The 283803-nt window shown below is 47.3% G+C and overlaps 9 protein-coding genes across 11 annotated transcripts; 6 read left to right on the forward strand and 3 right to left on the reverse strand.

Annotated features, from left to right (window-relative positions):
• The first annotated feature begins 23279 nt into the window (after positions 1-23279).
• Positions 23280-125334, forward strand: CLTCL1 (clathrin heavy chain like 1). The gene is made up of 35 exons (XM_088019399.1): positions 23280-23448; positions 24093-24690; positions 25132-25267; positions 36292-36499; positions 45874-46142; positions 59398-59559; positions 61989-62102; positions 72165-72338; positions 73046-73243; positions 74449-74649; positions 74750-74902; positions 75929-76051; positions 77620-77757; positions 80313-80477; positions 81061-81241; positions 82605-82768; positions 83900-84025; positions 84546-84688; positions 85067-85301; positions 87099-87221; positions 89609-89754; positions 101779-101962; positions 103019-103211; positions 103829-103986; positions 107944-108108; positions 109716-109823; positions 112299-112466; positions 112548-112697; positions 116375-116510; positions 117321-117427; positions 117712-117882; positions 121162-121383; positions 122053-122073; positions 124391-124466; positions 125216-125334. Exons 1-35 carry the CDS (start codon positions 23280-23282, stop codon positions 125332-125334), a joined length of 5904 nt encoding a protein of 1967 aa, XP_087875525.1.
• Positions 125335-126361: 1027 nt separating this feature from the next.
• Positions 126362-129739, forward strand: SLC25A1 (solute carrier family 25 member 1). Of its 2 annotated transcripts, XM_028095919.2 has the most exons (9): positions 126362-126552; positions 126896-127003; positions 127174-127273; positions 127348-127486; positions 127990-128074; positions 128242-128346; positions 128552-128667; positions 128751-128824; positions 129009-129739. In XM_028095919.2, exons 1-9 carry the CDS (start codon positions 126468-126470, stop codon positions 129121-129123), a joined length of 927 nt encoding a protein of 308 aa, XP_027951720.1. In that variant the 5' UTR covers positions 126362-126467; the 3' UTR covers positions 129124-129739. The 2 variants fall into 2 exon arrangements, with proteins under 2 accessions (XP_027951720.1, XP_027951719.1); XM_028095918.2 differs by lacking the exons at positions 126362-126552; positions 127174-127273 and having other exon boundaries at positions 126924-127003.
• Positions 129740-154619: 24880 nt separating this feature from the next.
• Positions 154620-155931, forward strand: GSC2 (goosecoid homeobox 2). Its single transcript, XM_028095912.2, has 3 exons — positions 154620-154875; positions 154978-155231; positions 155827-155931. The coding sequence occupies exons 1-3, from the start codon at positions 154620-154622 to the stop codon at positions 155929-155931; spliced, it is 615 nt and encodes a 204-aa protein (XP_027951713.1).
• Positions 155932-159426: 3495 nt separating this feature from the next.
• ESS2 (ess-2 spliceosome associated protein) lies at positions 159427-168718 on the forward strand. Its single transcript, XM_028095916.2, has 10 exons — positions 159427-159596; positions 160592-160760; positions 160851-160952; positions 163225-163394; positions 163507-163624; positions 163901-164034; positions 164862-164964; positions 165503-165612; positions 167597-167712; positions 168180-168718. Exons 1-10 carry the CDS (start codon positions 159462-159464, stop codon positions 168457-168459), a joined length of 1437 nt encoding a protein of 478 aa, XP_027951717.1. The 5' UTR covers positions 159427-159461; the 3' UTR covers positions 168460-168718.
• Positions 168719-170796: 2078 nt separating this feature from the next.
• On the reverse strand, positions 170797-171873 carry TSSK2 (testis specific serine kinase 2). The gene has a single exon (XM_028095914.2). It carries the CDS (start codon positions 171871-171873, stop codon positions 170797-170799), a length of 1077 nt encoding a protein of 358 aa, XP_027951715.1.
• A 4835-nt stretch (positions 171874-176708) lies between these two features.
• TSSK1B (testis specific serine kinase 1B) lies at positions 176709-177815 on the reverse strand. The gene has a single exon (XM_028095915.2). The coding sequence runs from the start codon at positions 177813-177815 to the stop codon at positions 176709-176711; it is 1107 nt and encodes a 368-aa protein (XP_027951716.1).
• A 2504-nt stretch (positions 177816-180319) lies between these two features.
• On the forward strand, positions 180320-263100 carry DGCR2 (DiGeorge syndrome critical region gene 2). 2 transcript variants are annotated; one of them, XM_028095920.1, is made up of 10 exons: positions 180320-180639; positions 209938-210060; positions 230952-231077; positions 233419-233638; positions 235317-235390; positions 242957-243133; positions 252588-252791; positions 257260-257412; positions 258428-258664; positions 260148-263100. In XM_028095920.1, exons 1-10 carry the CDS (start codon positions 180561-180563, stop codon positions 260402-260404), a joined length of 1650 nt encoding a protein of 549 aa, XP_027951721.1. In that variant the 5' UTR covers positions 180320-180560; the 3' UTR covers positions 260405-263100. The 2 variants fall into 2 exon arrangements, with proteins under 2 accessions (XP_027951721.1, XP_027951722.1); XM_028095921.1 differs by having other exon boundaries at positions 233428-233638.
• Positions 263101-263189: 89 nt separating this feature from the next.
• Positions 263190-267574, forward strand: LOC114202628 (carbonic anhydrase 15-like). The gene is made up of 4 exons (XM_028095923.1): positions 263190-264480; positions 264730-264765; positions 265427-265597; positions 267029-267574. Exons 1-4 carry the CDS (start codon positions 264417-264419, stop codon positions 267529-267531), a joined length of 774 nt encoding a protein of 257 aa, XP_027951724.1. The 5' UTR covers positions 263190-264416; the 3' UTR covers positions 267532-267574.
• A 1450-nt stretch (positions 267575-269024) lies between these two features.
• LOC148162288 (protein FAM246B-like) lies at positions 269025-269747 on the reverse strand. Its single transcript, XM_088019620.1, has one exon. The coding sequence runs from the start codon at positions 269745-269747 to the stop codon at positions 269025-269027; it is 723 nt and encodes a 240-aa protein (XP_087875746.1).
• Positions 269748-283803: the final 14056 nt, after the last annotated feature.

The raw sequence follows: 283803 nt of genomic DNA on the forward strand, positions 1-283803 counted from the left end.
ATGACAGTCATTAACAGAATGGATTAAAACACATGATCCAACTATATGCTTCCTATAAGTGGCTCACTTTTTTTTTAAGATTTTATTTATTTGACAGAGAGAGACACAGTGAGAGAGGGAACACAAGCAAGGGGAGTGGGAGAGGGAGACACAGGCTTCCGCCCGATGCAGGGCTCGATCCCAGGACCCTGGGATCATGACCTGAGCCAAAGGCAGCCGCTTAATGACTGAGCCACCCAGGCGCCCCTAAGTGGCTCACTTTCAATCCAAAAACTCAAATAGGTTGAAAGTGAAAGGACAAAAAAAGATATTCCATGCAAATAGTAAATAAAAGAGAGCTAGAATGATTATACTAATATCAGATGAATAAACTTTAAATAAAAAAAGATTACAATAGATAAAGATATTGTATGGGTTTTTGTTGTCTTTTTGGGGGGGTTTGTTTGGTTTTTTAAATATTTTATTTATTTATTTTACAGAGAGAGACACAGCGAGAGAGGGAACACAAGCAGGGGGAGTGGGAGAGGGAGAAGCAGGCTTCCCACCGAGCAGAGAGCCCGATGTGGGGCTCAATCCCAGGACCCTAGAACCATGACCTGAGCCGAAGGCAGACACTTAACAACTGAGCCACCCAGGCACCCCAAGATATTGTATGTCAATAAAAGGTTTACAGAAAGAGGATATGCCATTTACAAACCTAATAACAAACCCTCAAAATATATGAAGCAAAAATTGACAGTATTGAAGGGGAACATATTTCTACAATAATGGTCGGAGACTTCAATAGCTAACTTACAATAATAGATAAAACTACCAGACAGATGATAATAAGGAAGTAAACAGTTGAATAACACAAGAAACAACCTAGACCTAATAGACATAAACACAACACTCCACCCAAAACAGCAGAATACACATTTTTCTGAAGAGCACATGGGAAATTCTCTAGGATAGACCATAAATTAGGTCACAAAACAAGTCTCAATAGATCTCTCAAACTAGATATCATACAAAGTATTTTCACTTAAAAGAAGAGGATGAAATTACAAATCAATGACAGAAAGAAAAGAGAAAATTTCACATACATGCAGAAATTAAACAATACATTCTTTTTTTCTAAGATTTTATTTATTTGACGGAGAGAGAGAGAGCACAAGTAGGCAGAGTGGCAGGCAGATGGAGAGGGAGAAACAGGCTCTCTGTTGATCAGGGAGCTAGATGTGGGGCTCGATCCCAAGACCCCAGGATCATGACCCGAGCTGAAGGCAGCTGCCCAACGGACTGAGCCACCCAGGCGCTCCTAAACAATACATTCTTACGGGGGGCGGAGCAAGATGGGGGAGGAGTAGGAGACCTAGATTTCGTCTGGTCTCAGGAATTCAGCTGAATAGGGATCAAACCATTCTGAACACCTACGAACTCAACAGGAGATCAAAGAGGAGAGTAGCAACAACTCTCTGAACAGAGAAGCGACCACTTACTGGAAGAGTCATATTTTATCCCTTCATAGTAGTTACCCTTATTTTTGGCATATATATATAAGTTGTTCTCTCTTTAAAATTTTGAGATACAGTTTCTTCTAACAGATAAAAATATACCCTAAATCACTAGTGTATGGTTCTGTTCTAGTCTCCTGCCTGATCACATTCTCTCCCTTTTTTCTTTTTTTTTTTTTCAATCTTCTTTCTTTTTTCAAACAACTTCTTATCGTATCAATTCCTTTTATAAAATCTTTTATAATTTTCATCTTTACAGTCATCTTCCATCCCTTCATTGTATCAACCCTTATTTTGTACATATATAAGTCTTTCTTCCTTTAAAATTTTAGGAGGCACTTTGTTCTAACAGACCAAAATACGCCCAAAATCTAGTGTGTGGCACTGATCTATACACTAGCCTGATCATATTTGATGATATTCAGGTTTTTTTGTATTGCTCTGTTTTTGTTTTTAATCCTTTACTTTTTGTCTTTTTCTTTCTTTCTTTTTTCATTCTTTCCCTTTCTTTTCCCCTGGTTTCAGGTCTTTTCTGATTTGTATAGAGTATATTTGCTGGGGACGTTGTTAACCTGTTAGCATTTTGTTCTCTCATTCATCCATTCTCCTCTGGACAAAATGACAAGACGAAAAAAATCACCTCAGCAAAAAGAACAAGAGGTAGTACCATCAGCCAGGGACCTACTCAATACGGACATTAGTACGATGTCGGACCTAGAGTTCAGAATCATGACTTTAAAGATACTAGCTGGGCTTGAAAACAGCGTGGACGTTATTAGAGAAACCCTTTCTGGAGAAATAAAAGAACTAAAATCTAACCAAGTCGAAATCAAAAAGGCTATTGATGAGCTGCAATCAAAAATGGGGGCACTCACTGCGAGGATAAATGAGGCAGAAGAGAGAATCAGCGATATAGAAGACCAAATGATGGAAAATAAAGAGGCTGAGAAAAAGAGAGAGAAACAGCTACAGGATCATGAGGGCAGAATTCGAGAGATAAGCGATACGATAAGACGAAACAACATTAGAATAATTGGGATCCCAGAAGAAGAAGAAAGAGAAAGAGGGGCAGAAGGCATATTGAAGCAAATAAAAGAGAACTTCCCTAATGTGAGGAAGGAAACAGGCATCAAAATCCAGGAGGCACAGAGAACCCCTCTCAAAATCAATAATAATAGGTCAACACCCTGACATCTACTAGTAAAACTTATGAGTCTCAGAGACAAAGAGAAAATCCTGAAAGCAGCTCGGGAGAAGAGATATGTAACCTACAATGGTAGAAATATTAGACTGGCAACAGACCTATCCACAGAGACCTGGCAGGCCAGAAAGGACTGGCAAGATATCTTCAGAGCACTAAACAAGAAAAATATGCAGTCAAGAATACTATATCCAGGGTGCCTGGGTGGCTCAGTTGGTTAAGCGACGGCCTTCGGCTCAGGTCATGATCCTGGAGTCCCAGGATCACGTCCCACACCGGGCTCCCTGCTCAGCGGGGAGTCTGCTTCTCCCTCTGACCCTCTTCCCTCTTGTGCTCTCTATCTCTCATTCTCTCTCTCTCTCAAATAAATAAAATCTTAAAAAAAAAAACAAAGAAACCTTTAAAAAAAAAAAAAAGAATACTATATCCACCTAGGCTTTCATTGAAAATTGAAGGAGAGATAAAAAGCTTCCAGGACAAACAAAAACGAAAGGAATTTGCAAACACAAAACCAGCCCTCCAAGAAATATTGAAAGGGGTCCTCTAAGGAAAGAGAGAGACTAAAAGCAGCATACATCAGAAAGGAACAGGGACAATATACAGTAACAGTCACCTTACAGGCAATACAATGGCACTAACTTCATACCTTTCAATAGTTACCCTGAATGTAAATGGGCTCAATGCCCCAATCAAAAGACACAGGCTATCAGATTGGATTAAAAAACAAGACCCATCCATATGCTGTCTGCAAAAGACTCATTTTAGACCCAAAGACACTCCCAGATTGAAAGTGGGGGGGGGGGGAACCATTTACCAAGCTGATGGACACCAAAAGAAAGCTGGGGTGGCGATCCTTATATCAGAAAAATTAGATTTTAAACCAAAGACTGTAATAAGAGATGAGGAAGGACACTATATCCTACTTAAAGGGTCTATCCAACAAGAAGATCTAACAATTGTAAATATCTATGCCCCTAACATGGGAGCAGCCAATTATATAAGGCAATTAATAACAAAAGCAAAGAAACACATTGATAACAATACAGTAATAGTGGGGGACTTTAACACCCCCCTGACTGAAATGGACAGATCATCTAAGCAAAAGATCAACAAGCAAATAAAAACTTTAAATGACACACTGGACCAAATGGACTTCACAGACATATTCAGAACATTCCATCCCAAAGCAACGGAATACACATTCTTCTCTAGTGCCCATGGAACCTTCTCCAGAATTGATCACATCCTAGGTCACAAATCAGGTCTCAACCGGTACCAAAAGATTGGGATCATTCCCTGCATATTTTCAGACCACAATGCTTTGAAACTAGAACTCATTCACAAGAGGAAAGTCGGAAAGAACTCAAATACATGGAGGCTAAAGAGCATCCGACTAAAGAATGAATGGATCAACCAGGAAATTAAAGAAGAATTAAAAAAATTCATGGAAACCAATGAAAATGAAAACACAACTGTTGAAAATCTTTGGGATACAGCAAAGGTAGTCCTGAGAGGAAAGTATATAGCAATACAAGCCTTTCTCAAGAAACAAGAAAGGTCTCAAATACACGACCAAACCCTACACCTAAAGGAGCTGGAGAAAGAACAGCAAATAAGCCTAAACCCAGCAGGAGAAGAGAAATAATAAAGCTCAGAGCAGAAATCAATGAACTAGAAACCAAAAGAACAGTAGAACAGATCAACGAAACTAGGAGCTGGTTCTTTGAAAGAATTAACAAGATTGATAAACTCCTGGCCAGACTGATCAAAAAGAAAAGAGAAATGACCCAAATCAACAAAATCATGAATGAAAGAGGCGAGATCACAACCAACACCAAAGACATACAAACAATTCTAAGAACATATTATGAGCAACTCTATGCCAGCAAATTAGATAACCTGGAAGAAATGGGTGCATTCCTAGAGATGTATCAACTACCAAAATGGAACCAGGAAGAAATAGAAAACCTGAACAGACCTATAACCACTAAGGAAATTGAAGCAGTCATCAAAAATCTCCCAACGAACAAAAGCCCAGGGCCAGATGGCTTCCCAGGGGAATTCTATTAGACATTTAAAGAAGAATTAATACCTATTCTCCTGAAACTGTTCCAAAAAATAGAAATGGAAGGAAAACTTCCAAACTCATCTTATGAGACCACCATTACCTTGATCCCAAACCAGACAAGACCCCATCAAAAAGGAGAATTACAGACCAATATCCTTGATGAACATGGATGCAAAAATTCTCACCAAAATACTAGCCAATAGAGTCCAACAGTACATCAAAAGGATTATTCACCATGACCAAGTGGGATTTATCCCTGGGCTGCAAGGCTGGTTCAACATCCGCAAATCAATCAACGTGATACAATACATTAACAAAAGAAAGAACAAGAATCATATGATCCTCTCAATAGCTGCAGAAAAAGCATTTGACAAAGTACAGCATCCTTTCTTGATCAAAACTCTTCAGAGTATAGGGATAGAGGGTACATACCTCAATATCATAAAAGCCATCTATGAAAAACCTACAGCGAATATCATTCTCAATGGGAAAAAACTGAGAGCTTTTCCCCTAAGGTCAGGAACGCGGCAGGGATGTCCACTATCACCACTGCTATTCAACATAGTAGTAGATGTCCTAGCCACAGCAATCAGACAACAAAAAGAAATCAAAGGCATCCGAATCGGCAAAGAGGAAGTCAAACTCTCACTCTTTGCAGATGATATGATAGTGTATGTGGAAAACCCAAAAGACTCCACCCCAAAACTGCTAGAACTCATACAGGAATTCAGTCAAGTAGCAGGCTATAAAATCAATGCACAGAAATCAGTGGCATTCCTATACACCAACAAGACAGAAGAGAGAGAAATTAAGGAGTCGATCCCATTTACAATTGCACCCAAAACCATAAGATACCTAGGAATAAATTTAACCAAAGAGGCAAAGGATCTGTACTCAGAAAACTTTAAAATACTCATGAAAGAAATTGAAGAAGACACAAAGAAATGGAAAAACGTTCCATGCTCATGGATTGGAAGAACGAACATTGTGAAGATGTCAATGCTACCTAGAGCAATCTACACATTCAGTGCAATCCCCATCAAAATACCATCCACTTTTTTCAAAGAAATGGAACAAAGAATACTAAAATTTGTATGGAACCAGAAGAGACCCCGAATAGCCAGAAGAATATTGAAAAAGAAAAGCAAAGCTGGCGGCATCACAATTCCGGACTTCCAGCTCTATTACAAAGCTGTCATCATCAAGACAGTATGGTACTGGCACAGAAACAGACACAGAGATCAATGGAACAGAATCGAGAGCCCAGAAATGGACCCTCAACTCTATGGTCAACTCATCTTTGACAAAGCAGGAAAGAATGTCCAATGGAAAAAAGACAGTCTCTTCAACAAATGGTGTTGGGAAAATTGGACAGCCACATGCAGAAGAATGAAACTGGACCATTTCCTTACACCACACACAAAAATAGACTCCAAATGGTTGAAAGACCTAAACGTGAGACAGGAGTCCATCCAAATCCTAAAGGAGAACACAGGTAGCATCTCTTCGACCTCAGCCGCAGCAACTTCTTCCTAGAAACATCGCCAAAAGCAAGGGAAGCAAGGGCAAAAATGAACTATTGGGATTTCATCAAGATAAAAGATTTCATCTTTTTGCTGTGCAAAAGAAACAGTCCACAAAACCAAAAGACAACCGACAGAATGGGAGAAAATATTTGCAAGTGACATATCAGATAAAGGACTAGTATCCAAAATCTATAAAGAATTTATCAAACTCAACACCCAAAGAACAATAATCCAATCAAGAAATGGGCAGAACACATGAACAGACATTTTTCCAAAGAAGACATCCAAATGGCCAACAGACACATGAAAAAGTGCTCAACATCGCTCAGCATCAGGGAAATCCAAATCAAAACCTCAATGAGATACCACCTCACAGCAGTCAGAATGGCTAAAATTAACAAGTCAGGAAACGACAGATGTTGGCGGGGATGTGGAGAAAGGGGAACCCTCCTACACTGTTGGTGGGAATGCAAGCTGGTGCAACCACTCTGGAAAACAGTATGGAGGTTCCTCAAACAGTTGAAAATAGAGCTACCCTACAATCCAGCAATTGCACTACTGGGTATTTACCACGAAGATACAAATGTAGGGATCCGAAGTGGTTCGTGCACCCCGATGTTTATAGCAGCAATGTCCACAATAGCCAAACTGTGGAAAGAGCCAAGATGTCCATCAACAGATGAATGGATAAAGAAGAAGTGGTATATATACACAATGGAATATTATGCAGCCATCAAAAGGAATGAGATCTTGCCATTTGCAAGGATGTGGATGGGACTGGAGGGTGTTATGCTGAGTGAAATAAGTCAATCAGAGAAAGATATGTATCATATGACCTCACTGATATGAGGAATTCTTAATCTCAGGAAACAAACTGAGTGTTGTTGAGTGGTGGGGGGTGGGAGGGATCGGGTGGTTGGGTGATAGACATTGGGGAGGGTATGTGCTACGGTGAGCGCTGTGAATTGTGCAAGACTGTTGAATCACAGATCTGTACTTCTGAAACAAATCATGCAACATATGTTAAGAAAAAAGAAAAAGAAGAAGATAGGAGGAGGGGAAGAATGAAGGGGAGTAAGTCAGAGGGGGAGACGAACCATGAGAGACGATGGACTCTGAAAAAGAAACTGAGGGTTCTAGAGGGGAGCGGGTGGGGGGATGGGTTAGCCTGGTAATGGGTATTAAGGAGGGCACAAAATAAAAAATAATAATAATAACTTAGAACAAATGGACAAATTCCTTGAAATACAGTTAGATAACCTGACTCAAGAATACATAAAAAATCTCAACAGTCCTATAGTAAGTAAAGATTTAATACTTTAACACCTCCCAAATTCAACGAGTGAAATCATATGGCTTTCGTCTTTCTCTGATTTATTTTGCTTACCATGATACTCTAGCTCCATCCATGTCGTTGCAAAGGGCAAGATTTCATTCTTTCTTATGGCTGAGTAACATACATATATATATATATATATATATATATATATATACACCACATTTTTATCCATTCCTTAGTTGATGGACATTTGGGCTCTTGTTGATAATGCTGCTATAAACATCGGAGTGCATGTATCCCTTCAAATCAGTATTTTTGTATCCTTTGGGTAAATACCTAGTAGTGCAATTGCTGGATCGTAAGATAGTACTATTTTTAACTTTTTGTTGCTGTTTTCCAGAGTGGCTGCACCAGTTTGCATTCCCACCTACAGTGTAAAAGAGTTTCCCTTTCTCTGCATCCTCTCCAACATCATATGGAAAAAAAAAAGAAAGGCAAATCAAGAAACACACTCCTAACTATAGAGAACAAACTGATGGTTACCAGAGGGGAGGATGGTCTTGTATGTAAGTGATGAATCACTAAATTTTACACCTGAAACTAACTTACACTGTACACTAACTAATTCAAATAAAAACTTAAAAAGAAAAAAATAATAATTTAAAACCTCCCAACAAAGAAAAGTAGCGGACCAGATGACTTTACTAGTGAATTCTACCAAACATTTAGAAAAGAATTAACAAAAATCCTTCTCAAAACTTTCCAAAAAAAATGAGGCACCTGGGTGGCTCAGTCAGTTGGGCATCTGCCTTCGGCTCAGGTCGTGGTCTTGGGGTCCTGGGATCAAGCCCCCTGTCAGGCTCCCTGCTCAGCGGGGAGCCTAAGAAAAGAAAATTATAGACCAATATTCCTTGTACATATAGATGCAAGAACCCTCAACAAAATACTACCAAATCAGGTCCAACAGCATGATCAAGAGGAATTTATCCAAGGAATGAAAGCGTGGGTCAAGATAATACATAACTTAATAGAAAAAGGGAAAAAAAAACAATTGATGCAGAAAAGGCATTTGACAAAATTCAACATCCTTTCATGATAAAAAAAAAAAAACTCAGAAAACAGACTAGAAGGAAAATTACTCAATATGATATAGGGTATTCATTAAAAACCCACAATTATCATCATACTCAATGGAAACTGAAAGCTTTCCCCCCTAAGATCAGAAACAAGTTCAAGATGCCTACTGTTATCCACATTGTAGAGGAAGTTCTAGCTAGTGTTATTAAACAAGAAAAAAATAAAAAGCATCCAAATTGAAAGAAAAAGGTAACACTATATTTGCACATGACATGATCTTAAATATTAAAAATACCAGTAAATCCACAAGAAAGCTACTAAAGTGAATAAATAAATTTAGTAAAGCTGCAGGGCATGAGACCAACTCTGAAAAACCTGTTGTGTTTATAGTACACCAGCAATAAACAATCCAAAAAGAAAATTAAGAAATTCTATTTCTAATAGCATCCCCCCAAATTAATATTTAGGAATAAATCTAATTAAGGAGGTGAAAAACTTATATGCTGAAAAACACAAAATGCATTGAATCTGTAAATCACTTTAACTAGTATTAATTCTTTTGATCTATGAACATGGGTTGTTTTTTCTAATTATTTATTCTCTAGTTTCCTTCAACAATGATCTTATAGTATTCAATGTTCAAGTCTTTTACCTCCTTTGTTATTCTTCAGTGTTTTTTTTCTTGTTGATATTATTGTAAGTGGAATTATTTTCTTTTTTAAAATTTATTAATTTGAGAGAGAGAGAAAGCATGGGGGGAGGGACAGAGGGAGAGAGAGAATTTCAAGCAGACTCCCCGCTGAGCATGGAGACTGATGGAGGGCCCAATCCCATAACCCTGAGATCATGACCCAAGCCAAAATCAAGAGTCAGACTAACTGAGCCATGCAGGTGCCTCTGGAACTATTTTCTTAATTTTTCTTCAGATTGTTCAGTGTTAGTGAGTAGAAATGTAATCAATTTGTTTATTGATTTTGTATGCTGCTACTTTGATGAATTTATCAGTTATAATAGTTTTTGTCCAATCTTTAGGGTTCTCTACATATAAGATCATGTTACCTACTGATACTTTTCTTTCTTTCTTTCTAATTTGGATACAATAGAGTATTATTCAACCAGGAAAGGAATGAAACTTTGAAATATGCCACAATATGGATGGACCTTCAAAACACTATGCTAAATTTATTATTATTTTAAAAATATCTGTTTATTTTAGAGAGAGAGAGAGAGAGAGAGAAGAGCTTGCACAAGCAGGGAGAGAGAGAATCCCAAGCAGACTCCTTGCTGAGCACAAGTGCAACACAGGGCTCAATCTCATGACCCTGAGATCATTACCTGAGCCAAAACCAAGAGTCAGAGGCTAAACTGACTGAGCCAACCAGGCTCCCCAACTAATCTAAATTTAAAACGTCAGACACTGGGGGCACCTGGGTGGCTCAGTCATTAAGTGTCTGCCTTTGGCTCAGGTCATGATCTCAGGGTCCTGGGATTGAGCCCTGCATCGGGCTCCCTATTCCGCGGGAAGCATGCTTCTCCCTGTCTTGCTCCCCCTGCTTGTGTTCCTTCTCTCACTGTGTCTCTCTCTGTCAAATAAATAAATAAAATCTAAAAAAAAAAAGTCAGACACTAAAGGACAAATATTATATTACTCCACTTGTATGAGGTACCTAGAATTGGCAAATTCATAAAGATAGAAAATAAAATAGTGGTTGCTAGGGCTGGGGGAGGAGAGAATATGGAGTCATTTTTTAATGGGTACAGAGTTTATGCTGGGGATGATGAAAAGTCTTGGGTATACATAGTCATGATACATAGTCATGTTATACAACATTGTGCATATATTTAATGCCACTGAATTATTACAAATGATTAAATGATAAATATTATGCTATGTATATTTTACCACAAAAGAAACTAAGACATTTTGTTCTTCATAACATTGTAAGGAAAATGAAAAAGCAAGCCCCAGCTTTGGAGAAAATATTTGTAAAATATATAACCAACAAAAGATTTATATGTAGACTATTAAAAGATATTTTACTATTCAATAAGAAGACAAGCCAATTAAAAATGGGATAAAGAAGATGTGGTATAAAATATAAGGATCCGAAGGAGTACATTCACCCCAATGTTTATAGCAGCAATGTCCACAATAGCCAAACTATGGAAAGAGCCAAGATGGCCATCAACAGATGAACGGATAAAGAAGATGTGGTATATATATACAATGGAATATTATGCAGCCATCAAAAAAATCTTGCCATTTGCAACGACATGGATGGAACTGGAGGGTATTACACTAAGCGAAATAAGTCAATCAGAGAAAGACATATATCATATGACTTCACTGATAATGAGGAATTCTTAATCTCAGGAAACAAACTGAGGGTTGCTGGAGTGGTGGGGGGTGGGAGCTATGGGGTGGCTGGGTGATAGACATTGGGAAGGGTGTGTGCTATTGTGAGCCCTGTGAATTGTGTAAGACTGTTGAATCACAGACCTGTACCTCTGAAACAAATAATACATTATATGTTAAAAGAAAAAAAGAAGAAGAAGATAGCAGGAAGGGAAAAACAAAGGGGGGGAAATCGGAGGGGGAGATGAACCATGAGAGACTATGGACTCTGAGAAACAAACTGAGGGTTCTGGTGGGGGGGGTGGATGGGTTAGCCCAGTGATGGGTATTAAAGAGGGTACGTACTGAATGGAGCACTGGGTGTTATACACCAACAATAAATCATGGAACACTACATCAAAAACTAATGATGTGATGTATGGTGATTAACATAATAAAAAAATGAAAAAAAAAGATGTGATATATACATATATACGTGTGTATATATATATGCACACACACATACAATGGAATATTACTCATCTATCAGAAAGGATACTTACAATTTACATTGACGTGGATCGAACTGGAGGGTATTATGCTGAGCAAAATAAGTCAATCAGAGAAAGACAATTATCATATGGTTTCACTGATATGTGGAATATAAGAAACAGGGCAGAGGACCATAGAGGAAGGGAGGGAAAACAGAATGGGAAGTCATCAGAGAGGGAAAAAAACCATGAGAGACTCTTAACTATAGGAAACAAACAGGGTTGCTGGAGGAGAGGTGGGCAGGGGGATGGGGTAACTGGGTGATGGGCATTAAGGAGGGCATGTGATGTGATGAGCACTGGGTGTTACATGCAACTGATAAATTGTTGAACACTATACCTGAAACTAATGATGTACTGTAAGTTGGCTAATTGAATTAAAAAAAAAAAGACTTTGGGATTTTCTTCTCCTTCTTCTCTCCTTCACCTTCTCCCTCTCATCACTCACTCTGGGGCAAAACAGCTACCAAGTCATGGGGACACTCAGGCACTCTTTGGAGGGGCCCATGTGGAGAAACTGAGGCTTCCAGCCAACAGCCAGTGAGGAACTGAGCCCTGCCAACACCCACATGAATTAACATGGAAGTGAATCCTTTGGTTCCTGTTGAGCCTTCCAATCATTGTGATGTGAGCAAATGGTCAAGAAAGAATTTTTGAGGCATCTTGGGTGCAAAAAGAGTGGCTTAATTAAAGCCCAGGGACAGGACCCATGGGCAGAAAGAGGTGCCCTGGGGTTGTGAGGAGTGGCTGATTATATACTTTCAAGTTGGGAGGGGGTTAGGGATAAGTCTCTAAGGAATTTGGAAGCAAGGTTTCCAGGACCTTGAGGGGCTAGCTGTTGTGAGGATGAGGTCATTTAAGGTCTAGGTAAACCTTAGTCATGAGACCCTTCAGATCTCTTTATCAGTGTGCCATATGCTCAGAGGATGATTGCCAACATATATTTGGTGGGGGGGAGGGGTAAAGCCATTTTCATATGTTAAAGTAGACTTATAGGACCCTGGAGGTCAGGCTAATGTCAAGCTAAGGTTGTCTTTTGCCTTTAGCAAAGCATTAACATGGAGGCAGTTGAGTTCCTGGAGAAAGGCAGTTGAGTTCCTGCCTGTCCCAAGTACTTGTCAATGGGCTGTAAGATATAAGGAAGTTTAATTTTTTTCCTTTTGCCTTTGTTCTCCACATCAATTGCAGCTCCTGCTGACAGTCTGACTACAACCTCATGAGAGATCCTGAGGCAGGCTCACTCAGATTCTTGTACAAAATTCAAGATTCTTGTACAAAACTAAGATTTTGATATAAAAATTGTATGAGGTAATAAATATTTATTGTTTTAAGGTACCAAGTTGGGGAAAATTGTTATACAACCATACAAAATACAATTGAATAACTCACTGAATTTTCACAAAAGGAAAACACTCATACAATCGACACTCAGAACAAGAAACAGAACATTAACAGCATCCCTGATGTACCCTGCCTTCCCTTTCCAGTCACAAAACCCACCAAAAAAAAAAAAAAAAAAAATACAACCCAAAAGTACCAAACTATTTTTATACATAAATTAGTTTTGCTTATTTTTGTTCTTTAAATGAATGGCATCATAAATATGTCCTCTTTGGTGTCTGATTTCTTTTACTCAACATTGTATCTGTGAGCTTCCACCATAACATTGTGTGTAGTCTTAGATCATTTATTTTCATTGCTTTATAACATTCCATCATGTGATCACACTACAATTTATTCATTCATTCTACTGTCAGAGGGCATTTGGGTGGTTTCAATTTGGGGGGTGTAATAAATAGTACTACAGTGAATGTTCTGTTTTTTTTTTTTTAAGATTTTATTTATTTATTTGACAGAGAGAGAGACAGTGAGAGAGGGAACACAAGCAGGGGGAGTGGGAGAGGGTGAAGCAGGCTTCCAGCTGAGCAGGGAGCCCGATGCGGGGCTCGATCCCAGGACCCTGGGACCATGACCTGAGCCGAAGGTAGACACTTAACAACTGAGCCACCCAGGCGCCCCAATGAATGTTCTGGTTTTAATACATATCTTCTGATGAATATATCTATGTATTTTTGTTGGGCATGCACCTGGAAGCAGAATTACTAGATCACAGAGCTGTCCTTCTTTTTAATTCTTGAGATACCGTAATTTTTTTTTCCATCTGAACAATCATTCCAATACAGGAATTATTTGTGGGTCCATTTCCGCGGTCTTTATTTCTTCTTGTTCTACCCCACTGCACCTTATTTCCTTGTGTAATCATAGTTGATTGTGAGCTACTAATTTCCTTGGAATATTATTGGTGAGACATTTTTGAGGTGTAAGATGAAGGTGCCTTTTCTGAAGGTCACTAGAATTGCTTCAGCCAGGCCCCTAGGTGGCATTACCAGGCTAGGAGCACCACAGACTAAATTCATGGCTTGGGGTTTTATGGACAAACTAAAAGATACAAATTTGGCCTGCCCTTGTATGCAAGGCCTGGCTTATGGTTACATCTTAGAGAGAGGTCTGCCTCCCCACCTTGCTCTATTAAACCACCCAAGCAACTTTCTTTGATGTCCCCTCAGGGTGGAGCTGGCTTGCTGCTGAGTCATCCTGACCCTGAGGGCAATATCTGGGGTCTCACTTGTATGTGAGGAAGGTCTCCTATTAGATTCCTAACCTTGAACAGACTCTGTATTTTGTCTTTTGTCCATACACCTCTTTTGGGATATCAGACAGGAGACACACTGGCTACACATGGGGCATGTTTTACTCATGCTGGAGCAGGAAGCTCTCAGAAGAGTAACTGATGTCTTGGAAGGACGGGTTATAGAACTCGTGTCATGTCATTTCCGTCTACATTCCATTGGCCAAAATGAGTCATATGGTTAAGCCTAAAAATACCATAGGAAAATAACTTCATGTCAATAGTGGGAATAGTAGAAAGTAAATATTACTTGAATTATAATCCAAACTATCACAACCCACACTTTTGTTCACAAATATTCATTATAATTCTGCACAAAAAAATATTCTCATCCCATCCTGAGGCCTCAAAACTTCCATTAATCACAGCATCAGGCTTGAAGTCCAGGATTTCAAGATCTATATCAGCTGGGATATAAATGTACACACTACACACACAAATTACTTGCCCCCTCTCCCTAGTCCCAACCACCTAACATACAGTTGTGGAAAAGGGACAGGAAAACTACAATAAATACTACCAGTGGCAAAGAATGGGAGTGGTGAAGTGGAGGAATGAGAGGTACATTGATGTCACTGGCCCTTAGTAATTATAAACTTCTGGGCACAAGTTGCCAGGCATCCCCTACCCTGTGGGGAGGAAATAGTCCTTGTGAACCATTCCCTAGTTCACCACTGTCCACTGTTCTTGGCTCCACCCTCTGAGAGATCATTGCTTTTCCATAATTTTCCTTGGCCACTTTGGAAGAATACATCAAAGAAAATGCCCTTATGGTGCCTGATAGCTTTCTCAGCATGCTCAGCCTGCAGAAAGTTCAGGGACCAGAGGTCTTTTTATCTCCAAAAGAGTCACGGTCTTTTAGTCTACTGCGGTGGTGCTTTTACCAATACCGCTCTCAAAATCTTTGTGGGGGTCTTAGCCCTTCGGGCTGCTCGAACAGAATACCACAGACTGGGTGGCTTATGAACAACAGAAATTTATTCCCACAGTTCTGGCGGCTGGAAGTCCAACATGGCTGGGTTCTGGTGATGCCCTTTCAGAAAGGGCAAAAGGGAGTTTTCTCAGGCTTCTTTTATAAGCGCACTCATTTTACTATTCATGAAGCCTCCACCCTCATGACCTACCTCTGAATACCATCATTTTGGGATTAGGATCTCAACATATGAATTTGGTGGTGGCCGGGGGGGGGGGGGGGGGGGGGAGGGGAGACACAAACATTCACACCTTAGCAGTGGGCTTTCTATGTATTTGATTCCAAGTGCCAAAGTCATGAGTCAACTCCATGTGCCAAAAACCACACCCAAAATTCTTTTCAAGACATGCCTCTGAGTTTACGTTGAGCACATTAGGCTTCTACAGAAACATACTCTTAACCTTTATAGGAGCACCCTTATCCAGCTGAAAGAGTCTACCAAGTGCCACCCTAACAAAGTGTGTCACAGCTACATCTTCAATTGATATTTACCCTGAGTCCATGTCTTACTGGCCAAGTTTTAGATATGGACTTCTTCCTGAGGTTGTCTGGGTAATGGCCTCACATTTGATTGATTTAGAAAGTCTCATCTTCCAATGCTGCAACTTTTGCACTCTCACCATTGCTTCTAACTTCAGCTTGCAAATCATTTTCTTTTTTTTTTTAAAGATTTTATTTACTTATTTGAGAGAAAAAGCATACGTGAGTGTGCACCATTGGGGGGTAAGGGCAGAGAGAGAGGGAGAAGCTGGCTTCCCCCAACACGGGGCTCAATCCCAGGACCCTGGCATCATGACCTGAGCCGAAGGCAGACACTTAACTGACTGAGCCACCCAAGTGACTGAGCCACCTAAGTGCCCCGCAAATTGGTCATTTTCTGAGTGCATTTTTGTGATGTGTGGTAGAACCCTATCAAGTGAAGCTAGAAGCAACCAGTCCATGTTTTCAGCATTTGCCTTATTCTTTTTACCCAGTTGGTACAAGTTCATTAGATACACTTTCTTTCCCATAAATTACTCATAAGTTTACTAGGGTTGCCATAACAAAGTACCAAAGACTGGGAGGCTTAAACATCAGAAATTTATTTTCTCACAGTTCTGGAGGCTAGAAGTTAAAAAAAAAAAAAAAAAAAAAACTGTCAGCAGGGTTGCTTCTCTTCAAGTCACTCTCCTTGGCTTGTAAATGGCCTTCATTTCCCTGTGTCCCCACAGGGCCATTTCTGTGTCTGTTTCCTAATCTCTTCTTTTCATAAGGACCAGTCAGATTGGATTAGGCCCACCCATACAACATCATTTAACTTAATCACCTCTTTAAGGATCCTATGTCCAAATACAGACACATTCTAAGACACTGGAGTTTAGGACTTCAACATATGACTTTTGGAGGGACATAATTTAACCCATAACATTTACCAGAGGCAATTCTGTCAATTAATAATATAGATCTCCAATTTTTCAGCTTTGTTAAACAGTTTCTTACTACCCCACCACCTGGTCCCAAAGCAATGCCATATATTTCTGGGTTTTGTTATGTAAGTACATCATTTCTAGGTACCAATTTTTGTATCCATCAATATTACCACAATAAGGCAATTACCACATTGCCACAAAAATGTAACAACCTCAACCTCTCTGTGACTTATGCTTATAACCACACTTACTTTTTTATTTATTTATTTTATTATGTTATGTTAGTCACCACACATCATTTGTTTCTGATGTGGTGATCCACGATCCATTGTTTTCGTATAACACCCAGTGCTCCATGCAATATGTGCCCTCCTTAATACCCATCTCGGGGCTAACCCATCCCCCCAGCCCCCTCCCCTCTAAAACCCTGTTTGTTTCTCAGAGTCCATAGTCTCTCATGGTTCATCTCTGCCTCTGATTCCCCCCCTTCATTTTTCCCTTCCTTCTCCTAATGTCCTCCACGCTATTCCTTATGTTCCACAAATAAGTGAAACCATATGATAATTGACTTTCTCTGCTTGACTTATTTCACTTAGCATAATCTCCTCCAGTCCCATCCATGTTGATATAAAAGTTGGGTATTCATCCTTTCTGATGGCTGAGTAATAGTCCATTGTATATATGGACCACATCTTTATCCATTCATCTGTTGAAGGGCATCTTGGCTCTTTCCACAGTTTGGCTATTGTGAACATTGCTGCTATGAACATTGGGGTGCATATGGCCCTTCTTTTCACTACATCTGTGTCTTTGGGGTAAATACCCAGGAGTGTAATTGCTGGGTCATAGGGTAGCTCTATTTTTAATTTATTGTGGAACCTCCACACTGTTTTCCAAAGTGGCCGTGCCAACTTGCATTCCCACCAACAGTATAAGAGGGTTCCCCTTTCTCCACAACCTCTCCAACATTTGTTGTTTCTTTCCCTGTCCATTTTTGCCATTCTAACTGGTGTAAGGTGGTATCTCAATGTGTTTGATTTGAATTTCCCTGATGGCTAATGATGATGAATATTTTTTCATGTGTCTGTTAGCCATTTGTATGACTTCTTCAGAGAAGTCTTTTCATGTCTTCTGCCCATTTTTTGATTTGATCATTTGTTTTTTGGGTGTTGAGTTTGAGAAGTTCTTTATAGATCTTGGATACCAGCCCTTTATCTGTAGTGTCATTTGCAAATATCTTCTCCCATTCTGTGGGTTGCCTCTTTGTTTTGTTGAATGTTTCCTTTGCTGTGCAGAAGTTTTTTATCTTGATGAAGTCCCAACAGTTCATTTTTGCTTTTGTTTCACTAGCTTTTGGAGATGTATCTTGAAAGAAGTTGCTGTGGCCGATGTCAAAGAGGTTACTCCCTGTGTTCTCCTCTAAGATTTTGATGCATTCCTGTCTCACATTGAGGTCTTTCATCCATTTTGAGTTTATCTTTGTGTATGGTGTTAGAGAATGGTTGAGTTTCATTCTTCTGCATGTGGCTGTCCAATTATCCCAGCACCGTTTATTGAAGAGACTGTCTTTTTTCCATTGCATATTTTTTCCTGCTTTGTCGAAGATTATTTGACCATAGAGTTGAGGGTCCATATCTGGGCTCTCTAGTCTGTTCCATTGGTCTATATGTCTGTTTTTGTGCCAGCACCATGCTCTCTTGGAGATCACAGCTTTGTAATATAGCCTGAAATCGGGCAACATGATGCCCCCAGCTTTGTTTTTCTTTTTCAACATTTCCTTGGTGATTCGGGGTCTTTTCTGATTCCATACAAATTTTAGGATTGTTCCAGCACTTTGAAAAATGTCACTGGAATTTTGATTGGGATGGCATTGAAGGTATAGATTGCTCTGGGTAGCATAGACATTTTAACGTGTTTATTCTTCCGATCCATGAGCATGGAATGTTTGTCCATCTTTTTGTGTCTTCTTCAATTCCTTTCATGAGTGTTCTGTAGTTCCTAGAGTATAGATCCTTTACCTCTTTGGTTAGGTTTATTCCGAGGTATCTTATGGCTTTTGGTGCTATTGTAAATGGAATCGTTTCTCTAATTTCTCTTTCTACAGTTGCATTGCTAGTGTATAACAAAGCAACTGATTTCTGTGCATTCATTTTGTATCCTGCCACATTACTGAATTGCTGTGAGTTCTAGTAATTTTTTTTTAAATTACATCTCACTCTAGGTCTGTGGGTTGGTTGGGGTTTGGATGATTTTGACTAATCTTGCATCTAGGCTTCAGACTGGGGTTGGCTCTTCTCTACACGCTCCATTCTGAGCTTCAAGCTGAAAAGCCTGGGGCTCCTAGGGACATGTTGTACTCATGGATGCAGCAGGAGTGCAAGAGTGCAAGCCAAACAATGGAGTACACTTATTTATTTATTTATTTATTTTTTAAGATTTTATTTATTTATTTGAGAGAGAGAGAACGAGAGATAGAGAGCACGAGAGGGAAGAGGGTCAGAGGGAGAAGCAGACTCCCTGCTGAGCAGGGAGCCCGATGCGGGACTCGATCCCGGGACTCCAGGATCATGGCCTGAGCCGAAGGCAGTCGCTTAACCACCTGAGCCACCCAGGCTCCCCAATGGAGTACATTTAAACCTCTGTTTCTATCATGCCTGCTAACAGCCAGTCAGCCAAAGAAAGTCACAGGGCCAAGTCTGAAACGAATGGGTGAAGAGGCATCTTTAGTTCATGACAAAAGCACGGCAAGAGTATGGATGAATCCTACTGCAGAGAATTAAGACATAACAAATCTAACCTCTCTGTACACGTTCCTCAGATGATACTTGGATTTTCATCTGAGAATACCTTAAATCCATTTATTCCACCCCTATGTTGCATACTATGGTTCTCATATATTTTAATTCTGATATTTTTTTCATCCCAGAAGGCATTATTATTTTTTGCTATGCAGTCAACTTTCACTTAGATTTACCAACACATTCTTCTTGAATTTTATTCTTCCTCTGTCTCTGATTTACCATTTGAGATCATTTTATTTTTTTTGCCTGAAGAAAATCTAGTAGTGTTTTTGGTTTGGGGGGGTTCAGGTCTACTGGTAATGAATTTTCCCAGATCTCATTTGTCTGCAAATATCATTTCCCTTACATTCCTAAGGGATTTTTTTTTTCAAATATAAAATCTAGGTTAGCAGGACTTTTTTTTTTTTTTTTTCCAGTCAGTTCTCATCTTAATTACTGCTCCTTAGATAAATTAGTCTGTCTTTTCACTCTGGCGGTTTTTAAGGGTTTTTTTGTTTTTTAAGTTTTCAGCAGTTTTACTATGACATGCCTAAGTGTGATTTGCTTTTTACAAATTCTGATTGAAGTCTGTAATACTTCTGGAGCCTGAGGCTTGATCTATTGCATCAATTAAAAAAAAAAACTCTAAGCCATTATTTCTTCAGACATTGCTTCTGCTTCATCCTCTCCACTTCAAGGACTCCAATCACATGTATGTTAGACCTTGGTACTCTATCCTCTCTATTTATCTATATTCTGTATTTTCTACCCTACTCTCTCCATGCTTTAATTTGGATATATTCCTCTGACCTAACTCTAGCTTTATTAGTTTCCTCTTTTCAGCTATGTATAACCTGCTAACAAACACTATCCATTGAATTTTTTACTTCAGTTATATTTTTCAGTTACAGGATTTCCATTTTGTTCTCTTTTTATAGTTCACAGGTCTGATAAAATTCTCAATCTTGTCTTTTGTCCTCTTAACCATATTAAGCATAGCCCTTAAAAAGTCTTTGGGAAAACGGCATTACCTCGATTCTCTATAGATCTGTTTTTCTGTTATTTCTCTTGTTTTACAATCATTTATCTTATCTCCTTGGATGCCTATTTCTGATTGAGCATGATCACTGCCTATGAACAATGGTAGAAACAATGTGAGGCCCATCATGAGGTTATCTCTCTCCCAAGAGAATTTATGTCTGCTGCTGGCAAGGACTGAAATGATTTGAATGGCATCCCAGACAATTTGTGGTCCCCAGACAATACATTAGGGTACCTCCTTGGTGGTTCCCCGACTTAAACTTTGTCCACCTAGGGCATGAGTGTGATAAAAAATGCTGCGCAGAGTCCTAGCTTCTCAGCCATTCCTCCCAAATGCCAGGCCAACCTCTCATTTCCTTTTTCTCTTGGATATTGGCTGCATCATTATTCATTCCCTTGTTAGTTCTCTGATGCTTCCTGGAAACAGGAGTCCTCCGTGGGCTTTTTAATTTCACTTATCTGACAGCCTCATGGGAATTTTAATTTGGATATAACATGTTTCCTGTGCCAGTGATTAAGTTTTGTCTTTCAGCTCTATCTTCCCTTCCCCTCATATAAACTGCCTTGTGGTGCTGGGGCTGAGACTCTGGAAGCAAATATTTCTGTGCTGGCAAATATTCCATTAGACTCTACCCGTAAGGACACTGGAGAGTGACTACAGGATCTGTTCCTGTGAGCATCACCTCAGCTATACTTCTTCAACCAGACAGAGCAGATTCTTCCCACAGAAGAGTCTGAATCCAGTCTGAAGTTTTTCAAAGACTTGCAGAACCAGCCTCAGGGCACCTCCTTCTCAGCGCTCTGGCTGCCAGCTCCACTGCCCCTCACTAGCAGTGTACATACAAGCCCTACAGAGACCCCTCCTTTAGGCTTAGAGACCCTGGCCCTAGCTGGCCAATCAATCCATCTCCCCAGAGGCCTGACTTCCAGCTCTACAGAGGCCCTCCTCTAAGTTGGAATATTTTCAGGTCCTATTTATCTCTGAGCTCCACGAATGGTAGCTAATGCCTACACTTGTACCTCCACGATAACTTGGGGTTCTTATTTTACCCTTCCAGCTATTTGGTTAATAATGTTATTTCATGTTAACCTTTTTTTTTCTCTTAATTCAATTCCCTCTCTTCAAATAACTAGCATGACTTCTGGCTCCTGACTGGTTTCTAACTGACAGTTCCCATCCTTATCCTGCCTCCATTCCCATTCTATTTACCTCACAGCACGATTAGATAATTTGGGGCCCGCTTACAATATTGTGCCAAGGCTTTACTGTACTCTATTACATTTGGCATTTCTAGAATTTCCATTTGGTTCTTTTTCAAACCTGTTTGGGTCATTCTTTAGAGTTTCAGGTTTCCTGCATGTATTTTCCCACATGTATTTTTAAGCTGTTGCTTCACTCTCTTAACATATTGAATACAGTAATTTAAAAGTTGTTTGTAATAATTTCATTTTCTCAACCTCCGTGAGTCTGTATCTGCTTCTTGGTCTTCCTGGTTCTTTTTTTTTTTTTTAAAGATCTTATTTATTTATTTGACAGAGAGAGACACAGCGAGAGCAGGAACATAAGCAGGGGGAGTGGGAGAGGGAGAAGCAGGTCTCCTGCTGAGCAAGGAGCCTGATGTGGGACTCGATCCCAGGACCCTGGGATCATGACCTGAGCCAAAGGCAGACGCTTAACGACTGAGCCACCCAGGCGCCCTTGGTCTTCCTGGTTCTTTCTTGTGGTGGCTCGTTTCCCTGAGTGGTTTTATGGCTGGCTGGCTGGCTATCTGTCTCTCTCTCTCTCTCTCTCTCTCTCTCTCTCTTTTTACCATAAGCTGCTAGTTTTCCTTGGAATTTTATTTGTAGGATGAAGGTCTGCAAGAGTAACTGCAGAATGGATATCCGAGGCAGAACACTAAAGTACACATTTATAAATAACATCAAATTGCCCTCCTTATACTCCTCCACCACAGCATTATCCAATTTTTTGACCTGCTGATAGGTACAAAATTTATATACAAAAAATATATAAATATATATACATATGCAAGTCACTGACCAGTGCTGAGAATACTAGAATCCTTCTCAAATCAGAATGTTCAGTTCCTGGCCGCCTGGGTGGCTCAGTCATTAAGCATCTGCCTTCAGCTCAGGTCATGATCCCAGCGTCCTAAGATTGAGCCCCGCATTGGGCTCCCTGCTCCGCGGGAAGCCTGCTTCTCCCTCTCCCGCTCCCCCTGCTTGTGTTCCATCTCTTGCTGTGTTTCTCTCTGTCAAATAAATAAATAAAATCTTTAAAGAATAAAAATAAAATTAAAAAAAATAATGTTCAGTTCCATTACAACTATAGACACACAGTGAGGTCTGGACTTATTAAGAATCCTATCATTTTGTTTAACCACAATTTTCTTGACATTATTTTTTCTAGGATGTAAATTTTTAGTTTTGACCCTCCAAAAGCCGCCCCCCTTGTGGGGGGATGGTAATTTAGGGAGAAATACTAATTAATACTAAGGATTTATATGTTTGGTGCGAAGGGTACTTGGGGTCACAGGCATAATTGCCAAAATGGAGAGATTTGGGTGGTACTACCCATAGCAAAAGCCAGCTCTATTGTTAGATGGTGAGGCTACACAGATGTTGAAAGGGCAGTCTGCAAAGGTTCTTGGTTAATTACTGAAAAAGAGATTTCATTTGAAAGTGAGCAGTGTTTCTTCTTTAACATATTTTTGGACGATACTAGATTGTGAAGCCATTGTGCAAATAACTGCACACTGTGTTATTCACGGGGGACTATTAATTTCTTAAAATTACCAGTGAGCAACCGGAAGCATACAGGGTATCGATTACACTGTGGGAATGCTTACACAGAATGCCAAAGGCTTTCCCTTCCCTGACAAACCTCTTTTATGCAGCTGAGCCATCTGCATGCAAAACACATCTTCAGATGGTGCCTCAGAGAACAACTGACCGCTGGGCAAAGCAGATGTGGGCTCTAGTTCCGGAACTGCTACTCTATTCTGCGATCACAGGCAATCCAGGTGACCCTCAGTGGTCTTTGGTTGGTCATCTGCTGCAAGATGTGATCTTTGCAGGCTCTCCGCCCTGATATTCTGATACAGCACACTCTATAGAAATTGCATGAGCCAGGAAAGATGTTCCCTACAGAAGCGAGGGCTGAGCCTTGTGCACTCATCTGCACACATACTTCTCACACTCCTTTCACGGTGTTTTTGTCACATCTGTGCCTGAATAAAAAAAGAGTGTCCCTGAAAAAACTGTCCAGAGTTTGAGGTAGAACTTCCCCCACTGCCCGCCACCCCAACACATGGAAGGCTCTAGGCAAGGGCAGTCCCGGAACTTGGTTTACCTCTAGTGAAAACCCTATCCCTCAGGAAACTTGCTGAGGGCAGCCCACGCCTAGTCCCCGTCCGCGCACACTTGTCCTGGGCACTGCGGCCAGAGACTCGGTCCACTTTCCCGCGCACACCACTCCTGAGCATCCGCGGGGAGCAGCCCCTACCGCTTCCACCTTTCCACGTACACCTGCCCCAGGCACTGGCCAGGGTTTAGCCCGGAACCCCTCCCCACCGTCCCGCGCACACCTGTCCGGGGCACCAGCTGGGGGTTAGTCCGGGACCCCGCCACCTTCCCGTGCACACCTGCCCTGGGTACTTCCCCAAAGCAGCGCTGGCCGACTGGTTCTTGCTCCCGGGTGCCGGAAGCGCGGATAAGCGCGGGACTACTTTTCGCGGACCCTCAGGCGGCGGGCGGAGGGATCCCGCGCAGGGTTCGTGCGGGAAGCAGCGCGTGCGGGCCGGGGACCCGGGCAGTGCGCCTGCGCGGCCGCCGCCGCCACCCCATCCCTCGCCGCCAGTCGGCCCGCGTGAGGAGAGCTACAGCCACGGCCGCTACCGCCTCGGTCTCCGTCTCCGTTGCCTCCTCGGCCCCGCGCCCGCCATGGCGCAGATCCTCCCCATCCGTTTCCAGGAGCACTTCCAGGTGAGACCCGGGCTCCGGCACCGAGGCCGGGCAGGCTACAGGGCGGGTCGCGCGCTCCGTCCTGTCAGCCGCGCCCCCGGCCGCCCCGCCTCCCGGGGGACCGGGCGGGGGCCGCTGACTGGCCGGCCACCCAGAACCCCGGCCCCTGGCCCTGGACCCCGACTCCGGTGGACGCGGCGCGGCACACAGACCCGGGCGGGCCAGGGTGGGCGGGTCGGTGTCGAGGCGCGCCGGCCGGTGCAGTGGCAGGGCGCGGTGGCCCGCACGTGCGGCCCCGCCAGGTGTGCTGGTCGCTGAAACCCGTTATCCGGTAGCGACGGTAGTCCTTCTCGGGCGGCTCAGGCCTCGGTGGCATGCTGAGAGCGCCGGGTGATGGATACCGAAGATCTGCCGAAATGTCCTCTTTCAGTGCTTCTGGGAACTGTATCCAGACTGACGAGCAGTGCACTCGGATTCCAGTCGCAAGCTTTATAACTCTAAAATCTGAGTCTGAGCCTCGTTTCCCCTTTTGCGTCTCTCGAGTCTCACCTCTGAGTTTGCGTCTTTTGGCTACCGAAGTCACTGGAGTGGTTTCGTGGGGGAAAGGATCGTCAAATCGTGTGACCAAAGAGGAGGAGGGATCATGGTGTGTTTTAATAAGACCCTTTCAATGCAATAACACCCGCCAAAGTTTAGCTTTTTATTGAGATCCCAGTTTGTTGTATCTCCAACTCTCCTAATAGAGTTGTGCCTCAGGGAAATAAAGATTGGCTGCTGGTGTTTGACCAAGGGTTGTGTACTAGCACGGTGTACAGTGCTTCAGTCACATCACACGCATGTGTCACATCTGTGAAGGGTGATATGGTTCTCATTTTACAGGTGAGGAGGTGGGGTAGATGAATAGTTGCCCTTGGCTCTGTGCTTTATGTTTCATCACAATCCTGGGGCGTTTGAGTGGCTAAGTCCGTTAAGCTCTGACTCTTGATCTCAGCTCAGGTCTGGATCTCACAGTTGTGAGTTGGGAGACCCCACCCCCCACCCCGTGTCTCCATGGGCTAGGCATGGAGCCTACTTAAAAAAAAAAATCATTACAATCCCATAAGATCCATATGATTTTCTCTGTTTTCCAGGTGAGGAAACCAACGCACAAAGAGGTTAAATAAGCTGTCCAGTCATTCAGCAAGTAAGAGCAGGATTCAGACTCAGGTCTTTGTGATTACACTGCGGGATTGCCAGGAATGTGGTGAATTGGAAGGTCTTTTTTTTTTTTCCACAGCACAGAGGAGTATAGTGACCAGTCAGATCCTCTTATTATGCAGATTGGCAACTTAATCCCTAGAGTACTCCTCCGTGGTCACTTGGTTAGTGATACAGCTGTAGTTGTGTCAAGGTAGAAGTCTCCTGAACACACATCTCTTGACAGTTATGTGAAATAACAAAATACTACTGCTGCTGCCAATTAGAACAATATAATAATATGTATGAGCCACTTTATTGAGCCATTTCTCTTGCTAATCACTATACTATGTATTTTATAAATCTCAATTTAATTTAGTATTTATCATAACAGGCACAAGAGTTACAGATAACTGAGGCAGAGAGAGAATAAGCAGTAAAGGTAAAATTACACAACTAGTCAAGTGACAGTTTGAGTTCTAACTCTGATCTCTGACTGCAAAGCCTGTGCTTTAGCCACTAAATATGTTCTCTTCAAAAGGCAAGGAAGCAGTAGGGCATTTTAAATTCCTATCGAAGTTCATAAGGCCTTTTTTTTTTTTTAAAGATTTTATTTATTTAACAGAGAGACGCAGCGAGAGCAGGAACACAAGCAAGGGGAGTGGGAGAGGGAGAAGCAGGCTTCCCGCTGAGCAGGGAGCCCGATGTGGGGACTCGATCCCAGGACCCTGGGATCATGACCTGAGCCGAAGGCAGACGCTTAACGACTGAGCAACCCAGGCACCCCGAAGTTCATAATGTCTTGAAGAAATCTAATTACCTGGAAAATGCTTGTGACTTGTTAACATACAGGTCATGTAAATGTGGTTTGTGGTCTCCAGCATTAACCAGCTGTTGAGATTGCTCTGCACTCCTTGCTTTTCTAGTCTGTACGCTCTCCCTTAACTGCGGACATTTCAAAATTTCCGCTTGTTCCTTAAATCCCTGATTCTGCCACTCCCCCTTGCTGGCAGCAGATGATTAGCGAAACAGAAGCCATAAACTGGGATATTCCTCACCTTCATGCCTGCAGCCTTACAAACTTGTCTGCGGTTGCCCCTTTCTGCCTTCCTGTTTTCCCAAAAGTGGGTGTTGTTTTTTTTTTTTCTTTCTCTTGCATGTGTTCTGGATCCTACATCCTTCCCCCTTTTAACAGGGAGTTGCTCAGTAGCATCTTGTCTTTCCTGTGTTTTCATCCATTCCCTCTTGGTGGCTTCCTCTATGTTTGTGTTTAACCATGCTCATATCTCTTCTGTCTTTACACAAACGAACTTCTGCCTCTCCCCTGTCCCCTTGAAGCTCTTACCTCACAGCTAGACATCATGAAAAAATTACCTTATCCCTCCATCACTTCCCTTATATTCCTTAATAACCTGCAGTCTGGTTTTTGCCCCCACTGTTCCCCTGCATCTGTTCTTGCCAAGGTCACAAGTTGTCATGCAGACTTTTTTGTAAAGGACCAGATAGTAATAGGTTAGGCCTTTGAGGGCCATGTATTGTCTCTTGTCACATAATCTCCCATCCCCCCTTTTTAAAATTTTGTGAAAAGTGTAAAACCCATTTTTAGTTGGGCTATACAAAAACAGTCTGTAGTTTGCCAGGCCCTGCTACAAAAAAAAATGAATTCAAACCCCAGCATCACAAACATCTTCTACAGTTGACACTGTGCTTTACTGCCTCCTCATGACCCTTTCTCTGTTGCTTTTGGTCATACCACAGTCTCCGAGGGTTTCTCCTATCTCTCTGCCCACACCCCAGTTTCCTTTGTGGGCTCCTCTCATGAATAAGCCTGGGGTTTGCCTTGAGCCCCTTTATCTTTTCATTTTGTATGCTCTACTGGCTGATTTGTATGTATTCCCATATGCTCAGTGTTCCCAGGCAGGCTGCATATTTTTGCTGAGCCTCAGAGATGCATGTAGGAGAGACAATAGCAGGCTCTGGTTAAGAGCACAGACTGAGGACAAACGGAAGGGTTTGACTGGCCAAGTGAATTTGGGCAATTTTTGTAACCTTTTTGTGTGTCCATCTCTACATCTATAGTATAGAGATGAAAGGGATAGTTTTTACCTCATAGAACTATTATGACATTTTGAGTTAATAAATGTGATAAATGTAAGGGTGTGGGACAGTGTCTGGTACATAATAAAATGTTCTATTCTTGTCAGTTGTTACTGCCATTATGACAGCTGTCTGTTGGAGAAGGACATTGGATGATCTATAGGTTCTTCAAACACATCATGTTCCAAAATAGGGTTCTTCTTTCTCCCCAAATGTGTATCTTCTCTGGTTTCCAGCCAGGAACCTAGGAGACAGCCATGACTTCTCCCTCACCTGTTGGTGCTTCCTCCTATGTATTTTGGGCATTATTCTGCCACTCTTAGCATGACCAACATGACCCTGGCCTGTGCCAACATTGCTTACCTAGATGGCTGCACTAACTTTGTCTCTGGTCATCTACCTCCAGTCTTGCCTTCCCCATTCTCTAGCACACAGGCAAAGAGATCTTCTCAAAAGCTAAACATCTGCTTAAAGTTCATCAGTGAATGCTTCCAAGATGAAAATGCCAGACTCCCCAGTGCCCTGTAAAGCCCTGCCTAATCCAGCACCTGCTCAACTCTTTTGCTGCTCCCCATCTTGTCCTTCAAGACCTTCTCTGGAGCCCAACACTCTTCTGTGGGCTTTTGCACATGTTATTGCCTCTTTCCAGAACATTCTTCCCCCCACTCTTTTTTTTTTATTTTAATTTTTATTTTTATCTATTTGAGAGAGAGAGCACACACGAGCAAGCGTATGAGCAGGGGGTAGGGGCAGAGGGAGAAGCAGACTCCCTCCTGAGCAGGGAGCCCGATGCCGGACCTCTGGGATCATGACCTGAGCTGAAGGCAGATGTTTAACTGACTGAGCCACTGACTGAGTCAGGCGCCCTCTTCCCCTCACTCTTCTTACCCAGCCAAGTCCTACTTAGCCTTCTGCTTAAATGACAGGAAGCTATCCCTGACATGTCAGAATTAGGAGCCTTTCCTTTGTGCGCCCATAGCTTTGGGGCTTCCCTCATGATGGCCCTAACTGTATGGTGTATAGGTGGTCACTTTCCCTACTGGACTGCAAGCTCAGGATCTCCTCCTATCTGCAGTTGTATTCCCACTGTCCAGTACATAACAGGCCCTGAGATCTTTGAAGAAATGAAGCCAATTTCTTACTGAAATGTTTGTATCATCAGTGACTGGTTAGTTGTAATGTAGATTGTCTAATGACAGTTTGTAGACTTTTCTGCATATTTGCCGTCTGTATAGCTCACCTGTGACCAGTTTACTGTTAAGTCTACTTTATTAAGAATACTCTTGCTTATCTCACATTTTGTTTCTGCCCCGCCCCCCGCTTGTCTACCATATCACTTTGTATTTTGTGAATCTAATTATCTTTCTTCTGTTTTTAATTTTGGTTTGTTTCATATGAAAATTCTTGGGCCAGATTTTCCCCAGAGGAAAAAATAGTTTTATAATGGCCAGTGGGAAAATAGATATCAGCATATAGGGGGTGCCTGGGTGGCTCAGTCGGTTGGGCCTCCAACTCTTGATTTCGGCTGGTGTCATGGGATTGAGCCCCACGGGGGGCTTCATGAACAGCAGGGGTTTCTGCTTGGGATTCTCCCTCCCCCCTCCCTCTGCTTCCCCCTCTGGAAGATAATAAATCTTTAAAAAAGAAAAAAAATCAGTGTATAGGAACTTTTATTCTACAGTCAACTTTTCAGGAATGTACCCAAAGCAGAAGTTGTACTTCTATATCTAATGCATTATAATAAAGCTTTCTTCCACTTCAGCTTGAGATTGTAGCAATTTATTTAACTTTACTTATCCTGTCAACCTGGTTTTGAGAGGAGGACTAGTTCTGCAGAAATATTTTTCCTCTGTGCACTGTTTGAACTTTTTTGTATTCAGATATCTAAGTTTGAAGGTTGTTGCTATTTATGCTGAGAATGAAAAAAAGCTAAAGGGCTAAGAACCGATGACACCTTGATTCAGAAGAGGAATAGTTGTTTGTAAGAGTTTTGAAATGTGAAAGAGCTCAACACAGAGAACATATAAATGCATTCCCTCAAGGTTTTGATATGTAGCATATCTCTGAGGTGATGTTCTTAACGGATACAGTCTGCCAAGGGAATCTATGTAAATTGTAGGAGCGAGGTAGTCACTAGTCTTAATCAGGGCTTCCCAGCCTAGGCTGGGAAACACCTCTGTAGGCGCCCACCTTAAACATTAAATCAGAATCTCTGAGAGGTGAGAACTTTGGCCTTTCTTTTCAGGTGAGTCTCACATGCAGTTAGATTGAATCAATCTTCTAATCATTATTCATAATTAAAGAGATTGATGTTTGAAGCCTTTTACACATGAGTAGGGAAGGCAGAACTCTAAGGAGTAGATAGAGCTTGAATTGAAAACAGACATGTGCACCTGTGTCTGCTGGAGAGGCCCCAGGGAGTCACTCTGAAAAGCGGCACTGTACTCACAGCCTAGTACATACTTGGTTTATGTTGCCATTACATAGCCATCGTATTTTGTGAAATGGTTTTTGTTATACTAAGACAAACAACAGTAGGCTGCTTGTGTCCTGAAATTGTTGTGTACCCATGTAAAATGTTTTTAAGGTCTTGTGTAAGCCGTTAAATTTTGCCTTGGGTGGATATGATTCTTGTATTGAAAGTAGATACTGGGCTAGTCACTTACCTTCTGACTTTCTTATTTACAAAGTGAAGAGCGTAATCACACAGTCACCCAGGGTGTGTGGAAGGGTCAGCCTTTGCGAGAATATCCACAACAGTGATAACAGTAATTGAGCAAATATTAAATGAATTCGGACAGGTCCTCCTTGGAAGAATCAGTTATCACCATAGAACATATTTAAATGTTCAAAATCCCCAAATCGCACAAGTACTTTTTTAGTTTATTGGGTTAAAAGAGTTACCATGTGCTAGGAGGATCTTAGTCAAGGTCCCTTTCCACCAGGTTCTTGAGCAAAGTCTGTAACTAGGGCAAAGTCTGTCTGGAGCAAGCTTTAAAGTAATACATATTCATGGGAAGAATAGCCCCAAATAGAACATATAAATGAAAATTAAACCTTTCTGGACACCTGGGTGGCTCCATCAGTTAAGTTTCTGCCTTCGGCTCAGGTCATGATCCCAGGGTCTTTTTTTTTTTTTTTTTTTAAGATTTTATTTATTTATTTGACAGAGAGAGAGCACAAGTAGGCAGAGCAGCAGAGGGAGAGGGAGAAGCTGGCTTTCCTGCTGTGCAGGAAGCCCGACACAGGGCTCGATCCCAGGACTCCAGGATCATGACCTGAGCTGAAGGCAGCCGCCTAACTGACTGAGCCACCCAGGCACCCCATGATCCCAGGGTCTTGGGATGGAGCCCCACATCAAGCAGTTCTAAGGGGGAAGTTTATAGTAATAATGCCTATATTAAGAAAAAATAAACCTAACTTTATATCTCAAGGAACTAGATAAAGAGATAAACCAGGGGCACCTGGGTGGCTTAGTCTTTAAGCGTCTGCCTTCGGCTCAGGTCATGATCCCAGGGTCCTGGGATTGAGCCCTACATCAGGCTCCCTGCTCCACGGGAAGCCTGCTTCTCCCTCTACCTGCTGCTCCCCCTGCTTGTGCACTTGCTCTCTCTCTCTCTCTTTCTCTCTGATAAATAAATATATAAAATCTTTAAAAAAAGGAAAAAAAACCTTTATGTTCAAACACTGGGTCTCTTTTCCCAGAAGAAACTATTATTAAGGAAACCATTGTATCTTTCAAAAAATGATTAAAAGAATCCTGTTATAAAATTCCCCTCCTTTTGCTTTTGTAACTTAACAGAATTTGAAGATCTTTCTTTTAAGATTACATACAGATTGCAGCATGTATTTGACAGTATTGCTTACTAATATCCTTCTGGGGCAGTAGTTGTTGACACCTGTCACCCCATCCTGTAAGTATTTCTTTGCGTTCCCTTGCTGTTTCACTGAATCTATTCCTTTCATCTGTTCTATATTTTCTTCTTTTGCTTCTCTTGCTTGAGGCCTCCTGGCGGCCTCCATGCCAGGGAGAGATTACGATCTCTCTTGGCTGGCTGAAGGATGCCGCAGAGCTGGGCTAGCAAAGTTCAATGACAAAATTAGACTCCAAGCAGATCTTGACAGGCTGGAATCCAACTAGTTGACATTTAACAAGTATAAATATAGGGTCTTATGCATTGGTTTTAAAATACAGAAAACCTACATTGGTGTAATTTGAGAGAAGTTCTGTAAAGCACAATACAAATTAATTTTTAAAGTACCCTGAACTAACCTAGTCCTAGAATTTTAGGTTAGTTCTAGAAAAGACCTCAGTATCATCATTTTTCATAGGTCCTCATTTACAAAGCTCCCTCTTTAGGCTAGGAAAAAGCTTGCTGGTAAGTTTGACATATAAAATATATATTTTTGAGTTACTTTAAATTATTTTCTTGACTGCCTAAAACTTGTAACTTCTTTACTAATTAATTATTGAACATCCATGTGCTGGTACAGTGATAAGGCAGTGAATGAGCCTGAAGAGACATATACAGAAGGAGAAAGGACTAGCATCTTCAAAGACAAGAGGCCTGAAAACCTGGGATGTTCAGTGCAACTGGAATGTTTTGGCTCTTTGATATGGGCAATTGGTGTTTTCACCAACAGCCCTGTGTAAACACAGCTGCAACCTTCCCAGTCAGACTGCTGTCCCTTAGCCCCTTAAATATAGAAACCACAGGACTGTTGGATGAGTAATTTCTTTTTATGTTTTCCCCAGTGTCAGATTTGAGTTTGGATTCATTTAATTGCAGGTCTTGAGAACAGAAAAGGATTATTAGATAGTATCTTGTGTACTTTTGCTTAACTCATATATGGACTGTTTTAAGAGTGTGTCTAGGTTACCTTTCAGAATAATTATCACAGGAGTCAGGAGTCCTTAGTTATAGCTGCTAACTAATGAGAAAACATCGCTTTGAGCACACCACTTCTCTGGGATTCTGTTTCTGCATATGGAGTAAAGCTCAGTGGTACTTGATATTTATTTACTTATTTATTTATGACTTATTTATTTAGAGAGAGAAAGAGCATGCACGCCCAGGGGGGAGAGGGAGAATCCGAAGCAGAACCCCCTTCTCATTGAGTGGAACCCGCCGAGAGGCTTGAACCCGCTACTTGAGATCATGACCTGAATCGAAATCAGGAGTTGGAGGCTCAACTGACTAAGCATCCAGGCACCCCAATATTTGATATTTTGGATGTAAAAGTTATTTTTGTGGGATTGTCCTGTGTTTGGCATCCCTGGCCCTAGCCCAGTAAATGCTAGTAGTGTTTTCTAGTCACTGTGCAATTCAAATTGCTCCTGTTTCCAAAGACTACAGGATACCACCCCTGGTTGAGAACCACCGTCTTCCTTTCTTCTAGTTCTAATAGTCTCTGACTTATTTTTGGATGCCCTGTTTTCAGTGTCTTGGTTTGCGAGGTACTTTTACCTTTTCCAAATGCCATGAATGTGTGTATATACTCTTGTGTGAGGAACTGAACTCAGTGACTAATATTTAAGAATGTACTGTGCTCAAGAGATTGAGTACAAATATTTCTTGATATTTGGAGTTGAAATCAGAATGTTGCCATATTTACCCAACATGATCCCCAAACTAAGAATAAAGTGAAAATTTAGAAAATATAGGCCCACTTAAGTGTGTGGCTCTGAAATGTAAAGATTTGACAGTGTTGGGTGTTGGGTGCTTGAGTGTTAGGGTGCTCTCTAAATGTTACTAGATGCTTATATAGTATAATGCTTATAATAATTCATAATAAAAAAAGGAGACTGTGTAGGTCTCCTGGGAACTTTCACCCCGTTCCCCACCCCTCCGGCCGCTGCTCCCAGGGGTGCTTTTCATTGTCCTCTTATCAGCAGCTTCCTATAGTTCAACCTAATAGTAATCATTAGTCTCCACAGTCTGTGGGCTCTGGATAGTGTGACTATATCTTATGTAACTTACTGTTTTCAGAGTCTAGTTAGTGGCTAGTAGGTAATATGTATTCAGTACTTATTTATGGAATGAATGTAGGAAAATTACTTGCTATGAAAAAGTCTCAACTTTGATTCACTACACTACATTTACGGCCTGAAGCTGCTACTTCATATGTGTGAAAATAAAATGTGAATTTCAAACAACTCAGTACTGTGTTTCAGAGCACACGCTTTATTCACAACTGTCTCCATCACTGATCAGCATTGTGACTTTGGGAAGATTTCTTAACCTAAAAGCCTTTGTTGCACTAGTGTAAATTGTGCATGGCGTAACTTGCCTCCTGAGTTGGCAGAAAGGTCAGATGAGGTGACCTGTTGTCCTGCAGCCTGTTCCACTCAGTAGCTGGAATATTCAATAGTGCTAGACTCTGTACCACAAGAAACAAATAAGATATAGTCCCTGCTTCTTAAGATAAAAAGCTTCTGCACAGCAAAGGAAACAGTCAACAAAACAAAGAGGCAACCCACGGAGTGGGAGAAGATTTTTGCAAATGACACTACAGACAAAGGGCTGATATCCAAGATCTATAAAGATCTATAAGAACTTCTCAAACTCAACATCCAAAAAAACAAATAAGTCAAAAAATGGGCAGAAGACATGAAAAGACACTTCTCCAAAGAAGACATACAAATGGCTAACAGACACATGAGAAAAGGTTCATCATCAAAACCACATTGAGATACCACCTTGGACCAGTTAGAATGGCAAAAATTGACAAGGCAAGAAACAACAAATGTTAGAGAGGTTGTGGAGAAAGGGGAACCCTCTTACACTGTTGGTGGGAATGCAAGTTGGTACAGCCACTTTGGAAAACAGTGTGGAGGTTCCTCAAAAAATTAAAAATAGAGCTACCCTATGACCCAGCAATTGCATTCCTGGGTGTTTACCCCAAAGACACAGATGTAGTGAAAAGAAGGGCCATATGCACCCCAATGTTCATAGCAGCAATGTCCACAATAGCCAAACTGTGGAAGGAGCTGAGATGACCTTCAACAGACGAATGGATAAGGAAGATGTGGTATATATATACAATGGAATATTATGCAGCCATCAGAAAGGATGAATACCCAACTTTTGCATCAACATGGATGGGACTGGAGGAGATTATGCTAAGTGAAATAAGTCAAGCAGAGAAAGTCAATTATCATAGGGTTTCACTTATTTGTGGAACATAACGAATAGCATGGAGGACACTAGGAGAAGGAAGGGAAAAATGAAGGGGGGGAAGTGGAGGGGGACATGAACCATGAGAGACTATGGACTCCAAGAAATAAACTGAGGGTTTTAGAGGGGGTGTGTGGGGGGGATGGGCTAGCTCAGTGATGGGTATTAAGGAGGGCACATTCTGCATGGAGCACTGGGTGTGATTTTATTTTATTTTATTTTTTTATTTTTTATTGTTATGTTAATCACCATACATTACATCATTAGTTCTTGATGTAGTGTCCCATGATTCATTGAGCACTGGGTGTTATAAGCAAACAATGAATCATTCAACACCACATCAAAAACTAATGATGTAATGTATGGTCACTAGTATAATATTAAAAAAAAAAAAGATATAGTCCCTGCTTTTGAGGAGTTCATGGGGAAAAAATGATGGGATAAAGAATTATACTAGTGGTATGAACAGCCTCATTTGTGCTTCTTCCAAAGGCTGGTAGTTATTTTTAACAAGTGGTCCCTAATCTTTGTTGCTAGCATAAACTTTTATACAAGTTCACACAGAGTAACAGGTACTAAAGGGTCAAGTCAGTAGCAGTAGCATTTGAGTTGAGCAGAACAATGTTTAGAAACAAAGATGCTTGTAGGTAGGTTGGGGCAGGAGAATTTTTTGAAATAAGCCTGGTTCGTCATAGGGGTGATAGAAATTTCATGAGTGTGTGTTTTCCCAGAGTTTTTCATTGAAGCTTATCTCATTAATAGGTTTTTATTTAAACCAGGCACTATGTATAAAGTGGCCTTTGGAGAAAGGTGCCTGATTTAAGTTTTATACAAGTTCAAGCAATCTACCTCCAAAGATGTACCAGACCTGTTGACTTTTTATTAACCTTAGACTTGCCAAGAAATATTTTACCTGAGAAATTAAATCAGACTTTATGATTTGTGGGGTTGCTTTAAGGAAAAACTCTTGGCTAGTTCTTTGTTATTGCTAGCTTTTGGGGAAACCAGTTTTTGTGTTTTCTTCCTTTCTCCTCTCTTCCCCTGCCTTCACCTCTCTAAGCCCCCCTTCCTGCTGAGGCTCTCCTTATTTGTGAAATATTCTTTGTGGCCTCCTCCACCCCCTCCCAGCTGAAGTCTTCCTGTCTGTATCACTCATGGCATCTTTCCCTCTTCCTGGTATTAGCTTTATTCTTGTGTGTTCTCATCAGCCTGCAGGATTGTAAGCTCCTTGAGAGTTGATTCATGGCCTACTGTTGATGCATTGCCTGTACCTATTAAAGGTATAGAAACACAAGTCAGTGTTTGCCTCGAATAATCACTTAATGTTAAATTTTTTCTAAACTCTTAACTTTTCCTCCTCCTTCTTTTAGACTTTGCTAAATAATAGGCTAGATTTAATCTGTTTCAGAGAGGAAAGACTTACTTTTAATCAAATGTTTATTTTCTCTTTAGCTCCAAAACCTGGGAATTAGTCCAGCCAACATTGGATTCAGCACACTAACCATGGAATCTGATAAGTTTATATGTGTCCGAGAGAAGGTTGGCGAACAGGCGCAGGTAGTGATTATTGACATGAGCGATCCAATGGCGCCAGTCAGGCGGCCCATCTCTGCTGAAAGTGCCATCATGAATCCAGCCTCTAAGGTGATAGCTCTGAAAGGTAAGCCTGATGGGATTTTCAGAAAGGAATTTTACCTCACTTTACCTGCTTTGTTACTTTAAATATCAGACAACTGTCAGTAAACTCACAGGAAAGTGCCATCAGTAATATTAAACTTAATTCCAAAAGTTTTAGCCAAAGAGAGTACCCTGAGTACCTGAGTTTTTTGTGACATCATGCATATAGCCAAATACAGGAGGGAGCGAATGCCCAGGGCCTCATCCTCATAACTGCTACATCTGGAAAGGCCAACACCACATGGCGCATGTTCACCAGTAGGGCCCTATAGTGTCCTGGACCCCATGATGCGCTGCTTTACAGTGGCGCTCCAGGCATCCTAGAGTATGAGCCAAGGTACTACTTCTCTTGGGAAACACATTGGTGACTGTATAGCTGTTGATTAATAGAATTTTGCGTCCCTGAACTCAGGGGATGTTGGGTGTTTGAAACCTTCTAGTTGCTTTGAGAATATAGAATCTTTTCACATTGCCATGATTTGGGAGATTGAAAGGATTATGTATGTACTGGACTTGTTAATATTTTATGCAAGATGTATTATCACCTTGAAAAGTGAAAGTTCTTTCTGGAGCTAAAATTAGTGAATGCCAAATATTAGCTTTGCGTGTGCTTCTGTTTTGTTACAGAAATAGGGTCTACTTTGTCCTTTCAGTAGGTAAATGGACATCTGGAAGTTATGACCTTTCTATTTAAAAAAAAAAAAAGCTGATTTTTTTTTTTAATTTCAAATGATCTTCTGTCAACTCTATTTCTTGTAAAAATATTTTTTGAACATATAGTGTAAACAGTATAAACTAATTTTAGTTGAAGGAATTGCTAACCTTTATGGTTTTTGATTTTTTTTGGCTTTTCTGTATTTTCTATTTTGCAATATTTTTGAGAGATCTTATCTATCATGTTGTTTGCTGTTTGATATATCTCTTTGGGTCTCAGGGATGACCGGCATTTTAGTCTTCCTGGTCCTCTGATACTGTTCTCTTTACCTGTGTGCTCTGTGGATCTCCTGGAGGGGGTTGTTGGAGTGTGGTAGGGGAATGGAGAGAACTCAGTATTTACATGCTATCAGTCCCTTCCAGCCAACAGGCCACTGGCAACACGCATGAAGTTGAACAAGTTGGGTTTATTACTTGTTTCAGCAGGGGTGAAACCATACCATGGGGGGCTGGGACGTATCACACTATTATTAGAGGGTATTAGAAAGAACCTTTTGTGGGATTTGGAATTTGGTTGGGTGATTGGGGGATGGTCTAAGGAAATAGGAGTTTGCTGTAGTTTGGGTGCTGTTAGAAAGTGGGAGTAATTTTATAATTAGGTTATCTCAATAAATCTTATCTATAAGTCAGGGCCAATTAGAGTGAGGATAAAACTGGCATTGGTTAAAGAAGTAGCAGTCACTCATTTCAGCCATGAGAGGGGCTGTTTGGTATTTTTTTTAAAAGATTTTATTTATTTATTAGAGAGAATGAGATAGAGAGAGAGCATGAGAGGGGGGAGGGTCAGAGGGAGAAGCAGACTCCCTGCTGAGCAGGGAGCCCGATGTGGGACTCCAGGATCATGACCTGAGCCGAAGGCAGTCGCTTAACCAACTGAGCCACCCAGGCGCCCAGGCTGTTTAGTATTTTGTGCGTTGCACATTTACCTTGTTTTTGTCTGTACTTGGTAAAATTCTGAGGCAACCTTGCTTTGTCTCACTTTATCATGGTCTTAGAGGGACTTGTCTGAAGTTGTTCTCTGAGATGCTTTGTGTCCACTAGGAGAGCAACATGGCCTGGCTGTGAGGACCAGGCCAGCTTTCTGATGGCAGGAGCGGCTCCTTTTTTTTTTTCATTCTCAGTGTTCATATGAATTTTTTCAGCTATAGTAATTGAGTGCTGTTTTCTTTTGCATGAGGAAGTGTGAGCTATGGAACCAAAGTGATAAAATTATAAGTATCCTATTTTTACTGCAATCTTGTGGCCATTAGGATGATCTTGGACCCTTGTAGTACAAATTGTGGGCAAGTGTAGCACTGTGTTTCAAAGACCCTAGACCAAAATGAGGAAAACTGTCTTTTTTTTTTTTTAAGGTATTTGTACAGCAGGTGAATTACAGAGATACAACAACAGAGATAATTATACTTTTATTGTTTCATATGACTTAGCTGTTCCATAGATCCCAGTGTGAAAGCTGAAAGTGAAGTCAAGGGGCCTGGTCTTGAGTCTCACAGATACCCCATTTTGACTGGTGAAGTCTTGTGATTGGAAAGAGGCTTGTGATGAGATGGACCTCTTTTTTAAAAAGGTCCGCCTTCACAGTTTGTCCTTTAATCTGGCTGAGAGCTCTTGAAGTGCTCAGCCCATACCACTGCCCCTCCTTCTGGAGAAGCTTGGAGCAGATTCACTCACCCCAGTCTCTCTTCAGACTGTCTCTACTGGTGCTTTTGTGGTGAATATTTTAAAGCCAGAGATACATTTTTACCTTTGACTAAAAGAGCAGGAAGTGGTGGTGGGGGGGGGTAAGAATTCTTCATCAGTTGCTCATCATCTTTTTTTGTTTTTAAAGATTTTATTTATTTATTTGACAGAGAGAGACACAGCGAGAGAGGGAACACAAGCAGGGGGAGTGGGAGAGGGAGAAGCAGGCCTCCCGCCGAGCAGGGAGCCTGATGTGGGGCTCGATCCCAGGACCCTGGGATCATGACCTGAGCCAAAGGCAGACGCTTAACGACTGAGCCACCCAGAAGCCCCAGTTGCTCATCATCTTAATGGAACATTAATACTCTAAGTGAGGGGATCAGTAAACTGTTGGGTTTTGTACAGCCCCAACCTAAGAATGGTTTTTATAATTTTAAAGAGTTGTAAAAACAGACAAATATGTGACAAAGATCTTATATGTCCCTATATAGAAAAAGTTAACTGACTACTTGCATTACTGGCCCAAGTATATTTTTTACTTTTATTATGAAACATAGCCCTTTGAATATTCATGTGTGCTTCTTTTTACAAACACTACCTTTTTCCCTTAATTTTTGGAGGTAGATTGCATATCGGCTTATAATAGTGCCAGCCTAGCAGTTAACTCTTGGCCCAGGTCGGGAGGGGAGAGGTGGTAAGATGGAGCCCCCTTGTGGTAGCACATTCTTCACCCTGACAACAGAATCTGTCATGACAGCAGGTTGATTCCTAAAGGAGGTTGGTAGGGTTTTCTTGTTTTGTTTTATTCTTTGTGTTGCTAAATATTTTGCATATCATGTAAAGGAAGTTCTTTTTAACCAGTCTAAGGACAGCTTGACAGGTTTTTGAACTAGAGGAAATTTCCTCTGTGATCCCAGGCTTTTTGAAACTAAAAGGTACCCCCATGCTACAGTTGAACTTTTAGTCTAGTCTTTTTTTCTTTCTTAATCATTTTATTCAGGTATAATTTATATGACACAAAATTCACTTATTCTAAGTGTAGAGTTCAGCGATTTTTAGTAAATTTATTGAGTTTGGAACCACCACCATGCTCTGGTTTTAGAACATTACTACCCCAAAAAGTTCCTTTATTCCCGTTTGCAGTCATTCTCCACTCCCACCCTCAACCCTAGGCAGCTACTGATCTGTTTTCTGGCTCCATAGATTTGCCATTTCTGGACATTTCAGATAATGAAATCATACAACATACAGTCTTTTATATCTGACTTCCTTCAGTTAGCATAGTATGTTTGAGGTTCATCCACATTGTAGCTTGTATTAGTAGTTAGTTCCTTTTTATGGTTGGGTAAGATTCCAGTACTCCATTTTTCCATGGATATATCACATTTTGTTTCTCTGTTTACCAATTTAATGGACATTTGAATTGGTTCCAGTTTTTGGACATTAAGGATATTGCTGCTATGAACACTTGCCTTTATGTCTTTGTGTGGATGTATATCTAGGAGTGGAATTGCTGGATCATATGGTAAATTTTTTTAGCTTTTTAAGATACCACCAAACTGTTTTCCAGAATGGCTGTACCATTTTACATTCCTGCCAACAATGTATGAGGATTCTAGTTTTTGCAACATATATGCAAACTTGATATTTTTTATTATTTTTTATTTTATATTATATATTATTATTTATATATTTTTATATATATTTTTATTTTATTATTCCATTTGTATATCTTTTTTTATTTTTTTGCCATTCATGTATCTTGTTAGAGAAGTGTCTGTTTAAATCTTTTGTCCATTTCTTAGCTGGCTTATTTGTCTTATTGAATTTTAGGGGTTCTTTATGTATCAACTATGTGATCTACATATTTTCTCACAATTTGTAGCTCATCTTTTTATTTTCCTAATATATCTTTTGAAGAAAAAAATTTAATTTTGATAACGTCCAGTTTACCAATTTTTTTCTTTAATGGATCATGATTTTGGAGTCCTACCTGAGAGTGTTTAGCCTAACCCAAGATCATGATGATTTTCTATTTTTTCTTCTAATGGTTTTTTAGTTTTAACTCTTATATTTAGGTCCATAGTCTGTTTTGAGTTAATTTTTGTGTATGGTGTGTGGTAAGGATGTAAGCTGCTGCTGCTACTGCTGCTTCTTCCTCTTCTTCCTCTTCTTCTTCCTCTTCGACTTCTTCATCTTCCTCGCCGCTGCCTCCCCCTCCCCCTCCTCCTTTTTTGGTGGGGTAGGGGCATTCAGTTGTCCCACCCAAGTCAATAAAGTGAGTTTCCACGTTAATAAACTACAAAAAGAGCAAACTAAACCCAAAGCAACAAAAAATACTTTTTTTGTTGAAAATACTGTTCTTCCCCATTGATTTATCTAGGCACCTTTGGTAAAAGTCAATTGACCATAAATAGAAAGATCTATTTCTGGACTCTCAATTCTGTTTCATTGATCCATATGCCCAACCTTGTGCCAATTACTTGATTACTATGGCTTTATGGTAACTTTGAAATCAGTGTTGGTATTCCAACTTTGTATTTTTCAAAATAGTTTAAGATTTTATTTATTTATTTTTAGAGAGAGAGTGCGTGGTGGGGGGGAGTAGGGGAAGGGGAGGAAGAGGGAGAGAATCTCCAGCAGACTCTGCACTGAGCGCAGAGCCCTACACAGGGTTCAGCTTGATTTCACAACCTTGATATCATGACCTGAGCCGAAACCAAGAGTCACAGGCTTAACCGACTGAGCTATCCAGGTGCCCCATGATTGTTTTTATGTGTAGCTGGATTTGGTTTACTCCTATTTTAAGGACTTTTCTGTCTATTTTTGTGATAATTGGTCTGTGGTTTCTTGTGATATCTCTGACTTTGGAATTAGGTTAGTATTGGCCCACAGAATGAGGTGGGAAGTGGTCCCTTTTCTGCTTTCTGAGTTTGTGAAAGACTTGTTACTTTACCATCTTTGAGTATTTGATGGAATTCAACAGTGAACGCCTTCTGAGCTTGGGTTTTTCTTTGTTAGATGATTTTAAACTAAGAATTCCTTTACTTGCTGTAAATCTGTTCAGATTTTCTTTCTTGTGTCAGTTTTGGTAATTTATCTTTCTAGGAATTTATGTCCAAGTCCTCTATTTAAGTCCTCTAATGTGTTGACATAAAATTGTTCATACTATTCACTCATAATCCTTTTAATTTTTTCAAGATCACCTATGATGTCCTCTCTTTAATTCTGATTTTGGTAATTTGGGTCTTACCTTTTTTTCTTGATCAGTCTAAGGCTTGTCAATTTTTTTTTTAAGATTTCATTTATTTGTCAGAGTGAGAGAGCACAAGCAGGGGGAACAGCAGGCAGAGGGAGAAGCAAACTCCCCACTGAGCAAGGAGCCTGATGCGGTACTCAATTCCAGGATGCTGGGATCATGACCTGAGCCAAAGGCAGATTTTTTTTTTTTTTTTTAAAGATTTTACCTATTTATTTGACAGAGAGAGACACAGCGAGATCAGGAACACAAGCAGGGGGAGTGGCAGAGGGAGAAGAAGGCCTCCCGCAGAGCGGGGAGCCCAATGCGGGGCTCGATCCCAGGACCCTGGGATCATGACCTGAGCCGAAGGCAGACGCCTAACCGACCGAGACACCCAGGCGCCCCCGAAGGCAGATGCTTAACTGACTAAGCCACCCAGGTGTCCCATTTTCTTGATTGTTGTGAAAAGCCAACTTTTGTTTTATTGATTTTCCTTTATTATTTTTCTTTTTTCTTTCCTTGATTTTTGCTCTACTCTTAATTCTTATTTTTTGTTGCTTTGGGTTTAGTTTGCTCTTTTTGTAGTTTATTAACGTGGAAACTTTATTGATTTGAGATCTTCCTTTCTGATCTTGATGCTTAAAATAATATATTTTTCTTTAAGTACTGCCTTAGCTGCAACCCCAAAATTGATATGTTGTGCTTTTTATTTAATTCATTTCAATATATTTTCTGATTTTGTTTGTAATTTCTTCTTTGACCCATGGGTTATTTAGAAGTGTGTGGTTGAATTCCACAGTTTGGGAATATCTCATACTTTGTTGATTTTTAATAATTTTGTTGTAATCAGATCACTTATTTTATATGATTTCAAAATTTAAAATTTCTTGAGACTTTTTTTATAGCCCAGCATATGATCTATCTTAGAATATGTTTCAGATATACTTGGAAAGAATGTATTGTATTTTCTTGTTGGCTAATGTGTTGTAAAGATGTTAGGTTGAATTGGTCGGTAGTGTTCAAGTATATTTTTCTGTTTAGTTGTTTTATTATTGAGAGTGGGGTATTGAAATCTCCAGGTTTTTTCATTTTTTAAGAATTGTGGCTAAATACATATAATGAGATTTATTACTGTAACCGTTTTTTAGTGTATAGGTCAGTGGTCTTAAAATACATTCATATTGTTGTACACCCATCAGGACCATCCACCTTCAGAATTATTTTCCTTTTGCAAAACTGAAGCACTGTCCTCATTAAACAGTAACTGCTCATTCCTTCCTCTCCCAGTCCCCAGAAACCACCATTCTACTTTCTGTCTCTATGATTTTGGCTAGTCTACATACCTAATATATGTTAGAATCATACAGTATTTGTTTTTTTATGACTGGATTATTTCACTTAGCATGATGTGTTTCTTTGTTGCTTTCAGTCTTTTTTGATTCAAAGTTTATTTTGTCTGAAATTAACCATCCCTGCTCTCTTTTGATTACAATTTACATGGAATATCTTTTTTCATCCTTTCACTTTTGACCTCTTTGTGTCTTTGGATCTAAGGTGAGTCTTGTAGACAGCATATAGTTGAATCATGTTTTTATATCTGTTCTGCCAGTCTATGTCTTTTTTTTTTTAAGGTTTTTTTATTTATTCATTTGAGACACAGAGAGAAAGAACATGAGCAGGGGGAGAAGCAGAGGGAGGGGGAGAAGCAGGTTCCCCACTGAGCAGGGAGCCCAATGCAGGGCTCGATCCCAGGACCCTGGGATCATGACCTGAGCCAAAGGCAGACGCTTAACCATCTGAGCCACCCAGGTGGCCCGCCAGTCTATGTCTTTTGATCCATTTACATTTAATGTATTACTGATGAGGAAGGACTTCTATCATTTTACTATTTGTTTTCTATATACTCTATACTTTTTTGTCTTACATTTCCTGCGTTACTGTCTTTGCTTATGTTTAGTTGATTTTTTTTTTGTGAAAACATTTAAATTTCTTCTTGTTTCTTTTGTGTACATTCTATAGCTATTTTTTATGTTTGCTATGGGAACTATATTTAACATCCTGAAGTTATAACAGTTTAATTTGAAATTTTACCAGCTTAACATCAATAACATACAAAAGTTCTGTTCCTTTACATCTCCATTCCCCCTCTTTTATTGTTACTGTCACAGAATTACATCTTTATACATAATTTATCCAAAAACATAAATGAGTAATTCTTTCTAATGCATTCGTCTCTTGAGTTATATTGAAAACAAAAAGTGTAGTTACACACCAGTTATAATACTAGCTTTTAGACTACTCATTGATTTTTTAATGTTTTAGTCTATTAAATTATGATGAAAACAGGAAGTGGAGTTATAAACCAAAATTACAATAGTACAAGCTTTTATAACTACCCATGTATTTACCTTTATTGAGATCTTTCTTTCTTCATATGGCTTTAAGTTACTATCTAATGTCCTTTCATTTCAATCTGCATGACTTCCTTTAATGCTAGTAGTTACAGACTCCCTTAGCTTCTGTTTATCTTGGAATGTCTTATTTTCTCCCTCATATTTGAAAGACAGTTTTGCTGGATATAGGATTCTTGGTTGACAGGGATTTTTTTTCCTTTTAGTGATATTACAGTTCTTTTAAAATTTTTATTTCCAAATTGTTTGCTACTAGCTTCTAGAAATTCAATTGATATTTTTGTATATTGACCTCATACCCTGCAGTATTGTTAATAGTCACATATTAGTTCTGATAATGGCTTTGTAGATTGGTAGATTCCTTAGGATTTTCTTTGTAAACAGTAATGTTGTCTGTGAATAAATGCAGTTTTATTTCCTTCTTCATCTTTATGCCTTTCACTTTTCTTGCATTATTATAGTAGCTAGGACATCCAGTACACTGCCAGATAGAAGTGGTCAGAGAAATAATCCTTTTGTTTGTCCTGATTTGGGGGGAAGCAGTATTTCATGTTAGCTTTCAGTTTTGCAGATACAAAGATCAGAACTCAGCTTTTTATCAGAGGTGGAAACAATATGAGTCTCTTGCCAGAGGATGGATGCTAAAGCCTTTTTCTAAAACCTAGCTGTCCTATTGGATGCTAGCCATGTGAGGCTGTTTCAAAATTTAAATTAATTAAAGTTAAATGAAAGTGAAAGCTCAGTTTCCTTAAATGTGTCTTACCAGGCACATTTCAAATGCCTAATAGCCACGTGTAGTTAGTGTCTTCTGTACTGGTAGTGTAAGTACAGAACATTTCCAACATTGTAGAAAATTCTATTTGACAGCTTTTAAGAAATTTAAGACAAAATGACCCTGTTATCTGGAGATGTTTAATCTGAAGGGATGATAGTATTCTTTCCTGAAAGTTGGAGACACCAGACAAAGAAAGAAGGTCTTGTTTTTGCTAACTTATCCAGGAAGTATTTTAAAACTAGAAGATACCAATTTAAAACTGATTGTCTTGATAGTTGCTTCCAAAGAACTAATTTCTGATTGTTATTCATACATTCTGTATTCATACACTTTTACGTTCTTCTGAAGAAGACTCTTCTCAATATTAAGACATCAAAGTGTGGTTAATTGCACTCAGGCAGCTCTTTTCCTTTCTTAATCTAAGATTAGCTGTAAGTAGTACAACTTAAAGTAATAATCAAAAGGATTCAGAATTAAGAGTGTAAGAATTTGTCTTTCATATTTTTATCTTTAATCTTCATCACATCAAATATTAGCTGGGAAGACACTTCAAATCTTTAATATTGAAATGAAGAGTAAAATGAAGTCTCATACAATGGCAGAAGAGGTGGTTTTCTGGAAATGGGTCTCTGTGAACACTGTTGCCCTAGTGACTGAGACCACAGTCTACCACTGGAGCATGGAAGGTGACTCTCAACCCGTGAAGATGTTTGATAGACATGCCAGTTTGGCAGGATGCCAGATGATCCACTACCGGACTGACGAGTACCAGAAGTGGCTGCTCCTCATTGGCATCTCGGCTCAGGTAAGCTTTTGGCTGCCTTCAGGAACTGGTCTGATGCAATGTAGAGGTGTTATACTGAAGTTGGTACAGATGTGAGGCAGAAGAAATAGGCCCAACCCTAAGAGAAATAGAGGTTACAAGAAATCCAAACTTTGGATCATATAAGAATTTTAATTTACCTTTGGCCCATTGACTCTACTGTATTCCATCAGATTACGGATATTCATCCTGTAAACAATTTCGGGCACAGTTTTGAGAAGTGAATTGTTGAGGAATTTTGTAGAGCCACTTGGTACCTATAGGTTTATGGGAAGTAGTTTTGGGACTCTATTTTAAGGGCTTTAATGGAATATTACTAATTCATATACTTTTTTAAAGATTTATTTTTTTATTTTAGAGAGAGCAAGCGAGCACAGGAGGGAGAGGCAGAGGGAGGAGAGGGAGAGAAAGTCTTAAGCAGACTCCTCATTGAGCACAGAGCCTGATGTGTGGGGCTCAATCTCACAACCCTGAGATCACAACCTGAGCCAAAACCAAGAGTTGGACACTTAAAACTGACTGCACCACCCAAGCGCCCCTACTAATTCATATACTTTTATGATGAAAGTGGTAACTTTCTGCTGTGCTTCCTTTTTTCATTCCTAGTGGCTAATCCAGTCACCAGATACTTGACTACAGGATGTTTGGCTTTAGATCTTTATTAGCTAATTCTGGCCATTGAATGGTCTTCCATAGCCTAGTGGGAAAAGTATAAATGGGGGATTCTAGCACTTATAAGACTGTCAGACATTTGAAGAGAGTACTGTGGGAGCCATAAGAGAATACCTTAGGTCAGAGAGGACCCACAACAGAGGGGGCCTCTAAGTTGCATTTTGCCAGCTATAAAAGTACACTTGGAAAGGAAACTGTGAATGGCTCTTTCTGGGAGTCTGGGGTCATCACTTTGGCTGATACCTATCGGATGCATAAGACGCAGCTAGATGGGCAAGGCTGAGAGATGGGTGGGGGCAAGACTGAGGTACATGCTGCTGGCAGTTGGAATTCTGCAGCAGATTTTCAAGTGAGAGTGATAAGATTTATTTTCCTTCTCTGCAGCATAATGGGGTCGAAATAATGCAATCAGTGATGTTGAGGAGAGACCACCATGAAGACTGGAGGCTGGGAAGCTAGTTGACAGGCAGATGCAGGAAGAAAGCCTTATAGCATGTTCTGGAGTAAAGACATGTATGAGAAAGGTGAAGAGTGAGCAAAGATGGAAAGAATACTTCTCTCCACTTTGGGAGTCTCCTCCACTCTGCAACTCCCAGGAGAAGTGAGCCATGTGTGATTTAGATGGAAGCACTGGTGTTGGAGATGAACAGGATAGGCAAGGCTTAAGATTTTATATCTCAACAGTCAGTGTGGGGCTAAAACTCACAACCCTAAGATCAAGAGTCACATGGTCTAATGACTGAGCCAGCCAGGTGCCCGAGGCAAGGCTTGAGATTTTAGAGGTGAAATAGCTAGAACTTGGTGATGCATGGGATGCCTCTCGGGGAGGGGAGAGTTCAATGATGGCCTAGCATTTATCTCAGAATGAGGCATAGATGAGGGAGAGTTGAAATACCTTTGCTCTAACCCTTCATCTTTGTATTACACTGGCAAGTTTGTCTCCTCAGGTAACCTGGTAGTTATTTGGTGTAATTTAAGGGACTTACTTAGTCACAGAGCCTTTTACTGATAGACCCATGGCTTCCATTCAGCCCCAGTTACTTCTTATTGTCAGGGCTGAGGGTTAAGCTGGAATGACAATATATTTGTAGGAAACCTCACATCATATCTGGAATAATGGGCATTCCCATTGCTCTTACACATGATAATAACATTATAATGATTCACCCATAGCAGCTTGTTTGGGTTTGATTGCCCAGGCTTCCATAAAAGTAATAATTTTACACCTAGGATATTTTCTGTGGTGTATCATCTGTTAGCTGGAATAATTTCCTCTTGGGAGTTACTAACCATAGATAGATACTATTTATGGAGTTTTTCCTCATGTGGGAACTCTACCTTTGGTTTCCCACTGAAAGGAATTGGATGTTGCTGGCCCTTATGGTAGGCAGAGATTGCGGACAGTTCAGGTGTTGCTAATGGAAATGAAGTCGGGGAGTGTTTGTGATGTGACAGGTGAGGAGCGTACCTTACACAGAACCTGCAGATGCTGGGATGAATTGCGAGAGAGTCACAAACAGGTAAAATCTGTATGACATATGCTGTCATCGTAAATTTTTAAGGTGGTATGGGCATGAAAAGATAAAACTGATTCACTGTACCTTTGTGAAGCCAGGAGGGGAGATGGAAGATCTCTCTTCCCTAGCCCTTCATGCTCTTCAAGAGTCTGTGAGAAAGCTATGCTTTTTGAGCCTTTATGTTGCTTTCAGAAAGAGGCCCCTAGATTTACAGGACCCTCAACCAAGGAACAAAACTAGTCACAATATAGCATTTATCACTCTTCCCAAATACTTGCCCTAGATACTTTTTGTTTTTGAATTTCCTCTTTATTTCAAGAAGCTCAGTGTTTGTACTGAATCTGGTCTGGAAATGTGTTTGTCCCCCCAGAAATGATGATGTCTGAGGGGTTGGAATGAAGCTTTGAGCTGATACTTATAAATAAAACTAGATCACAGTTAATTCATTCCACACTTTTTAACTGCCTCTAATACTTTCTCAAAAGCACTTTGCTCCAGTTTGACCTGAGTACTTCAAGTATTATTTTATTCTTCTTAGCCAGAGGTCAACATTTTTTTTCTATAAAGGCTTAGGTAGTAAATGTTTTTTGCTTTGTGGGCCAAAAATATTTGGTTTCTGTCACAACTACTCAACTGTGAAGTTTTAGTACAGGCAGCCATAGTAAGTGAATGGCCATGGCTTCATGCCAGTACAACTTTATTTACCAAAACAGGTGGGACAAACCATACAGAAATAAAAAGGATTAGTAGAGAATACTAAGAATAATGTGTTCCAGTAAATTAGATAACTTAGATGAAATGACTAATTCCCAGAAAGACACAGATTACTGAAAATGACTCAAGAAGAAATAGAAAATCTGAATAGGCCTATACAACAAGTTAAGACACTCAATTAGTAATGAAAAAAATACCCACAAAGAAAAACTCTGACCCAAATGGCTTCACTGGTTAATTCTACCAAATATTCAAAGAAAAACTAGTACTAATCCTTCACAAACTTTTCCAAAACATTGAAGAGGAGGGAATACGTCTCAGTTCATTCTGTGAGGCCATTAGTAGCCAGATACCAAAAACAATCAAAGATATCACAAGAAAACTGCAGGCCACTATCTCCTCTGATTATAGATGTAAAAATCTTCAACAATATACTAGTGAACTGAATCCAGCAACATATAAAACGAATTGTATGTCATCACCAAGTGGGACTTATCTGGGAATACCAGGTAGGTTTAATATCCAAAAATCAATTAAAATAATGAACAGTATTAATAGAATAAAACACAAAACCACTTGATCATCTCAGCAGAGACAGAAAAAGCATACGATAAAACCCAACACCTTTCATGATAAAAACGCTCAACAAAGTAGGAATAGAAAGGAACTTCCTTAACCTGATAAAGGGCATCTAAAGAAAAACACACAGCTAGCATCATCCTTAATAGACAGAAAGTTTTCCCAAGATCAGAACAAGACAGATAACCACTTTTCCCACTTCTGTTCAACATCAGACTAGAGATCTAGTTAGAGCAATCAGAAAAAGAACAAGAGGCATCCTGATTTGAAAGGAAGAATTAAAACTATCTCTGTTTGCAGATGACATGATTTTATATATTGAAAATCTTAAGGTATCTAATAAAAAAAATCTAGAACTAACAAATAAGTACAAGGTTACAGAGTATATGATCAGTATACAGAAATCAGTTGTGTTCCTACACACTTGCAATGAACAATTCAAAAATGAAATTTCATTCACAGTAGCATCAAAAAGAATAAAATATTTAGTAATAAATTTAACAAAAGAAGTATATAACTTATATCCTTGAAACTACAAAACACTGTTGAAAGTAATTAAGATCTAAATAAATGGGAAAACATCTCGTGTTCCTGGATCGTAATAGTTAATATTTTTAAGATGTTAATACTCCCCAGATTGATCTGCAAATTCACTGTAATCCCTATCAGAATACCAGCTAAGTTCTTTTTCGAAATTGATAAGCTGACCCTATGATGAAAACAACAAAATAAGAGTACTCATACTTCCCAGTTTCAGAGCTTGCTACAAACCTACAGTAATCAAGACAGTATGGTACCAAGATAGGAATAGACATATAGATCAATAAGGTAGAATTGAGAGTCCAGAAATAATACCCTTACATTTATGGTCAGTTGATTTTTTTGATAAGGATGCCAGGACAATTCAACAGAGGAAGGAATAGTCTGTTCAACAAATGGTTTGGGGATACTGGACATCCATATATACAAAAGCGTGAAACTGAACCCCTACCTCTCATCATACTAAAAATTAACTCAAAATGGATCAGACCCAAATGTAAGAGCTGAAGCTGTAAAAGTCTTAGAAGATAACATAGGAGCAAATCTTAGTGACCTTGAGTTAAGCAGAACCTTTGCAGATACAACATCAAAAGCATAAGCAACAAAAGAAAAATATATAAAAGCAAAATTAAAATCTTTTGTGCTATAAATGATACCATCAAGAAAGTGAAAAAATAACCTGCCATTTGGAGAAAATATATCAAGATCATATATCTGATAAGGGACTTGTATCCAGAATATATATATGAAGAATCTTTCAACTCAATAATAAAAAAGGCAAATAATCCAGTTTACAAATAGATAAATGATTTGAACAGATATTTCTCCAGAAAGCTATCTACATGGCCAATAACACATGAAAAGATTTTCAACATCATTAGTCATTGTGGAAATATAAATGTTTTTAAAGATTTTTATTTATTTATTTGACAGAGAGAGCACACAATCAGGGAGCGGCAAGCAGAGGGAGAGAAGCCGACTCCCCACTGAGTAAGGAGCCCAATGAGGGGCTCAATCCCAGGACCCTGGGATCATGACCTGAGCCGAAGGCAGACGCTTAACCATCTGAGCCACCCAGGCGCCCCGTAGAAATATAAATTGAAAACACAATGTGAGAGGTGGCTGGCTGGCTCAGTCAGTAGAGCGTGCCACTCTTGATCTCAAGGTCATGAGTTCAAACCCCACATTGGACATAGAGCTTACTTAAAAAACAAACAAAACAGAAAATCCCCCACAAAATGTGGTGTCACTTCACACCTACTAGGATGGCTATAATCAAAAAGATCACCAGTAACAAATGTTGCCAAGGATGTAGAGAAATTGGAACCCTCATACATTGCTGGTGGGAATGTAAAACACACAGCTATGATGGAAAATAGCAATTCCTCAAAAAGTTAAATGTGGAGTTACCATGTGACCTAGGAATTCCACTCCTAGTTATATACCCAAGAGAAATGTAAATCCACATCCACATAAAATATTATATGCAGGACATCAGCAGGACTGGTGAAGTAACGACCTTTGAAAATCTGCTCTTCCATAAAAGCAGTGCTGGCAGAAATTCTCAAAATCAGCTTTTTCAGAGTTCTGGAAATTAACCACAGGCTTACAAAAATCCAAAGAACTTTTATTTAAGAAAATTTGCTACATCTCAGAATAGCAAGCTTGGTGACATTTTAACTTGTGCTATTCCCATCCCCCCTGTACAGTGTTCTGATGGCCTTGAGAACCAACATCTCCACCAGTTGGTGAAATACAGCAACCTTACAACCTCTAAAGGAAGCAAGAATGGTCCCCCAAAAGCACCTTTCCCAGATAAATGTCATTATATGACCTGTCTAGTAGTTTTTTGGAAATCTCCATTCACAGACCTTATCTTTTATTTGACTTGACTCACTCTTGGTCAGTGCAAATGGCCTTATCTCCTGGGACACTTGTGATATACCATCAGCAGCAATTGTTTAATATCACAGCTGCCTGTGGGGATGTTAATAGTTGAGGCAAATAAGAAGGCAGCTAAAAAAAATTAAGAAAAGCTGTGGAATGAGATGTTCATAGGGGGCTTTCAAAAGTTTCAGCATATTCTTGGGAATCTAGAAGACCAGGTACATGCACAGAGCTGTGCATCTGTCCAAGAAAGAATTGACAAGGCCATAAGCCCTGTCTGATCTTGAGGCTCTGTACAAGCAGGGTGTGAAGGCTGAAGGCCAATGTAGTATTGTAAACCGCCTGCCAGAGTATTGAAGTCATGTCTCAACACACATACACTCTCTCAGCAAAGGCAGAGACTCAAGGCATTTAAGGAATCTCTTTCAAATTATTAACTGGCCACTAAGCTCAGTAGAGACCTCAGTGACTACATATGACAAAGAATACAGACTGCAGAATTAGTTCAGGAGATTTGTTAAACTACAATAAGCCCAGGAAGGGGAGGAGTATCTGATTTCCAGAGTTGTCACTTTATGTTATTTAAAATTTCTAGCTTTCAACAACAGCAAAAATGAAAGATGCGAAGAAACAAAGTATAGCCCATACTCAGAGGGGGAAAAAGTAGTAAAGTTTTGAGGAAGCCCAGACATTGGAGTTACTTTCAAAAAGATTGTAGTCAGCTATTTTAAATATTTTCAAAGAACTAATGGAAAGCATGCCCAAAAAACTAAAGGAAAGTATGAGAATATTGTCTTTCCACATAAACCATAACAATAAAGAACCAGGAGGTATTAAAAAAAAAAAAAAAAAACCTATGGGATGCCTGGCTGGCTCAGTTGGTAGAGCATACAACTCTTGGCCTCAGGGTTGTGAATTCAAGCCCCATGTTGGGCACAGGGCCTACTTAAAAAAAAAAAAACAACAACAAACTCATAGATTTGTGGAATGCAATCAAGTGGGCTAATACACATACTGGAAGTCCCACAAGAAGGAGAGAAAGGGGAAGAAAGAATATTTGAAGAAATAATGGCCCCAAACATAGCAAGTTTGATGAAAACCATTAATCTACATAACCAGGAACCTCAAAGAGATCCAATCTGCCCCACATTGGCAGAATATTAAAAAAAAAAAAACCATAATCCAACTATATATGCTGTCTACTGGAGACACACTTTAAAGGTAGAGTGGGTTGAAAAAAGGATGGAAAAGATATACCATGCAAATTGTACCCAAAAGAGCCAGATTGGCTCTCTTAATATCAGATAAAATAGACTTTAGATAAAAATTGTTACTGGGGCACCTGGGTGGCTCGGTAAGTTAAGTGTCTGCCTTTGGCTCAGGTCATAATATCAGGGTCCTGGGATCAAGCCCCACATCAGGCTCTCTACTCAGTAGCAAGTCTGCTTCTTCCTCTCCCTCTCCCTCTGTGATCTCTCTGGCTCTCACTCTCTCTCAAATAAATAAATAAAATCTTTAAAAAAAAGATAAAAATTGTTACTGAAAACTTACATACAATGTTCATAGCAATATTATATATTTTATTTTTTTTTAAGTTTTACTTTTTTTTTAGAGAGGGAGCAGGGAGGAGCAGAGGAAGAGAGAGAAAGTTAAGTAGGCTCCATGCCCAGTGCAGAGCCCAGTGCTGGGCTAGGTCTGGCAACCCTGAGATCATGACCTGAACCGACATCAAGAGTTGGATGCTTAACTGACTGAGCCACCTAGGCACCCATTAAAGTTTGTTTTTTTTTAAGATTTATTTATTTATATTAGAGTACTAGTGAGGGAGGTGCAGAAGGAGAGGGAGACAGTCTTAAGTAGTTCTGCACTGAGTGCGGACCCCAACAGAGAACTCGATCCCACAACCCTGAGATCATGATGTGAGCCAAAATTGAGAGTGGGACATGTAACTGAAACTGAGCCACCCAGGTGCACCCCCCCCTTAAGTTTTAATTTAAATTCCAGTTAGTTAACATACAGTGTAATATTAGTTTCAAGTATACAGCATAGTGATTCAACACTTTCAGTACAACACCTGGTACTCATCACAAGTGCACTCCTTAATTTAATTTGCATCACCTATTTAACCCATTTCCCCCACCCACCCACCCACCTCCCCTCTGGTAACCATCAGTTATAACATTATTTACTTTAGCCAAAGGGTGGAAACAATCCAAATGTCCATCAGCTGATAAATGCATAAATAAAATGTACATCCATACAGTTGAATATTTATTTGACAATAAAAATAAATGAAGTACAGTTGACCCTTGACCAACATGGGTTTCAACTGCATGGGTTTACTTATACACAAATTTTTTTCAGTAAATACAGCATAGTACTGTAAATATATTTTCTCAACATTTTCTTTTTTCTAGCTTTATTGTTAAGAATGCAGTGTATAATGTAACACAAAATATGTGTTATTTGACTATATGTTATTGCTAAGGTTTCTGGTCAACAGTAAGCTATTAGTAGTTAAGTTTTTGGAGAATCAGAAGTTATACTGGATTTGATTGTGTCAGGGGTCCATGACCCTAACCCTCACATTGCTCAAGAGTCATCTCTACTGATATATGCTATATACCATGACCATGCTTAATCTTGGAAATATTAAGCTAAGTGAAACATGTCAGCACACACACAAAAAAACACATACTGTATGATTCCATTTTTATGAGACATTCAGAATCTACAGAGATAGAAAATGGATAAGTAGTTGCTTTGACTGGGGGTGGAGCGTGGGAGGTAGGAATGGGGATTGGCTGCTAATGAGGTTTCTGTTAAGGGATGAAAGTGTCTTGAAAGTACATTGTGGTGATGGTTGTACAATCCTACGAATAAACTAAAAAACATTGGATGGTATATTTCAAATGAGTGAATTATGTGGTAAGTGAAATATATCTCAATAAAGTTGTTAAAAATACCTTTAGGAATCATGGTCATTTATAAGGAAATCATCGTGTTTGAAAAATATTTTAAAAGAAAAGATTATAAATCACAGTGTTACTTATTTGTGCTTTACTGACAAAAATAAAAACCAACAAATAAAAAAATTCAAGCTAAAAACTGTTTTTACTCTCACTATACTTCTGACACCAAAGGTGTTGGCTTTTCTACACCAAACAGTTCTCTGATTCTCTGTGGACACCAACTGGATGTCCAAGAATTAGTGCAGACCCCACAAGTTAAGGGTTCAATCCCACAAGACTGCCCCCATGCCTTCAGATGCCAGTCTCAAGTCCCAGGCCACCGGCACCTCTGACCAACAAGCTATAAATCAGAGGTTCCCACAACCCCCTTATCCGGTTTGTTAATTTGCTAGAATGGCTCCTATAACCCAGGAAGGCACTTTACTTACTATTACTGGTTGATTAAAAAGAATACAGCTTAGGAACAGCCAAATGGAAGAGACGCATAAGGCAAGGCAGGGAGGAAAGGGGTATGCATGGAGGGGTATAGGCCCTCCACCCTCCCAGCACCTTGATGATAGGAGTTCTCTGAACTCTCTAATTCAGGGGTTTCTATGTAGATTTTCATTGCCCATTGGTGATTAGCTCTGTCTCCAGCCCCCATTCCCTTTCCTAGAGGTCAGAATGTGGTGGGACTGAAAGTTCCAAACTGGAAGCTATCTAAGGCCCCCCGTAAGCTTTTGTGTCATGGTGATGCACCTCTCACTCATATCACTTAGGAAATTTCAAGGGTTTTAGGAGTTCTTTGCCAGGAACAAGGGACAAAGACTGAATATATATTTCTTATTGTATCATACTATCAAACAAGTATTCAGCAATAACAACAAAAACCCATGGGGATAAGGATAGACATGTAGACCAATGGAATAGAACTGAGAGTCCAGGAATAAACCATACATCTGTGGCCAATTGATTTTTTTAAAGATTTTATTTATTTATTTAGAGAGAAAGACAGCATGAGCAGGAGGGGCAGAGAGAGAGAAATAGAATCTCAAGCAGACACTATGCCGATGCGGAGCTCAATCCCAGGACCCTGAGATCATGACCTGAGCTAAAACCGAGAGTCAGACACTTAACCAACTGTGCCACCCAGGCGCCCCTGGCCAATTGAGTTTTAATAATTATGGCAGGACCAATCAATGGGGAAAGACTATTCTTTTCAACAAATGGTGCTGGCACACCAGGATATTCAAATGCAGAAGAATGGATTCCTACCTTGTACCATATATAAAAATTAACTCAGGGCTCCTGGGTGACTCGGTTGAGCGTCCAACTCTTGATTTTGGCTCAGGTCATGATCTCTGGGTCATGAGATTGAGCTGGGCCTGGAGCCTGTTTAAGATTCTCTCTCTCTCTCTCTCTGCCCATCCTCCAGCTCTCAGTCTCTCTCTCAAAATAAATAAATCCTTAAAAATTAACTCAAAATAGATCAAAGACGTAAAAATATAAGAGGAAAAATTGTAAAACCTTTAGAAGAAGACGTGAGGAATATTCATGACTTTGTATTTGGCTATGGATTTTTAGATATAATACCCAAAGCATGAGCAACTAAAGAAAAAATAGGTAAATTGGACTTTTTAAAATTAAAAACATTTGTGAATCAAAAGACATGGTCAAGAAAGTGAAGACAAGACTTACAGAATGGAAGTGTTTGTAAATCACGTATCTGAGAAGAGTCTAGTATCTAGAGTATATAGAGAACACTTATAACAACAAAAAGATGGCCCAATTAGAAAATGGGCAAAAGGCTTGAACAGACATTTATCCAGAGATATACAAATAGCCAACAAGCACATGAAAAGGTGTTCAACATCATTAGTCACTGGGGAATTGCAAATCAAAACCACAATGAGGTACCACCCATTGAGATGGTTGTAATTTTTTTTAATGGGAAGTAATGAGTATTGGCAAGGGTGCAGAGTTATTGGAATCCTTGTATGTCAGTGGGAATGTAAAATGGTTCAGCTCCTGTGGAAAACAGATTGATGATTCCTCAAAAAAAAATTAACATAAAGTTACCATTTGACCTAGCAATTCCACATCTAGGCATGTATCCAAGAAAAATTATGAAAATACACCCATACAAAAACTTGTGCACAAATATTCATAGCAGCATTATTTGTAATAGCTAAAAGATGAAAACAACCCAAATGTTCACCACTGAATGAATGGATAAACAAAATGTGATTTATACATAAAATGGAATATCACTCAGGCTTAAAAAAGAATGAAGTACTGAAACAGGCTACAACATGATAAACCTGGAAAACCTCACTGAGTGAAACAAGTCAGACACAAAAGGCCACATATTTTGATTCCATTTATATGAAATATTTAGGTAAATCTGTAGAGACAAAGACTGGTGGTTGCCAGGGGCTGGGGGGCAGGGAGATGGGGACTAACTTTTAATAGGCACAGGGATTTTTTTAGATGATGAAAATGTTTTGAAACTACACAGAGGTGATAGATGCACAACACTGTGAATATTCTAAATGCCACTGAATTGAATCCTTTAAAATGGGTAGTTTTAGGTTATGTGAATGTCATCTCAACAAAAAGGAGATAGGAGAACATGGAGGGTGGATTTTGGCCCACAGGCCAGAGTTTGCAACCTCCTGTCTAAGCGTTTGCAAATGTTTCCTGTCTAAGGGTTTGCAAATGTTTCCGCTTAGAAACAGCTTTTCCTTTTCACCTTGTGACCTACTCCAGCTTACCTGTCACCAGGAAACCTTTCCTGGCCCACCAGACTGAGTGAACTGAGTCACAGCATCTTACTCTATCCTGGGCCATAACACTTAGCACCCTCTTGCTTTCTTGCCAGAAACCCTTATCGTGTGTCCTTAAGGGTCTGGGTCACATTCACTTTCCTTATCCTTAGTCCCTTGCATGGTGCCTGGCACAGAAGGAAGCATTTTTGCATTGAGTCTTTGTCAGCTACAGTCCTCAATATGCCCTTTCCCAAAGCACACAATACTCAGCACCCCTGCGAGGTGGACTTTACCAGGCAGGAGCCTTAAAGCTCAGAAGCAGATCCCTGGCCCAAGGCTACACATGTAGCCTCTGGGTGGGTCCATGAGGACAGGCAGTGCGGGAGTCCAGGTCTCAGTCTTGATCTCAGGTGTTCTCTATGCTCCACCTCTTCTTGGCTTTAGTCTTCTCTAGCATTGGGACTCAAAGGTACTCTCTCTGTATTGTCTCCAGTCTTCCCATCCTCACCTGGGAGGGAATGTCTTGTCCTGTCCTTACTCTTATTTAAAAATTTTCTTGTTCATTCTTCTGTTAGAGTGCACACATTTGTCTACCAGTTGCTTCCCTATTTCTCCCTCCTTCCAGCCCTTGGCAACCACCGGTCTACTCTTGTCTCTCTGGATTTCCCTATTCTGGATATTTCATATGTGACCTCTGTGAATGGCTTCTTTCACTTCACATGTTTTCAAGGTTCATCCGTGTTGTAGCATGAATTGGTACTTTGCATAGTACTTCAGCATAAGTCTCTGCAGTAGAAAAGTACAAAGGACAATTTCCTTAAAAAGAAAAATATTGAAGCCTTTGTTTCCCTTTTTAAGGAGTGGGGGTAGGTGGCAGATACACTGAGGATCTGAATTTACCCACAGAGACTGCATCGGGGCTCATTCGGCTGGGGTGGCGATTTGATTGTTAAATTCTAGGAACTTGAGCTGTGATGCTGTCATGTCTCATTTAGTTGTAAACGTCTCTTTACTTAGCTTTTTGAGCATTTGACATCGGATACAAATATATTGAAATTCTTTGCTAGAAAATGTAAGTTCTAAGTTTTATAAAAGATAGTAGCCTTATTGGGGTTTATTAAATATAATTTTTGCTATTTATAAATTTCAGAAAACCCAATTATCAAAATTAGCCCATAATCTCTTCCTCCTGATTAAACTACTCTTTTAACACTTTAGAGTTTTTCTTCCCAAGGCTTACTTTATATGAATACTTATGTGTATGCATAGAATGTATGTATATATAGATTTACATATACAAACATTGAATGTACACTTACACATATACACAGACATACGTATAAACGCATACCTATGTGTATACACACATTTTACGTTTAACAGTTTGGGACCATCTATCTTACTGTTTTGTAGTCTTATTTTTTCCCCTGGTGTTTGCAGCCATCTTTCCACATCAAATTTAGAGTTATATCGTGTCGTTAATATCTAATAGGCTTGTTTTTTATTAGAGAAACTATATCAACGTATGAAACTTTCATTTTAGAAACATTTATTTTAACAATTTATATCCTCTCTTTTCTCTCTTTCATTGCAAAATGTCTTGTCTTAGCAAAACCGTGTAGTTGGGGCAATGCAGCTCTACTCTGTGGACAGGAAGGTTTCACAACCCATAGAAGGCCATGCTGCTGCTTTTGCAGAGTTCAAGAGTGAGGGGAATACCAAGCCTGCCACTCTTTTCTGCTTTGCTGTACGTAGTCCCGCAGGGGGCAAGGTAAGCTCTCCACTTTGTCTTCTCCCTCAGAAAAGTGTCCTGAGTCAGTGTTAGGAGTCTGTACAAGTGTAAATTGGTAGCTACTTAGCCAACATTTCAAAACCAGTTTATAATTGGGAGTGGGCAACGACCTGCAGGTGCTTCATGTAAATGAAGGCCCTTAACAGTATTTAGAACAACTCACCTATTGTCATGTTGGTGGTTTCACTGCCAGTCTTTGTAAAATCAGTAACGTGAGGTCAGCTACCAATTAATTGGTCCCTTTGCCCTAAAAATCCTGGTTGAGAGGCTGTTGAGCATGGGCTAGGCACACATGGTTTCTGCTTTCACACAGCAGTCTCATGGAGGCAACAGCTGTGAAAGAACCAGTGCATGCTATCCTAACCTAAGGCGTGAGTCCTGTGTGGTTCTGGCCAGGTGGTGGGGTTGGGGTGGGACCCCAGGGGAGCTGCAGAGAGGAGGCCTTGCTCTGGGAGCAGGTTGAGTTTTATTAGGCTCGAGCACATGGCTAGCATCTGTTTGGCAGGGCTGCGATGGGCAGAGACGTGAGGTATAAGAGTTCAGGATGTTGGGGAGACCTGCGGTTCCAGGGTTGCATCACTCACCTGAAGAGTGGCCTCAAAACATGGTCCTTATCTTAGTATACTCTTGTCAGAAATACTTCATGAAATCATTATTTTGAGTTCGTCACTAGCCCTGAAGTGTTCCCCAAAGAAGAACACTAAATCAGTATGTGGTCCCAAACTTCCTCATCTTAAATATTCTTAATTGGATACTTTGGTCTCCTGTGTAATATACATCATGCCCTCCTTAGTTGAGAACCAGTAGAAAAATAGGAGTCAGGCAAAAATATCAGCCTGCACAAAGAGCTTGCTCTACCCTATCACTTTAGACTGAGGCTTTCCGCCTTGTCACAGACAGAGCTGGGCAGCCACAGGCATCCTTGCAAGGGCAGAACCTGTCCCACCGAGCTCCCTGTGAAGAAGAGCACATCAGAACAAGCCCCCTGTAAGACAGGTGTGCCCACTTATCTCCTGGACTCAGCCGTGAGGCAGGCAGGTCCCCTCAGGGCAGAGCTGTGGCTAGGAATGGTCTTCCATGGCGGGGACCCCCACAGCAGCCTTCCCAAGAGCCGCCTCGTTTTGTGGTTGAATCTCACTTCCCCTACCACAGTGGCAGGTGTGTCCCTTCAGTAGTTTTCTCAGCCTGTGCACCTTGCAATCCAGCCCAGCTGCACTTATGGGAATGGCTCGGTAGTCTCCTCATGTAGATCTGAGTTTTGTCTGGACTCCAGTTCCTTGTTCCTTTCTCACAGGCAGGTACTGCTTGTCCATAGTTGCGCCCTTCTCCCACCACCTCCCAAAGAAGCCTGGCTTCCTTACCCATGCCCCCACTTCTGTTGACAGTGCCAACATCCTTCCCAACTCCAAAGCAAGAAACCGCGGCTCTTGAGCTCCATTCTGTTCTGTTGCCACTGTCCGTCCTCTAGCAAGTCTCATATCTTTGGCAGATGAGGCTCTTGTTATTCATATTTGGGTTAGAGAATAGTCATTTATTAGATCCTCAGACCCACCCCACCCCTCAAAAAGAATTTTCCCGAACTACCATTTCTCTTAAAGTGCCTGTATGCTAGGAGTTTTAGTCTCCCTGCATCTTAACTTGCAGTGGCCCCTGCTCGCTTGTTACATCAGCCCTCCCCTTCTAGCCCATCTCTCTGCTTACCTCAAGCCTCTTTGGTGTTTCCCCCTCCTCTCTGCCAGGCCAGATCCAAACTATTGTCTAAGTGTACAATCGTCAGTTTCTTCTGCTGGACACCCCCCCTCCAACCCTTGTTTTGTGTCTCTGATTCACCCCTACTTGTGATTTTTTCCAGGCTTGTTTTAGCTTTGGTACATTTTCATTGGATGAGTGGAACTTGAAGGTGTTCTGATAAAAGCAGGGATGGAGGCCCTTATCCACTCTCATTCTTCCTGATTCTCCAAAGATTCCTATGTACCTCACCCCCCCAAGCATAACCTTGAGAAACTCTCAGGCCTTTGGCACAATCTACTGTCTTGTGAGTTTGGCATTCAGTTACAAGATCTTGTCTGCTAACAGATTTGTTAGCCTGAGCCATGTCCAGGAGAGCCCCCTGTTTCATGGGCTTCTACACTAAAGCCCAGAGGGGGGAGAAGTGACTCGGCCAACATGCTGGAACTAAATATTGCTCAGGTTTCTGGTGTTGGTTTTTCCTGTGTCCTTGATGGTGGGCAGCAGGTTAGTGAATAGCATGAGCACTCCAACCAAGAGACTATCTTGTTTTGTGTGAATGTAAGTTTTATCATTAGCCCTACAAAGCATGGGCTGTGGCTCTGCTTACCACTGGGCATTGGTTAGCATCAGTCTGCCACCAATATGTTTACTTGGATTGACTTATATCTCTTCTCTAGTTGCACATAATTGAAGTCGGACAGCCTGCAGCAGGAAACCAGCCTTTTGTAAAGAAAGCTGTGGATGTGTTTTTTCCTCCAGAGGCTCAGACAGATTTCCCAGTGGCTATGCAGGTATGAATGTGCTGCCCACTACATGAGTTAGAACAAATATGGACCTGGCGGGGGGAGGGGAACAGCAGGTAGCAGGTTCCTGTGCTTCAGAAGATGCCTGAATAGATAGAACATGGAGAAGAAAACGTCGATGCTCATATTCTAGCTCATGGTATCTTAACATTCTCTGGAAAGGAGCATTCTTTTATACAAACAGGTACTTTGTCCAACTCACATACCAAAGTCCCAGGCCTTCTCCTTTTTATTATAAAGGAGATGTTCACTGTAGTACAGAAATATAAAGAAGAAAACAGTCTCTGTAGCTGAACCAATTAGATGTAAAATACATCAAAGATCTCACTACTTGTCATATTTAAAAAGTTAGGTACACTTTCTGAACAAAATTGGGATCATATTATATTTGTAAGATCATAAATCTACTCTCCCTTTTTGCTCTTTTGCTCAGTACATCATAGGCATTTGGTATGACATAAGGTATGACATTCTTTTTTAATATTTTGAGAAGTAAACATTTATTTTTAGGGATGTACCATAGTTGTAGGATGGCTTAGCTATTTGCTTTTTTCTGTTCTCAAATATCTGACAATACTTGATGATTTATTTTCTAATTTTTTTTAAATGGTAATTTTTTAAGCTTGATTTCTAGAAATAGGTATGTGATCAAATGCATTTTTTTCCACAAAGTGAAATTGGCCTTTTTTCTGTCTTAGAGAAATACATGTTGCCCATAAATGTCCAATGGTATCAATAAACATAACAATAGAATTAAATAGCAACTGAAATCCTACCCCACTGATAATTGTGACTGCCCCTTTGGAAGTATCTTCGTATGCATGCATTTATGAAGATATATACAAATAGAGTCTTTTCTTTTAAGATTTTATTTATTTGTCAGAGAGAGAGCGAGAACAAGCAGGGGGGAACAACAGGCAGAGGGAGAAGCAGGCTCCCCACTGAGCAAGGAGCCTGATGCAGGACTCGATTCCAGGACCCTGGAACCATGATCTGAGCAAAGGCAGACACTTAACCAACTGAGCCACTCAGGCGTCCCTACAAATAGAGTCTTATGAAATGGCTTGGCACTGGCCTTCAGCTTTATGACCTTCTCTGTGTTGTAGACCGTCCCATACCAATTAAATGTATATAATGTTTTAATGTCTGTATCATCTGTTCTGTGGATATCTCTAACTCATTTAGACAATCCCCCATTGGGTATTTATGTTTATAGTAAATATTTCTAGGAGCATTTTTGTCCAATGCTCAGTCCAAGGATAAACTACAAGTGAAACTACTGGGTTAGGGGCATGTGCATGACCACCCTGGACTGTGTCCAGTGATGTTCATGCCCTTCCTGTGATTATTGTCAAGATGGGATGGGTCCACTCATACACATCTTGTTAATTGCCTCTTCCTGATCTTGGCATTTTTTTTCTCTTGGGGTCTTTATCTTGTAAGAACTCTGTGTAGTTTTCAGATACTAAGTGCCTGGCGTGTTTCAAATAAATACTTTTCCCTAGTCATAGCAAAAGTTTATTTGTGGTGTGTTCCACCTTGTGGAAGATTTGCATTTTTGTGTGGCTTTAGTATCGTGTTTTGAAAAGAATTCTATACCCCAAGGTGATAAAAATATTCACCCATATTTCTTTTACTTCATTTTATTTACTTTTTATGTAAAAATCTTTGACCCATCTGGAATTTACTTTGATCTAAAGAATAAGATGAAGAGCCAGTTCTTTTTTTTTAAGATTTTATTATTTATTTATTTATTTTTTAAAGATTTTATTTACTGAGAGAGAATGAGAGGCACAGAGCACGAGAGGGAAGAGGGTCAGAGGGAGAACAGACTCCCTGCTTAGCAGGGAGCCCGATGTGGGACTCGATCCCAGGACTCCAGGATCATGACCTGAGCCGAAGGCAGTTGCTTAACCAACTGAGCCACCCAGGCGCTCCTATTTATTTATTTATTTGACAGAAGAGGGAGCGGCAGGCAGAGGGAGAGGGAGAAGCAGACTCCCCGCAGAGCAGGGGGAGCCCGATGTGGGACTCGATCCCAGGACCCTGGGATCATGACCTGAACTGAAAGCAGATGCTTAACCGACTGAGCCACTCAGGCGCCCAAAGAGCCAGTTCTTTACACTCATCCCGCATCCCCATATAGCTAGCCGGTTATATCAGCATTTTATACTGGTTAAAGTCTCTTTTCCACTGATATGAAATATCTACTCATTCATGTTAAATTCTTATATATGTTTGATTCTATTTCAGGGTTCTCAGTTAAATTCTGTTTGTTTCTGTTTCTTCCTATGCTGGTACTCACTTTTTTTTTTTTAAGATTTTATTCATTTATTTGAGAGAGAGAAAGTGAGAGAGAGCACACAAGAGGGGGGAGGGTCAGAGGGAGAAGCAGACTCCCCGCTGAGCAGGGAGCCCGCCGGGGACTCTGGGATCATGACCTAAGCCAAAGGCAGCCGCTTAACCAACTGAGCCACCCAGGTGCCCCTATTTTTTACTATCATATTTTTAAAATTACTACAGGTTTGACTCAGTTGGAAGAGTATGTGACTCTTGATCTTGGGGTTCTGAGTTCGAGTCCCACTTGGGGTGTAGAGATTACTAAAATAAATAAACTTGTTAAAAAATAAAGTTACTATAGGTTTTACAATTTTTTTAAGTTTATCCAGAACTTTCTCCTTATTTTATGAGGTCACTGCTTTTTCTAAAGGGATTTGGTAAGGAAGTGGGGGAGAGGATAGTTAGACCTGAAAGACAAATGGAATAGCCTTATTTATTGGACCTTTATTTGAGAGGAGTCAGGGAAAATATCGGCTTTAAAACTAGTTCTGGGGCGGGGCGCGGAGCAAGATGGCGGAGGAGAAGGAGACCTAGATTTCATCTGGTCTCAGGAATTCAGCTGAATAGGGATCAAACCATTCTGAACACCTACGAACTCAACAGGAGATCGAAGAGGAGAGTAGCAACAACTCTCTGAACAGAGAAGCGACCACTTACTGGAAGGTAGGACATGCGGAGAAGTGAATCCGGAGAAGTGAATTCGGGAGGATAGACGGCGGGGGAGGGGACCTCCGTCGGCCGCTTCTGGCAAGTGATAGAGCCACAGAGCACAAAATCAGAACTTTTAGAAGTCGGCTGCGCGGAGGGACGTCGCTGCAGTGGCTAAGCGGGGGGCGGAATCCTCCCGGGACAGTGTGGTCTCAGGACCCTCGGGGTCACAGAAAGACCGGGGGTGCCTGAGTGCGGCAGAGCTCCCAGGTATCGGAGCGGGGAAGCCGGCTGCAGAGACGGAGCAGAGTCGCGGGCTCTGAGCTCGGGGTTGCCATAAACTGTGATCCGCGGCCCAGTCGGGCCACTTCTCCTCCCAACAAGCGGCAGAGCCGGGGAGACTCCCCTTCCTCCCCCGGGAGGAGCGGCGCCGAAGCGCACCGCAGGGATCTGCTGGGTTTGGAGACTCCACACGGGGTCGGGTGCCAGAGATACAAACGCTGGGTCACAGGCCGGGTGAGCACAGAGTACGGCCGGAGACCAGGGAGACGGGAGTGACTCCTTTTCTCTGGGGGCACACTGAGGAGCAGGTCCCCGAGTTCTCAGCTCCTCCGGGTGGAGATTGGGAGGCCGCCATTTTCGCCCTGGTCCTCTAGAGCTGTACAGAGAGCTTGCAGGGAACAAAAGCTCCTGAGAGCAAACCCGAGCAGCTTGCTTAGCCCGGACCGACAAGGGCGGGACAATTCCGCCTCCGGCAAAGACATTTGGAAACCAGGGCAACAGGCCCCTCCCCCAGAAGATCAGCACGAACAGCCAGCAAGCCAAGACCAAGTTTACCGATCAAGGAGAACGGAAGAACTCCAGTGCTAGGGGAATACTGCACATAGAATTCATGGCTTTTTTTTACCATGATTCATTAGTTCATCAAAGTTAATTTTTTAACTGTTTTTTTTTTTTAATTTTTCTTTTTCCCTTTTTCAACCAACATCTTATCAATCCCTTTTTTAAAAAAAAAAACATTTTTTATTTTTCATTTTTAGAGTCATATATTATCCCTTCATAGTAGTTACCCTTATTTTTGACATATATATATAAGTTGTTCTCTCTTTAAAATTTTGAGATACAGTTTTTTCTAACAGCTCAAAATATACCCTAAATCACTAGTGTATGGCTTTGTTCTAGTCTCCTGTCTGATCACATTCTCTCCCTTTTTTCTTTTTCTTTTTTTTAAATCTTATTTCTTTTTTCAAACAACTTATCTTATCAATTCCTTTTATAAAATCTTTTATAATTTTCATCTTTACAGTCATCTTCCATCCCTTCATTGTATCAACCCTTATTTTCTACATATATGTCTTTCTTCCTTTAAAATTTTAGGAGGCACTTTTTTCTAACAGACCAAAATACGCCCAAAATCTAGTGTGTGGCACTGATCTATGCACTAGCCTGCTCGTATTTGATCATATTCTGCTTTTTTTGTATTGTTCTGTTTTTGTTTTTATCTTTTTTTTCTCTTTCTTTTTTTTCTTTCCCTTTCTTTTCCCCTGGTTTCAGGTTTTTTCTGATTTGTATACAGTATATTTGCTGGGGACGTTGTTAACCTGTTAGCATTTTGTTCTCTCATTCATCCATTCTCATCTGGACAAAATGACAAGATGAAAAAAATCACCTCAGCAAAAAGAACAAGAGGTAGTACCATCAGCCAGGGACCTACTCAATACGGACATTAGTACAATGTCGGACCTAGAGTTCAGAATCATGACTTTAAAGATACGAGCTGGGCTTGAAAAAAGTGTGGAAGTTATTAGAGAAACCCTTTCTGGAGAAATAGAAGAACTAAAATCTAACCAAGTCGAAATCAAAAAGGGTATTGATGAGGTGCAATCAAAAATGGGGGCACTCACTGCGAGGATAAATGAGGCAGAAGAGAGAATCAGCGATATAGAAGACCAAATGATGGAAAATAAAGAGGCTGAGAAAAAGAGAGAGAAACAACTACAGGATCACGAGGGCAGAATTCGAGAGATAAGTGATACGATAAGACGAAACAACATTAGAATAATTGGGATCCCAGAAGAAGAAGAGAGAGAGAGAGGGGCAGAAGGTATATTGGAGCAAATTATAGCAGAGAACTTCCCTAATGTGAGGAAGGAAACAGGCATTAAAATCCAGGAGGCACAGAGAACCCCTCTCAAAATCAATAATAATAGGTCAACACCCTGACATCTAATAGTAAAACTTACGAGTCTCAGAGACAAAGAGAAAATCCTGAAAGCAGCTCAGGAGAAGAGATATGTAACCTACAATGGTAGAAATATTAGACTGGCAACAGACCTATCCACAGAGACCTGGCAGGCCAGAAAGGACTGGCATGATATCTTCAGAGCACTAAACGAGAAAAATATGCAGCCAAGAATACTATATCCAGCTAGGCTGTCATTGAAAATAGAAGGAGAGATAAAAAGCTTCCAGGACAAACAAAAACGAAAGGAATTTGGAAACACGAAACCAGCCCTCCAAGAAATATTGAAAGGGGTCCTCTAAGCAAAGAGAGAGCCTAAAAGCAGCATAGGTCAGAAAGGAACACAGACGATATACAGTAACAGTCACCTTACGGGCAATACAATGGCACTAACTTCATACCTTTCAATAGTTACCCTGAATGTAAATGGGCTCAATGCCCCAATCAAAAGACACAGGCTATCAGATTGGATTAAAAAACAAGACCCATCAATATGCTGTCTGCAAGAGACTCATTTTAGACCCAAAGACACTCCCAGATTGAAAGTGGGGGGGGGGGGACCATTTACCATGCTAATGGACACCAAAAGAAAGCTGGGGTGGCAATCCTTATATCAGACAAATTAGATTTTAAACCAAAGACTGTAATAAGAGATGAGGAAGGACACTATATCCTACTTAAAGGGTCTATCCAACAAGAAGATCTAACAATTGTAAATATCTATGCCCCTAACGTGGGAGCAGCCAATTATATAAGGCAATTAATAACAAAAGCAAAGAAGCACATTGACAACAATACAGTAATAGTGGGGAACTTTAACACCCCCCTGACTGAAATGGACAGATCATCTAAGCAAAAGATCAACAAGCAAATAAAAACTTTAAATGACACACTGGACCAAATGGACTTCACAGACATATTCAGAACATTCCATCCCAAAGCAACGGAATACACATTCTTCTCTAGTGCCCATGGAACCTTCTCCAGAATTGATCACATCCTAGGTCACAAATCAGGTCTCAACCGGTACCAAAAGATTGGGGTCATTCCCTGCATATTTTCAGACCACAATGCTTTGAAACTAGAACTCATTCACAAGAGGAAAGTTGGAAAGAACTCAAATACATGGAGGCTAAAGAGCATCCTACTAAAGAATGAATGGATCAACCAGGAAATTAAAGAAGAATTAAAAAAATTCATGGAAACCAATGAAAATGAAAACACAACTGTTGAAAATCTTTGGGATACAGCAAAGGCAGTCCTGAGAGGAAAGTATATAGCAATACAAGCCTTTCTCAAGAAACAAGAAAGGTCTCAAATACACAACCTAACCCTACACCTAAAGGAGCTGGAGAAAGAACAGCAAATAAAGCCTAAACCCAGCAGGAGAAGAGAAATAATAAAGCTCAGAGCAGAAATCAATGAACTAGAAACCAAAAGAACAGTAGAACAGATCAACGAAACTAGGAGCTGGTTCTTTGAAAGAATTAACAAGATTGATAAACTCCTGGCCAGACTGATCAAAAAGAAAAGAGAAGTGACCCAAATCAACAAAATCATGAATGAAAGAGGAGAGATCACAACCAACACCAAAGACATACAAACAATTCTAAGAACATATTATGAGCAACTCTATGCCAGCAAATTCGATAACCTGGAAGAAATGGGTGCATTCCTAGAGATGTATCAACTACCAAAATTGAGACAGGAAGAAATAGAAAACCTGAACAGACCTATAGCTACTAAGGAAATTGAAGCAGTCATCAGAAATCTCCCAACAAACAAAAGCCCAGGGCCAGATGGCTTCCCAGGGGAATTCTATCAGACATTCAAAGAAGAATTAATACCTATTCTCCTGAAACTGTTCCAAAAAATAGAAATGGAAGGAAAACTTCCAAACTCATTTTATGAGGCCAGCATTACCTTGATCCCAAAACCAGACAAAGACCCCATCAAAAAGGAGAATTACAGACCAATATCCTTGATGAACATGGATGCAAAAATTCTCACCAAAATACTAGCCAATAGGGTCCAACAGTACATTAAAAGGATTATTCACCATGACCAAGTGGGATTTATCCCTGGGCTGCAAGGCTGGTTCAACATCCGCAAATCAATCAACGTGATACAATACATTAACAAAAGAAAGAACAAGAATCATATGATCCTCTCAATAGATGCAGAAAAAGCATTTGACAAAGTACAGCATCCTTTCTTGATCAAAACTCTTCAGAGTATAGGGATAGAGGGTACATAATATCATAAAAGCCATGTATGAAAAACCTACAGTGAATATCATTCTCAATGGGGAAAAGCTGAGAGCTTTTCCCCTAAGGTCAGGAACACGGCAGGGATGTCCTCTCTCACCACTGCTATTCAACATAGTATTAGAAGTCCTAGCCACAGCAATCAGACAACAAAAAGAAATCAAAGGCATCCGAATCGGCAAAGAGGAAGTCAAACTCTCACTCTTTGCAGATGATATGATAGTGTATGTGGAAAACCCAAAAGACTCCACCCCAAAACTGCTAGAACTCATACAGGAATTCAGTCAAGTGGCAGGCTATAAAATCAATGCACAGAAATCAGTGGCATTCCTATACACCAACAACAAGAAAGAAGAGAGACAAATCAAGGAGTCGATCCCATTTATAATTGCATCCAAAACCATAAGATACCTAGGAATAAATTTAACCAAAGAGGCAAATGATCTGTACTCAGAAAACTATAAAATACTCATGAAAGAAATTGAAGAAGACACAAAGAAATGGAAAAACGTTCCATGCTCATGGATTGGAAGAACCAACATTGTGAAGATGTCAATGCTACCTAGAGCAATCTACGCATTCAGTGCAATCCCCATCAAAATACCATCCACTTTTTTCAAAGAAATGGAACAAATAATCCTAAAATTTGTATGGAACCAGAAGAGACCCCGAATAGCCAGAGGAATATTGAAAAAGAAAAGCAAAGCTGGCGGCATCACAATTCCGGACTTCCAGCTCTATTACAAAGCTGTCATCATCAAGACAGTATGGTACTGGCACAGAAACAGACACAGAGATCAATGGAACAGAATCGAGAGCCCAGAAATGGACCCTCAACTCTATGGTCAACTTATCTTTGGCAAAGCAGGAAAGAATGTCCAATGGAAAAAAGACAGTCTCTTCAACAAATCGTGTTGGGAAAATTGGACAGCCACATGCAGAAGAATGAAACTGGACCATTTCCTTACACCACACACAAAAATAGACTCCAAATGGTTGAAAGACCTAAACGTGAGACAGGAGTCCATCCAAATCCTAAAGGAGAACACGGGTAGCAACCTCTTCGACCTCAGCTGCAGCAACTTCTTCCTAGAAACATCGCCAAAGGCAAGGGAAGCAAGGGCAAAAATGAACTATTGGGATTTCATCAAGATAAAAAGCTTTTGCACAGCAAAAGAAACAGTCCACAAAACCAAAAGACAACCGACAGAATGGGAGAAAATATTTGCAAATGACATATCAGATAAAGGGCTAGTATCCAAAATCTATAAAGAACTTATGAAACTCAACACCCAAAGAACAAATAATCCAATCAAGAAATGGGCAGAAGACATGAACAGACATTTTTCCAAAGAAGACATCCAAATGGCCAACAGACACATGAAAAAGTGCTCTACATCGCTTAGCATCAGGGAAATCCAAATCAAAACCTCCATGAGATACCACCTCACACCAGTCAGAATGGCTAAAATTAACAAGTCAGGAAACGACAGATGTTGGCGGGGATGCAGAGAAAGGGGAACCCTCCTACACTGTTGATGGGAATGCAAGTTGGTGCAACCACTCTGGAAAACAGTATGGAGGTTCCTGAAACAATTGAAAATAGAGCTACCATACGATCCAGCAATTGCACTACTGGGTGTTTACCCCAAAGATACAAAGGTAGGTATCCGAAGGGGTACGTGCACCCCAATGTTTATAGCAGCAATGTCCACAATAGCCAAACTGTGGAAAGAGCCAAGATGTCCATCAACTGATGAATGGATAAAGAAGTGGTATATATACACAATGGAATATTATGCAGCCATGAAAAGGAATGAGATCTTGTCATTTGCAACGACATGGATGGAACTGGAGGGTGTTATGCTGAGTGAAATAAGTCAATCAGAGAAAGACATGTATCATATGACCTCACTGATGTGAGGAATTCTTAATCTCAGGAAACAAAGTGAGTGTTGCTGGAGTGGTGGGGGGTGGGAGGGATGGGGTGGCTGCCTGATAGACATTAGGGAGGGTATGTGCTATGGTGAACGCTGTGAATTGTGCAAGACGGTTGAATCACAGATCTGTACTTCTGAAACAAATAATGCAACATATGTTAAGAAAAAAGAAAAGAAGATAGCAGGAGGGGAAGAATGAAGGGGAGTAAGTCAGAGGGGGAGATGAACCATGAGAGACGATGGACTCTGAAAAACAAACTGAGGGTTCTAGAGGGGAGGAGGGTAGGGGGATGGGTTAGCTTGGTGATGGGTATTAAAGAGGGCATATTCTCCATTGAGCACTGGGTGTTATGCACAAAGAATGAATCATGGAACACTGCAGCAAAAACTAATGATGTAATATATGATGATTAACATAACAATAAAAAAAACCTAGTTCTCAAGTGGGTATGACTGGAATCAACTTCGGATCCATGTGTCAGCAGCACACTGCTCCCACCAGTGATAAATGATCTGTTGGGCTAAGGAACTCAAGATCCTCTTTCATCATTTGTGAGCTCTTTTGTCCTATTTGGGTTCTCCTTTTTACCTGTTGTTCTCTGTTTTTCTATAGATTGGAGCTAAACATGGTGTTATTTACTTGATCACAAAGTATGGCTATCTTCATCTGTATGACCTAGAGTCTGGTGTGTGCATCTACATGAACCGTATTAGTGCCGACACGATCTTTGTCACTGCTCCACATGAACCTACTTCTGGAATTATCGGTGTCAACAAAAAGGGACAGGTATGGAACTTTGAGGGTTCATCTCCCACCTTTTCCATTCACTGGGGACTGGAGCTTAACTTTTCCTCCTTCTTCAGGAAAGTGGTCAAATATAATTAGCTCCTGTTATTCAGCTTACACCCATGTCTCCCTTCTGCTTCCTACCATTACTTTTCCTCTCAGACAGCACCATGCTTAACATAGGACTGATTTTGAGAAGAGTACCTCCCTTCCTGCCCAAAGCTTCTACCAGTGGAGTGGTGGTTCTGATACACACCACTAACATGTTCAGGCCAGGCACAGGTTGATTGGGAAGGGTTGAAAAGCAGGTACTGTGCTACCTAAATTACCTTACTAAAGTCAAAAAGACAGTAAAAGAAGGAAATCTGTGCTTTAAAGAACATTGAGACGAAAAACTGTCAGTTTCCCCCACCCAAATAGGCCATTTTGGCAGAGTCATCTTGAATGCATCACTGGTCAGTGTGCATGCAACTTGGTATTTTTCTCACTTGACCGTGCTGTAGCTCAACCATGATATTCTGCTGTGTTTCCATTAGGTGTTTGGCTCCTGTACATCCTGTCACTGTTAGAGCCATTGTTCTGGGCACATGCAGGATGAGCCTTAGAACTTTGCTGATACTGCAGTGCCTGCGAGCAGGATGTTGGCAGTATGTGTATACGGAGCACTTTTCTAGGTTAGGCCAGTCTCACTTGTTGGGTCTTTATAGGTGCTGTCCATTTGTATCGAGGAAGATAACATTGTGAATTACGCAACCAGTGTGCTTCAGAATCCAGACCTTGGTCTGCGTTTGGCCATTCGTAGCAACCTGGCTGGGGCGGAGGAGTTATTTGTGAGAAAATTCAGTACCCTCTTTGCACAGGGGAGCTATGCTGAAGCCGCCAAAGTAGCAGCATCTGCACCAAAGGTAACGGCCCTCAAATGCTGTGCGCCAATCTGAGTGAAATAAATTATAAAAGCATTCCACTACTGATGTTGGAGTATCTTAACTGTTTTGTTAGTTGTATTAGCTTTAAAATTTTGCGCTAGTGGCATGACAACAATGAGACAAATCAATGAAAAGCATGATTCTGCTGCAACAACATTTTTTTAAAAATTCTCTTTCAGTTCTTATCTATGTGCATACATATTTCACACCCAGCTTCTTAGCATAGAAAATGCAGAGCTATATTATACATCAAGTGGTTGTACTGTGCTTTATTTAGTCGCATTCTACTCTTGACCTTCTCCACTCATCTGGAGTGTAACAGTACTGCTTAGGGCATTTTTTTATTTATTTCATTAGGATAAATTGTCCTGGGGCCTAGTTCTGCTTCTGAGCAGATAAAGGGTTTTGAGTTGCTTCTCCTTGAAAGGGATTTTTCTGTCTTTCAAGTGATGTTTATGAGCAAACCATTTCTAACCATTTCTAGTCTTCACCCAGGACTTTGAGTATTTTGAATTAGAATGTGATGGTGGTAGAACTTCACTACTGCAAGGCTGATTTAGAAGCCTAATTCTTCCCCTTGCTAGAAGTCACCTGTGGGACTGAGACCCACTGTTTTTGTGGTCTTTTTTTTTTAAGATTTTATTTATTTATTTGTCAGAGAGAGATAGCACAAGCAGGGGGAGCGGCAGGCAGAGGGAGAAGCAGGCTCCTCACTGAGCAAGGAGCCCGATGTGGGACTCGATCCCAGGACCCTGGGATCATGACCTGAGCCAAAGGCAGAGGCTCAACCAACTGAGCCACCCAGGCCCCCCTGTTTGTGGTTTTTGCTGAAGGTGGAAGCCATTGCCTTGGTAGAGGACTTTCTGTCCCTGACAATTAATTCAGTGTGGAATTTCATTGGCAGATTTTTTTTTAAGATTTTATTTATTTATTTATTTGAGAAAGAGAAACAGTGAGAGAGAGCATGAGCAGGGAGGAGAGGGAGAAGCAGGTTCCCTGCAAGTAGGGAGCCCGACAGTGGGGCTCGATTCCAGGACCTTGAGATCATGACCTGAGCCGAAGGCAGATGCTTAACAGACTGAGCCACCCAGGCACCCCAGATTTTTTTTTTTAATACAGGCCAGTTAAGTAAAGGAACAGCTTGTGATTATAACATAACAACCTACATTTCCATTTGTCATCAGGGAGTCCTACGTACCAGTGACACAGTTCGGAAGTTCCAGAGTATTCCTGCCCAGCCTGGGCAGGCCTCTCCTTTGCTCCAGTACTTTGGAATCCTGCTTGACCAGGGTCAGCTCAATAAACTTGAATCCTTAGAACTTTGCCGTCCAGTGCTTCAGCAGGGACGCAAACAACTCTTAGAAAAGTGGCTGAAAGAAGATAAGGTACAAACACTTATGAAATCACAACCCTCAGCACCATTTGAAAATGAGGTCACAGGCTCTTCTGATCCTAATCTTGCCCTGTCTCTTTGGCACACCACAGCTGGAGTGTTCAGAAGAACTTGGAGATTTGGTCAAAACTGCAGACCCTACACTCGCCCTGAGTGTGTATCTTCGGGCGAATGTGCCGAGCAAAGTTATCCAGTGTTTTGCAGAAACAGGCCAATTCCAAAAAATTGTCCTCTATGCCAAGAAGGTAATGCATGCCTAACCATTAGCATTTCACAGATAATTAATTTGTGGTGGGTGGTTGCTGATTCTGAAGTTTATAAAATACCCTTCCTCCTATGGAAGTGCTCTAGTGTGAGTTGTCGGTGTTGCTGTTAGCATCTGTCATTCAGTGATAATGATCCTATTTTATTCTCTTCAGTTTTTTAATTTTCCTGTCTTAGGTTCACAGTCCTTCCGGTTACCTTCCAATTGGGGATTTTCCTATAATTTTTTAAAAGATTTTATTTATTTGAGAGAGAGAGAGTGAGAGAGAGAGAGCAGAGCAGGAGGGAGGGTCAGAGGGAGAAGCAGACTCTCCACTGAGCAGGGAGACCAAAGTGGGGCCAATCCCGGAACCCTGGGATCATGACCTGAGCCGAAGGCAGTTGCTTAACCGACTGAGCCACCCAGGTGCCACTTCTGTAATTGTGTCTTGTTCTTTTTCTCCCTTCTCCCCCACAGCACCAGCTATGTGTTAAACCCATGTTTCAGTGAGCTTCCACTGCAGCTTGTCCCCAAAGTTCACTGGCCTGTGTGCTCGGTGTTGGTCAGAGCTGGCTCACTGGTTGTGTGGTCTTTGTGGTCCAGGCTGTTTGTGTAGTTGGTTGCATCTCCACATCCATGGCATCATCACATTGAAGTGGATGTTGTGTTTGGCATAGGCCCAGCATGTACACATGCTAATATTGCTCCTCATTTCTTTGTAAACACAAGTTCAGAACAAAGGATGGGAGCTTTTTTTTTTTCTTAATCACTCAGAGTGTTTCATTTCTTTTTCTTTTTTTTAAGATTTTATTTATTAGAGAGAGAATGAGAGAGAGAGAGAGAGAGAGCACATGAGAAGGGGGAGGGTCAGAGGGAGAAGCAGACTCCCTGCTGAGCAGGGAGCCCGATGCGGGACTCCATCCCGGGACTCCAGGATCATGACCTGAGCCGAAGGCAGTCGCTCAACCAACTGAGCCACCCAGGCGCCCCTCATTTATTTTTCTGATGGGTATTCCCTTGCCTCTAGGTTGGCTATGTCCCAGACTGGATCTTTTTGCTGAGGAGTGTGATGAGGATCAGTCCAGACCAGGGCCTGCAGTTTTCTCAAATGCTAGTGCGAGAGGAAGAGCCATTGACCAACATTGACCAGGTAAGCATCAGTTGGTTGTTTGGGACAGCTTTCTGTGGCTTGTAGAACTGTCAAGAAGATTCTCTTTTGTTTTTCTCTTACCAGTGTCTTGATTCTTCTGTCTGCTATTAATATTCCAGTTTTGAAAAAATCTGATGTACCAGGGGAGCTTGTCTTGTAGTCTTTTATTGTTTGAATACCTGTCATTTACTTTTGTTTTGAAGTATTTTAGAGGATTCATGTGTCAAGTTGTGAGGATCTTATTTCTTTGTGTGGTGGTTGGTGGGGGGGAGTGAAGGATGTCATTTGAGAATGGTAGCCCCACCCTACCCCCACCTCATTATCCTCTGTTGACTGAGGCCACCTGAAGTCTGCCTGCATACCTGGTTATGGTGAGTGCTTTCGAGTCTGTAGACTTTCATCTTTTGGGTGTTTGACTAACCTGGAGTTAGGTGAACGTGAGACTATTATTTTAGCATAACGTAGTTAGTGTTTAGATATAAACACATGTCTAGTTACTTTCAGTAAACTATGTACAAAGGGCTCTGGGTAACACAGAGATATGTAACAAAGCCTGAAGCAAGGCAAAACCAACAATCTATATAGCTATAAGTGCAGTCATACTGGGTTTATACATCGTGGAATTTGCAGGGATTTTGGAGATCATGATTAAGGGGTTTGAGCCAAATTTACATAGATATCAAGGGGAAGGAAAACTCCAGATTACGTCTAGATTATATTTCATATTTCTAAAGTATTTTTTAATTTATTTGAGAGAGAGTGAGAGAGCGAACACACGCAGTGGGAGCAGCAGGCAGAGGGAGGGAGAAGCAGACTCCCCACTGAGCAGGGAGCTTGATGCAGGACTCAATCCCAGGACCCTGGGATCATGACCCGAGCTGAAGGCAGATGCTTCACTGACTGAGCCACCCAGGCGCCCTCTAAAGTGTTTTTTATATAAACTTTTTTCTTGTACTTTAAACATGGAAACAGTTACACAATTAGTAAGTTCATTACCTCTATTTCACTTCCTATTAAGGCTTATTCTTTAATATCTATTTAACTCTAATGATTGTTATCAAGTCAATGTTTGCATTTTCTTAACTGTGCCTAAATAATGAGAGTATAAGGGCTAGACACCAGGTGTTGATGGCCTCTAGGATCTGATTTAAGTAATGGATTGTTAGGATTGCTTTAATCACTTCAGAGGATTTTGGGGATTCACACTGATAAAAGTACTTCCTTTGATCTACTTGAGTAAAATGCCCTGTTGGTGAGTATGACATCAGTGATATAATTTCACAAAATTACCTAATAAATAATGACCATGAGTTACTTGAATTTTGATAATAAAAGAAAATGCAGGGGCGCCTTAACTGGTTTACTCAGAAGACTCTTGATCTCAGGGTCGTGAGTTTGAGCCCCATGATGGATGTAGAGATTACTAAAAGAAATAAAAACATTTTAAAAATGCAAAGGAAGGAACTAATTATTGAATTTCTAAATGAGATTCAGTTTCAGAAACTATTTGAATAGGAAAATAAAACCCATCTCCTTTGGGTAAAAATGTGGCTTGCTATCTGTTTCAGATTGTAGATGTTTTCATGGAAAACAGTTTAATTCAGCAGTGTACTTCCTTCTTGTTGGATGCCTTGAAAAATAATCGCCCAGCTGAGGGGCACCTCCAGACTCGCCTATTGGAGATGAACCTGATTCATGCACCCCAGGCAAGTGCCATTTCTAGGCTGAAAAAAAGGGGACAAAGGACCTGTTCGTTTCTGTGTGGGACTTGCACAACCTAAATACAGTGCCTTTGGGCTGGGATGTGCTTGTGCCTCAGTGGACATTCTCTAGGACCTTCCTGCAAGAGTTTTCCAGAATCCTTGGTGCAAAACTTTCATAGAAACAATTACAACTGGGGCATCTTTTCTTCTCTTTTCTGTTCTTCTCTGTTTTCTTTTCTTCGCTGTGGTAAAGTATACATAACAAAATTTACTATTTTAACCATTTTTAAGTGCACATTTAAATGGCATTAAGTACATTCACATTATTGTGCAACTGTTACCACTATATATTTCCAGAACTTTTTATCATCACAAACAGAAAATCTTGTACCCATTAAGCGATAACTCCCCATTCCCTCCCCCAGCCCTTGGTAACCCCCTATTCTACTTATCTTTTCTATGAATTTGCCTATTCTAGATACTTCATATAAGTAGATTCATATGATATTTGTCCTTTTGTTTGGCTTGTTTCATTTAACATGTTCTTTTCAGGATTCATCCATGTCGTAGCATGGATTAGAATTTCATTCCCTTTTATGTCTGAATAATATTCCGTTGTATGTATACGCCACATTTTGTTTATCCGTTTATTTGTTGTTGGACGTTGGGTTGCCTTTCACCTTGTAGCTGTTGCAAATAGTGCTGCTGTGAATACTGGTGTGCAGATATCAGTTTGAATTCCTATTTTCAGCTCTTTGGGGCATACACCAGAAGTGGAGTTGCCGGATCATATAGTAATTCTGTATGTGACTTGTTGAGGTACCACCATACTGTATTCCAAGCATTTACACCATTTTATATTCCTACCACAATATATGAGGATTCCAATTTCTTCATATGTTTGCCAACACTTGTTATTTTCTGTGTGTGTTTTAAAAAAAAATAATGGCTATCCTAAATGGGTGTGAAGTGGTAGCTCATTATGGTGGGGCATTTTTTGAACTGAAATTTGGGGGGGTGGGGATGTTAAATCACACGTATATGCTTTTTTTAATTAATTTTTGGATTTCTATGCAGGAAAGGAGTTTGGAGAAATTTACATCAAGCTGTTAACCACAGTTGTCTGAGTGGACAGGATCATAGTTCACTTTGTTCTTTACTTATTTGTCTTCCAGTTTCTTTTTCTTTATTATCATGCATTGTTTTGTGATTAGGAAACACTATGTTAATTATATTGTTCTGTGTTTTCAGGTTATTCCAATCCACAAGTTAGCTCTCTTGTGTGGGCCATATCCCACCTCTAGGAAACAAAAGTACTATTAATTTGCTGTTTGGTGTTCTGTTGAACTCTTGTGACTTGGTGATTATATATGATAGCTTTTAATATATGAGCTTTGAAACAGAAACTAAACACCACTCAGGAACTGAGCAGATAGACCGTAAGAAGAGCCTAATCCCAAAAGGGGGGCAGCCTGGATGGGTGCACAGCTGGGTACAACACCCAGAACATTGGGCAGTCTTCTCTGGATGTCAGAGGCTGGATGATATTTTCTTTTTTGGCTCATCTGTGTTTTCTGAGTTCTTTAAATGACACCATTTCTATAATAAGGAAACTTAAAAAAAAAAGAGGATAGTAAAGTTCTGAAGAAAACAGAGGGTGGGGAGCATCAGATAAGTTCCAGATATTACAAAACTGTGTTCTCAGCACTTGTTTTGGATTGTTTCCTCTCTAGGAAGCCCAGAGTGTGCATTACCCTGGAGCAGCATGATGTTAGACTAAGTCTGTGGTCACTGTATACTTGATTGGTGCTCCATATCCCAGAACAAATGGAAGAGAGTGTGCTGGGTAACACCCAGGAGCATGTCTCATCAAGACTCACTAGTAGTTACTGAGGGTCAGATCACTTAACAAGGCAGCAAGGTTGCTAGTTGACTCACTCATTCTTAGTCCAGAGGTTGCTTATTTAAAGATGATGTTAATCCTCATCAGAATTCTTTCCAGGAGTGTTAGTTGTTCTTCAAACATAATGGCCCCCCCCAACACACACACACACACACACACACACACACACACACACATAAATTCTGCCTTTAACCAAATTGAGCAGCTTAGTGAATGCCAGTAGGATTTGTTACTTCCAGGTCTAATTGTAACTGCTGTTAGTCCAAGGATTGAGCTCATTAAAGGTGGCCTTCCTAGACTCCTGCCCTCACATTGACCTTGACTTGCCATAGAAAACCGTACAAGTATGATGGCTGAAAGCCAGAGCAGTAGCCTGGCCTGATCCCAGTAACATGCTTTAGGGCAGAGCCTCAGCCTTTTATACATACCCAACTCTGCACCCTAGGAGGACAGAGCCTTGTTCAAAGAGCCTCAGCTGACTTAGAAGGTTGGCTAGGGCTCTGCTTGGAGGTGGGCAAGGACCTGGACCTGGTAAAATCCCTCTCTCCTGTGAATACTTTCTGGAGCTGTGCCTTGGGGGGCATTGTTTGAGCAGCTACTCTTAAAAAGTTATTGCCACCATTCAGGCTTTCTTTCTGACCTCACCATTTCGTAGGTTGCAGATGCCATTCTTGGAAATCAGATGTTTACTCATTATGATCGGGCCCACATTGCCCAGCTCTGTGAAAAGGCGGGGCTCCTGCAGCGTGCACTGGAGCACTACACTGACCTCTACGACATCAAGAGGGCTGTGGTCCACACTCACCTTCTCAATCCCGAGGTATGGTGCACCCTTCGGGCACTCCTGTTGTGGATGGCACCCACCTGTTATTAGGGTCACATGTTCCCAAAATTTCCCTATGTTCGTGTTTGTGGGACTGTAGTATGTCTTCCCTGTGCGTGAGCCTCGTCACTGCTATACACAATTCTCATTCAGCCCACTCACAAGCTCCACTTGCTCACCCATGCAACTGGGCTCGCATTACCTCTCTTTCCATTGTCTACCTTTGACTTAGCCCAAAAGAGAGAACCTGTTAACATTGACAGCTCTAGCAAGGTTGTCTAAAACCATTAGCAGAAGCTAATTGGTATTGCATTCTATTTACAGAATGTGTTTTTGTATCAACTGTGGAGTATTGCAGGGTCTGTGACAGCTTGATGAATAGTTGAGGTTAGTGTCTCATCTGAAGTTATCTCCTGGCTTCCACTTTTTACCACAAAGAATAGTTGCTTTTCAGTCCTTTCAAGTGAAGATTCTTTATATTTTTCACACTCAGTGGGAAAAATTGACCCAGTTATGTTGCCGGTGTTGGCAGCATCTAGGATGGTACTTAGGTGTGGACAAACTCTTCCTTGCTTCCCAGTGGCTCGTCAGCTTCTTTGGCTCCTTGTCAGTGGAGGATTCTTTGGCGTGTCTTCATGCTCTGCTGTCTGCCAGCATCAGACAGAACCTTCAGCTGTGTGTGCAGGTGGCCTCCAAGTACCACGAGCAGCTGGGCACACAGTCCCTGGTGGAGCTCTTTGAATCCTTCAAGAGTTACGAAGGTAAATTTCACAGCCTCTAGCCAACTGCACCTCCTCCTCGGGTGTCGGTGTCTGCCTGCCCAACCTCAGATTCTTCCTTCAGGCCAGGCTGATGTGTTGGTCAATGGCAGAAGATTTCTGCTGTCTGGTGTGTGTTACCCAGCTTAGGTAGCTTTTTTGGCATTTGCAAAGGAAGCAATTGGTTGGTGTTGGAGTGGGGATGCTTAGAATCCCCCTTGTGTCCCTGGAGCCTCTGTGGAACTGAGCATCTTTGTGTCACACACTCTGCTGAGTGTTCACTAGAAAATCTGGGCCAGTAACGCTGGAGCGCCTGGCCCTGAGGGGGCAGCCCCTTTGGCTTCCTCTGAGTAAGAGCCCCATGGAGGCTCAGCGGTGTGTGGTTGTTGGGCTGGCAGACCTGACTGTGGTTGGCTTCCTCTGCCCTCCTGTGGGCATTAACACTGAGAATGTGCTGGTGGGGGGATGGCTTTCCCAGGTGAGGGTCTGCTGGGGACTGGCTGGGGCAGGGATAGAAACTGAGCATTTGTCCAACAAGGTATTAAGCCACTGTCCTGGGCCTAGTGAGGCTGGGATGTTGGAAGAGTGAAGGCAAGACCTGCCTTCAGGGAACTGCCCCTCTTGTCAGAAGACGCCATTGCGGGAAAGGCTGCAACAGCAATTAGGTTACATGGGTGGGGAGATGGCAGTAGAGTAGGGTTGGTGGGAGCTGTCTGCCTCCTTCAGGGTTCTGGTTCCTTCCCCCAGATTACAGCTGAAGACCTCCTCAGGGAATGTGATTTTCTCTGGAGCATCCTGTCCTGTTCTTGTCACCAGTACCTCCTGGCTGGCTCCTGTGAGAGTCAGGAGGTGGTCAGCCTCTGATGAATAACGGTGCTCTGTGACTCACCTTGCACCCCAGTCTGCAGTGGCTCCATGTGTGCCAGCAGCTCAGTGTCAGGGAGCAGACTCTGTTTGGAGGCTCCCACTGAAAGCCTCTGCTTTCCTCTCTTCCTGGTTTGTCTTTTTAGAGTAGTAGTCACACAGCCCTCTTAGGTTACCTCAGTTTGAATTATTCTTGAAGATGACCATCTAGGGTGTGCCTGGGCCTCCTAGAAGGATTCCACATACATACACACACACGGAGAATTTCACATCAGAACATCTCAGGTATACCTCCCAAATTCCATGGAAATCTGACTAGCTATTTGGGGGAGATGCCAAGGCAGAACTTCACATAGATTTTGTAAGTTGTGAGTGGACTCTGTGAGCTGGGAGAGTGGGGCATTGTTGTAGGCTGGGCCATCAAGGGCAGGTGGACTACGATTGTGAAAAAGGCAGGTAGATATATTATGAGGGCGTAAGATGGAACAATCTCTCTTTGTAGGTCTCTTCTACTTCTTGGGCTCAATTGTAAACTTCAGCCAAGATCCAGACGTGCACTTGAAATACATTCAGGCTGCCTGTAAGACGGGGCAGATCAAGGAGGTGGAGAGGATATGCCGGGAGAGTAATTGCTACAACCCAGAGCGGGTGAAGAACTTTCTGAAGGTAAGGAGGTCCAGGTGTCGCCTCTTTCCTTGAGCAAACTATCAGGCAGCTGCCTAAGACTTAGAAAGCTGACTTTTTCTCCATCAATGTTCCCTGGGTCCTTAGTGCAGAGCTTTGCTTTGTGGCCCGAAGCTCTTGGAGGAGGCCCCTGCTCATTTTACAACCCTTGAGGCTGTGCTCTTTAATTATCTGATGTGTGAGTAGAGGGAGTTAGTTTATTGCTGCATTATGTTTCAACAACATCCCAACTCTGCCCCTGTTAATTAGGTTAGGAAAGTCTATAGAAGCAAATAAGCTACTCAGTGCTAGGGGCATAAAAAGCAAGAAGTGTCTTTCTTCCTCATGCACATGCGGGGGTGGATGTGGAGCTAAGTCGGGTGGCTTTCTTTCGCACCATCTTTCAAGGACCAGGCTGGTGGCTGCTTTGCCATCTTCAGCATACCACCTTGAATGTTGCCTTCCCGGTTAACTGGAAGGAGGCAAGAAAGTTCAAAAGAGCCAGCACTGGTGGTTTTTATGGGTGAGGCTGCAGGTGGCATGTGGCATTTTGATTCCCATTCCATTAGAGGAAACTAGGTCACATGGCCACACCAGAACTGCACGGGTGCAGGGCACCTGAAAAGTGTCATGTAGGTATGGCCAAATGAGGGGAGGCATTATTGTGGTGGACTATAGAGTGGGGCGCAGCCCCCTGCACTAATGGCTGATGTTCCATGGAGTATGGTTCCTTGTCTGGAAAGGCAGCCCTTATTGGCAGGTGTTCTCGAAAGTAGCCTACACTCTGCTGCTGGGTCTGGGTTACATTTATACATAATGAGCTGCTTGTCTTAACCCAGAAGATACTTGCTTTTGGACCAATTTGCAATGTTATTCCCAGATCTAGCAGAGTTCTTTTCTTCTTTAACCAAATAGTATTACCTTTCTGTTACTTGTTTCCCAAGGCAAACACTATATCCCCAAAAGCAGATACCTTGAAACAATAGCATGTCTAGAACAAAGTCTCATCCTGAGTCTCCTTGGGGCCACTCCCTACAGAAGCAATGCCATCTCTATGCTGATTCATGATCCATGTAGTCTGGCTCTGTGGGGTCTTCACTGCCTGCCTTGTTTCCGTGCTTTCCCAATACACAGGAGGCCAAGCTCACAGACCAGCTTCCCCTCATCATCGTGTGTGATCGGTTTGACTTTGTCCATGACCTCGTCCTGTATTTGTACCGCAACAACCTGCAGAAGTACATCGAGATCTATGTTCAGAAGGTACTACTGGGACCATCACTACCAGCTCCCAGGTGACACCCGGCTGCCTTTGTGCCTCGTTTGGTGGTAATAGCCTACACCTGAGAGACTGCCTTTGACCCCTGAATGTGTCTGAGACTGGTGGTATCATAGCTTGGGCTGCCACAGCAGAATACCACATACTGCAGTAGACATTTTCTAGAGGCTGGAAGTCCAAGATCAAGGTGCTGACCCCACCACCTTGGGTTGGTTGTTTCTGAGGCCACTCTCCTTGGCTTCCAGATGGCCACCTTCTTGCTGTACCTTTATATGGCCTTTTCTCTGATTAGGGCCCCACCATTATGACCTCAGTGAACCATAATTATGTCCTTCAAGGCCCATCTTCAAATACAGTCACATTAGGGGTTGGAGCTTCAAATACACATTCTGTCCACCACAGGAGCCCTTTCAGACAGCCATACTGTCCAGGCCTGGATGGGGGACTTATAGCAGTGACCTGTGCCTGTAGCACTAAAGTCACCCACCACCTTGACCATTCTAGGTCAACCCTAGCCGGATCCCTGCTGTGGTTGGAGGGCTGCTTGATGTGGATTGTTCTGAGGAAGTAATTAAAAACTTAATCATGGTGGTGAGAGGACAGTTCTCTACTGATGAGCTGGTGGCTGAAGTAGAAAAAAGAAACAGGTAAGGGGTCCTAGCTTGGTATCTTCTCTTGCCCCTGGGTTCTAGTGTTTGTTGCTAAGTCTATGACTAATTCCCCAAGATCCCTTTTCAGTCAGCCTCTAGGTCCCAGGACTAACTGTCTCCATGGTTGGTCTTTCATGCAACAAATCTTAGATCTAGTAGTGAGTTGTTTGCTATTGGTACTATAGATCTTTGGGAAAAACTTAACAATTGAAATCTGTTTGGAATTCAAGTCTGTTTTGGTCCCTAAAACAACCTGAGGTTAATGAAGTGAGATTTTTGTTTGTTTCTAGAAGCAACCTTCAGCGTTCAGGGTCTGCCCTGGAGGTTTCAGATGTTAGTTTTGAGACTTTTACAGTGCTCTTCCTTCTTTCAAAGGCTAAAGCTGCTGCTTCCCTGGCTGGAGTCCCGGACTCATGAAGGCTGTGAAGAGCCTGCCACTCACAATGCACTTGCCAAGATCTACATCGACAGCAACAATAGCCCCGAGCGCTTCCTGAGAGAGAACGCTTACTATGACAGCCGCGTGGTGGGCCGCTACTGTGAGAAGCGGGACCCGCATCTGGCCTGTGTCGCCTACGAGCGGGGGCATTGTGACCTTGAGCTCATCAAGGTGGGCAGCAAATACACCTGGCTGCCAGCTGTTGCGCTGGCTTCATCAGTGGGGGCTCATGAGGACTTCCTCTGAGCCCCACAATTGCAGATCGTGTGCTACATTTCCATAAACTTGATTTCCTTGTAATTCAGATGCCTTGTTTCCTACCTGCTTATGCCCTGTTTGTATATATTGTACCTGTAAACCTGGCTGGCCCAAGTCTGACCTGTCAGCCTTCTGCTTACAGTCCTCTAGCCTTGAGGGCAAAATTGAACCCCTTGGCCTGACTCAGGAGGTTTTCTGTCAACCACAACCCTGTCCTCACCGGCCTGACTGCCTCCCCTCTTGCCTCTCCACCCTGAATGCTTCCGTCCTATGTGTGCTTGCACTTCCTGCTCTTCTTAGGCAGCTTCTTACATGTGCCCTCTACCAACTCTTCCCAACCACAGAGCTCTTACTGGCCCCTTCTTGGAACATCCCCCTCAGGTCTGCTTACCTCTACCCTGGCCTGGATCTACATGTTTTATTACTTAAGTAGCAAATAGTTTGATACTTAACCTTGTGACCTAAAACTCCAGAAATCTCATGTGGATGCACCTGATGTTTGTTTGACTGTAAGATCTATAGGCAGTTGGTCTGTTTGCCCTGGGCACCTCAGAGTGTCTGGACAACATGGTAGAAACTCAGCAACCGGGGAAGGAATCTGTTAGGGTGTCAAGCATACAGAGCCAAAGCTCAAGAGCAGTGCACCAGTTTCTCATCCTACTTTAGCTTTGGACACTAACCATGCATGTGACAGGCCAGGTCTGCATAGCACGTCGCCTTGCAGTCTCTAGGGAGCCAATTTGTGTGAAGTTGGGACTTTAGTTAGTCTGATACCATAAGCCACCTTTTGGCTGAATTTACTACCTTTTTATTAAAGCTCAGTTCAGTGACCGCTCAGGGATCTTTGCACCCATCTGTCCTACCAGGTGATGTATGATAGATACCGCCTTTTAGTGAGGCAGAATTGAGACAAGAAAAAAAGTGCTCGTTAAGATCTGCTGTGTCAGAAGGAGAAGCTGCAGTGATATTTTGGGGCAGGCCAGACCAAGCCTGCTCCTGGCCTCGTGCCATGCACACGTGAGCAGCCCATGGACACACATGCAGCATTTAGTCTGGTATCTGGTACCCAGCCAGTCTGATTCCCACTAGGCCTTAACAAGTGCCTCACACGTTGGAAGGTTCCAGTGGACAGTTGGTTTCTTGGAGATGTACTAGAACACAGAAAAGGATCTCAAGTTCAGTCCGTGAAAGCATATTTTAAAGTTTATAGGCCTTGAAATGTTGTAGCATATATGCTGTTTTATACCAGTCCTGGGCTATTCTGATAACACTTTAGAGATGGTGACTATTTAAATTTAAATTATTTAAATTATAATATTTAAATTAGCTAAAATTAAAAAATTAGTTCCTCTTTCATATACCGCATTCCATAGCACATGTCTAGAACATTTTCATTGTCTCAGAAAGTTCTGCTGGGTAGCGCCACTTTAGAGAGCAAGAGTTGGGTTGATGTGGAGAGGAGCTGCCACACCCATACCCATTCTGAGTTGTTATAAACTGAGAAACTTGTATTTTGAGGTAATTTATCACTCTGAGAAGAGCATTGTCACCCCTTTGGGATGCTGCTCATCCCGTGTCAAAGTACTATTCTTTGCTTGGGCTCTGGCTGAACCAAACAAGTGTCGGGGACAGAGGGAACTGACTGGGGTGGGTCCCCCGAGTAGTGTCCATTGATTGGCTGTGTTATACACACTAGTGTACTCATTTCAGGTTTGCAACGAGAATTCTCTGTTTAAAAGTGAGGCCCGCTACCTGGTACAGAGAAAAGATCCAGAGCTCTGGGCTTACGTCCTTGAGGAGACCAACCCAACCAGGAGACAGTTGATCGACCAGGTACAGAATGGAAATGGGAGTATGTGTATGCGGGCCTTTTGCCCTCTCATCATCTTGTGGCCAGAGTGACTAGTTGAATTGTTATGTTTAACACATCTTCAGCACATGACCAGACTATCGTGTGAATCTTCCCTGGAGTTGTTTATTGGTTAAAGGCACAGAGTTGGCCCTGATCTCCAAAGCGGGGATGTGCTGCCCCAGTAAAAGGAATATCTGATGGCATGCCTGCATGCTGGACTCTTAGTATTTTTTTCAGCGCAGCCCCCAGTGATACAAGGTAAGTGGCTCTCAAGGTTGTCTCAGCTGGACTTGGCTTTGGTGAGGAACCCCTTGCACCCTTGTGACTATCCAGTGCCTCCTCAGAGCTGGGGGCATGGTACCGAGGCCAGGGTTCCTCCTATGTGCAGCCTGGCAGATGGGTGTTGACCTCAGCCACTTGGTGGGCTTCCTGTAGCTTTAGGCAGCAGATGGTGCTTCACCATACCCATTGTCCCCTAGGCTTCTGGGCACACTGTTTGGGGATGGGCTGAGATCAAGGTGGGAACAGGACCCTGGTTCAACAAGTGGCCTTCAGCCCTGAGCAGATCAACTAAAATGGCCCCCCAACTCCTTTGTTACCAACCACTAGGCGCACTTGTTGGATTTTACTTTTATCTCTTCTGAATTTCACCTTCTTGTTTTCTGTCCACTGTTCCTCATTTCTGTGCCATTATCTGTTTCGTAATAAACTTTATTCTGGAACACTTTTAGATGGCTAGAAGCCTGTGTTATTTTGGATCTCATTATATCAGCTTTGGAGCTACCCACCTCTAAGATTGATCCAGACCTCACGAAGACATTGAGCAGCAAAGGGCCTGGGACAGAGTAGGTTTAGATTCCACTAGAGATCTATCTCCAAATTTGGAGAAAACAGATATTTCTCCACATGTGGTCCAGCTGCCTGGCACATCTTGTAGGTTGTGTTACATTGGCACCGGGATGAGTAGCTTTAATGCTGCACTGAGCCGAAGCCAGCGGGTGCCTCTTGGTCTTCCTGTATCTATGTGAAGCTGCTGATCCTGTCATTATGTCTGTTGGGACTGAATATTCATAGCCACCTCCTGGGGGGCATTTACCTACCGTGCCCCTCTAATTAGAGGGACTGAATGACGGCAGCAGACTGCTTTTAGGTCTGGAGGAGAAGCTCATTATGGAAAGTTTACTTAGAGGAAGCAGCTTCCTGAGGTAACCTTAGATTAGGCATCCTGTTGACTCAAATAGATGGTGGAAATTTATTTTTGCCCTTACAATAACACACTTTAAATGTGTATTTAAAGTGCTCTAAGGTTTTCAAGAATGGACAGATGTCGTGATGGCAGGAAATATACCTCCTACTCTGGATGAAGTCTGTGTGCTGTCACAGTTCTCCTTTCCCTTAAGTACACCCTTTTTGTTACTTATCTCCTGTGATAGCCCCTTTCCTCAAACTCCTTTGCATAGCTGTTAGGATTATTATAAACTCCTCAGAAAAACTTTTGTATCTTATGGTGCCATTGAGTATACAGTGGCCACTTGCAAGGTGGACTGGGCTGACTTTGATTCTAGTTCCATTGCAGCCCCTCCTGTTTGTAGGGTCAAAGTTCATGGCCAGAGATATGTATTATCTGTGTCATACCTCCTCCTAGCTATCTGTTCTTTCTCATTAATGCGTTGCTATTGCCCACCCTTGATGAAGCTTGGCAAAACTGATAGACCCTGAAGTCACCAAAGGCCCCTGGCACAAAGTGCAAAGAGAACAATGCTGACCTTCTAGCCTGCTGTTACCTGGGAAGTGTACTCTGGAAAAATGTCTTTTCCCCCACTTGTGAGTTTTCTTGTAGGTGAGACACCTGTAATTGGATGAGGGGTTGTGTGGCCAGTTTTTTGTCAGTATTTCCCTTGGCATGGTTCTAAGGGCTGTGGAGCTCAGAGTGTACTCAACTGCATGCCTGGAAGTGAGCTGGGCCAGAGCAGTTGTGGTACTCTAGGCTAGCAAGAGCTTCATTAGAGAAATGGAGGCCATATTTGCTATGAACAAACAAAGATGAAAGCAAACATGCATTTCAGATGCCTGTTTAAGTACACTGTGTTATTGGCTTTGGAGTAAATTTACAGTATGGTTTTTGGGGCAGAGATGAGTCTGCAGCCCTTTTGATGTGAGAGGGAAACTAATCATCAAATAGAGCAGGCAGAAATCTCTGAAATTGACTTCTTTAGACAACCTTCCCTTTTTACCTTGAGAAATCTCCTATTTTCTCTGCGTCTATTTCAGACTGCCATGGAGGAATCCTTTCTTTCTGTTTAGCTTCAAAGATAGTCTTGAATTGACTTTATCTAACCAAGTTCTTTCAAATGATATTTAAAACCAGGTGGTACAGACGGCATTGTCAGAAACACAGGATCCTGAAGAGGTCTCGGTCACTGTCAAGGCCTTCATGACAGCTGATCTGCCTAATGAACTGATTGAGCTGCTGGAGAAGATTGTTCTGGATAACTCAGTCTTCAGTGAGCACAGGTAAGGGTATGCCGAGGGTAGCTGCTGACTCGGTCAGATTCAAGCACCTGCCTGATGTTCACTTTCCCTTACAGTTTTGTCTTACCTCACCTGCCCAGCCTTATTGGCTGCTCCCACTGCGTTTTGTATCTTGAGTCCTACCTGTCTCTTCTAGCCCCACCTAAATTCTACTTTTCCCAGGAATCTGTCCTTCCTCTTGCTTCTCTGGCCTGCACTCTTCTTTAACCACAGTGCTCAGAAAGGGAGCTAATATTCATTAGTGCCTACTATGTCCCAAGCAAAATCATGGTGAACAAAGCCTGGAAACAGATGTCAAGAAAACTAAATCTGGACATGTATCAGGGATGACTCGCTGGAGATATAATATAGAAGCATGATGAGTAGGAGCTTGGGTAGGAAGAGCATTCTAGACAGAAACAACAGAATGGGCAGACACTTTGGAAGTAATAATAGAGCATGCTTCAGTGTGGTCACACCCAGCATTTATTTCCACTTTAAAATTCATTATCAGGGCACCTGGGTGGCTCAGATGGTTGAGTGTCTGCCTTCAGCTTGGGTCGTGATCCTGGGGTCCTGGGATGGAACCCCGTGTCTGGCTTCTGGCTCGGCGGGGAGTCTGCTCCTCCCTCTCCCTCTGCCTCTCCCCCTGCTCATGCTCTCTCTTTATCTCTCTGTCTCAAATGAATAAATAAAATCTTTAAAAAAAAATTCATTATCAGAGATTCTGTGTCAAACAGACCAGTGTATTCACATCATAAATCCGCTGTAAAGATTTAATTGTAAGGTTTATTTTGTAGGCCAGATGGGCTTTCAAGGTCTGTGGCATTGTGTTAAAGAATGTTTGTGAGGATGTGTTTGGGTTTTTTTTGTTGTTGTTTGTGTTTTGTTTTGTTTTGTTTTGGGTTTTTTTTTTTTACTTTTCCGTGATTCATTATTTGCATATAACACCCAGTGCTCATTACAACACATGCCCTCCTTAATACCCATCACGGGGCTAACCCATCCCCCCACCCCCCTCCCCTCTGAAACCCTCAGATTGCTTCCCAGAGTCCATAGTCTCTCATGGTTCATCTCCCCCTCTGATTTCCACCCCCTTCAGTTTTCCCTTCCTTCCCCTGATGTCGTCCATGCTATTCCTTATGTTCTACAAATAAGTGAAACCAAATGATAATTGTCTTTCTCTGCTTGACTTATTTCACTTAGCATAATCCCCTCCAGTTCCATCCATGTGGATGAAAACGGTAGGTATTCATCCTTTCTGATGGCTGAGTAATATTCCATTGTATATATAAACCACATCTTCTTTATCCATTCATCTGTTGAAGGGTATCTTGGCTCCTTCCACAGTTTGGCTTTTGTGGACATTGCTGCTATGAACATTCGGGTGCATGTGCCCCTTCTTTTCACTACATCTGTATCTTTGGGGTAAATACCCAGTAGTGCAATTGCTGGGTCATAGGGAAGCTCTATTTTTAACTTTTTGAGGCACCTCCATACTGTTTTCCAAAGTGCCTGTACCAACTTGCATTCCCACCAACAGTGTAAGAGGGTTCCCCTTTCTCCACATCCTCTCCAACATTTGTTGTTTCCTGCCTTGTTAATTTTTGCCATTCTAACTGGTATAAGGTGGTATCTCAGTGTGGTTTTGATTTGAATTTCCCTGATGGCTGGTGATGTTGAACCTTTTTTCATTTGTCTGTTAGCCATTCATATATCTTCTTTTGAGAAGTGTCTGTTCATGTATTCTGCCCATTTTTTGACTTGTTTTTTGGGTGTTAAGTTTGAGAAGTTCTTTATAGATATTGGATACAAGCCCTTTATTCTGTAATGTCATTTGCAAATATCTTCTCCCATCCGTGGGTTGCCTCTTAGTTTTGTTGACTGTTTCCTTTGCTGTGCAGAAGCTTTTTATCTTGATGAAGTCCCAAAAGTTCATTTTTGCTTTTGTTTCCCTTGCCTTTGGAGATGTGTAATGAAAGAAGTTGCTGTGGCTGAGGTTACTGCCTATGTTTTCCTGTAGGATTTTGATAGATTCCTGTCTCACATTGAGGTTGTTCATCCATTTAGAGTTTATGTTTGTGTATGGTGTAAGAGAATGATCGAGTTTCATTCTTCTGTATATAGTTACCCAATTTTCCCAACACCATTTATTGAAGAGACTGTCTTTTTTTTTAATTTTTTATTGTTATGTTAATCACCATACATCATTAGTTTTTGATGTAGTGTTCCATGGTTCATTGTTTGTGCATAACACCCAGTGCTCCACACAGAACGGCTCTTTAATACCCATCACCAGGCTAACCCATCCCCCCAACCCCCTCCCCTCTAGAAACCTCAGTTTGTTTTTCAGAGTCCATCATCTCTCATGGTTCGGAAGAGACTGTCTTTTTCCCATTGGATATTTTTTCCTGATTTGTCGAAGATTAGTAAACCATAGAGTTGAGGGTCCATTTCTGGAGACTGTATTATGTTCCATTGATCTATGTGTCTGTTTTTGTGCCAATACCATGCTGTCTTGGTGATCACAGTTTTGTAATATAGCATGAAATCAGGCAACGTGATGCCCCTAGCTTTGTTTTTCTTTGTCAACATTTCCTTGGTGATTCGGGGTCTTTTCCGGTTCCATACATATTTTAGGATTGTTTGTTTCAGCTCTTTGAAAAACGCCAATTGTTTTGATAGGGATGGCGTTGAAAGTGTAGATTGCTCTGGGCAGCATAGACATTTTAACAATATTTATTCTTCCAGTCCATGAGCCTGGAATGTTTTTCCATCTTTTTGTGTCTTCAATTTCTTTCGTAAGTGTTCTGTAGTTTCTAGAGTATAGATCCTTTACCTCTTTTGTTAGGTTTATTCCAAGGTATTTTATGATTTTTGGTGCTATTGTAAATGGAATCAATTCCCAAATTTCTCTTTCTACAGTTACATTGTTAGTGTATAGAAAAGCAACTGATTTCTGTGCATTGATTTTGTATCCTGCCACATTACTGAATTGCTGTATGAGTTCTAGTAATTTGGGGGTGGAGTCTTTTGGGTTTTCCACATAGAGTATCATGTCACCTGCAAAGAGAGAGAGTTTGACTTCTTCTTTGCCAATTTGAATATGTTTTATTTCTTTTTGTTGTCTGATTGCTGATGCTAGGACTTCTAGTACTATGTTGAATAATAGTGGCAAGAGTGGGCATCCCTGTTGTGTTCCTGATCTTAAGGGAAAAGCTCTCAGCTTTTCCCCATTGAGAATGATATCCGCTGTGGCCTTTTCATAGATGGATTTTATGAACTTGAGGAATGTTCCCTCTATCCCTATACTCTGAAGAGTTTTAATCAGGAAAAGATGCTGTATTTTGTCAAATGCTTTTTCTGCGTCAATTGAGAGGATCACATGGTTCTTGTCTTTTTTTTTTAATCAATGTGTTCTATCATGTTGATTGATTTGCGAATGTTGAACCACCCTTGCATCCCCAGTCGTGATGGGTAATCCTTTTAATGTCCTGTTGGATCCTATTGGCTAGGGTCTTGTTTAGTATTTTGGCATCCATATTCATCGGGGATATTGGTCTGTAATTCTCCTTTTTGATGGGGTCTTTGCCTGGTTTTGGGATCAAGGTAATGCTGGCATCATAGAAGGTGTTTGGAAGTTTTCCTTCTGTTTCTGTTTTTTGAAACAGCTTCAGAAGAATAGGTATTATTTCTTCTTTAAATGTAGAATTTCCCTGGGAATCCATCTGACCCTGGACTCTTGTTTTTTGGGAGATTTTTGATTACTGCTTCAATTTCATTACTGGTTATTGTTTGTTTTTAAACTGAGAAATGCTAAATGGTAAATTATGGAACATGAAATTACATTTTAATGGAATCCTGTGCCCTCATTGATGACAGAATGCCGGAGTTAAGGTACCTGAGGTGGCTAGGATATTCTATCTTGTTGTCTGGCCAACCTCCTTTGATAGATCTTAGCCTGTTAGTACTTCCCACAGAAAAACATTTCAAGGTGGTTCTGACTGTGTGCTGACTCCTTGGACACTGTTGTTTTTCACAATGCAGGGGGACCTTCAAGTTCTTGCCCTTCTTTCTGTGACCGACTGCTTCACCAGACATAGTTTTCTGTGCAGGTGAGAATAGCCTGAGTTAGCAGTGTGGCAGACTTAGATACCTATATACTTACACAGATCCTGTTACTGGAAAGACTGAAGATGTAGGGTGAAATATACAAATGATCCATGAGCTAGTGACTTTTGCCAAACTCTGTTGAACCCGGTGTGTGTGTTCCCACAGGACACAGAGGATAGGAGATACAACCCAAGGGCCTACGAAAGGTGTGAAGTCTGCAGTGAAGCCCCTCCGCAGTGCAAGGCTAAACTATACCAGTATTGCCTAGCCCTCTGCTAAGAGACCAGCCAAAACAAAACCAAAAAGAGCTCTTTGGAACCATGGTGCTAGATTATGAGGACAAAACTGGCCCTGAGAGGCTGGCCCTCTAACAGGTTTTAGTACAAATTCCTGTGAACTGGCATGGGATTAAAAATCCTCAAGTGAGGAATTTAATTTTGAAATGATTGCCATCAGGTAGTGCCTTCAGATGTCTGTCAAAGACAAATACAAATCCTTTTAAGAAGAGCCTACCCTCTAGCAAGGCTTCAGAGAATTCTGACATAACATTCCAAGAAATAATGAGCTCATAGTAAAAACATTGACAAAATGCATAAGGAAACAAGGCTCCATTAGTAAGAGCCCACAGCAAAACAGAGTAGACTCAGATCTACCTAGAGGGACTGTGGTTATTGGAATTATCAGGCATGGAATATAAAATTACATGTAATGTGTTTAAATATCCAAAAGATCAAGCAGACTTTTTTTTTAGGGATTTTATTTATTTGAGAGAGAGACAGAGAGCACAAGCAGGGGCAGAGGGAAAGGGAGAGGGACAAGCAGACTCCCCGTTGAGTGGGGAGCCTGATGTGGGGCTCGATCCCAGGACCCTGAGATCACGACCTGAGCCAAAGTCAGATAATTAACCAACTGAGTCATCCAGGCACCCCTCAAGCAGATTTTTTTAAATACCAAGTAACTGATAAATAAAAAATAAATTTATGTAATTGGATTTGAAGTAAACTCCAAATGGGTTTAGGGGGATTAAAAAATAGGAATTGTGGGGCACCTGGGTGGCTCAGTTAGTTAAGCGTCTGCCTTCGGCTTGGGTCATGGTCCCAGGGTCCTGGGATCGAGCCCCACATCGGGCTCCCTGCTCAGCGGGGAAGCCTGCTTCTTCCTCCCCCACTCCCCCTCCTTGTGTTCCCTCTCTCGCTGTGTCTCTCTCTGTCAAATAAATAAAATCTTAAAAAAAAAAGAAAGAAAAGTTAAAATGAAGAACATTTAAAAAAATAGGAATTGAAGGATACATGTGAAGAAATTGCAAGAATGTAGCCAAGACAGGTAGAAAATGTGAAAGAGTTTAAGATCTATACAGGCTGAAGGGAGACCTAATCAGAGCCTCAGAGAGAGGTCAGGGAATGAGACACTATTTGGAGGGAAGATGATGGAGATTTTAATAGAACTGATGTTCCTAGTTCTCAAATTCAGGAAGCCCAGCAAATCCCAAGGAAGATTAATTTTTTAAAACCACCTTTACACACATTATAGCAAAACTGTGGAACATCAGAAAAATTTTTAAGCCCTCAGAGAGAAGATAGATTACCTATAACAAATGTGAATTAGACTGACAGCAGACTTTTCAGCAGCCTCAGTAGAAGCCAAAGGATATGGGGTGATTTGACTTCAGAGTACATTAACATAAAATTAATGAGAAGTTAGAAATAAAAGAATTTTTAAAAGTTAGGCAAATGTAAACCTAAAAATGCTGGTATTATATTGATACTATATGTTAATATAATATGACATTGTATGTTTATATATATATTATATAGTCTATATTTGTATCATACAAAATAGACTTTGAGGTAAAAATCATTATTGAGGGACACCTGGGTGTCTCAGTCCATTAAGCATCTGCCTTCGGCTCAGGTCATGATCCCAGGGTCTTAGGATCGAGTCCCACATCAAGCTCCTTGCTCAGTGGGGAGCTTGCTTCTCCATCTGCTTGCCACTCCCCCTGTTTGTACATGCACATGTTCTCTCTCTCTCTGACAAATAAATAAATAAAATCTTAAAAAAAAAAACAACACTGAAGTAAAAAGGGCCAGTACAGTAGTCCCCACTTATCCATGATTTCATGTCCTGTGGTTTCAGTTGTCATGGTTAACTGTGGTTGTCTGGAAGCAGACAATGTGTCAGAAGGTCAGCTGTAGCCTAACACTATGTCTCAGTGCCTACATCAATCACCTCACTTCTTATCACATAGGCTAAATGCATCTCACATCATCACAGGAAGGGTGAGTGTGGTACGGTAAGATATTTTGAGAGCGAGAAACCACATTCACATAAATTTTACTTATAAGGTATTGTAATTGTTCTATGTTATCATTAGTTACTGTTAATCTCTTACTGTGCCTGATTAATAAAATAAAGTTTATCATAGGTGTGTATGTACAGGAAAAAATATATAGGGTTTGGAACTACCTGTGGTTTCAAACCCCCACTTGGGGTCTTGGAATGTATTACGTGCAGATAAGGGGGAGTACTGTATATAATAATGAAATATTCAGCTCACCAGGAAGATAATTCTGAACTTGTATATACCTAATAATATAGTTTCAAAATGTGTAAGGCAACAATTGACAAAACTGCAAGAAGACACAAACAAATTCACCATATTGGGAGATCTTAACATAACCTTTCCAGGTAATTAGCTTAAAATAAGCATATTAAAAAGTATACATAAAGAAAGACAGTAGTAAATATTATTTTTAAAAGTAAATAAAAACATAACTGTTGACAGTTAATGTGAATTATAAGCTTACTGGAATGAATTTACATATATTCAACAAGTAGACGTGGTTCTTAAAAAAAATCGGGAGACAAATGAAAAGGTGAACTGCTGTAGTCCTGTCCATTCAACCATGATAAACAGCTTGATGTAAATTCATGAGTGATCACATCATATTGAAAGACATCAGGGGCACCTGGGTGACTCAGTCGGTTAAGTGCCTTCAGCTCAGATTGTGATCCCCGGGTCCTGGGTTCAAGTCCTGCATCGGGCTCCCTGCTCAGCATGGAGTCTGCTTCTTCATCTGCTGCTCCCCCTGCTCGTGCATTTTCTCTCTCTCTCTCTCTCTCTCTCTCTCTCTCAAAAATAAAATCTTTAAAAAAAAAAAGATCAGTTTTACCCACATCACTCAAATTTACTGCAATACCAGTAAAACTCTCTATTTGTTTACTTATGAAACTTGACAGGGAGATTTTAAATCAAAAAGATAAAAGGCCAAGAATAGTTAAGATTGCTAACGCAAATAATAAATCACTTAAGAGGTGAGAGTAGGTTTTGGGATGGCAAGGTACTTACTCTGATCTAGAAATATTATAAAATTAAATCAAGACATTATGGTTTGGCCAAGGAGTAGAGAAATGGACCATTATAATAGAGCAAAGAACCCTAAAATATACCCACACATATGTAAAACATTTATTTATGACAGAGCTGGCTATGCAGATGGAAATAGTAGACTTTTCAGTAAAATGATGTTGGGACAAATGATTATCTGTATGGGTAAAAATTAAAATTGGATCTCTGTGCCACACAATGTAGAGATTTAAATATAAAATCAAAACTATAATGTTTTTAGAGTTTATGTTTAAAAGAAGTATATTTGTGGCCTAATGAACACATAAGCCAGTTGCAAAAATACATAAACCATTTGAAAAACTAGTAAATAGGACTGTGTTAAACCTAAGAACTTTATCATAATAAGATGAGAAAAGGGGAAGCTGCAAACAGATGACATTTACAACATACATAACCAACAAAAAACTAGCATGGAGAACATAAAATGAAAAAGAAAAACTCAGACAACCTGATAGAGAACTCAGCAAAGCTCTTGAGTGATCCTTCAGCAAGAGGAGAGACAGCCTGTGAGTCTAAGGCAGGAATGCAGCCTCATCAACCATCAGGGAAGCACAGCCTGGCCGCTGTGTACCATCCCTTTCCTCCTGCAGAGCTGTGGGGATCTAGCTCTCCTAATCAGCCTTGATGAGAGTCTCGAGCAACTGGGTGTACCCTGTTGGGAATGTGCGTTCCTCTTGGGAAGCAGTGCATGTTAGAAGATGTTTCCACTCTTGGTTCTGAACCCTGAAGAAACTCGGCTCACCTGTATCGGAGACATGTGCAAGAATGCACAAAGCAGCACAATTTCCAATAGCAAAGATCTGAGAGCAGTCTAGATACCCGTTGGTAAAAGAGCTGTGGTACTGTTGTACAGCGGAGTACCATGTCCCAGTGGAAGTGAATGCTATACAACAGCATGGGTGAATCTTGGACCTAATTTTTTAATACTTTTTCCCCCTTTTTAATTATCATACAGTTAAATTGGTCTTTTGTGGGGAATTTCAACACAAGCCTAGATTCATGTATGTAACCACCACAGCACACAGAACAGTTCCCTCACTATGAAACTGCCTCATGTGAACTACCCTTTACAGTTACATCCCCTGTACCCCTGACAATTGCCCATCTGTGATTCATCACCATCAATCCAGTTTTGCCTTTTCAAGAATGTCATGTAAAGGGAATCACATAGCATGCAATTTTTTGAGACTTAGCTTTTTTCACACACTGTAATGCCTTTGAGATTCATCCAAGTTGTGTGCATCAATAGTTCTCTCTTATTGCTGAACGGTGTTCTGTGGTATGAATGTACAACAGTTTGTTTATCCACTTGTTCATTGAAGGACATGGATTGTTTTCAGTTTGGGGTTACTTTGAATACATAGCTGCTATAAATGTTTGTGTCCAGATTTTTGTTTGAACACACCTAGCAGTTGCTGAGCCATATGGTATATGTATGTTTAACTGTTTAAGAAGCTGCCAAACTATTGTTTGCCAGAGTGACTGTACCATTTTGCATTCCCACCAACAATGTGTAAGAATTCCAGTTGCTCCGACGTGGATGGAACTGGAGGGTGTTATGCTGAGTGAAATAAGTCAATCAGAGAAAGACATGTATCACATGACCTCACTGATATGAGGAATTCTTAATCTCAGGAAAGAAACTGAGTGTTACTGGAGTGGTTGGGGGTGGGAGGGACGGGGTGGCTGGGTGATAGACATTGGGGAGGGTATGTGCTACGGTGAGCGCTGTGAATTGTGCAAGACTGTTGAATCACAGTTCTGTACTTCTGAAACAAATAACGCAACATATTTTAAGAAAAAAGAAAAAGAAGAAGATAACAGGAGAGGAAGAAAAGGGGTATGTCAGAGGGGGAGACGAACCATGAGAGATGATGGACTCTGAAAAACAAACTGAGGGTTCTAGAGGGGAGGGGGGTAGGGGGATGGGTTAGCCTGGTGATGGGTATTGAGGAGGGCACGTTCTGCATGGAGCACTGGGTGTTATGAACAAACAATGAATCATGGAACACTGCACCAAAAACTAATGATGTAATATATGGTGATTAACATAACAATAAAAAAATTAAAAAAAAAAAAAAAGAATTCCAGTTGCTCTACATTTTCACCAGCACTTGGTATTATCGGTGTTTTTTATTTTAGCCATTCTAATAAGCATTTGGTGGCAAGTTATTGTAGTTTTAATTTGCACTTCCCTAATGGCTAATGATTGTTAAACAACTTTCCCTGTGCTTACTTGCCCTCCATATATCCTCTTGGGTGAAGAGTCTCTCAAATCTTTTGCCTTTTTTTTAAATTGTGTTATTTGGTTTTTCACTGTTAAGTTTTGAGAGTTCTTTATACATTCTGGATACAAGTGCTTTGTTTTATATGGGATTTGCAAATATTTTTTCCCAGTGTGGAGTTTGTCTTTTTATTCTCCTAATAGTATCATTTGCATATAAAAAGTTTTCATTTGGATCAAGTCCAGGTCAAACTTTTCTCTTGTGGATTGTGATTGTGTTTTGGTGTTAAGAACTCTGTGCCGGGCGCCTGGGTGGCTCAGTTGGTTAAGCGACTGCCTTCGGCTCAGGTCATGATCCCGGAGTCCTGGGATCGAGTCCCACATCGCTTCTCCCTCTGACCCTCCCCCCTCTCATGTACTCTCTCTCTGTCTCATTCTCGCTCTCTCAAATAAATAAATAAATCTTTAAAAAAAAAAAAAAAAAAGAACTCTGTGCCTAATCCCAGGTCAAAGATTCTCTCCGGAATCCTTCTAAAAGTCTTATAGTTTTACATTTTACATTTAGATGTGTGGTCCAGTGTCCAAAAACGTATGAAGTTTAGGTTGACGTTCATTTTTTTGCATGTGGATGTCCAGTCATTCCAGCCTTATTTGTTGGGTCCATTCTGCATTGAATTCCTTTTGCTTCTTTGCCAAAAATCACTTGGCCAGGTTCTGTGATTCCTCCAACTTTATTCTTGTTCAAGATTTAGAATCAGCTTTGTTTGTATCGACAGGGAAACCTCCTGGAATTTTGATTGGAATTGCATGAGATCTATAGACCAATTTGGGGACAGTTGGTATCTTTACTGTGTTGAGTATATAAATACATCTCTCCATTTATTTAGATCTTTAATTTTTCTTATCAGCATTTTCTATTTTTCAGCATATAGATCATGTACATGTCTTATTAAATTTATACCTAAATATTTCATGTTTTGGAAGCTATTGTAAATAGAGGGGTTTTTTTTGTTTACAATTGTACGTTGCTAGTATACAGAACTACAACAATGGTTAACCTTGTATCCAGTACCTTGCTAAGCTTATTTATCCTAGAACTTTTTTTCAAAGATTCCTTGGAATTTTCTGTCAATCATTTTACCTGCAAACAGTGGCAGTTTTATCTCTTCCTTTCTAATCTTGATGCCTTTTATTTTTCTTGCCTAACTGCCATGACTAGAGCCTCCAATAGGATGTTGAATAAAAGTGGGGAAAGAAGACATTGTCTTGTTCCTGATCCTGGGGGGAAGCATTCAGTCTCTCACCATTGAGAGCTGTGGATACTTTGTAGATAGCCTTCATCAGATTGAAGAAGTTCCCTTCTATTTCTAGTTTGTTCAGAGTCTTTATCATTAATGGGTGTTGGATTTTGTCAGATGCTCTTTCTGAATCAGTATGATCACGTTTTTCTTTTTTAAATTCTTAATATGGTACATTACATAGATTTCCCCCCCACATCTTTGAAGAAGACAAAAGAAAACAAATTTTATAAGAATGCATCTAGTGTGATTAAAGAAAAGGACAGTTTAAAAACATGCAAAACTATATTGCTTACTTTTTCTCAGCATTTTATATTTTTCAGCATATAGATCATATATATGTCTTATTAGATTTATACCTAAATATTTCATGTTTTGGAAGCTATTATAAATAGGTAGAGGGGTTTTTTTGTTTATGTTGTACATTGCTAGTATACAGAACTACAACAATGGTACAATTTTTTAAAAGACTATTTTTTTGAGAGAGAGACAGCACAAGCAGGGGGAGCGGGAAAGGGAGAAGCAGGCTCCCCGCTCAGCAGGGAGCCTGACGCAGGGCTTGATCCCAGGACCCTGGGATCATGACCTGAGCTGAAGGCAGACGCGCAACTGACTGAGCCACTCAGGCACCCATAGATATACAATTTATATGGTAGAACTATGAAGAACCACAAAGAGCTAGTAAGAGGCACAGTTCAGGAAAACAGATACCTGTGAAGCGGGAGTGGAGGCAGCTCCTGGAGAAGCTGCAGCAGCCTTCCAATGACTGGTGGTTTTCTGATTTCTCCTATCTCCTACCTGGTGCTTTCTCAAGACATTGGACCACATATACTTCATAAATATTCTGTTGTATCTATTCGTCAGTCATGTGTATGTGTTTTAAATACTTTTAAATTGGGGATCTTGGGCTGGTCAACCTGCCAAAGAGTGTTATGTACAGCTTTCATTCCTGTGACACTGTGCTGACCACCACCTCTCTTAAGGAATCTCCAGAATCTGCTGATCCTGACTGCCATCAAGGCGGACCGAACACGGGTCATGGAATACATCAGCCGCCTGGACAACTACGATGCCCCAGACATTGCAAACATCGCTGTCAGCAGTGCACTGTATGAGGAGGCCTTCACCATCTTCCGCAAGTTTGATGTGAACGCCTCAGCAATCCAGGTGAGCTGCTGAGTGCTGTCATGGTAGACCCTAGTGACCTCTGCCACACTGTGTCCTCGTCATCACCAACAGTGTCACACCCTCCGGTTGTTCGATGTATCTCTCAGATCCTTGTGCTCTTTTCTGCTCTTCACCAGTAACCCATCTTCCCAGGCTGTTGGCTCCTACTCTGCTGGTGCTCCTGCTGTCTGGCAGTCACCCCCACTTCCTGGTCATTCCTCTAGACTTGGATACCTGAATCGAGGTGTTGTGGTCAGCCCTAGTGACCGAGGTGTCTGATTCTCAGAGCCCTCGCACATGATGACTGTTTCAGTCCTTCACCCCCTGCTGCCTCAACTCCTCAGAGCAGTCCTGCCAGCCCTCCTGCCCACCTTCAACCCCCCCAAGAGCCTTTCCCTTAGCCCTCCTCCCTTTCCTCCCAGAATGTTGGCCTTTTCTGGTTTTATTTCCAAATGAATTATAAACCATGGGACAGATCACTTTAACTGCTGTCTTACCAAGATTCTTTATGTCCTTGCCTCTTCCCCTTACCATTTTTCTGTACCTGCCTGTGAAATCTCAGATCTCCTCTTTTCGGTTCATACATGGTCTTTGGCCTTGCTCTGAGATCAAACTGTACGAGGGGCAGCTGCTGCACCCAAGCCCTCCAGACTGTCCTTCAGGCCTGTTTTCTGCCTGCTGAGCTATCTCATTCCCCACAGTAGCTCCTTTGAGCCTTTTTACACCCTATATGCCCCATTGTACTATCTTACCAGGATCGGGAGACAACTCCCATGTCATTCTCCTGGCCCAAAAAACTTAGCTTGGCTTTCTCTCATTTCTTTATGCCTCTGTGTTGGAGTGTCTCTTCTCCACATGGCATTTTCCTCCTGTACAATATAGGTCTCATCTTTTCCCTCCAGTCATCATCTGAGAAATACTTAATGCCCAGTTGCTTTGGACTGAGTTGTAATGGTCATGCAACTTTAGGCAAAATGTAGAACTGAACAAAAATCTGTCTGCTCCCTGGAGCTGACTGGGTGTTGCAGAGAATGAGAGTCCTCTTGTAACCCCTAGGTCCTGATTGAGCACATTGGAAACCTAGACCGAGCATACGAGTTTGCGGAGAGATGCAATGAGCCTGCTGTATGGAGTCAGCTGGCCTGCGCCCAGCTCCAGAAAGACTTGGTGAAAGAAGCCATCGACTCCTACATTAGAGCTGATGACCCTTCCTCTTACCTGGAGGTCGTTCAGGCAGCCAGCAGGAGCAGTTAAGTGAACCTCCTCTCCCTGGGGCTCTGCCTCTCACTGGTGTGAAGCATGGCAAGAGAAGGATGTGGCCCTCCCAGGAATCTGCACATGTTACACATCCAGAGATATTGGAGACATGCTAAGTCAAAGTTTTCCAAAAGAATCTATTACTGTTATTCTGTTAATGACACTAACTCTTCAGTTGGCTGTTAACTAGACACTAGCTCTTTGGTTGGCAAGATAGTTTAAGCACAATGCATAGCATTATCATGATAATTTTAAGGTAAAAACTTAGACCCAGAGCTTCTTCTGGCCTTTCCAATTAACTGTGGTCCTCGCTTCTCCAGGGGCTGGAATAAGCATCCTGCCTCCTGGTGAGGTCTTTACTTGGTGACATGGAATTTCCCTTCCCCAGAGTCAGCTTTCATGTGGTTCTGCCCTTCCTGTCTCTCCCATCTGGAATAGGGCTCTGCTTAGCAGGCAAACAAGTCCTTCTAGACCTTACCTGGAGTCTAAGCCCTCACTGAAGCTGAGTAGGAGATTAAACATCTTAACTGGGGACAAAATGGGAGGAGCTGAGCCTCCTGTTTAAACTCAGCAGCTCTGGATTAATGTATTTTTGTTTTCTGTCTTTAGACAATTGGGAGGATCTGGTTAAATTTCTACAGATGGCCAGGAAAAAGGGCCGTGAATCCTATATAGATACTGAACTTATTTTTGCCCTGGCTAAAACCAGCCGTCTGTCTGAGCTAGAAGATTGTATTAATGGACCCAACAATGCCCACATCCAGCAGGTAGGCTGTGCCCTGGGGACCACAAACTGCTCCAGGCAGGTTTAGGGATTGCTCCCTAGAGTGGCACAGATCTTTGACACTGAGAAAAAAGCCACCCCGTGAATTAAGTCCTGTGTTACTGTCGCTGGTATGGAAGTTAAGTCCCCTGGCTGTGCACATCAGAATGATTCACCTAAAAAATGTATAGGACTATGTGCCAGTGTTCTAGCTGTTATCACTGAGGAGCAAAGTGAACTGAGTAACTGGCCAGGTAAAAGAGAGAGGTTGGAAATTAACAGCTTTTCATATTGTTAGCAATTATCATAATGTAATGGGAAGAATTTTTTTTAAAGTAAGAATAACACCAAAATGTTTAAACAAACCTTAAGGAAAAATGTTAAATAAAAGAAAGAGCTAAATAAGTGTAAAGTCTCCTATTTCCTGGGGTGAGATTCTAGATGAAAGAATTATAGGTAAAAGTTGAGGGGTTTTTTTCTTAATAAAAAGTTTTCAGTATTTACTTGAATCTTTGTATGAGGAAGGAGTTTTTAAGCATATAGGCAGTGGAAGAAAGCACAAAGGAAAGTATCAGTTCATCTAATGCATAAAAGCTTTAAATATATGTATATTCCTAATCATGGGCCTCATAGGTCTAGATGTAAAAATAAATCCCAAGAAAGAAGAAAAAGTCCAGATAGCTTTACACATAAATATTTAATCATTGCAGCATGATTTATACTAATAACAGTTGAAAGCCAGTGTCCAGCAAAAGGAAATAACATCCTTCAGTAGAATATAATACAGCCATTACAAGTATTTAGAGTCTTGTTTGGGACAGAAAAACCTTTGAAGTAAGTTCTAGCCGAGTGAAAACCTTCATGTACAATATGATGAACATATCTGTGTACCTAGAAAAACATCCCAGGTGGTGACAACGAAGAACTCAGAGATAAGGATTGGGCAATACTCTTCCATTTTCCTTTCACTTGCCTGTGTTTGCCAAGTCTTGTTTTAATCGGTGACCATAACTTTTAAATTGCCTTTATAATCAGAAAATTAATAAAGGTGTTAGAAAATGAAGCCTTGCCCAAAATCTCCCTCTGAATTCATAACAGAATTCTCCTGACTGGGGAGTCTATTAAATACCATAGCCAGAGATGCTGTCTTGGGTCACACAGAAGGTAAATCCTACCGGAAATTAGCTGGACGAGGAAGCTCAGATGGCTTTGCTTGTTCTTTGCCTCTGTTCATGGTGACCCTAAGGCTGTGCTCCCTGCCTTCCACAGTTCTCCAAGGTGGGGTCAGTACACATCAGCCAGATTAGTCCACCGCCTGTTTTTATACGTGTCCCACAGTCTGGCTTCTGCTGAATGAAGTCCCATGATGTCATTTAACTCATTTTCCCTGTATTGCCTATAAATTGACAATAATAAGAGTCTTAAAGGATCATACGCTTTGATACGATACTTCATTAATTAATCCATGCAACGAACTTTTCTTGAGCATCTTCCATGTGCCAGGATAGGGACTGTGGATGCAGGTGTGAAAATAGTCGAATTTCTGCCTTTGTGGATCTTATGATCCATTCAAGAAATTTGTGGTGTGTTAAATGGTAAGTTTACAGGAGAAAAGCACAGCAGGGAGAGGTGGACAGTGTAGGGCAGGTGGTGTGGGAAGGTGGGTGGTGCACTTCTCAACAGGTGGCTAGCATGGTGTCCCGGAGGTGAGTTCTTGAATCCATCCCTCTGAGGGAGGACGCCTGAGTGCAGACAGAAGAGCCTGTGCAAGGGTGCCTTGAGGAATATTTCAGTGTGTTGCAGGAGCAGTACAGAGGTGGCCCAGGGGGCTGAAGCAGGACATCAAACATGGGCTCACAGTTCAAGTCAGAGAGGGAATGTTGGGGAGAGGTGGTTGTTGGCAAGGCATGTCAGGACTTGTGGGACACGGGCAGGATTCTAGCTTCCGCTCTGGGTGAGATCAGAGGACTCTGAGCAGAGGAGGGATATGATCTGGTCTTAGGGGTTAACAGAACTCCTCTGGAGTTTCTGCTGTGCTGAAAACAGACTGAAGGACAGAGGCAGAAGCAATGAGAGCAGATAAGAGGCTATTCAGTAGCCCAGGCCAGAGTCAATGGCCACTCAGAGAAAGTGGTCAAGGTGAGTGGCAGAGAGCTGGTGATAAGCTTGGGTTGCTGGTGGAGTGTGAGTGAGAAGGGGGAGTAAGGCAGCTGTGCCATGTGTGGCGTGGGACAGCCATGGACAGATGGACTTGTGCCTACTGAGGTGGGGGCCATGTATGAAGCCTGCCTGGAGGACAGTCAGGACTCGCATGCAGACAGGTTCGATCTCGATATCCAGGGGCGTCTGTCCTGGGTACAGAAGTCCAATTTCCAAGGAGAATTTAGGAATAGAGCTGTAAATGTGGCAGTCTTCAGTGTGCAGTTGACACTGTGCGATGAGGGGAAGCTGAGGCCTGAGACCAGGGCACCCCAAAGCCCAAGGGCAGGGAGAAGTGGGGATGGAAAGTGGCGGGGTAGGGGGACAAAAGCAAAGGGTTGTGCAGGGAAGCAAGTAGGTGTCTGTCGGGGAGAGTGATGGGTAAGCCAGATGGTGTGCATCATGAGCTGGCGACTTAGAAGCAGTGACTCTGCTAGCAAGTTGGCAAGAGACTGATTGCAGCAGATTCCAGAGAGGACAGAAAGAGACTGGGGACAGATCTTAAGACAGATAGACATCTCTTCTGAAAAATATTGCTCAAAAAGAAAGGGTAGAAGCAGAGTGGTAGCCAATAGCTGGGCTGAGGTCACAGTGAAGATTGGTTGGTTTGGTTTGGAGCTGGGGGAAATTACACTGATTCCTTAAGCTTATAGGAGTGATTTAGTACAGAGGGAAGAATCACTGCTAGGCTTGCTGGAGCAGGGGAGGGGGGCTGGGGTCACGTGCACCAGTAGAGTTGACGTTGGGGCCAGGTGAGAACCACAGATGCAGCAAGGGGGCAAGCTCAGTTCTGGTGCTTATGGAAGGGCTCTTCAGGTTGTGTCTGTCTCCTCAGGGTTTGGGAAGCCAGGCACTCAGCTTGAGTTGCTGGAAATTTGGGGAGAGAAGATAGGAAATGAATGATGGACAAGGAGCGAGTACCTGGGCTGAGGGAGTAGGATTGCTAGTGTTGCGTGTTCCTCTAGGGGCATCATCATGAAGTTTAAGAGAGCCTGGGTGGCACTTTGGGTTTTGGCTGTCTGAATTTAGCTCTGCGGTCTCGGGTGTGGAGTTGGCAGAGAAACCGCTCTAAGCAGGACTGGGGTTTGGCCAAGTGAGTACAGCCAAGTGCAACCAAGGCAGTGAGGGTAGAGCCACATGGCTTGCCAACAGCCAGCAAGCCAGGAGGAGAGTTGGCTGGGCGCAGATGGGGGTGGTGGGCAGGAGTTGGGGTGTCTGGAGGTGGTGAGCTGGAAAGGAGGGGAGGTAGCAGGCAGAGAGTAGGTTCTTGTACCAGGCTTCCCAGGATTGGCAGCTGACAGTGACTGGCTGTTGTCAGGAGAGATGCAAGGTCCTCAGAGCAGAGGAAGTCAAAGAAAGCTAAAGCTGTCAGGGAATGAGCAAGATCTTTGGGTGGCAGCAAGAACCAGGGCTGGTGTGTGATTCCTGGCAGGCTATTCTCTGGTGGGCAGCTGTTAGTGGGGGCAGAGGGGACTTGCCTGGAAGCAGCAAGGAGCACACCTCTGAGGCCAGGCCCACTGGGGTGCAGATATGGGAGATGACAGCCAGCAGACACAGGAGCAGGTGGTGGAGAGTGGATCCAGGGCCTGAGGGGCACACTTTATCCTTCAGAAGCTCTGTGTAGCCCAGGCTGCTGTGTGATCAGAAAGGTACTCGCCTTCTTTGAAAACAGAAATACCTCTGCCACCTAGGAACTTTGAACCATCTCTGGAGAATCTTCCCATTTAAGAAGGTCTCAGTAAAGCTACCTGGTTGCTCGTAGGTTGGAGACCGCTGTTACGAGGAGGGAATGTATGAGGCCGCGAAGCTGCTGTACAGCAGTGTTTCTAACTTTGCCCGCCTGGCTTCCACCCTGGTCCACCTCGGGGAATATCAGGCAGCGGTGGACAGCAGCCGCAAGGCCAACAGCACCCGGACGTGGAAGGAGGTAAGCATAGGAAGTCTCGAGGAGACCACTAGTCTCTCAAGCCTTTCCTCCTTGTCCTTCCTTCCTCCACACCCTTGTGCCTTGTCCAGGCAGGGTTCTGAGTCTTCTGGGAAGGCTCAGAGAACCTCGTAAGCTTGCATTTGTGGTTGAAACAAAGGCCTTGGAGAGCTCTGTGTTGGACCAATCAGCTCCCAGAGGCTGTCTTAATAGCATGGAATTATCAGTATGAGAAGTAGTGTCATAATTTAAGATATTTTTAAAAACCACCTTATTAGTGGTATGATCAATGTAAATTGGCATTTTTGGTCTTTTGTAGTAAATTGGTAGGGCACGTCTTCTAGCTCTCTGATAATACCAGAATTATCTGTAAGTATAAAAAAGTTTGTAAAGAGGTACAAAAGATTTAGTTTCAATGAATCTCTGAAGTACTGTTTAATAAAAGATTAAAATCAACATAAATGTCTAATATCAAGGGCATGTTTAAATAGTGTACATATTGCAACTCTACCAAAATGAATAGCCAAGGTTATGGGAGGGGAGGTTTTGAGTATTCTGTGAGAAATTTAAGTAGAATGTGTAGGGTAATTCCATTCTGTGTGTGATTATGTGAGAGAGAGAGATCTGGTGGGTGCTGTATCACAAGAAATATAGCTGGTAACAGTTGTGTTTCGAAGTATTGACCAGTTATCTCTGGGTTGTGGGATTATTTTTGTTTATCTGGGTTTTCTGCCTTATCTGCTATGAAAACACATGCATATATAGAAGATGGGGAGGTAGGGAAACTTCAAGAGAAACCAGCTTTGCCTGTGGGTATGAGGTCTGTCTTCAGCCATTGAAAAAAGAGCAGCTTAGGGGCACCTGGGTGGTTCTATTGGTTAAGCATCTGACTTCGGCTCAGGTCATGATCTCAGGGTCCTGGGATAAGCCCCAGGTGGGGCTCCCTACTGAGTGGGGAATCTGTTTCTCCCTCTCCCCCTGCTTATGTGTCTCTTTCTCTCTCAATAAATAAATAAAATCTAAGGAAGGAGGGAGGGAGGGGGAGAGAGAGAAAGAAAGAAAAAGAAAGGAGCGAGCGAGCAACTCAAGGGCCCCTTCTGAGTCTTTCTGAGCAGAACCCCGGGGGGGCTTCTTTTACTTCCTAGAACTTGTTATCATTGAGTGTACATACTGCAGAGTGCCTAAAACAAAAGCTCAGTTTAAAAAATATTTATTAAAGTAAGCTCCTCCCACATAAACAGCACTCAGATGAACTGTACTCCTTTGACAGTTATTCTTGAACTTTGTTAAACCGTTTTCAAACCCCAAACAGGAGATTCCAGCATTGCTTTCCTGTCCCCTAAAGAGACCTTCACGTCTCAGGGCTTAGAAGTAATGCATGAGCCCTCTTCTCTCTGCAATCTCAAATACCCCATTGGCCTGCAGATTAGAAATGACATTATTTTTTCTCCCAGTCTCACGCAGCTCACCTTTTACTTGTTCAGAATCTAACTTTAAAAACACTGTTTGCTGGTATTTCTGCATTTGTAGTTGCATCCCTGGCAGCCAGCTCTTGTGGCACTGTGCCCTGTCTTGGGGACACTCACACTCTCTGGCCTTCCCTCCCATAGGTGTGCTTTGCATGCGTGGATGGGCAGGAGTTCCGCCTTGCACAGCTGTGTGGTCTTCACATTGTCATTCACGCAGATGAGCTGGAGGAGCTGATATGCTATTACCAGGTAACTAGTCTCTGGCCAGAGATGATCTCTACCAGCAGTGGAGATGATGAATGACACCTAAACACTCCACATAAAGGGACGCTCATCCCCTTAGTATGTGTCACATCCTCAGGTAGGCATACAAAGCACTGTCTCTATGGGAAAGTCTTTTCATGTGCTAGACGACCCGTCCACAAATCAGATTGGTGTGTTATATATCCTGAACCTAACTACAGGTTGGTATTTGTGTTTTTAAGAGTACTCCCCCCTCTTCTTGTGTCCTTGGACCTTCAGAAGCCTAGCCAGTGGCTTGCACATGTGGATAATCCTTGGGTACCTTGCTGGGAACAAGTCATGGCAGAGACACAGCCCATACCCCAATCCCCTAGAGTGTGTGGCCCACAGAGGGTATGATTATCAGGTACCATAGAGATGGAGGACATGCAACAGTCCAGGGTAGGGAGCCCCAAGGGACCTTTGAAGAGTGGGAGCTATCTGTGTTAGTGTCATAGTTCATCTTCTCTGTCAAGTGGTTGACAGACATCAGTGTATTCAGGGCCCGGGCCTCTGTCTGTGGGAGTCCTGGAACTGCGTGTGTGGAAGTGTGGGGTCAGCAGGGTAGACTGAAAATTGGATTTTGCTACGCGGTGTTACTGTTCCCATGGAACTCAGGCCCCAGCCCCCTGTCACTGAGGGGATAGTAAGGGCTATGGGGGGACTTAGTGAGTCACAGGGTTCAAGGGGCCTATGAGCTTATGAAAGTGAGGGCCACTGGAGTCTAAAATGTCAAGCTAGGCTGGATGACTTTTCAGTGACAGATGCTTTCCTATTCCACAGAAGCTCAAGAAATAAAACTATAAAGTAAACGGGGAAAGTAATAAAGCAGTCTGGTGGTGGCTGACAGAATACTTCATTTGTTCAGCAAGTGTTGGAGTACCTGCCATATGCTGGGCATTATTCTAGATAATGGTATCAGTAAACAAAACAAAAAAACCCTCATTCAGTTGAATTCACATTCATTGAGGTTGACAGGCCACAAACATCACGTTTGGAAGTGATGAGTTACAGGAACAATGGAGCCTGTTTGGGGACCAGGAGTGCCTGGGTGAAACTTCATGAAGGGACCATCAAGGTCACACTAATTGAGAGGGTGACCCTGAAAAGAGACCTGGAGAAATTGAAGGGCCTGGTCGTGGGGAAATCTGAAGGAAGGGTCAGCAGCCAAGGGCAGAGTCCAGAGGCAGGAATGTGCCAAGTATTTGAGGAAAGTCCCTGGGGAAGGGAGGTCGGGGGGTTGGGGGGAACACAGGCCATCATGAAGGACTCACAGCAGGACACGGGACCTGAAGGTAAGGGGTCATTCTGGCTTGCGTGTTGAGAACAGCCCCTTCTGGGGACAGGCAAATAGGGGAGCGGGCAGGTGGCAGCCAGGAGAGCCCTGGGGTGGGTGATGCAGGGTAAGAAGTGATCAGGCGGTCAGGTTTGGGGTTTTTTGAGTGTGCAGCTGAGTCAGTATGCTAGTAGATTGTGTGTGGGAGAGAGGAAAAAGGTAAGGATGACTCCATTTATTTTGGGCCTGAACAACTAGAGACAGAGTTCTCACTAGTGGACGTGGGGAAGACTAAAGGGAGAGACTGGTGGAAGGGAAGAACAGGGATTAAGTTTTGGACATACCAAGTTTAAGCTGCCAATTGGATGTTTATGTAGAGGTGTCAGGGGAGGCAGAGGGAAACAGGGCCTGGGACTCAGAGAAGAAACTCAGCTAGAGAAATGAAATAGGAGCCACTTGTTGACACACAGATGGACATAAAGTTACGCAACTTGAGTGAGGTCCTGGGGGCTGGGGGCAGATAAAGAATAACAGAAAGCGAGCCTAGGGCTCTCCGACATGGGTTGGGGTAAAGTAAGAAGTTACAGAGACCAAGGCATCTGTGCCCAGGAGGGAGGGACAGTCAACCTGGCAGGATCCAGCTGAGGAGTTTTGCTGCAAAGAGTAGAAAAATGGTATGGCAATGGTAGGGGCCATGGAATCAAGAAAGAGCATTTCAGGATGGGAGAATAAGCAGGGTGTTTGCTAAAGGCAAGCTGTGGAGGGAGAAGCTGTTGCCCAGAGAGAAAGGGACAGTTACTGACCCTTCAGCCTCAGTAGGTGGCAGGTGCTGGGGCCTAAGCCAGGAGCACAAGCAGCATGCGAGTAGACAACATGGGTACAGATGCCGGCAGGGTCAACACAGACATTTGCTTTTAATGGCTTCCATTTCTCAGTGAAGCAGGAGCAAGGTTATCCACACAGTGAAGACAGGGAATGAGGAGGGTGTGAAATCGTCCCCTGGGGGTGGCCCTTGAGGTTTTTGGGCATTAATGTGATGGAAACCAGTCAGACTCAGCTCAGGCATGTCCAGCGGGCTGGAACCAGAGTGCATAACCGAGAGAGAGCAGGGCTGGCCACCCCGGGTGTTTTTGCCCTTACCTCAAGCATGTCTGTCGGTCTGTCAGGATCGAGGCTACTTTGAGGAACTGATCTCTCTGCTGGAGGCGGCCCTGGGCCTGGAGCGGGCCCACATGGGCATGTTCACAGAGCTGGCCATCCTCTACTCCAAATTCAAGCCTCAGAAGATGCCAGAGCACCTGGAGCTCTTCTGGTCCCGAGTCAACATCCCAAAGGTAATCTAGCCCTCTTTGGGGTTCTGGCTGCCGTGTGCATGTGGGCACAAGCCCAGCCCTCGGCCTTGGCTATCCTCCCAGGTGTTGAGAGCTGCAGAGCAGGCGCATCTCTGGGCAGAGCTGGTGTTTCTCTATGACAAGTATGAAGAGTACGACAATGCCGTCCTTACCATGATCAATCACCCTACTGACGCCTGGAGGGAAGGGCAGTTCAAGGATGTTATTGCCAAGGTGAGAGGGTGCCTGAGCACCAGCTCCTGTCTGCCTCTGCCCAGCCTATCCTAGGGGCAGGCAGGATGAATGTCAGTGTGTGCGCCCCAGGGTGTGTTTGTGTTTGCCTTCATCTTGTGAGGGTCTCACTGACCTCTGTGGAGGTCGTGGTGATTCTGTCTGCACAAATGGAACAGATGCTTAAGAAGGGTAGTGACTGGCCTCGGCCCCAAAGCTAGGCTACAGGCGGGGCAGGGCCTAGGACCACTCTCCCTACCTCACTCCCCCACGGGGTCCTGAACAACCAGACCCTGGTGTTTGCTCTTCCTTCTGCCCTATCAGATTGGGACCCACCTCCAGACCCCGTCTATACCATTTCCTGTTGTATTGTTTCATATTTTCTACCATCTGGCATATTTTTTCTTCACGTCTCTCCCCCTAAAACTGCTAGCCCCAGAGGAGCACAGGCACCTGTGGAGGTGGATTCATGAGCCCGAATCTGCTGGCCTCTGGGTCCCCACCCTTCCTTGGAGCATCCACCCTCCAATAGTCTAGTTGGGCTAAACCAGGGTGCTGAACTATTCCACCAGCTGCCAAATACTGTTGGAAGGTGTCAGGTCTGGGTGCAGGCACTGAGCAGGCCTCTGCTGTTTTGTTTCTGGGCTCAGCCTGGGCCCAGCTTCCAAGCTTCTCCTCCTCTGTGAGCCCTGTGTATCTGAAGGTGAGGGGATGAAGCTTTCTGTCATCAGTCCCGGGTCTTTGGCTTTGAGTGTCCTCGTTTTGTCCCAGTGGCCTTACATGAATAACTTGTCCACAGGTCTCTCCCATTTGCTGTCAGTGAAAGATAGCATTTTGACTGTATGTCAGTTCTGTTGCTCCCGGGAGGGACTGGGGGGGGGTGGGCATTGGCTCCTCACCATCTGGGTCAGGGAGTAGTCTGCCTTCTGTTCCACATATGGCTGCTGAGGGCAGGTGTGGGTGATGGGTGGAGTACCTAGCCAGGTCTCAGCATCTGAGGTCACACACGTCAGTGCTATTTAGTGTGGTGGTATGTGAAATCGGTGGCCTGCAGACATCCCATCCTGTACAGGTCTGCAGGTTACTGATGGAAGGGTGGGCAGATTTCACGTTCCTGTGCCCCCAGCATACAAGAAAAACATGCTGGAAAACCCATACTTGATCAATTCTAGGCATGCTTTTTTCACATCGAACTCAAATGATATCGGGATGCATTTTAAAGTTGATGACATGCCATGGTTGAGGTGGCAGTGCTTTTTGTTTCTTAGTGGTGTCTGGGGCGTTATAAGCTGTCCAGGCAGCTGATGTGGCCCATGACCCAAGTGCAGTCTACCTTGATGGTGGTCAGGATCAGAAGATTACTGAGGAGAGATGGAAGTCAGCATGACATCTTGGGTCCGAGGTCACATGCTCATAGACAAGACCATATTTTTTTTTTAAGATTTTATTTATTTGAAAGAGAGTGAGAAAGCACAAGCAGGGGAGGAGGAGGGACGGAGAGAAGCAGACTCCCTGCTGAGCAGGGAGCCCAGTGCGGGGCTGAATCCCAGGACTCTGGGATCATGACCTGAGCCGAAGGCAGACGCTTAACCGACTGAGCCCCTCACACACCCCGACAGACCATTTCTTGTGGCAAAACAGTGTTCATGCAGCTGACAGCTGAGTTCTGTTCTTGATGCCTCTGCCTCTCTGCTATGTGAGAGACCCTTGTCAGTTTGCATGTGGAGGAGAGAGGGATGTAAAGGACACCTACCTGGTGTGGTGGCTGGTGTGGTGGCCTGGCAGAGAGGACATTGTTGGCACACAACAGGACTCTGGGCACACAACAGGAGAACTTTAGAATCATCTGGCCACAGGACTGAGTGGTGGAGGGCCAGGCAGGAGTGACACAGACCTGGGTTGCATCTCAGCCACTTGCTGTCTCTGTCACTGTGAGCTAGTGTCATCACTGTGAACCTCAGTGACCCCATCCATAAAATGGACATGTTTCCTGCCTGCCAAGTGAGCAGCAGCAAGTGCCTGGCCTACAGTAGGTGCTTCTCACAGGTAGTGCAGTGACTGTCAGGAGCCAGAGCACCCTCACTGGTCACCCTTGAGCTTGTGACAGAATCTTTGAGCCTGTTTCTCTTCTTCAAAACAGGAATAATGCCCCGTCCCTAGTCCTGGGGCAGCGGTGGCCGTCCTTACCAACTGCACAAAGGGGTGTGACCTTGTTGGTGATCCCATCCTGGTGCTTGGCTCCACAAGAGGGTGCCACACAGACGCCAATGCCCTAGATGGGAGCAGGGGATGCTTCAGAGAGTGCCAGCTGTCACCAGATCAGTGGCTCAGCCCAACACAACACAACACATGTCTATGGTCCCACCCACCCAGAGTGGTTGGGCCTGCTCATATCCAGCTTCATAGTCACTGCAGTGAGGGAATGCAGCATGGCCAGTTGTGCTCTGCCTTAAGCTGTCTAAGCAGAGGGATGTGGAGCACTTTGGCCATGCTTTAGTGAAGGCAGCAATGACTTGTTCCAAAGGCGGGGAAAGCGGGTTATTCAGTGTGCCCCTGCCCTTCCACCCCCACCTTACGTCCCCACTGCCCTTTCTGCTTGTTAGACATCTAGGCTGGCGGAGACCCCTGATTGGGTCCAGATACCATTGAGTAAAAGGGCCTGGCTGGAAGATTAGCAGGTTCCAGAGTTCTGAAGCAAGTGTGCCCAGGGGAAGGGGAGGGGGCACCAACAGGGACAGCACCAGGGGCCCTGAGGCCAGTCTAGGTCAAAATCTGTGGTGACAGTGAGTGCTCTGCTCTGAGAGGGGCCAGGGCCAGTCCAAGCCAGGGACTGGAGAGGAGGATAAAGTCAGTAACCAAAAAGAGTACCAGTAATGAGGGGGGCTGTGGGTAGTCCTCGTCCTCTGCCATGTGGTCTGCAGATGTCACTGGGCCCACATTGCTGCTGGCTTACCTGGAGCTAGTGTTACTAGAAAGCTCCCACTGTGCCCAGCCCCTCCGCCCAGCATGACTCTAATGTTGCTACATATTGTGTGCACCCTTGGACCTCTACGTGCTCCCTTGGACATGCTGATCACCACACACCTGGCACACGTCCCTTTGGAGGTAGGAACCACCTTTGTTCTCTGAACACCAGGCCCCACTATCAGCAGGCCTAGGAGGGTGGCCTTCCTAGTGACACAGGGTCAGCCTGGAATGACTCGGACCTCGCATACCATGGTGTCTTGTCTGAGAGCAGTGAAGACATAATAGGATGTGTTACGGATTTGCTTACAGCTCAGGGTGAGCTTCCAGGGAGGACTGGGGGAATCTTGCTTGGATAAAACCATGTATTGAAGTTCAGGTTTATCCTGGCCTGTTACCCCTCATTCATTCACTCAACAGATACTACCTGAGCATGGACCCTGCATCAGATACTAGGCGAGGCAGGAAACAAAGGCCTGCTGTTTAGGTCACTGAGGAGCAAATACTGAGGAGAAAAATGTCAGAAGTGGGAAAGGGGGCATGTTGGGAGGGAGTGTTTGGTCTTGAAAGGGGCAGTCACAACAAGCGTCACTAATAAAGTGCATTTGGGCAAAAACTGGAAGGAGTTACGGTGGAGTATGCTGCATCTGAGACAGGTGGGTGGGGCGGCCTGGGGATTGACAGGAGCCAACCCTTAGCTCTATCTCCACCCACAGGTTGCCAATGTGGAGCTCTACTATAAAGCGCTGCAGTTCTATTTGGATTACAAACCTCTGCTCATCAACGACCTGTTGCTTGTGCTGGCGCCCCGGCTAGACCACACCCGGACTGTTGGCTTCTTTTCAAAGGTGAGTCAGCCAGCATCCCAGAGCCAGAAAAGGGTGTATTGGGTCAAGGTCATCTGAGTGGTAATTCCTTAATAAATAATTTATTTTTATTTTTGTTAAAAGATTTTATTTCTTTTTTTTTTAAAGGTTTTATTTATTTGAGAGAGAGAACACAAGCAGGGGGAGCAGCAGAGGGAGAGGGAGAAGCAGACCTCCCCACTGAGCAGGGAGCCCAACGTGGGGCTCAATCCCAGGACCCCAGGATCATGACCTGAGCCAAAGGCAGACACTTAACTGACTGAGCCACCCAGGCACCCCATTCCTTAATAAGTAGTTTTTTTTTTAAGATTTTATTTATTTATTTGACAGAGAGAGACATAGCAAGAGAGGGAACACAAGCAGGGTGAGTAGGAGAGGGAGAAGCAGGCTTCCCCACGGAGCAGGGAGCCCAATATGGGGCTCGATCCCAGGACCCTGGGATCACAACCTGAGCCGAAGGCAGACACTTAATGACTGAGCTACCCAGTGGCCCAATAAGTAGTTCTTTAAATTGATACCCAGCAAATGTAAAGATTAAATGTATCAAACTGCTTTAGGTTTCAGATACAGCTTTGTATTTCAGCCAAAATATCCATAGACGAAACTGGCATTTACTCAGTAACCCAGGCAGCCCTTCATGTGTTGGTATGTGTAGGGCATATCAGTTGTGGCTCTCTGGAAGGAGACCTGGAACCAGGCTGTACACTTTGGCCCATCAGTGTGTCACAGTGCCCCCAGCTCAGTGCCCTGATGACTTGCCTGAGTGCCCTAACCATTCTCCTGACTTGTCAGGCAGGCCAGTTGCCCCTAGTGAAGCCTTACCTGCGGTCAGTCCAGAGCCACAACAACAAGAGTGTGAATGAGGCCCTCAACCACCTACTGACGGAAGAGGAGGATTACCAGGTGGGTGTGGGGGAAGGAGCCCTATCAGAGGGCAGTGACCTCCCTTTGCCCCAGGGACCCCTGCAGCCAGTGTTGGGCACTCAGGGACTGGAGAGCCCCTCCTCGTACCCGCCCCCTTCTCCGAGGGCTGACCTTGCACAGGAGGGGTTGTGGGCCCCACAAGGCACCAAAGGTAGATGAAGAGGGGCCTTTCTGAGGCCATGGTGGCAGGAGCTGCCAATGAGTAATTCCTGGTTGTCCGCTCCACTGTGTCCCTCACCCACGGAAAGGCCGGGTCTTCCTAGGGTTTGAGGGCATCCATTGATGCCTACGACAACTTTGACAACATCGCCCTGGCACAGCGGTTAGAGAAGCACCAGCTGATTGAGTTCAGGCGCATTGCGGCTTATCTGTACAAGGGCAACAAGCGGTGGGCCCAGAGCGTGGAGCTCTGCAAGAAGGACCATCTCTACAAGGTGGGTTTCCCGGTGCCCCATTGCACTCCTGTGTGCTTCCTGATGTTTTGGGGGTGGAGGGCTGGTGAGATGGCCACAACGCCCTATCAGGAGATACTTACGGTGGGGACAAGGAGGATGAAGTAAAGGGGGACCTGTTTGTAGAACACAGGGTGAAGATCATTATCTGTCGTTAACATTGAGCCTCTTCAGTTACTTGGATCAGAAGACTAGCTCCTATGGAGTTGAATCTTTCCCAGCAGGTGTTTGTGACTCTCACTCTCCCTGAACAGAGTGTGGCAGCATTCACTTGGCACCTACTTTGCTTTCTATTGATCAAGATATAGGGAATAAAAACACCAAAGTGAAAATCCCATTCACAATACTTGTTTCTGCCATTGAGCAGTGGTGCAGTACCACCCTCTCTTGATCCAGATCTGGGCATCTGCTGGCCAGGGTGGGCTGCTTGGAGAGATCCCAGGCCCTTGAAGGCATTACCTTCACTCCACCTGGCCTCAGCATCTCCCCGGTGGGATAAAGTAGAGTTGCATGAGAGGGCCATTGTTGTAATGTGCAGTGTGGCTAACCTGATCTCCAAGGGTTCCTCATGCCATGAGCCTCTGGGGAGCCTTTTCTCAGGCCATGAGCTTGACCTAAAAGGTGTTACTCCCAGAACTGTCCTTGGCATTCCTGAGTTTCTTTCTTAGAAGAGGACGGGCGTCTCTCTCTCACCACACATGGGCCGAGGCCAGAGAAGCCTGGACATCAGAGACACGTCAAGCTTCATCCCAATTGTTACCTCCAGTTTGGGACTGTTATGTGACATGTCCTCCCTTTTAGTGACAGTGCTTATGGTCCTTCCTCGGGTGCTGACAGAGGGAACTCTGAGACAGTTTGTCAGGGTCCTCAGGCACTGGCACTGGGAGGTGGCAGCGGGGCTCCAACACACCAGAGGGAAACTGCCCCTGGCTAGGGGTTCCCTACTGCCCCATCCTGCCAGTGTACACACCAGGATCTTGAGTGCACGGCCCCTTATTGCTCGGGCAATGAGTGAGTGAGCGAGCAGTGCTGTGAGAACTGCCAGAAGGCCACCTGTCCCCTTCCAACCAGCAATCCCACTCAGAGCAACGTGTGCAAGAAAGAGAATCCACAAGGACAAGCCACACACAGAAAGCCATGGGCATACTTTCCAGTGCCCTGGTTTTCAGTGAGGGCGACTCTGACCCCCAGGGAATGTTTGGTTGTCACACCTGGTGGTGCGGTGCTACATCTAGTAGGTGGAGGCCAGGGTGGTGCTAAAGAGCCCACGATGCACAGCACCCCCCCACACACACACACGTGTCAGCCATGCCTTGGTAGCAGAGCCTACCCTGCATGGAAGTCCTGGGAGAGTGGGCGGTCATAGTGTGCCACCTGGAGGGGTTGGTGAGTAGCCACTGCTGGCTTCTGGGACAGTCATAAAGCAATAAGAAGCATGCTTTCCAGATTGCAGAGGTTGGGTGTAAAAGCAGTGGGCTCTTGGCTGTCAGGGCTAACCACTTTAAGGTGTGTTCACTCTGAGGAGCCAGTGGTATCGAGGGCGTGGTAACTGCGTGTGGGAAGCTGGGGTTGTTGAGGAACAGCAGGACAGGTGGGGCATGAGGGAATGTGTTAGGGCATGGGAAGGTCAGGGCTAGGGGCCCATTCATAGGTGTGTGAACAGGCAGTAGGTTCATGGACCCCTCATGCCCACAAGTGAACAGGAGCCTGCAGAGATACAGTCACAGGCTGGGGACAGTGCAGGACAGGGCGAGGGCCTGGAGCAGGGCCCTGGAAAGTGCTGGCACTGGTTTGGGAGGGAGGTTGAGGAACAGGAACGAGGTAGAGAGATGCCCCAGTAGTGACATGGGTCAGGTATGGTGACAAGAAGTGGGAAGGTGTGGGAGAATCTCAGATTCAAGCTTGGTTCCAGGATGCAGGGGGCAGGCACAGACTGAGAGATCATCTGTGGGGCTCATTGCACCTGAATCCTCTAGGAAACTGCCATTGGACAGTTGGAGCACAATGGTTCTGGAAACGTCCACTTTCTGATGATGGCAGTTGAGTCTGTAAGAGTTCATGAGACAGTACCCGGGCCTGTGGAGGAAGAGAAGTGCCCACTTTTAGGTGCACATTGAAGATGAACCAACCAAGGGTGGGCCGCCCTGCTGGACTGAAGGACATGCGGGAAGAGTGCTGAGCAGTGACAGCATTGGTGTCAGAGGTCCAGGGAGACCTGAAGGTGTCCTGGAGCTTTCACTTGAGCCTCCACTCCCCCTGCCATTAAAAGGCCAGGTGCCTTTGTAGGAACAGCATGGGGATGAGGCAGGACTCAGCAGAAGCAACAAGCTGGTGGGAGAGGATCCTTTCAGGATCAGGGACAAGAGGGGCCTCCACAGAGCTGGTTTATAGGATGTTGGGTCCCACGTGGGAGTCTCATGTCAGAGGACTGAGAAGGAGAGGAGCCAGGACCGCAACAGCAGGCAGCGGTTAGGGGGCAACCAGAATGCCTTTGAGACTGGTTGTGCCTCTAGGCCGAGAGGCCTCATCTTCAGGCTTCAGTCTCGTGTCTGGAAGCCCAGGTTGTCCAGGGCTGCGGAGGGCTGCTGGAGGGTCCGGGAGAGCTAGCTGACCACGCACTGGCAGTTTAGGCCATTTGCTTCTCACCATTGTGGGTAGAAAATCAAAATCACTAATTTACTGATGATTACTCACTGGGTGGGTATGATTCTTTATGTTTTAGACAAATCTGCAAATATAAAAGTAGCAATCAGGGATTTTTGAGGGGACTTTTTTGTCAGGAAGAATGGGCAGATTGCTATTTCTTGAGCACTGGCTGGGTTCCTTGTAGCTGCTGCATGCTGAGTTGGAAGGATAGCGCTGGCTGTTGAGCCAAGCACAGCGACTCTGACCTTTACATCAGGCCCTGCTAGCTCTGTTACCGTCCCCCAGGCAGTCCCATGCACTCCCTCTGCATGCCAGTCCAGCTGCAAGACCAGAGCCTGTCTCTCAGGGTGCCTGCACCTCTGCGCGTTACCTCCCTCTTGGCATTTCAGCAGGTCTGTGAGAGCCTGCTGCCAGGAACACACTTGGTGCCCTCCAGAGCCCTCCTGGAGGTGGTACTCCATCCTACCGGAGGGCAGCTGAGCCACAGAGACCCCTCTGCAGGCGAGGATGGCCTTCACGGAGCCTGGCACTGTTGCGTGTCCTACCCACCCAGAAAGTGCCTCCCAGCAGCGCCAGGCAGGGCAGACCTGAGCTGTGCGTCTGCCTTGGTTGCAGGACGCCATGCAACATGCTGCAGAGTCCAGGGACGCTGAGCTGGCTGAGAAGTTGCTGCAGTGGTTCCTGGAGGAAGGCAAGCGGGAGTGCTTCGCGGCCTCTCTCTTCACCTGCTACGACCTGCTTCCCCCGGATGTAGTGCTGGAGCTGGCCTGGAGACACAACCTCGTGGACCTGGCCATGCCCTACTTCATCCAGGTGATGAGGGAGTACCTTAGCAAAGTAAGTACGGGCTCTGCCCTGGCTCCCTTGCTGCCACGTAGCACGGCTGTGACTCTAGCCCATGCGTGCAGAGGCCCTGTGGTGGCCACTGGCCTGTGGGGGGCCAGCCCAGGTTGGCCAGCCAGCCCCTCCCACCCTGGAGAGTGGCCTCATGCTTTCCCAGTGGTTTGCTGCCTGACATTAACCTATTCTAGAAAATCACCTTGGGGAGCTCTGCGAAGAACTGAGTCCTTCCCCTTGCATCAGCTCTGCCACATGCTGCTAGGGGGCACGACGGTTGTGCTTGCCCACAGCCGAGGGCTCTTGTGCTCTGAGAACAGTGAGGCAGCAGGTAGCAGAGCTCCAGCACACGGCCCGTGGGCTTCATCCCCGTGCTGTCAGTTTACCTCTCAGGGCGCCTCTGGTGGAGTTCGGGGTGCATTTGTTGGCAGACCTGTCATGGTAACCCCGCTTTTGCTGACCACTTAGTAGGAATGGTAACACCTGGACAGGTAGGTAGTCATCCCCTCTACAGCTGTAGTCACAGGTTTGGGTCCAAAGCTGACAGGTGAAGACATGGGCTCAGAACCATATCTCCCTGGCCTCAGGGCCATACTCATGTCTCGGTAAGTTGCTTCTACCACTCCAGATATCACTTGGTGGCCCTAGCCTCCTACTCTTTCTTTGCAGGTTGATGAGCTGTTTAACAAGGTGGGAGTGTCTGATTTTAACTCTCCGTGTGTGTTGAAGCCCTAGGAGTTCTGGTCAGGGGCCTAACTGAGGCACCATCCAGAGACCCTAGTCTGGTTTGTTTCTAAGGCTGCAGAAAAGCTGCCAACCCAGCAGCACCTACTGGCCCATCCAGCCATACGCCTAATGTTCTTCCAGGCATATGGAGGCCCCATGATGCTAAGCAGCCCCTAGGCTGAGGGTCTCTTTCAGTGGTGTGAGGGGAGGGGCCTGAAGGTGTTAGTCTGGGGTTAGAGAAGAAACAAGAAGTGCACAGGTGGGGGGTGTCTGGCACTTGCCAGCTTTGGCCTGTGAGGGCTTGCTTTTTCTGCCACCTGCAGCGCCTCCTGGGAGCTGCCCAGCCCCTGTCAAGGACTGTTCCATGGGTCATTCAAGACCATCTCCCTGCTACAGGAGGAGGGACTGCCAGAGTGTGTCCTAGTCCCGTTCACACAGCACATCTGAGTGGGAGGTCTCCCGAGGCTCTTCAGGGGACAGGAGAGGGGCAGTCCTGGCCGTGTGGCCTGATCTGCAGGCTACTAGGGTACATAGACTGGTTGGATTTACAAGAGTCCCTGGTTCCTCAGCTACAGTGGATGGCAGCTCCCTAAAGGAAGTGTCTGTGCTGTGTGGAGCTTGTCTTCAGAACCTGTCCCACGGTTTCTGCTTTTCCCATCCCTAAATTGTCTTAGCCATAGTCTGTCTGCTGTGCCCCTGCATAAAGAAGGGTGCATATGGCTTGAATATCTTCCTAGAGTCAAGGCCCATGGGTTAACATAAGAGGAACTCATACCGCTCAGACCTTCATTGCTGCGGGTGTTGGGACCTCCAGGGGGCCTCGAGGACTAGGGGGGGAACACACTCCCTCTCTGTGATGAATGATGGTCATCCTGGCAGCCATGTCAGTACTGCAGCTGCGTAGCTACTTCAGGGTGGAACAGTGTCCTTGGGCTACAGCTGCCTTCCTGCTGGAACCTGCTCCCTAACCCAGGGTCCCCAGACACCTCCCCTAGTCCTGGGAGGAAGGCAGGGGCTACCATGGCTCCCAGCATCGCTGCCACCCCACATGCCTGCACCAGCATCAGACCCGATGCCTGTCATGTTGGGGATAGGGTGGGCTCAATAGAGGTTTCTTAGGCAGTGGTGGGATGTGGGCTGGTCCTTAGCTGGCCTGGGGCCCAACAGACTAGACTGCTGTGAGGTCGAGAGGCCCAGACAAGAAGGCCACAGCCCCTTCCTGCCTGGAGAACCGGGCCCAGGGCCTCTTGATTCATTTGGGAAGCTTAAGGACCATCCCTCTGAGAAAAACCCACATCCCTGAGCCCCCTGGCTCTCTCAGCGGAGGATGCAGGCCTAGCTTAGACCTCAGCCTGGGTGGGAGCCAGCTGAAGGAAGAGAGTACAGATTGCAAGGCCACTGCACTGTCTTGCTCCTTCCTCACCTCAGCTCTCGTCCCAAGGAGGGAAGGGGAAAGGAGTGCACAGGGCCAGTAACAGGGCTGCTTCTGCTAGGGTTCTGTTGCCTGGCCTGATCTCTCCCTGGCCCGAGTACACACAGGGCACATAACTTTTTCTTCTTTCTGACTCAACTGCTTGTTTTGGTGGGGCAGGGGGCTGGGGGTGTCCCAGACACACAGTTGCTATCGCCACCACTAGCACAGTGCTGTCTGCCCCTCAGGCCCCTGGCACCACCTTGCTCTGTTCCCTCCCCATCCGTGTGTCTGCCCCAGCCTGTGGGTACTGCATGGGGTAGCCCCTGGTGAAGCCTTGAGGAAGAGCAAGGAGGCAGCCTGTCCTCACATGGCTGTCGCTGCCCCCATCTCTGAGGTGGCACATCTGCCCTGCCAGGTGGGATGTCCCAGATGTCAGATGACTGGTCTCCTCAGGAAGGGTGGGCAGCATGGACTGGCTATGGCTAGATGTAGGAAGTCGTCTTGGCGGTGCGCCTGTATCCAGAGGAGGGCCAGCCCCGTGAGCTGGGCCACACGTGCAGCCTGCAGTCACCGGCCGTTCTCTGCTGCCCTGGGCCGCCAGGGGCCCGATTGAAAGGCACCGGGCTGGAACAATGGGGGCGTCACCAGGGCCCCCTTGGGCACTCCACGTCTACCCAGTTATAGAGGCTTCACCTTCCTGTGGAGCAGGGCGGTAATCACTGTGGTACAGCGTCTGCCCTCCAAACAGCCCCTGCCCTGACTTTCCTGGCGGCTGTGTGCTCTGCCTCCCGGCCCCACATTCACCTCCTGGCCCAGACTGAACGCGGCCTGTCAGGCAGGCACTTGAGCGATCTCACCTCTTGGCAGGTAGACAGACTGGACGCTTCGGAGAGCCTGCGCAAGCGAGAGGAGCATGTGGTGGAGCCCGCCCCTCTCCTATTTGGTAGGTGGCATCCCCTTGCCCCTAGGGAGGGGAGAGTAAGGAAGGTCATTCACATTGCCCTTCCCTGGCTGGGCTTCAGATCAGAGAGGAAATGGACAGGGTGGGGCACGGAAGGACCACAACGGCTGCCGGGCGTGGAGAAGGTCAGTGGACCCAGGAATGTTGAAGAGGCACGGCCATTGTCCTCCCTTTTCTCAGGGTACCTGCCTTCTGTGAGGGTGCCCCTGCTTGCTCCTTGTGCCTAGCAACTGCCCCAGTCTGAGCTGCTGCCGTGTGCTGCTCTGCCTGCTGCTGGCTGTGACTGGAGAGGCTGCCTGGATGGACTGGCCGTCGAGCAGATTAGTTGGTGTCCGCTGCACCAAAAGGCTGTTGGGTTCTGGAGTGTGTTGTCGGACTAACAAAGGCCTGAGGGTGTGGTGTGAGCACGCAGCACGTCTCCCACCAGCTGTGTCCTCCTCAGGGTCACCATTAATGTCAATCTGGTTTTTTTAGATTTTGATGGGCATGATTGAGACCCAGCCAGTTGAGCTAAGTAAGTGTCCCATTTCGGGACTAGCTTACCCCCTAAGCCTGGCCAGCCTCTGTAGCTGGCCCCACAACAGCAACATCCACTGTCCTTGCCCCCAGGCACCTGTTCTCCAGTGCTTGAGCCTTGGGTGGTCAGGGCTGGTCTGGGACCCTGCTCCTTGGGCCCCTGGCCACTCGGGGGCAGCAGGAGCTCTGCTCATCCTTTGCTTCTCCCTCTGCAGGCCAGCAGCTGATGCTGACAGCGGGCCCTACTGCAGGCCCTGCCCCTGCTGGCTTCCCCTATGGATATGCTCCTGCACCTGCCTTCGCCCAGCCTCCTGTGTACGGCTTCAGCGTGTAGCGGGCGCTCCGTGGCAACACGCCTCTGGGGTTAACTTCAAGGAGCGTGTCATCCCACAAGCACAGAGGACCCTGATGGGAGGCGGGGACACCTGGACATTATTTATTTTTGCTGAGGCCCAGTAGTGGCAGCCTCTAAGCCATCTCCAAGCCAGGGGAGGCCAGGGTAGCCACTGACTGCCCAAGAAGACCAGCTCTGGTGGACTCCTGCCTCCAGGCCCTCTGGCTGGAGCCAGGCATTCCTGGGGAGTCCTCAGCAGGGATTCCCCGCCCTTGGTGGGAGGGGCACCCAGTTTTCGCTCAGCACTGACGGAGCTGCCCCCTCCAGGCCACTTTGCCAGACACAACTGAACGGACCTTTTAACCTGGCCCTGAGCCTCCTACCGATCATGAATATTAAAGTCGGTTTATCAAGGCAAAGCTTCCCTGCTTGGTGCTGGTGTGGGTAGCAGGGGACAGAAGATTTGTTGGGGCCTCTCTGGAATGGGAACCTGCGTCTGCGCATGGAACAAGCTGCCCAGGGGGAGATAGCCAGGGTGGGGATCTTTTTCCTGAGTTCTCTGCGTGGAGCTCTAAATACCGTAGCGGGGAAATGGTAGCCGCACAGCCCGTTGGGTGTCGGAATGCCAAACCCTCAAACGTCAGGGATGGGACTAGCCCCAAGTGCCCCGGGGCGGGGGGTGGGGGGGGTCTGCCCGTCTCTCCACCCCGGATCTCCTGGGATCCCGGTCGCTCAGGCAGACGCTACTACCCTGAGACCTGCTCCTTCCCGTACCGGATTCTGCCTGATGCCGGGGCGGGTTTTAGAAACTGCACCTTGACCCACAGATCCAGGCCCGAGCACAGCACCGCCTCCCAAGGACCCTGAGCTCAGTCATTGGCTGGGCTATCGATACCGCCCCGGCGCCTGCCTCGCTCGCCCCGCCCCGGCCTCAGTTTCCCGGCCGGCGCGGGGCGGGCCGGGGGCGGGGCCCGGCTCGGACCACGCGGGGCGGAGCCCGGGAGCTGACGCGACCGCTCCGCCCCCCGGGCCTTAACCGGCCGCCGCCGCCGCCGTGGACCGAGCGCGGAGAGCAGGAGGCTCGGACCGAAGGCCGACGCCGGGCGCCCCGCCTCCCCGCCTCCCCGCCTGCCATGGCCAAGCCCCGTGCTCTGGCGGCCGCCGCACCCGCGTCCGGAAAGGCCAAGCTGACGCACCCGGGGAAGGCGATCCTGGCAGGTGGGCCCCTCCGTGGCACGGACCCCCGATCTGCCCCCTCCGTTGGCCCCACCGTGCTTCCGGGTGGGCTCGGGACGCCGAGGCCCCGCCCCACTTCCGGGGCGGGCGGGGGGGGGCGCGGCCCGGGTCCCCAGCCAGCGCGTGGGGGATCGCCTGGTTCGTCGCCCCTCCGCGCCTAGCCAGAACAACGTGGGTGGGGCAGGGGAAGCTGCCGGGCCTCCCCTACACCACAGGCGCGGGACAAAGTCCGGGGCGGGGAAGGGGCCGGGGTGCCAGCAGCGGCGGGCCGGAGGGCCCGGCCGCGGGGCGGTGGTCTCAGGGTCCGGGTCCCTGGTCTCCTCAGGCGGCCTGGCGGGCGGCATTGAAATTTGCATCACCTTCCCCACCGAATACGTGAAGACACAGTTGCAGCTGGACGAGCGCTCGCACCCTCCGCGGTACCGGGGTATTGGTGAGTAGGGGGCTGCCGGGGGGGTGGTGGGCGGGGGGCGAAGGGGTAGGGGCGGTGCGCCACCGAGAGGGCCGGGCCCTGCGCTCGGGGAGCAGCCTTGGCGGGCTGCGGGGAACTGCGCGGGGCGGGTCTCTAGGGCGGCTGGGGTCGCTGAACGCCCCCTCCTCCAGGGGACTGCGTGCGGCAGACAGTCCGCAGCCATGGCGTCCTGGGCCTGTACCGAGGCCTCAGCTCCCTGCTCTACGGCTCCATCCCCAAAGCGGCCGTCAGGTGAGGCGGGCTGGGGTGGTCGAGGGAGGGCATCCGGGCCGGGCGGCTGCAACCCCACTGTCTCCTGTTCCCAGGTTCGGGATGTTTGAGTTCCTCAGCAACCACATGCGAGATCCCCAGGGACGCCTGGACAGCACCCGGGGACTGCTGTGCGGCCTGGGTGCTGGTGTGGCGGAAGCTGTAGTGGTCGTGTGCCCCATGGAGACCATCAAGGTGGGGAGGGTCCCAGTAGGGAGAAGGTGTGTGGAGGGGTGCTAGGGTGGCTGGGGTCATCCTAGGAGACCAGCAAGGTGGAGAAGGTCCTGCAGGAGCAGGGCAAGGTGTGCAGGGGAAACTGCCTGGGGAGCTGGGTGCAGGAGGTGTGCAGAAAGGGCCTCCTCTGGAGACTGGACACTGTCCTAAAGGCAGTGGGACAACTGACATTGGGGTTTTTTAAAAAAATACTTTTATAAACAGAAAACGTAAGATAACATGTTTCCTGCCTAAGCTGTAGGAAATACCAGCAAATGTAACTGCAGAGACTTTAGTAAGGCCAGCCCTCTTGTTTGCTGGGGTCTTTGTGTCCTGCAGTGGCCTGGGAGGCCCTGTTTCCAGGTGAAGAGCTGCACCTCCAACCCTGATCAGATCTTTGTGGGCCCTGGGCCTGCAAGCCAAAGGGCCAGATATGCCCTTCCAGGGGCATCCTGGGAGCTAGGGCCTTTGCTTTCCTCTCACAGGTGAAGTTCATCCACGACCAGACCTCTCCCAACCCCAAGTACAGAGGATTCTTCCACGGGGTCAGGGAGATTGTGCGAGAACAAGGTGAGCCATAATGGCTTCCTCCTCAGGTAGGGCCAGGGACCTTGGCCAGGCTGGCCTGAACTTCCCCTTCCTGCTTTGGTGCTCTGGTGTGCCACTCTCCCCACTTCCCGGTCCCCATCCGGGGCCTGGGAGGCACCAGTATGACTCCCATGCCTGTCTGCCCCTAGGGCTGAAGGGGACCTACCAGGGCCTCACAGCCACCGTGCTGAAGCAGGGATCTAACCAGGCCATCCGCTTCTTCGTCATGACTTCCCTGCGAAACTGGTACAAGGGTATGTATCTGTTGGGTCTGTACCCCTAAAACCCCACTTCCAACCACTCTGGGTTAGGCTCCTCCTCTTCAGTCTTCCCTGCCAGGACCTGGCCTCCTGGGGCCCACACATTGATAGGCTCTTTTCCATGCTCCTCCCCAGCGCTGAAGAGCCCTCCCCTTTGCCTTCCCATCACTTTCTGATTGCATCTCCCACCCACATCCAGGGGACAACCCCAACAAGCCCATGAACCCACTGATCACCGGAGTGTTTGGAGCTGTCGCTGGCGCAGCCAGTGTCTTCGGGAACACTCCTCTGGACGTGATCAAGACCCGGATGCAGGTGGGAGTGGGGGCAAGGAAGGGGATAGGGAGTTTGTGACAGGGGCTAGCCGCTGAACCCCGTGGCACACTGCTGTCCTGCAGGGCTTGGAGGCGCACAAATACCGGAATACGTGGGACTGTGGCTTGCAGATCCTGAGGAATGAGGGGCTCAAGGCGTGAGTAGGGGAGGGACAGGGCTGTGGTCCCCACCCGCTGCCAGCCCCAGGCTATCCCTCAGGGAGTCCTTACCTTTAGGTTCCTGCCCTTGTCCCTCTGATGTCTGGACCCACCCTCACTGTCTAGGGACACTGTTCTTCATTTGCCTTCTCACCTCCTACCTCTCCCTGCCCACAACCCCAGATTCTACAAGGGCACCATCCCCCGCCTGGGCCGGGTCTGCCTGGACGTGGCCATCGTGTTTGTCATCTACGATGAAGTGGTGAAGCTACTCAACAAAGTGTGGAAGACAGACTGAGTCCCCGAGGGGGTCTGCATGGGGGTTGGCCGAGGTGCCTCCAGACCAGTCCCCACTGCCCTCTTCTCACGATTCTAGTGCAGTCGTGCCAAAAGGCCCCTTTTCCCTGTTCCTTGCACTCCATGGCCTGGGTCTGTCCCCTGCAGCCATCGAGTCCACATGTCCCTTAGTGCCAGGTGTCCCGTGGTGTGTTATGACACCACCATTGTGTCCATGTGTCCGGCCAAGGCTGGGTGTCCCTCTGGCCTGTGAATCTGTGCCCACTTGTCCATGTGCTTACTCATGAGCCGTGTGCCTGTGTCTCATGTTCTGTGTGACGTGACCTTGTGCCCCACTTCCCGGGGTGCCCATGTGGCTTGGGTCCACGGCCCTGTAGCCATGGCCCAGTCCCAGCCCGGTGCCTTCCACCCTGGGCAGCAGGGGCACGTGCCCCGGCCTACCACAGCTGCCTCCGGGCCTCAGCCTGGCCTCACCGCATTCCAGGGGCTACATGCCCCCTGCTTCTCCCACCACTGGCCTTAACTGGCCCTTGGGCCCTCCCTCCGCCCGGGACAGGTTGGCACCCGCCACTCTCAGGACCACCCTCCCATGGCAGAATAAACCGGATCCTGTCGCAGCCTCCTGTCCCTGTGTGGGCCCATCTGTGGGTGAATAATGATTGTCCATGCCTCTGCAAAGAGCAGGTCCACCCTCTCACCAGAGGACACTGGCAGGGGAACAGGGAAGCAGGGCAGCAGGCAAGCTGGTGGGTGAGCCAGCTGTGGCCACAGCATCAGACCCCAAGAGGCCTGGCACCGTCACGCCAAGGAACATTTGGACTCTGTCCAGGCCATGCTTGTGGCCTGTGAGCAAGGTTCTGCAGGGTCAGCTAGTGGACATGCCCTCAGGATCACCTGGCAGGCAGCACTGAGTGGGCAGAGTGGAGAACTGCCCCACCCCAGGGGTTGGGCCTGGGAGATAGTGCTCCAGGGCCGTTGACTGCCCCTCAGCCTGTGGCCTAGCTCACCTTCTACTACTCCCTCACAGTTTCTCTGTGGTCTGCTTGTGGGGAAGTGCTTTGGGGCATCCAAATTCTGCGGCTCTGAGCAGGGGACCTTTGCTCACTCCTTTACCGTGGTCGAGAGACAGCTGCCCTGGGGCAGGATGGGGTAGAACTGCCTGACCAGGGCCCCAGGACCCCTCCTTCCCCCCAGATCCAGAGCTGGGAACCACAACCCAGGGCCAAAGTGGAAGAGACCTGAGAACAGGATGGGATAAACCAGGGCCCCTGGCTGTGCGGGGGCAGAAGGCACTTTGCTGTCCAAATAATCCATGGGTAAGAGTCATTCAAGGCTTTGGTTCAGATTGGGAAATAACTTGCCAACAGAAGCCTCCCAGTAAGCAGGTCTGATCCCTAGAGCTGCTCCTTTTAGGGGAGAGTGCCCTACCCCTGCAAGTTCCCACAACATCCAGATCCCTGGTCTAGGGATCTGGGACAGATCCGAGGATCAATTGTGTAAAAAGGAAAATGGTTTTAAAGGACTGGGCAGTGCATACTCGCTGCTCTTGGAAGGTAACCAGTCTTAGCCGCAACTGAGGGGCCCCACAGCAAAGCTTGCCTGCCCACAGGGGCCAGAGGCTGTCTCCCACACACACATACCGGGGCATGCAGGCCCAGACGCAGGCCACTGGTTCTGGGCCTCAGGAGCTTTGCTGTAGTGATAGACAGTGCGGGCCCATGGCACAAGCCACTGAGGCTAGGGGAACACACAGCAGACAGCATCTCTGGGCTGTGGTGGGGAACAGAAAGAACCCTGGCTTCTCATTTGTTCACTGTGTGACCTTGGGCCTAACCTCAATTTCCTAATCTATGAAATGGGGTGACAGAAAAACCCAGCCCATCTGTATAAAGTGCTTAGAACAATGCCTAACCCAGTAAGCCCTTGCATGTGTAGCTTTCTTCTTTGGGTTGTAGAAGGTTATTCACAGTCAGCCAGAGTTCCAGGTAGTTCCTAGAGCAGGCAAAACCCAGCAGCTGAGCCCTGAGGGGCCTCAGTGCTCCCAGTACTGACCTCCAGGAATGGTATCCATTCACTGACTATGCACTAGCATCCCAGAATCCCGTCCCCTTCACCCTTCACCCTTCACTGGGAGGATGGGGCTGAGACTGCACTGGTCTGAGAGTGGGGCATGGGGACCCCCACCCAGGAGCAACCTAGCCCCCATTCCTCTCTTCAGGAGGGTCAGGAGCCCTACCATAGTCCAGGTCCCCTCTCCTGTGTCTCCCAGCACGACGTGGTAGCCCAGCCAGAAAAGACTGAGCTGGGCTGAGTCTCCCGGGGCTATGGTTACAGAAAAGCCACCCACTCTGGTGGAGGCAACCCCACCCGCTTCACATATTACCTGAATTAGTAGGCGGCCTCTGTTCTTGGAGCTGATACCTGAGAGAAGGGGAGCAGGAGGGGCGAGGTATCCTGTATGCAGGAAAGAGCTTGTGGTGTCCAGGCTGAGGGAAGTGAGCAGGCAGGGACCTGGAGGGAGGGAGCCCAGCTGTGTTTAACTAAGACCTCAGAGGCTGCAGAGAGGAGGACAATGGCGGGGGACCCTTGTCCTTGTGGCAGTGGGGGCATAGGGGCAGAGATGTGTGCAGATCTTCAAAGAATTGGGAGGTAGAACAGACTCAACTTCCGGCCTGGTCCCCCACCTAGACACAGACCAGTGGTGGGGTAGCGGGTGGGGTGGGGAGAGTCCCAGGAGGTGGCTGGGCCTGCTCATCAGAGGAGAGATGTGAGCTGAGGAGGGTGGAGATTCCGGGTCACCATGTCCCACCCACAGCCAGAACCTCTGCTGGGCTGGAAGCCACAGCCAGCCTCCACTCAGCCTCAGGCAGCCTTCACCATCTAGCATGGCCTTGAGCCTGGAATCCTAACATAATATGACCAGGAGGGACAATGGCCTCAGAGGCAGGGCAAGGGAGCAGAGGGTGAGGTGGTGGCTACTCTTGGGGCAGGGCTTGGCCAGCCTGCGGCCCTGTCATCACTGCTGTGGGGCTAAAGAATAGTGTCCTACCCCTTTAGGCAGAGGCCTCAAGCAGCTGTCCTCCAGCTCCCCTGCTTCCTTGAACCCACCCCCTGCCCCTGCCACTACTGCACAGGCGTCCCCTGGATTTTTCCATGTCCTTGGGTAGGTGATGAATGGCAGTTAGAGCTTAGTACACACACCAAAAAAGTCACTCCTGACAAATGGGTCTGTGTCCTTTTAGCCAACAAAGAGAATTCTGTTTTTCGGGTTGTGCCCTTAGCCTTTATAGCAAACACAATCTCAGTTGAGGATGCTGGAGTTATTTCCTTTCTTTTTACTTCCTGCAACTTCTCAGATTCCCTGGACAAGGGTCTTTGGTAAGGGACACAGAATCAGGGTTCTAGAGGAGCTCCTGCCACATCAAGATCTGGGAACAGGGACTCGACACCCTAGGGGCAAGGACTTAGATGCATGCACAGTAAAGAACTCGTGAAAGGACAACTGGAGGGCCACAGACAACACTCAGGATTGTGGGTGAACTTGACCTAGGTCAATGATGTGGGTAACCCATGGAAAGAAGGTGGCCCCTGGTGTGGTCTTGTTTCTCCCCTCCCACACCCACCTGGCAAATATCTCTGGGGCAAACTCCCCTTCTTCCCCCACCCCCACTCATTTTGGGTCAAACCCTGACCCTCCCCCAACTGTTGTCACCTTTGTCTCCTGGCAGGCCACGCCCACCTCCCCCACGTAATCCTCCACAGACTAGGCCTGACCTGGGAGGCTTGGCCACAGGGGTGTCATCTCCTGACGTGACCTCAAAGGGTAAACCATCCCACCGCCTCTGCTCCTAAGCAGTGCGCAGATGCCTACAGTGGCCTGCCGCCCAGTCCCTGGCTGAAAAGCACTGAAGACGCTGGGGCCTTGGGCAGTTTTACCACGCTGACTGGGTCGGTACGGCTGAAGCTCCCTAGCCAGCCTGTTTATCTGCCCCTGGCTGCCCTACACAGGCTGACCGAAGCCCCGCAGCGCCTTCCCCACCCGATGGCCTGACAAGGTGTCCAGGAAACTGCCCCCAAAGGCTGTGATGGGGGCAGGGTAAATAAACTGCCCGCGATTGTGACCAGGAGGCTTATCCCGAGCAGGTCACGGGAAAGAGGCTGTGCTTGCCAGGGCCGAGTGAAGAAGGGTCCACCCTCATGGTCACTCGTTTGCGCCCCCAGGCAGCCTGCTAAAGGCCGCAGACCATCAGGGCCTCTCTCAGCACTCGCCATTAGAGGGACGGGGGCCCGTGGGCGCAGAAGGCACCCAGGGGGGCTTCCTGGGTCCATTTGTGAAGAAGGAACCAGGTTTTCCCGGCCTTGGGGACACGCGGTGAGAGCAGGGTAGGTGGCGGCCAGGCCGCCCGCGCGCGAGAACGAACCGCGGCCGCCCGGGGCGGGGACACTCGCGCCCGGAAGTCGGGACGGCTCGTGCTGATGGCGTCACAGGCGCGCTCCCGGCCGGCGTAGGCTCGCTCACGCGCTCCCCCGGGGCTCAGCCGCGGGTCAGGGTGGCTGGGGTGTCGGGAGGCCGGTCGCTCGCAGTCACTGCCACCAGTCCCCACCCTCCTATTTCACCGCCAATGCCCGCCCTCGCCTGCAGTCCCCCAACACTCTCCCGAGTCACTGAGGCGCCTGCCCCTGCGACCGACGGCCCACGTTGGACGCTGCTAGCGGCCTGCCCTGACACGCCGGCTGGAGGGTACATCCCCCGAGCTCCCGCACCCCCTCCTGGACATGGCTGTTTCCCAGGGCTGGACTTCTCCCGCGGAAGCCTGCTTTCTGCCTCGCCCCCAGACGGGCAGCACGCGCTGTTCCCTCTTCCTCGCCCCCGACCTTTACTTTGTTATTCACACTGTTCTCAGGCCCTGCCGGACCTATGTACAGGTGGAGGGCCTGTTCCCCTTTTCCCGCACAGCCCCCTCACCTGGTTACCTTCCTGTGTACTCAGACCCGAGCTCCCGGAGGGCAGAGCCTGGGCCTGTGGCTCACCCGTGTCCACTCCTCAGAGCCTGGGCTCCAGAGATGTTTGCCAAGTGAAGGAAGGAAGGACTTACGACTGTGTCTTTTCCTCCCCCCGGCAGGTTTTTGCTTCAGTGCCCCCAGCCTCAGCCATGAGGAAGGAGATAGGGTCAGGGGATGGGACCAAGAGGGCTCCACCATCCTCTCCACGGCTACCTCCCTTCCGGTCCTGCCTCCCTGGCCAGCTTCAGACCAGCTGTCTGCTGCCAGCCACGGGTTCATGTAAGGCACAGTGGCCTTGCCACATCCCCATGGAGGGGGAGGCCTATGGTGCACTGACACCCCTCTGAGTCTCCCACTCCAGGGGCCTGTCATTAGCAACCCAGGAGGAGACTTAGGGGCTGGGGGTGTCCCTACGGAAGGCAGCAGCGAGCACAGGCTGCTCAACTGGACAGTGGTGCCTCCTGGCTGGACCTTTCCTCTCAGCCAGCCCTGTTTCCCAGACTGGAAAACCCAGGCAGAGACAAATGAACTATCTAGGACCTAGCTAGTGAGAGAGGGCAGAAGGGAGTGGGGAGGCAGCAGGTGGCAACACATCAGTCCTGACTGAATAGATCAGCAAATATGCCCCTCAGGGGCCCAGACCCTTAAAAAGGACCCCAAGGGAAAGATGGAGGTTCTGCAAGCGGTGGCTCCTTGTCGATCTCCATCAGCATCCTCCAGTCGGTCACCTGGCTCCTGGTCACGATGGGGAGGGTGTGTGCTTTACTGAGGAAGCCAAGCTCAGTGGGGAAGCTGATGCCCAGGGCTCCAAGGGGTGATCAAGGCCAGAGGTGGAATGGGAGGAGGACAGAAGGGAAGGGTGATCCCAAGAATGGGCAGAGACTGTGTTCCCCAATCTCCCAAAAAGGCTGGCAAAGGTGGAGGCTGGAGCCAAGAGCCTGTCCACTCACACCTAGTGGGCCAGGTCCATGCATCAGCCCTTTGGCCTGATGAAGTGAGGTATGCATCCTTAGCTCTGGTGCTCAGGACCAGGCTTGGCCCAGCCAGCGGGGGAAACCGAGACCAGCCTCTGGGCCTGGACTACAGAGGTTCCGTGGCTACTCAGGCCAGAGGTGTCCTCCACCGCTTGCGCACTCCCTGCTGACAATTGAGCTGCCAAAGCAGATTAACCCGTGTGCTAATCCCTGCTAATGGCTTCAGAATCCCCGGCGCTGAGCAGCTAAGCCGGCCTTTCTCCGCGGCCGCGGCCCGGCCCTCCCCGGCAGCTTCAGCCCCACGACCGCGCCGATACTATCTCGGCCCAGCCCGGCCGCGGGTCCTGCGCTAATCCCTGGCGCTCGCTTTCTTCCCCGTCCCGCTCAAGATCGGGCCGATTGGCGTTTGATTACGGCCGCTATCGAGGGCCTCTTTGTGCTATCGGCCCCAAATCCTCTAATTCCGTGATAAAGGAGGCATTAGCGGCGTTTGCTGCAGAGAAAGGCACCGGGATGAAAGAAAGCAATCAGGGGAATCCTGATGGCCTCGCCTGCGGGGCCTGGGAGGGAGGCCAGAAAAGGGGGTCCGGGAAGAGGAGGGGATGTGGGAGGAGGGGCTGGAGAAAAAAGGGGTGCTGCCTTAAGGAGCCCGACTCCCCACCTCCACCCTGAGTCTGCCTTGAACTGTGCGGAGGACCTCCTCCCCACTTCCACTATGGCTGCCAGCTCTGCTGGATGCTGAGGGACCACATACCGCCCTCCCCCCCCCCCCCCCGCACCATCTTTGCACTTGCTGAGACCTAACCGCCAAACACACCCTGGACCTTGCTGGGCCTGCCTTGCACTCCAGTCTCTGACTGCCCAAAGCCAATGATCTCTCAGGGTTCGTCCGCAGATCCATTCCACCCATGGCCCCTGATGTTCCTCCAACCTCTCCCAACCCCCCAGAGGCCCTGCTCCCCCCTCCCCCATCTGTCCCTCTCTTTTGGCACTGACCAGCTTTGACCAGTCCTGGAAGCAGCGGGGTCTGCTCTTCAGTGTGGGAAACAGAAGTGAGGGCATCCAGTGTTGACTAGGATTGTTGATGGAGCATTTGCTGAGGAAGGGGCCCCAAGATCTCCAGTGTTGCGGTGGGGTGAGTAGGAAGGGCCCCTCTGCAGAGGCCACAATGAGCCCCAGGGTGGGGCTGAGTCAAGCCAGGCTGGCTGTGCACTGGGCTCATTGGGGGAGCTGACCTGGAGTGCGGGCAGCAGGAGAGCAGGCAGAGGCCAACAGGGCAGACAGACAGAAGTGGCAGAGTCCAGGGGCTGGAGAACCACAAAAACAAGGGGACTAATCCCCAGGATCCTCTTATCCTGAGAATTTGAAGCAGGGGAGCACTGTGATTGGATTTGTGTTTGTAGAGATCACTGCTGCCTCTATGGACAGGCTCACTCACTTTGAGGCTTGGACAGCTCTGTGGCAGGTGAGCATTTACCAAGGCGCACAAGTGGGTGGGTGGGCCACTAAACCTGAATGGACAGGTGTGCATTTACCAAGGTGAACAAGAGTCTAGGTGTGCCATTTTTCCAGGTGGCTAGGTAGAAAAGTGGGCCATTTACCAACGGGGACAAATAGATGGTTGGGTATGCGCCATGGGTAACATCATGGAAACTGCTGGGGCTCTGTCCAGATCCCTTCAGTGGTCAGCCCACCTGTCCTGCTGCTTTGAGTGTTGGCAGCTAATGGAGCACAGCCGCCTTGGAGCACTGCCTTTGGTGATGGAGCCTCCCACACTCCCTCTGTTCGGGGCAGAGCTCAGCCAAGGACGGACTGGCATAGGGTACAAAGGCCGGTTCTTACTTTGCCTCAAGGCAATTCAGATCTGTGAAGCCACCAGTGCTTCCATATGGGATTACAGGAAACTAACCCTAACCAAGACCACCTTCTTGCTTAGCACTCTCCATTCCTCACCCTGCCCGGTCCTGCTTCCAGGGTAACCAACCATCTCAGTCTCCTGAGACTAAAGAGTTTACCAGGAGGTAAATTTCATTGCTCAAACCATAATGGTTACTCACCCTATACTTCTTTTGTGTCCCCCAAAAAGAGATGTTGACGTTCTAAACCCCCGTACCTGTGAATGTTAACTTAACTGGAAATAGGGTCTTTGCAGCTGTAATTAAGATGTAAATTAAGATGAGGTCATAGTGGAATAGGGTAGGTGCTTAATCTGGTATAACTGCCGTCCTTATAAGAAGTAAGAAGAGACACAGAGGCAGACACACAGAGAGGGTAAGCCACATGAAGACACACACACACACACACACACACGCGCGCGCACACACACACACACACAAGGAGAACATGGTGTGATGACAGACATGGAATGGAACAACGCATGTACAGACCAAGGGGCACCAAGGATTTCCAGAAACACCAGAAGTTAAGAAAAAGGCATGGAACAGATTCTCACCAGAAGCACTGCCCTGTTGATGCCTTGATTTTGGAACTTTGGCCTTTAGAACTGTGAGAGAATAAATTTCTGTTGTAAGCCACACAGATTGTGGGACTTGGTTAAGGAAGACCCAGCAAACGAATACAGATTTCTTCACTCCTAAGAACACACCCTCAAAAATAAGTCATTTGGATAAGAATCTCAATATCAGGCTTTGGTTCTAGGGGACATGGCCTTGGCCAGAAGTGGGTGGTCCCAGGAAACTGACCCTAAGGATGGCACTCTGAAATTGGATCCCTAGCCAGCTGGGTGGCAATGAGAGACCATCACCGATGGCATGTGGAGACTTGATAGCCACTGGCATGAGTAGCTGTGTGACAGTGAAAACTGTCACCTGGGAGAACCACGATGGGAAACAGGTGGAGAGGGAGACAGTAGCTGGAACACTGTCTCAGGCACTTGAGAGGTAGGGAGGAAATGGTAACCATAAGAGCAATGGAACTAAGTGGCTGTTGCAAAGTATTATTGATTCCTTGACGAGAGAACATGGCAAATTCAGAGATATTAATCAACAGTGAATGACGGAGGCCACCTGGCACAGGTCAAGAGACCCTGCAGCCTGAGGAAGATGAAGATGAGGCACTGCAAAGTAGGGTTCTTAACCTAGACAAGCCTCTTTGCATCCATGTCAGGGTTTTGATGGTGAAGAAGTGGGACCCTGACACATGGAGTGGGGATATCTGGGTGGATGAGCACTTTGAACCTCAGACTCCCCTGAACCCTCTAGGATTCTTCTGTGGTGAACAAAAGTGGCCCCACCTTACACAAGAATTCTGCACACACCTCAAAAGGGGCAGGCACCTTATCAGACAGTGCTTGCTTCTGGGTCACCCCCACCTCCCCTGCAGGCCACCACACCCCAAACTAGGATCATATCTCAGCATAGACTAACTGAACGCTGGGCCCACTGGGAAGGCATGGATGGTATGCAAGGGAACTGTGGGTTTGTCTGAGCAGAGCTGGCAAGAACCAGGAGAGGATGCCTTAGGGTGGACCTTAAGGGCAATGGATCAAGGAGATGGGACACAAATATTGATAAGGAAGAGCTGATCAACATAGGGGTACTCTCCTGTGACCCAGGAGACTCTGGCAGGAACCCTCAAGAAATTATTCTAATATGCTGCCAGGGTGGCCTATGGAAAAAGTCATGGTCAACAGCAAACAAAATAGAGATGCTAGAATAGCCGTGGAAAGGAAGAGATCAGAAGACTCAGAAAAGGAGCATATTGAATTGGGTTTATGATTAGAAGACCCACTAGCAGCCGGTGAGCTCCCCCAGATCTTCAGGAGGGCCTGGAGGACACTAAGGAGTGCACTTATGAGAAGCCACTGCTGCCCTCTGTAGATGAGCTGAAAGATGCCATTACAGAACTAGCTTCCTAGTAGGGAAGGGGATGACAGGATTCAGGAATGGGTGCTGAATTAACTGCTAGGAGCAAGGTGGAAATGAATATTCTATTGATTGCCAGATGGAGTAATAGCCTGGACTACAGGATCTGTAGTGATGGCTTAAAGAATAGTATCTAGCAACTTAGATAAGCTTCAAAAGATATTTATTTTTTAAAGATGTTATTTATTTATTTGAGAGAGAGAATGAGTGGTGGGGAGGGGCAGAAGTATAGAGAGAGAGAGAGAGAGAGAGAGAGAGAGAGAAAGTAAACCAGACTCCCTGCAGAGCAGGGAGCTCAATGCAGGACTCAATCCCAGGACCCGGAGATCATGACCTGAGCCAAAGGCAGACGCTTAACCAACTGAGCTACCCAGGTGCCCCCAAAAGATATTTAAAATGAGTGATAAGAGTTCCACTTCTGGTAAGCATGGAGTCACTACAGGAGTGACGAATTTTGCAGTTTTCATTCAGCCAAATTAACTGTCTACTAAAACAAGAAATCAACACTCTTCAGAGGAACATAACAGAAACTATAGTCTTTAGGATAGATCACACACAATGTCCAGGATACAATCCAAAATTATTAGACATACAAAGAAACAGGAAATAATGACCCATGTGTAAGAGGAAAGGTAATCAGTGAAGACCAGCCCCAGGATGATCCTAGATTTTAGAATTAGCAAATAGATTTTTTAAACGATTTTACTGAGGCACAAACTACTATAAACCACATATATTTAAAGTATATATAGTTTGCTGAGTTTTGTCATATATATATACGGCCATGAAACCATCACCCCCAAACGTTCCTAGCTTTCATTTTATAGACTTTTAAGATACATATAGTATGTATTCTTTTGGGGGGTAAGGGGACTAGTATCTTTCACTCGGAATAATGATTATGAGATTTTCTATGTTGTGCTTATATCAGTAGTTTTCTTTGGGCACCTGGGTGGCTCAGTTGGTTAAGCCTCCAACTCTTGATCTCAGCTCAGGTCTTGATCTTAGGGTCGTGAGTTCAAGCCCCACATTGTTGCTCCACGCTGGGTGTGGAGCCTACTTAAAATAAAAACAAAACAGTTTTCTTTTCTGAGTCTTCTTTTCATTGTATTTAACTCGTTTATCAGTTCATCTGTTGATGGACATTGGGTAATTTCTTGCTTGAGTCTCTTACGAATAAAGCTGCTATTAACATTCAAATACAAGTCTGCATCTTCACTTCTCTTGGATAAATCACTAGGAGTAGAACGGCTGTATCCAAAGGTTGAAGCTGCCATACTGTTTTCTACAATAGTGGTTCTTTTTTACATTCCCACCATAAGTATTATGTCATCTGCAAATAGAGACAATGTTACCTTCCCTTTTTGATCTTTATACATTTTATGTCTTTTTTTTCCTTTATTGCACTGGCTAGGACTTCTAAGACAATGTGAATAGAAGTGGTGAACGTGGACATCCTTGCCTTATTCCTGATCTTAGGGAAAATTGTCCAAAATTTTACCATAAAGTATGATATTAAAATTCTAGGTTATTAATGAAGTTGTTCATAATATTTCTTTATTATCCTTTTAATGTCTGCATAATCTGCAGTGATATCCCCTTTTTCATCCCTGATATGGGCAATTTGTGTTTATTCTGTTTGAGTGTAGTTTATCAATTTTGTTGATCTTTTAAAAAAAGACATATTGGCTTTTAATTTTCTCTATTGTTTGCTTATTTTATATATTATTGGCTACTGCTCTTTGTTATTTTCTTCTTTCTACCTTATTTTTTTAATCTTCTTTTACTGGCACTTAACACAGAACTTTATGTGATTGGTTTTATATCTCCTTTTCTAAAGCTTTTCAATAGCTTCTATTAAAGCTATAAATTTCCCCCTAAACATTACTTCACTTGCATGTTGCAGATTTTGATATATTGTAAATATATCACTAAATTTGATAAATCACAGATTTATCACTAAATCTGAAATATCTCCTTATTTTTCTGTTTATATCTTTTTTGACACAAATTATTTAAATGTATGTTGCCTAGTGTCCAAGTATCTGGAGGTTTTCTACATATTTTTGGTTTTATCTATTTCTAACTTAATCCCATTGTTGGGCAAACTATATACCCTGTAAGATTTCAAACTTTTGGAATTTACTGAGACTTGTTTTATGGCCTGGCATATGATCTGTCTTCATGACTGTACCACATCTACTTGGAAAGAATGTGTTCTTCCCTTGTTGGCTGGAATGCTCTGTCAGTCAGTTAGGTCAAGGTGGTTGGTGGTGGTGTTCATACCATTGATGACCTTACTGATTTATCCTAGTTGTTCTATTCATTAATGTAAGAGGGGTGTTAGAACTCCAAGTATGCTTATCAATTTGTCTATTTATCCCATTAATTACATCACTTCTGGCTTAATGTTTTGTGAAAATCAATTAGACACATAGACATTTAAGATTATACAACTTCCTGATTAAAAACCTGTTTATCATTATGAAATATCCATTTTTATGTCTCGTAATAGTCTTTGTCTTGAAGTGTAATTTTTCTGATGCAAATATAGTTGCTCCAGCTTTCTGAAGTTTACTGTTTCTATATGGTATGCCTTTTTTCCCATGATTTTACTTTTAGTCCATCAGTATCTACATTTGAAGTGCATTTCTTGTCAGCAGCATGTAGTTAAGTCTTGGCTGCTTTTTAAAAGTTTTGTTTAAGTAGGCTCTGTGCCCAGCGTGGAGCACAACTCGGGGCTCAAACTAACAATGCTGAGGGGTGCCTGGGTGGCTCAGTCAGAGTGTCTGCCTTCAGCTCAGGTCATGATAAGGGTCCTGGGATTGAGCCCCAAATCAGGCTCCCTGCTCTGCAGGGAGCCTGCCTCTCCCTCTCCCTTTGCCTGCCACTCCCCCTGCTTGTACTGTCTCTATTTCTCAAATGAATATATAAAAATCTTAAAAAAAAAAAACTCACAACACTGAGATCAAGACCCAAGCTGAGATCAAGAGTTGGATGCTTAACCGACTGAACTACCCAGGCGCCCCTTAAATTTTTTTTATTATGATTATTTTTTATTTTAGAAAGAGAGGGAGTGCATGATCATGCACAAGTGGGGGGAGGGGGGAGGGAGAGTGAAAGACTCTCAAGCAGACTCTGTGTAGAGCTCAGAGCCAACGTGGGGCTCAATCTCACAACCCTGAGATCATGACCTGAGCTGAAACCAAGAGTCAGGCACTCAACAGACTGAGCCATCCAGGAGCCCCGCCCTTAAATTTTTTTTTAAAGATTTTGTTTTTTTAAGTAATCTCTACACCCAACATGGGGCTTGAACTCATAACACCAAGATCAAGACTCACAGGCTCCTCCGACTGAGCCAGCCAAGCTCCGCTAAGTCTTAGCTGTTTTTTTTTTTTTTAATTCAGTCTGAGTCTGACAATGTCTTCCTTTTTAGTTGGAGTGTTTGTTTTGCTTAAATTTAATGTAATTATTAATGTAATTGAATCTAAGTCTATTGTTTAGCTATTTGTTTTCTGTTTGTCCCACCTATTCTTAGTCCTTATTCCTCCTTTCCTGTCTTCTCTTGACTCACTTTAACACTTTAACTTTTTTAGAAGTCCATTTTAATTTTTTATTAGCTCTTCAGCTATACCCCTTTGCCCTTTTTACTGGTAGCTATAGGAATTACAATATATCATCTTAACTTTTTGCAGTCTAATTACAGTTAATATTGTACTACTCATGTAAAATGTAAGAACATTGAGAAACTGTATGGTTCTATTTACTGCCACACCCTTTGTCTTTTTGAGATCATGATTATATGTTATAAACACAAAGATGAAAATTTATAATATTTGTTTTATAGTCATCCATTTTTTAAAAGATTTTATTTATTTATTTGAGAGAGAGAGAGAGAGAGCATGAGCTGGGGGAGGGGCAGAGGGAGAGGGAGAAGCAGACGCCCCCTTGAGCATGGAGCCCGATGTGGGGCTCAATCCCAGGACCCCAAGGTCATGACCTGAGCCAAAGTCAGACGCTTAATTGACTGAGCCACCCAGGTGCCTTTAGTCATCCATTTTTTTTAAAGATAAGAAGAGGGGGGAGCCTGGGTGGCTCAGTCGTTAAGCGTCTGCGTTCGGCTCAGGTCATGGTTCCAGGGTCCTGGGATCAAGCCCTGCATCGAGCCCTGCATTACGCCCTGCATAGGGCTCCCTGCTCGGTGGGAGGCCTGCTTCTTTCTCTCCCACTCCTGCTGCTTGTGTTCCTTCTCTCGCTGTGTCTCTCTCTGTCAAATAAATAAATAAAATCTTTAAAAAAATAAAGATAAGAAGAAAAAAGATAGTCTTTTATAGTTACCCACATTTTTAGCATTTCTCATATTCTCCTTTTCTTCATGGAGATCTGAGTTTCCAGCTCTTATCATTTCCCTTCAGCCTAAAGAACTTCCTTTATATTTCTTGCAGTGCAGGTCTGCAAGTAACAAATTACCTTAGTTTTTGTTTATTTAAAAATGTCTTTATTTCACCCTCACTCTTGAAGGATATTCTTTGCTGGATATAAAATTCTGGATGTGTGAAACCCTTCCCCACACCCAGCACATTAAAGATGCTATTCCATTTTTGTCTTTTGTCTTTCAATCATTTTTTAAAAGACTTTATTTATCTATGAGAGAGAGAGAGAGACACAGTGAGTGAGAGGGACATTAGCAGGGTGGGGAGGCAGAGGGAGAGGGAGAAGCAGACTCCCCTCTGAGCAGGGACCCCGATGTGGGGCTCCATTCCAGGACCCTGAGATCACGACCTGAGCCAAAGGCAAACACTTAACTGAGCCACCCAGGCGCCCCTCAGTCAATTTTTTAAAGATTATTTATTTATTTATTTATTTATTTATTTATTTATTTATTTGAGAGTGAGAGAGTGAGAGCACACATGTGCGAGGTGAGGTGGGGGGCAGAGGGAGAGAATCTTCAAGCAGACCCCCTGCTCAATCCCATGACCCATAAGATTATGATCTGAACTGAAAACAAGAATCAGTCCCCAACCAATTGAGCTACCCAGGCACCCCTGTCTTTCAATCATTTCTGATGAAAAGTCAGCTACCATTTGTATCCTTTCCCTATATATAATGTGCCATGTTTCTCTGGTTATTTTTAGTATTTATTCTTTATTTTCAACTTTCAGTTTGACTAGGATGTGTTTAGGCATGGTTTTCTTTGGTTTTACATTGTTTGGGGGATGCTGACCTTAGTGAATCTGTCAATGTATGCCTTTCATTAAAATTGTTAGAAGGCTATGGGGCACCTGGGTGGCTCAGTCGGTTAAGCGTCTGCCTTAGCTCAGGTCATGATCCCAGGGTCCTGAGATCAAGCCCCGGGTCAGGCTCTCTGCTCAGCGGGAGCCTGCTTCTCCCTCTCCTTCTGCCTACTTGTGCTCTGTCAAATAAATAAAATCTTTTAAAAAAATTTTTGTAAAAGGCTAAACCATTATTTCTTCAAAAATTTTTCTCTTCCCTGTGGTAGGAAGAATAATGATCCCCTCAAAGATGCCTACATCCTAATCCCCAGAACCTGTGAATATGTTTTTTAACATGACAAAAAGGATTTTGCAGATGTGGCTAGGTTTAGAACCTGAGATAAGGAGATTATCCTGGAGTATTCCAGGGAGTCCAGTGTAATTACAAGGGCCCTTAAAAGTGGAAGAGGGGGCAGAAGAATTTAGAGTGATGCAGTTATCAGAAGGAAGTGACTCACTATTGCTGTCTTGGAAGATGGAGTAAGACAGGAGCCAAAGCAGCCTCTAAAATCTGGAAAAGGCAAAGGAATGGATTTGCTTTCAGAAAGGAATGGAGCCCTGCTAACACCTTGCTTTTAGCCCATTTTGACCTGTGTTAGACTTCTAACCTACAGAAATGGAAGTTAATATATTTGTATTATTTTAAGCCACCAAGTTTCTGACAACTTGTTACAACAGTGATAGGAAACTAATACATGCCCCCATTCTCTCTCTGCTTTTTTCTTGGATCCCAGTAACACATATGAACTACTGCAGGGTGTCTCAGATCCCTGAGATTTTGTTCATGTATTCAGTCAGTCATTTTTCTCTCCATTGTCCAGGTTGGATAATTTATATTGATCTATCTTGAGTTCACTGACTTTTCTGTCACCTCCCTTCTACTGTTAAGCCCATCTAGTAAATTGTTTATTTCTAATACTGTATTTTTCAATTCTAGAATTTCCACTTGGTTCTTTTTTAATTTGTTTTTCTCTGATGAGACTTCCCATCCTATCATTTATTATGAGCATATTTTCTTTTATATCCTTGAACATAATTATAATAATTGCTTCAAAATCCTTGCTGCAGCTCTGAAAAACCTGCTTCGATCATCATACTTAATGCTTAAAGACTGAGCAGTTTCCTTCTAAGATTGGGAAGAAGGCAAAGAGGTTTGATTTCACCATTTTTATTTAACATTGTACTGGAGGTCTAGATAATTTTATAAGGAATAAAAATTATAATATTGTAAAAGAAGTAAAACTAGACAGATGGTATTTCAGATGGTATAATCGTTTATATAGAAAACCTCTATGTAGGGGCACCTGGGTGGCTCAGTCGTTAAGCGTCTGCCTTCGGCTCAGGTCATGATCCCAGGGTCCTGGGATCGAGCCCCGCATCGGGCTCCCTGCCCAGCGGGAAGCCTGCTTCTCCCTCTCCCACTCCCCCTGCTTGTGTTCCCTCTCTTACTGTGTCTCTCTCTGTCAAATAAATAAATAAAATCTTAAATAAAAAAGAAAACCTCTATGTATCTACAAAAACAAATTACAGAGATCTATAAGTTAATACATGAAATCAGCAAGGTTGAATTATGTCTCCTCCAAATATATGCTGAAGTCCTAATACCCAGTACTTAAAAATGTGACTTTATTTGAAAATAAGGTCATTGCAGATGTAATTGTTAAGGTGAGGTCTTACCAGAGTAGGAGGGACCCCTAATCCAACATGACTGGTGTCTTCATAAGAATACATCCATGTGAAAACAGACACACAGGAAGAATGCAATGTGACAACAAAAGCAAAGATTGGAGTTAGGCAACTGCAAGCCAAGGACTTCCAAATATTGCCAGCAAAGGCCCAGAAGCTATGAAGAGGTAAGGAAAGAATTCTCTTCGGGCTTCAGAGAAAGCCTGGCCCTGTTAACACACTTTTCTCAGACTTCTAGCTTCCAGAAGTGTGAGACAATAAATTTCTGGTGTTTCACATGACCTAGTTTGTGGTATTTTGTTACAGCAGCTCTAGCAAACTAATACAGTCATGATATGAAGTTAATATACAGACATTAACTGTATTTCCATATAGTAGTAACAAATAATTGAAAAATTAAAAACAATTCCATTTCCAATAGCATCAAGAAACATAAAATACTTAGAAATTAAATCTAACAACAAAGCTCTGAGACAGCTACATTGCAACCTACAAATATTGCTTCATGAACTTAAAGAAGATCTAAATAAATGGAGAGTTCATCGATCTGGAGGGTCAATATTTTTAAGATATCAATTCTCCCAAAGCTGATCCATAGTTTCAATCCAGTTCTAAACACAGTCCCAGTAAGCTTTTCCTGAAGAAATTAACAAGACAAATCTATTTTTAAATATTTTATTTATTTATTTGTCAGAGAGAGAGACAGAACACAAGCAGGGGGAGAGGCAGGCAGAGGGAGAAGCAGGCTCCCTGCCAAGGAAGGAGCCCGATGCAGGACTCGATCCCAGGACCTTGGGATCATGACCTGAGCCGAAGGCAGCCACTTAACTGACTGAGCCACTCTGGCGTCCCTAAATCTAATATTTTATAGGAATACAAAGGACCTGAAATATCCAAAGCAATCTTGAAAAGGAATAACAAACTTAGAGAACCTATGGAGAAGTTTCTCAAAACTTTCTTTGAAGCTACAGCAATCAACTGTGCTATTGGTCTAAGGATCAATAAGTAGATCAGTGGAATAGAATAGAGAGCCTAGAAATAGACCCACAGGCCATTTACTCCTAAACAAGGTGCCAATGACACATAACAGGGAAGGGACAATTATTTCAATGAATAGTTCTGTACCAATGAGTTATCTCTATGGAAAAAAATTTAACTTTAACTCCTGCCTCAGACCATACACAAAAATTAATTTGAGAGCCATTGTAGATCTAAACACAAAATGTAAAATTATCACATTTTAGAAGAAACAGGAAAATATCTTCACAACAAAGGAGTACTTGTCAGTGCTAAGAAGAAAACATTTCTGATTCATACATATAGCATAAGCCCTGAGAGTTGGATTTCTTCTTTTTTGTCATGCAAGTGCCTGATGTAAGCTTTGATTGTGGAGGCAACTCCTTCAGAGATGGTTCTCTCCAATAAACACATTGCCAGCCACACACCTAGGTGAAGAACCAGGCCACCTCCCTCCACAGAGGCTCCTTGGTTTTAGAGATCTTGGTTGATTTTGATAAATGACCATTTGGGCCTACTGTTTTTTTCTCTTGCCATGCTTTAAATTCCTGCTCTTAGGTTTTATTTTTTATTTATTTTTTATTTTTTTTGCTCTTAGGTTTTAAATTCGCCAGTAAAGATTGAGCCCCTGAGGGCACCTGGGTGGCTCAGTCGATTAAGCATCTGCCTTTGGCTCAGGTCAGGATCTCAGGACCCTGGGATTGAGTCCTGCATCATCGGGCTCCCTGCTCAGTGGGGAGTTGACTTCTCCCTCTGCCTCTGCTCCTCTCCCCCTCATGCTCTCTCTCATGCTATCTCTCTCGTGCTCTCTCAAATAAATGAATAAAATCTTAAAAAAAAAAAAGACTGAGCCCCTGAAACCTTAGGCCTCCAACCTTAACCCCAATAAAAGTAAAGCACCAGGTCTGCGCTCTCTCTCTCTCTCTCTCTCTCTCTTTCTACATATGACCTTGCTGTGTGGCCCCAGGTGTGCTGTGTAAGTTCTAGGTCCTGTAAGGAATAAATTTTTATTTTTTCCAAATTCCCTGATATTTATGGCTGAAAAATGTCTTGCAATCACAGGAAGAACCATAAGGGCTTGTGCGACCACAACACTGGTTATTAATAGGCTGAGAAGGCACAAAACAACACAATGAGATGGATGAGTCTTTTTTTTTAAGATTTTATTTATTTATTTATTGTCAGAGAGAGATCACGAGCAGGGGAGAAGGGTAGAGGGAGAAGCAGACTCCCGTCTCAGCAGGGAGCCCAATGTGGGGCTCAATCCCAGGATCCTGGGATCATGACCTGAGCCAAAGGCAGACGCTTAGCCAACTGAGCCCCCCAGGCATCCCCAGATGGATGAATCTTAAAAATATTATGCGGAATTCTTCCTGTAAGCGGCCTGAGGTGATCCCTGCAAATGGTTTGCTATTCACTTGACCCAGAAAACCCTACAAAATCATGCAAATCAAGAGGTTCAAATCTTCGTGTTCACTTAAAGAACAAACTGCCCAGGCCATCAAGGGTATGCATATCCGAAAAACCACCCAGTATGTGAAGGATGTCACTTTATAGAGGCAATGTGTGCCACTCTGTTGCTACAATGGTGGAGTTGGTAGGTGGGCTCAGGCCAAACACTGGGGCTGGACACAGTGTCAGTGACCTGAACAGAGTGCTGCTGAATTTTTACTGCACATGCTTAAAAATGCAGAGAGTAATGCTGAACTTAAGGGTTTAGATGTAATTTGGGGGTCATTGAGCACATCCAGGTGAACAAAGCCCCCAAGATGCAGTGAGAACTTACAGGGTTCACAGTCGGATTAACCCGTGCATGAGCTCTCCCTGCCACACTGAGATGCTCTTTCTTGCAAAAGACCAGACTTCCTAAACCAGAGGAGGAGTTTGTACAGAAGAAAAAGATACACCAGAAGAAACTGAAGAAACAAAACTATGGCCCAGGGGTAAAGTCTGCATAAAATAAATGCAAATAAAAGTAAACAAATATATATTATGCTGAATGAAAGAAGCCTTATACAAGAGTAGATCATACTGTAGGAGTTTGTTTCAATGAACTCTCAGAGCAGGCAAAATTAATCTATGTTGAAAAACAGAGCTGTGTTTTCCTCCTGAGGATGGAGTGAGGATGGTGATTATCTGAGAAGGAGCATGAGGAAACTTTCCAGAGTGATGGAAATATTCTATATCTGGATAGGGGTTTGGATAGCACAAGTGTATACCTTTGTCCAAACTCACAAAATGGCACATTCAAGATTTGCATAATTCTCTGTATATAAATGTTACCTTAAAGTTGCAAACAATTACTGAACTCTAGTTAATGATATGCATGCCCAAGATTTTAGGTGTGAGGTGTACTGATGTCTGTAACTCATTTGGGAATGCATGAAAAATCAGATGGACTAATGGATGGATGCATACATAGATGATAAAGCAAAAATGCTAATCAAAGAATCTAGGTAGTGAGGATATGGATGTTCACTGTACAAACTTTTCAAATTTTCTGAATGTTTGAAATTTTTCATAAAGAAATATCGGGTAAAATAATAACAACAAAAACAAAACAACCCAATTTAAAAATGAACAAAGGGGCCACCTGGGTGGCTTAGTCAGTTTAGCGTCTGCCTTCAGCTCAGGTCATGATCCCGGGGTCCTGGGATCGAGCCCCGCATCGGGCTCCCTGCCCGCATCGGGCTCCCTGCTCTGTGGGGAGCCTGCTTCTCTCTCTCCCTCTGCAGCTCCCCCTGCTTATGCTCTCTCACTCTCTTGCTCTCTCTCTCTCAAATAAATAAAATCTTTTTAAAAAATAAACAAAGGACTTGAATAGACATTTCTCCAAAGGAGACATACAAATGGCCAATAAGCACATGAAAAGACACTCAACATCATTAATCATTAGGGAAATGCAATTCAGAACCACAAGATACCACTCCATTATGATGATTATAAATTTATAAAACAGAAAATAACAAATGTTAGCAAAGAAGTGGAGAAATTGGAGCTCCTGTGCTTTGCTGGTGGCGGTGGAAGATGGTGTTGCTATTGTGAAAAACAATTTAGCGGTTTCTTAACAGCTAAACAGAATTACCATATGATTCAGCAATTCCACTTCTAGGTATATACCCAAAAGAATTGAAGGTGGGGACTCAAGTAGATACTTGTATATCCACAGTCACAGCAAGAGTATTTAAAATAGAAGGTGGAAGCAACCCAAATACCCACCTACAGATGAACAGATTTTAAAATGTGGTATATCCATTCAATGGAACTCAGCTAACCAACTAATCCTTAGTTGGCAGGCCCTGGGAGTAAGAGGGAATGGGAAGTTATTGTTTAATGAACATAGAGTTTCTGTTTGGGCTGATGGAAAGAGCCAGAAATGACAGTGATGATGGTTACACAACATTGTGAATATACTTAATGCCACAGAATTGTGCACCTAAAAATGATTACAATGGTAAATTCTATGCTAGGAACATTTTACCACATTAAAAAAATAAATACAAATAGTAAAAGAGCAAAAGGCTGAGATCGCTGAACCCAAGGGACTGTTACAATCCCTTGCCCAATTTCCAGCCAGTTCTCAGGCCCAGACCTCATCTACTGAAGTCTCCTTCACACTGGGGAAGGATCCAGCAATACCATGAACGGTGTATATAGTGCTAGGAGAGGGGGATCTAGAAAAGGTGGGGAAGAGGGATCAGATGGTGCCTGGTTACAGGCTCGGGACCAACTTAAGCAACAGGGGCCACAGCCCATCCCTACTAGCTTTCTTTTCCTAGGTTTGTCCAGAAATTGTGCCCATCCAGAATCCTGGGGATCTGAAAGCAATGAACTTCATGTGGGGCTGAGTGTGGCAGGGCTGGGGTAAGCGTCCCCAGTGTGAGCTGGTGACTTGCAGCTGACCCTTTCTCTGGAGCATTGGCTGAATGGGAGCCACCCCGGTAAGAGAGGCTGTGCACCCTGACCTCATGAAGGTGGTCCCGGACCGCCCTGGGCTGGAGAGGAACCAGCCTCCCCCTTAGCACTTCCCCCTTCACTCCCCCTCCCTCAGGTGCTCCCCCAAAACTCCCTCCTGCTCCTCCCCCACCCCAACCACTGATCTGTTCCCCAGATCTGTTGCCATTTCCAAAGTGTCACATAAATGGCTTCACACAGTATGGAGCCTTCTGAGACCAACTACTTTCACTCAGTCCAATCTTCTGAGATGGTTCTGTGCTGCTGTGTGTGTCACTGGCATGCTGGGCTCCTCCCTGGGGTGGCGGACTGTGGCATATTTGTCTGCCTCCCAGCTGATAGGCATTCGGGTTGCTTCCAAGCTTTGGCGATGATTAATAGAACATCTCTAAACATGCAGGGGCAGCATTTTGTGAGAACAGAAGTTTTCATTTGTCTAGGGCAGCTCCCAGGACTGGAACTGCTTGTTCGTGCAGCAGGTGCCTGTTTGTTAACTTGGTCTGCTGGCTTCTGTGCATGAACGTCTCCTTCTTTCAGATCAGTCTCTCCCCTCTCTTCACTGTAGGAGGCTGAAAGAAGCCAGGCAGCTCCTTCAACGGCCCTGCAGGGCATCTCCTCAGCTGGATCATCTCACTCACAGGGGAAGCATCTTATTTTGGGTCCTGCTACCGGTGACAATGTAGCTACGCTTCTTGCCACACCACACCAAGGGTCTCCTTTCTTCCATCTTCTAGTAAGACTTCTCTCACTTCCTTCTAAGACCCCGCTGGCAGTCTCTGCAGGGTGCTTCCAGCTCCTGCTTGCTGTCCACTCCCAAAGCCAAAGCCACGTGACTTAGGGCTTGTACTGACAGCATCCCATTCCGGTACCCGACCCCATCTGGTTATCTAGAGCTACGTAACAAACCACCTCAAACAAATCACCTCTACTGTTACCTCTCACAGTTGCCAATTTGGTTTCTCGTGTGGTTGCCGTTGATGACAGCTGGGACAGAAGCCGAAGGCTTCCTCACTCACTCATGATGCTCCGTGCTCCCTGTTGGCTGGCCCTTCAGCTGAAGCTGCTGGCTGGAACATCTCTGCACGCGCCTCTTCCTGGGGCTGCTGGTGGCTCCTCGCAGCCTGGTGGCTGGCTCGAAGAGCAAGCATCCCAAGATGAGGGAGAGAGAGGAGTTGTATCACCTAGCTGTCTGAGCTGGCTTCAAAAATCAGTGTCACTTGGGGCGCCTGGGCGGCTCATTTGGTTGGGCATCCAACTCTTAATGTGGGCTCAGGTCATGATCTCAGGGTCATGAGATTGAGCCCAGCATCAGGCTCTGCGCTCAGCCGCCGGGAGTCTGCTTGAGATTCTCTCTCCCTCTCCCTCTGCCCCTCCCCTCCCCTGCTCATGCTCTCTCTCTTAAATAAATAAATAATTAAAAAAAAAATCAGTGTCACTTCTGCTCCATTCTAGAGGTTAGAAGCGAGTCATTAGGCCAGCCCTCATGTTCTAAGGCAAAAGGAATTAGATGCCACCTCTTGAAGGGAGAAGGGTTAGGGAATTTTCTGACATGTTTGGAAAGCTCCAGAGTGGGCCCCTCTTCACCATGGTGGACTGGTGAAGAAATGGGCGTATGCAGAGGTAGACAGGTAAAGAGATGGTGCGGACAGGCAGGTAGGTGACCCATTTATCAAGGTGGGGAATACCAAGCAAGGAACAGATTTTGAGAGGATCTTAAGTCCAGCCCGGGCATGGTGGCTGGGAGATGTTTATAGGTGATCCAAATGGAGTCGTGGAGCAGGCACTTGGGAGATACCAGCCTGGAACAGAGGGAGAGGTCAGACCAGAGGTATCTACTTGGGAGTCATTGTCACAGAGAAGGTGTCTGAAGCTTCAAGGCTGCAGGAGGTCACCAAGGGTGGGAATGGGGACGGATGAAGAACCTGCCATGGCTGGGGTGAGGAGGGCACAATCTTCCTGACCACCAACCCTTTTGCCCCTATCCTGGCAGAACTCCCACTTTGATGGGCAGTCAATCCCTGTGTGCCTCTCTGATCTAATGGCGAGCACGCGGTTCTATGAGGTTCTGTGCTGAAAGAGGTTTCCACAGTCATCCAAAGGGACACATGGGAAGAGATGGGAGGTATGGGGCTGTGGCAGCCATCTTGCAACCATGAGGCAGGCTGGGAGCAGCAGAGCCACTCACAGAAGTAATGGTTCCTCCACTAAGCATTCAGATTAAGTCCCGCGCACTTTTATTAAGACTTTTGCAACAGGAGTTGAGCTGGGAGGTTCTGTCACATCAAGTCCAAAGTCTCCTCACTGATACCAGAGTGGAGTCAGCAAAGGAGTCTGAACAAGGGTGTGTGAGGTGGGAGGAGAAGAGGGGGAATGTGAGTGTGCTGCCTCGCAATGGCACCTACCATGCATGGAGCTCCCACGTGCCCAGCCCAGTTCTAACATCTCACATATAGTAACCGGTTGAGTCCTCTTGAGTTAGGTTATATAGATTGGGAAACCAAGGCACAGGGGGCTGAGGGAACCTATGGAAGTTCCCGCGGCCAGAAGGTGAGGGCTGGGATATAAGCCAGACAGTCTGTTGCTCTTTCCTGTGAGCCAAGGATATCTTTTTCAGAGGTCCAGAGAAGAGAGTCTTAAGCTGAAGTGTCTGACTGGCCGTTCAGTGCTACTTGCTTGAGAATGAACAGTCTTCACAAATTTGGTAAAGTACAGGTCATCAGCAATGTTGGGCAGCGGGACCTGGGTGGGGAGAGTATGGGCAGTAGGACTGGCCTGAAGAGTAAGGAGGTGGAGAGCCCACACAAGTCAGCTCTTGAGAAGCATGGCTATGGTGAGGGTGCAGCAAGGGTGTTTCATGGTTTTTTTTGGAGGGGATTCTGGGACATACAAGAAGCAGGAGGAGGGGTCGCTCCAGAGCTCTGGGGTGGGGCCTGGGTGGGGTCTGAAAGTCTCCCCTGACCCAGTAGAGAAGACAGAGACTTGGGGGCACGAGGCAATGGGGTTTCAGGTTTGGTGATGAGCAGAGGTAGCTTCCTGCTCCCGCCATTTCCTCCAGGAGGCTGAGATCCCGGCTCTGAAGTGGGTGGGAGGTTTGCGGCCAAAGAGCGGTGCGATTGTGGGGTTGCCAATGGAGTTGGGTCCCATTTGAGGTCGGAGCCCAGCAGTTTGGGGGCCAAGAGATCGGCAGTTTGGGTGACTTTCTGCAGACTTGCCCATCCACCTCTGTAGGGCCCCAAGGGAACGAGGAGCCAGCCCTGGTTGCGGTGGCTACAGGAGGAGGTACTCAGGGGCTGGGCCGGGAGGCGCCAGGGCAACCAGGGGGATGCAAGGTCGGGGTGGCCTCCGGCCACTGCCCCAAAAGCAGGGTGAGGACCTCCAGGCCCGGTGGTCAGGTGGAGGTGGCCCTCCGCGCCCTCCCGGTGGCATCTCCCTGCCCGCGAGTCCTGCCTGCCCTTCGGGGACAGGAAGAGCAACGCGGGGCGGAGGGCTTCCTACCGCCCCCCTCCCCGCGGCCCGGCGGGGCCCCCCGCGCGCCGATGCGGAGCAGGATTTCCCGCCGCCGCAGTTGGGGATTAGCGCGCCCCTGGCCCGCGCGGCGGGATTAGCCCGCGTGGACTCGGTGCTCGGCCCGGGGATTACAGCGCGCTCCCCCCGACGTATATATTCCCGCGGCGGCGGCGGCGGCGGCGGAGGGGCCGGGCGGCCATGGCGGCGGCGGGGGGCGCGGCGAGCCGCAGGGGCCCCGGGCGGCCCTGCCCCTTCTCCATCGAGCACATCCTCTCCAGCCTGCCCGAGCGGAGCCCCCCGGCGCGGGCCGTCCGCGCGCCGCAGCCCGCCGGCCGCCAGAGCCCCGCGGAGCCCGGGGAGCCCGGGGCGCCCGAGGCCGCGCCCTGCGCCTGCTGCTGCTGCTGCGGGCCCCGCGCGGCGCCCCGGGGGCCCTCGGAGCCGGCCGCCGGGCTGGGTGAGTGGGAGCGGGGCGCGGGCGCGGGAGTCCTCCGGGCGCGGCGCGGTCTGGGCGGAGCTCGGCCCCCGCCCCGCGCCTCACCGCGCCCTCGCCCCGCAGGCGCGCGGCTGCCGTGGCCGCTGAGGCTGGGCCCCGCGGCGCCCTTGCCCTTGGCCGCGGCCAGCGGAGGTTCGGGGGCGCTGCCGGGCGCGGGCGGCCCCGGCCCGCAGCGGCGCACACGGCGCCACCGCACCATCTTCAGCGAGGAGCAGCTGCAGGCGCTGGAGGCGCTCTTCGTGCAGAACCAGTACCCCGACGTGGGCACGCGCGAACGCCTGGCCGGCCGCATCCGCCTGCGCGAGGAGCGCGTGGAGGTGGGTGCCCGCCCGCCGGACCGCCGAGGGCCCGAGCGGGCTGGCTTCCTTCCTCCTTCTTTTCTTAAAAAGACGGCCCTGGCGCGATGGGAGGAGGCGCCAGAGGCCCGGGGACCGCTGTGGGGCGCAGGGCCGGTTCCGGGGGGGGGGCGGGCGGGGACAAGGCACGTGCGGGGAAAGTGTCCCTGGAACTGGAGGGGAGGTAAGGCTAGTTGTCCTTTGGTTTAAACTTTTTTATTTTCCCTGATTAATGAGGCGCGCGTTCATGTGCCAGAATTTGGGAAGCTCGGAAAGGGCATGAAGTTGCAGAAGGGGCGTCCGGGGCACCGCCGGGCGGAGGTGGGGGGTGGGAAGGCGTGCAGAGAGATGGCTGGTCCGGATGGGAAGGGGGTTCTCGTCCCCGCGGCCCGAGCCGCAGCCCCTACCTGCAGTGGTTAAGAGATGGTGGGTGCCGCTGCCGCTGGCCGGCCCCGCAGCCCTCGTCTGCCCACATCCCCATCGGGAAGCTCCCCGCCTGGTCCACCTATGGGGGTCGGGGTGGGGGGGGGGACGCGGGGCCTGGGGCTGGGCCTGAGCGGTCCCTCCTGCTCCTCAGGTCTGGTTCAAGAACCGCCGGGCCAAGTGGCGACACCAGAAGCGCACGTCAGCGACCTCGAGGCTCCTCCCTGGAGCCAAGAAGGCCCCAAAGGAGAGCTGCTGATGGCTCTGGTAGCTACTCCTGGACTTGGCCGCGTCTTTGGGGGCCCACTCAGAGAGAGGACAGATCTACCCGAAGTCGAGCTGAGAGGGGACACTAGCCTCTTCCCGTCTGTCTGCAGGACTTCCTGCATCCTGGAGCTAGTGCTCAAGGCGGGAGCCCGCCGCTGGAGTGTGTGTACCCCCCCAACACCCCCTCCCCGGCCCCATCACCTGCCCCGTGAAAGGAGGGAACACTGAGCATCTCCATGTGCTCGCCTCTCCAGTGACTAAGGGTCGGGAAGATTCCCTGGGGGCTGGTGGGGCTGGGAGCAGGGCACAGAGCAGGTCAGCTTCCTCAATTCCCCACCAACTTCAGGACAGGAACCACCCCTTGTCAGGCGGGCCCAGAATCTTCTTCTCCCTCCTGGGGTATGCTGGCGCCCCTCCACTCCTCAGCAGGCACATACTTCCCTTGCCCGGGCCCCAGGAGGTTTCTCTGCATCCTGAGCTTGTCAGCCTGCGAGCCCTGCACTGGGCCTTGGCGTTCAGAGCTATAGCATAAGAACGTTGGGTGAGGTCATCTCCAGAAGCCCCTGCCCCGCTCCTTAATTCTGTGAGCCTTTTCTGGATCCTGGGAAATAAACAAGCAACTGCAAACAGCACAAAAGCAGTCCAGAGTTCCAAGTTCTCTATGGCCCCCACCCAGGGAGTGGGGGCCGTCTTGCCTCGGGGAGCACAGCCCAGTGAGTCCTCAGTCCCTGTGTTCCCCAGCACAGCAGACTACCCCACGGATGATGGCCTAGCACCCTGGGGGTCTGCACCGGCCTCGAGGTACTGCTCATGGGTGGGGGGATTCCATGCTGTGTGTCTGCCTCCCTCTCTGCCGTCTTGTTGGGGTAAGAGGAAGTTTCACCGGGGAGGATGCACCCCCCCCCCAGGCCACTGCTTTGGAAGATGTGTGTTTTCCGCTCCATCATCCTGGCCCCAGGGTGAAGGACGGTGTGGAAACAAGGCTTTGATTCCCCCAGTAGGCCGTATAGTGGGCTCAAGGCATCTAACACCATCATCTGGCTTGGAGACCATGTTCTGCCTCCTCATGGGTCCTGGAGGAGATGGGCTGGGGGTATCTGAAAGGAGACACAGTCCATTCATTAAAGGCGTAGAAGGCAGGGCTACCGCCCCCAGGACTCCAAGGCTGCCTAGTTCAGATAACACGGAGCAGGCACGATGTCCCTGCGGCGCTGCTCTCACACCACTGGGTGCCTCCAGGACAGCAACACCCCCCCCTCCACCCCTCAGGATGCACACTCTGGTTGTCACAAAGCTCTTTGCCCTGGGGTGCCTGGGTGGCTCGGTCGGTTAAGTGTCTGCCTTCGGCTCAGGTCATGATCCCAGGGTCCTGGGATAGAGCCCCACGTCGGACTCCTTGCTCAGCGGGGAGCCTGCTTCTCCCTCTGCCTGCGGCTCCCCCTGCTCGTGCTCGCTCTCTCTGTCAAATAAATAAATGAATAAATGAAATCTTAAAAAAAAAAAAGAAAAAAAGCTTTTTGCCCTGACTCCTGGCCTTATCCTTGGATACCGCACAGTCTGCGCGCAGAGCTACCCTGCAGGCTGGGATGCCCTCATCTCGCTGGGCTCTGGGACCCTAGCTGCCCGGTGGCTCTCTCTCATTGTATTGGGCAGCCATGATCAGAGCTCCACCCTCAAGGGACCAGTGGGCATACTGTCCTCCTTTCTCTCCAGCTGCTCTTTGGCAGGCTCACCCCCTACAAGCTGCCCATTAACATAGCTGTCCTGCAGGCTGGGCCCCAGGCATGCTCCTCTCCTCTCCATTCTCTCCTTGCTTGATCACTTCCACCTTCAGGCCCCAATTCCTATTTCTCTGCCACATTTACATCTCCAGCCTGGACCTCTTCCTGAGTTAGATATTGATGTCCAACTGTCCCCTTGACTACTCCACCTGGAAGCCCACAGCATCTCAAAATCACCTCGTCGGCAGCAACTTTTCCCCTGTGCAAACCAGGTGCATGAGCCAGAGGACTGGCAATTACCCCCACCCCCCCTCCCCCACCCACCATACTCAGGCCAGCAGCAAATCAAATTTTTTTGTGTGTTATTTAAATTCAAGTTAGTTCACATATAGCAAATCAATTTTGCCTCCAAAAACAATCCCAGAAGCTATCTTCTGCCCAGGTTCAACTGTAGCAACCTGATGAAAATGCTGTCATCCCTCACCTTGACCACTGCAGCTGCCTCCAGTCTTGTCCACCTGCAGCCACTCTGGTTCCTCTAATTCCTTCCCCATAAAAGGCAGAGTGCAAGTGTGAACCTACCTCTTCCCTGCCTACAGCGCTCTAAGGGCTTCCCGTTGTTCCAAAAGACAAAACTCACTGTGACACATGAGGCCCCACACAGCCGGCCCCTGCCCCTCTGGCGTCTTCAACCTCACCGCTCCTTGAACTCTATATATCCAAAGGTCTTCTTCTCCCTCCTGCTGCGAGACCTTTGCACCTGCTCTTTCCCTCCACCTGATCAGTGTCCATTCTCTGGGTCTGCAAGCACTTCCTGACCCCAGGGAAACTTCCCCTGACTGCCCCCTAGTACAAACTCTTTCTTTGCACTTGTTCACTGCAGGTTTATGCTTGTTTGTGGGATGATCTGACTAGCTTCTGTCTTCCCCATCTGTCAGCTCCACAGGGCAGGAACCATCATCATGGAGTTCCCCACTGAGTGAAGGAATGACTGCCTATTATACTAAATTGTTCTGGGGCAGAACTCGTTTGACATAATTCACAACCTCCTTTAGGGAAGAAATGATCATTCCTGAAAAATGGTTGGCCAATTTTCTGGTCTATTTCAATGCGGCTGAGCCCTCTTCTGTGGAGTTCAGGGACCGAATTTTTTTTTTTTTTTAATCAAACCATTTTATTGAGGGGCTTCGGGGAAGGTCGAAGGGGAGGAGGACAGGGGGGGAGATCCGACGTCATCGGCCCGGCCGTAATCTTTCCGGCCTCACAGTCGTCGAAAGGGACCGAATAATTTTTAACCAGACATTTCTTCATTGGACCGCGTATTTTTTTTCTTTTGTTAGGTAACTATCAAGAAGAAATTGTCTTAGGGTTCTTTTCTTGCAGAAAAGTTTGAATAAAAACATTGAAACCGCTTATATAGCCAAAATGTGTTTTTGTTAGTAATACAGAAGCACACGCAATGATTTGCGAGAAACTGGAATCCCAAGACCTTTCAATTTTGCAGTTCTAAAAATTTTCACGATTAGCGTGACCGACACGCCCCTTAGTCTCTCCCACCACAGCGCCCCCTGGTGCCAGTAGTCCAGATTCGCGGGACCAGAGCGGGGCGGAGCGAAGACTACAACTCCCATAAGGGCCAGGGCTTTTGGTGACGTCACTACGGGGGCGCGGGCTGGCCTCGAAACGCACAGCTCTCCCATTGGTGGACTGTTGCAAGCGCCTGCGCATTTGGCACAGTCCCGCTCCCCCGACTCCCGGCGCTGTTACGTACCTGCGCCGCCCGAGCGGTTCTGGGATAGCGATGGAGACGCCCGGAGCATCAACCCGGGCCCTGTTGCTTCCTGCCGCGTCCGGGCCCCGGAGGAAGCGCGCGGCAGGGGAGGCCCGGGCTGCGACGAGCAAGCAACGGGTCCTGGACGAAGAAGAGTACATCGAGGTAAGACCTCGATGCGACGCTAGCGAATTCTGGGTCCCTTCTCCACCTTGCGCTCTTCTCGGGCCTCTCCTCTCGGGTCGTGGCAGACTCGTAGCGTCGCGGAGGTGGAGCATCCCGAGGCTGTGCTCTTGGGGTGTGGACAGTCGGGGAACCAAACAAGTACTGTGCAGAGAGAGGTGTCCTTGATGGGGGAGGCAGCAGCAGTGCTGTTAGGGGAGAGAGGGGGCTGCTTTGTATGTCGGGGCGGGGCGCGTCAGGGAAACAAAGTATTTTATTAAAGCGTGAAGAGGCCTGTGGGAGGATGGTGGCAAAGAGGACTTTCTAGAGAGTTGTAACAGCAAATGCAGAGGCTGGAGGTCTTGGAAATAGTCTGTGGTTGTGTCAGCACCGTTGAGTTAGTGTGCGTCAGAGGCTCCTTTCAAGCAGGTCTTAATACTACAGCAGACATGCCGGAAGAGGAGCTGGCAGGGAGATTGGAGAAAATCAATTTGGTTTTGGACTGGTAAAGTTTGGGAGGCTTCGGATAGAGAGGCAGCTGGCATTAGTGGATAGCTGGGTGCACAGGTGTGCAGCTTAGGAGCAAGGTCTGGCTGGAGGTACAGACTTGGGAATCTCAGCCAGTGCTGCTGGTGGGGGTGACAGGCTGAAGTCATCCAGGTAAAGGATTCTGATTGGAAATAGGAGGCCCTGGATAGCATGAAGGGGCAACACCCACCTTGGTCCAGCTGGTGTGGAGATGGAGCCAGCAAAGATGAGAGGGACCAGTTAGTGAGGGGAAAGAGAAAACTTTCATGGAAACCAGGTGAGCGTTTAGTAATGTTAGATGTTGCAGCAAGATCACAGGGCGTGCTCATCCTCATTAGAAAGTGCAGCTAAGCTCAGGATCATTGGGTTGGACAGAGGTTGGGGGCATTGGCGAGGATCTTAGCATGTACATTGGTAGACTGAGAGCAGAGGCAGATGTGAACTCTGACTTTTATTCTGATTTCTGATAGGGCCTCCAGACAGTCATCCAGAGGGACTTCTTTCCTGATGTGGAGAAGCTGCAGGCTCAGAAGGAGTACCTGGAGGCTGAGGAGAATGGAGACCTGGAACGGATGCGTCAGATCGCCATCAAGTTTGGCTCTGCCTTGGGCAAGATGTCCCGAGAACCCCCACCACCCTGTAAGAGCGACAGTGGTGGACCGAGAGGGGAACTCCTGCTGAACTGATGCCTTAGGCTGGCTCTAATCCCCACCCCCTTCCTCATTTTAGATGTGACTCCAGCCACATTTGAAACCCCTGATGTGCACACAGGCACCGGAGTGGTGGGCAACAAGCCCCGGGGCCGGGGCCGAGGCCTGGAAGAGGGTGATGGTGAGTGAGCGGTTGGGTTTGCCTGCGAGTCTCATCCTGTGTGGCCCTGAGGGGCTGGCCCAGAGGCAGATCACATCTTGTCCCTGAGGGCTCTGTTTGCCTAAATGGCAACCCATGGGGTCAAAGAGCACCAGTCTGGGAGGCAGGCATGGGGCAGTTCTCTGAGCCTCCGGCCTCTGTGGAATGGGAATCTGGCCACCTCTCTCACTGGCCTGCTCACTGTGTGCCAGCCCCTGCCCAGTGGGCTTCATGGCCCTCGGAGGGCCCCTTTCCCACTGTCATCTTAGAATGCTTTGGGGCCTCTGCACTTGTTTTCGCTGAGTTAGTCACTTCCCCTGGATAGCTGCACGGCTCATACCTTCTCTCCCCTCAGGCCTCTGCTCAGATGTTACCATTCAGGAAACCCTTTTCTGACCCCTTCTCACCACCCCCAGCATGCCTTCCCTGCTTGGCTTTGTTTTCTTGCTGTAGGACATGGCACTTGAAAAGGCATTTTGTTTTGTTTTGTTTTTTAAAGATTTTATTTATTTATTTGACAGTGAGAGCACAAACAGGGAGAGTGGCAGGTAGAGAGAGAGGGAGAAGCAGGCTTCCCACAGAGCAAGGGAAGCCCAATGTGGGACTCGATCCCAGGATCCCGGAATCATGACCTGAGCCAAAGGCAGTCACTTAACCAACTGAGCCACCCAGGCGCCCCAAAAGGCATTTCTCTATTTCTTGCCTCTTCTCACCATGAGAGCTTCTCTGTCTTGCTTCTGTGTGTATATTCTGCATCCAGGACAGTACACAGCATGTTGTGGGAGTAGAACAAACAAACAAGTTGCCCTCTCCCACACATGTATTGGGGTGTCACGACATGGTCCGGCTTTATGAGGGAATCTTTCTAGGGAAGAGCATTTTGAGCCTTGTTGGACATAAGTGTACTACGTGCTATGGGACTTTCTCATGATCAGTGGTCGATCTCATCAGTAGAACATCAGTGCCCAGACAGACAAGATGCTTGTTGTTCCCTCCTGGGTCCTAGTCTGTAGCATGCTAACGCAAATGCCCTGTGTGCTCACACAGACAAGATATTTTCTGCTTCAAAATCCAGCTCATTGTGGCATTACTGTAGTCCATCATGATGTGTCCTTGGAGCTTGATCAGTGGAGCTTGATCGCAGCTCCACTGTGATGTGGCAGATGAATCACAGGCAGTTTACAGATTCTTGTTATTTATTTATGTATCAAAACTTTATTTGAGAGAGCAAGCGCGTGTGTAAGTGGGGGGAGGGGCAGAGGGAGCAAGAGTCTCAAGCGGACTCTGTGCAGAGCGCAGAGCCCGACACGGGGCTCGATCTCACGACCTTGAGATCACGACCTGGGCCGAAATCAGGAGTCAGATGCTTAACTGACTGAGCCACCCAGGCGCCCCTCAGATTTTTTTTTTTTTTTTTTTTTTTTAATATGCCTTGTTGGTAAATCTAGGAATCGTTTCAGTAACCTCAGTGGTAGGTACCATCAGAACAGGGTTTGAGTCCTTAGTCTTTCTGACTTTGGGTCTTGAACTTTTAGCCACTGTGCTTTGTGCAGTCTAGTACAAAGTAGGCAGTCAAGACTGTCAGTGGAATGGAAGACAAGGCTGTCCTCCTGGTGGTCCCGCTGAAGGGGGCCCCGCTGTGCACAGTGCAATGGCACCTCTTCAGCGGGGGTACCCCCTTCTGTGGTGGTGGGTGCGACAGCTGGGGTTGTGGCCCAGTGCCTTTGTGGCCCCATCTGGAGCACTGGATCCTCCGGGTCCCTGCCCTCAGAGCCTGCTAGCAGCTTGGGAGGCTTAGGTGACAGCCTCCCACCTATGGCACAGGCTCCAGGAAGGGAAGAGCAGTCAGGGAAGGAAAGCCCAGGGATGGAGGGAGAGCTTGGGTAATTGGAGAAAGGTCCTACAGGACCGGCCCAGTTTTGGCAGAGCAAGGCGTACTATGACCATCTGTCTTTTCTTTAACCTCTGGATGCTCCTCTTCCTGTCTGAGTCAGACATACATTTCACTTGACATCTAGCAGGTGAGGAGAGCCCCTGAGTGCTCCCTGGGCAGTGGGGGTGGGGGGTGGGGGTGGGGGTGATTCTGCCCCCAGGTGGGGAGCTGTCTGGCAGTGTGGGCTGTCACCCACAGATGCACAACCAGGGTGAGGGTTCCAGCCCTGCTTATGGGGTAGCACGGTTCCTGGGACTGAGTGACCACAAAGTGCTCATGCTGCTTGTGGTTCTGTGTCACCCCACCTCTGCCCCTGAGCAGGAGAGGTTGGAGAGGAGGAAGAGAAGGCACCCCTGCCCAGCCTGGATGTTTTCCTGAGCCGGTACACAAGTGAGGACAACGCCTCCTTCCAGGAGATCATGGAGGTGGCCAAGGAGAAGAGCCGGGCACGCCACACGTGGCTCTACCAGGCCGAGGAGGAGTTTGAGAAGGTGTCCTTGGGTGCAGTGGCATGGGCATCCTCTGTCAGGGTGAGGGAGTCCTGGGGCCAGGGGCACAGTGCCTGGGGACCTCTCTGACCCTCACTTTCCCCCTGTGATGCAGAGGCAGAAAGATAATCTTGCGCTTCCGTCGGCAGAGCACCAGGCCATTGAGAGCAGCCAGGCGGGTGTGGAGACCTGGAAGTACAAAGCGAAAAATTCCCTCATGTACTACCCAGAGGGTGAGCAGGCGGGGCTGGTGGGCAGCATGGGGTGGGGCTGGGTGTTTGGATCTGGCCTTCAGGGTGTGTGTATCTGTGCTGCCTGGCATACTGGGCCCCGGAGGGGTTCTGCTCTGTCTCTGTCAGTGAGGGAGTGAGGCTGCCCCCCGCTTTGCCCGGCTTCATGCTTCTGTTCACCGGGGGATGACTTCGCCTCTCCCTCAAGCCTTGAGCATGGGGCAATGGTGGGGCCTCCCCACCATCTGACACTGCTAACATCTCTTCTCGATCCACCAGGCGTCCCTGATGAAGAGCAGTTGTTTAAGAAGCCGAGGCAGGTGGTGCATAAGAATACTCGCTTCCTCAGGGATCCCTTCAGCCAGGCCCTGAGCAGGTCCCAGCTGCAGCAGGCTGCCGCCCTCAATGCCCAGGTGAGTGGCCGGGGCTGGCTGTGGGCAGCCACCACCCTTCTGATCTTGCTTTCTTTTCTTAAATTAGTACGTTCTTGGGTTTGGCGGAGCCTAGCAGTATGTGAGTATTTGCGGCTCCTGTATGGCAGGGTCCTGAGTCTTTTCTTGACCGGTATGGGCTTCCACTGGGTCACTGTCTTGGCCAGAAACGTTCTGTGGGTCAATTCAGTGCCAGCTTCCTAGGGGACAAGGACATGAGAGAAGAGAGACTGCTGGGAGCCAGCCCAGGCTGACCAGACCCACACCCATTCGCCAGGCAGGGCTGGGGTAGGTGGAGTGGGCAGGCTGGGGTAGGGTGAGGCTTGGTGGGGCAGACAGCAGGGATGTCTGAGCCGGGGAGTCACGGTGCAGTGGCGACTCAAGTGGTCATGGGGTTGAAGTGGGAGAGGCAGGAGGTGGGGAGACTATTCCGGTGGCTTCTGCAGGTGCCTTGTGGGAAAGAGGTCAGAGCACATGTGCCAGTAGTCAGTGTGGCTTCCTGTCGGGGCCTAAGTCAGTAGCTGCTTTCAGCTACTGTGGGGTGTGGACTGAGGCCAAGGACCCCGGCGCTGCTCTGCATGGAAGGAGGGGGAGCTTCCCTCGCTCTGATGCCTGCTCTGACAGGTCCTTAAGGTCTTTGCAGGGGCCGGGGTCCTTCCGCTCTTTCTCCAGCCCTCGAGCTCTGGGTCTGGATTTGCCAGACCAAGGAGGGGAAGATTTGCCAGCATGTTCCTGTGCCTTTGCCCATCAGCTAGCTGTGGGGAGGAGGCTTGGGCCCCCCTGACAGCAGTCTCTCTTGTTTGTTCTAGCACAAACAGGGCAAGGTAGGCCCTGATGGCAAGGAGCTGATACCCCAGGATTCCCCACGAGTGGGCGGATATGGATTTGTTGCAACCCCCTCTCCTGCCCCCGGTGAGATGTGAACCTGCTGGCAAGCGGGCCCCCTGATGGGACTGCCTGTGGGGAGGTGGGCTGCTCAGGTGGCTCTGGGCACTGTTGACACTTCACCATGTCTGCCACATGCCTCGTGGGACTCGGGGACCCCATGTCCCACCTGTGCAATGTCAGGGCTGAATGGGGCTGTTTGGGTATTCTAAAAGCCCCCCCAGGTGTCCCCTCCTTTGGGGTGGGGTGCCATAGCAACCTCCAGGAGGGCCTGGTGACCATGTGCTAGGACGGGAGCCTAGCTGAGCCAGCCCAGCTTCTCTGGGGAGCCCCCTTCCCGGGCTAAGCCCCACAGCTGTCAGGGCCCAGGCCTGCTTTGGGCCTAAAGTAGCCTTAGTAGGAGGAGCTGGGGTTCCAGAGTCCCAGGGAAGGAGAGTGGGCCAGCTGCCAGCCTTCGTGTTAGCTGGGACATGCATGGTGGGAGCTGGCTTTCATAGGAGGGAGGGCCTGGCAGTGCCCCCACCTGCGTCCCCTGGCCTGAGGTGACTGAGCTCTCCATCTGCAGGTGTGAACGAGTCGCCACTGATGACCTGGGGGGAAGTTGAAAACACTCCCTTGAGAGTTGAAGGATCTGAAACCCCCTATGTGGACAGGACGCCAGGGCCAGCCTTCAAGGTGGGTCATGGTGAGGGGAGCTCACATGGGACCCTGAGTAGACACATGTCCTTCGGAGCACTTGTAGCTCGATGCACAGAGGATGGTCTAGCTGCCACTGGTCAAAGCAGAACCAACTGAAGGGCTAAGCTGTGCTCCAGGCTGCACACCTATGCATCACTGCGCTTCTGAAGAAGACCAGGGCACTGAGGACAGGTGTTGGGTGGAGGTAGGGACTCGGGTGTGGGGCCAGGGCACCAAAGCCATGGCCCTCTGAGCCTACAGGCTGGTGGGCCAGGAAGGGCCCTGGAACCCCAGTGTTCCGTGGGCTGTGGTTTGTGTCTTCAGAAGGATTGCGTGTTTGCAGAGGGAGGCCTCTGGTTACAGGAGAGCACGTGTTGGGAGGCAGCAGTTTTGTAGAAGTTGTCAGAGGGCGGGGTCATGAGGCCTGGAGCAGGTAGGGCAGGGAAGCTGGCTGCCAGGTGGTTTGTGGAGATGAGGTAGCCTAGGATGACCCCAGAGAGGCTTTGAGAAGGCAAGGCACTGTGGTCTGCATGGTTTGTTGGGGAAACTGAGTGACTGGCATAGTTTGGAACAGGAAGGAAGAGAAGTCGCTGGAAGCTGAGAGCATGCAGTCCTGTTCTCGGGGTGCTGGGCTAGCACCCCCAACTTGGAGTGCTGGGAAATCATAGGAGGCAGAGGTCAGTGTTGTTGCAGAGAGCAAAGGGCGGGGGTAATGTCATCTGCTTGAAACCCCAAGGGGTTGGGCATGGAACCTGGGATTAATGTAGATCTGCTGCATGGGGAGCTAGGTTCGAGGTTGTCTTGAACCAGTTCCTCTAAACACTTGCAGCGTACAGTTTGAAATGCAACAGAAAAAGAGATCTTACTCACTGTAGCGGCAGAAATTTAGAACAACTAACAATACCTTAGCTTTTGTGAAGAAATCACAGGCTAGTGCTGCAGGCTCGCAGAAGGAAAATTGGAGGGTGTGGGCCACACCGTGGGGCCTCCCCGGTATAGTACCACTCTTGTTCTGGTAGGCAGTGCATGTCCACACAAAACACGTGCAGATGGTTTTGGCACCTTGGTTCTTAAATTTGTCTGGGACACGAGAATAACCAAGAAAAGCCGGAGAGAGGAGTGCCGGCAGGCGTCTGGGCATGCTGCAGGTATGGGGTTGCCAGAAGTCTGCCCCGATCCTGGGGCCTGCCAGGCAGCAGGGTAGAGCTTCTGAACAAAACCTCAGTCCAAATCTGAATTCAGGGTACGGGATGGATGACAGTTCAAATTGTGCTGCGCAGTAGCGTATTTAGATATAAAGTGCCTGATACATGTTGCAGAACAAATTCCTCAAATGGAAGCGTTAAGCGTAGAAAACAATTACGTGTAGACAACGAGAAGAAAATTATAGTCGATACTTAATCTGGCATTAAGGCAGGAAGGAGTAAAGCGAAGAGAGCCGGTCACAGAGGAAGCAGGGGGTGGATGATACTTTATGAAGCGGTGGACTTAAGTACAACAAAGAAAACCCGTCGTAAATCACACTGAAAGCAAGTAATTGAGAAGGCGTTTGTATGGCAGAGCTTAACGTAACCGGGGGGAAACTGTAAGGAAACAAACAAGCACTTGGTTAGAAAAGTACGACAAGGACCCATTTCGGGAAGTTCTGGAAAGAAATACGGAAGGTCGAAGGATGTTAAAGTCAGCAGACAGTTAACTCCGGTCATCAGAGGGAAGCCGATTCAAACAAGACCTCCTTCTTCCCTAGAACACCGTCGGGGGTTCCTAAGTCAGCAGTGCTGGCTTGCAGGGAACCGTGTTGGGCGGTGGGAGGCCCAGGCCCTTGGCGGGTGGGCAGTTCAGGCGAGCTGGCCGGGGGCTTTTAGGGAGGCGGCAGCGGGTTGTGGGGATCACGGGGCGCCACGGGGAAGAGGCAGGTGCCCCAGCAGCAAGGGACTGCCTGGCTGGCTGGCAGGCCACGCACACACCTGCTGCCTTGTAGATCCTGGAGCCCGGCCGCAGGGAACGGCTGGGGCTGAAGATGGCCAACGAGGCCGCCGCCAAGAACCGAGCCAAGAAGCAGGAGGCCTTGAGGAGAGTAACGGAGAACCTGGCCAGGTGAGGAGTGCTTGACCTGCACAGGTGGGGGTCTCTCCCTGTTCCCGCTTGGCCCGGGGGTTCTGTGGTGGGTCCTGTGGCAGCTCCTCTGGTCCGGGCGTGGCCTGTATGAACCAGGATGCAGGGCCCCTCTCCGTCTTTTCCTTCTTCAACCACCTCCTCAGCACATCCCTAAGAGGCACCTTTGGGCCCCGTGTCCCACTAAAAGCTCTTGTCAGCCCTATGGAAACAGGTGTGTCGTTCTCCGTGGAGAGAGTTGGGGTCTATCCCAGCTCCACATCCGAGGGCAGCACCACCACTTGACCTTAAGTTTGGCTCTACAGCTGTGTGCCAGGCCATCGGGTGTCCTCAGCCCATAATGACCACGCATCTCCCATGTATCTCTGTGGGGCCGTGGGAAGCCACACTGCTGGCAGTGCCTGGTTGGGCTTAATGGTGCCTCTTTCACCCACCCCCTTCTACCCCAGCCTCACTCCCAAAGGCCTGAGCCCAGCCATGTCCCCAGCCCTGCAGCGCCTCGTGAGCAGGACGGCCAGCAAGTACACAGACCGGGCCCTGCGGGCCAGCTACACCCCATCTCCAGCACGCTCGACCCACCTCAAGACCCCAGCTGGTGGGCCTCAGACCCCCACGAGCACACCAGCTCCTGGCTCTGCGGCACGCACCCCCCTCAGCCAGGACCCAGCCTCCATCACGGACAATCTGCTGCAGCTCCCTGCCCGGCGCAAAGCCTCAGACTTCTTCTAGGGCCAGGCCTGGGCCGGGCCTGCGGAAGCTCTGTGGAGTCTGCAGGGCAACTGCCCATTTGGCAGAGGACTCCGGCCTTCTGGGGACCCAGGCCCGGGCCAGAAATGGTGACTGCCCCAGGAGCCACCGAAAAGAGGCCTGCTGGCACAAGACTTGCCCCCACGGCCCTCGGGGTGTATCCCAGGGCCTCATTGATACTGTTTTCTATAGAACCCCTGCCTGTTTCTATCTAGCCGTCATTAAAGAGCACGTAAGCACAGTCTGGCAGGACCGTCTCTCCGGCCCACTCCGCACGGCCTTCAGGCTGCCCTCGTGCCCACATCAAGGTCTCAGGACTGCAGGCCTCCCTGGGAGGAAGCTTCTGGGTGAGGTGAACTTGGAAGTCCAGGGTCTCTGGCCTTTCCTGCCACTACCTGCATTGCTTTCTGTGGCCCCCCTGGGGCTTGGAACCTGCCTCCTGCACTGAGCTCACAGCAGGTTGGGCCCTGCTCCCCAAGTTCTGTCCCCCTGATGGGAGGAGAGAGCCCTTGGAAGTTGTGCCCCTCAGGTTCCCCTGGGGCTCTGGGTCCAGGCCCGCAGCCTCCCCAGCTGGGCCTGGCCTGCGTGGTTTGCTGGTGACAGGGTTGCGTGGGTCCTATGTGTCGGACAACACATCACGTGTGGCACCTTCAAAGTGGCCCCAGCGTCACCTTCTCCAAGCACCTGGTCTCCAGCTCAGGTGGGGTGGTACTGTCTCTCTTCCTGCCCTTCCCTCACCCAGTGCTCCAGGCACCACCTTCCATACTCTGCTGAGTCACCAGCAGGAATTGTGGGTAACAGTAACCTGGCCACAGTGTCAAAAAGCAATGGGGCCAGGCTCTACGCAGACCGGAGAGTATCACGTACACCACAGGCCACACTTGCCCATGACCTTGAGGGCTTTGGTGACGTGGGATATCCAAGCTGGCTTCCAGATGGATCTCTTACAGCCTTAAGTGGGGTCAGGTCGGATCCTCTGAGGGGCTTGCACTGCCCAAGGAGACAGCATAGAATCTGTTCAGACCAGAGTCTTTCTTGTTTTGAGCATACCCAGCCCTGCCCTGGCTTGGGTATGTCTTGGGTTGTCCTGCATGTTTCCTCGCCCCCTCCGTGAGTGCTGTGTTCCCTGGAGGCTGGCTTGGGGCCAGTCATCTGCCTAGGCACCCACTAGTCTGTGCTCGACTGTGAGTTCCTGCCAGTTGCCAGGGGGCCAAGCCCCAGCCAAGCCCTGTAACTCACCAGGGGGCTGAGACTGGGCTCAGTGGGTGGGACCAGGACCAGGACTGCCCCGGGGGGTCAGGAAAAGTGTGGCCTTTGGTGCTTTTCCCCCATAGGGAAGGGGGGGCGTGGGCCAGAGCAGCATGGAGGCAGAGAGGTCTGAGTAGGTGTGTGATGCGGAGGGAGACGCTGTCCAGGCAAGGCCACTTAAGGCCAAGCACTGGCCCCCCCCTGAGCACTGGCTGGTGTATGGGGTGGATAGGAAGGGCTGGGGAGGCCGTGGATGAGAGGTCTGGGCTGGGGCTGTTCTGGCAAATGAAAGGGCACTCAAGGGGCGCCTGGGTGGCTGAGTCATTAAGCATCTGCCTTCAGCTCAGGTCACGATCCCAGGGTTCTGGGATCGAGCCCCGCATCAGGTTCCCTGCTCGGCGGGAAGCCTGCTTCTCCCTCTCCCACTCCCCCCTGCTTGTGTTCCTGCTCTTGCTGTCTCTCTCAAATAAATAAATAAAATCTTAAAAAAAATAGGGGGCACACAAGGGGCCAAGGTCACTGATCTCAACTGCAGGAATGGAGGGAGCGGAGTACATGGAGAAAGGGGCTGTCGGAGGGAGCGGGATGGGGTCAGGGTTAGGGTGGGCTGTGCTGTGCCTGAGCTGGAGAGACACGTGCAGCTGGCCAGCCCTGGAGGCGCTGGGCCCGGGGTGGGTTAGAGGGAGACTGTGGGGGCCTGGCTGTGGGCTGCTGCTGGGGTCATCTTGCCCACAGGGCCTCGCCATGAGTCTGCCTGTGCCCAAGCACCAGTCCCTGCACCCCTATGCTGGAGACCCCCACGCCGCAGGGAGGGTGGTTGGCTGAGTCCTAGAGAAAAAGACTCCTCACGGGGCACTCTTGATGCTTGTATACACTTTGTGGTTTATTTGGTGGTCAGTAATTAATGTCTTTGCTACTAAGTGAAAGAAAGCTAATAGAACGTAATCAAAATAGTGGTTTAATTGACAGATTTTACTTGTTCCTTGCACCTGTGCCGCCTTCAGCTCCTACTGCTTATTTAGTTTATGTGGGTGCACACCATGCATCACGCCCCCCAGGCCCTCAGCACCGCTAGGTGCTTGCTTTCCCCACCTCGGCTCCAGCGACATGATGATCTTTTGCCTTGGAGGTCTCGGCCAGCCTGTCCTCCATCTTGTGCTCGTTCTCGGGCACCACCAGCAGCCGGTGCTGGGTTTTGGCCCCCAGCTTGTGGTCCGGCCGGTGCTCGGGCTGCGAGCCTGGCCGGGTGTCCAGTTTGCACACGGTCCGGTACTTCCCCTCACCCTCCCTCTTGAAGGAGGCAGAAGACATGGCTTTGGGCTTGGGGGGCTGCAGCCATGAGTGGCTGAGGATCTCATCGATGTGTAGCCGCCGGTTGACATCCGGCTGCAGGATTCGGTAGATGAGGTCTTTGCACTCGCCCGTCAGGTTGTTGGAGTGGGGGAAGTCCACGCGGTGCTCCTTCTGGATGCGCAGCATCTTCTTGATGTTGGAGTCGTCGTAGGGCATGGAGCCACAGACCATGATGTAGAGGATCACGCCCAGGCTCCAGATGTCATACACCTTGGGCTGGTAGGGGATGCCCTGCAGCACCTCGGGGGCCGCGTACGCCGCCGACCCGCAGAAGGTCTTGCTGAGGATGATGCGGCCACTGCCGTCCCGCAGGCAGCGCTTGGAGAAGCCGAAGTCAGACAGCTTGATGTTGAAGTCCTTGTCGAGGAGAAGGTTCTCGCACTTGAGATCTCGGTGGACAACGTCCAGGTCGTGGCAGTACTTGACGGCTGAGGAGAGCTGGTGGAACATCTTACGAGCCACATCCTCATGCAGCGCCCCCCGACACTTGATGAACTCGAGGAGGTCGCCCTGGACCCCGAGCTCCATGACAATGTAGATGCGCCCATCAGAGGTCTCAAAGATCTCGTAGGTCTTGATGATGGAGCGGTGGTTGACGGTTGCCAGGATGTCCATCTCCCGAGGAAGGAATCTCTCCACGAAGTCGGTGGGCGTCTTCTTGCGGTCGATGATCTTGACCGCCACGTTGAACTTGAGGCGCTCAGAGTAGGCAGATTTGACTTTTGCGTACGAGCCCTTGCCAAGATTGATGCCCACGATGTAACCCTTCTTCCTTAGGACCGCGGCATCATCCATGGTGCCAGGAGCGGCTAGCGCCGCTGCGCTCTACATCCCCTCCCCACGTGGGCCAGCAGGCATTGTCCTCATTTACACTGTGGGGAGCCGCCTGGCTGGGCTGGGCCTGGACTTGGAGGGGTGGAACGCTCAGCATTGTCCCCATGTGACTTCAGCATGTGAAGTCATAAAGCCAGCCTGCCGGGAGTAGGGACTGAACTGGGGGAAATGGGGCCCCTGGAACCCTGGAAGCCAGGCTGGCCTGGCAGGAGGGCCCACTCCCCCCCGCCCACTAGAAGGAAGCCGGCACCCAGGACTGCGGTAACCCTCCCTGCTCCTCCTCGCTGTGGCTTCCTTGTCATGAGTCAGGCCCAAGGGAGGGCCACCCAGGTCAAGCCAGAGTGCCGGCCCCATGCCTATTTCCTTCTCCTGGCTGTGCGGACTGACCCCACTAGGTCCGATTGGTCCATGCCCCACTAGGGCCGATTGCCCGCAGCTTCTTTGGGGTGTGAAGAAAACCCTCTCTAGGACTTTTGTCCTTGGAACGGGTGGTGCCTGGGAGGAAGGGCACTGGTCTGGCCAGCCTTGTGAACGAAGAGCAGCTCCTATTCGGGGTAGAAGGCTGGGCAGAGGAGTGCCACTGTGGCAGGTGGGGTGTGTGTGGGTTGGGAGGGCCGGCAGGGCCCTGGGCCCCAGACTGGCAAATGCGTGTTCTGAGGGCTGGGGCCTGCCTGGAGGATGGGCCAGGCCTCAGTCAGGTAGAGGAGATGGTGAGGCATCCAGGCAGGGGAGAGCCTGCGAGAGGTGATGGCTTGTCCTGAGAATCGCTGAGTCTTACAGTCTGGAGGGAGAGTGGAGGAGAAGGGAGGTGGCGGGCAGCCATTTCAAGGCCTGGAGCCAGAAGAACCATGACCCAAGTCACATTTTTTTTTTTTTAAGATTTATTTATTTGACAGAGAGAGACAGCGAGAGAGGGAACACAAGCAGGGGGAGCAGGAGAGGGAGAAGCAGGCTATCCGCCGAGCAGAGAGCCCGATGCGGGGTTCGATCCCAGGACCCTGGGATCATGACCTGAGCCGAAGGCAGACGCTTAACGGCTGAGCCACCCAGGTGCCCCCCCCCAAGTCACATTTTAAGATGGTCCCTGACAGAGTGCCTAGAGAATGGGCTTCGGGGTGAGTGGAGGCCAGTACCTTTGACCAGATGAGAGGAGGCTGGCCCAGGGTGGGCCTGGAAGGACTGGGTGGTAGAGGGAGACAGAGGGTCTGGTGCACTGACCTCTGAGTGGGCAGGGCCTTGGCCGGAGCTTTGGTGCTGGGGGTCCCGGTAAGAGCAGACTCGGGGATGGGGGGGGTCCTGAATTATGTCACTCTGGACCTTTGTGAGGAGCAGGCATGTTGTGGCCTGGTGGACCCCTGGCATTTGCGTCTCTCAAGCTGTCTTGCACCTGAGAGCAACGTGAAAACCCTTTTGTTTTTGCTTTGGGAACTGTGGCATCTTATGTGTGTCTCCTTGGGTACTTTGGAAGCCCTGCTGCTCATTTGTTCTCCATCACAGGCATCCTGTGCCCACACGTGGGCGTGCCATGTGCTCAGTGTTCAGGGGAGAGGGGGAGGAGGAGGCTTGTGTGTGGGTGGTCGGGAGGGTTGGTGATGGAGGAGCCAGAGTGCAGAGGATCTGTAGGGCCCTGCCGGGTTGGTGAGGGGTAGAACATGCCAGGCAGATGTGTGGACCCACCTGGGGTACACGGGGAACTCCCTGCATCTGGAGGTTCATGGGGAAGATCTCCAGGGTGGGGCAGCTAGAGTTCAGATGCCAAGTAGGAGTAGACTGCCCTCCCTGAGGCCCGCTCCTGGCTCTTTGGAGCTTCCGTTGCAGTAGCTTTGGCTTGATGCCTGCTCTCTCCTGGGACGTCTCTGGCAGAAATGACCAGAACTTCACTCCTTTGCCTCCCAGAAGGGACTGGCTCCGAGGATTTGCAGGCCAGGACCCAGGAGCATGACAGTCTCCTCTGCCTTTTTCTTGCACTCCCGAATGTTCTGTCTGGGGCGCCTCCTGCATGTCTGCCTTTTCGGCTGACTCTGCTGACCCACCCACTTTCCCCTTTTTTGTGGATTCCGCTTTCTCATACTCTGCCCTTGCCCGGGACAGTGTGGCCTCTTTGGTTCTCAGGGACGCGGTAGAGGAGGCACAAGCTGAGCTGCTTGGGGCGGTGAGTAGGTGGCTTCACCCAGCACACGCACGCCGAGGCAGGTCCTCCTGGTGTGCCCCGGGTGGGAAGTGTTCCACTGAACCTGGGGCCTCCAGGGGGCACTCCCAGCCTGCAGCCTGTGCGTGGGAGACCCACAGACTCCGGCAAAGCCACTTCTCTCTGAGTTTCGGTTTCCTCCATTTCTCTACTCACCCTATAGGCATTTGAGGGTTGGTTCCAGATGCTGGGGTTCACTGATGAACTAGACAGGACCCATGCCTTCCTGAAGCCCAGAGGACAGGGAGCTCCTGTGTCACACCAGTGGTGGCTGCACCGTGACACAGGAATGCGGGGCTGTGAGGGAAAAACTGGACTGGGTTTGGGGAGGCTGGGAGGGCTGAGGTCTGAGGAGTTAGCTACATGGAGGGGGACGAGGACCTGCTAGAGCTCATCATGGCTTGAAAGGACAGAGTGGTGGGAGTGTGCAGGGGTGGGACTGTGGGGGCCATGGTGAGGGTCTTGATCCTAAAGCCTTGGGGAAGGTCACTGATGGGGTCTGAGTCAGGGCTGACCCCGGGAATGGCCCCAGAATGTGAGGCCATCCGGGAAGGAGTGGGCTTCAGTCACCTGGGCTGCCACTCTGTGCTGTGTGATCTCAGACAGTTGCCTCTCTGAGCTGTCTCTCCACCTGTAAAGCACACAGAAGATGCTCCTTCATGGGGCCCCTCCTGCCCAAGGCTTGCCTTCTGGCTACGCTATAGTGAGTTGCTCCCAGGCCCCTCTTGCTGCATGTTGCCTGCTGCCCCAGTGACCACAACAAGCCACAGATGACCAAGGCGAGGAGGTTCATGAGCCTCTCCTCAGGATGTCCGCACTCCAGCCACCGGATGATCTGCATGACGCTGGGTTCCTGGGGCCTCTGGGGAAAACTGGGTGGCTCCGCCAGTATTACCCAGGGCCAATTCTGCACCTGGACCTCAGCACGCACAGGCCTGCCCCAGCAGAGCTTATAGTGGCGGGCTGCCGAGCTCAGAAGGCTTTGTGGAGGCCATGGCCCCTCAGCTGATCCTGGAGACATGGGTAAGGTCTGCAGGGGTGCATCTACGAGCATGATTATGGCATGTGTATGTGGGGGTGTGAGGATGAGGGAGGGGGCTGGGAGGCCAGGAGGAGGCCAGACCTGGGATGCCAAGGCCGTGCACTGGGATCCTTCCCGAGGGCAGCGGGATCTGGACTGTATGCAGGAGGGAGGCTCTGGTCACTGGGGGAATCATGGGGCGGGTAGAGGCCTTGATGGTAGCTGCACTGCGTGTTCACGATAGACTCCCAGGAGCACGGAGATAGGAAGACATAGAATGTGTGAAGTGGCTGTAGGGAGGGCAGGAGCCAAGTGGAGAGGTGGCATGGATGTGTGGAGGGGTGCAAAGAGAGTAGGGCCGGGGCACTCACTGGACCTCGCTTCTCCCAGGGCCTGGAGTTGGAGTCTTTCTAAGACACCAATGTGGGGTGGGGGCAAGTCTGAAGGCACTTGTCCTCTTGATGTGTCAAACCCGCAGGTCCACATGAGGTTGTCCAGAGTGAGGTGAGTGCAGAGCAGGAAGAGAAAGGGGCTGCCGTGGCTGAGGTGAGAAGGAACAGGCTGTGAATGACATGGGTGGGCCGTGCAGGGCAGGGCAGCCAGCGATGCTAAATGCAGGGCTGTGCCCTCTAAAGAACACCGATGGCTGCAGGGCACAGGCCTGCATAGTGAGCACACCTGTCCTCTCTCCTCGACAATGTCTGCTTATCCACTCCGGCGTGGAGCATCACCTCTGGGGACAGACTGGGACTAGAGGGGAAGGGGATGTGGTTGAGACCACACAGTGACTGTGGGGTACGTAGGCTGGGTGGGGCTGGGCCATCCAGCTGCGCTCCCCCGCCACTTCTCCTGGGCAGGGGGAATGACCACAAGCAGGATGACTCAGGGTGTGCCCAGAACTGGGTGCTGGCTGGCCATGAGGGAGCCCTGGTGGACAGAATGAAAGAAATGAGTGGCCTCCCAGGGTGGGGAGCTCCAGAGGGGCTGAGAGGCTGGTCCACCTGCCCCCTGCAGGCCCCCTCCCCACCGGCAGCCTGTGGAGTCAGTAGCGCTGGGACGTTGAGGGCCCAGATCCTCAGCCCCAACTGCAGGGAGCCCCCGTGCCCCCTTGCCCTTCTTGGTCCTGTCCTCTCTGTGCCCCCTTGCCCTTCCCAGCACCGTACTCATGGCCTCCCTCTTGAAACAGCGTCTTCCTTGCTCAGCTCTCTGCTCTGGTCCGGGGCCTGAGGTCACAGTCAGGGCTGGGCACACAGGGATGTATTTTCCCAAACTGGAGGCGAAATGCGGTGCGATCCGAGAGTGGGGAGCCGGGGGGGGGGGCAGGGAGTGCAGGGTCCTCTCCCTGGATGAGAACTCAGTCAGCTAGGGCAAAGACATTCACCTTGGGGTCTGCACTAATGTAGTGATTTATTGCTTCTTTAGCCATGTGGGTTACCAAGTTCAAAGGGAGGGAGATGAAACTGATGAAAATAATGGCTCATCCAGGACCGTCTTCCTTCTTTGGCTTGTCCCTTGCTTTGGAGCTCAGGCTCAAAGCCATGAGCTCTGCTTCATTCCCTGCTGGCCCCCTGGGCCAAGAGAGGCACGCTAGGTGTGTGTCTCTGAAGGCTGTGGGAGGGCCTCTTCCTCTATCTCCCTGCCGGGCAGCTCTCCATCAAGGCCCGTGGTGTCCAACTGCCTTGACACCGGCACTTGCCACATCTCCTCCTCGTTGGGTTTTGGTTCGGACTGTGTCTCGGGCTGTGCCTCCTCCCGGGGCTCCAGCTTGGAGGCAGACTTTTTGTCAGGGGTCTCAGGGGTCCATGAGGGCTCAGGGCCCCGGGAGGTCTCCCCCTCCTTGTTGATGGCCTCAGAGGGCTGGCCCCGTGCCTTGGGCTGCACCCAGCAGTGGCTGAGGATCTCGTCGATGTGCAGCCGCCGGTTGACGTCCGGCTGTAGCATGCGGTAGATGAGGTCCTTGCACTCGCCCGTCAGGCGCTTGGAGCGGGGGAAGTTGACGCGGTGCTCCTTCTGGATGCGCAGCATCTTCTTGATGTCGGAGTCGTCATAGGGCATGGAGCCACAGACCATGATGTAGAGGATCACGCCCAGACTCCAGATGTCATACACCTTGGGCTGGTAGGGGATGCCCTGCAGCACCTCGGGGGCCGCGTACGCCGCCGACCCGCAGAAGGTCTTGCTCAGAGTCAGTCGGCCGCTGTCGTCCCGCAGGCAGCGCTTGGAGAAGCTGAAGTCGGACAGCTTGAGGTTGAAGTCCTTGTCGAGGAGGATGTTCTCGCACTTGAGATCTCGGTGGACGATGTCCAGGTCGTGGCAGTACTTGATGGCCGAGGAGAGCTGGTGGAATTTCTTGCGAGCGTCATCCTCGTGCAGGGCCCCCCGGGTTTTGATGAACTCGAGGAGGTCACCCTGGACCCCGAGCTCCATGATGATGTAGACCTTGCCTTCTGATGTCTCGAAGATCTCGTAGGTCTTGATAATGGAGCGGTGGTTTAGCATGGCCAGAATCTCAATTTCCCGGGGAAGGAATTTCTCCAAGAAGTCTGTGGGGGCTTTCTTGCGGTCGATGATCTTGACTGCCACGTTGAACTTCAGGCGCTCAGAGTAAGCAGATTTGACTTTTGCGTACGAGCCCTCTCCCAAATTTATCCCCATGATGTAGCCTTGCCGCTTGAGGACGGCAGCGTCATCCATGGTGCCAGGAGCCCCCAGTGCCTCTGAGGCTGCCCTTTACATCCCCGTGGGATATGGGCCAGCAGTGTCCTCATTTACACTGTGGACAGAGAGTCCTCTGGGCTGGCTGGGCCTGCTGTCCCTGCCTCCTAGAGGCCAAGACTCTGGGGTGGAACGTTCAGCATTGTCCCCCAGGTGACTTCAGTGGGTGAAGTCATAAAGGAGTGCCCTTGGGGAATGAGGCTCTGGCCTGAGCCACTTGGACTTGGAACCCTGGAAGGCCAGCCAGGGGGCTGGAGTGGACCAAAGGCCAGCGGAGAGTGGCCTTGTACTTGGCTGAGACCCGAGGTAGGAGGCGGCTGTGGGGAACACATCGGTCTGCTGGTGCTTCCAAACGAGGACCCAGGCCTCCTTGTGGGGTTGATTATCGCAACATGGGGCATCCCAGGAAATCCAGGGTGGATGGTCATATTAGTCTGAGTCCCGGCAGGAAACAAAAGACATACTCAAGTTAGGGTAGTCTGAGGAGAGTTTAATAAAGTCATCTTACAAAGGTGGGAGTGGAGTGTAGGGTACCCCAAGGGTAGTAACAGACCCCTGGAAGAAGGGAAGGTTGGTCACTGGAAACTGGGAAGACTGTAGAGGCAGTGACTCCACAGGGAGGGAGCTGGGGAAAAATAGCCGTGACCTCTTTTCCCTCCCTTCAGCCCTAGAGGTCCTTGGTGGTGTCAACACAGGCTGCCTGCAGGCTGTGTGGGAGGGCCAAAGGTAGAGGTGGATCAGGAGGGGCCGTGAGTCGTTGCCCCAGTGGTGACTGCTATTTTGGAAGCCAGGGCTTTGTCTTCTCCCTGCATGGTGTGGCTGGACTTTTCACCTTCCTGTCCTGCTCTCCCCATCCGAACCTTTGCTGGCCTGCTTCTCCGACAGTGGCTCTGCAGGGGGCACAACTGGCAGGGATATCTGCTTTTACCTCTGAGTTCCCTCTGTGGGGTCTGCCCAGCCTGTAACCCTGGCTCGGCTCCCCGCGCACACTGAAGGTTGGGCTTGGATCACTCCGAGTGCCGCAGCTGCTCCTGGGAATGCTCCATGAGGACAACGCCGGCAGCTGGGACAGTGTTGGACAGGGACCACTGTCTCTGCTGGCCGTGGGGCCCCTCTGCTGTGACAGGCCCTTTCTCTAGCACCTGCTACAGGCCACGCCCTGAGGGAGCAGGAGCGGGAGCAGGCAGGTCTGGCCTAGCCTTGGCTTTTATCTTGGCCATCTCCACTCAGAAGGAGTGGGTACCTCTCTCAGGGACCCCAAGTATCATAGGCTGGAATCCTGGGACATTCAGGAGGATTATGCCTTGAAGGGACTTGGGAGGACTGCTCCTGGGGAGCAAGTTGGCGGGGCTGGGGGTGGGCCAGGCTAAAATGGGCCCCCTGTTCTCTGCTCCCATCTTCACCCTCTTCCCCAGCTCTGACACCCTGTGCCAGGCCTTGTGTGTGTGTGGCTGGTGGTCTTTCCATTGGACAGCTTGCTCCTCTCCTAGTGAGACGCTGCATCTGCTGTGTTTGCCTCGTCACTCTGTTCCCTGACAGGTGTGAGGCCAGCACTGGGAGCATGGTGGAACTGAGGCTTTCCTCCCTGCAGATGTGGCCTGCTGTGGCAGCAACTGTGCCCAACATTCCTCCCCCCCCTCCCCACACTGTGTAGGCAGGGCTCTTCCTTCAGAGGCCAGCCTCGCTCCACAGTCTAAGATCTGGCTTTCCCTGTCAGCTCCTCTCGTATGACACTCCTGTAGGCTATTTCCTCACCTGAAACATTTTCAGGACTGTGTGCTGGTGAAGCCACACCTGCCTGTTCCTTACAGGGTGGCTCCTCCATTACCCCATCTTCCCACTTCCTCAAAGCTTGTATGCGTTCCTCTCGTTTTCCTCATTCCTTCTCCGCAGCGGTTCTGCCTTTAGAGGACCACTTTAGGGAGCACTCTTGGGCCGCCGACCGGATTTGGGCCTGCAGGTATGCGAGGTGTGCCGACCCCTCCTGCCCCAGGGTCTTCTTGCTTCACCGCGGACCACCTCGGCTCCCCGTCCCTACCCTCTTCCTTCGGGCTCCGCCCCCTGGGCTGCTCCCCGCCTCTCCGCTCCTCACCTCATCGGTCCCACTGCGCCCCGCCCCTTTCTGTATCCGTCGTCTTGGCCGGGTTACCCCTCCCCCACCGCCCCTGCCCTGCGCATCCTGCCCTGGGATCCCCGCCCTCAGTAGGCCCTACCGCCCAGGCTCCACCCCCCGAGTCCCACCTCTCCGCTTAACCAATGGCACACTTAACTCCTTATAGTCCCGCCCGCCCGTCGGGCCCACCTCCCAGGCCCCCGCCCCTCCCCGCCGTCCCAGCCTCAGGCCTCGCCCCTTTCGGGTGCAACCGCCCAGGCTCCGCCCCCCGCCCGGCCAAGGGTCCACACGCATTGGGAGCGTGCAGGCCCCGCCCCCCGTCTCGGCACTCATTGGCCGGCGCCGGAGGCGCGGGCGGGGGGCGGCACGGAGCCGAGCAGGACGGCCGCCATCTTGCGCGGAGCCAGAGTCGGAACCCGAGACTGAGGCGGAGAGTACCCGCCAGTCCGCGGCCCAGTTTAGCTGCGGCTTAGCCGGAGCCTTCTCCTGCCGCGCTTCCGCGCCCGGCCCCTAACCCTCTGCCCGGCCCGGTCCCCTGACCCTCAGCTCGGCCCGGTCCGGCCTCCCCGCGGGGTCACGCGGCCGCCCCGGGGACGATGAACGGAGGATAAATGGTGCCCAAGGCAGACAGCGGTGCCTTCTTGCTGCTCTTCCTGCTCGTGCTCACCGTCACCGAGCCGCTGCGGCCAGGTGCGCGGCGCGGTGGGCGCGGCGCGGTGGGGGCGGTGTGTGGGGGCGGGGGCGGGGCGGGGCAGGGCGGGCAGTGTGCGGGGCCGGGGTCGCCCGAGACGTCCCTCCACCGGGCGGGGCGGCTCCCCGGGAGGGCGTCGGCGAGGTCTGCCCCCGGGCCGCCGCGCCTCCCCCGCCCCCCGCTCGGGACCATGCCCCACACCCGGGACTGTGCCGAGAGTTTACCTGGGCTCAGAGCGTCTCGTACATCATGGAACTTTGTTCTCGAGGGATGTTACCTTTGGATTCGTGTCCGTGGAGCGCTGCGTGCTTTGAGATTGACGGAAGCGATGTGCGGGGCGCGACCTAACTTCTGGGGCCTGGGAGTTTTCTGGCCAAGGAGCTGCGCCCCTGGGGCGCGCCCACCTTGCCCAGCGGCTGGGGTCAGGCTGGAGGATCGAGAGAGAGCAGCTCGTGGAGGCACCAGGTTTCCCATGTTTTCCCTCAGCAGTGGTTTGGTGCCAGCGTCTCAGCTCTGGAAGCTCCTCGGCTGGAAAGCGGTAGCCGTGTCGCTTATTGTCACTCAGTGAGGTGTTGGCAGTTGAGAACTGTTCAGCTCAGAGACCGGGCCCTCCGTGGTACTAGGAGTCCGCCAAGCATCGCACGCAGGAAGCAAGCTTCCTGGGGTAGAGACTGGTGCTGCGGCCGGGTCTCCGCCGTCGGGGCCTGGGTGTTGCCAGGCACTTAGGAGTGTTCCTTAAATGTGATAATTAAATGCTTTGGAGCTCCCCTCGGAACTTGTGTTTTTATAAGTAAGCTTGTGGTGGGGAATCAGAATCACGGCAGCTGGAAGGTCTGGGGTAATTTTTATTTTTGTTTCTTGTGTTCCCCCTCCTTCATTGTGGAAAAAACCCTGACCTTTTAGGTCAAAGAAAATGTTATTATATATTATGTATGTATAATATATAATGTTATACACGTACAGATTTATTGTCTTTATAGTGCTGCAGTTGAAAGTATGACTCTTAATATTATTTTTTTATGGAGGAAGGGGCCCATGAAGGCAGAAGTGTCCAGGGCTGTTGTCTGTGAGCTCTGTTGGGTCTCTCTGTGTAAAGGCAGGCTGGGGGGCACAGTGGTGTGCCACTCTCCATAATGCTTCAGCCAAGGCTTTCACTGCAGACCAGACACCTCTCTGCCTTTACTTGGTGGCCAAGGCCCTGGGCCCATGCTCAACCTGGAGTCACTCCAGTGATGCTTCTCTGGGCTCCCTTTGTAGAGCTGGTTGCCTGCTGCTTCTGATGGTTCTCTGGGCAGCAGGGTGACTGTTTGTGGGGTGACCTTAGTAGGAATGGAAGCCAGGACAAAGCCTACCTTTGGAGGGAGTATTGAATGGGCTCTTGAACCATGGAGCTAATGGATTTACGGCTTCTTGTGATTAAATTCTTTAGAAAACTTGTCTGTGTCTGTAGAGAGGTGAGACATCATTCTGTTCTGGCTCTTGGGTCCCAGTTTTGCCTGTCAGTCCCTCAGGTGGACCTTGAGGGACCAGGCCACACATCATGCTTGTCTTCCTTGGGGTGCCTCTGGTTCCAGGTCCAGCATCTCCTGCCTGGATGGTAGAGGTGACTGATGTCCCCAGCTCCCTTTCCTTTGCTGTCCATGTATCCTGCCAGCTGGCCAGCAACAATTCAGAAAAAGTTTTCAAGTCCTCACTGTCTGCCTACCACTAGGGATGCTCAAATGAACTGAATAAACCCCTTTCTCTAGGAGTGCCCTTTAAGTATGGAAGCAGAAGCTGGATGTAAATCAGGTCATCAAGTATGGGGGCTTAGAGGCAGGCAGCAGTGGTGGCCAGCCAGTCATTTGTACCCGTGAGGCAGGGGAGGGCTTCACAGGAGACCTCACATTTAGGTCTGAGTTGGGGCAGGGAGGTGGCTCTGGTTGAGGGAGCAAAGTTACCTTTTGCATTCCATGACTTTCCAGATCAGAACTTTGCAGTGACTCCTGGTGGTATCTTGAGTTGCTCTGCCCCCGGAGGGCTCCAACTGGTTCCCTGATTTTGGCTGAGCAGCAAGGGCAGGTCTCACTTGGGGTCATATGTTCTCCTTGGGTGCTTGTATGTGCTCTGTGTCCTTCCAGGCAGGGGTCTGCTGGCTGGTGCTTGTGAAGGAGACCTTCCCTGGTCTTCACCTGCATTCTTTCTATGGGAGTCCCAGCTTAGACCTGTACTTGGGTGTGAGGAGGGCATCAGGCAGAACCTGCTTCCCAGGAGGGAGGGAGTCCGTGAGGACCAGGGCCAAGCCACCTTTGGCTCTCCTCTGGTGCAGCCAGGGTGTGAGACCTTTCACAGAGTGGGGGCGACAAGAGAGCTTTTGGCAAAATTTCTTTTAAATGCATGTTTGATCTTGGTTGATTGAGGATGTGTTACATGCCAGGTGCTGTTCTAATATGTACTAACATGTGCGTTGCTTAACTCTCAGGTGGTCCCTGTGAGATAGATGACTGCTATTAGCCCCATTTTACAGATAGGGAAACAACCACAGAGAACTCACGAAACTAAGTGACTGAGATGAGATTTCAGCCCCAGATGTCTGGCCTTTGTTCCCATCATGTGCCCTTGGCTGAGGCTCTGTCTGCCCCAGCTGTATATGTCCTGTCTTGGCCATCCTTAACCCCCAGCTGTGGAACTCCAGGGCACATCTCTTCCCATGATAGACCCAGTGGTTCTCTGGTGAGGGTCCCTTTTTCATCTAAACACTCTGATCTGAGGGATAGAACCAGCCATCCCCTCAAATCCCTTTTGTGGTTAGCCATAAGGACCAGTGGTGGTGGGTGTTACATCTCCCTCCTGGGGCTGTGGTGAGAAGGGTAGGTTGGAGACCTCTGCTGAGGGGCAACAAGCATGGAGGGGCTTCTGGGGAGCCAGTGACTGTGGTATCATTTCATTGTCCCTTTCTCCATGTGTGCAGGTAATGCAGTAGCAACTGCTGATTCTGAAAGTGTTTTTCTAGCTTCAGTTATGATAGAAAATCATGCCATGGTGTTAGCCACAGCTCAGTCTAGGGTGGCCCCCACCATACGTAGCTGAGAAAACATTTGCCTTCTCCAAGTGAGCTCTGTCCCAGCCCTGTAAAAAGGCTTGTGTTCAGTGAGGCTGCCTGATGAGGTGGTGGGACTGGAAGCTGTCTTCTTTGTACTGTTGGGAAAGCTGACTGGGAGAGGCAAATGACTTGCATAAGGTTACACAGCTGGTGAGCAGCATAGCTGGGATTCAAACCCAGGTGAGTTGGTTCCGAGTTAAGGGTTCTTTCCCCTTTGTCATTAGGGATCCATAGGGGCCTGCTGTCTGCCAAACTGGTAAATTTTCAGTGAACGAACTAGTGGCTGTGGCACCTTGCTTCTGGAGCAGCACTTGAGTTCATGAATAGGAAGAGTGTGGCTGTTTTAGAAGCAGACTCGTCTGAAGCTCATGGGAGTAGCTGGGAAGTTGAACCTGCATCTGGGCTTGCCAGCCGCTTTCTAAGTTCTGAGCTCTTTCCTTCACAGCCCACCTCCCTGTAACACTGTAGAACTTGCTCCACTGGCTGATTGCGCTTTCAGCTTAACAATTTCATTCTTTTTAGTTGGAAAGTAGGATTTTTTTTTTTTTGGAAAGTAGGATTAATACACTCTCCAGCCTCACTAGCTAGCTAATGAATTGTCTTTTTTTTTTAAACATACGAAGAAAACTTGGAAATAACTTCAAAATTACAGAAAAGTTGCAGGAATAAAATTCATGCAAAGAACAACTGCATATCCTCTACACAGACTTACCTCTTGTTAGCATTTTAGCTCATCTGCCTTATCCCCCATGTGCGCACGTGTGTATGTATGTATGCACACACATAATTTATCTTCTGAACCATTTGAGAGTAAGTGGGCCTTTCCCCCTGAACACTTTGGCCACTGCAGAGAGCAAGAGGAAGCTCCTGGTACTTGGCGCCTCCGGGAGAGGAATGGTAATGCCTCCCCACAGTCCTGTAACAAGCCCTCACCACAACCTGCTGTGTACTGGGCACTGTCGCCCATTCCCACCTGCTGTGTGCCGGGCACCGTCACCACGGGAAAGTATTGAGGGCACAGGAAGCACTGTGGTTAAAGCTCTGGTTGGCCCAGGTGGCAGCGAGTCAGGTTATTGTTTCAGTTGGCCGTTCTGGTCTTAGGAACGGAAAACGTGCTGCTGTTGCACACTTCGCCAGACAGGTCTGCACCTTCTTGCTGCTATGAGGCTGCACCTTTCCTGTTCCTCTGGCCCAGATTGCTCTTGCCTGCCACCTTCCTTCGTCCTGCTTCCCAGGCTAGCTCACCAGCACTTTCCTCACCCCTCCCTCCCCTGGGCAGTTTGGCAGCGCTGAGGCTTGCCCACCTCTTAGCCGTCATGGCAGGTGATCTAGTTCTCGGCCCTCCCTGCCTGTGTGCTCTCTTACCTCTGTTCCTCTACCTCCCTTGGTACTTGGCATAGGGAAACATTGGTAATTTCTTGACTCTTGAGTGGAATGTATCAGTGACAGCATGTAGGACCTAGTAGATAGCAAGGGACTGATTAAATGTCTTTTCTTTGGTACACTGCCAGATTGTTCCCTCCTCCCACGTGCTTTTGTGTTCGGGGTGCTGAGGAGTTGGTGAGTGGTCCCTTCCTCTTCCTGTCTGCAGAGCGGGTCAGTAATCCCGAGAACGCAATTTTGGGCCAACACTTTGCCAGAATGATGGATGGGCTCAAAGTATGGTTATTCTGTGATAGCTGTATTTTTGTTTCTGGTGTGATTTACCAATTGACTTGGGGTGTTTAGTGAAAGTCAATCACATCTTGTCCTGTTGCTCCAAGCTGGGCTGTGTGTTCCATCCGTGTGGACATGGTTGTCTTGACAGGGCGAGTCCAAGGGAGGGTGAATGGCCTGTGGGCCATGGTTGGAGTGCCGTGAGCTACAGACCCAGAGTGTCCTGGGGCTTCTGGGCATCAACCTGGGAGGGAGGAAAGCCCAGGTCTGGTGTTGCTTCACACAAGCTGTTTGGAGAAGGAGTGGCTGTGGTTTAGAACACAGTGAGTCCAGTGTGGTGGGTTAAGAGCATGAGCATGGACCCTAGAGCTGCATGGCTGGGCGTCAGGGCCCACTGTGCTGCCCACTCTCTGACTGTGCTGAGCCTCAATTTCCTTGTCTGTAACACAGACATAATAGAACATACTTCAGAGAGATGCTGTGAGAATTAAAATCAGTGGGTATAGAGCTCTAACAAATCTGACAAAAAGACCATTCATGTTAGCTCCAAATGTAGGGACACCCCCCACCCCTGCCGAAAGTCTGGGTGTATGGGTGTGCATGCATAAGGGCCTGTTTCTTGGGAGAGAGCCCCCACCTGGGAGGCAGCAGAGCGAAGTGGCTTTGAGCACTGTCCGACACACAGTGAGCGCCATTCCCATGGTCGGAGAGGGGGTGTATGTGGCTTCCTAGAGCCCCCAAAACAGCCGCAGTGCTTTGGACAGGGCTAGGATTGTTCATACTGACACGTTTTACTCTTTGTCACGTTCATGTTGTGTCCCCTGGGCCTAGTTTGGCACAGAGTGGGCACTCAGAAATCAGTTATTGAACAAATGCACAAATGGCTATTTATATTTTGACATAAAGAGCAACAGCTTCCTTAGCCAGTGGGCCTCGCAGCTGCCCCTGGTGGGGGTGGCGAGGATGCAGGCCTTGTGGCCGCCTGCAAGAACGCCTTTGGAGGACCCGTGTGTTGGGGGCCGAGGCGGGGGGGCGGCTGCTGCAGAGCCAGCTGGCCTGGGCCTCACAGTGAGGGGAGCTTGCTCCTGTCGGGGTGAGCTGGGCTGCGAGGTGAGAGCGGGTGAAAACTTCCTCACGAGTGTGGATCCTCGTTGAAGTTCACCAGCCACCCAGCCTGGGGTGGGGGTAGGGGTTGGGCAGGAAGCCTTTGGGGGTGGGTGGGCAGGGCTTCCTCTCTGATGGACTTGTGGGGCACCGAGGTTTGGGAACCGGACTTCCCCCTGCATGAGGACATGGCTTGCCCCTCCCTGGGCCATTGCACAGCACAAGCCTTGCTCGAGAGCTGGTGGGTGCAAGAACTGCCATACTTGCCTTTTGGCTTTCTCCCCCTTCTCTGCTTGGTGTGGCCTTTGCTTCACCCAGCTTGGGCTGGTCATTGTCCCTAGTCTGTGCCCCTGCTCCCTCCAGTCTCTCTGTAGGCTGGCTTCCAGATCCTTGGAAGCCAGCCATCAGTTTGATCACCTTGCTGTCTTTCTGCCCTCAGCTGTTGACTACTCTGTGTTGGACAGGACAGGGCTGAAAGCAGAGCCCTGGTGGGTATGCTGGACGAACAGAGCCTTCAGGTGTCCACCTTGTTCTTCCCTGTCTTGGAAGCCTTGTTTCCTAGGGGACCTTCCATAGGAGTTTATGGCTGTGGAGAGGAATGCTTGGGGCTCCCTGGGGCACTGGACAAGGGGCAGGGGCCACTGCAGAGGGCATCCCAGAGGGTCAGCTGGGAGATGGGAGGTTCCAGGACCCCCCAGTGCTTAGACTGACATCAGGTCTCCTGATGCAGAGGCCTTTTGAGTGCTACTGGCTGCGTCCTAGGGTCTCTGGGTTAGTTAATTTATCCCTGGCTTTGTGGTCTTACAAGGCAGAGTGAGAGGACTGGAAGTACCTGAAAGGGATGAGGTTCATTTAGGGCCAAGGCAGGCTTGTGCTGCCACCCTCAGTGGTTTGTTGGCCACATCTTCAGATTCTCCCTCCAACCCATCAGTGCGGGTGGGATGCACATGCAGAATGACGTAAAGAGCCACAGTGAAAGCCCAGGACAGTTTGGAAAAATGATGTTGATTTTTTTTAATCTTTACAAAAATTTCATACATGGAATATTTTACATAAATGGAGTTTACTTTTTATATAATGTATTGAGTTGTTCAGTTGACCGTGCTCTGGAGATCTTTGTAGGCTAGCACACATAGCTGTACTTCCTTTTTTTTTTTTTTTTAAACAAGATTCTGTGAGAACTTTCCTCAGTCTTACTTTGTTTTCTCTTTGGGGTCTGGTTCTGGGAGAGGCCTCTTACCTAAACTTTGCATCAACCAGAAGCTGCAGTTTAGTGAGATTTGTACAGTTAGAGATGGCATGGCCAATAGGCTGGGGGACCTAACTCCTAAAATACATAGGCAGTACTTCCAACTGGCTGTTCCCAGACCTTCACGTATTTATCTCAGTCTAAAGCTAGGTCTGCAGCAACTCCAGGTTGGGCTCCTGGTTTTCACATGTATTTATGCTATAACTCAAAGTTGGGTGCTTATTTATCTAAATGGCATAATTTCACCAAGGATAATTTAGAATTAGAGTGGCCATTTAGGGGAACATTGACATGAGCAGAATTAATTCAGTTGAGAGGTCCCATATGGGCAAAAATGAAACCAAATCCCAAAGACTCAATGGTCAGCATTTTTTTATTGGTATGAGGTAGCTTAATTCCAAAAAGAATTAAGATCTCAAAATATCTTCCTTTGAAGGGAGGCAGAGGGATACATCGTTCTTTAAAAAAACAACAAAAAACCTTTCTACTTTGGGAACATGCATACATACAGAAAGGTTGCAAGAGTAGTATTAATGAACTCCACCTTTATATAGTTCAGCCAGATTCACCGGTTAACATTTGACTCACCACACATTTGTGCGCATACACACATGTGTGTGCAGGCATGTGTGTACATGTGGGGGGAACTGTACTGGTGGGGGGAACTACTTGAAACTAAGTTGCTGGCATCATGACCCTTCATTTCTAAGTCCCTCAGTGTATATTTCCTAAGAACAAGGCTATTCTCTTATCAGTACAGTATAGTTATCAAATTTAGGAAGTTTAACATCGATGCAGTACTGTTAGGCATGTTCCCATTTTGCCGGTTGTCCCATTACAACATATTTTCCCAAGCCAGGATCCAACCTGGAGTCAATGGATTGCATTTAATTTTGGTGTCTGTTTAATCTTTTAAAATCTGGAACAGCTTCCTGTCTGTCCTTCGTGTTACCAACTTGTGAAAAAGTACAGGAAGCCATTTTATAGACTATTCCTCATTTTGGGTTTATCAGATTCCTTATGATCAGATTCACTTGATGCCTTTTTGGCGGGTGCGATCCCCCAGATCATTGAGTCCTCCTCAGTGCATGCATCTGGAAGCACAGCCCATCAGTTTGTCCCAGGAATAGCGATATTAACCTTCATCACGTGGTAGGGTGGCATTGGCTACATTTCTCTGGGGAAAGGTGCCTTTCCCCCTTTGTGACTGGCAGGTACTTGGTAGGGAGATATCCTTGCCCATTGATTTTCAGCACCTGTTAATGATTCTTGCCTGAATCCGTCCCCACTGTGATGATTGCTAAATGGTGATTTTTCTCTTAATTTTTCTTTTAGTAATAGTCTATAAAAGAGAGCTTCTCTTCCTTTTCATTTTTTACTGTCAGTATGGATTCATGGATTCTTCTTTCTATTCAATTATTATAGTCTGTTACTGTCATGATTCATTTTGATGCTTACATTGTAATTGATATACTACAAAGGGAAACCCCTTTAGGCTGGCTTCTGCATCCTTCTGACATGTTCTCATCCATTTTGAACATTCCTTATTACCAGGCTCATCTTGTATCTTTCCTGCCCCAGGCATTTTTCCATGGAACACTGGTTCATTTTAGTGGGAGATGGTATTTAGAAGCCAAGATTTTGGTGCTAGGTGTGTTCATTGCTGCTGGGATAGTGCTGCTACCAGTCCTTTCAATTCAGCTGGGGTGTGTGTGTGTGTGTATGTCTGTCTGTCTCTGTGCATGTGTGTGTATGGATGGGTCTGTGTGTTCGTCCTTTTTTGTGTAAGTTCATACTATTTTTGTTCCAACCCAGCAGTATGGGATCTTGCCTGCTTTCCCTGTTTCATATTTGTATCTCCCTTTTTCTGCGATGAAAACTTTGGCTTCCAACATCAGTAGATTTACTTATTTGCTTAGTCCTACTGTGTGCACAGAATAGTTTCAGAAGTACTACACCCATTACCATGATCAACAGCAAACCAACGAGGTACAATTTTGTATTTTTTTTTCTTTTTGCAGCTCTTTTTGTCTTTAGACTGATTGTATACGTAGAGTGTACTCGGTCCAAAAGCTACTTGGATTAATTTTTTTCTCTCTTCCTTGTGTTATACACTTAGGAACAAAACCTTGTTGATTTGGGGGCACCTGGCAGGCTCAGTTGGTAGAGTGTGCGACTCTTGATCTCAGGGTCTTGAGTTCAAGCCCCATGTTGGGCATGGAACCTAGTTGAAATAAAAAAACAAAACAAAATAAAAAAACCCCAACTGTTGATTTGAAACCACCTTTACTAAATAAAGACTATTGAGAGAAGTAATTATTAGAATCTTATTATAACAAGCTTCTACTTCGTCACACTAATCGGTAAGGAAACATCTCCTTTTTGAATAGGTTGTATTTTCCTGGGTAAATTAAAAATCATTTTTATGACTAGATATTTATAGTTTTAACAAATCAGCTCATTAGTGTAAATTGCTATTCGCTTAAGATATTTTTTCCACTTTTGTTTCTCAGGTTTGAAGAGAATTATATATGTTGAATAAATGACCACTCAGCATCAGTAAAGAGAAAGGCCAAGTAAAATTTATAACAATTGCATTCCTTAGATTTTAACACTAATAAGTGCTATTAATTAGTTTTTTAATTTTGTTAACCTTAAAGTCTTCTGATGGAGTGTATTAGAAATTACTTTATAATACTAACTACAGTGTGGGGTCCTGACTGGATCCTGGAACAGGAAAAGGACATAAGTGGAACAACCAGTGGAATTCCAGTAGTCTGGGATTCAGTGCATAGAAAGGTACCAATGTTAGTTTCCTAATTATTGCCAAATGTGCCCTGGTAGTGTGTAGTGTAAGATACTAACAACCAGGGAAACTGGCTGAGGGCACATGGCAACTTTTCTGTAAACCTAAAATTATCCCATAGTCGAAGGTTCATTTGAAAAGTTATTTTGTAATAATTGAATATTTAAAAATGAGTTATTTTTCATTTCTAAGCGTTCCAAGACCTTGTTATCCTAGTTTTGTCATTGACAATTTTGTCAGTGCAATTTTGGCAAGTCACTCTTTCTAATTTCCGCTCCTGCTTTGGGAAAATAAGTGGAGGGTTTAGATGACGGGTCATTTGAGCTCAAGTTTGTTTAATAAGCTCCCAGTTCCACCATCCACCCCATGGTGTGTGCCATGTTCTGATAGTCTCTGGGGTGTGTGGTGATGTGGGAGAGCTGTTTGAAGGTGGGGTTGAGCTTGGGCATAGTTGTGTACATGCTTTATCTGACAGTCCTGTTTGGGAGGGAGACAGAGAGGCAGGTGGTAGGTCCGTTTTAGGGACTGGGATGCTGAGGCCCAGAGAGGATAATTACCTTGCCTGGTGGCATCACTTGGCTTTTAAGTAGAAGAAGCAGAAACTGGATACCGAAGATTGCTATCTTGAGCCGGGTGCTCTGCCTCTTGCACCATGATTGCAAGATAAGATGAAAGAGCTGCATGGCTGTGGGGGACTGAGTGGAGATAGTTGCACCACCATCTGGCACCCACCTGCAAAGGAAGAGGCACCTTCTCAGTGCTCATGGCTTCCAGCTCCACCAGTATCTTGTGTGGACACTGATGCTGTCACAGCTCTTTGGACCTGGCTGACCCATTCCGGGAGTTAGTGTTTTAGCAGCCTCCTCTGCTGACCTCAGCACCTTCTGGTTGCAATCAAGAAAACATGGACATTTTAAGAAGCTTGGAAGTCTTGTTAATAATCTTATCTGTCACCTCCTTGTGGATTTTGAACCATGTAGCTATATTATCTCTTAAGAAGCATTAATAAAAGTTAATGATCAGAACAAGGTATTTAAAAGATTTCATATAACTAAATGTAAAAATGGTAATACTTTTAAAAACCAGAAAGTAATCCCCAAAATGATTAGGACACACAATAAAACAATGTTACAAAATTCTGTGTGGTCGCGGTTGTGCGTTTCTCCTTTATAATTGCAGTGTGAGGTGTGATGCTCTTTTTATAGAAAGCAGGTACTCATATCAACCTTATTTTACAGATGAAGAAACAGCTTGGAAGAATAAGTGACTTGCCCAAAGTCACACAACTTGTAAGTGGTGGAGCCAGTATGTGAAACCTGGGCAAGCTAGAACTCACGCTCTGATATTGCACAGCTTCCGTAGGTACTTTTGGCCCTCTGCTCCCTCTCATATTTTTGCTCCTGACTTTTCAACTTGAACTTCTTTGCCCACACACTTTTCTTGTCTTCTTCCCATAGCCTTGGCCACTGGTGTCATGGTGCTAACCCCCTGTCTCACCTGCCCACGGCTGTGTCCTCACAAATGTCCTTCAGGCAGCCTCACACTTGGCTGGCGGATGCCAAAAGCATCCCCTGCTGGCCTGGTTCTGTACTTTTGGCCTTGGTTCTTGGCTGCTGTTAGTGTTGTCGTCGTCATCATCATCACCACCATCCTTCTTACCTCTGTCACCCCCTTCCCCCTCCCCCCCACCCCGCCATTTCTGAGCATCATGCACTCTGCTAAGCTCTAGGTGTGCAGTAGCTTAGTGAACCCTAACGATAACCCTGCTTTTTGGATAGAGTTTTTGATGTGTTGAAACCTACTCTTGATTTTGGTTCTGAAGTAAGTGTATGAATGAAACTTTCAGGGTGCCATTGTAATCTTTAGTATTCTTTAAAGAGGCCCACTAATGAAAAGCTGTGTGCTTTTGTGAGCTCCTGTGGGGGTTCATGCAGGTGTCAGAGCTTTGCCCCAACTGAGCTAACCTGAGGGAGGACCTGGGGCAAATCTTCCAGTGACTGGGCCTTAATGTCAATCTCCTTTTAGAGTGCCTCATACTTATAAGCCTGTTGTCTTGAAGAAGTTTATTCGGTGTTAATATTTCCCTTGTGGCTTTAAAATCCCTCCGTGTCTTGTCTGTGCTTGTGAGGATTAGGTACAGCCCACTGTCACCTCATTTTACATATCGGAAACCAGCCCCGGGAGGGATATGAGGAGACCTCATCTTATTTTCTCTAAATGGGGATAATAATAAAACTGACCTCACAGGATTGTTAACCGGATCCAGGGAAACAAGGTTTAGGTTGTTTCTTTAAATTTAAATTTGTGGTAAAGAATGTAATATAAAATATACCATCTTAACCGTTTTCTTTTTTTTTAAAGATTTTATTTATTTATTTGACAGAGAGAGACATGGCTAGAGAGGGAACACAAGCAGGGGGAGTGGGAGAGGGAGAAGCAGGCTCCCCGTAGAGCAGGGAGCCCGATGCGGGGCTCGATCCCAGGACCCTGGGATCACGACCTGATGCCTAACGACTGAGCCACCTAGGGGCCCCCGTCTTAACCGTTTTTAAGTGTACAGTAGTGTTAACGAAATGCACCCTGTTGGGCAACAGATCTTGAACTTTTTCATCTTGCAGAACTGGAACTCGTTAACCCACTGAACAACAACTTCCTTTTTCCTTCTTCCCCCAGCTCTTGGCATTCCATTTTTTAAGAGTTTGACTACTTTAGAAACCTCATATAAGTGGAATCATGCAGTATTTGTCTTTTTGTTTCACTTAGCATAATGTCTTCAAGGTTCATCCATGTTGTAGCATGAGAGAATTTCCTTCTTTTCTTAAGTTTGAATAATAATTGTATGAATATACCACATTTTCTTTATCCATTCATCTGTGAGTCATTTAGATTGCTTCTGCTTCTTGTCTATTGTAAATAATGCTGTGATTAACATGGGTGTGCAAATATCTCTTTAAGATCCCATTTTCAGTTCTTTTGGATACATATCCAGAATTGGGATTGCTGGATCATATGGTAATTCTATTTTTAATTTATTGTGGATCCTCCATACTGTTTTCCATGGTGACTGCACCATTTTACAGTTCTACCAGTAGTGCACAAAGGTTCCCATTTCTCTGTGTTCTTGCCAACACTTGTTATTTTCTATTTTTTTTATAGTGGCCATTCTAAAGGGTATGTAGTAATATCTTGTTATGATTTGCATTTCTCTAATGATTAGTGATGTTGAACATCTTGTCATATTCTTGTTGGCCATTTGTATATTTTCTTTGGAGAAATGTCTAACTCATGTCCTTTGCCCATTTTTTTTTTTTTTTTTGAGAGAAAGAGTGTACATGCATGCATGTGTGGTGTGGGGGAGGGGCAGAGGGAGAGAGAAACTTAAGCAGACTCTGCTGAACGTGGAGTCCGACATGGGACTTGATCTCACAACCCTGAGAGCACGACCTGAGTGGGAACCATGAGTCCGACATTTAACCAGCTGCACCACCTAGGTGCCCCCCCTTGCCCATTTTTAAATTGGATTATTTGTATTTTTGTTGTTAAATTGTAGGAGTTCTTTATATATGCTGGATAGTAATCCCTTATCAGATACATGATTTGTAAATTTTTTTTCGTTCTGTAGGTTGCCTTTTCACTTTCTTATTTCCTTAAGTTTGATGTAGTTCTTTTGTCTCCTCTTGCTTTTGTTGCCTGTGCTTTTGTTATATCCAAGAAATCACTTCTAAATCCACTGTTGTCTTGTATTTTCTTCTAAGGGTTTTATTGTTTTAGGTTTTATGTTTATAAATCCTTGATCCATTTTGATTTAATTTTTGTATATGGTGTTGGGTAAGAGTCCGACTTCATTCTTTTGTATGCGGTTATTTTCCTAGCATTATTTGTTGAAAACATTGTCCTGTCCTCTTTGAATGGTCTCAGAACCCTTGTCAAAAATTATTTGACCATATACGTGAGAGTTTATTTCAGGGCTCTCTATTCTGTTTCATTGGCCTATATATCTGTGTTGTTGCCAGTAGCACGCTGTTTTGATTACTGCAGTTTTGTAATATGTTTTGAAATAAGGAGTGGGAGGCCTCCAGCTTTGTTTTTCTTCCTCAAGATTGTTTTGGGTATTCTGGGTCATTTGAGATTCCATATTAATTTTAGGATAGATTTTTCTATTTTGGCAAAAAAAAAAGTCATTGGCATTTTGATAAGGATTGCATTGAATCTGTAGATTGCTTGGTTCATATTGACATCTTAAGTCTTCCATTCCATGAACATCGGATGTCTTTCCATTATTTGTGTCCTCTTTAATTTTAGCAGTGTTTTGTAGTTTTTGGTATACTTGGGTTAAGTTTATTCCTAAGTATTTTGTTCTTTTTGATGCTCTTGTAAGTAGAATTGTTTTCTTAATTTCCTTTTCAAGTTGTTCATTGTCAGTGTATAGAAATACAACTGATTTTTGTCTGTTGATTTTTACGTCCTATGGCTCTGCTGAATTTATTCTAACGCTTTTTTTTTTTGGCGGATCTTCGGATGTGACATATAAAATCATGTCTTCTGCAAACAGAGGTGATTTTACTTTTTCCTTTCCAATTTGGATGTCTTTTATTTCTTTTTCTTGCTTAATTGCGGAGTGGTTGTGCTATTTTACATTCCCATCAATATTGTATAAGAGTTCCAGTTGCCCCACAATCTCACCAACATTTTATGTTGTCAGACTTTTAAAGTTTAGCCTTTCTATTGTGTAATGGTACCGCATGTGGTTTTAATTGCCTTTTCCTGTGAGTGATGTGCTGAACACTTTTTCATGTCCTTGTTAGCCATTTATATATCTTCTTTTGAGAAATGTGTGTTCAAATCTTTTGCCCATTTTTATGAGGTTGTTTGCTTTTTTATTATTTATATTTTTTATTGAATTGTAGGAGTTCTTTGTATAGTCCAGATAAGAGATATGTGTTACAAGTGTTTTCTCTTAGTGACTTAGCCATTCATTTGCTTAACTGTACTTTTTTCTTTTATATTGTTATTTTTATTCTTGGTTAACTGTACTTTTAAAAAGTATCCGTGTTAGGGGCGCCTTGGGAGGCTCAGTCGTTAGGTGTCTGCCTTCGGCTCAGGTCATGATACCGGGGTCCTGGGATTGAGTCCTGCATTGGGCTCTCTGCTCCATGGGAAGCCTGCTTCTCCCTCTCTCACTCCCCCTGCTTGTGTTCCCTCTCTGGCTGTGTCCCTTTCTGTCAAATAAATAAAAATCTTAAAAAAAAATCTGTTTTAATTTTTAATTTAGTACACAAATTCCTTTTTGGTATATCCTTTGAGCTTTGACAAATGTGTAGGGTCGTGTAATCAGTCCCACACTGAAGATGAAGAGCACAGTTCCATCACCCCAAAATTCCCTCATGCTGCCATTTTGTAGTCAGCCCCTCTCCCTACCTTGAGGTTTCCACCTGGTAACCACTGGTCTTTTGATGAATTTAAGTTTATAACATTGTTTTATAGATCATGCTTTTAGAGATGTATGTAAGCACTTTGCCTAACCCAGGTTCACAAAGATTTTATTTCTTTTCTGCCAGAAGTTTTATAGAGTTAGATTTTACATGTAAGTCTTTGGTCTGTTTTGAGTGAATTTCTATATCCAGTGTGAAGTGTGGATCAAAGTTCAGTTTTTTTGTTTTTGTTTTGTTTTTTTTTTAATTTATTTGACAGAGACACAGCGAGAGAAGGAACACAAGCAGGGGGAGTGGGAGTGGGAGAAGCAGGCTTCCCGCTGAGCAGGGAGCCCGATGCAGGGCTTGATCCCAGGACCCTGGGATCATGACCTGAGCTGAAGGCAGACGCTTAACGACTGAGCCACCTAGGCACCCCGAGGTTCAGTTTTTGATATGTGTATGTCTAGTTGTTCCACCACTACTTGCTGAGGGCTTCTTTCTTCCATTGAATTGTCTTTGTACTTTTATCAAAAATCAATTGGTCACATTTGTGTGGGTCTATTTCTGGGCTCTGTATTCTGTTCCATTGATCGATGTATCTTTACCACACTTTTGATCAAAGAAGTTTTAAATTTTGAAGTTTATCAGTTTTTACGTTAACACTCTGTGTTTCTCTAAGAACTCTTTGCTGCTCCAAGGTAGTCAAGATTGTCTGCTTCCTTACTAGACTGAGCTCTGTGAAGGCAAAGACCGTGCATTTATCATCCTGCTCTTGCTTTCATCTAGCACAGTGCCTGACCCGCAGGAAGTACAAGGCTGTGCTGACAGGTTTGTCTTAAGGATTTAAATATAATAATGTGTTAGAGGCATTTGATACATTGTGTGGTACATGCAAAATGAACATACAAGAATCTGATCTTGCTCCAGCTGTTTCTCTTGAATGAACTGGTTACACTTTACTACGGCTGACATCAAAATGTGGTGTGAGTGGTGGATGAAACAGCCAATGGATGTTACATCAGATGGGAGATAGCTATTACTCCAGGTCTACCCCACTCTCTTGCCCTGGTCTCATTCCCACATTTGAACTCCCCCACCCCAGCCTCCATAAAATATAGACTGTGGGTTGCTGTTCTTTTCTTCAAAGTGTCATTCATTTAATAGAGATGCTTAGAGAACCTGCCTCTCTTTTCTCTTTCATCTTGTCTAGTCATCCTTTTCCTTTGGGCCTCCCCCTCCTCTTCTAAGATAACTAACTTTAAGCAGGGCCTTCTTCCCCAAACATCTGCTTAAGGAGAAGCTGGAGGACAAGGTAAGGCAGATGAGCCAGTGTTCCAGTTGGGCAGTGTCTGAGTATAGAAGATACAGTAAGTGATGGTCGCCTCATCTCCTGGATGTAGAAAATGCTTGTGACTTACAAAAAATAAATACTGAAGTTTGGGCCTTGTCACTTTATTCTGGTGTGGTGGTCTCTAGCATCAGCCTTGTGACTTCTTGACTGATAGGAGAAAGTGGCTTCCCCAGTGCGCCCCCACTCCCCTGGTCAGCTGTCACAGCAGAGCTGGGGCACGTGCTTGTCCCTGTCAGGCAGGTGGGTGACAGGGAACAGGGGATGTCCTCGCTCAGACTCAGCAGTCAGATGCGTCTCCCCTCCCATGTGGAGGGCTGACAGGGTGATTCTCAGTGATTCTCTTCCTGCCCCAGGGCTATTTGGAAATGGGTTTGGTGGTCACAGTGACTTCGGAGCAACTGGCATTTGAGAAGGCATAGCAAAGAATTTTGGCTGTATTTCAAAACCACAGTATTTTGGTACATGCCTGGCCCTGCAGGTCCCTATCCAGCAGTCAGACACTCCTCGTCCCTGGGGGTTTGTATTGCTGACCTCCACAGAGGCACTGCGTTTCATAAGTCCTATGTTTTTTTTGTCCTAACAGAGAAAATGGGTCAGAATTGGAAAGTTTGGAACCAGCCCTCTGAGGAAGGATGGGTTAGCCACGCCCCAAATCAGAATGCAGGGCATCCTGTTGGGGGTGGCTGTGATTCCCGACCTGAGTCCTGATTCCCACTTAGCCGAGCTGGTTTTGGGGTAGAGATCTGGGCAAAAGAGCCAGAGCCTGCCTTCTGGTTCCTGTTCTGCCGCTGTCAGCTTGCCATAGGAATGGAGCAGGCAGGTCAGCCCTTTTGTGAAATGAGCTGACTGGACTAGATGGGTTTTCTGATAAATACAGTAGTCTCTGGCCTTTCTCATTTAAATTTTACTAGTAAAACTTCCATACTGTATTCTTCATGAGCCACACACGTCCCACTCCCCCTTGGATGCTAGGCCTTCGTGTGTGAGAATCATGGGGCCAGCTGGTCTCTGAGCTCGTTGCAGTGTGACATTCAGATACTCTGTCTTCCTGCTGTAACCCTGATGCCTGCCAGAGTGGAGGAGTGCCCAGGCCTCCCATTAACAGCAGCCTTTCCTGGGCTTTGCTGCTGAACCCCATGGCAGGCTGTGCTGTGCAGAAGCCCCTGGTCCCAGCTCCCTCCTCGCATTTTCCCTTTCTCCAGGTGGGTCCCTCGGAGAGCATTTGCCTCTTCAGAGGGTCTCACAGAATCATTCCAAAGGGCAGAATACATGAAACCGTTCAGCAACCAAGAGCCACCCCACATTGTGCCAGGAAGCAGGGTGGTTACAGGCAATCTCACTGGTGCCATGAAGTGACAGCTCCTTGGGAGAGGGCTGATGGGATTGTAGGGGTAACCATAGGGACTGCTGAGCCAGGGTTCCCAAGAACCTGAGTGGAGGGGTCGTTGGGAGAAGGCTGGATGGAAGTGGCCCTTCGCCTCATGAAAGGACAAATGGCATTTAGAGCACTGTAGAGAAGGCAATGAGTTTCTCATTTAATCACAGTTTATTCTAGAATGATCTCCTGGGAAATGTTCCGAATGTCTGGTAATGCTGTCCCCATCTCCTAGTTCTGCCCTCCCAGAACCATTCTCTGTCCTGCTGCTGATTGGTGTTCTGCTGAAGGTCTCCACTGGAGCCATAGCACATCCCATGAAGCCAGCTTGCCCCCCCAGTGCCTTTTGGTTTGATTTCCTGCTGAGCCCCAGCCAAGCAGAGAGTTCCTTTCCTGCTTTGGTGGCACTTGTCCAGGCGGCACCCTTGACCTATAGGCCTTTCCCTGTGGTCTCTGGTGGTGCACGTGCCTGTTCAAACCCCTTATTCTTATCTTCTTACCTGAGGATACCGGTAACTCTACTTCAGAAGGCCCTCTCGGCAGGTATGCCGTGTTTTGTATTTTAGTGATCTGTGTGGTCAACAGTGATCTCTGTTCCCTCCTAAAGGTGTCCAGAGCAATGTTCCTGGCCCAAGTTCCAGCCAGGGAACACCAGTTCCTGACGTGCTGGACAGGACCCAGCATCCCATGGGAACCATTCTCCTAGACCTGTCCTGTCACAACGCAGAGCCTTATTTTCAGATCCTCTCTTCCTTCTGCCGCTGGTGTGTTAGTGTGGTACCAGATAAATATCCCTGTCCCGGTCCTGCCTTGGTAGGGAGGGGGTGAAATGAGACCGAGGGGCAGCCCCTCTGGGAAACAGCTGTTGCTCTTTCCAGGGAAGAATGTCTGAGTGGTCTGACGGAGGCTGCACTGCCCAGCTGGGAGCAGGTCTGCTGGGAGACTGGGGCCTCCTGGTCCCTGGGTGGGCACCCCAGCATGGAGGGCTGTGTCTGAAGATGCACCTCTGCTCTGTGCAGACCATTGGATCCAGCTGGGGGCAGTGGGAGGAGATAGGGATGCAATTCTCTCTTGCATTTCCTGGCTGGAGATTTTCGATTTCCTGAGCTTTGTGGTTGTGGACATGTGTGCTTCCGCTGTTCCCTGTCTTCCTCTATTTCTCTGTGGGCAGATGTTAGGAGAAGTCAATTCCAAACAATTAAGGCCGCATACTAAATTTCACACAGTAATTTGAGACAGCTCAGCTTACATAATTTAAAATGAGGCCAAGGCTTGCTGACAAAGAAGAAATTGAATCCAGAGAAAGAATCTGTATTGCAGAGGCTTCTAAATTTCTAGGGCCCGAATCCTCTAATTCCCAAACATTGCATGTCTCTGGGGGCTCTGCAAGGTCAAAACCATTTCCATAATAATAGCAAGGGGTCGTTAGCCTCTGTCTCTCTCTCACCAGTGCTCAGTGGCATTGCCAGAGGCCACTTGACAGGTGACTGATGGCTCATGGGCTGCGTGCTTGGTATTCTCTCTCCCTCTCTGTCTGTCTTTTTTAAAGGATTTTTTTAAAAAGCGGTGGTAAAGGGGCGCCTGGGTGGCTCAGTTGGTTAAGCGACTGCCTTCGGCTCAGGTCATGATCTCAGGGTCCTGGGATCGAGCCCTGCATCGGGCTCCCTGCTCAGCGGGAAGCCTGCTTCTCCCTCTCCCACTCCCCCTGCTTGTGTTCCCTCTCTCTCGCTTTCTCTCTCCCTGTTAAATAAATAAATAAATAAATAAATAAATAAATAAATAAATAAAAGTGGTGGTAAAATCCACATAACATGAAATTTACCACTTTAACCATTTTTAAGTGTACATTGACACTGCCGTGCCACTGTCCCCACCATACCTCTCCAGAATTCTTCTCATCTTCCCAAACTGAAACTCTATCCCCATTAGACAACAACTCCATTCCCCCTCCCCCCAGCCCCTGGTAATCTCTGCACTCCTTTCTGTGTCTGAATTTGACTCCTCTAGGGCACCTCATATGAGTGGAATCGTACAGTATTTGCCCTTTTGTGTCTGGCTTGTTTCACTGAGCAGAATGTCCTCAAGGTCCATCCGTGTTGTAGCCTGTGTCAGAGTTACCTTCCTTTTTATGACCTGATAATATTCCATTGAATAGATACACCACATGTTTGTTCATTCATCTGTTGGTGAATGCTTGGGTTGTTTCCACCTCTTGGCGATTGTGAGTAATGCTGCTGTGAGCACCAGCGCACAGGCGTCTGTCTGAGTCCCTGCCTTCACCCCTTTTGCACAGGACATAGAGCTAGGAGTGGAATTGCTGGGTCGTATGTGTTTTAACCTTTTGAGTGTATATTTGGGAACCTGGTGTTTAAAAAATTTCTTGGTTTTAATTTCTAATACAGTACACGTTGATAGATATAACCCACATAAACCGAAGATCTTTGGGGTCCTCAGAAATGTCAGGCGCATAAAGGGGTTTGGGAATGAAAACATTTGAGAACTGCTTAGTGAAAAGAAGTTCTCATTTTGGTTCTGTGGCCTTGCACTTACATAGTTAGGGCATGGCTTATTTTGAAAAGTGTCAACAATCCCTTGTCTAGGAAGGGCCTGCCTGTGTCTCCCATTTGCTGGCCAGGAGATAGGCATCACAAGAGGTTTGGGGCAGGCCCTTGGCAAAGCCAGTAGTGGGCAGAGGGGGTTACTATTTTTGAACAACTTTAGATGTGGCAGAAATCATGCCGGACGCTTTACAAAGGGACTGGAGAGGATCTTGAGGAAGAAGAGGAAAAAGGAATGTTGATTTGCAGCTTGAGTTATGCCAATGAGACCCATCAGAATTGCTGTCTGACCTACCAAGCAACTGACTGTGTGTAAGTCCCCGCCACATGAGGCAAGCTCTGTCATGTCCCAGGTCTACCTGCTTTGTTTACCACACTGGCCCCGGACCTGAGAGTTGCCTGGCACAAAGTGGCACTTGGTGGATATTTTTTGAATGAGTGATTCACATGTATTTTACCAGTAACTCACACATTGGATTGCTGTCAGAACAGGTGAGTCAGGAAGGGAGAGAACCTTCCCTGGGGGTATCAGAGGACTGTTGACACTTTGTTATAGACTTAAAGAATAGAGGAAGATCTTTGAGCAGTTTGGTTCATCTGACATTTAGTGAGTGCCCCTCTGTGCTGGGTGTTGGCTATGGGGTGGAGGATAAAGATTTATCCCTACACTTACACTCTAGGACAAGGTTTCGCAAAAACTCTGTAGGTGGCCGCTTTTTTAAAAAAACATGTTCCTGCATGTATCAACAGCTCATTCCTTTTTTTTTTTTTTTGGTGAGGGAGAGTGAGCATGAGCGGCCGGGGGGGCGGGGAGGGTAGAGGGAGAAGCAGGCTCCCCGCTGAGCAGGGACCCCATGCGGGACTGGATCTCAGGACCCCGGGATCATGACCTGAGCTGAAGGCAGACTGTTTAACTGACTGAGCCACCCAGGTGCCCGGCTCATTCCTTTTTATTGCTGAGTAAATAGTCCACTATATTGCGATTTGTTTATCCATTCACTTATTTTGGTATCACCATTCTTTTTAATTTTGGCCATTCTAATAAGTATGTAATGGTATCTCATTTTGGTTTAAATTTGCAATTCCTTAATGACTAATGTTGAGTATCTTTTATGTGCTTATGTGCCATCTGTGTATCTTCTTTGGTTAAATGTCCTTTAAAATATTTTGCCACTTTAAAATTACGTGGGTTTTATTATTACTGAAATTTGAGGGTGCTTTATATATTTTGGGTACAAGCCTTTATCAGATACTTGATTTACAAATGTTTCCTCGTAGTATGTGAGTTGTCTTTTCATTCTCTTCACAGTGTCTTTGAAGAAGAAAAGTTCTCAATTTTGATGAAGTCCAGTTTGTCAACTTTTTCTTTTATGGATCGTACTTTGGCTATTCATATCTAAGAAATCTTTGTCTAGCCCAATGTCACAAAGATTTTCTCCTGTGTTTTCTTTTAAGTTTTATAATTTTAGGTCTATGATCTATTTTGAGTTAGGTTTTGGTATAAGGAATGGATCAAAATTCTTTCTTCTTTCTTTATTTTTTGATGGATATCCACAGTTGTCCCAGGACCATTTGTTGAAAGGACTGTTCTTTCTCCAGGGAATTGCCTTTGTACCTTGGTTGTAAATCACCACCACATATGTGGGCCTATTTCTAGACTCTACTCTGGTTCAATTGATCTTGATGCTTGTCTTTGATGCTTATGGCACACTATCTTGATTACTGTACCTTTACAGTAATTCTTGAAGTCAAATAGTACAAGTCCTCCAACTTTGTTCTTCCTTTCCAAAGTTGTTTGGGGTATTTTAAGTCCTTTGCATTTTCGTTTGAATCTTAGAGTCAGTTTGTCAATTTCTACAAAAAGGCCTGCTGGAATATTGATTGGGATTGCATTGAATCTGTAGATGGATGTGGGTAGAATGGGTATCTTTTTTTTTTAAGATTTATTTATTTTAGAGCAAGAGAGCATGAGCAGGGAGAGGGAGAGAGAACATCCTTAAGCAGACTCCCCACTGAGTGGGGAGCCCAATGTGGGCCTCGATTCCAGGACCCTGAGATCATGACCTGAACTGAAACCAAGAGTCACTCAACCAACTGAGCCACGCCGGTGCCCCTAGAATTGGTGTCTTAACGACGTTGGGTCTATTGATCCATGAACACTTCATTATGTCCCCATGGGTTTAGGTCTTTAAAAAATTGCTCTTAGCAATATTCTGTAATTTTCTTTTTTTTTTTTTTTAAAGATTTTATTTATTTCAGAGAGAGAGAGAATGAGAGATAGAAAGCACGAGAGGGAAGAGGGTCAGAGGGAGAAGCAGACTCCCTGCTGAGCAGAGAGCCCGATGCGGGACTCGATCCCGGGACTCCAGGATCATGACCTGAGCCAAAGGCAGTCGCTCAACCAACTGAGCCACCCAGGTGCCCAATATTCTGTAATTTTCAATGTATAGGACTTGTCATCTGTCATTAGATTTATCCCTGAGTATTTCCTATTTTTTTGATACTGTTAAGGTAATTTTAAATATTTTAATTTCTGGAACAATTTGTATAGAATTGGTCTTATTTTGGGGCGCCTGGGTTGTGCAGTTGGTTGAGCATCTGACTCTTGGTTTCAGCTCAGGTTGTGGTCTTGGGGTTGTGGGATTGAGCCCCACTACAGGCTCCACACTCAGCTTCGTGGGATCTGCTTGGGATTCTCTCCTCCTCTGCTCCTTCCCCTGCTCTCTCTCTCAAATAAATAAATAAATAAATTCTTAGGAAAAAAGAATTGATCTTATTTCTTCCTTAAATGTGGTAGAATTTTCCAGTGAAGCCATCTGGGTCTGGAGTTTTCTTAGGTCTCAACTAAAAATTCAGTTTCTTACGTAGCTATAAGGTTACACAGGTGTCTGGGCTGCCTTTTTGAGTGAGCTTTGGTAGTTTGTGCCTTTCAGGGAATTTATTTTATCTAAGTTGTCAAACTTACTGATACAAAGTTGTTTGTACTATTGCCTTATTATTCTCCCATTCTTTATTATCCTTTTTAATATCTCTGAAATCCTAGTGATGACATCTCTCTTCTGACGGTGCTATTTTGTGTTCTTAATTTGTTTCCTGACTAGGTTGAGTAGAGGTTTATCAATGTTATTAATCTTGTAGAAAAACAGCTTTTGTTTTCATTATTTTCTCTAATACTCTGTTTTGTATATTTCCACTCCGATCTTCATTTTTTCTTTTCTGCTGTTTGCTTTGGGTTTCATTTGCTTTGCTTTTCTAATTTCTTAAAGAAGAAGCTGAGATTACTGATTCGAGACCTCCTTTTCTGATAACAGGAGTTTAATGCATTACATTTGCCTCTGGGAACTGTTTTAGTTGCATCCCACAAATTTTCATCAATTTAAAATGCTTTCTAATTTCCCTTTTCATTTCTTCTTTGACCGGTAGGCTATTTGGAAGTGTGTCAGTTGTTTCCATATAGTCCGGGGCTTTTCCAGATATCTTTCTGCCATTGATTTTTCATTTAATTCTTTTGTAGCCAAACAAATCCTCTGTATGCTTTGAATCATAAATTTATTGGCAATTTGTTCTATGGCCCATAATATTATCTATTATGGTAAATGTTATATACACTTATGAAAAGAATGTGTATTCTGCTGTTGGCTGGAGAGTTCTGGAAATGTCAGTTGGTGTTGTTCAGGTTATCTGTATCTTTGCTGATTTCCTGTCTGCTTCTCCTTTCAGTTATTGAGAGAGGGGATGGAAATTAGTTGTGAATTTGTCTATGATAGCAGTTTTTCCTTCATATTTTAAATCTCTGCTTTAGATACATAAACATTTTAGGATTATTTTGTCTTTTGTCATTATTAAATTACCTTCTTTATTCCTGGTAATATTTGCTCTGAAGTCTACTTTGTGTAATATTAATTTAGCTACTCCAGCTTTCTTTTTAGCATGGTATATCTTTTTCCATTCTTTTATTTTTACCTATGGGTGTCCTTCTATAAAGTGGGTTTCTTTTTTTTTTTTTTTTAAGATTTTATTTATTTATTTGACAGAGACACAGCGAGAGAGGAATACAAGCAGGGGGAGTGGGAGAGGGAGAAGCAGGCTTCCCGCGGAGCAGGGAGCCTGTTGTGGGGCTCGATCCCAGGACCCTGGGATCATGACGTGAGCCGAAGGTAGACGCTTAACTACTGAGCCACCCAGGCGCCCCTAAAGTGGGTTTCTTTTAGACAATATGTAACTGGGTCTTGTTTTTTAACCTGTGTGACAAATTCTGCTTTTTAACTGAGGTGTTTAGATCACCTCATCTGTTTATTAAGGCAAAATTAATTAAAATTTGCCATTTTGTCATTTGTTTTCTATTTGTACCATCTGTTTCCTTTTCTCTTTCCTTCTGCCTTTTGGATTGAGTGTTTTTATCCATTTTGTCATCTTCGTTGGCTTATTTGTTAAAACTCTTGTGCTGGCTTTGTGGCATTCATCTTGAATATCCTCCAGTTGACCTTCACATGACAGACTGCTTTAAGCCTTGAAATGGTGTGCTTCTGCTCCTCCCTTCCCAGCTTTTGTGCTGGTGTTGTCAAAGTTCTGCTTCCGCAATATAGGATACATGTTTTTGCTTTATTTTTATTTTTTTATTTTTATTTTTAAAGATTTTATTTATTTACTTGACAGGGAGAGACACAGCGAGAGAGGGAACACAAGCAGGGGGAGTGGGAGAGGGAGAAGCAGGCTTCCCCACGGAGCAGGGAGCCCAATGTGAGGCTCGATCCCAGGATCCTGAGATCATGACCTGAGCCGAAGGCAGATGCTCAACGACTGAGCCACCCAGGCGCCCCCATGTTTTTGCTTTAAAAAATTCTAGGTTAACTACTTTTTTTGTTTTCAGAATTTAAAAATGTCGCTCCAGGGGCACCTGGGTGGCTCAGTTGGTTAAGCGACTGCCTTCGGCTCAGGTCATGATCCCGGAGTCCCGGGATCGAGTCCCACATCGGGCTCCCTGCTCGGCGGGGAGTCTGCTTCTCCCTCTGACCCTCCCCCCTCTCATGTGCTCTCTCTCTCATTCTCTCTCAAATAAATAAATAAAATCTTAAAAAAAAAAATGTCGCTCCACCATCTTTCAGCTTGTATCGTTTCTAACGAGAAATCTGCTGTCATGTTTGTTTTCCTCTGCAGAATACGTCTTTTTTCTCTGGCTACTCTTAAGATTTTCTCTTTATCACTGGTTTTAAGGAATTTGATCATGATGTGCTTTGGAGTAGTTTTTTTCCTGTTATGTTTGGGGTTCACTGAGTGGCTTGGGTCTGTGGGTTTTCATCAGATTGGGAAATGTTTTTGTCATTGTTTTTTCAAATATTTTGTCTGTCTCCCTGCCTCCCAAGTCTGTGTATCACACAGCTCACAGTTCATTGTTTTCTAGCCTTTTTTTCCCGGTGTTTTAGAGTTTCTGTTGTCTTCAAGTATTCATCTTTTCCTCTGTAAAACTGAATCTGTTCGTCCTATGCCTTGCAGTTTTCATCTCTAGGCAGTGGATTTGTTTCTTTCTTAAAATCTTCCATATCTACTGAACATGTTTGATTTTTCCTCTAGCTTCTTTTTTTTTTTTTTTTTAAGATTTTTATTTATTTATTTGACAGAGAGAGACACACAGCCAGAGAGGGAGCACAAGCAGGGGGAGTGGGAGAGGGAGAAGCAGGCTTCCTGCCGAGCAGGGAGCCCAATGCGGGGCTCGATCCCGGGACCCTGGGATCACAACCTGAGCCAAGGGCAGACGCCTAACAATGAGCGACCTAGGTGCCCCTTCCTCTAGCTTCTTGAGCATTTGTGACACAGTTTTAACTTTAATGTCCTTGTCTACTCTATCATTTGTACCTTTTCTGAGTCAGTTTTGATTGATTTTTTTTCATTTTGGTCCTAATTTCCTGTTTCTTTGCATGTCTGGTAATTTTTTTATTGCATGCCAGACGTGAATTTTGCCTTTTTTGGTTACTGCGTATTTTTGCATTCCTATAAATATTCTTGAGGTTTGTTCTAGGATGTGACTTGGAAACAGTTTGAACCTTTCAGCTGTTGCTTTTAATTGTTGTTAGGCTGCGTTTAGTCTGGAGTTTTATTTGTCTCCACTAACAAGGCAGGACTCTTCTGAGTACTTGACTCAGTGCCCCACAAGTTATGAGCTTTTCCAGACTGGCTCCTGAGAACAGGCACTGTTTGTGGTCCTGCCGAACTTCAATTATTGTTTCCCAGTTACCCTTTAGGGTGGCCTGGGGTAGTTTCCTCACACCACACACTGATCAGTACTCTGCTTCATTCCCTGAGGGGTTCCTCTCTAGATCTCTGGAGTCTTACTTTTATGCCGCTCTCTCTTCTCCAGGACTCCTGGGAGCTGTCCTGTGAGTGCTCCCTGCCTTGGTTTCCCCCAGTTTTTAGCTGCATCCACTTACTCCAAGAGTCTTCTGCACCCCCTGGAGTACTTCTCCTTGCTTTGTAGGCTGGAAATGTTCTTGAGGCCTTAAGGCTTACCTCACATGCTCCCTGACTTAGGGATCACTATTCTTTGTTGCTTGATGTCAGTATCTGGAGAACTGGTGTTTTCTAATATTTTGTCCCCCTTCTTTTTTTCTCCCAGTTGTTTCAGGTGGGCAGTTAAATTTATCCCTATAACTCCATCTTGGCTGGAAGCCTTTATAAAATATAAAGCATTGTGATTCTTTTGTCTGTGTCATATATTTAACAAAGGCTTTCCTTATGGTTAGATTGATTGATTTACCACAGTGTGTAGTGGCAGGTAGAGAAGAGTGAACACTGGATTCATGATTCCTTTCCCTGGCCCTTCCTCCCTTCCCTACCTCACAGTGGAAGACTCTCAGACATATGCCTGACCCTTGTGGGGGGATGTGGGTTGTCTCTCCTTGCAGAGCACGCTGAAGAGGCTCTCTCGTGAAGGTACTAACACTATGGTACACAATGTCCTGTGTGGCCGTCCCGGGGTGGTGATGAGGGGAGGGCTCAGGCCTAGCTTCTATGTCCTATCTGATTTGGTGGGCTCATCTACCTTGGTTAGAGTGATGATTGGCTCTGGTTACTTAGGCCAGTGATGGGACAGGACCCAGGGGTGGGAATAGTTCCTTTTTCTTTCTGGATTTCAGTGGAATGATTCCAGAATAAGGAAGACCACAGAGGGAGCAGGACCATAGTAAGAGAGCTCTGTTTCTTCTTCCTGTGTTACCAGGTTAGTGTGCAGGACTTCATCCCTCACACCTCAGTGCTTTTCCTTGGTTCCATGTTTGCCCATGTAGCAGCTGTCACGTCACTTCACAAGTCTGGTTTGAAGAGCCAGAGTAAATAGTTTTGCCTGTGCAGGTCATTTAGTTTCTCTTAGTCATCAGTCTCAACTCTGTTGTTGTAGCTCAAAAGCAGCCACAGCTGGTACATATTTGTGGCTGTGTTCCAATAAAGCTTTATTTAAAAAACAAGTGGGAAGGGCAGGAGTTGACCCGAAGGCTATAATTTGCCGACCCCTGCCTCAATTCAGGTCCTCACTTTACTGAGTTGATATTTTTTGTGTGGTTCCCCTATTACAATTGCTTCCAGAAACCATTGTTAGTTCTACCTTGCTTAAAACACAGATCTCATCATGTTAGTTACTGACTAAATAATGTCTGGCTTCCTATAACATTTCTGGTAAGGTCAGAATTATCTTACCCTCAGAGCCTCCATAGTCTGACTCTTTTTATATTTCTCATCTTACCTCCAGTGATTCCCTGTCTGTCGCATACCTTCTGCTTGGCATGTTTTCCTGCCCTATGATATTCCATAAGCTTTACTTTTTCTGGAATGTTTTCTCCCTTCCCGTTACGTTATATGTGTCTGTTGAAACCATCCACCTGCCTTGGGAGCCCTCTTTACATCCCACCTTCTTTCAGAAGGATTCCAGAGCCCCTCAGGGGTAGGCAGTTTCTCCTTCCTTCATGCTGTTTGAGCACTCCTGTGGTGCGCCCTCCTGATTTGCTCTTTGTCAGAAGTGTGTGTGTGTGTGTTCATTCTTTGTCAGAAGTGTGTGTGTGTGTGTTCGTTCTTTGTCAGAAGTGTGTGTGTGTGTTCGTTCTTTGTCAGAAGTGTGTGTGTGTGTTCGTTCTTTGTCAGAAGTGTGTGTGTGTGTTCGTTCTTTGTCAGAAGTGTGTGTGTGTGTGTTTGCCAGAAGTGTGTGTGTGTTCTTTGTCAGAAGTGTGTGTGTGTGTTCATTCTTTGTCAGAAGTGTGTGTGTGTGTGTTCGTTCTTTGTCAGAAGTGTGTGTGTGTGTTCGTTGTCAGAAGTGTGTGTGTGTGTGTTCTTTGTCAGAAGTGTGTGTGTGTGTGTGTGTGTGTGTGTGTGTGTCTTGTTGACCCAGAATCCCTCCCGAGGTGGGAGGTGTGCCCTCTTGTGACCTCTGTAGTCTGGCGCAGAGCCCAACTCAGAGCAGAAGCGTGTCAGGTGTGTTTGAGGTAGCACATAAAGACTGATGTCTTGGGGGTGCATTGCTCTGGGGACTCGTGTCGTTGTGGGCACAGCTCTTGGCTCCTCCTTGGGGCCCGTGTGCAGGCCCCTGAGGAGGCGGGCTGTGGGCAGGCTGCCTGTGTTGGGCCACGCTCCTGGGCCCCGGGTGGCGGCAGGCCTGGCCGTCCCAGGTCCCCTTTGCTGCTGCCGCTTCCTCAACGGCCTCTTGCCCTTTGGTTCCACAGAGCTGCGGTGCAACCCCGGGCAGTTTGCCTGTCGCAGCGGCGCCATCCAGTGCATCCCCCTCCCCTGGCAGTGTGACGGCTGGGTGACTTGTGAGGATGAGAGCGACGAAGCCGACTGTCCAGGTGAGTGTGTCGGGCAGGCAGTTGCCCGGGGCCCTGCCGCTCCATCACAGCTGCGTGATTATGCTTCCAGGACGGGGGGGATGGCATCCACTGCAGCCTGTGCTGGATCTACTCACTGGAAGCTTATATTGAGCTGGCACCCTCCCCTCTCTCCGTCTCTCTCTCTTTAAAAATAGATGCCCAACGCAGGCAGATCCCAGAATTTGCAAGGTCGCAGGGTCAGGGCCGGGGTGAGGCAAGAGGGGTGTCCAGGATGCCACGTTTCGGTTGGCACTTCCAGCCCTGAGAGCAGCGCCCCTGAAATGTGGTGCCCTCTTGCCTGGCTTTGGAGGTAGGTGCTTTTTGAGACCTGGCTAGAGTCCTGTTGAGTGTCATTAGACTGGCTTTGGCTCTGCCAACCCATTCTGCTCACTCAGTCCCTAGTAATTTTTCATTTGGGGGTTTTCTTCTGACAATGCATGGACTTCTAAAGATCTATGCAGATGCAACAGAAAGTCTAAACTGTTGGTTCTCCATTTGGTTTCTGCCCCAGCACCCTCAGGGAGTATAATACACCTCATGAGTAATGATGTTTGCTGCATCCCTGGTTCTTTTGGGTTAGGATGGAAGATGTAGTATCTCGCATTTGCCCGTGCATGTGTGGGTGACACACACACTAATTTGTTTTAAGACCCAGGTAGCACCAATAATGCCCCTAAGAAGAAGGTGTTTTTATTCTACCTTGAGAACCTCAGATCTAATAACTCTTCAGCCTGGCATTTAAATTTCTTGACATTCTGGTTTGGTTCTACTTTACCAACCTGATGTATTGCTATTTTCACCTTAGTGGCTCCGCTGGCCTGTTTCCTGTGCCCACCCATGATGAATTTCCTAGCCACATTCTTCATTCATGCCTTTCTTTTTTTCCTGGGATCCTCTTGTTCTGTTTTCATGTGGGCAGATCTTACCTGTCCTTCAGGGCTTGGCTCAGATGATACCACAACACGTAGACATCTCTGGGCCTTCAGATGGAAGTTGGTTTCTGCCAGCACCTCTTCTCTCTCTCTGACAGCATCTAGAACCACCGGTATTTCTCACCATTACCTGTGCCCATGCTTGATCTCTCCTTCCAGACTATGAGTTCCCCGAAAGCAGGAGACCTGTCCTCTTCCTAAGTGTGACCTGGCCTAGGACGGAGGTCCTTTTTAACATTCGGTAAATGGAAGGAGTGTTGTAATTCCTGTGGGTCAGGTACTGAAGAAAAACCAGTTACCTTCAACCATGGGGATCAGGTAGGGTATCACATACAAGGTGACATTTGAGCTTGGGACAGTTCTTTGAAGGGGGTTCCAAAATAAGCAGAGGTGCTCTGGTCAGACTACCTGAAAAGATGGCCTTTAGAGGGGATCCCAATTATCCCTGGAGCTTGTTCATTGGATTATGCATGTCTCTGGTAGAGGTACTTGCCTTTCCAAATGAGTTTGAATGGTGGCAGCTGGGCAGCCCTGTGTGTCTGGAAGCCCACCTGCTCCTTCCTTAGGTCACAGCCTGGAGAGCATGAACTACCCCGTGCTTGGGATGCTGATGCTTCATGTTCTATCAGCTGCTGAGGACCAGTGGTTGTGACTGGGAGCTTCCCTGGGTCTGCCTTATGGGATGAGACTTCATATCCAGCCTCCTAGAGAATATTCTGAACAAAGAACCAAATGATTCTTGGCTGGCTTTCAAATGGAAGGATGACTTACTTGCTGATCTCAAAGTGTCTTCTGGCTTAGCTTTTAAGGTTGTGTGTAATAACTGTTCTGTTGTGTAGGTACTGAAAACAATGGTAGGCACTCTAGTTCATCTTGTTTATCTCTCCATCCACTGTGGACTTGATAAAGGCAGGGACTGGATTTTATTTCTCTTCTGGGCCACATGGCCTGGCACAGGAGGTCACAAGTCGTTCAGCACAAGTGTTGATTTGAGGTTACAAAGGTTGCCATATTTTCTCCCCAAACAGAGAAATAAAGTCTATCTGACAGGAGCCTGGAGTTCTGAGTGGATGGTGTGCTCCGGGCCCTAGCCACTGAGGGCACAATGATCATGGCAGTGTGTGGAAACTCACAGAGCCCTGATAGGACCAAGGAATGTTTGAAGAGGGGTGGGAGGGCTAAGGCGCTGTCAGACCTCCTGGCTCACTCCTGGCTGCCCCTTGGTTCTGGTACCGTGTCGGTACCATGATGTAGTGCCATGCCATGATCCAGGTGGCAATAAGCTTTGATCTCTGGGGTTCTGAGAAATGTAAGTTATGAAAATATACAAGGAATAAGTATAGTACTTGTTTCTTACTTCCCTAATCATCAATAATTGCTGAAATTTTGTCATATTTTCATTTTTTTAAATTAATTTTTAAAAAACATCATGAATATGTTAAATCCTCATTTTAACACTCTCCCCTACCAAAAAAAAAAAAAAAAAAAATCTTTGTTAGTGGGGAGGGGAGTGTGGACAGGGAGTTAGCTGATAACTACCTTTGCTGTGGCCTTCCTGTATATGGGGAGAGTTTAAATAAACCTGTGGGAAGCCCTGGCCATGCTTGGTCAGGATTTTGAACATGGGCTTCAGGACGTCTGGAAGGACCTTACGAGATTATCGCATTGTCCTTCTGAAAGCCTGCTAAAATGATAGTAAAAGAGTACAGAAGATACAGAAAATATAAAATGGGAAAAGATGGAACAGCAGACCAGTAATTCCAGCATGTTTTTGGAAGATAGGAAATGGGTGGTGTGCTAGATAGAGTCTGGGTATCTAATATGTATATATATTTTTTAAAGATTTTATTTATTTGTCAGAGAGAGACACAGCGAGAGAGGGCACACAAGCAGGGGGAGTGGGAGAGGGAGAAGCAGGCTTCCCGCCGAACAGGGAGCCCGATGCAGGGCTCCCAGGACCCTGGGATCACGACCTGAGCCGGAGGCAGATGCTTAACGACTGAGCCACCCAGGCGCCCCTGGGCATCTAATATATTGTCTGCATTTCCAGGGCTGGAGGGCTGGAGCTTTCTTATTCAGACCCCACTGCCAGCAGGCTTGGGCTATCACTTAGCCCAGGAGATCCTTCCCATGCAGTTTGGAAGGTAGAAGGGAGGTGGACTCCTCCTTCCCCTGGCAGTCGTGTGGGGGTGCATGGGCTTAGGCCGAGGTGAGTGAGTACAGCGGCTCCATAGCCTCCTCTGGCCAGCCGTCGCAGGGCTGCGGGGCAGCTGTGGTTGGCAGAGGTTTTCTGCGGTGTCCTGTCCTGTGGGCGGCTTCCTGACTCCAGACTGCAACTGCGGAGGGGGAGTGGAAGGCTGGAGGTGGCTCACTTTTGTGCACACTCCAGCCTCTTCGGTTGTTCTGAAAGTACTTAATGCCCTGTATTAAACTCCTTTATTTTTGAAATACCTACCATGGTTTCTGTTCTTCTGACCAAACCATCTTTGATGTAAATGGGAACTAACATAAGAGGGATAAAATTTTTTAATGGAGAAAAATGTACAACTTTATTAAGAGACATTAAAGAAGATTTGAATAAATAGAGACAAGATATTCTTGGCTAGGAAGACTCAGCATGGTGAAGCGGCCTTATATTGATCTGTGGAGTCAGTGCATCTCCAAAGGGGCTTTTGGGAAATGTGACAAGTCAGTTTTAAAATGTGTAGAAGAATAAACTCCTAATATTGTAGGACACTGAAGAAGAGTAAGGTGTGAGCAGTTGCCTTACCCGTGTCAAGGCTTACATTATTGTTGGCTCAGGGAAGCACAGATTGGCCCGTGCAACAGAAGAGCTGCCAAAAACAGACCTGAGAAACTATATATGGCACAGGTAGAATTACATATCACCGGGCAGAGGATAGGTTCCTCAGTCCTAGCGCTGTGACAGTTGGGAAAGAATGTATACATAATGTACAGAAAAATCAGTTTCAGGTTAATTGGAGAAAAACTTCTAGAACACAGTGTAGGAGAATATTATGACCTTGGTAATAGGAAAGGGTTTTTTTAAAGTCACAAAAATAATCAACTCTAACATAAAAATGACCAGTTTTACTAGATTAAAATTAAGATCTGCTCAGCGGGTGTCTGCTTCTCCTTCTCCCTCTGCCCCTCCCCCTGCGCTCTCTCTCTCTCAAATGAATAAATAAAATCTTAAAAAAAAAAAAATCTTCCCTTTTTCAAAAGGTACCTGTAAAGAATGTGAACAGTCAAGCCACAGAGTGGAAATAAATTTGCAGTATGTATAGCCCTTAAAGTATTATGGTCCAGCGCATATAAAGAACTCCTACATATGGACAAAAGACACTCAGGCATGTCACAGAAGAATTAATAAGAACAGTGGTTAAACAGATAAAAAGATACTCAACCTCATTAGAATTCCAAGGCTGTAGTGAGATTCCACTTTACAGTTATTTAGATTGGCAAAAATTAAGATGTCTGTTGGCAGAAATTAAGGTATCAACAAAACCAGTGTTGGAGAGGACGTGAGTGACTTGGAAATCTTATCTGCTGCTGGTGAGGGGGATAAATTGATGCACCTGCTTTGGAAAACTGGCATTAACTTGTAAAGTTGAACATTCTCATATTCTGTGATCCAGGATTTCCATTTGGGGGAGCTCTAGAGAAATTCTTACAGCACTCTTCATACTAATAAATATCTTGGAAACAGGCCAAATGTCTGTGTTCACATGATGGCATATTATGGACCAACAACGGTGAGTGAATAGTAGGTCCTTGGAGCAACATTAATGGATCTTAAGGGCAGCATGTAGGTGACAAAGGTAAATTGCCAAAAAGTACAACACAATAAAGACAAGCAAAAGTGACCATTGTCTCATGTACAGGTACATCCGGGTGTGATAAACAAAAATGGCAAAATGGTGATACACAAAATTTGGGCTCCTGGTTCCTCCCTGGTGAGGAGGAGACAGAGGAGTAAGACCGGGAAGAACAACCCTACAGCTGATGTTTGAGTTCTGAAGTAGGGTGGGGGTTGGGGTGGAGGGCTCACAACTATATTTTATTATTAGGCTTTAATAGAGAACCCAGAAATAAACCTTCATATATATGGTCAAATTATTTTCCACAAGGGTATGGTTCAGTGGTTGGAGGGAAGAATAGTATTTTCAATAAATGGTCCTGGGAAAAGTGGACAGCCACATGCAAAAGAACCTTTCCTTAGTGTGCAAAAATTAATCCAATATGGGTCAGAGACCTAAGTGTAACAGATAAAACTATAAAACTCAGAAGAAAACAGGAAAAAAGCTTCATGACATGGGCTTGGCAGTGATTTCTTACACGTGGTACCCATGATAGACAACAAAGGAGAAATATAGATAAATTGAGCTACATCAAAATTTAAGTGTGTTAAAACATTCAACAGACTGGGGCGCCTGGGTGGCTCAGATGGTTAAGCGTCTGCCTTCGGCTCAGGTCATGATCCCAGGGTCCTGGGATCGAGTCCCGTGTCAGGCTGCCTGCTCCTTGGGAGCCTGCTTCTCCCTCTGCCTCTCTCTCTCTGTCTTTCATGAATAAATAAATAAAATCTTAAAAAAAAAATGTTCAACAGACTGAAAAGGCAGGCTATGGATTGGGAAAAAATATTTGCAAATCATATCTGATGAAGGGCTAATATTCAGAATATATAAAAAAACTACAACTCAACAAAAAAAAATCTGATTAAAAAGTGGGCAAAAGAGGGACACCTGGGTGGCTCAGTAGCTTAAGCATCTGCCTTTGGCTCAGGTCATGATCCCGGGATCCTGGGATCGAGCCCCGCATCAGGCTCCTTGTTCAGCGGGGAGCCTATGTCTCCCTCTGCCTGCCGCTCCCTCCTGCTCGTGCTCTCCTCTCTCTGTCTGACAAATAAAAATCTTAAAAAAAAAAAATGGGTAAAGGATTTTGCTTTTCTCAGAGAAGACATACAAATGGCCAACAAGCACATGAAAATGTACTCAACATCACTGTTCTTTAGGAAAGTACAAATCAAAACCACCACGAGACACCACCTCACACACATTAGGATGGCTGCTATCAAAACAAGTGCTAGTGGGGATGTGGTGGGGACGTGCAGATGATGGTGGGACTTGGAGAAGTTGGAATGCTTTTGCGCAATTGGTAGGAATGTGAAATGGTGCGTCACTGTGGAAAACAATATTGTGGTTCCTCAAAAAATTAAAAATAGAACTACCATAGGATCCAGTAATTCCACTTCTGCATATATGCTCAGAATTGAAAGCAGGATCCATGTCCTTAAAAATGGTTAAAATTTTATATGTATTTTGCCACAATGAAAAATATGTACGTATATACACATACACAGATGGTCTATTTTCTGAACATGAACAGAACGCTGTGAAAAGGAACAATTGAGCAAGAAGGAGCTCTTACCCATTGAAAAATTAGTCCAGAAAATCCAATATCTGATTAGTAAAAGTTCCTTTTTTTTTGAGAGAGAAGGAGAGCAGGAGGAGGGGCGGGGCGGAGGCAGGGGGAGAGAGAATCCCAAGCAGACTTCGTGCTGAGTTCAGAACCTGAGGCGGCACTTGATCTCATGACCCTGAGATCACCACCCCAGTAGAAATCAAGAGTTTGATGCCCAACTGAGCCACTCAGGTGCGCCCCCCCACTTTTTAAAAAGATTTTATTTATTTGAGAGAGAGCGCAAGAGTGTGCACAAGCAGGGGAGGGGTGGCGGGAAGAGAAGCAGACTCCCCACTGAGGGAGCCCGATTCGGGGCTTGATCCCAGGACCCTGGGATCCTGACCTGAGTGGAAGGCAGACACTCAACCAACTGAGCCACCCAGGCACCCCCTGGTTTTATTTTTAAGTAATCTCTACAACCAATGTGGGGCTCAAACTCACAACCCTGAGATCAAGAGCTGCATGCTCAGGGCGCCTGGGTGGCTCAGTTTGCTAAGTGTATGACTCTTGATTTTGGCTCAGGTTGTGATCTCTGGGAGTCGTGAAATCGAGCCCTGTGTTGGGCTCCATGCTGGGTGTGGAGCCTCCTTAAGATTCTCCCTCTCTGTCTCCCTGTCCCTGCTTATGTGTGTGTTCTCTCTCTAAAGAAATTTTAAAAAGGAGCTGCATGCTCTACAAACTGAGCCACCCAGGAGGCCCAGTAAGAGTTAATTTTTTTTTTAATATTTTACTTATTTATTTGAGGGTGAGGGAGAAAGAGAAAGCCCACATAAGCAGGGGAAGGAGCAGAAGGAGAGGGACAAGCAGACTCCACGCTGAGTGCAGAGCCCGATGTAGGGCTTGATTTCACGACCCTGAGATCATGAGCTGAGCTGAAATCAAGAGTTGGATGCTCAACCAACTGAGCCACCCAGCCACCCACCTCCTGTAAGAGTTGTTTTATTTTTTTTTTTATTTTTAATTTTTAAAAAGGTTTTATTTATTTGAGAGAGAGAGTGAGCACAAGCAGGGGAAGTGGCAGGCAGAGGGAGAGATAGAAGCAGACTCCCCGCTGAGCAGGGAGCCCGACTTGGGGCTCGATCCCAGGATCCTGGGATCATGACCTGAGCCGAAGGCAGATGCTTAACCGACTGAGCCACCCAGGCGTCCCAAGTTCTTTTGAAGAAAATAGAAAAATACAGGAGCAGAGGGAATTAGTCATATAGCTTTGGAGTTAGGAGGGCATAATAATTTTTAAAAGACTTAGACAAGGGCGCCTGGGTGGCTCAGTTGGTTGAGCGACTGCCTTCAGCTCAGGTCATGATCCTGGAGTCCCGGGATCGAGTCCCACATCGGGCTCCCTGCTCAGCAGGGAGTCTGCTTCTCCCTCTGACCCTCTTCCCTCTCGTGCTATCTCTCGTTCTCTCTCTCTCTCTAATAAATAAATAAAATCTTAAAAAAAAAAAGACTTAGACAAGATACCTTGTATAATTGCAGCATGTCAGGAATACAGTGAAGACCACACGTCCAAAGAGGGAGAGCACAGGTCCTGGTGAAAAGAGCAGGAATCAGAATAACATGAGATGTTCAGCGGCAACACAGGCATGGGGAAACAGTGGGGCAAGGCCATCTGGATCCGAAGAGGAGCTGATTTTAATAGTCTAAATCAAAATTTTAGTTGGAGGTTTATTCAAGTTATTTGTACACACAATCTGAATATTCAAATAGTTCTGTAAGACTTTTTATTTAAAAAATAGCAACCCAGGGGCGCCTGGGTGGCTCAGTTGGTTGAGTGACTGCCTTTAGCTCAGGTCATGATCCCAGAGTCCTGGGATCGAGCCCCACATGGGGCTCCCTCCTCAGCAAGGGTCCTGCTTCTCCCTCTCCTGCTCCCCCTGCTTGTACTCTGTCTGTCTGTCTCTATCAAATAAATATGAAGTCTTTAAAAAAAAATAGCAACCCTGATGTCCGCTGCCCCATTTCCCACTTCTCAGAAGCAAATAGTTGAGATTACTTTAGCTATTGATTTCACTTAGTGTTTATCTGTGGGTCTCTAAATCCATGATTTTAGGAATTCCCTGTTGATTTTCCCTGAACAAGGTGGGTAATACTTGCCCCTTCGTCTTCTCACTTCCAGAGTTCTCGCTCCATCAGTGCTGCTCTTGGCTGGGCATGGAGGGTGATTCCATTTCCTTTTTGCTGGTGGAAGATTTTGTCTTTTTTTTTTTTCAAGATTTTATTTATTTATTTTGACAGGTAACACAAGCAGGGGGAGTGGGAGAGGGAGAAGCAGGCTTCCTGCAGAGCAGGGAGCCTGATGTAGGGCTCGATCCCAGGATCCTGGGATCATGACCTGAGGCGAAGGCAGATGCTCAACAACTGAGCCACCCAGGCGCCCCAGAAACATTTTGTCTTTACCCCAGAATTGAACATTGTCGTCATCGTCTTTTTGTTTTGATAACTTTATTGAGATATAATTCACATACCATAGAATTTGCTTGTTAAATATGGGTTTTGGTGGTTTTTAGAATATTTTCAGAACCATCACCCCAACTGTAGAACTTTTTTGTCACCCCAAAATAAAACCCTGTACCCATCAGGAGGCACTCTTCCATTTTCTCTCAAGCCTTAGCCCCTGGCAACCAGTTACCTACTTTCTGTCTCTGTAGATTTGACTCTTCACATTTTATAGAGATGGAGTCATGCAATGTGCAGTATTTCTTGTCTGGCTTCTCTCAATTGGCATACTATTTTCAAGGTCCATCCATGTAGTTTTCTTTTTGTTTTACCTTTAAAAAAAAACCTATATATGTACTTTAAAGAAAACATATGTCTTATGTTAGACTTTCAGTTTTTTAACACCTTTATTGAAATAGAATTTATGTACCATAAAATTCATCACTTTAAAAAAACGTACAAGTCTATGATTTTTGTGTAATTATTCATAGAGTTCTGCAACTTTAGAACATTTCCGTTGCCCCCAAAAGATCCCCATGTCTGTTTGTAGTCCCTCCTTGTTCCCTCCCGCATTCCCAGGCAACCTCTAATCTGTTTTCTGTGTCTTATAGACTTGCTTTTCTGGACATTTCCTATAAAGTGAATCATACCATATGCCTTCTTTTGTGTCTGGCTTCTTTCACTTGACATCATGTCTTTGAGGTTCATCCATTTGCAGCCTGAGTCAGTAGTTTTTTCCTTTCCACACCAAATTTTCCATTCTATGGGTAAGGCCACATTTTGTTTACCCTTTCACTTTGATGAACATTTGAGTTACTTCCACTTTGTGAGTAAAGCTGCTGTGAACATCATGAGTTTTCAAGGGGACATATGCTTTCATTTATCTTGGACAAATACATGGGGGTGGGATTTCTGGGTCATATTGTAAATTTATGTTTCACTTTTTAAGAAATGGCCAAATTGTTTGCCAAAGTGGCTGTAGATTTACATTAAAAAAAAAAAGTCCGTAGCAGGATAGATCTCTTTCCTGATTTCCCCTCAGTTGTAGATCTGTCATTTTATTCTGCCAGAGTGATTTTGGAGTCTCTTCTCCCAGAGCCCCTGACTTCACCTGTCTGGCTTAGTGCTGGCAGGGCCTGCTGCCCACCTTCCCGGCTGTCCTCTTGGGTTTTCCCTTCACCATCAGCATGGGAGAATCCATAGATTTCTCCCTCATGTCTGTCCACGCTTGTCTGCCTCTCTCTCTCATGTTAGATCCTTTGTTTTTTTGTTTCCTGTTTTGGTTTATTCTCTCATTTAAGTAATGTACTGCCTTCCGTAATAACTTCTGCAGAAAAGGAACACAGGAGACAAAGTTTTTGGTTCCTTGCTTGCATGTCTGAAAAGGCCTTTATTTGACCCTCACACGATAGATTTAGTTGGATTTAGAATTACTAGCTAAAAATAACTTTCCCTTACAATTTTGAAGATCTTACTCCATTTTTATGAGCTTTCAACATTGCTGATGCCATAATTCTGGTTCTTCGAAGGAAACCTGTTTTTGTTCTGGAAATTTTGAGTATCTTTTGATACATTGTGCTGGCCACTCAGCAGATCTTTTCATTGTAGGAACTCATGCATCTTGGTTTAGGGAAAGAAAAGACTAGATTTTTGTTTTCTCTTCCATTTATCTAGTCTCTTTCTAGAACTGTTACTGGAAATTGGAGCTCTTGGACTGATCTTCAATTTTTTGTCTCCAGTTCTCTATCTCTTTGTCTCTTTTACTTTAAGGAAGTTTCTACTTGCACCACCACATCTTTTAACAGGTTTTCATTTTTGCCATAATGTTGCATTTCTAGTGGAGATTTTTCTTTGGGTGGGGGGGTTAATGGTGTCTGTATTATGTTCCTTTTTAATAGCATCCCATTCTTGTTTTATGGATACAATATTGTCTCTCACTTTGAGTATGTTAATGGCGTGGTTTTGCTGAACTGTTCCATATGCATTCCTTCTGTATTGTTTCCTCTGTAGTTTGGTGTCTTTCATTTGCAGGCTCTCCTCAGAGGTTGGTGGGCCTTGCCTGCCTGTCTGCTGTGTGTGGCAGACGGACTGGAAGCTCTGTGCTTGTGGGCCTCCTTGGATAGTGAGCCAGCTGCACTGTTTCATTGGGGGGTCTCCTCCCCTTGGGGACCTTTTTCTTAGGCTGGCCAGATTTCTCCATAGAGGAATGTTCCAATCTGCCCTCCCCAGCAAAGCACAGAACCCTGACTTTCAGTTGAACTGGTGTCCCCAGTTTTGAGACACCTGTTTGACCCTCTCATCAGTAAATCACCCATCTTCTGCTGGGGCGAAGGAGAGGCAGGGTTGCCTGAGCAAACCAAGTACAGGGGATGAGATCTGGGTTTGTCAGCTGCCTTCTCTCCCTGACTTTTTTTTTTTTTTAAGATTTTTATTTATTTATTTGACAGAGACACAGTGAGAGAGGGAACACAAGCAGGGGGAGTGGGAGAGGGAGAAGTAGGCCTCCGTGGAACATGGAGCCCAATGCGGGGCCGATTCCCAGGACCCTGGGATCATGACCTGAGCCAAAGGCAGATGCTCAACGACTGAGCCACCCAGGCGCCCCGTCTTTCCCTGACTTAATATGAGAAATTTCAAGTCTGTAGAAAACGTACATGAGTAGTACGGTGAATGCTTATATTGCCTTTACCTGCATTCACCTATCCATAGTAGTTTGCTGCAGTTGCTTCTTTACATATTTTTTTCTGAACCCTTTGAGAATGTGGTAGTGATACCATGACATTTTCCCCTAAATACTTCATCTATCTTCTTTTTTTTTAAGATTTTATTTGTCAGAGGGGGAGAGAGAGAGAGTGCATAAACAGCAGGGAGGGGGCAGAGAGAGAGAGAGAGAAGCAGGCTCCCCGCTGAGCAAGGAGCGTTGAGGCAGGACTTGATCCCAGGACCCTGGGATCATGACCTGAGCTGAAGGCAGATGCTTAACCATCTGAGCCACCCAGGTGCCCCTACTTCATCTATCTTCTAAGAAGAACAACAATCCCATAACCACAATACACTTTTCATGTGCAAGAAACTTACCATAGTACTATTATCTTACATACAGTTCATTTTGAAGTTTTTCATTTGTCCCCAAAAATATCTTTTACAGGTTTTTTGTTTTTAAATTCAGGATTTATTCAAAGTTTACATACTGTATTTTCTTGCCATCTAGCTTTATTCTGTAGTTCAGAAGTGTCCCCAGCCTTTAAAAAAAAATTATTGATCTTACATGGCATTGATCTATTTGAAGAGTCCAAGCCAGTTGTTTTGTAGAATGTCCTTCAATATGGGCTTGTCTGTTTCCTCATGATTAGATTCAGGTGAAACTTTTTTTTTTTAAGCAGGTCATAAAGTGTCCCATTGGGGGCACATGAGGTCAGTTTGTCCCATTATTGGTGATGTTAAGTTTGATCACTTGGTTAAGGTAATGTCTGCCACATTTCAGTACAGTAAACGTCTGTCCCCCCTCCTTTGTAATGAAAAGTAATCTGTGAATAAGTAATGAGTAATACGTGGAGTGGTATTCGAGGTATTCTCCAACAACCTTACACCCAGTTGTTTTAGCTTTTATTGATGGTTCTTGTCTGAATTAGTTATAATAGTGGTGGTGGAAAAATTGGTGATTTTGTAATTCTACCATATGCACTCCACTTAATAAATTATATTATTTTATAAAGATCTTTCCTATTTCCTGGCACTGCAAAATGTTCCAGGTTCAGGGGGCACCTGGAAGCGTCTGCCTTCGGCTCAGGTCATGGTCCCAGGGTCCTGGGATCGAGCCCCACATCGGGCTCCCTGCTCCGCGGGAAGCCTGCTTCTCCCTCTCCTGCTCCTCCTGCTTGTGTTCCTGTTCTCGCTGTGTCTCTCTCTGTCAAATAAATAAATAAAATCTTTAAAAAAATATTGTTCCAGGTTCATCTTACGGTTTTCCTGCCCCAGACCTGGAATCAACCAGTTCTCTAAAGAGTCCTGTTCCTTTTGGTGAGGGCGGTGGTCTGTGTGGTAGCTATGCTCATACTCACTTGGACATCATAGCGTCTAGGCATTTCTTTCAGTGGACGGAGCTAGGAAACCTCTTTAAAAATAAGCAGCTCACATTTATTGATACCTCTGATTCTAATCTATACTAAAGTTCTTCTCTTCCTCCCACCTTACATTTTTATCTTCTTTTTCCCATGGTAAGAACTGTGGTTCCCAACACCCTGAATATATGTATCCATTTGGCCCATCCTAAAATACTTGCAGTTTTGGAATTACTACTCCTATATCACTACCAAGAACACACCTACTAAGTAAATTCCAGGATTTCTTTGTAGTTATTAAGCTGTTTCCCACTGATGGGGTATAGTCAGTTCTCAAGTCAGAAGTCACTAGCATTCATTCCTTTCTTTTCTTTTTTTTTTTTTTAAAGATTTTATTTATTTATTTGACAGATAGAGACACAGTGAGAGAGGGAACACAAGCAGGGGGAGTGGGAGAGGGAGAAGCAGGCTTCCCACTGAGCAGGGAGCCCGATGTGGGACTCGATCCCGGGACCCTGGGATCATGACCTGAGCTGAAGGCAGACGCTTAACGACTGAGCCACCCAGGCGCCCATCATTCCTTTTTTTTCTTGGGGGTGATTATGTTAACATTTCATTCTGTTTGTATTCAGTTTTAGGACTTTTGCCTTCTCATCTTGATTTATTTTTAATGTTTTTGTATTGAGATATAATTCATGTGCCATAAAATTCACCCCTTTAAAATATACAATTTCACATTTTTTAGTATATTCACAAGGTTGTGTAACTGATTTATTTTTAGGATATGTAAAATGTAAACAAGATTAAGAAGTCATAACTATATAAAAACGCATATTTAAAAGTTCTCAGGGCACCTGTGTGGCTCAGACTGTTAAGCGCCTTCCTCCAGCTCAGGTAATGATCCTGGAGTCCCAGGATCGAGCCCCGCATCAGGCTCCCTGCTCAGCAGAGAGCCTGCTTCTCCCTCTGCCCCTCACCCTGCTTGCTCTCTCTCTCTCTCTCTCTCTCTCTCTCTCTCTCAAATAAATAAATAAAATCTTTTAAAGGTTCTCCACGGGGGCACCTGGCTGACTCAGTTGGTAAAGCATATGACTCTTGATGTTGGGGTTGTGAGTTCAAGCCCCACGTTGGGCATAGAGCCTACCAAAATAAAAAAGGTTCTCTTTCCTCTCCTTTTTCCCTTCGCCCTATTCCTTCTCACATCCTATAGGTAAGTAATTCGATTAGTTTCTGGCTTATCTTTCTTGAGTTTGTTCTTGTTTTTTTTTTTTTTTAAAGATTTTATTTATTTGTCAAAGAGAGAGAGAGCACAAGCTGAGGGAGAAGCAGGCTCCCCACTGAGCAAGGAGCCCGATGGGGGACTCGATCCAAAATCAAGAGTCAGACGCTTAATTGACTAAGCCACCGAGGTGCCCATTTTTCTCTTTTTTAATTTAACAAAATACCCATGAAGTCACTATATTAATTCATAAAGATCTTTCTCATTCTTTTTTACAACTCTATTGTGTTCCATCTTAGGAACATACCGTACTTTATTTAACTAGTCCTCCTATGTATGGGCCTTCAGGTTGTTCTCATTAGTTTGCTATTAAATACAATGCCACAGTTGGGGCTCCTGGGTGGCTCAGGCGTTAAGCGTCTGCCTTCGGCTCAGGTCGTGATCCCAGGGTCCTGGGATCAAGCCCCGCATCAGGCTCCCTGCTTTGCAGGAAGCCTGCTTCTCCCTCTCCCACTCCCCCTGCTTGTGTTCCCTCTCTCGCTGTATGTCTCTCTATCAAATAAATAAATAAAATCTTCTTAAAAAAATAAAATAAATATAACGCCACAATAAATAACTTAATACATGTGTCCCCCTTTCAAATTGTTGAAGATGTATCTTCACTGTAAATTCTTAGATACAGGATTGCTGAGTCAAAGGGTCAATGTATATGTAGTTTTGCTAAATATTGCCAGATTCCTTTTTCTTTAATTTTAATGGAAATATAGTTGACATGATATAGGTACTTTACTTTGCTACTTGTCCACCTGTTGGCCTAGGATTTAGCTTTCTGGGCTCAAGTAAATGGAGTGATTTGCTTCTAAAGTAAGACAGTCTTGAGACTGACAAATGCTAATAAACTGGATAGGATACTGGGACAACAGGCATAAACCGAGATCATCCCCAGGCAAATTACAGTGTATGGTTGCCTTCTTGAAGCTAATTATTACTTCTGTTCTCCAGTTTTTACAACTTTGCCATCTTCTTCCCTGTTCTGTTTGTCCTTGTGACTATGTCTTTTTTAAAAATTCCATTACTATTGTTTTAATTAAGGGTTTCAGGAGAGACTAGAGGTGAATGAATATGTTCATTCAGTTGGATATCTCTAACTAGAAGCTTCAAAAATGTTATTAATCTGGGATTTTTTACATTCAGAGGAACCTATCATGCATGAGAATGGAATAAAGGTATTTTCAGATATGGACAGATTCAGAAAAGTTGCCCTGCCCTTTCTTAGGAAGATATGTCTTGTAAAAGGAGAGGGTAAAGCAGAAAAGAAGGTAGCCTGGGGTCCAGGAAAGAGGGCCCAGTACAGGAGGACAGCAAATGGACCCCAGGATTACAGCCATGCCCCAGCCCAGAGAGCAGCCTCTTCAGCCTGGCGCTAGAAGGTAGGGACTAGGGGAGGGGTTCCCGAGGGAGAAGTGGAGCCACGAGATTTTGATGGGATGTTTCAAGTGCTTACCATTTTTATTGCTAGCCATTGTTATTTGCTATAGCAACTGGAAAGAATAGCAGTAGATAGACCAAAAGCTAAGCAAATTTGAAAATTAATGCACTTAGTAACTCCAGGAAAAAAGAAGGTTGTAAAGAATTGAAATACCTAGTATGCTTTCTGGCTCACAAGTGAAGAACACTTGTACATTAAGTGTACATTATTACATTATTCTACTAACTTTAATTACAAAATTGATTCTACTCTGTTGGGAAGGTGGATAAGAGTATATATGAGCTAAATCTGTACCTGTCCTAACATTACGTCAATGGACATTTAAAATTGATAAAACTGGAAGTAGCTGGGTAAACCTATTATTTAGAAATAAGGACAAAATATCAGAAGAAATGAGTAAAAAAGATGTCTTTAGGAAATGGGGATTAGGAGCAGGGGGCTGGGAAGAGGGAAGACGGGTTTCTGTTTTCATCTTGTGGTATACATAAGAAATAAGAATTAATACATACATACCTTGGGTGAGGATTCCTACCAGGCCATTCTGCTTCTGCCATATCTCTGCTGGCAGTTGAGACCCAAGGCCACATCTTGAGTGTGTCATAGGACTATCTGATGGCTTCGGCTTCTGTCACCAGCCTTAGTGGAAGGTAAGTCATTTCTTCTGAACTTGTGCCTGAGACATTTGTGAATCCTTGCAACAGGAGGGAAGCAGATTTTGAGCTTGGAACCGACAGGGCTGTATTTTTGCAGTTATTCTCTGTGTTGAGTTACATCTTGTCCACATGTGGGTATAAAATGGGAAAGCAAAAGTGCTCATTTGTTATTTCAGAAGCATAGGTCTCGAAACCTTGATAGAACAGAGACAAAGATGGCAATCCTGGGCTTGCCCAAACTAGTAAACCTTTAGCCTCAGTGAGATTCTTTTTTTTAAAAGATATTTATTTTTTATTTATTTATTTATTTATTTATTATTTATTTATTTGACAGTGAGAGAGGGAACAAGCAGGGGGAGTGGGGGAGGGAGAAGCAGGCTTCCCACTGAGCAGGGAGCCCGATGTGGGGCCCGATCTCAGGACCCTGGGATCATGACCTGAGCCGAAGGCAGGTGCTTAACGACTAAGCCACCCAAGTGCCCCTCAGTGAGATTCTTAATAAGATCCGTGACCCTGGCCCTAGCTGGAAGGGAAAAGAATCAATGTAAAGAATGTATAACATAATGGAAATACCATTCAAAATTTTATATTTTCAGGCTCTCTGATGTTAGAAATTCTCTTTTGGTAAGCAAGTGTTATTTACATTTGATTTTTGACCATGATTCTAAGCCTGTTTTGTTATAAAGAGGGAAAGTGACATGCAGTCTGACTACTTGGAGCACTGGAGATGCTCCAGTATGTTTTGCCCTTTATTTGGAGAGGTTAAAAGCTCATCTGGACCCTAATGCCATATTTGGACAAGTTATACAATCCTAGAAACACAAATTAGAATCAGTCACATTTTGTCCTTTATTTGCAAATAACAGATGTTGGGAAGCAGGCATGCCACTGCCTGCCCTGATTCAGTTTCCTTGTTGGACTCAAGGCTCTCCTGTGCCTCGACCCCTCCCACCCCCCAGCTCTCCCTGTGAGGACTGTAGTGGGAAAGCAGGAAACCTGGCATGCTGGGTGTCCCTCGTGGAGCAGGGGGCGGCTGCCGTGAGCACTGCACCCCCCCCACCCCCATCCGTAGCACACAGCTTGGGAAGATGGGTGGGGACAGGCCTCTGGTGGCCATGCTATGAGGTGGGAGGAGGCTCAGGTCCAGGGGACCTGGAGCAAGTGGAAGGCTCACATCTCCTATATTCCACTACTTCTGTGAAGCAAGCCTCATAACATTTCAGAGCCTGCTTTCCCATCTGAAAGACATTTCCCTTTACCTCAGTTTTTATAATACTGAGTCAACCATGTTGGCTCCTCCTTGCTTCATGTCTCCTTCTATGTACTCCATCCGTCTTTGGTGGCCAGAACTATTCTGAAGTCTTGGCGGGGACACCTGAAGAGAACAGAACACAGACAGCAGCCTGTGGTGCAGAGAGCACCCCTCCAAGACAGCAGGCTGGGCTAGGGGCTGGGGGCTGGGGTGTGCACTCAGACTCTTCCATTCCCAGTCACAGGGTGTAAGTGTGCCAACCGCCAGTTGCTGGATGGAAGAGAAGGTGGACCGAGGGCATGACCTCTCACTAAGGGAGGACAGGATTGTCTGCTGTTTTGCTCACTACTCTATTCCCCATGCCTAGAGTGCCTGGTACACTGAGATTGAACAGGAGACAGAGGGAGAGGGAAAGTTGCTTTGGGGTGTCTGCATCCTGAAACCAGTTCTTGGGGCTGGCTGCACAGGTATCAGCTCACACCCGCCAACTGGCCCTAAGGGGAAATGCTGTCAGTGAGTTGCAGAAGGAAATTCTGTGTTGTTGGAGGTGCTCCTAAGGGGTCTGTAGGGGTGCTACTCCAGTGAACTCTGTCTCTTCCCCGGTTGCACCCAGTTCCTGCTTCTCCTGGCCCCCAGGACACTGGAAGTCCCTGGTCTGTGCCAGTGGGTTCCCATGTGCTGAACACATGAGTGATGAGGGCATGTGTGTGGGCATTTGGCTGTGAAGAGAAATAATGGAAAAGAGAAGGGCTCAGAATTGCCACCTGAGCCACCAGAGAAGCCTGCTCAGTGCAAAGTGGCTTCCCCCATCACCACTTGGCTTTCTGGTGACTTCCCTGAGTTCTGCCTATTGGCCTACACTCCCTCCACAGTCAGCCAGCATCCAGCCCCTGGCAGCACTCTCCCTGCCCTGTGCCCCAGATTTATCTGTCTCTCTGAACAGTTTGGCCTGTCCTCTACCAGGTGCTGCTGTGCTTGGGTCTGGGCCAGAGGCCTAGACCCAAAGTGGAATCACAGGTCTTGCTCGTCGGAGCAGACAGAGGGACACATGAAATTGAGGTGTAGGGAAACGTGCTTACCACACCCAGACTTGCCCTCGAGCTTGTCCAAAATGTGTCCACCTTTGGCCTTTGCCCAAGCTGGGCTCTCTGCTGGGAGGCCCTCCTTGTCTCTAGTCAGCCATCTCTTAGCAGCCCAGTGTGGGTCTCCGCACTCCTCTGCCTGCCTCCCCGGGGTGGGGGTTGGGGGGATGGCTGTGGTAGCACTGCCCTGTGTCACAACTGCCAGTCTCCTGCCGGGAGTGGCAGTGTTCAGGATGTGTGGATGGGGTACCCTGGTCCTGGAGAACTGATGTTGCCCCGAAGAGAGCAACTGCAGCACGCAGGTAGCCGCAATGAGGTCATTGTGTTGGCGGTGAGGTCACACCAAAGGCCTTGAACATGCTTCTCCTCTGAGGTCTTGCCTTGAGTTGAGCTTCTCTCAGACATTGGTAGCACATTTTATATTTTACTTTATTTTTTTATTTTTATTTTTTTAAAGATTTTATTTATTTGAGAGAGAGAATGAGATAAAGAGAGAGAGCATGAGAAGCGGGAGGGTCTGAGGGAGAAGCAGACTCACTGCTGAGTGGGGAGTCCGATGCGGGGCTTGATCCCGGGACTCCAGGACCATGACCTGAGCCGAAGGCAGTCGCTTAACCAACTGAGCCACCCAGGCGCCCCGCACATTTTATATTTTAGAGTGGTTTGTAATCGGATGGCCCCTAAGCCCCATCACATGCCTGGGGAAGGGCTATGGAAATATTGTACTGAATAAAGGGGAAGGAACCAGAGCTGCTAGGGCAGGAGGAAACGAGGAGGAGCACACACAGAGATTTCTGTACAGGTGGTTCTGTGCAGCCCTTTGTAGGGTCATGACAAAATGCAAACGACCTAAACTTCGAACCACAGGGGATTATTACAACTAAATCCATTCACAGAATTCTGTGCAGCCATTAAAAGTGATGTTCTTAAGTGCATTTAAGAGTATGGAAAGCTTTTTATATTCAAGCTTACAAAGCAGATCATAAAGTAGAGTGATGTGATCCCGATATTTTTAGGGATTTGTACAGAAAAAAGACTGGGAGGGCGGCGGACCCTAGCATAGTAGTGGTTTATGTTTTGGCTTTTTAGACTTCTGTGTTTCTCGGTTATTTCACATGGATGATTTGTTATTTTACAATGAGGAAAAATACATGTTATTTATGAAATAAAAACAGTATCAGAGTCTGCAACACGAGCAGGATCAGATAGCTGGCGAAGCTTCAGTCAAGTGGAGCTCCGTGGAGCCAGGTCTCCCCCAAACCCATGTGCCATGCCATGCCCGTGTGTCCCACATCCTCTGCCTCAGGCCTGCTGGAGGTGGCCATGGGGAAGCACAGCCGGCCTCCTTCTGTGTGCAGCCATGCAGACCAAGGTCACCGCTGTTTGTCCTGACCCTGCACCAGGTGTCCTCACCATGCACCAAGATGCCCCCATGCAGGCAGAGGAGGGAGGAGGGTGGCCCGGATGCGACGTTGCCTTTGGCTGTCTCCTGTTCTGTGCCTTGGGTACCTTACGTCACGTGTCTGCATCACCCCTCACCTTCGAGAGGGAGGAGAGTGGTGCTCTCAGGGTTGGAGAACTCCACAGAGAGACTGTGGAAGCACCAACCTGCAAATTGCTATTCGATCATGATCCATGAAACTAGAAGTCTTCCTCATCTTCAGCTTCCTGTTCACACTTCTGACTGTGCTTGAGGCCAGCTGCACAATGGGGCCTGTTCCAGGCGCCCGGGAGCCAGGCAGGAATGTCAGGCCCTGGCCTTGCACTGAGAGGAACCCGCAGGCAGCTGCTCAGACAGCAACTCAGGCCCAGTGTGAGTAGTGCAGAGGAGGGTATCACACAGTGGTTCCCCCTTCACGCTCACGGAAGGCTCCCAGGCAGTTGGGGTGCAAGGGGCAGCCTGGCCTCTGGAGACTCCTCCCCGTCCCCCGCCCCGCAACCAGAGCTGCTGAGGGATTTTCCACAGGAATGACTAGCCCTGTGCTGTGCCCGTTAGAAAATGCAATGGAGAGACCTCATTTCGTAATAGTAATAACAAAATGAATAATTTCGGTGAGGAGCGCATGTGACCTGTTGGGCCTGAACAGCAAGGTTTCCTAGACTTTAAAGAACACCTGAGTAACTAGAATATGTGCTGCCTTCCCCTCAACCTGGTTTTCCCAGTCCTGAGTAGCCTGACTACGCTGTACTTTAATTTGGCACTGGCCAAGAGAGCCCCTGGCAGCTGTGTGCCTCGCTGCTGTGTGAGCAGTGCTGACAGCCCGTTTCTCTTCTTGCTTTCAGAAGTGACTGGGGAGTCGCGTCCTTATCATGGGAAGGAGGCTGTGGATCCGCGGCTGGGGCGGGCCCGAGGCAGCGACCCCAAACACTTCCACGCGGTGAATGTGGCGCAGCCCGTGCGCTTTAGCAGTAAGTTGCAGACCTGCCCTGTCCGGGACCCAAGTGTGGTTGCCCCTGGCCATCAGGGCCACTCGGATGGATGAGGGGTGTGCCTCCTAAAATGGCCCTTCAGCCCCTGAGTGGTGAAGCCGTGATGTGAACCCAGGCTCTGGAACAGGCTCCTTGTTTCCACAAGTCAGAGGCTTTTTGGGGTTGGACTGTACCGGCCCTTTGGAAGATGGAGAAATAGACTCCCAGAGATTAGGTCCAGCTGATGGGAGGGAAGGCTCTACCTCTGTTGTTAAGCCGTTTTTGAAGAGACTAGTTAATATCCCTATGCCATTAAGATTTTAAAGGAGCATTACAAGATTAAAGAAGGTTGAAAGACAGAAAACCACACTAAACCACGCCCCCCATCCTAAACAGGCGTAGTGACATACGTAGGTACAATGAGCCAGGACAGGAAGAACTGACGTGACTTGTCTCCTGTGACCTACGAGCCTGTTGGCTATGTTAATACCCCCCCACCCAACACACACACAGACACTCAGCACTGGGGGGCATCTCAGCTCCTGGGTTGTCTAACCGGGACTGAGCGAGTGTGGAGCTGGCGTCAGCCATTCCCTATCCTGATGCCGTGCTCGGCCTTGATCCGTGATAGCTGTGAACTGCAAGGATTCTCGTATGTTGAAGGGGCACTGGGCAAGCTTGGCAGGTGAAGAAACTGAGGCTCTTGAGAGGTCACCCCACTCAAGGTCATGCAGCCAACGGGGGACTCAACCCTGTGGAGTCCCAACTCACACTCGCCCTTTTCATTGGTTATCTGTTTTTTTGGGACAGGTAATATTTCTACCAATAAATCCACAAATTTCAAATGATTAAGAAAAGATGAGCCAATAAAAAGTGATGTTCCTTCCTTCCATTGCTCCCCACCACCGGATGCCATCCCGGGTTTCCTCTGGACCCATCCCAAGGTGATGTGGTGAGGAGCCCGGGGTGGAAGCCCGCCCTACTGCTTGCCAGCCGAGGTGCTTGGCCCCTGCGTGCCTTGGTGTTGCCACCTCTGCCTGGAGACAAGGCGGAACCCACCGGGAGGGGATGTGGCGGGTGGAACGCATCACATGTGGGGGCTTAGGAACCGTAGTAAAGGCTTCCCTGGTGATCCCCCTGCCCCTCAAGCCCACGCCACACACTCAGCAGGCATGTGCTGCGCACCCCGCGCACCTTCCGAACAGGGATGATCTCAGGGCTGGCTCCTGGCCCACCGTGAAGAGCCTTTGTGCATGCTCAGCAGTTTGTGAGCGGGTCTTCCCCGGTGGGCAGATGGCGCTGTCCCCCTGTCGCACTGCTGTGGCAGGCCTTGGCTCCAGGCCAGAGCTGCCATTTCCTCTCTTGTAATCTCTGTACCTCTGTTAATAAGTTACACACATAGGCTCTAAATAATAAAAACATGAGCATCCATCTTTCAGAAGTTTTACTAGTTCCGCAGGATGTAGATGCATTAAAAAGTTGGGTTTTGTTAACAGCTGGCTTTGTCAAAAATTACTATTATTCATTAATGTGTGCTTAGGAGGTGGGTACCCCAGCATCTGAAGGCTATAGATCCTGTGGAGCAGGTCATAGATCTTACGTAAGGCCAGCCGTACAGTACAGCAGGAGTCTTCCCGGCCTGGGGAGGGTAGGCCCACCTGGTGAGGAGACCTCTGGGCTGGCCCACCTCGGGGAGATGCAGGCTCCCACTGGCTACTCTGCTCTTGCCTGCTGCACGACCACCTGGGCCTCACTTTCTCGTCTGTGGGAGGCAGGGGCTGGTCCCTTTACCCCAGTGGCACTTCCAGCTCTCATCCCCTGAATTTCTGTTTTAGGGGAGTGCTGGCCAGTACCCATGTGAAGAGAAAAGGAGGGCCGAGGAGTGGGCTCGGGAAGCAGTGGGCTTGCGGGTGGAGTGGCCAGAGAGCCAGCTGCTGGGGCCGCGAGGGCGGTGTGGGTAGGGAGCCCTTCTGTTCACCCCTGCTAGGCTTACAGTGAGCAGACCTGGGGAGTTCTGCCATCTTGTCAACCAGATTTCACCTGAGAATGAAATCCACTTTACCGAAATGCATTCAGCAGCCAGTCTTTACTGCCAAGTAAATCAAAGGCCTTACCGAAATGAGACGAGTCCTTGAGTGTGCTTGTGCCTTGGGCTGCATCTGTGTCTTAGAGAAACTTGCGTTTCACAGCATGTGTGGTCTTACAGGCAGAGCTTGCTTCTTGAGCCTCAGTTGCCCTGTTTTTCTGGGGTGATTTCTGACCTCTGCTCAGATGCAGCATGTCTAATTGCATTTTGGAGTGAGGATCCTAATTTAGGGGACACCCCCCTCCCGCCCTTCATGTTTCCTAGGGAAGTGCCCGACGGGATGGCACCACTATGAAGGCACGGCCAGCTGCTACCGGGTCTACCCGAGCGGAGAGAACTACTGGGACGCCGCGCAGACTTGCCAGCGCGTCAACGGCTCCCTCGCCACCTTCTCCACCGACCAGGAGCTGCGCTTCGTCCTGGCCCAGGAATGGGACCAGCCAGAGCGGAGCTTCGCTTGGCAGGACCAGCACAAGTGAGTCCTGAGGTGGGGCCCCAGGGCCTGAGGTCAGGCTGCCGCCCAGCAAACAGGATGCCCGCCGAGGCCATGGCCTCTGGCCACCCATGACACTCCACGGGCTTAGCTGGCCGGCACTGGGAGGAAGGGCAGCCCCATCCACTGGAAACAAATAGAGATCTGGGGTTTAGAGCAGGCATCAGGATGATGTTGGGAGCTCTTAGAGGGGCAGGAATGAGCTGCCACATTGTGTCACCTTGGGCCAGTCCCCTTCATTGGCTCCCGTCTGGGTTCAGCTGCAGCTGTGTTGGGAGGGGCTGTTTGATGGGGCTTCGTAGGCCTGGCAGGAAGGCCATGCAAGTGGGTGGGGGTTCCTACCGAGAAAGAGGGTTCTTTCAGGCCTTGTGCTCAGTGGTTCCCATCAGTACACTTGTTCAGTCTTCCCAGAAACCACAGGAGGCCAGTGGGTGAACACGTAACTGCAGGCACACACTAGCTGGGGCATGCCCAGGTTCCAGCCCAGGCAGTTGGGCTCCAGAGCCTGGCTCTTGCCCCCAAGGCTCTGTGACATTGTGGAGAAAATGTGGCAGTTGCAGCCAGCTGCCAGCATCTCCCAGCCCAGAGTTTCCAGGGTCTTGCTGGGGGGCAGGTGTGTGCTGAGGACTGTGGTGGTCCTCCCCTGGAGGTGGTGTCCTCCTGCCTCTTCCACGCAGCCGGGGGGTGGTGGAGTGGATTGTAGGGGTTGCCAGCCACACTGTTGTAGGAGCACAATGACAGTGGCAGGTGGAGAGCGAGCCTTCATTTCGAGACCCTGGCTGGGTTCAGGCTCCACCGTTACACCCTGTGATGTTGGCAAATCACAGTCACCTTGCTGTTTTTCCTTCTACAGCTACAAAGTGAGAAAAATAACTTGTAGATCCACAGGGTGTGAGTCCATGGAGAAGCAAGAGGGTTTAGCCCACTGGGTGGGGAAGCACCCTGTCTCCCCAGGGTGGGCGTGTGCATGGCAGTAGGCTTAAGGGACAAGAGTGGCATCAAGCCAGATCTCCCATGGTGGCACTGGGGCTGCTGACGGGCATCTCCAGGACTGTGGCTGGAAGGCTGGGGTGAGAGGCACACACTCAGCGGGTGGTTGTAGCAGTCGGCCAGGTCCACGGGCATGGCCCCCTCAGTGCTGTGATGTGCGTGCTCAGGAACACACTGCAGGTCTGGGGCGAGCTGCCTTGAAGTGGAGACCGAGTGGGAGACCATGAGCATGGTTTTACCCAATACTGCACTGTAGACTCACACGGGTTTGTGTTTTATTGAGATGTAATTCACATACCATAAAATTCACCCCTTCAGAGTGTGCCATTCTGTGGTTTTAGCATATTCAACAAGAGTTGTATTCACGGGGCTGTATGTACCCCAAGAATAAGATTGCTTTTGCATAGAATGTGAAAACTTTATTGGATCAGCCAATAAGAATGGCCTTGACAGGAGTTACCCAAGGTACAACTTTTTCTGACCTGTGAATTTATTGTTTAGACTTCTAATGCATTTTATTAAAATTAAGTATCAAAACTTAAAAAATCATTACTGCTTTACAAGCTTGGTATTTGAAAGGTCACTATAACTCTGAGGTGCCCACATTCATACCCAGTCCATGGCTGTCTCCCTGCTGTGCTGAGGTCTGCTGCCTTTCACCCTCCTGCAGGCTGTGGGTCGGCTACCAGTATGTCATTGCCAGCCGGAACCGCTCCTTGGGTCGCTGGGAGGTAGCCTTCAAGGGTAAGTCTTTCTGGTCGTTCAGAAGAGTTGTTGGGTTTGCAATTGGGGTGGGGGGGCATCATCCTGACTAGGAAGATACTGCTAGGGGCTCCCCACTTCCACCCACCCTCTCCCTAGTGGTGCCTAGTGCAGGGCTCATGGAGAGGAATGGGCCCCAGACTGTGGGGAGCATCGTGATGATGGGTGGGCACCCCAAGGCCCTTCTTTCAGGCCCTGTGTGGGGCTAGAGCCTTCTCTGGAACCTGTGCTTCCTTCTCACTTGGCCATATTTCTAGACTGTCTGTTTTCCCTTTAAGTGAAGGCCTTTAATTGAGGTATAAAAATGAACATACAGAGTGTGCAGCTGACAGAGAGAGAGGGATAAGTCTGCTAGGATAGAGACATCGGAAGTAGAATCCGAACTGGAAAGAAAGCCATCAGGCAGATGGAATTAAAATAGATAAGAGTGTGTGTGTGTATGTACACGTGTGTTGCTTTAAGGATTTTATGCTGAGTTGCTTGGAAACGCCAACGTAGCATAAAGGAAGCATGTCTGGTGTGGGCAGCTGAGTCCTGCCCCCTGCCTGTCCCTCCCCTCCTGCCCCATTGCCCTGGCACTGGCATGTTTCACCCAGGCCCTGGATGTGGCCTCTCCACTTGCTGCCTGAGCTATGTTCCCGTGCCCTGTCCCCTTGTCAGGCCTTGCTTTTGGGCTACTGTTTGGGCCTGTGGTTTGAGCTTGGGTCCTGTTTTCCCCCAAACATGTCCCAGTCCCACTGTGGATGTCTTAAGTATCTCTGAGAAGGACAAGTGAGGAATGGTGGTCCTGGGGACCCCAGACATCTTGCGCTGTCCACCTCACTGTGGAGAATGAAGGGGACTGACCTCCGAGCCCACCTGTTTCCCAGCCTGAATGGCCTTGAGGCAGGCTGTGTTTTTACAGAGTGGGTGAAGGGCACAGACAGGATCAGTATTCAAAAGCCCCAGGCAGCTGGCTTCCCTGGAGAGAGGCAGGGTCTCATGGGACAGGGGTGCTAAGCCTGGCAGCTGGAAAGGGGCAGGGAGCAGAGATGGTGACTGCAGAGGCCCCAGCAGAGGGGCCACACCTACCAGTCTTTGCTCCTGCTTGGGAAGTCACCCCATTCTTGTGTCCTCCAAATATCCTATTGAAAGCATGTCCCATATTTGCAAACTTGATCTTTCAGAAGAGTTTTGAGTGTAATGTGTAGATGTCCCACCAGAGTAGTAGACAGGTAAAGAGCTTTTGGGTTTCCAGGCCCAAGTACCTTGCAAAGGGTAAATCGAGTGTTCCTCATTGCCCTAATCACAGCCGTTGGTGGTGAATCCTAGGCCAAGGCCCACTGCCCTGACCCCAGCAGAGGGCGCTGGCCTTCGGGATGGTATAGACACTCCTGGATACTGTTACCTTCTTGACACCGGCAGTTAAACAGGGAATACCCCAGTCTGCAGTGCATGATAGCGTGTTCTGAGCTGGGGGACATGGGACCGTCATCCCTGGCGAGAATGGCAGAGACCCCGGGTAGGCTCTAATGGCCGCACTTGTCTCTGTGGCTCTACTGGGGCATTTGGAGAGCAGTTGTGAAATTAAAAAGAAGTAAGTGTGTCGACCCTGGCAGCAGTGGCTCAGTGTGCGAAGGACCTGGAGCAGAGTGAGGCACCCACACGGACGGTGCTGATGCCCTGATGTCCAGCAGCTTGGTGTGGGTGTGGGCGCAGCGTGGTGTTGGCTGCTTGTGCCTGCTTAAGTGGACTTGGCAGTAATGTTCTGGATTTAAATAGTACCCACAAAATGAATATGTGGCTAAAAAAGATTCCTCTACTACAAGATAACTGGCCGGGATACTTGACACAGCTCAACATCATTTGTTTTTTTTTTTAGTTTAGTACATTTTTTTCTCTTTAAATTTTTTATTGTTATGTTAATCACCATACATTACATCATTAGTTTTTGATGTAGTGTTCCATGATTCATTGTGCATAATACCCAGTGCTCCACGCAGAATGTGCTCTCTTTAATACCCACATCACCAGGCTAACCCATCCCCCCACCCTGTTCTTTTTTTTTTGTATTTTGTTTTGGGTTTTTGTTTTGTTTGAGAGGGAGAGAGAGTGGGGCAGGGGAGGACAGAGGGAAAGGGAGAAACAGAATCTCAAGCAGTCTCCACGCCCAGCGCAGAGTCCGTTGTGGGGCTCGATCCCATGACCCTGAGATCATGACCTGAGCCAAAATCAAGAGTCAGACACTTAACTGACTGAGCCACCCAGGCACCCGTGTTCTGGGTTCAAAGAAATTAAAAGAAAAAACATAAATTCACATGTAGTACATGAATTCCGATGCATCCTGGATTGGGAGGGGAGTTATAAAAACTTTAGGGCACAGTTAGGGAAGCTGAATCTGGATTTGTAGTAGAGGTTGACTCATGGATTTTCAGAGGTGTGACCATAGTGTTGTGCTGTGGACAAACGTGTAGGGCGAGCTGCCGTGATGCAGGACAGAGCTTCGTGGGAGTTCATTATATTCTTCCCTCTGTTTTTGTGTCTATTTGAAAGTGTCCATACCGAAAGCATCTTAAAAGGTTTCTGCTAAGAAACTCCAGCGTGGGAGAATACTGAAAACACAGCCCCAGCAAATGAGCCGGTGGCAGAGCCCCTGCTTTTGCTTACAAAAGTTGCTGTTTGCGAGGTGCCACCTGCTTCACAACTGGGGATCCGGCTGGGCCTGACAAGTGGGCCCAGAGGTGATGCATCACAAAGGCAGTGGGAAGTAGATTTAAGTCTTTTGTCATTAATGGCAAACTCGCCCCAAAGGAAAGACTGCCTAAGAATATGAGCGAATGGTGGTAGGAAGCCACTACGAGAAGGTGTTTAAAACTGTTCACTTCATTTACGTCTTGTCCAACGTTTTCCTGTGTGTTTTATAACATGTGTTGTGTATTGGCACAGTGGTGCCCGCAGAGTATTATCCATATATACACACTTCTTATCCGTGTATGCAGGCCCCTCACTCCCCAGGTGCACTTTAAGTTTGGAGCTCTGCTTATGAGAGGGGCCTGCTCCCATGGCCTCTCCCCTCGGAGGGAGGCCCTGCCCCCGGCTTCTGTCTACACAGCAGGTCAGCCCCACCCCAGTGTGCCAAGACCCTAACATTGAGGCAGGACCCAGGGCCTGGCGTGCCTCGGAAGGTGGAGAGCTGCTGCCGCCAGAGAACACGGGTGCCACTTTTATAACATTGGTGACTGAAGTTTGAGAAGAGATCTGTGTTCTCCAGAAGGAATCATCCCCATTTTCCCATAAGCCACTCCCCAGGGCCCCAACATCATTGCTGTTAACAGTGTCATTTCAGTTTCTGGTTATGATACATGATGTTTATTTTAAAATACAAAAATGGAAGCATACTGCGTGTTTGATGTGTCCATGTTGTGTACCTTGCTTATTTAAGACCTGCTCAGTCCAGCATCTTGGCCCCCATTATCCCCCCATCTCAGCATGCCCACCTCTAAGGGCTCACTTCCGTCACAGGTGGGCTGAGGCCATGCGTGCCACTTAGGAAGCCCTTTGTGGTCTCCATCTTCTTGGCCCTGGTGCCCATACCCAGGGAGAGTGACCCTCTCGTGTGCCCCCTGACCCGTCCTGATCTAGAATCTTCTGTCAGCAGTGAGGAAGGGGGCGGCGGGGGGAGGACCAGGGCTCAGGTGGGTCTAGAAGGCACAGTGTGGAGACCCTGCCCTCTGGGTGAGGTGACTGTCAAGCTGGAGTGGAGTCAGCTGGGGTCAGGCCACAGTTCTGCCAAAGGAAGGCAGCCCTGAGAGTGGGGTCACTGCCTCCAATAGAGGGGCATTTGGGAGGATCCCCACGGCCCCTTGTGGGCCCCAGGTCAGGCCCGTTCGATGGGGGCTGTGGTAGCATATAGGAAGGTGAGACCCTGCCTGGAGAGGTGGTAGGCCTGCTGCAGGATGGGGGCTGCCGGCTGAGGAAATTGCGTGTTGTTGACGTGGCCGTGTGTGGCCAGCTAAGGACACCTTGTGTGCACAGGGAGCAGTTGCTGCCACCCCCACCCCCCATCTCCTCACACAGCTTTCTGAGGGTCCTGTATTCTTCCCCCTCCTGCCCTCATGTCTCCTTCTCTCAAGAAAGGCTGCAGCAGCCTTTTCCTCTGCCCTCCCTCCAACACCCCGCAGCCGCCCTCTCTAGCCACATGCCTCCTTTGCTGCTGCTGGAAGCCCTCCCTGGAATGCTCCTTCCCCAGGTCAGGGCTCGCTCCGGAGCGGGGCAAGGTAGCACAGCTGGCCTGGGATGGCTCAGGGATTAGGCAGAGCCCACTGTGTCGAGCCGCCTGGACCACACGAACAATGGGGTTTATGGTGAACACCGGCTTCCCTTGATGAGCCTGGAATCGAGGTGCCCAGGGGGCTCCTCTGGGCAGAAATGCCACACCCATGTGGCTGTCGCTTGCAGCTAGCAAAGGCCCACACCCCCTTGCCAGGTGGGAGAGTGCTTGGGAAGTCTGGCCTGGATGCCCCCAGACTCCGCCTGAGCTGTCCCCTTCTCTTGCTGCTGGTGTATCATGCTGTGTTGCTGTAATAAATCTTAGCCATGACTGCAGCTAGAAGCTGGGCCCCTTGAGTCCTTCTAGCAAAGCAGCGTGCCTGTGCGTGGTGTGGGGCTCCTAACACAAGCCTTGTCACCCCTCCCCTCCAGTCTCTGCTCCAAGGCCTGCCTTCATCTCCACGTTCCAGCTTTCTCTTTACCTAGAACAGCCGTGACCTTCCAACATCACATACACTTCACTCATTGGGTCTCTTAGTCATCTGTTTCCAGTCCCTCCCCCCGCCCCAGTGTGAGCTCTGCAAGGCAAGGCAAGGCCAGGCCGGTGTATCCTGAATGCCTGTTTATAGGATGGGGCCTGTGGGCATTTGTTAAATCAGTGGGGGAGATGATTAGGTGGCTCTGTTAGATGCCTGGGTCCCACGAACTTCTGGCTTAACACAAGTTGATTTTCTCACAGTTCTGGGGACAGATCCAGAATCAAGGTGTCGGCAGGGTTGCCCTCCCTCCAGAGGCTCCAGGAGAGTTCCTCCTTTGCCAGTGCATAGGGGCTCCTGGTGGTCCTTGGCTTGTGACAGCCACACTCCGGGCTCTGCTCCATCTGACCATTTTCCACATGTTCCTCTGTGTCTTCTCCCTTGTTGAAAGGATACTGGTTCTTGGATTTAGGACCCACCCCAAATCCCAGATGATTTAATCTCGAGAGCAAAATAAGGTCACATTCTGAGGTTCTAGGTGGCCATGAATTTTGGGGGGATGCTCCTCAACCCACTGCAGAAGCTAATTGAAGACCACACTGAGTGTGTTGGGAATTTAGCTGCTGGCAGAGAAAGAATGGAGCATATTTGGGAAAATAGAGTATGAGGTGCCATAGAGAGGGCACATAAAATGAAGGCTTGAAAGGAACTAAGTTTGGCAAAGAGGAAGTGATCTTCATCATTGGTTTCAAGAAACTGCAGCCCACATGGCCTCAGGGTAAACAGGGCTTCTGACCAGCACAGAGTGAGGAGGCCCAGGTAGTCCCAGGTAGTCCCATGGGCACCAGTGGGTGGGAGGATCTTGCTCCACTCTGACCTCCCCGTGCCCTCCGTCTGTGCATGGCTTGCTGGGGCCTGAGCCACCCTTACCCCACCCCACCCTCCACTCTCAGCTTGGCTCAGGCGGGTTCCAGGCAGCTGTGGGCAGGACAGGGGGTGGGGACCAGGTGCAAGGACTCTACCCTGAGAGGTCATTTGTGGTCTTGGTCAGAGTTTTGCAGTCATGCACTGACATTGTGCTCTGGGCTGGTGACTAGACTCAGGGCTAAAGACTTTTTTTTTAAGATTTATTTATTTTAGGGGCGCCTGGGTGGCTCAGTCAGTTAAGTGTCTGCCTTTGGCTCAGGTCATAATCCCGGGGTGCTGGGATCGAGCCCCGCATCGGGCTCCCTGCTCGGCGGGAGGCCTGCTTCTCCCTCTCCCACTCCCCCTGCTTGTGTTCCCTCTCTCGCTGTCTCTCTCTGTCAAATAAATAAATAAAATCTTTAAAAAAAAAGATTTATTTATTTTAGAGCATGAGCGGGAGGGGCAGAGGGAGAGGGAGAGAGAATCTCAAGCAGACTTCACGCTGAGTGCAGAGCCTGATATGGGGCTCAATCCCAGTACCCTGAGATCATGACGTGAGCTGAAACCAAGAGTTGGATGCCCAACCAGATGTCCTTGAAGACTTGTTTGTTTTTATAAAGAACAGGATGAATCTATTCCATTTTCAGCCCATGAGACAAGAAGCCAAATAGTGAAGAAAACAGTTTTTAAGAAGGGAGGCATCTCCCATCTGAAGGAGAAGAGGGCACACAAGGGTTATAGGAGACCTCACTGGGGAGCGGGGGGCTGGATGCCACTGTGCCCATGGCAGGGCCCACTCTTAGCATTGGAGGCAGTCTCCCCAGATGGTGTAAGAAGACCCCCCTGACCCCTGCCCTCCCTCCGTGGTCCTCCTGTGAGTCTGACCACTGGGGCCCCAGTATCCCCTAGCAGGGGTGCATTGACATTGACTGTGCCTGTTGGCTGGGGACTGGGCTTTTATCCCATCATGCTTCCCCAGAGTCTATCTTCCTGCCCTTGTCAGGGAGCTGGGAGGCCATGTTCCCAGTGTCTACAGGATGAGGCCCCACCTCCAGACTCGCTGGCTATTTAAAACTGACCTTCATGCTTAGTATTGGGAGCAAATAGAGTTCAAAAGGCATGCATGGGAATGCCTTGTTGCTGTCAAAGGGTAAAGCGCATTGCCATCTTAATAAAATGAGGGTATCTCCGGTGACCCACGTCCAGGTTAGCCTCAAGGCATCTTTTGGTGGTCCAGTGTCGGAGGTTTCTCTGAGGTAGAGAGTGGGCTCTGGGAGCTGGCTGTGCTGTGCCCCACATGTGGCCAGAGTCCCACCTCCTGAGACATGGCAGAAGAAAGGCTTAGAGGTTCCTGGCCCCCTCTCCCTGCACTCTGGCACCCCTACTCTGGGCTGCCAGGGCAGGACGATTTCTGATTGCTTGGTCCCCAGCTTGGAAGGCAGAAGTTCAGTGAGTGACAGAGTCTCCCTGGAGCTGGGAGGGGTCCCAGGGAGCCGGGGCTTTCCAGTTCACCTGGCCAGCTGATACCCCTGCTGGGTTGTCAGAGCCGTGATTCTGTCTGAATTGTGTGTCCTGGCATGTGCAGTGGGTGCCTTTTTGAACCCTTCTCCATTTAACAGTTGATACCCTGCTGGAAGAGAGGATACCCCCCTCCCCGCTCTTGTTTATTTGTTGTTTATCCATATGAGCTCAGACATTTTAATCCACTGTGTTCTGGCCCGTTACTTTATTCTTCATGTTGCCCAGAGCAGTGCTCGTGGGAACTAAGGGAGGCCGTGAATGAATGCCATAACTGCAGTGTGCACCTAGCACATGGCAGCCCACAAGCCCTTTGACTGATGGTCCGGTTTGGGGGGTCTTGGTCCCCATGAGGACTGCACGTGATTGGTATGTTGACAGCATATGATTTTCCCCCCAGGTTCCTCAGAGGTGTTCCTGCCCCCAGACCCCATCTTTGCATCGGCCATGTCGGAAAGCGACAGCGTGTTCTGCGCCCAGCTCCAGTGCTTCCATTTCCCCACCCTCCGCCACCACGACCTGCACAGCTGGCATGCCGAGAACTGCTACGAGAAGTCTTCGTTTCTCTGTAAAAGAAGTAAGCCCCTGTGGCTGTGACTCCTAGGGAGCTGTAAGGAAGTGCTTCTCATGAGTACACGAGTACAGCTCTCTGATTTCCGGACGTTGGTGTCAACCTTGAGTAGCTTTTGACCTCACGGTGCACCAAGGCCTACCCCTGTATCACAGTGGGGCGGCAGGAGCTCCTTGCCTGGCTCACACCCCTCTCTGAACGCACACTGCCGCTGTGGGGGGAGGGCAAGAGCTGGGCCGCAGTCCATGTCTGTGAGCCCTCGTTCCTCTTTCCCAGGAGAGAGGTGATAATTCTTGTCCTTCACACCTCGTTGTTGTTCGGAGATTAAATGAGAATGGTGATGGAGGACTTGCCACATCTCGTGGTGTCTTGGAGCCTCTTACTCTCCCGGTTGCCCACCTGCACTCTCCTTGGGTCTTTCCCAGACTGCCCGCTCTGCGTCTGGGCTGCTCCCCCGGCCCCGTCTGTGATCCTTCCCTGTCCCTCTGCCCGCTCCCTTGCCCATAATTCCACATTGAGGCCTCCTCTGGCTTCAGGGACACGCAGTGTGTTGTCCTTACTGAGGGCAGGGCCCCTCGCCCAGGCCCCTCTGCGGTGGAAGGAGGGATGAATAGCACCCAGAGGCAGCATGTAAGGCAGGCTGGGTGGCAGCCGATGGTCTCAGCGCCATTAATTTGGACCATCATTCCCTTCCCTCCTGATGGGTCATTCATCAGGGGTTCATAGATGTTTGAGCCTGTTTCTGGACTCCATTCTGACCCTTGGCTGTTTGTCAGTCCCATGCTGATACCACACCGTCTTTACAGGAGCTTTGGGATACATCCTCCTGGCGGGTGCTGGGCTTCCCTGCCTTGCTCTTGCCCCTTCTGTTGCTGACTCTTAACATTTTTTTCTCACCTGAATTTTAGGATCCGTTTTCTGAGCTCATTATTAGAACGCTTACCTCGGTGGATTATGCTAGATTTTCTGTTTATGCATTTTTGTGTCTTCTTTCAAATCTTTGACTTTTTATTTCTTTACGTTTTTTCCCCCTGGTGTTTCTTTACTTGCTAAGGGCTCAGTGTTGTGTTGATTAGAAGTGCTGGTAGTGAGCATAATCTTATCTTCCTAGCCTCAGAGGGAAAGCTTTCAGTGTTTCAGTGTTAAATATGGCACTTTCTTTAAGATTGAGAAAATACAGGATGCCTGGGTGGCTCAGTCGTTAAAGATATTTATTTATTTTACAGAGAGAGACATAGCGAGGGAGGGAACACAAGCAGAGGGAGTGGGAGAGGGAGAAGCAGGCTTCCCGCCGAGCAGGGAGTCCGACACAGGGCTCGATCCCAGGACCCTGTGATCATGACCCAAGCCAAAGGCAGACGCTCAACTACTGAGCCACCCAGGCACCCCCCGCAAGGGCTCTTCTTAATGTCTACTCTGCCCTCTGCTTTAGAACTTCCCTTTGGGCCACTCTTGAGAGAGTCCGTCTCTTGCAGCTGTCTTAATGTGTGTGGCCATTCTCCTGCCTCCAGCTGAAGTTGTGGATCCATCACGGGGTTTTCACCAGTGCCCTAAAGGCTCCCGGTGTGCTCTGATTGGAGGCAGTTGGCATGGGAAGCTTGGGGCAGGCTAACTAACTACAAGCCAGGCAGTTTGAGGCAATTGGTTTGAGGAGCATATTTGGCTTTCTCTGCTGGGTCCTGCCTTGGAAGTGTGGAAAAAACAGGGAAGCTCATAGTCATCGACCAAATCCTAAATGTTCTGGGCTGGTTGCTGCAGAGGTGGTGGGTCAGAGCCCTGTTGTCGAATATGGCCTAGCCATTGTCTGTATATTTAGTCTCTTAGATACATCATCTGATGAGGCATGTGGTGTCGCTTTGCCCTGACAGTGGTGACATTAGCTTTGATCCCTGGATTAAGGTTGTACCTGCCAGAATTCTGTACTGTAAAGTTCTAGTTTTTCCCGTTTTGAAAATAATAAATAATATGTGAGGAGATCCTTTGAGGCTTTGTAAAATTCCTGTTCCTCATCAAATTTGTACCTGCTGATGCTGCTGGCATGTATTGGCAATTTTCTAACTCTGTCATTCCTTCCGTATTTACTAGTTTGCATTCTGTGGTAAGGAAAAGCATTCCCTTCTCCCCCATTTATTAATTTCTTTAATTGTATTAGAATGCACTCTTGGATTTTTATTATATAAGATGGGTTATAATTCATGAGTACCATTATTTTTATGCTTAATTTGACCCATTTATGCTGGCTTTTTTTTTTTTAAATTGACATTTTTATTGAGATCCTGGAGGTTCAGATGCATTTAAAGGAAATAAGAGAGATCCCTTACACGTTTTGCCTGATTTCCCCAAATGGGAGCGTTTTGCAAAACTATAGTGTAATATCACAGCCAGGATATTGACTTGGACACAATCCACTGATCTTATTCAGCTATCTCCAGTTTTACTTGTATTCATTTGTGCGTGTGTGTGTGTGTATGAGAGAGAGAGGGATTTATAGAGTTTTTTTACTTGTCTAGGTTCCTATAACTCAGTCAAGATATGAGTAGCTCTAGCACCATAAAGATCCTCCCTATTATTCCTTTATAACCACGCGCATTTGCAACCACTGTCTGTAGTGGTAGAATTCTCCAGTGAAACCACTTGGGCCTGAGATTTCTTTTGGGGGGAGTTTTTCAATTATGAATTCAACTTATAGCTATAGGACTGTTCAGATTGTCTATTTCACGTTGAGTGAATTTTTGATAGTTTCTGGTTTTCAAAGAATTGATCCATTTCTTGTAAGTACTCAGATTTATGAGCATAGAATTATTCATAGTGTTCTCTTTTTTTTTAAGATTTTTTTAAAAACTTATTTGAGAGAGAGAGAACATGAGAGAGGGGAGGGTCAGAGGGAGAAGCAGACTCCCCGCTGAGCAGGGAGCCTGACACGGGACTTGATACTGGGACTCCAGGATCATGACCTGAGCTGAAGGCAGTCGCTTAACCAACTGAGCCACCCAGGTGCCCCTCATAGTGTTCTCTTATTAACCTTCTTATGATTGCAGGATTTATAGTGATGTCCCCTGTTTCATTCCTGATTTGTGTTTCTCCCATTTTGATTTTGTCAGTCTTGCTAGAGGTTTATCAATTTTGTTGATTTTCTTGAGAACCAGCTTTTTGTATCATTGATTTTTCTCTATTTTCAATTTCACTGATTATTGCTCTTTATTATTTCCTTCTGTTTGCTTTCTTTTTCTAGTTCATCTTGTACTCTCTGGACTCAGCCTTTTCCCAAAGAGCCTTGGAGGACCTGGGCACTAGTTATGCTCATGGCTTTTATGCCCTTTCAGTGGACAGAGCTAAGATGTGTGTATGTGTTTGTGTGTGTGTGTGTGTATCTTGGATGTAGATTTTTGATACTAATTTAATTGTTTTAATGATTATAGATGTATTCAAGTTTTCTGGTTCTTTTTCAGTCAGTTTGGTAAGTCATATTTATCTAGGGCATTGCCTATGTGTCTGAATTTTTTACTTCATTCTCATACAATTCTCTTTTTTGAGGTATTCATGTATATCATTATGACCTCCTTTTGATTTCTAATATTATTAATACTTTCTTTTTTCTTGATTAGTCTTACTGAAGATTTGGCTCTTTGATTCATCTTTGTGACTAACCAGCTTTGGGTAGTAATTGATTCTCACTGTTGTGTATCTGTTTTCTGTGCCATTAATTTCTACTGTCAGTTTCCATCCTTTCACTTTTATTAGATTTACCCTTTTCTGGGGTGCCTGGGTGGCTCAGTCGGTTAAGCGTCTGCCTTCGGCTCAGCTCATGATCCCAGGGTCCTGGGATCGAGCCCCGCATCGGGCTCTTTGCTCAGCGGGAAGTCTGCTTCTCCCTCTCCCACTCCCCCTGCTTATGTTCCCTCTCTTGCTGTCTCTCTCTCGCTGTCAAATAAATAAATAAAATCTTAAAAAAAAAAGATTTACCCTTTTCTTTTTCCACCTTCTAGAGTTAGACCCTTATCTCCTTAATTTTTAGTTTTTTTCTAATATAAGGCATTTAAGTTTAATTTTCCCTGTACTTAACAAACATTAAAGTACACAGATCTTAAGTGCAAGTTTGTTGAAATTGTACACATGTGTAATGACTTCCCAAATCAAGATGTGGAATATTTCTAGCCCTCCAGAAGATGCCTCCTATCCTTTTGTAGTCAGTATATTCCCCCCTTCCAGGAAGTCATTCTTATCATAGATTAATCATAGATCGTATTTACTAATAGTCTGTAATTTAATTTAGTGGTTTATGTGTATTGTGGTCAGATAACATGATATTTATGTTCTGTTGTTGTTAGGATTTTTGTTACTATTCCACATGTGCGTAAACTCTTGGCCGTAGGATTTTTTATACATTTATTAGCTCAGGCTTATTGATGGCATTGTTCAAGTCTGTTTGGACTGCATGGTATATCAATTGTTGAAAGAGATGTGTTTTAATCTCTCACTGTGGATGTCAATTCATCCATTTTTCCCTAATTCTCTAATTTTAGCTTTATCTGTCTTGAGGTCATGTTATTGGGAGTGTAAGTACTCATAATTATTATATCTTCCTGAATTGAACCTTTTTATCATGATGTAATGATCCCTTTTTATCCATACTAGTTTTTGTTGGTTTTGCTTAAAGTCTTACTTCTTTTCCGGTGGTAGCTGCAAAATGGTATTATGAGATGAGGCTGAATAGTCAGATAGCCAGACTTTGAATCCAGGTTTGGCCTTGGACAAGTTTCTTGAGCTCTGTCCCTTGGGTTCCACATCAGGAAAAGGGAGTAGTAGAGCACCCACCTCACTCACCATGTTGTTGGGAGAGATTGGTCAGCTTACGTGCAGTGCAAAGAACAGTCCTTGGCATATTAGAAAGCTCTCAATATATATGAACTGTTTTCATTATTATTACATAATATTTTTGGGCTAGCCCCAAAATATGCCTTTATATGCCATATATATATGCCTTTAATATGCCTTTTTGTACTCTTTAATTAAGTCTTCAAGTTGATTTTGACACTTTATTCTGTGCTGTTTACCCAGGATTTTTCTTCTTTTTTATCTTCTCCTGACTTACACGAGATTAATCAACTTTTCTCTAGTCTCTTTTTTTCCTATACTGGTTCAGAAATTGTTATATATGCCTGTCGTGTTAGTGGTTACCCTTACATTTTATTTATTTATTTATTTATTTATTTATTTATTTTTAAAGATTTTATTTATTTATTTGAGAGAGAGAATGAGAGAGAGAGCATGAGGGGGGGAGGGTCAGAGGGAGAAGCAGACTCCCCGCTGAGCAGGGAGCCAGATGCGGGACTTGATCCCAGGACTCCAGGATCATGACCTGAGCTGAAGGCAGTTGCTTAACCAACTGAGCCACCCAGGCGCCCACCCTTACATTTTTAAAGGGCATAATTGATTTAATTTTTAAATCTAAAGACAGTGTCTCTAACTTCCTTCTTGTTAATACAAAGACCCTTTGTTGCCAGGCCAGTCTAAGATCTGAATTACAAATTTACAGAATTTGTTGCTTAGTAAGTAATTTCTTTTCTCCCTAATGGAGCCTGTAATTTCCAGTGGGCCAGTGCCACTTTGTGTTCACTGATTGAGTGAGGAAGATCTAGACTGCAGAGGGGCCTAATTTCTACTCACCGTGTGAACCACCTTTTAAGCAGGCTTAAAAAGGGACATTGGGGGCGTCTGGGTGGTTCAGTCAGTTAAGTGGCTGCCTTTGGCTCAGGTCATGATCCTGGAGTCCCAGGATCAAGTCCCACATTAGGCTCCCTGCTCCGCGGGAAGCCTGCTTCTCCCTCTGTCCCTCAATCTGCTCTCATGCTCTCTCTCACTCTCTCTCAAATCAATAAAATCTTTTAAAAAGGGGGGGGGCATTGGGAGGATGGTTAAAACCAACCCTTATCTTTCTTACAATTCTGCAGAGCACATGCCCTGCGTCTGCAACTTGGGTATGCCTCCCCTTCCCTAGATGATGAATTCACGAGGGACCTCACAGGCTGCTGAGAACAAGTGTGCTTTTCAATGAATTCTTTTATGGATATCAGTCAAAAAGTCACCATCAGCTGGAACTGGAAAGCAGAGGGTTTTGTTTTTGTTTTTGTTTTTTCCCCAGTGGCAGCCATTTCAGCTCAAAAGCTCAATTCTTGGAAGACACACTTCCCTGTGCACCTAAAAATAAAAAGTAAAAAAAAACCACCAAAAGCTCTATATTGCTTTAGCTTCAGTTGTTCCCCAGCTTCTGACTTACATGGACTTGTTGTCCATTATTTTAGTTTTACTTTGTTTTTATATTTCTTAAATGAATCACTTGTTGGTTTATGAAGCCAGCATTTATGTACCTTTCCTCACATGTTCGTCAGTTTCTTTATTATTTCATCTTGCATCCCAATTCTTTCTGGTTCAGCTTTTTATTTCTCAGATACATTCTTTAGGAGCTCTTTGAGATGAGGTTGTGTTGTTAGTGCTACACTCTCTGAATGAAAAGTCTATTTTTTGCCCCCAATCCTGAATGTTCGTTTAGCTGGGTATAGATTTGTTGGGTAACAGTTACTTTTTCTCAAGACTTTGAAGATGTTATTTTATTTCTGCCTGTTCCTTGCTCTGAACTATCATATGCCTTTCCTTCTTCGTTTGTTGGGTGTGTTATAAATTTAAAACTTCTTATCTTCCTGCTCCACAAACAGGCTGTGAGCACCCCGCCCAGATGGCCAGGTGCTGCAGGGTGATAAGGCTGGCCTCTGCCATAAGTTCTCCTTGCCCTCCCCTGACTGTGACCTAGTGAGAGTCAAGTGCTCCAGTGAAATTCCCCCTATGCTTTTGCTTGTGCACTCCACCCTGACCCCCAATAAAACACTTGCTGTGGGTCCTCGCTCCTCTGCTCCCTACCCACTTGTTTGAGCAGCACCCTTGGTGTTCTTCCTGTGTGATCCCTCCTGGCGTGCAGTGATTCTTGTCGGTCCAGGATATACTCATAAGTATAATACACTTCATTTTCCTGTGCCTCCCCTCGGCTCCCCTTGTGGCCATCTGGACTGACCATTGCCTGAAAGAGCACAGAATAGTAGGTAATTGTCCTCTCATGTTGCTTTTGAGAGTTTCTCTTTGTTGATACACTGAGGTTTCATCACATTATGTCTGGTTATTGATTTATTTTTATTGGTCCTTTTAGGACCCCTAGGGATTTATGTGTTTTGTTAATAATGGGACGATCTCAGCCATCTCTTTTTTTTAAACAGCTTTATTAAGTTATAATTCACATACTTTACAATTTGCCCATTTAAAGCGTACCATTCAATGCTTTTTAGTATATTCACAGGTAAGTGTAACTTTTACGACTAATTCCATGTACATCTACATATACATTTTGCCATATACATTTTATTCAGATTAGCTTCAGATTGATACTAAGTTCATTTCAGTGATATGTGATATGATACTCCCTTTTCTTCTTTCTGTGGTATTATTATACGCATTAGGTCTGTTAGTGTTACAAATGAACAAAACATAGTTGTTAATTACCACCTCCAGTCATTTCCTTAGCCTAGAACAGCTTTGCTTCCACATACCTCCTTTGGGCTGTTATTGGCAAACACGTTCATTACATTTCCATATGTTAGAAGCCCAATACTACGTTATAAACGCAGTATCTTATTCAATTGCCTTTTCATTCAGTTGAGAGGAAAAAAATACTCATTTATATTGTCTTTCATAATTACATAATTATCTTTTCTATTGCCTTTTGGTTTTTTGTATGGATCCAAATTCCTCTCTGAGGGTCACTTTCTTTTAGCCTTAAGAACTTCCTTTGGGGTGGGGCGCCTGGGTGGCTCAGTTGGTTAAGCGTCTGACTCTTGATTTTGGCTCACGTCTTGATCTCAGAGTTGTGAGATAGAGTCCGCGTCAGGCCCTGTGTCAGGCTCCGCGCTGGGCGTGAAGCCTGCTTAGGATTCTCCCTTTCCCTCTCTCTGTGCCCCTCTCTTCCCTCATCCTCACTCTCTCTCCCTCTTTAAAAAAAAAAAAACTTCTTGGGGGAAAAAAGATCTTATAAGAAATACCAAAGACTTCTTTGGAATTTCTTATGAGGCAAGTGTGAAAGCAACAAATTCTCTCAGGTCTTGTCTGTCTGGGGAAAGTCTTTATCTTGCCTTCAGGTTTTGAAAGGTAGGTTTGCTGGATCTAGGAGTTTTGCTTGACAGTTTTTTCTTTGAGCACCTTGAGTATGTTATCCCACTGCCTTCTCACCTCTGTTTTTTCAGCTGAGAAGTCAGCTGTTTAGTCTTCTCTTGTAAGTAACAAGTCATTTCTGGCTTGCTGTTTTTAAGGTTTTCACTTTTTCTTCGACTTCAGCACTTTGCTATAATGTGTGTGTCTGACGTGTTTAGGCTCTTTGCATTTATCCAACTTGGAGTTTGTTGTGCTTCCTACACGTATAGGTTTTTCCAGTGAATTTGGGAAGTTTTCAGCAGTTATTTCTTCAGATACTTTTTTCTGCTCTTTCTACTCTCTTCTCCTTTTGGTACTTACATTTCGCGTATGATGGTGCACTTGATGGTGTCCCACGTTTCTCCAAGGGCTGCTCATTTTTCATCATTCTTTTTTCTCTGTTCTAGCAGAGAACAGTTCTATGTGAGTTTCTTGCCCTGCATATTCCTGACCACATGAGCTTTGTAGATTTGACTCCAGTCTTAAGTGAGGCACATGGTCGTGGGATTTCTGATGAGTTTTTTAGATATCTCTACTCCATTTGGAGACTGAAACAAACTTCTTCTCATGTCCCTTTGCCTTTCACTGAGCATGTGTCTTTTGGAGAGCTGCCCCTGCCTCATCCCTTGTCCCTTCCTCCAGGCATCTGTTGTGTCTGGGGCTGGCTTAGGGCTCTGAGTTTTCAGCTCCCTTTCGTCTCTGGCCATGGCCATTTCTCTTCCTCTAGCCCCAGGTCAGGTCTGCACAGAGTTTACTGTGTGTGTCTTGTGACTAGTGGACTTTGTAAACAGAGCCAGCAGCTTCTTGGGAGAATCATTGGAGACACATTCTCAAATGTGTTGTAAAATGGTTAATATGCATGGCAGCTGCATCTTAAAATTGAGGAAATCTCTAAGTAAACTGCTGAGGCAAACACTTGAAAGCAACCACTTCTCCATGGGCTTTCCCCTGGAATCTAGCACTCTTCTCTCTCCTAGCTGTCTGGGCTCATGGCCAAGTGTGCCCTGACCAGGTGTGCTTTGTCCTAACAGTGAGCTGTAGTGACCTCTCTCAAGTAGCCACTTCCTCTGGTTGTGGGCCAGATTCACACACTCCAGCACAGGAGGGCTCTCAGGTTGATCTTGCTAACTCCTCTGTTGTCATGTCCACTACCTAGACCCGGCTGGAGAGAGTCTGGGCTCCTTCTGCTGATAATGCCTACATATATGCATGTGTGTGCATGTTGCAGGTCAAACATGCGTTGACATCAAGGACAATGTGGTGGATGAAGGGTTCTACTTCACCCCCAAAGGAGATGACCCATGCCTGAGCTGCACCTGCCATGGTGGGGAGCCTGAGATGTGTGTGGCTGCCCTCTGTGAGAGGCCCCAGGGCTGCCAGCAGTACCGCAAGGACCCCAAGGAATGCTGCAAGTTCATGTGCCTGGACCCAGGTGAGACTGATGGTGGGTCATGAGTTAGCCTCCCTGTTCTGAGCTGGAGCCCAATATCCCTTTGCTTTCTCACTGGTGGGGACTCATGAGAGCTCATGGCACATGGCATAGCAATGGTGGCAGCATTTGTTGACAGAGCTGTCCGGCCAGCTTTGAGGGCCAACTGCTCTTGTGGGCATGTGTGTGTCACATGACCCAGCCTTCTCTAACTGCCACCTTACAGGTTGGCTTGTGTCAGCTCTCAGGTGGGTAACAAGTACTGTACACCAGTGAACTTGAACTTGAATGTGGGTGTCTGTTCATGAATCAGCTGTAACTGATGGCTTCAAACCTGACCTATCTTTCTCCTTTCAAGACTTATGTCCCCATTTGAGCTCTTTTCCAAGTATGGTGATGTGGACAGTGATGACAGTTTTTATTGCTTATAGTCATTGATTTTTACCATTAAAATCTTTCAGAAAAAGATTAAATATTACCCTCAGTTTTGAGAAAGAAACTCCTTTCTACCAGGTGGTGTTTGTGGTTAGACACTATACAGGCATGTGGTCTCTAGATAGCCCTCTTCCTTTCCTTTAAAAAACAAAACAAAACAGCAGATAGCAACCTGCTCTGTACGACCATTAGTGGGCATCACACTCCATACAGCATGCTGGATTATTCTCCACACCAGTGCAGTTGTATCTCTGTGAATTCATAATCTCAAGTGAAATGTAAATCAAAAGCATGAATTTGTTTTTTTATCTTGGTAGTGTGAGAGAGATGTGGACAGGGCCCTGTGGAAGTCCCTAAGCTCATGGACCTCGTAGAAGAGAAGGTTGGGCAGGGCGTGGTGGCCATCTCCATCCTCCAGGGCCCCTGTGGAGGAGAAACTGGTTTGCCTAGTGCTGGTGGGACAGGAGCTGGAACTGGTGTGTGAGGGCCACAACAACTAGAGCTCTTGTTAAGTAGAGAGTTGTCAGTGTCCCTGCATGCCAGGAAGGGCTTCTGGGGGAGAGGGCAAAGCAGTGTCAGAGGGTGTCGGAGGTTTGGCTGAATCAGACACTTTGGCACATGTCCCAGATGTGCAATCAACTGTGGAGAGTACAGAGGAGCCTACCAGGGAGAGTGGAGCTCAGTGAGGGTACCCTTGGGCCTCCCTATCTCACAGAGTAGATTGTATCTGCTTGTACAAGACGCATTCCTGTGGGATTCTGACAAGCACTGATTGGGTGCTTACCAGGTCTCCTGTGTCCTGGCCACATCACTCTGAACCTCCAACTCACTTACCTTCCACAGGAGTCAAACTCTGGCTTTCATAAGCCACATCACCTGGATTTCTCATTCCATCTCTTAGGAGTCTAGCAGTATTGCCTTACCCCTCCATCCAGGCTTTGTCAGAATGACTAGGCCTATATAAGGCCTGTAGAGCTTACCTAGCCCTGAGGCCTTCTCAGCAGAGCAGGGCTCTCAGGGCCTCTGGATGAGACCACAGCTGCTGCAGGCCATTCTCCTATGCAACCAGAGCAGCTTATCCAGAGCATCTCCCTGCCTCTTGTTCAGTCTTACTTTTGCAGGCTCCTAACTGCTTCCCAGACTGAGTGTTTTCTCCTCGGAAGTGACTGTATTCCAACAAGGACAGAGACACTGCCACCCAAACTGGGGACGTTGGGAAAGTATCCCCCTCAACAAAGCAAGGATGTCTGCTCTCACCACTCTGTTCATGGTTGTATAGGTGGTCAAGGGCAGTGCCAGAAAATGAAAAGTATCCAGACCAGAAGGGAAATGAAATCATCTTTTTTTTAGTAGATGACATGATTGTCTGTAAATCCCAGAGGATTTACAAGAAAGTTACTAAAACTAGTAAGTTTGTTTAGCAACGTCTCCACATACAAGGTCATATATAAAACTCCATTGTTTTTATATATACTACCTGTGAACAGTTGGAAATCGAAATATCTAAGAAAAGTACCATTTACAATAGCACCAAAAAACATGAAATACTTAGGTATAAGCCTTACAAATACGTGCACAATCTCTGTGCTACACACCATAAAATACTGATGAAAGAAATCAAAGGTGTAAATAGAAGGAGAGGTATACCATGTTCATGGATCATAAGACTCAATATCATTAGGCAGTTAATTCCCCCCAAATTATCTATGGATACAATGCTGTCCTAACCCAAATCCCAGGAGACATTTTACAGACATTGACAAACTGATTCTAATATTTATGTAGAGGAGTGCCTGGCTCGCTCAGTCAGTGGAGCACGGGACTCTTGATGTCAGGGTTGCAAGTCCAAGTCCCATGTTGGGTGTAGAGATTACTTAAAAACTTAAAAAAAAAAAGATAAATAAAACTTATGTAGGAAGGGAAAGGAATTAGAATAGCTAAAACAGTTTTTGAAAAGAACACAGTTGGAGGATTCATGGTACCTGATTTAAATCTTACTGTACGGTCATAGTAATCACAGTGTGGTATTATCAAAAGAAGAGATACATAGATCAGTGGAACAGAATAGTCTAGAAATAGTCCCACACATATATGGTCAACTAATATTTGACAACAGTTACAAAGGCAATTAAATGGAGAAAGGATATCTTTTAACAAATGGTGTTGGAACAATTGGGCATCCATATGCAAAATATATATACACACACACATACCTTTAACTACACATCTTACTATGTATAAAAATTAACTCAAAATGGTCATAGACCTAACTGTAAAACCTTAAATTGTAAAACGCCTAGCAGAAAATATATGCTGTTAATAAAATAAAATCTGTTAAAAGAACATAGAAACCATAGAAAAATCTTTGTGACCTTGGGATAGGCAACACTTGCAGCTAACCAGTCGTGGCGTGAGTCCCGAGGGACCCAAGAGCTGCCTTCTGGCTCCTACGGCAGTGCTGTCTTCTCTGTGTCTGAAAAAGTGTGTGCAGGTGGCTCTCTTCTAGGAGATGCTCCTTCCTTCCTGGTAATCACCAGGGATGGTCAGGGACCTTGACTCTGTCGACTGTGTCCTTGGGTTGGTCAGGGACCTTGACTCTGTCGAGGGATGGTCAGGGACCTTGATTCTGTCAACTGTGTCCTTGGGTTCATTTTGGAAGTGATTAAAAAGAGTCATTGCAAAGAGACTGCTGCTTTAAGTGCCCCCTTGGGATCTCTGAGCTGGCCAGCAATGAACAGACATGTCAGCAGCCCCATGAGCTGACAGACTTGCTCCCACAGACAGAGGCAAAATGGTCCCTTGAGACTGGAAGAGGATCAGAGGCACCAAAAAATCAGCTGATTGGTGAGAGGATGTATCCTTTCCACATATTTACTTCCCAAATGTTGTCAGCAATAAGTGCAGCCTTGAGGAGGAGGAGGCCAAGAGTGGCCCTGTGGGAGGAGGCCAAGAGTGAGCTCGGACCATCTGCATTGGTGTGGAGCAGGCTGGGCCAGCAGAAGCAGTAGAAGGGCCCCGGGAGCCCGGCTTCTCACATGGAATCCATGTTGGCCGTGAAGTGTCTCCTTGGGGCTGGTGTTTGGGGACCTGCCCGCATGGCTGTCACAGAGTTGGAAGTCAACAGTCCTTGGCCCTTCCACCCACGCGGAGTCCTGCTTCCAGTGGCTACAGGTCACTCTCCCCCCACTGAGGTCTCCGTGGTCTTACCTCTGGGTCGTGGAGGCAGGGATTCCCGGGACCACTTCCTGGTTCTGTGTTTCTGTGGCTTGGCACGAGTGACCCGTCTGACCTCGGTGAGAGCCCCTGGAGAGGTCTGTCCCATTGTTGGCGCTCAGCCAGTGCAAGTTCTCTTCCCTCACACCTCATCCCATGATCATCTGTGCTCCCCCTGCAGCAGCTCCACGGCAGGTACCTAACAAACCCTGGTGGGCACCAGGGCAAGGCAGGTGTCTCCATGTGGGCACTGTCAACATTTGGGGCTGAGCACCGTGATGTGGGCCCTTCTTGTGCTCAGCAGGATATTGAGCAGCATCCCTGGCCTTTACCCACTAGATGCCAGGAGTGCCTGCACCCTCGAGGGGTTGATGGTGACCCAAAGTATGGGGACCCAGACATTGTCAAATGTTCCCTGGGAGTGACAGATTCGCCCAGGTGAGCATCCCTGGTCTAGGGTCCAGGAGCTTGGTCACATATGCCTGATTTTGTACTGTGTGGTTGAGGGCACAGGGGCCCATAACAAAGCTTCTTAGGCAGAAGGGGCTCATTGCATGGAACTTAGTGCTAGGCTGGAAGGTAAAATATTTTTCTTGGCTGACGATTTGCTTCTTTGGTGTTATCACAGTATGCATGACACTGAGATGTTTCATTTCTGCCATCTCTCCTAAGATCGTCAAGTGCAGGGAATCAGGAAGCAAGTTGCCTTTTCCACATATCCGCTTGGTGTGAAAGGCTGTCGCCTTCCCATAGCACTAAGCGCCTGGGGGATCAGGCTCTCCTTTTCGGAAAACAGCCGGTTTCCTTCCTCCCCTTGTACCAGATGGCAACAGCCTGTTCGACTCCATGGCTAGTGGGATGCGTCTGATCGTTAGCTGCATCTCCTCCTTCCTCATCCTGTCGCTGCTGCTTTTCATGGTCCACCGGCTTCGCCAGAGGCGGCGGGAACGCATTGAGTCCCTGATTGGCGCCAACTGTGAGTGTGCCTGGCCCTGCCTGTGACAGCCACAGTGGAGGTCCCGCTCCAGGCTGTGTCCCCTGTGGGGTGGGAGGCACAGGAAGCGGGAAGGGGTAAGGAAGACAGAGGATGTTGATAGGGATGCCCCGGCGTGTCCCCGTCCCACCCACTCACCTGCTCCTGGGCTGAGCACACACCTGGGCAACCAGGGGAACTGTCCCGGGGACCTGAAATCAGGCCCTGGATGTGCGGAGGAAGGGACGCACCCTCAAGGCCAGCCGCCCCCAGGCTGCCCGGCCCTCCAGGCCTTGAAGCACGACCCACAGCTGGCGCTGGGTGTTCGGATCAGGGATGGTACCTTTCCCGGCAGCCTGGACCGTGAGTGGGCCACCTGCCGGGGGCGGAGTGTGCAGAACAGCCGACTCCCCAAGCGCCTGTTAGGCAGCTTACGGTGTGACTTGCCTTCCTCAGGCCAAGTCCTCTGCAGCGAGCAGCCTGTGTCCTTAGTAGAGTGGCGGGAGTCGCTCCTGATGTCAGTGAGCAAGCCAGGCCCCCAGCACCCAGTCCCCCAGTCCCTGTGGGCAGCGGTTTGGGGGGTTGCAGACCCCGAGGGCTCAAGGGCTCCAATTCAAGGTGGCCGGAATGCTGAGGGACCGTGCCGGCTGCATTCGGGGGCCTCACGGCCCTGAGAGGCAGCCCAGTCCTTCCCCAGACCCTCAGTCTCAGCAGGCCAGCTACAGAGATCCTCAGCTGGAGGGGTGTGGTGACGGCGGGGTGGCCGAAGTGGCAGGAAGTAGTGATGGCTTGCACGTGGGTGAGAGCCAGGCGTGCACTAAGGAGGGGGTTCCAGGTGAGAGATTCAGGGCGCTCATGTAGGCAGCTGGGCACACAAGTGTGACAGTCGGGATGCCTGATCCCGTGGGCCTGGGGGTGGCAGGTCCAGCCTCGGGAGAGGGTGGGGGACTCGGGGGCTGAGCCGCACATCTTTGAGTGACATGGCTGTGTTGGCTTGTCTCTCCCTGCGGTTGCCCAGTGCACCACTTCAATCTCGGCCGGAGGATCCCCGGCTTTGATTATGGCCCAGACGGGTTCGGCACCGGCCTCACGCCACTACACCTTTCTGACGACGGGGAAGGCGGCACGTTCCACTTTCACGACCCTCCGCCTCCCTACACTGCCTACAAGTACCCAGACATCGACCAGCCTGATGATCCGCCGCCGCCCTATGAGGCCTCCGTCAACCCTGACAGCATGTTCTACGATCCCGCAGGTGCTTTCCCCCACCCCCGGGAAAGGGAGCAGCAGGTCACCAACCAGGGGCCCGGTGGTCCTCCTCCCCAGTCCATGAGGCCCTGAACCTCCACTTCTTCTGGCCTTCTGCTTTCCCCTTGGGTTACCCTTTAGGTGGAAGGAACCACCGTCTGTCAGTAGGCGGGCTCTGCCCGGGGTTGCCAGTGCAGATGAGCACACCTTCCTCCCGTGAACACCTGTTAGCAAGCAGCCCTTGGGGCACACCCAGCTGGGCTCTGCAGAGAGCTGGGGAGCCGGGTGCTGGTAGTTGTCGGGTCAGGGCGAGCCCAGAGCTGCAGGGGCCCACCCAGAGCCAACTGCTTGGCCATGAAGACACATGTGTACATGTGGTGAGCTGAAGAGACGTTGTCATGACGTTCCCTCCTGTCTGGAAGCAGTTCTGTGAAGAAAGCACTGGTTCTGTGATGTTGACCCGATGACTTGAATCTGCTGTCCGTCCATCCGACACTGTGGAAGCTCATTCCTCACAGGGCTGTGTAGTACAGAGGGAATGCCGGGTTCCTCACCCACTGCCTGGCTTGTCCCTGTGCCTGGTGTGCAGCTCAGGCGTCCCATCCCGTTTGCCGGTGTGTTAACACCGTCTCACACACACGACCCCCTGCGGTACACCAGCGGGCAGTGCCCTCCTCCAAGGCGGCCAGTTCCCTGCACACCCATGTACCCCAGCAGAACGGGGGTCATGGGGCCAGCAGTGCTGTGTTCACTGGGACCGAGACCGCCCCTCTGTGGTCTGTGGGCAAATCTGGATTTGACCTCTGCGCACACAGATTGCCCGTCTGCTCTTGGGGGAGTTCAAGGTAGAACAGGCTTCCTGCCAGGGATGCTGCCGGGGGGCAGCAGGTCCCAGATGCCTGCATGGAGCAAGCTCTAAGGGAGCACATGCTCCCCAGGGCAGGGTAACAGGACTGCTGAGCCTGGGGGTAGCCAGGCAGCCGAAAGGGGCACGCTGGGCCCCCACACCCCAAGCTTTCGGAGAGGGCCGGGGTAATAAAGAGCAGGCACATTGAAGGGATTGGACTGCCACAAAGCTTCCCTCAAACCAGGGATTTCTGCAGACCCCTGTGAGGTTTGCGGAGCTGCCTGCCACGGCCCTGCCTCCTGCATTCTCATCCCCGTATTCTAGCCACAGCCTGGCCGCTGCCAGCCCAGTAACCCCCTCACGTCACGGGAGGTTTGCCTCCTGCTTTGACTCCCACCAAGTCTGAGAGGATTTTCCCTCTCCCCTGACTTTGTTCTGCTGACTGACAAAGTCTGTCCAGCTCATAACTGTACCCCTGTACCTCGCCCGCCCCTTGCAAAGGTGAGGGGTGAGCACTGCTTTCCCCATTCCCACCATGGTGGGAGCGTTCACACAGGAGGAGCGTCCCCTGGTTCTGTCCAGCCCACCCGCTTCCCCTGGGCCAAACCCACCATCCTGCTGACACCCTTCTGTCTCCTTGCAGACGACGATGCCTTTGAGCCAGCAGAGGCCAGGCCGTCCACCCCAGGGGATGGTAGCGGTGAAGGTGCCTCCCCCCGGTGCCTGGAGCACCCTCTGCCTGCTGCAGGGGCCTCTCTGGCCGACCTGGAAGACTCGGCCGACAGCAGCAGTGCCCTGCTTGTGCCCCCTGACCCTGGCCAGAGTGGGAGCACTGCGGCCACAGAGGTGCTGCCGGGGGGTGGCTGCCACAGCCACAGTTCCCTCAGTACCATGGTGTAGAGGACGGCCTGGCCCATGGCCCTGATGGGCGGAGAGCACCTTTTTGCTGTCTTGCTGTCAAGAACGCCTTGATCCCCACGGGAGACTTACAGGGCCCTTGAGTGAGCCTGGACCCAGCTGCACGGCCACACACCCACTGATGGCGTGCATGTGCACGCAGACTGCACTGGTCTCCCGAGGGAGCAGACACCTGTACCGGGTCTCCTGGAGGGGCTCCAGAAACATGCATAGCTGTCGGGCCCTGTCTGTTTCTTTTCAAATGGCAGAAGAATGACAAAGTTCACTCAGACGACACGTTTCAGAAGTAGGGAACAAAGAGGGCACTGTGGGCAGGGGCAGGGGCCAAACCACACCTGGCTTTGGTGGGCTTACTGGCCGCAGGATGCCGTCCAGAGGAGCCTGCCAAATGGCCACCGAGCCCGGGCTGCCAGGAGGCGGGAGGGGCGCTTCCAGGCACCGCTGTGTTTGTGGACTGTCAGTGTTGTCCGGGCACTTGGTCTGCCTCAGGGTAGACGGCTTTGGAGGTTACACAGTGACTGCTCTGAGGATCCCCCAACCCCAACTGTGAACATCAAGGGTGACCCTGCCCCGGGCTGGGGGCTGGCCTGGACCGCTGGTTCCTGAGATCCTGAGAAGGGGGTCTTGGAAGGAGGTTGAACTCTCCACTGCGAAGCCCAGTTCTGTGCCAGGAGGCCCTGGCCCCACCCTGTCATTTTTCTCCCCAGCATTGCTGTGCATGGCTCCCCCAAGAGGCAACCCTGGAGTTGGGCCAAGACCCTTAGCCAGGCATGAGTTCTGGCCCTGGATCCTCTGTTGGGGGTTGGGGGCTAAGCCGGCTCCTATCTGCTACCCTCTGGAGCCCCCAGTCCTATTGAATTTGCCCCTGGGCCTGGCCTGCCCCTCACCCCATCTTGTTTGTGCCATAAGGGGTTCTTTCTTTGTGGGGAGGGGTGGCTGAAATGAATGCCCCGGGCTGTGTCCATCTCCTGAAAGTCCACTTGCACACTATTACCACTGGGGCCAAGTGCTCAGTGGCCGCATGCCACCTTCCCGTGCTCCTCAGCAGCTTGGGGTGCAGGGTACCCTGCCCAGGGGCCTTTGGACGAAGAGACCCGATTGCCTGCTCCTGGGTAGTGGTCTTGTCTCCTGACATGGGGCTTTTAGCATTTCTGAGGTTTGGAGATTAAGCGGGTTCTGTGCGATTTTTAGCACATCCATATCTTTTCTACGTTGAATGTCTGGATTTTTTCCTTTTATGTGTGCGCGTGTATCTGTGTGTGTGTACGTATGTGTCCAAGTTTTGCAGGTGATGGCGGTACACCGGAACTCGGGCATGAGGCCCCAGTTTCCCAGGCCAGCTGTGGCCTCAGGGGTGGCACTGAGTCATGGCCAGGTCTGCACTTCCACCCTTGAGGCAGAGGCTGAGAGCATGGAGCCGTGCTCCTGGTCCCCCGTGGAGCCTTTCCAGACCAGCATGCAGTGAACGGAGGGTTGAATAGAAGTAGGTGCTTCTGTGGGGCTTTGTGGTGACAGACCTCGGTGGTGCGTTCTCGCACTCTCCCTTTGGAAACCCGTTGTGTTCTTCCAGTGTGGAATGAGATTTTTGAGTTGCCCTACAGAACTGTCATCCCCCGAGCCTGCCAGAGGTGTAAATTCTGAACAGCCTGTCCAGGCTCACAGGATCCAGAGTGCTGGAGGCAGGCCTCAGGCAGGTGGGCTGTGTGCCATACAGGCCTGAGCTCCCCTTGCCAAAGGGCTGCTACTTCGAGAAAGGCCTCCTGGGCCCATGTGGCCCATGCCAGCCGCTGAAGACAGCAGGAAGCATGTTGGGCCGCCAGCGGGCTGGGCTCCGGGCAGCTGAGGGCTAGAGCAGCAATCACGGGCCTTACTGGTGCCAGGTGAGTGTCCTGAGTGCATAGGCTTTGGAGTGACCACTGCGGCGGAGCACAGAGGGGCCTGACCTCTATAGCTGAGAGGCCTTCACAACTCCCAGGTCTCTGGCCCCACGTCTCAGAACCATGTGTAGAGGGCAGGACGGTTGGTACAAGGTGCATGGGACTGGGGAACTCCCTCTGGGGACTGAAGGACTGCTGGGGCCAATTAGGCATGCGGGAGGCATCGAGGAGGGAGGGACCTGAGATGCTGGGCCTGCTTCTGGACCGGCCCAGGCTCTGTCCCGGCACCAGGGTGCTCAGCCCGTCGGCGTCCATGGGCTGGGCAGAAGGCCCGTGAGCAGTGCTTCTCCAGACCCCCGCCTGCTGTGTATGCAGGAGTTGGTGCCCGGGAGCTGACCTCCAGTGGACAGCGGTTCTGAGGGGAACAAGGGGGGGGAGCTGGGGTCTGCCTGGCTGTCCTCAGCCTCCTGTCCGGTTGCCACCCTGTGTAAGATCTGACTGTGCTCTACAGTCCGATGAAGAATCCCGAGGCCAGCCCTGAGACTCTCGTGCTCCTGGGAGAGACTGGGCCCCCACAGGTACAGGCCAAGCTCTTGGGAGGGGCCTCCTCCCCCCGGGGCCTGACTTACCTGGTGGAGTAAGGAGTCGATACTGTACATTGTCTCGATGCCTGTTTTTTGTTTTCCTTTCACTAAGGGTTTTTAGTTTGGGGTTACTTTTGGTTGGGTTGGCACTAATCCTTTTCTTAAGATGCTGTGAGAACCATTTCATCCAAATGCCAAATAAATTTGTGTTCTGGAAGAGGTGTGGTCAGTCTTTGGTGTGACCCAAGTGGGTACAGGAGGCTCCAGCCAAGTTGGGGCTGCAAGACGCAGTGGTGGTGATGGGTGGTTGGAGGGGTTGGAGCATATGTGCAAGCCAGGCCAGGCGCTAGGCTCCAAGATGCCCCTGTTCCTTCTGCTCTCTGACCATTGCCCTCTCAGTAATTTTCCAGTTTGTGATAGAGGAACAAAGGGGTGCCCAGGGGATTCAACCTCTAACCCAGCATCGTGGCAGTTGGCTCCAGGCCAGGCATTGGGGGCCCAGGGGCTGGATGGGTGAGGGGCCAGGGTTAGGAAAGGAACAGGGCGTCCTTTGGTTGGGATAGGAGCTTTGAGGACAGGTCCCTCATTCCTGAACACACCTGCTGGGGCGTTGAGGGGTCCTGAGTGCCATCAGCATTGCTGACAACACCCCTTCCCCAAAGTGAGAAGAGCCTGGCTCTCTGGAGGTTGGAAAGAGGTATCACCTCACCTCACCGCCCTCCCTTCACTCCACTGGCCCAGTCGTGCTCACGTCCACAGGCACACACGTGCCCAGATACAGCGCTCTTTCCAAACCGTTACCTTCCCGGTTACACCAAGGGACAGAGAAATCAGCCCCACTTTCCAGGAGAGCAAACTGAGGGAATTGAGGCTCAGGCCACAGTCTGGGGTCAGGGCCTCAGGAGCTGTTGCGGAAGCCTGAAGTCCCCACCTGGGGGGTGGAGGCAGAGTGGGAGAGCTGCGGCTTCCCAGATGGTAGCATGATCCCCCAAAGGAAGCCTCGCCCCAGGTGTGCAGGGGGACACCTGTACAAGAGAGGCTATGGTCTTGGGGCAGGGAGTGGTCCCAGGCCCACAAAATAGGGGAAGGACACCCTCCCACCCCAGCCTCAAAAGCCAAGAGCACTGGGATTCAAGGTGCCCTCCCCTTTGATCTGTCCTTGCTTGGTGGCCTTGGCATGTCACTCCTGGCCCCCAGCCTCCATTTCCTCATCTTTAAATGGGCATCGTGGCGCCACCTCCAGGAATTGAGAGAATCCCCTTAAAGTGCTTTGCTCCAGTGAGTGCCAGCGATTGCTGCTGGCACACAGCCACAGCCCTGGCATCGGGGCCTGTGCCTGGTGATCTCAGACCTCTGTCTTCCCTGCCGGTGGCCCGGCCTGGACACCACCCACTCAGAGCCTCTCTGCAGGGGCCGGCCAGGGAGCCCACAAGACAGCCATGCCCCTAGCCCGCCCCACTAACAAACAGCCTCCTCGCCTGCCCACTGTCCTCTGGCACTTTCCAGCCCTCTGGAGTCAGTGACTGCAGCAGCATGGCCCCGGGCTTTGCACTCGCCTTCCTCACTGCGCCACTGGTGGTGTGCGGGGACACAGAGGGTGAGCACCTGGACCCTGTCTGTCCTAGAATCTACGCTCCCTTGTAGCTCCCCCTTCTCCCGGTTAAACCCTGCCACTGGGGGGTTTCCTTGGGGAAGGAGATGTTGGGGTCTGGGACAGAAGAGCAGGGTCTGTGCTAGCCTCCTCTGGCCTAAGGCCTGCACCCCCATTCCCGGACCCTGGCTGGACTGGAGCTCGGAGAGGACCCAGATGGCTGTGCCCCGTCTCAGTCCCGTCCACTGTCTGCAGGCACCTGGTACTACGACTCCCAGGACCCGAAGTGTGGTGAGGACAGAGTGTCGTGTGAGGCTGTGTGGGATGTCTTTGTCCTGCGACCGCTAGACAGTCTGGTGCTAGCATGACCCAAAAGCCATGTGCATGCTGAGCTGCTGTGGTCTCTGCAGGTTTCTGTCTGGAGTCCTGGGTCACAGTGGCTGTATGGGCACCAGGTGGCATGTGTGTGACCGGCCCCCGGCATGTGTGTGACCGGCCCCCTGCATGAGTGTCCGGGTCTGCTGCTGGTGTGACCTCCAGTCCTGCCACATGTGCCAAGCTGTTCGTATCGCTGGGGCCTGTAAGCCAGTCAATGTGGCCAGCCCATGTGTGAGCAGGTGGTACAGGTGCCCAGTGTGGGACCAGCTTGGGACCCTTGTGCCAGGAGACCATTTTACCCCTGTTCCCTGTGGGGCAGGCTACCTGCAGGCGACTGTCAGAGTATGGTCCAGCCCAGGTGGTGCTTCCCTGTGTGAGAGTGTTGCAAACATTGTGGTCTGGCCAGGTCAGGGTGTGTGGCAGTTGTGACCTGTCTAGGTGTGTGTGGGGGGCAGGCACGAGCTTCCTGAGGCTGGGCAGTTCTCTGTATGTGTGGGAAGGAGCACCGCCTTCCTCTGTGTACCCCCAAGTTGCCTCCCTGCTCCCCCACAGATCCCTGGCTTTGTTCCCTCAGGCCCCACCCACTGGATGGAGATGGCCTTGGCTTGTGGGGGCCCAGCCCAGTCCCCCATCAACATTGACCTTCACCTAGCCCAGCGGGACCCCACCCTGGGACCTTTCATCTTCCAAGGCTACAACTCAGCACCTCCAAGCCCATGGACCCTGGAAAATGATGGCCATACAGGTCAGTACCCTGCGACCAGGACCCGCCCCCAGACAGGAGCAGGAACCCACCTGGGAGTGGGAACTACCCCCCCCCCCACCACACACACACAGGGATCAAAACCTCCACAGTCAGCACAGGAAGGTCCACACGTGTTGGTAAAGACACCCCCAACAGGGGTCATGCACCCCCGTATACAGGTGTCAGGACCCCCCCTAACAATAGCAATCAGCCATTGCTCCTAGGACCAGAAGTCAGGACATTCCCAGAAGTCAGAGCCCCGTCCCCCCCTCCCCCTGCCCAGCATCAGGATGCCTGAGAAGTCATCACAACCCCCCAGTATCACACACAGCTGTGGTGGGTCAAAACTCGAGCCACAGGGGGGCCACCCTCTCCCCCGTCCTTGCAGGGTGGGTTATTAGCCCTGCAGTCTGCTGACCCGCAGAGGGGCCTGGACACCAAATGAGGTCCTGATTCCATGGAAACCCAGCCAGGGAGCAGATGGGCCTGAAGGGGACCTGTGCTGGCACCCTGGGCCCTAATAGCACGAGGGTGGGTGGTGAGGGGAAAGAGACAGTCACGCGATGCCCTATCCTCAGTGCTGCTCCGCATGGACACTGGCCCGCAGAGCCACCTGGGGATTCGGGGCAACAGGCTGCCCCTGCCTGCCTACCACGCCCTGCAGCAGCATTTCCACTGGGGGAGCCTGGGCGAGGAGGCTCCAAGCACAGCCAGGATGGGCAGTGCCACCCCATGGAGCTGGGCTTGGGCAGGGGCTAGGGTGGTGGGGTGCCCCGTGGAAGGGGCAGCCCATACCTCTCATGATCTGTGCCTCTCCAGATGCACGTGCTCCACATGAACACGAGGTACCTGAGCCTGGGGGAGGCTGGCCTTGCTGACAGTGCTGTTGGTGCTGAGGGAGGGTCATGTGACTCCCGGTAGTGAGGGAGGGACAGAGGAGCTCTGTGACTCCTTGTGCTTCCCGGAAAGACGTCTGCAAAGGGGGACAGCGTGGGCCTGTCGATGGAGTCTTAGTGGAGCTGTTGGGGGAGTGCATAAGGTTTGTAGGATTTAAAGGGTTCTGTGGGAGAATGGGGGCCAGCCGGAGGTCCTGGGGCTGCTGGGTCAGTGGGGGCTGACCTTCCCCCCCAGCAGATGTCCCAGCTGACCCCTACTGGGAGCCTACCCTCTTGCCACTTACAATCCCCCCTAGATCCCCTCAGAGTTCCCCCTTTGGAGACCTGTCCACTCAGAGCCACTCTCACTTGGAGTCTCCTCCCCAGGAGCAGGACACTGACAAGGCAACTTCTCCACCCTTGTATCAGCCCTGATGAACGCGTCCCAGTGTGGTGAGGGGCCATGGGGTCGCATCCGGGGCTGGGGGTACTGAAGGCTGGGGACAGCTGGGCACAGGGACGCCCGTTCCAATCCCGCCTCCCCTCCCCCGCCCAGGGATCTTGGTGAATCTGGCACCCACCTTCCCGCGGGCCTCGCTGCTGCAGGATGCCTCCGGCCTCTCCTGCTACCATCGCTACTCAGGGTCGCTGACCACGCCCAGCTGCCAGCCTGCGGATGTCTGGATGGTCTTACAGGACAGGGTACCCGTCTTGCGCGCAAGTGGGCCCACCACCCCTTCCCTGGGCAGTGCGGCCCTCCCTCCTCCCTCCCTCCCTCCTTCCCTCCCTCCCGCAGCTGAGGGCAGCCCACGTCTTGACCTGTCTCTGCCACTAACCCTCAGGTGGCCCAGTTCCAGACTGTGCCCCAGGCCGGGCTCTGAGCCCCGCACCGCTCAAGGAGAATTTCCACCACAGCAGCCTCTCCAGGGGCGCAGGGTGTTGGCCTCTCCCAGCACTATCATCAGTAAGGCAGCCTTGGCCCCCGCCCCATCCCTAGCCAGTGTGCACGGGGCTCTGCTGGGCCTGGGGCTCAGCTTGTGGCTCTGGCAGAGCCCCTAGGAGCCAGATTCGACCCCTTCCCACAATAAACGATGCACGGAGTGACCTTGGCCTCAGGTATCTTGTGGGGGTGGGGTGGGAGCGCACTGCCTCTCCGCCTGCCCTAACCCCACTGAGGCCTCCGTGTGCCTTACAACAGGGAGACCCCTGAGCGGCCCTCCCCTACCCCATCACAGCCAGTCCCAGACCCCCACCCAGAACACCAGACCTCCTCAGATTCCCCTGAGAGGGAGAAGGTGCCCCCATTTCCAAGGAGAAAAACTAGCAGGCCGTAGAAACACCACCTGCTAAAGTCTAAGATGACACATTTTATTTATTTATTTATTTATTTTTAAGATTTTTATTTATGTATTTGAGAGAGAGAGAGACAATGAGAGAGAGAGAAAGCGCATGAGATGGGGGGAGGGTCAGAGGGAGAAGCAGATTCCCTGCCGAGCAGGGAGCCTGATGTGGGACTCGATCCAGGGACTCCAGGATCATGACCTGAGCCGAAGGCAGCCGCTTAACCACCTGAGCCACCCAGGTGCCCCGACACATTTTATTTTAAAAAACAAGCTGGCTGACTGACCCCAGGCCACTGTATGTGTTAAATGGTGACTTCAGCGGACATTTCCCTGTGGCCAGGAGGTGAGGAGCTACTGGCTCCGGGCTCTGCTGCAGGCTGTGCTAGGTGAGTGGGTCCTGGTGACAAGGACAGCTAGTGAAACTGCGCCCAGGTGACACTGGGAAGTTTCGCTGTGCAGCCTGAGCGTAGGGTGACACTTTCCGGAGAGCCTGTGGGGAGGTGAACTGAAGGGTTAAGTGTCATTGGTGTCACCGTCCACAGCGAAGCTCAGACTAGATGCCACTGTGTGCCGGCAAAGTTGTCCAGTGAGAGGCTGGGTCTGTCACTAGAGTGAGGCTGGCCAGGGCCAGGCTACTGTCCAGTTGAAGCCCTGTGGACTGCGGCTGTATATCCCCGAGGCATTGCCCTGAGTGAGGCTGTGTCCAGATGACGATGTCCCAGCCACCCACGTGTCCCTAAAGTCTGTTGGGTAATGTGTGGGTCACACACTATCTCAGTGCTTGGAGGCTCTGCCTCCTGGCCAAGGCCCCTAAGAAAAACAAACAAAAACCACAGAACAGGAAAAACCAACACCCTTCCCTGACACAGACCTTTGGGCTCTCCCGGAGGCTGTCCCGGGGGCTGCTGCACCCCTGACCCAGACCCTTCTGCAGCTCTGAGCCAAAAGGGGCTCCACCCCTCCTCCTACCCAGACTCAGTCTCCAGCCTTGAGCCCCGCGCTGTGCTTAGCCATCTGCACTCCCCAGACGTGATCCCCAGGAGTCCCCAGCCTCCGCGCACGCCGACGCCCAACCCCAAAGCCTGAACGCTAGCAGGCGGTGTCTGAGGCCCCTTCTTCATCCACGGGGGTGTTGGATCTGTCCATACAAATACATTGCCCAAAGGTGCTTCCAGCATCCGGTCCCGGCAACCCTCGGCGGGGTCGCCCTCAATCCCCGCCGCCCTGCGGGGCCCCGGGCGGCACCGGCGTCTTCTTGAAGTTCTTCCTGGCCGGGGCCCTGTTCGCGCCACCGTCCGCAGGGCCGTCAGGGGCGTCGTCGGCTGGCCTCGCGACCGCGGCCAGGGCGTTAATGGTGCCGAGTGCCCGCAGCAGGGCGGGGCCGTGGGGAGCGGCGCGGGGGGCGGCGCGGGGCTCCCGGCGGGCCGGCAGCGGCTGCTGTGGCGGCAGGGGTGGCAGCAGCTGGCGCAGGGCGTCCAGCTCGGCGCGCAGCTCCGCGCGCAGCGCCTCCAGCCCCACGCCCAGCTCGGCGCGCACAGCCGCCAGGCCCTCCTGCAGCCGCCGCTCGCTCACCTCCAGGACGCCGGCCGGGTAGGTGGCCCCGCCGCGCGGCTCCCCGCACACGGAGCACGTGGAGCCGCTGCTGCGCGCGTCCGCTTGTTCCGCGGCCTCCGGCGCCCGGGCCTCACCCGCTGCGGCCCCTGCGCGCTCCACCAGCCGCCGCAGCCGAGGCGCGTCGGCCCGCGCCGCTGCCTCCGCCCGGAGCTGGCCCCGCAGGGGAGCCAGGCGTCCCGGGGCGCGGGCTTCTTCAGGGTCCGGCCCTTTGGGCTGCGGCCCGTGGTCTCGCCGGCGGCCAACGGCCCGTCGCAGCGCCTCGCTCGCGCGGTACGCACTGCGCGCCTGCACCCACGGACGCCCGGGTTCCGCCGCCATCCGCACCGCCACTGCCACCGCCACCGGAGCCGGGCCTGGTCGGGAGTCCCAGCCGGCAGCCTAGCGACCGCTGGGGCCCCAGCGACGCTCCGTGGAGAGGGCCCCCGGGACGGCTGTGGGAACGACCGAGGCCTCGGGGAATCTGGCCTGGGGCCCGGAACTCCAGTAGGGCGGGGGGGGGGCGGGTGGATGGAGACCCAGGGGACCCCCGGCGGGGCAATGCCGGTAGGCTTGAGTGTGCTGGACCTGCTCTAGGGGACTGCGCTGTGTTGGTGGGTTGAGCAGCTTGGACTGGCTTCTGGGCAGGGGCTGACAGGATGTGGAATGAAGGCTGCAGAAGCCTAGGCGCCCAGACCAGAGTCAGGAACCAGGCTTGCACCCTGTACTCTAAACAGCTGTCCCCTCACAGTCAGGGAAAGGCAGGTGTGGTTATGGACCCGCCAGTTCCCAGTCCTCCTCACCGCTAGGGCTACCCCTTCTATGCCATAGTCCAGGTCGCTATTATCTCTGCCCCCACCCCTACAGCTGCAGGAATCTGTCCTCCTCGTGGTCGCCCCCATTCAAGCTCTTCAGGGGTCTGGGTGGCTCTCTGCTGTGCCCCAGTCCTCAGCCACTGGATGTCCCAGCCCACCCTACACTGCGTTCTGGACATGTCTTCTTTTACCCAACAACCTCAGCCCTCTGGGCCTTTGCTCAGGCAGTTTCTCCTGCTGGGAATGCCCCCCTCCCACACACACACCATTTGCCTGGCGGCTCCCACTCATCCCTCCTCTGCAGGACAACCTTCCTTGGCCACCCCAGCCCCCAGCAGGTGACTCAGGCTCCTCGCCCCCATGTTTAAATGGCTCTGTTTTCTGTCCACCTGGATCCACAGTAGGGGCCCTGAGCACCGGACGACTGGGTCACTCAGTTTTCAGAGGTACTAAACATGTGGGATGTTGGAGGCAGGAGTAGATGAGTGAATGAGTCTGGGGCTGAGGGTCCTGGGTAGGGCAGGGCCTCTACCACCCACCCTGGTCAGCCCATGCACCTCCTCAGCTTGGCATTCAAGACCCTCGTAGTCATCCTTCCTGGCTTTCCTGTCCTTGCCACCTTCCCCACTTGTGCTGGCGCTCCTCACCACTGTACTCCATCCTTTTTCACCCCGGTGCCTTCACCCATACAACTGGCTGTGGCCATCACAGGGTCATGGGCAGTGCACTGTGGGCAGCATCCCTCTGCTCAGCATGCTGTTCTCACCGGACCCTAGGGCCTAGTTAGGACTCTGGGTGCCCTGGGGGCCTCCCCAGCAAATTGTGGGGAGGGCGGTTCTGGTGTGAATCCAGGCTGGGCTGAGAGGGAGATGGCAAGGTAGCCACGGGGACCTGTGTCCCCTGAGCGCACAGGGGCCTAGGTACTATGTAGCTCTGTGCCCGTGCGTGTGTGTGTGTGTGTGTGTGTGTGTGATTGAGGGTGCTGCCAACCCTGTTTTTTGGCAGCCCTGGACCCAGGCCGCCATGAAGACTTCTGGATCCCCTCTATTCATTCATTCATTCATTCATTGTAGCCTCTCTGGAAGGTGCAAGGGGAGGTGAGAATTTGGCACTCTGTCAAACCCCACAGACCCCTCCATTTCTGCTGAGTCACCTGACCCCCTGGGACTTCCAGCATCTGGTTCTGCTGGTCCCTAGGGCCTTGTTAACCATATTCCTGCCCCCCTCCCCTCAGTAATTAAAATATTGCAGACAGTAATGCCCTGGATTCCTTCCCCAGGCCTGCTGGAGTCAGGTTGTGTGACCCAGGGGCTCTGTCTCCTCCGAGCCTCACCTGTGAAGTGAAGGAGGCCCCTAACATCCATGGTGGGGGCACAGCAGGGAGCCTGGGAAAGGCTGGGGAGGGGGTGGGGGGTGATGGTGGACAGACTCCAGATCTGTGATGTGGTATGAGAGCCAGGAAGGGTGGGGCTGGGCTGCCAGGGCAGACAGGGGCGGCGAAGTTTTCTGACTGATACGGTAGGAACAGAGCCTTTGCAGTGAAGAGCTGATGACCCTGCAGGTGCTGCAGATATGAGGTCATGGCTGGTGGCAGAGAGTCCCAAAATCATGGGCAGACAGATTACCCAGGATCAAGTGCAGAGTGGGAAGGGAGGCCCCGGGGACCCCAACCAGCCCTGAGGGGGGCTGCAGAGGCATTGGTGAGGGGTAAACAGGCAGCTGTGGTCAACATGACCCTGAGCCCCTGAGGTCAAGTGCAGCAATAGTCAAGAAATAGGTTGCGGTGACCGTAGCCTGAGCCTCACAGGTGGGGGGGGCCAGCAGAAGCTGAGGACTGGAGGTGAGGGGATAGGTTGGGGAGCCCTTGCCTAGGCTCATTGGTCAGAACAGAGGTAGCTTTGGAAGGAATGGGACAAGAAGCAGGAACAGAGCTACTGAATGGGCCAGGGGGACTGGCACACAGGCCTGCTTTCTGGTTCTTCTGCTTTCTAGAATATCCTCATAGGCCAGCCTGCCTGGCCACCTGCACAGAGGAACTGAGTGGGGCCCAGTGCAGGGCCCAGCTCCTTCCCCACTCCGGCCCCCTCTGTGTACTCAGGGCCAGGGCCAGGTCTGCTGGGGGTGGGGAGGCTGGCTATCACAGCTCCGGGAGCTGTCCCCATCTGGGCTCTGTGCATTCAGGTGGGCCCCTCTGCACAGGCAGGGTTGGGTGATCAGTGGGCTTGGCCACTGATTAACTCAGAGCCTGGGAGGAGGGAAAACCCTGGGCTCTGCCTCTCCTTGGAGAAGGGGGATAGCCTCCACGTCACTGAACTGCCTCACCTTTGCACTCTGTTGCCATGAAACCCTGGCGGCCACCCAGAGAGGAGGTCTTATTTTCCAAAGCCCGAGGGCGGTGGGAGCCGGGGAAGAGTTCAGTGGGCGGGGCCAGGCGGGCTTTGTATGTCGAAGGGGCCCTGGTGGCCTCGGAGGGGGCAGGGGAGCCTCCCAGTCATCACGGGAGTGTCTGGAAATGCAGATGCCCAGGTCACCCCCTCCGCCAACCCCACGAGGTAGAACTGAGTGTGAGCGTTCAGGGCACGGCGGTCTTTATCTTCTTCTGCAACTGTCTGCAAACGAAGTTCTGGCCCAGCCTGGTTCTCAGTGAAGGGGGCACAAGGTGGGGAGACCCTCCCGGGTTGGCTCTGAGGGTTGGGGGAGGGGGAGCCCCAGGGGAAGCGGGAAGTATGGTCTGCCCTGAGCCCCCAGCCACCCTGGGAGGAGAAGGGGGCTAGCCTTGTTGGCTGGGCCTGGAGTGGGCTGCTCCTTGCCTTTCTGGTCACAGACCCCAGCCCTCAGCACGGACTCTAGAGCATGGGTGCCCACCCATTCTCTAGCCAGCTGTGCTGCTTGCTGTGGGAGCCAGACTGACTAGGTCCCTGGCTTGGCTGGGGCCTGGGCCTTGGCCCCAGGGGTCTTAGGAAGGGAAGGCTGTGGTACCTTTGGGGCCTCGAAGTGCAGGCCATGTAGTGGAGTGTCAGTAGCCTAAGCAGGCAGCTTGGGCTTGGGCCATTGCTCAAGGCACCACCCTGGGCTAGTCATGCTGCCTCACGGAGCTCTGGTGGCCCTGTTGCCTTGCTTCAGTGTTCCCAGCTGTCAGAGCCCAGGGCTAGTGTTTGCTGGCCAAGGGATGGTGGGGGTGGCAGTGGATGTTGGGAGGTGGACAGGGGCCATGGGAGGCCTGTGGCCTGAGGGCAGATCTGAGCTGCAGGTGGCTCCTCATTTAAAGAAGGGGCCAAAGGGTCCGGGGCTTCCTGTGGGGACTGGACTTGGGCACACTCTGCCCCTGAACACCCCTTGGCTACAAGGCCTTGGAACTGTTCCCCGGTCTCCTGGTGGCTCTGGATACCCAGGCATTCCCTAGGAACTGTCCTGGGGCAAGGGGCTCGGCAGGGGACAACTCATTACCTAGTAAGGACCTTGCCTGACCTCAGTAATGAGCTCATTACCTGATAATGACCTTGTTTGCCTTATCCTGGCGTCAGCAGCCGTAGAACGTCTGGCCTGGGGTGGCTCTGACCAGTCGTGACCGTGGTCTTCTGCCTCCTCACCCGCCCCAGATGGGGCATCAGTCCCTCCAGCATCTGTGTGCCCTGCAGGCCCAGCCTGGGCTCCCAGTGGGACCATTCTGGTTTCCTGACCACCCCCCAGCTGCACAACCTGGGCAGGTGAACCCTTTAACCTCCGTGCCTCCCTCCCTTACCCACAGGTGGGGCAAGAGGGTCTGCGTGGAACAGAGGGAGGAGGGCCGCCTCTGAGGGACATTCTCGGACCACACAGGGCTCCTCAGAGGCCCCCCTTCTACCGGCTGGGGTAGGGGGTCTCCACGTCAGGACCATCCACACAACCACTGGTCCCCGGCATGGCCCCTCATCTCCTCACTCCCAGTATAGGGGAGCATGGGGAGGTCTGAGGGCTGGGTCAGCCTGCCCCATCAGGGTCCCCTCACCTCCCCTGTGGCCAGAGGGCATTTCCCTGTCCTCAACCCTCTTCTCTTAGCACCACTAACACAGCTGGCTATGGTCTCCTACCCACACCCTCCTGGTGATCCCCGACCCTGGCAGACGCCTCTCACTCCCATGCCATCCCCCTGGATCCCCCCATACCACCCCCCTTCTTCAGTGAGAAGTGAGAAGGCCTCACTTCTCCAGGCCTCGGGTTTTGCCCTTATGTTCTCAGTGGGAGCCTGATCAACCTAATTTTTTTTTTTTTTTTTTAAGATTTCATTTATTTATTTGAGAGAGAGAATGAGATAGAGAGAGCATGGGGGGGGTCGGAGGGAGAAGCAGACTCCCTGCTGAGCAGGGAGCCTGATGTGGGACTTGATCCCGGGACTCCAGGATCATGACCCGAGCCTAAGGCAGTCGCTTAACCAACTGAGCCACCCAGGCGCCCCCAACCTAATTCTGAATAAGACCCACCTCTGCCCAACATCCTCCACGAACTGCCACCTCACTCCTGCAAGAGGCTGGCATCCTGCGTGCCCCCAGGGCTTGGGACTGCCCCTCAGTGACCCGCTTCCTCTTGCTCCCCATGCCAGCACCACCCCCCACCCCCCCCGAGCCTGTGCACAACCTGCTCCCTCTGCCTCAGGTCACAGTTTACATGGCCTCCTAGAAAGGCCTGCCCTGACCCGGGGGCCCTTCCCCATGCTGCCCCTGCATCTGCCTACCTGGAACTCAGCAAACCTTGCATTTCCTCCTGGAATGTGGGGTCTCTGGTCTCTGTCCTTGTTTGGTTTTGACTTCCAATAGGTCAGGGACACCACGGCATCCTCAAGGTCCAGAAACTTGTGCCTGGCACACAGTAGGCACGGCATAAATCCACTCCCCGTGAATGAAGGTGTCTGCACTGGGCTTGGCACTGAGTAAGCACTCAGTGTTGGCTTTATTTCCAGGCCTGCAGGGCAGGGGTGATCGTGGAAGGCCCAGCTTGCGGGGCTGGCTGTGTCTCTAGTGTCCCCTGCCTGGGATGGCCTGAGGAAGGGCAGGGTCCTCGCTTAGCCCGAGCCTAGCGTTTCCTCACTCCGCCTGGAGTTGGCCCTGGCCAGGCTCTCTGCCCTCACCCTTGACGTGCCCCCATGGGGTGGGGTGGCACGGGAGGGGTTGGAGAGTATACAAGTGGGGGGAGGTTGGTGTCAGGGAGGCCTGGGCTGCATAGGGGGAAGAAGTTGGGGGTGATATTCATGCAGGGAGAGGGTGTTAGGACTGGGGGCAGTAGAGGAGGGTGCAAGTCACAGGAGGGGAGCCCTTACCACTCCCCACCCACCCCACTGAACCCCCTCTGAGTCTTTTCATGAGTCTTGCATAAGGGATGGACACAAGGGAGTGTGAGTGTAGACCGCTTTCCAGGATTTGAACCAGGTCATGTCAGACATCTGTGTATACCCTTGTAACTAACACCCACATCAAGATCTTTCCCCTACACCTTCCTGTCTCAAAATTCAGTTCAAAGGAGATCAGTTTTCTCTTTATTATATGTTTAATGTCATGTATGATAACACACAAGATAACACATAATATGCATGTCTGCTAAAAGCATCCCAGCAGAACAACTGTGAGTCAGCTACCCAACCCAGGAATTGCTCCAGTACCAATGAGTCCTCTCCTTCTCTCCAAAGGCACCTGCTGTGCTGAATTGTGTGTTTCCCTGGCTTTTATATATATATCTTGTCATGTATGTAGGTATCTCTACACAGTGTGTCATTTGGTTTCGCTTGTCTTTGAGTGCCATAACAATGGCATTAGTCCGTGTGTGCACTTGTGGGTCTTGCCTTCTCCACCTAACGTTACTTCTGAGATTCATCAGGTTGCTGGGGTGGAGCTGGTGTTCATTCTTTTTCACTGCTGTATAATATTCCAGTTGATTTGGGCATGCTCCTGTCAATGGATATTTGAATCATTCGTGTTTTTTGCTAGTACTAATTGTGCTTCTATGCACATTTTTGTACCTGTCCCCTGGGACCCATAGGCAAGAATTTCTCAAAGGAATATATTGGGGTGTGGACCTGGTGTAGCACCATGTAAATATTTGAGAGAATGCCAAATTGTTCATGAATTCCTACCTTCACCAGCAGTATGTGAGGATCTCTGTTGATTCACAAGTATCTAACACATGGTCCTGACAGGATTCTTGTATTTCGCTAATCAAGTGGGTGTTAATTGATATTTCACTGTGCTTTTACTTTGTGTTTCCTTCAATACCGGGGAAGCTGTGCATCTTTTCAGATGCTTATTCACCACTGATGGTCCTGGCTCTCTGAAATGCTCATTCATGACTTTTGCCCATTTTCCTATTGAGTTGTTTTGGTTTTCTTTTTTCTTATTGAATTGTAAGTGTCTTATTTAATTCATTTATTTTACCAAAATATGATTTGCATTTAGTATAGTGTACATATTTTAGGTGTACAGGTGGACTTTTATATTCATGTTTACTCATTGTCTTTACTCTTTACTCATGGTCTGTTTGGGCTGCTATATAACAAAATGCCATAGACTGGGTGGCTTATAAACAACTGATTTTTTTTTATTTCTTCAAATTTATCAGGAGTGACTGAAATAAAAAATATAATTGAATCCCATCATCATGGAAATGGCTTTAAGAGAAAACTGGTCAGATGAATATTACTGCTTCCCGTTTTCAACCAGTGGAATAGTTGCCATTGATAAACAAACAGCCAACAGTCTGTCAAGAATGCTCAAGATATGTTATATAATACAACATGCCTGTTCACAGTGGGGGAAAGACTAGGAAAAAACTCATGTGAACTTCTTGATTTCATCATACAAGACCAGCACAAAAGCACCACCCATGCCTCTGAGAACATTGGACCATGCCCCCTTGAAAAACGCTTTGGCTCCTTCAACCCGAGCGATCTTCCTCTAGCAGTCTACTGTACCTGTGTACATGATGTCAGTTCCTTTGTGCCCTGACTGCATCACCATTCAGTGGCGAACAGGGTCGAATGGGTAGGAAGTCAACTGAAATTTTTTTTTAAATTTTTATTTATTTATTTGAGAGAGGGAGAGAGAGCGAGAGAGCACGAGAGTGGGGAAGGCCAGAGGGAGAAGCAGACTTCCTGCTGAGTAAGGAGCCTGATGCGGGACTTGATCTCCGGACCTGGAGATCATGACCTGAGCCAGAGGCAGACGCTCAACTGACTGAGCCACCGTGGTGCCCCGAGACAACAGAAATTTCTTTCTCACAGTTCTGAGACTGGAAAATTTATGATCAGGGTGCCAGCATGGTCACCTTGCACTGAGGGCCCCCTCTTGGTCCAAAGCTTGTCCTTTCTGGCTGTGTTGTCACTTGGTGGAAGGGGTTAGAGATCTCTCTGGAGCCTCCTTTATAAGGCACTAGTCCCATTCATGAGGGCTCCTCCTTCATGACGTAAGTACATCCCACAGACCCCCACCTCCTAATACCATCACATTGGGCATATGAATTTGGAGGAACACAAACATTTAGACCATAGAACTAACACTCACATCAAGATATACAATATTTATAGCACCCAGAAGGCTCCCTCTCAGTCAGTACCCACAAAAAGCAACTGCTGTTTAAGTCAATAAACTTTAAACATTTGGAATGATCTTTAAAAAAAAAAAAGATTTATTTATCCATGTGTGAGAGAGAGATAGAGCACACAGTGGGGAGGGGCAGAGGGAGAGGGAGAGAAAGTTCCAAGCAGACACCATACTGAGTGCAGAGTCTGACCTGGGGCTTGATCTCATAACCCTGAGATCACAACCTCAGCCGAAACCAAGAGTTGGTTGCTCAACCGACTGCCCCCCACCCAGGTGCCCCATTAGAATGCTCTTTTGTCTATTATGTGTATATGTGCAAATATCTTTTCTCAGTTTTTTATAGCAAATGATTTTGGAACTTCCTTTGTGGTGGTGTTTGATGAACAGAAGTTTTAAGCTTTAATGTAATTGAGTTTATCAACCATTACTTTTGTTAGTGTGTTTTGTGTCTTGCTTAATAAAAATTTTCCATCCAATAGCAAAAAGGTAGCCTTCTATATTTCCATTTAAAAACTGAAAGTGTTGCTTTTAACATGTAGTCTCATATCAGTATAGAATTGATTTTTGTGCTTGGTGTGAGGTTGGGACTCAATCCTCAAGGTTGAGGTTGGGACAAGTCAATTTAGATAATGGATTATCCCAGTAGTGCTTATTTGATGTGCTACTTCTGTTATATGTGCTTGGCCTATTTTCAGGCTCTCTGGTTTGTTCTGTTGGTCATTTTGTGTATCCCTGCATCACTATAAGAGTGTCTTAATTATTATAATTCTACAAAATGTTTTGCTATCTGGTAAGACAAATCTTCACATCCTATTTTTCTTCACGAGTGTCTTGGTTATTCTTGTCTCTTCCCTTTTTAATCTACATTTTTGAGTCAGCTTATCAAGATACACACATGCACACACACACACAGACACACAGACACACACACACACACACACACACACACACACACACGGAATTTTTATTGGAATTTTTAAAGTTTTTCTTGGAATTATATTAAATCTGTAGACCAATTTGGGAAGAATTGACAACTTTATAATACCAAATCCTCCAGTCCATAAACATGGTATGTTATCTCTCTTATTTAGATCCTTTAAAATATCTTTTGTTTTTTTTCTTAAGTAAGCTCCACAGCCAGCATGGAGCCCAGCGTGGGGCTTGAACTCACAACCCTGAGATCAACACCTGAGCTGAGATCAAGAATCAGCTACTTAACCAACAAAGACACCCAGGTGCCCCTAAATATCTTTAAATCAAATTTTATAATTTTTCCATACAGGTTTTGCCTAATTTTTGTTCAGTGTTTTAGTTACCTTTAGTTTCTATTATTGTAAATGGTGTATTTTTAAATAGTCTTTTTTGCCTGTTCATGATTAGTATATAAAACTTGGCATATTTATTTTTATTTTTTATTGTTATTGTTATGTTAATCACCATACATTACATCATTAGTTTTTGATGTAGTGTTCCATGATTCATTGTTTGTGCATAACACCCAGTGCTCCACGCAGAATGTGCCCTCTTTAATACCCATCACCAGGCTAACCCATCCCCCCACACCCTCCCCTCTAGAACCCCCAGTCCGTTTCTCAGAGTCCATCGTCTCTCGTGGTTCGTCTCCCCCTCTGATTTACCCCTTCATTCTTCCTCTCCTGCTAGCTTCTTCTTCTTTTTTTTCTTAATATATATTGCATTATTTGGTTCAGAGGTACAGATCTGTGATTCAACAGTCCTGCACAATTCACAGCACTCACCATAACACATACCCTCCCCAATGTCTATCACCCAGCCACCCCATCTCTACCACCCCCCCACCACTCCAGCAACCCTCAGTTTGTTTCCTGAGATTAAGAATTCCTCATATCAGTGAGGTCATATGATACATGTCTTTCTCTGATTGACTTATTTCACTCAGCATAAGACCCTCCAGTTCCAGCCACATCATTGCAAATGGCAAGATCTCATTCCTTTTGATGGCTGCATAATATTCCATTGTGTATATATACCACCTCTTCTTTATCCATTCATCTGTCGATGGACATCTTGGCTCTTTCCACAGTTTGGCTATTGTGGACGTTGCTGCTATAAACATGGGGGTGCACGTACCCCTTTGGATCCCTACATTTGTATCTTTGTGGTAAATACCCAGTAGTGCAATTGCTGGATCGTAGGGTAGCTCTATTTTCAACTGTTTAAGGAACCTCCATACTGTTTTCCAGAGTGGTTGCACCAACTTGCATTCCCACCAACAGTGTAGGAGGGTTCCCCTTTCTCCGCATCCCCACCAACATCTGTCATTTCTTGACTTGTTAATTTTAGCCATTCTGACTGGTGTGAGGTGGTATCTCCTTGAAGTTTTGATTTGGATTTCCCTGATGCCGAGCGATGTTGAGCACTTTTTCATGTGCCTGTTGGCCATTTGGATGTCTTCTTGGGAAAAATGTCTGTTCATGTCTTCTGCCCATTTCTTGATTGGATTATTTGTTCTTTGGATGTTGAGTTGGATAAGTTCTTTATACATTTTGGATACTAGCCCTTTATCTGAGATGTCATTTGCAAATATTTTCTCCCATTCTGTCAGTTGTCTTTTGGTTTTCTTGACTGTTTCTTTTGCTGTGCAAAAGCTTTTTATCTTGATGAAATCCCAATAGTTCATTTTTGCCCTTGCTTCCCTTGCCTTTGGCGATGTGTCTAGGAAGAAGTTGCTGCGGCTGAGGTCAAAGAGGTGGCTGCCTGTGTTCTCCTTTAGGATTTTGATGGACTTCTATCTGACCTTTAGGTCTTTCAACCATTTGGAGTCTATTTTTGTGTGTGGTGTAAGGAAATGGTCCAGTTTCATTCTTCTGCATGTGGCTGTCCAATTTTCCCAACACCATTTGTTGAAGAGACTGTCTTTTTTCCATTGGACATTCTTTCCTGCTTTGTCAAAGATGAGTTGACCATAGAGTTGAGGGTCCATTTCTGGGCTCTCGATTCTGTTCCATTGATCTATGTGTCTGTTTTTGTGCCAGGACCATACTGTCTTGAGGATGACAGCTTTGTAATGGAGCTAGAAGTCCGGAATTGTGATGCCGCAAGCTTTGCTTTTCTTTTTCAAAATTCCTTTGGCTATTCGGGGTCTCTTCTGGTTCCATACAAATTTTAGGATTATTTGTTCCATTTCTTTGAAAAAGGTGGATGGTATTTTGATGGGGATTGCATTGAATGTGTAGATTGCTCTAGGTAGCATTGACATCTTCACAATGTTTGTTCTTCCAATCCATGAGCATGGAACGTTTTTCCATTTCTTTGTGTCTTCCTCAATTTCTTTCATGAGTATTTTATAGTTTTCTGAGTACAGATCCTTTGCCTCTTTGGTTAGATTTATTCCTAGGTATCTTATGGTTTTGGGTGCAATTGTAAATGGGATTGACTCCTTAATTTGTATCTCTTCTGTCTTGTTGTTGGTGTATAGGAATGCCACTGATTTCTGTGCATTGATTTTCTATCCTGCCACTTTACTGAATTCCTGTATGAGTTCTAGCAGTTTTGGGGTGGAGTCTTTCGGGTTTTCCACATAAAGTATCATATCATCTGCAAAGAGTGAGAGTTTGACTTCCTCTTTGCCGATTTGGATGCCTTTGATTTCTTTTTGTTGTCTGATTGCTGTGGCTAGGACTTCTAATACTATGTTGAATAGCAGTGGACATCCCTGCCACGTTCCTGACCTTAGGGGGAAAGCTCTTAGCTTTTTCCCATTGAGAATGATATTCGCTGTAGGTTTTTCATAGATGGCTTTTATGATATTGAGGTATGTACCCTCTATCCCTATACTCTGAAGAGTTGTGATCAAGAAAGGATGCTGTACTTTGTCAAATGCTTTTTCTGCATCTAATGAGAGGATCATATGATTCTTGTTCTTTCTTTGTTAATATATTGTATCACGTTGATTGATTTGCGGATGTTGAACCAATCTGCAGCCCAGGGATAAATCCCACTTGGTCGTGGTGAATAATCCTTTTAATGTACTGTTGGATCCTATTGGCTAGTATTTTGGTGAGAATTTTTGCATCCATGTTCATCAAGGATATTGGTCTGTAATTCTCCTTTTTGATGGGGTCTTTGGTTTTGGGATCAAGGTAATGCTGGCCTCATAAAATGAGTTTGGAAGTTTTCCTTCCATTTCTATTTTTTGGAACAGTTTCAGGAGAATAGGTATTAATTCTTCTTTAAATGTTTGGCAGAATTCCCCTGGGAAGCCATCTGGCCCTGGGCTTTTGTTTGTTGGGAGATTTTTGATGACTGCTTCTATTTCCTTAGTGGGTTATAGGTCTGTTTAGGTTTTCTATTTCTTCCTGGTTCAATTTTGGTAGTTGATACATCTCTAGGAATGCATCCATTTCTTCCAGGTTATCTAATTTGCTGGCATAAAGTTGCTCATAATATGTTCTTATAATTGTATGTCTTTAGTGCTGGTTGTGATCTCTCCTCTTTCATTCATGATTTTGTTGATTTGGGTCATTTCTCTTTTCTTTTTGATCAGTCTGGCCAGGGGTTTATCAATCTTGTTAATTCTTTCAAAGAACCAGGTCCTAGTTTCGTTGATCTGTTTACTGTTCTTTTCGTTTCTGTTTCATTGATTTCTGCTCTGATCTTTATTATTTCCCTTCTCCTGCCAGGTTTAGGCTTTATTTGCTGTTTTTTCTCTAGCTCCTTTAGGTGTAGGGTTAGGTTGTGTATTTGAGACCTTTCTTGTTTCTTGAGAAAGGCTTGTATTGCTATATACTTTCCTCTCAGGACTGCCTTTGCTGTATCCCAAAGATTTTGAACAGTTGTGTTTTCATTTTCATTGGTTTCCATGAATTTTTTTAATTCTTCTTTAATTTCCTGGTTGACCTATTCATTCTTTAGTAGGATGCTCTTTAGCCTCCATGTATTTGAGTTCTTTCCGACTTTCCTCTTGTGATTGAGTTCCAGTTTCAAGGCATTGTGGCCTGAAAATATACAGGGAATAATCCCAATCTTTTGGTATTGGTTGAGACCTGATTTGTGACCTAGGATGTGATCTATTCTGGAGAATGTTCCATGGGCACTAGAGAAGAATGTGTATTCCGTTGCTTTGGGATGGAATGTTCTGAATATGTCTGTGAAGTCCATTTGGTCCAGTGTGTCATTTAAAGTGTTTATTTCCTTGTTGATCTTTTGCTTAGATGATCTGTCCATTTCAGTCAGGGGGGGTGTTAAAGTCCCCCACTATTATTGTATTGTTTTCAGTGTGTTTCTTCGCTTTTGTTATTAATTGCCTTATATAATTGGCTGCTCCCACGTTAGGGGCATAGATATTTACAATTGTTAGATCTTCTTATTGGATAGACCCTTTAAGTAGGATATAGTGTCCTTCCTCATCTCTTATTACAGTCTTTGTTTTAAAATCTAATTTGTCTGATATAAGGATTGCCACCCCAGCTTGTTTTTGGTGTCCATTAGCATGGTAAATTGTTTTCCACCCCCTCACTTTCAATCTGGGCGTGTCTTTGGGTCTAAAATGAGTCTCTTGTAGACAGCATATCGATGGGTCTTGTTTTTTAATCCAATCTGATAGCCTGTGTCTTTTGATTGGGGCATTGAGCCCATTTACATTCAGGATAACTATTGAAAGATAGGAATTTAGTGCCATTGTATTGCCTGTAAGGTGACTGTTACTCTATATTGTCTCTCTTCCTTTCTGGTCTATGTTACTTTTAGGCTCTCTCTTTGCTTAGCGGACCCCTTTCAATATTTTTTGTAGGGCTGGTTTTGTGTTTGCAAATTCCTTTAGTTTTTGTTTGTCCTGGAAGCTTTTTATCTCTCCTTCTATTTTCAATGACAGCCTACCTGGATATAGTATTCTTGGCTGCATATTTTTCTCCTTTAGTGCTCTGAAGATACCATGCCAGTCCTTTCTGGCCTGCCAGGTCTCTGTGGATAGGTCTGTTGCCAATCTAATGTTTCTACCATTATAGTTTACATATCTCTTCTCCCGAGCTGCTTTCAGGA

The sequence above is a fragment of the Eumetopias jubatus genome, unplaced genomic scaffold (assembly GCF_037043125.1).
Source record: "Eumetopias jubatus isolate StellerSeaLion01/CBP00866 unplaced genomic scaffold, mEumJub1_p1.0 scaffold_16, whole genome shotgun sequence".
Taxonomy (NCBI): Eukaryota; Metazoa; Chordata; class Mammalia; order Carnivora; family Otariidae; genus Eumetopias; species Eumetopias jubatus.

What these genes read in the sequence shown, in the direction of transcription:
- ESS2 (XM_028095916.2), top strand. Translation starts at nt 159,462, where the DNA reads ATGGAGACGCCCGGAGCATCAACCCGGGCCCTGTTGCTTCCTGCCGCG. An exon ending in AGGCCTGGAAGAGGGTGATG is followed by an intron (nt 160,953 to 163,224) that starts GTGAGTGAGCGG and finishes GCCCCTGAGCAG; the next exon opens with GAGAGGTTGGAGAGGAGGAA. An exon ending in CCGAGGAGGAGTTTGAGAAG is followed by an intron (nt 163,395 to 163,506) that starts GTGTCCTTGGGT and finishes CCTGTGATGCAG; the next exon opens with AGGCAGAAAGATAATCTTGC.
- TSSK1B (XM_028095915.2), bottom strand. Translation starts at nt 177,815, where the DNA reads ATGGATGACGCTGCCGTCCTCAAGCGGCAAGGCTACATCATGGGGATA.
- LOC114202628 (XM_028095923.1), top strand. Translation starts at nt 264,417, where the DNA reads ATGGCCCCGGGCTTTGCACTCGCCTTCCTCACTGCGCCACTGGTGGTG. An exon ending in GGTGTGCGGGGACACAGAGG is followed by an intron (nt 264,481 to 264,729) that starts GTGAGCACCTGG and finishes CACTGTCTGCAG; the next exon opens with GCACCTGGTACTACGACTCC. An exon ending in GGAAAATGATGGCCATACAG is followed by an intron (nt 265,598 to 267,028) that starts GTCAGTACCCTG and finishes TCCCCCGCCCAG; the next exon opens with GGATCTTGGTGAATCTGGCA.
- SLC25A1 (XM_028095919.2), top strand. Translation starts at nt 126,468, where the DNA reads ATGGCCAAGCCCCGTGCTCTGGCGGCCGCCGCACCCGCGTCCGGAAAG. An exon ending in TCCGCGGTACCGGGGTATTG is followed by an intron (nt 127,004 to 127,173) that starts GTGAGTAGGGGG and finishes CCCCTCCTCCAG; the next exon opens with GGGACTGCGTGCGGCAGACA. An exon ending in GCCCCATGGAGACCATCAAG is followed by an intron (nt 127,487 to 127,989) that starts GTGGGGAGGGTC and finishes TTCCTCTCACAG; the next exon opens with GTGAAGTTCATCCACGACCA.
- DGCR2 (XM_028095920.1), top strand. Translation starts at nt 180,561, where the DNA reads ATGGTGCCCAAGGCAGACAGCGGTGCCTTCTTGCTGCTCTTCCTGCTC. An exon ending in CGACGAAGCCGACTGTCCAG is followed by an intron (nt 210,061 to 230,951) that starts GTGAGTGTGTCG and finishes TCTTGCTTTCAG; the next exon opens with AAGTGACTGGGGAGTCGCGT. An exon ending in TTCGTTTCTCTGTAAAAGAA is followed by an intron (nt 243,134 to 252,587) that starts GTAAGCCCCTGT and finishes TGCATGTTGCAG; the next exon opens with GTCAAACATGCGTTGACATC.
- CLTCL1 (XM_088019399.1), top strand. Translation starts at nt 23,280, where the DNA reads ATGCCAAAGGCTTTCCCTTCCCTGACAAACCTCTTTTATGCAGCTGAG. An exon ending in AGCTGATATGCTATTACCAG is followed by an intron (nt 109,824 to 112,298) that starts GTAACTAGTCTC and finishes TCGGTCTGTCAG; the next exon opens with GATCGAGGCTACTTTGAGGA. An exon ending in TGGCTTCTTTTCAAAGGTGA is followed by an intron (nt 116,511 to 117,320) that starts GTCAGCCAGCAT and finishes CTTGTCAGGCAG; the next exon opens with GCCAGTTGCCCCTAGTGAAG.
- GSC2 (XM_028095912.2), top strand. Translation starts at nt 154,620, where the DNA reads ATGGCGGCGGCGGGGGGCGCGGCGAGCCGCAGGGGCCCCGGGCGGCCC. An exon ending in GGAGCCGGCCGCCGGGCTGG is followed by an intron (nt 154,876 to 154,977) that starts GTGAGTGGGAGC and finishes CTCGCCCCGCAG; the next exon opens with GCGCGCGGCTGCCGTGGCCG. An exon ending in TGCGCGAGGAGCGCGTGGAG is followed by an intron (nt 155,232 to 155,826) that starts GTGGGTGCCCGC and finishes CCTGCTCCTCAG; the next exon opens with GTCTGGTTCAAGAACCGCCG.
- TSSK2 (XM_028095914.2), bottom strand. Translation starts at nt 171,873, where the DNA reads ATGGATGATGCCGCGGTCCTAAGGAAGAAGGGTTACATCGTGGGCATC.
- LOC148162288 (XM_088019620.1), bottom strand. Translation starts at nt 269,747, where the DNA reads ATGGCGGCGGAACCCGGGCGTCCGTGGGTGCAGGCGCGCAGTGCGTAC.